This window comes from Stenella coeruleoalba (genome assembly GCF_951394435.1).
Source record: "Stenella coeruleoalba genome assembly, chromosome: 17".
Lineage (NCBI taxonomy): Eukaryota > Metazoa > Chordata > Mammalia > Artiodactyla > Delphinidae > Stenella > Stenella coeruleoalba.
Genome location: NC_137163.1, coordinates 1 through 218883, shown reverse-complemented (window position 1 = coordinate 218883; position 218883 = coordinate 1). Strand labels below are relative to the sequence as shown.

Here is a 218883-nt window from a genome sequence, read left to right as displayed (position 1 = left end):
CTGGGCTGCCGGTCAAAGAGCAGGAAGCAGCGATGTCTGCCATGGGTCCTGCAGCTCCACACCTGCATCGCCCTGGTGACAGTCACAGTGGCTGCATGAGTTTCCTGGGCGCCCAGCTGCCTCCAGAGGTGGCAGCAATGCCCCAGCTCCTGAGGGACCTGGAGAGGGGCACATTCAGAAAGTTGCTGAAGCTGGTGGTCAGCAGCCTGCAGGGGGAAGACTGCCGTGAGGGTGTGCGGCGCCTCGGGGCTGGTGCAGACCTGCCTGAGGAGCGTCTGGGTGCCCTGATCGCTGGCACACACACCCTGCTCCAGCAGGCCCTCCGGCTGCCCCCGGCCAGCCTGAAGCCCGATGCCTTCAAGAACCAGCTCCAGGAGCTCTGCATCCCCCAAGACCTGGTCGTGGACTTGGCCAGTGTGGTGTTTGGGAGCCAGCGGCCTCTCCTTGACTCTGCGGCCAGGCAGCAGGGGGCCTGGCTGCCCCATGTTGCCGACTTTCGGTGGAGGGTGGACGTGGCCATCTCCACCAGCGCCCTGGCCCGCTCCCTGCAGCCAAGCGTCCTGATGCAGCTGAAGCTCTCGGATGGGTCGGCCCTCCGCTTCGAGGTCCCCACGGCCAAGTTCCAGGAGCTGCGGTTCGGTGTGGCCACGGTCCTGAAGGAGATGGCCGACCTGGAGAAGAGGTGCGAGCGCAAACTGCAGGACTGAGCCTTGCTCGCCAGTCCCCTTCTGGTCACCGGGGATAGCTGGCTCAGACAGGTGTCTCCAGAGCAAAGGCCGCCCTTCCCAGGAGGCACTCCAGTGAGTGTTTGAGTGTAATCGTGCATTTCTCTAAGTGAAGAAGACAGCTGTGTCTTCCCTTTTCTTTGGAAGTAAAGCAGCTACACAAAATATGTTCTCCTGGGTAGGCATCAAACTGCAGGCCCCGTCCCCCCAGCTGTCAGTTGGTCTTGTTGCCAGGTAAGGGCACCCACTGCTCCGGTGTGGCCATGTGTGGTCTAGTCACAGTCTGGGGTCCAGGCCAAGGCCTTTGTGAGGACACAGAGGTTGCTCAGGCTGCCCCCACCTAACGACTGAGCTCTTGCTCCTGTGATTTGGGGAACCCTGTGCTTCAGGGTGCACATTTCATTCCCCTGTCTTAAATCCCTGACCTTATGGAGAGCATTCTAGTGGGGCGAGGGAGGCATTACGAAGTGCATAATACAAACAAGTGGTGTAGCTCGTGGGAGGATGGGAAGTGGCGCAGGAGGCAGAGCAGCCTTTGGAGATGGGGGGCAAGGCTGTGGGAGAACTGGGCTGTCATTTTAAATTGGGTCGTGGGGGGACCTCCCTGGTGGCCCAGTGGTCAAGAATGCTTCCAATGCAGGGGACACAGGTTCGATCACTGGTCGGGGAACTAAGATCCCACATGCCGTGGGACAACTAAGCCTGCGTGCCACAACTGCTGAGCCCACGCGCCGCAAGCTACAGAGCCCACGTGCTCTGGAGCCCGCGCGCTGTAACTAGAAAGAAGCCTGAACGCTGCAACAAAAACCAGACACAGCCAAAAAAAAAAAAAAAAATCAGGGCATGGGTTGCGCCTCCTTGAGGACATGGTACCTGAGCAAAGACTTAAAGGAGGCGAGGCGGAGGGAGCAGCCTGTGGTGCACAGGCCACGTGGCTGCAGCCAAGTGGGGGCAAGGTGAGTGGAGGGCACAGGGGGCAGCCCTGAGGGCCTCTCAAAGAGCTTTGGCTCAATTCTGAGTGAAATGAGTGTGATGTGACAGTTGTTTTCAAAGGATCACACTGGATGCTGTGTTGATAGCAGAGCCTAGGGCAGCAGGGTACGAATTGGGAGTCTGGTGGAGTTGGCGGTGGCAGGGGAGACAGGAGCAGGGGCCTCGCCTGGGTGCCTCTAGGGTGGGAGTGTGCAGAGCCCGTGGCCAGCCCTGCACCCTGCAGCATAACCACACCCCAGGTAGGGGCCTGGCGTGTCCCTGCCTCCATGGTCTGCCACGAAACCAGGTCACAGGTCTGGTAGTATTAATAGCCCCGAGCATCATGCAGGAACCTCCTCTGAAAACAGAAAATGAGCTTGGGTGCCCACCTGGCACCTGCCCTTCCCCAGCGCCCCCTTCCTGCCCCCTGCTCCATGCCACGACCCATCAAGAGCGGCAGTGTTTGCTCTGTGCTGTTTCCAGAACACTCCCATGATCTCGGTTAATTAAGGCCTTTCCCTGAGTGAGGGTCCTAGCAAGTTAGGTGTGGGCCAAGGGCACAGAGGAGGCCACCCTAAGGTGCTGCTGTGCGCTCGGAGCTAGAGTTTCAGAGGCCAGGCTGCAGGTGGGGCCCCGTCTTGGCTCAGCTGAGGAGTGCAGACTCCCCAGGTCTCCTTCAGCGTCAGCTGGCATCCTTGGGCTCTGCTCCCCTGAGGACAGGAGCTGGACCGGGCTGTGCTCGCTGTTGCCCAGGCCTGCTCAGAAGAACGTGCACAGGTGAGCTGAGCACCACATCTGCCTCCACCAGTGATGGAGGCTTTCCTGTCAGTCACTGTGCTGTGACGTCTTCCTCGACCACTGGGCATGTGTCAGGAACATGTGCTCATTATGATACATTTGGAAAAGCCGAAAAAGTAAAACGAACAAAAAAGTAAAAAGATTCAAAAAGCTCCTTTGCCCATAGACGGTCATGGAGAAACTGTCTTGACCAGACTGGACATGTACGCTCGGTGCTGTGTCTGTGTTAACACAGCTCTGTTCATGTAACTCTTCCTGATCTGAGGGTCTGTCTAATGGCAGCAGAACATGCATCTTTCTGGTGGGCGTGCCAAGGTTCTCTTGGGCAAAACAAGCAAAGCACCACAGACCGGGCAGCCTATAAGACAGCAGACATTGATTTCTCACAGTGCGGAGGACTGATGTCCGAGGTCAGGGGGCCAGCAGGGGCGGGTGAGGCCCTCTGCCTGGCTGCAGACTTCTGTGTCCTCACGTGGAGGAAGAGGCAAGGGAGCTCTCTGTGGGGTCTCTTATCAGGGGGACTCCACCTTCATGACCGAAGCACTCCCAAAGGCCCCACCTCATAACACCCTCACATTGGGCATTAGGATTTCAACATATACATTTTGGGGACACAAGCATTCAGACCAGAGCAACTGCTGTGTTTCATTTTTTTTCTTGATTAAAAAATCACTGATGTTGGGACCTCCCTGGTGGCTAAGTGGTTAAGACTCTGCGCTCCTAATGCAGGGGGCCCAGGTTCGATCCCTGGTCAGGGAACTAGATCTCACATGCTTGCTGCAACTAAGAGTTCGCATGCCACAAGTAAGGAGCCCTCAAGCTGCAACTAAGACCCGGCACAACCAAATAAATATTTTTAAAAATCACAGTGAGGACTTCCCTGGTGGCACAGTGGTTAAGAATCCACCTGCCCATGCAGGGGACACGGGTTCGTTTCCTGGTCCAGGAGGATCACACATACCGTGGAGCAACTAAGCCCATGTGCTGCAACTACTAAGCCCATGTGCCGCAACTACTGAGCCCTCATGCTTTAACTACTGAAGCCCACACACATAGAGCCCGTGCTCCGCAACAAGAGAAGCCACCACAATGAGAAGCCCATGCACCACAATGAAGAATAGCCCCTGCTCTCCGCAGCTAGAGAAAGCCCGCGTGCAGCAACGAAGACCCAACACGGCCAAAAAAAAAAAAAAAAAAATCAGTGATGTTATGCAACTAGATATGCAACTAGAGATTATCGTACTAAGTGAAGTCAGACAAATACCATATGATATCACGTTTGGAATCTAAAATGCATACGATACAAATGAACATATCTATGAAACAGACACATGGAGAAGAGACTTGTGGTTGCCAAGGGGGTGGGGGTGGGGGAGGGAAGGACTGGGAGTTTGGGATGAGCAGATGCAAACTAGTATATAATGAATGGACAAACAACAAGGTCCTACTGTAGAGCACAGGGAACTATATTCAATATCCTGAGATAAACTGTAATGAAAAAGAATATGAAAAAGAATATAACTGAATCACTTTGCTGTACACAAGAAATTAGCACAACATTGTAAGTCAACTATACTTCAATAAAAAAAATTTTAATCATTGATGTCAATAGGAAACGGTAGAAGGATTTTACATTAAAACTATTTAGAAGTAGAAACAGAGGAGGCAGAATGTGACCACTTTCCCCATTGAATCATTCCATGTGTAGACTTTTGTGTTGGCTTCTTAACACAGTGTTGTAAAAAAAGAATGTGATCATTTTAGGGGCTTCCCTTGGTGGCACAGTTGTTAAGAATCCTCCTGCCAATGCAGGGGACACAGGTTCGAGCCCTGGTCCGGGAAGATCCCACATGCTGCGGAGCAACTAAGCCCGTGCGCCACGACTACTGAGCCTGTAGTGCCACAGCTACTGAAGCCTGCTTGCCTAGAGCCTGTGCTCTGCAACAAGAGAAGCCACATCAATGAGAAGCCCACGTGCCACAACGAAGAGTAGCCCCTGCTCTCCACAACTAGAGAAAGCCCGCGCGCAGCAACAAAGACCCAACGCAGCGAAGAATAAAGTTTTTTTTTAAAAGAATGTGATCATGTTAAAGCCCTTGGTATTATGTCCCTAACGACCCAAAGCACCACCTCGAGCGCCCCCTACAGGCTAGACGCTGTCGACCAGGCCCCAGCCGAGCGCAGAGAAGGTACAGGTGGAACCACCAGGTGCAGGCCCTCTGCCGGGCGCGTGTTAACTCATTAACTCACAGGCACGAGGCCTCTCCGCCTCACGGGTGACTAAGCGCAGAGAGGTTTGCGTCTTGCCTAACGACACACAGCTGATGGGGGAGCTGGCAGTCCGTTCTCCGCCAGCCTTCCCTCCCCACCTGCCCTTAGTCCGCCGACTCTGGGCATGCGAACCTGGTGGCAGGGCAGGCTCTTGGTGCCGGCTCCCGTGCCCTGAGCTGCTGTGTCCAGAGTGAGGACACACGTTTAGGGTCGAGGGCCACGGGCTTGGGGGCGTCTGTTTTGCCGGTTACCGCAGCGAAATTGGGCCAGTGCAACCAGGAACGGAGACCTGGGGTCCGAGCCCGGCCGACGTGCCCCAGCAGGTGCTCTGAGCTCTGCTGCCACGGAGTGGCCCCGTAGCTGCGACACCGTGGCGCTAAGTCACGTGCCTGGCAGGGACGCACACACCCCCTTCCCGAGGGACCCTCCCATCATCCTCTCGGTTGTCCTGGCAGGCAGGGGTGCTTTTCCGACTGAGGCTGGGAGTCCCGCGAGTCAGCACCAGGATTTGCACACCCTTTTGCCCATCAGGCGGCAGAGACCCCCTTGTCCTTGTGCTCCTGGCGGGGGCTGTCTGGCTCTGTCTCCCCAGCCCTGTGGGTGTGTCCACCCTGCTGGTCTACGCCCTGGAGGGTCGGCAGACTGGGAGGGCCCTGGGCCCCTTGAAGTCACCGTGTCTACACGGCGCTATCTGCTCCCATCTCCACCCTCGGGGGGTCCCAGCCAGCAAGTGGGGGTGTAGAGCTCTGCTCGCTCACCTGCTTCCCTCCCCCTCTCCCAGAAGGCACCGTCTGTGCCTTTTAAGTCACTGGTCAGGAACGTCAGGACCAGAACATTATCTCCATCCTCAGGAGGCTGGAGGTGGTGGCCCTGACGGCGCTGCCCCTCCCACAGCGGCTGTGGGGCAGCCCTTTCCCCCGCTTCTCCAGCTGCTCAGCCAGGAGAGGGTCGCAGAGCCCTGCCTCGGCCGTCGGAGGAGCTCTTGACAGCTCTGATACTGCAAACTCTGGGTTGTTCATTTGTGAGCCTTCATGTTTCTGTCTCAAGGAGGGACACATGGGCAAACAGTGACACAGGGCATACAGGTGGTAAGTGGCTTTCATGAGACGGAGAAGATGGGCAGCAGGCTGTTCCCAGGACTGTTGGCTCCTGGGGCTGGACAGAGCCAGGGGATGAGAGCCACCAGCCTCCAGGCCGCTCACAGATTCTGGCCTCACCGTGGGTACGGGGAGGCAGACGTGATCCAGCTTGAGAAGGTCCCTCCAACTGCGGGTCACAGGCTTGCGGGCCAGCAGTGGTGGCCCTTCTCACCTGCGTCGAGAGTGGCTAACTTTTCTCTAAAGGGCCAGAGAGTATTTTAGCTTTTCAGGTCATAATGATTCTCAGTTCTGCCATCGTAGCTCAGAAACAGCCAGAGACATCTAAACCAATGGGCATAATCATGTTCCAATAAAAATGTCCTGTGGACACTGAGATTTTAAGTTCACATCACAAAATTTGTTTCAACCATTTAAAACCCATTCTCAGCTCCAGGGCCGTACAAAACCAATTGGGGGGTGGGCGGTGGCTCTAAGTGCTACACTTCCCTGTGCGCCTGCAGGGCTCCCTCAGGCTGCAGAGGGACCATCCACCTTCACCTGCGGTCAGTCTCTACCCCAGACCTGGACTTGAGGGCGGGGGCCAGCCCAACCCACCTTTGTCCCCAGGCAAGAACAAGACCTTGTACAGATGTTTGCACCTGGAAAATTACAACTGTGTTGACCTTATTTAGATCTCTGTGGAAACTCTTTTTGCTGGAGAATTTTCTCTCTTCTGTGGGCCTCTGAAGCCTCGCCTCAAAGCCTGGATGTGCCCCAAATGCATCATTCATTCATTCAACAAACATTTCCCAGGCTCTGAGTGCAAGCCACACACACAAGGGGACACAGGGATGTGAAAACCCACCTGGGCTCTGCACACACACCCCATGTTATTTGTGAAGCTTCCAGAATGCTCAAAATGTCATAAATCAAAGCTTAATCTGATAATTGAGACAAAAAGCAATTTCAGGTCAAAATTAGGGGTTTAATTTGTCTCCAAAAGAGAAACCCAAAGTATTTTAAAATCTACTCTGGAATAGTTCTGGAAATTCTGTTTTTGGGCCATGTTGGGCGTCTTGAGGGATCTAGTTCCCCAAGGATTGAACCTGGCCCCGCACACAGTGAAAGATGGGTCCTGACCAGTGGACCGCCCGGAAATTCTTAAAATGAGTTTAGTGTTGCGTTTACTGAAGCCCCAAATTGGGAGCTATAGCTTGAAAGTAGAGCAGAATAGTCCAGAACTCGCACTACCCGGCAGGCAGCCCTCTCCTCTCCCTCCCTGCAAAGCGTCTGATGTGCGCAGATGCTTTTCCTGTGCTCTGGGATCTCAAACCTGTGCAGTAGTTTGAACTCACAATGTCTCGCCAGGTGACACATGAATACTACACATCTTTTTCACATGGACTCAGCTAAGAAATGACTCCTCACCCTGTACTTCTGCAGTCGATATTCTAGACTGGAATGCAGAGCTTGAGATGTATTTCTATTGAATTCTTGGTTGTATTGGGACATTTAAGTGAACAAAGCACACTAAGAAGAGAGAGGAAAAATAATCCCTCAAAGGCTGGAGGCATGAAGTTTTTACCCAAGTAAACGAGGCAGGACTGCCACTCGGTCAGAGGCAACCGGCAAACAAATGGGCCAGCTGTGTTCCAAGAACCTTTATTTGGTCACACTGAAATCTGATTTCAATATAATTTTCAAATGTCACAAAATAGTCTTTCCCCCCCAACCACGTAAAAACGTTAACCCACCCTTAGCTCGTGGCCTGATAAAAGGTAAAAGCAGGCACATTAAAACCCTGACGCTGATCCGAGCAACCGGTTGGGAGCAGCACCAAAAGCTGAAGCGCTCAGGAGCCCACAGGGCCCTCGGAGGCGGAGCCAAGAGGCGGAGCCAGAAGGCGGAGCGTCAGATGGGCTACGCTCAAGCAGCTGCCTTACTCCTCGGCTGTCTGTGATTGAGTTCCTGGACAAGAGGGCATTTACAGGACTGACTCTGGCTCAGGTTCTGGGGGCCGTGTAGGTCCCAGTGCCTTCAGGCGGATCAGCAGGCCTCACAGATGTGGGCACAGGTCCGCATTTGGCCCACGGGCCACACAGTCAGCCAGCCCGACTTAGGACTGTGCTGATCCAGAAAGAATCCAGGTGCTGAAACAGATTTAAGGCTGGTCCCTCTGGCCCTTTTTGGCCAGCCTGCAAGTGCTGTTAGGGGAAAACAGAAGCATCCTACCCAGTGCAGAACCTGGAGTCCAGAGGCCTTCCACCCCTTTGTCCATCATTACCGGAAAGTGGCCAGGAGACAAATCCCTTGTGGGGACGGCACACCCAGCGACAAACAGCCTTCACAGAGCCAGAAGGCGAGAGCACGGGGCCTCGGGAGGCCCTTCCAGCACATGGTGGCACCAGGCGCCAGTGGAGGGCGCGTGTGGCACGAGCACCGGGACCCTGACTCTTGTCCCATCCTTGGGTGGCTCACAAAGCCTAAGATGCAGCCCACTCACATGTGCCCACCCTGCCCGGCTCTGATGGCGGTGACCACCTGGTTGAGCACACCAGCCGAGGCGGGAACATGATCTCTGCACAGTCTGTAGAAGTCCCTGCGCTCTCGCACTGACCCTTCAGACACAAGCTCTGGGTGGAGCAGGGGACGCCGGGGAGATGGGGTTACAGCTGCTGCAGGGGCACAATGACTGCATGGTGTCCTCCGCCCAGGGCGGGAACACCCCCGAAGGTGCAGGTTGGGGGATGATCCTCATCCCCAGAGACAACACTACAACCTGAGAACATGTCATACCTTTTGTCAGGTGAACTGGCAGATCAGGCTGAGCTGCCGTGGGGCTGAGTCCCTGTCCACGTGCTGAGAACGAAAACTCACGTGAACTCGGCCACCCTGAACTCCACTGTCCCCAGCCCCAGCAGGCCCTCCAGTACACACGGAGCAGCAGTTTCCCCTGATACAAACCCATGGGCTGATTCTGGGCCATGTCGCACAAGGCGATCTGGGCTTCACCCAACCAGTGTGATGGTGACCCAAGTCGTGTTGCAATAAATCCTGAAGTGACCTATGTCCCTCAGGTTCACCTGTCCGTACATGGGAGAAGTGGCTTCTCTGTGGCAGGCCGCCCTTGGCCTGTGATCATTGGCAATGGCACCAAAGATTGGCAGGTCTCGGGGGGTGGTCCTGGGTGGCAGCCTGTGCAAATGACACACCTGGTCCCGAGTCACCACTGCCGAGTCCAGGGCCCCAAGCAGGGCTGGACTTGATGCTACATGTCAGCCTCATCCTGTGGCTCACAGGCCTTGATGAGATGCTCTGTGAGCTGCTCTGCAGCCCCAGCCTGTCAGTCAGGTTCACCAGAGGGGTGGGCGGAGCGGTGATCTCCCCAGCACATTCTTTCCACCCGTGCCAAGAAACCAAGGGCCCTGACCACTCTACCCTGGCTGTTTCTCCAGGCTGGGCTGGCAGAGAAAACCCAGGGAGAAGGTGATGTGGGCGGAGCAGGCTCACTCACGCGCACCCGTTGCTCAGCACCCGTGGGGCCCTCTGCCCTGGGACCTGTGGGGCCCACAAGACCACGCCGACACACTGATCCTGGTGAGCAGGCATCTCCACCGTCCTCAGGCCTGTGAGAAGGCACGGGCTCGTGTGTCTGCTCGCAGACCTCCCAGTTTGGGCAGTCCCCGTGGCTGGAGTTTTGAGGACGTCTGGCCAGCAGCAGCCAACAACACACATCCCAGCCTCTGGTGGTGTTCTCGGGGCTGAGGTGAGTCTCCTGCAATGCTGAGGGCCGGGCTGGGAATCCCAGTGAGGGCTGCGCATCTGATCCTTGTAACCAAAGCAGCTGGGCTCTGGACGTAGGGTGGGCCAGTGACACTGTCCCCGGGCCCGGGCACTGCTGCTGGAGCCAGCTCCTCCCCAGAGGCCCTGCCGGGGGAGTCAGGTGAGGGGGACCGGCCACGCTGCCTGGGGCCCCGCGGACACGAGTGAGCATATCTTGCTGCTGAAGCCAGTCTGAGTACCTGGTGCTTAAGGAAGACGTCCTGGGTAACTTCTTTCAACCCACTCGTCTGGCGGGGCTCACGGGGCTTTTCTCATGCCTCTTCCTCGTCCGCAGGACCTGGGGTCTTCCCTCTGTGAACTCAAATGCTACACATGTGCACCTTGATGTGAGGGACACGGGCTTTACTGAAGGTCAAACGTGCCAGCAAATAAACATATACCTCATGTGAATCTGGATGTTCTCTCTCCTAAGAGAGCAATTCTGAATCTTTCACGACATTCTAAACCGTCAGTATAAATGATCCCATAATAAGTTAAGGCTGTAGGTTTATTCACATTTATACACATTCGTAAAGGTGAGTGGTCTATCCCATGTGAATTTTCTGATGCTGAGTAAGCCTTGAGCTCCTGTTAAAAGCTTTGCCACATTCATTACATTTATAAGGTTTCTCTCCAGTGTGAATTCTCTGGTGTATAATTAGATGCGAGCGCCATCTGAATATTTTTTCACATTCATTACATTTATGAAGTTTCTTTACAGTATTAACTTTCTTACGGCTCACGTGGGTAGAAGCTTCCAGAGTATTCCCATACTCGTGGTACCACTGGGCTCGAGTGTGGATCCTCTGGTGCTCGATGAGGTACGAGCTCCGGCTGAAGGCTTTCCCACACTCGCTGCATCCATAGGGCTTCACCCCAGCGTGAATGATCTGGTGCTGGAAAAGGGTGGAGTTCTGACTGAAGGCTTTCCCACATTCACTGCACTTATAGGGCCTCTCCCCCGTGTGCACCCGCTGGTGTATTGTGAGCTGTGTGCTCATACTGAAGGCTTTTCCACATTCGAGGCACTCGTAGGGCTTCTCCCCTTTATGGATCCTCTGATGGTAAATGAGGCTTGAGCTCTGGCTGAAGGCCTTCCCACAGTCACTGCACTCATAGGGCTTCTCTCCAGTGTGAATTCTCTGATGCTGGATTAGGTGTGAGCCCTGGACAAAGCCTTTCCCACATTCTTCACACTTAAATGGTTTTTCTCCAGTGTGAGTTCTCTGGTGGCGAATAAGCCGTGAGCTGCAACCAAAGGCTTTTGAACACTTGTTGCATTTATAAGGTTTCTCTCCAGTATGCGTCAGCTGATGCTGACTAAGGCGGGAGACCCACCGGAAAGCCTTCCCACACTCGTCACACTTAAACGGTTTCTCGGTAGCATGCAACCTCTGATGTGCAACCAGGCTGGGGCTATCCGGGGCTCTTGGGAGCTGAAGTTTCTCCCCAGCGTGCATCCGCTGGTGCTGAGCTAGGGTTGAGCTCTGGCTGAAGGCCTTCCCACACTCCTGGCATGGGTAGGGCCTCTCTCCCGTATGGGTCCTCTGGTGCCTGGCCAGCTGAGACTGCTGGCTGAAGGCCTTCCCGCACTCCCGGCAGCCATAGGGCCTCTCTCCCGTGTGGACCCTCTGATGGTGGATGAGGCTAGAGCTCTGACCAAAGGCTTTTCCACATTCCTCACACCTGTAGGGCTTCTCCCCAGTGTGAATCCTTTGATGCTGAATGAGTTTCGAGCTCAGACGAAAGGCCTTCCCACACTCGGTGCATTTAAACGGCTTCTCTCCAGTATGGATCCTCTGATGCTGAGTAAGCTGTGAGCACAACCTGAAGACCTTCCCACACTCCTCACACTCATACGGCTTCTCGCCATGCAAGGTACTCAGATGTCTCCCCTGTAAGCAATCAGGTAATTTTTTTTGGCACTCCTGGCAGCTGTTAGGTCTCTTCTGTGTATTAATTTCCTGATGCAGAGAGACATCTGAAGTAGATCGGAAACTCCTACCACAGATGTCACATCTTCGCAAGGACCCCTGACTTTGATCACGTCGACAACCCAGGCGGCCACCACTCCCCCGCTCGCCACACCCCTGGGCCTCTTCCTCAGCGAAGGTCTCCCTGGGAGCCACAGTCCCTATATTCAAGCAGTTTTTCTGGAAGAGGGAGGTTGGCTGACTCTCTGAACAGACCTCGGGATCAGAGGCATCTCCAAAGCCAGGACTCTGGGGAAAGTCCTGGGACGGGGTTTTGACCATGACCACATGGGATTCTGATTTTAGACGGTCAATGTCTTCACAGGCCTGCTCACTCTCGGTCCCGATTGTAGAATCTGAAATGAACAGGAAGTAAACTGCTGCTTATCCCCTGTGCTCAGAGGAAGGACAAAGACTGGAGGATGGGGCAGGGGTGCACACCACCCCTGGGACTGAGCCCCCTCCCAGACAGTCTGCGTTGAGCACATGGAAAGACGCTACAAGAAGTCAATGCCTTTGACAGTTCTCAAAATCTGGTTTCATTCATACTTCATTTTATGCACTCATTCAGTTACAGTGTACTTGGCAGAGTGCAAAGAGCTTCCCTCCTACATGGGGGAAAGGTCCTCCCACGTGGAACTAGCATGAGGAAAAATCTACAAAGAAGCAAAGTGAGCTCGATAGGGTGGGAGGTTTAGTGAGAGGCAGGGCTAGGCTGAGAGGTCAGAGGCTCCTGGTTGCAGAGAACGTAGAGTGAGGAGGAAAGAGAGACTGAAAACTGTGAATAGAGGGATGTTAGATACCAAGAAAAATGAGGTGCAAGAGCTGCTGAGGGGCACACAGGTGGTGAGCCCAAGAGAACTGGGCCTCCAGCTGTCCACTGGGTGGGGTTCTGAGAAGGACCCCAGGCCTGAACCCTGTGGCATCCAGCTGCCGCCAAGCCACGCCCTCTGACGCACACCTGGCCGCATCCCTTGCTAGTCTGCCCCTCAGCTTCCAGGCAGCCACACCCGCTGGCCATACTGACTCCTCCTTCCCATGGGTTTCTGGAGGGTCCACCTACGCTGCCTGCCCTCCATATGGAGGTTTGGAGTGATGTGGCCACCAGCCAAGGAATACCTGGGGCCCAGAAGCTAGACTAGGCAGGAAGGATCCTCCCCTACAGGTTTCATAGAGGACATGACCCTGCCCATACCTTGATTTTGGACATCTGGCCTCCAGAACTGAGAAACAGTAAATCTCTGCTGTTTTAAGCCTCCAGTTCGTGGTGCTTTGTTACAGCAACCCCAGGACACTAACACAGCCCTAGAGCCTTATCTGAGAGGTTGGGGTCACCCAGGGCCCCAAGAAGTTCCAGAGGGAGCATGGCGGAGGGAGGGGACAGCTGCTCAGAGCCACACTTAGTGCTCCCCTTAGAGCCACATGTGTGTACCTGAGCTCAGTAAGACTATTAGTAAAATTACAGGGGCTTCCCCGGTGGTGCAGTGGTTCTGCCAATGCAGGGGACATGGGTTCAAGCCCTGGTCTGGGAAGATCCCACATGCCACGGAGTGACTAAGCCTGTGTGCCACAACTACAGAGCCTGAGCTCTAGAGCCTGCGAGCCACAACTACTGAGCCCAAGTGCCACAACTACTGAGCCCACGTGCCTAGAGCCCGTGCTCCGCAACAAGAGAAGCCACTGCAATGAGAAGCCCATGCACCACGATGAAGAGTAGCCCCTGCTCGCCACAACTAGAGAAAGCCCGCGTGCAGCAACAAAGACCCAACGCAGCACCCCCCTCCGGCAAAAAAAAATTACAAACTGAGCAAATAGTGGTTCAAAAACAAACCGTTTTTGCCATAATGCGTGGGTGTTTTGTGCCCTCGCTTTTCTGTAGTTCAGTCTCTCCTGAGGCTGCCCCACCACCCGTCTACACTTCCGGACCCACCCCATGGCATTCCCAGGCAGCCCAGCAAGCCCACGTGGGTGGCACCTGGGGTCTGCCTCCAGCCTCCCGCCCGCAGCCCTCTCACCCTGTGCCCGGAAACCTCACCTGCCTGGGAGGTCCTGGCTGCCTCTCTCCCCTCCGCTCCTTGCAGGTCGAGGACCCATGGCTCCTGCCCCTGTTCCAGCCGGGAGATCAGCTCAGGCTTGAAGACCAGGAATCCTGCTGTGGAGGCGGCAGAGGAGGAGATGGCATTGGTGTGGCTGGGAGTGCAGCTCAGCCCTCCCTTGTTCCCAGGAGTGAAGGGCTGGGGGCTACTGGGGCACAGGGGCCCTCTCTGTCCAGGTCTGTCGCCTCCTGAGGCTGGACACAGAGGAACTCCTGGACTCCCAGCCTGTCCCTGTCTCCATCCACACAGGGCCAGGATCCTCAGGGAGCCCTGTCACACGAATCTGCCTAGTACAGGCCAGCTCTAGCCCAGGGGGAGAGAAGCCAGGCACTGCCAGCACTTCCCTCAGTCCCTCAGTTCCGAGAGCAAGGACACCCCAAGAGATTGACGTGGTTAAAAAACAAGACAAACAACAACAACAAATCAACAAACAAAATGGATTTTAAATCCGAAGGTGTGAGGACTTCCGTGGCAGTCCAGTGGTTAAGACTCTGTGCTGGGCTCCCCTGGTGGCGCAGTGGTTGAGAGTCCACCTGCCGATGCAGGGGACACCGGTTCATGCCCCGGTCCAGGAAGATCCCGCATGCTGTGGAGCAGCTGGGCCCGTGAGTCATGGCCGCTGAGCCTGCGCGTCCAGAGCCTGTGCTCCGCAACGGGAGAGGCCACAACAGTGAGAGGCCCGCATACCGCAAAAAAAAAAAAAAAAAAAGACTCCGTGCTTCCAACGCAGGGGGCACGGGTTTGATTTCTTGGTCTGGGAACTAAGATCCCACATGTCGCGTGGTGCCGCCAAAAAATAAAATAAAATAAATAAAAAAAAAAATCAGGTGTGAAGTCCAATGGTCACCCAGAAGCTCCAGCCTCGAGTCCTCATATAAAGCCCTGGGGGGCCTCGGCAGAGGGGTGGAGAGCTGCAGGCACCCACCTGGCACCTGCCTCTGGGGCCGCCAGCCCCCATGCTGTGGGCCAGCCGTGTGATGTGCTCCCAGCCCATCCAAGGGCTGGCCAAGCCCTCTGGCTGGAGCACACCTCAGGTTTCCAGCCGTGTGGATGGAGAAGGGCAGGCAGAGAGAGCCTAGGTCGAAGTCTCAGGTGATGGCAGGACCCTGAGTTGACCCACAGTCAACATGAAACAGGTGTTCTTACCAAGCACATGTGCAATGCTCACAGAGAAACATCCCTGGGCCAGTCAGGAAGGGGATCAGGCACAGGCCACAGAACAATACCACAGACTGCACCTGATCTAAATGCAACTGGACATGACAGCCACCACAACAAGTAGCTCAAAACTATTAGCTACCTGAAAACGAAATGATGAATTACTAAGTGGTATTTACTGTAAGTAAATTGTATTTACTATAAGTCAAAATTTGTAGGGCGCAGCTGAAGCAGTACTTACAAATAAAATTTCACATTTTAAAATATGTTGACCAGAAACAAGAATGATTGGGGGTTTCCCTGGTGGCACAGTGGTTAAGAATCCACCTGCCAGTGCAGGGGACACGGGTTCGAGCCCTGGTCCGGCTCCATGCCATGGAGCAACTAAGCCCGTGCGCCACAACTACTGAGCCTGCGCTCTAGAGCTTGCAAGCCACAACTACTGAGCCCTTGTGCCACAACTACTGAAGCCTGTACGCTTAGAGCCGTGCTCCGTGACAAGAGAAGCCACCACAGTGAGAAGCCCATGCACCGCAACGAAGAGTAGCCCCGTTCACCGCAGCCAGAGAAATCCTGCGCGCAACAAAGACCCAATGCAGCCAGAAATAAAATTAAAATTAAATAATAAATTTATTTTTAAAAAAAGAAACAAGAATGATAAACACAGAAAAGGTAAATATTAAATTCAAGGAGTTGTAAACAAAACAACACAGCAAACACAAATAAATAAAAAGGGAGAAAATAACAAAAGTGGGCAAGATTCAATGAAAGAGCACCCCTTCCCCCCAAAAAAACCCAAAAGCTGGTTCTTCAAAAAGATAAAAAGCATAGTCTTGTGGCAAAACCAATCACAGGGACTTCCCTAGTGGTCCAGTGGGTAAGACTCTGTGCTCCCAATGCAGGGGGCCTGGGTTCCATCCTTGGTGGGGGAACTAGATCCTACATGCATACCACACCTACGAAGTCTGCATGCTGCAACTAAGAGTCCACATGTCACAACGAAAAGATCTTGTGTGCTGCAACAAAGACCCAGTGCAGCCAACATAAATAAATATTTTTTTAAAAAAATAACAGTCAACACAGTGAAAAGATGCTGCCAAAAAATAAAACAAACAAGGGAAACAAACACAAACATAATAGAGATTAAAAATAAAGAGTATTATGAACAAATACACGCTAAAAAAATTGAAAATCTGAAGGAGTAGATCTATCTGTACAAAAACTAGAAATGACAAAATTGGCACAGGGGAAAATCCGTAAGCTTGATAGACCATGAGGCATTAATAAAACGTAAATTCCAGTCAAAGACCTTCCTTCCCCAAGGGCCCAAGGCCCAGGTGGTTTTACAGGTGAGTTCAACCAAAAACTCGAAGGTTCAATTAATTCCATCTATATAAATTCTTCCAGAAATTAAGAAAGACAGCAAAAGCTTCCCAGCTCATTTTATGAAACTTATATGCAAAAAATGTCAAACTATATAATGACAATTCACCAAAAAAAAAAAAACAAACAAACAAAAAACCATACAAGTCCATTTGGCTTAGGAACAGGGATGCAAAAATCCAAAATACAATACTGACTACCTGAGTCCAAGAGGTTATCAGAATGCATATGTAAATATCATGACTTAAGTAGAGTTTATTCCAGGAATATACGGAAATATGCCAATGTAACTTATTAGACTAACAGGCTAAGAAAAAAAAAAACATATGGACATCTCAATTAATGGAGGAAAAGAATTTGAAATATCCACCTGCCAATGCAGTGAACACGGGTTCTATCCCTGCTCCGGGAAGATCCTACATGCCGCGGGGCAACTAAGCCGGTGCACCACAACTACTGAGTGTGCACTCTAGAGCCTGTGAGCCACAACTACCGAAGCCCGCGCGCCTGGAGCCTGTGCTCCGCAACAATAGAAGCCACTACAATGAGAAGCCCGCACACTGCAACAAAGAGTACCCCCGCTCGCCGCAACTAGAGAAAGCCCGCGCACGGCAACGCAGCCAAAAACAAAAAACAAAACACCGAAACTCTTCAGCCAACTTCTGTCCTTAGTTACATGCATTCCCTTTAAAATCAGAACAAAACAAGCATGCCCACAGCACTCCTAACAGCACGGGCGCTCTGGCCATTGCTAAAGATCAGGACACATGGGGGCCAGGAGGGAAAACACCAAGCTTTCACTTGCAGGCCCCTCCTTAGAACATGATACCAGAACTAGCAGGGAGTCCAATGAAGTGGCCAAATACAAGGTCTATCCTCCAAAATCAAGAGCATTTCTCTATAGCAGCAATAATCAGCTAGAAATATAACATAACAATGATACATTCACAAAACAACCTAAACTGAAGAGCAAACACCAGACCACTGTGGAGGAAATGCCCACACTCTAATAACGTCTGCAGAGGTAAGTAGGTAAATGGAGACACAATGCACGGTCTTGGGTGCAATCTACAAATTCAAACCACTCCCCTATAAAAATTCCAGTGCAATTTTCAAGGAACTCAAACTTATTCTAAACTTACACGAAAGAACTACTCTGTTAGCCGTAAGTAAGTGAAATTTTAAAAAGAATAAAGAGCGAGAGCTGCCCCACCAGGTATTAACATGCCACAAGTCAAAGCAATCAAAAGTAATACTAATAACAGAACAACCTAACAAAAAGCAGAGAGCTGCCCCCTAACAGACCAGAGCTCGGAAACACACCATCACACTTATGAAAAAGGCAGCTCTACAAATCAACGGGAAAGGATGGATTGTTTAGTGCTGGGGAAACAGCTCAGTGTGTGGACAAAGATAAAAAGGATTCTCGGGGCTTCCCTGGTGGCGCAGTGGTTAGGAATCCACCTGCCAGTGCAGGGGACACGGGTTCAAGCCCTGGTCCAGGAAGATCCCACATGCCGTGGAGCAACTAAGCCCCTGCGCCACAGCTACTGAGCTTGCGCTCTGGAGCCCGTGACCCACAACTACTGAGCCCGCGTGCCACAACTACTGAAGCCCACACGCCTAGAGCCCATGCTCCGCAACAAGAGAAGCCACCACAATGAGAAGCCCGCACACAGCAACGAAGACTGAATACAACCAAAAATAAATAAAATAAAACAATAAATAAATAAATATATATAACAGAGGCCTGGCTAGGTGGGTGCTGACAGATGACGCAGGGGCTAAGGGTGTCCAGATGAAGCCTCACCTAGTCCGGCCACACTGCTGTGGTTCTCGAGCATCACCTCCTTGTAGAGGGCCCTCTGGCCAGGGTCCAGACACTGCCATTCCTCCCGTGAGAAGTGCACAGCCACATCACCAAACGTCACAGCCTCCTGAAAGGACACACACCAGTCCCCCAGGGACCCCTGGGTGTCTCAGGCACATGGACCACAAGGTTGGGTGAGACAGTCACCAGGCCCCTTTGGCTCTAAAATCAAGGGGAGGAGAGAATTCCCTGGAGGTCCTATGGTTAGGACTCCGCACTTCCACTGCAGGGGGCATAGGTTAGATCCCTGGTCAGGGAACTAAGATCCTGCAAGCCACGCAGTGTGGCCAAAACAGTAATAATAATAAAAGAAAAGAAAATCAAGGGGAGGGACAGTATGGAGAAGGGGGAGGGACCCAGACTACGGTGATATACAACCTTCCCCAGAGAGCCTCAGGCAGGGCCCGGTCTGGGCAGGTGTTTGCTCACTACCTTGGCAATGGGCATGCCGGAGACCGGCAAGGGTCACAGTGTGGAGCCAAGGGAGGGTCTAGGTCCAGGCCCAGTGGGCAGGGAGGGTGCCCAAAGGAGGAGGAAGGGGCCCTCCCAGAACGAGGGAGGGAACGGGGGAAGTCAGACTCCTACCATGCGCCTGCGTGGGTGGGGATCCGCGTGTCCCGGCCCAGAGACCTGCTGGAAGTAACGAAAAGGTCAGAGATCAGTATCCTGGAGGCCCCAACCCCTGACTTCCAGGCTAACCGAGGGGCGTGGTACTACGTTCCCCCATCCTTTACCTCCAACCCCAGGTGTTCTCTGGCAGGGACTTGGGGCGGGGCCAAAGTCGCCATGGCACCTGAGTACCTGCCCCCCGAAGCTCCATTCATCTTTCAGAGTGTGTAGTATGTATGAATCACTCCACAAACATGTAATGGGTGGTTGCCACGGATGCCAGGTGCTCAACCAAGCAATGGGGATACAGTAGTGAACAGTACACACAGACTTTGCGTTCACGGAGCAGTCTACTGGAGAAGAGAGTTAAGTGACCACAAAAACAAATGCAAAATTACAGCTGTGATAATAGCACCGAAGCACAAGAAACTCTGAAAGCACTTAAACGGGGAAATTCTGACTTAGTCTGATGGGTCACTTCCCCTAGGTGCTAACTTGGCTAAGGTAATGGAGGTGGGGAGGGCACCGCAGGCAGCAGGAACAACGTGTGCAAAAGGCATGAGGCAGGAAAAACCGGGGCTGAATGAGCCTGTGGGGCCGCAAGAGGAAGCATGATGCGACTGGAGGCTCGAATAGACAGGAACCGGAAGGACGGACTGCAGGGACAAGAGGAGTCGGCACAGGACCCCACCCCAATCCCAGTATATAAACTTGGCCCCTCTCCAGGCATCTCTCTGGGAGGTCAGAATGAGAAGCGGGCTTCCTAGGGGAGCTTCTGGCTCTCAAATCGGCTTGAGGGCCGAAGCCCCAGGCCGTGAGGGCAGCAAGGCTGAGGCAGCAGTGACCACTGTCAGGTGGGTCCCCACCTGGGCCTGGCCAGTGCTGTATCCTGGGTCCCCTGTAGAGAATCGCAGGCCCTTAGCGGCAACCAGAATTCAGAGAAAATACATATCTTACTCCCCCAAGGTACAGCCCTTTTTGCCACCCTCACTAAGTCTAGGCCTTCGACGGACAGTGAGGGAGGGAAAAAGAGGGCCCTAGAGGGAGATGATTATGCAGGTAGGATAAGCAAGGATGCCCCTGGAGCAGGCCTAGAACCGGCGGGAAGGTTACGAGGCTGCCGCGAGGCCGGATCTGCGGGACTCCCCCTCCCGCCTCCCACCTCTGCCGGGCAAGACGGCCAAGGCTCGACCACCACCCCGCCAGGCGCCCACGGGCTCTAGACAGCCGCCCGCGCCACCCGCGCTTCCCCGCGGAGAGGCCGGGGAGGGCGGGGCCTGCAGAGTCGGAGGCGGGAGGGCGCTGGGGCTGGTAGGCGGCCTCTCCGCCCGAGGGCGAAGAGCACGTGCGGCGCCCCGACACTAACCCGCGCGTGTTGCATCGACTCACCCTCCCCGGGGCCGCTCGAGGACCCACCCGCGGGACGACGCCGGAAATGGGCCTCGGCCGCCCGCGGCCGCTCTGCCCCGCAGCCTTCCGGCCGTTCTGGGCGTTTCGGAGGCTCGGCCAACTCGGTGGTTCCCAGCCGGCCCCCGCCCCCGCCTCGGAGCCGGCGAACGGGCGGGGCCAGATCGCTGGGGAAAGGATGGAGCCCGGAGAGGGCGGGGCGGAGTCCGGTAAAGGGCGGGGTCACAGTACGGGGAGGGCGGAGCCGGGGCCCAGGAAAGGCGTGGGTCTGGGCCCGCTGTCTTTTGGCCTGGGGTCGGGGAGCGGACCCGGGCGAAGCAGGCGGAGAGCCTGAAGTTCGCCTGGGGACGATCCCGCGCACCTCCGGTCACCAGTCCGAGGGCGCTGGTCCCCGCACCGGTTCTATGTGCTGGTTTTTCCATAGCAGAACGCACCCGCTGGGCACGTTCGAGGCCCCAGGACTACGGAGACACCCCCACCCAGGCCGTGTCCGGGGTGGAGGGGGTACGTGGTGCGGGGCAACGGCCTGCTGGGGGCGCAGAAGAGCCGTGTGCAAAGAGCAGGTGTTCTGCACCTGGTGGGGCAGATGGTCCAGGCGGAGGTCACCGCAGTGCGGCGGGGCACCGACAGCTCAGAGATGAGGCTGGGAGGGCCCCAGAAAGGGTGAGGTCCACCAGGAGAAGGAGAGGCCCAGGGGAGGGTCGTCAGCCGGGACTCCGGGCTGGGGTCCCTGGGTGCATCGCGGGGTTCGGGGCAGCAGGACAGCCCAGGACCTGCCGAGAGAACGGATGGGGTGGGACCGGATGGGGTGGGACCCCGAGGTCAGGTCAAGGCTTCTCCTCGCTGCGCCCCCACCCATCCCCAACTTCGTGTGGCCCCCGTGGCCACCTGTTCTGGGTGTTCTCCCAGATCCACGCTGTCCTGTGTGTAGGGGCGGGCACCCCAACTTCTTTGGAACTCAGCAGGAGCCTCCCCAGGTCCCTGCAGCCCTGGGGAGGACGCTGTCTGCGTCTTCGGAGGCCTCAGCTTTGTGCGGCCCCGGTCCCTGGAGCTCTTCACACTGGACAGCCCTGGAGAGGGAAGGGCGGGGGAAGGGTGCGCAGAGCTTTTCGCGGGGAGGGCCCTGACACCCGACTTGTCGACGATCCAAATCCCGGGGTCCCAGGCAAAGCCGCTGTGAAATTGGTGCAAACCAAAGTAAGGAAATGGTCAGAATCAGCTCCCGGACCGACTCCTAGGGGAGGTGGAAGAGAAAAGCAAGTACGCTCGGAGGAACTAGCTCCTCTCCCTGGGCCCCTGTGCGGCATGGTCCCGGCGCTCCCACCCCACACCTCCCAGCTCGAACTCAACTCTCCCGTCCGCACATCCTCCCTGCTCACGCTCAGAGAGCATCTGTGCAAAGTGTGAATAAACGAAGGAATGGAGAATGGGAAAGGGCTGGGAATATGCCTGCTTCCTAACATTAATCGCCAGCCAAGCGCTCAGGTACCCTGAGCTCACTGGTGGTCCTGATCTACTTACTGGGAGACTTCCTGCTGGAGGGTCTTCACACTGCTCCATCTAGAGGAGGGGCTGGCAAACCTGGGCCCTAGCCTGGCCCCCTCAAGGTAAGAATGACCCAGGGAGCAAGAGGGGGAGCCAGGGCTGATGCTTGGGTCTGTGGACCCTGAGGACAGAGCCATCTCAGCCACCACAAAAGCCTGGCCCAGAGTGTCCACCCAGCAGACATCTGGGCAGTGTGGAAGGTGCAGGTACCAGGGCACTGAGGGTGCTGCCCGGGAGTGGGGTGAAGGAGACTGCTTCTATCCACTGCAGGCCATTCCAGGGCCTCCGTGGCTGAGTCCCATCATCCTGAGCAAACAGACTATTAACAGTAAGGGGCCTGGGGAACTTCCCTGGTTGTCCAGTGGCTAAGACTCCGTGCTCCCGATGCAGGGGGCCGGGGTTCGATCCCTGGTCAGGGAACTAGATCCCGCATGCCGCAACTAAAAAAAGAGTTCACGAGCAGCTAAGACCCGGAGCAGCCTAAATAAATAAATAAAAATATTTAGGGACTTCCCTGGTGGCGCAGTGGTTAAAACGCCACCTGCCAATGCAGGGGACACGGGTTCGAGCCCTGGTCCGGGAAGATCCCACATGCCGCCGAGCAACTAAGCCCGTGCGCCACAACCGCTGAGCCTGCGCTCTAGAGCCCACGAGCCACAACTACTGAGCCGGTGTGCCACAGCTGCTGAAGCCCGCACGTCTAAAGCCTGTGCTCCGCAACAAGAGAAGCCACCGCAATGAGAAGCCCGCGCACTGCAACGAAGAGTAGCCTCCGCTCGCCGCAACTAGAGAAAGCCTGTGCGCAGCAACGAAGACCCAATGCAGCCAATAAATAAATAAATTAATTAATTTGAAAAGATTATTTAAAAAATAATAAATATTTTTTTAAAATGTCAGGGGCCTGCATGGTTCCCCAAATGGTCACAGTGCCCTTTCTCTGGGCCAACCCAGATTACTTTCCAGCTATTTCCGGCCTGCGATTGGGATTCCAAGCTGTAAGTGTTCCCAGGGGAAAAGCCCAGTTTAAAAATTATTTTTGGGAATTCCCTGGCAGTCCAGTGCTTAGGATTCCACGTTTTCACGGCCATGGGTGCAGGCTCAATCCCTGGTCAGGGAATTATGATCCCGCAAGCTGTGCGGCCAAAAGAAAAATTATTTTCAAAGAGCTGTGTTTCCAAGGCCAGTCTGGGCCATCTACTAGATTTTCTGTAGTCTAGTAGATGGCCCAGAGCAATAACACTTTCAATGAACCGGAACAGACGGAGCCCCCGAAGGCCATCACCATCCCTGAGCACTCAGGAACCTCATGGTGTGCTAAAATGTACCTCGGGTTTCTTTTCTTTTTTTTTTTTTCCTCGGGTTTCTTTTAATCGGGGATGGTAAGACATGCAGACTCGGAAGTGAAGGAAGACATTTATACTCACGGGTCTCTGGAATGGGAGGCAGGGCACACCACATGGGGCCACACAGGGAAGCACTAGGTTGGTGAGGAGGCAAAAGAGGGGAGGGAAGGTGTGGCCCGGAGCCTTCACTGGGGTTTCCGCAGGAAAGAATGGGCAGGGCAGAGCAGGCACGCTGAGTAAGCTGAGACTCATGTGTTTGAATAATTTCAGCAGGCTGCAGGTTATCAGGTTATGGTTGGTCTCTAGTTGTCCCATACCTGGCGCTGGGGTGATGTAGGGCAGGGAAACATTGGTGTGGGGTGTGAGTCTCATAAAGGAGACAGCTGGGAGTGTGGGCTCTGGATTGGTTGGTTTGTGCCAAAGCCTCGCTCTAAGGTCCTTTGCTGCCTCCAGGATCGCCTTTTGGATTTAGCCTCGCTTGACTCAAAAGCTGGCAGGAGGAACCGGGAGACCCCCAGCCCTGAACAGAAGCAGAAGCTCCCTGAGTCCCCCAGGGAAATGTTACCTGAGGAGGTCAGGGGCTTGGGGTCCTGAGAGCAAAATGAACGAGGTGCCGGAGGGGGCCTGAGGAGGTGGGCAGCAGGGGCTGCGGGTGACAGGCCTGTGCCCAGCACAGAGAGGCCTTGGCACCACCTGCTCCTGTCTGACTCCTGCCCTGTACTCAACTTTTTTCCCACTTGGACCGGAGTTCCTTGAAGGCAGGGTTTGTGGTGTTTCCATCTTGCCTCTCTCAGGGCCGCCCCCCCATACTCCATCCTAGGGACCCCACAGCCCACAAGTCCAAGCACTGTCCCCACCTCCATCCCACTCTTCCTCTGCCCTTCTGGTCTTCCAGGCCTATCCCGAGCTGACCCCAGAGTCCGTCACCCCGCCCCAGGGCGGCCCCGGTGCCCCTCAGCTCCTGGCCCTGCTGTGCGCCGTGCAGCCTCCGGATGAGCTATCTCTGCCGAGTCGGCTGTCTCTCCGGGCGCCTCGTGCTCCCCTGTGGCTTCAGCATGTGGCCACATGGACCCTTCCTCCCCTCTCCTGTCACCTTCTCCTGATGTCTCTCTGGCCTCCACCCCTGCAAAACCCACCTGCCCGCACTGGTGCAAACACACCACCCCAGAGCCCTGAGTGCAAGCCCCTCTGCTCCCTGAGACCCCTGCCCTCACTCTCTCCCTACCTCGCTGGCTCTCCCTCCTCAGGCGTCACCTGCACACCCACTGCCCTGGTCACTAAGCTCTCCCTGTCCGCGCCTACTGACAGGTCTCACTCAGGGGATCCACCGCCTCTTTGGCTAATTCCAGGGATCCTCTCTGGAAGGACCCCTCCCACTTCTCCAGAAGCCCCCTGCCCGAAAGATGTGCCCTACTGGAGGCTCCCTTTCTGGTAGGCTTGCCCGCCCACTCGACGGCCCCGCGGCGGGAGAGCAGCATCCCCGCCAGACCACCGGAGCCTCTGCGCACTGCGGGACCAACCACCTCAGTTCGCCTGCGCTGAGGCCCCGGCGCGAGGGAGGGGCCACTGGCGCCCGCGAGAGGACTACAAGTCCCGGCGTGCCTTGCGGTGGCGGCCGCCGCTCCTGGCCGGAAGGTTAAGGGCTCTCGGCCCCACCCCGGAAGGTAGGGCGGCTCTCAAGGGCCGCGTCTCCTCTTTCGGCAGTGCCCGGCAGCAGGTAGGACGTGTTGGTGCCTCCTGGTGCCATCCGGTGCCATCAGGCGCCATGCGGCGCCCTAGGGCCCGTGAGGGACCCCAGCCGGCTCTGCAGAAGGCGCCAGGTCGCACGGCCGGGGAGGGGGGCGCGAAGGGTGCCGAGACCTGGAGGGAGGAGCCGGGGGAGCGGGAGCCCTGAAGTCGGGGTGGTGGGGGTGCCTGGGCCGCCCGGCCGCTGACCATGAGCCACCCCCAGACCGCCGCGATGGGTCGCGTGATCCGTGGGCAGAGGAAGGGCGCCGGCTCCGTGTTCCGCGCGCATGTGAAGCACCGAAAGGGCGCCGCGCGTCTGCGCGCCGTGGACTTCGCCGAGCGACACGGCTACATCAAGGGCATCGTGAAGGTTCGGGGCGCGGGCTGGGGCGGGTGGGGGTGTGGGGCGCCCGGCGGGACCCACGCCACTCAAGCCGCCTCGACCCGCAGGACATCATCCACGACCCGGGCCGCGGCGCGCCCCTTGCCAAGGTGGTCTTCCGGGATCCGTACCGTTTTAAGAAGCGGACGGAGTTGTTCATCGCCGCCGAGGGCATCCACACTGGCCAGTTCGTGTACTGCGGCAAGAAGGGTGAGTGTCGCGCCTAGATGGAAGGTGGCGGTGGGGAGGAACCTGCGGTTCCTTGAGGTTTACGCCTTGGGTCGGGGGAGGAACACTGAGGCAGCAGACCTGCTTGGCCACGCATACTCGGTGGGTGCCTGGAGAACTGTAGGAGGAGGCTGGCTGTGGAGTGCTGCGCTGGCTTTGTTTTTGGCAAGCAGTGGTTAGGACACCACCTTACGCTGTTGACTGCCGGCTGCTGCTGCTTCCCCTTGCAGCCCAGCTCAACATTGGCAATGTGCTCCCGGTGGGCACCATGCCCGAGGGCACCATCGTGTGTTGTCTGGAGGAGAAACCTGGTGACCGGGGCAAGCTGGCCAGGGCCTCTGGGAACTATGCGACTGTCATCTCCCACAACCCTGAGACAAAGAAGACCAGAGTGAAGCTGCCCTCGGGCTCTAAGAAGGTCATCTCTTCCGCCAACAGGGCTGTGGTCGGTGAGTGGAAGGTGTCGGTTGAATGCTGTGGGTCTCCTGTGGACAGCCAGCAGCTAGATAGGGACCTGGAACCCAGCTGCCTGCTTCACTGAAGTGTGGGCTGTGTAAGCTTGAGCACAGCTCTAAAGCGGGCACAGCAGTTCCTACTTAACTGCTGGTTGGGTATTGAATGAGACCGAACCCGCTGAGACTCTTAAGGCAGACTCGTCTGCGCTTGGGGATAACCTGGACTTATGTGATCCCTGCCCGTTAACATCCTACCAAGATATGTGTGATTTCCTTAAAGGCACCCAGGAAAAAAGCACATGAACCCAAGTTTGTTTACTTTGGTTTTTGTCAACATCTTTGAATCCATGTGGCAAAGCCAGTCTTGCATGGGGGAGGCTCTTGAGGATGTGCTCACAGGATAAACAAAACAATGGCAGAGAAGTGGCAGGCTGGGTCAGCTGTCCTGTTTGGGGCGGGGAGGTGCTTGCAGGAGTGCAGTGTCAGACCCTGCAAAGGGGACAACTTCCTGGAGAACCGTGGATCAAGGCAGGCATTCCAGACGATGTGAATAAAGCCCTGGCTTAACGACCCTGCAGCGCCTGAAGAAACTTGTCGGCTGATAGGCTGCAAGGGGACTTGGTGCTTGGTGATGGTTTCGAGGCATTTCTGAGGTTCCTGGGAACGTGTGATGCTGTATGACACACGGGGGTGGGACACTGGCACGGACCGAGCAGGGGATGCTCTGCCTGATGGGAAGGTCCCCCAGTGCTGGGCAGGGTGTGATACATCTCCCTGAGGTCCCTGGTCTCCAACAGGTGTGGTGGCTGGAGGTGGCCGCATTGACAAGCCCATTCTGAAGGCCGGCCGTGCCTACCACAAGTATAAGGCAAAGAGGAATTGTTGGCCACGTGTGCGGGGTGTGGCCATGAATGTAAGTGGCCCAGAAATGGACAGTGGTGGGGGTATTCAGTGTACTGGGGCTGTGAGATGGGGTGGACAGGCTCCTTCCTGTAGTGTTCCCTCTTCTCTGTGGTGGGGGATCTGTACTGTGAGGCTCTCGGTGATGGTTTGTAAGCACAGGCTGGTTGATTATACCCTTCCCCAAGCCCTCCTAAGGCAGGTCGGGGCCACACCCAACACCACTTCCCTCTTCCCGCAGCCTGTGGAGCATCCCTTCGGAGGTGGCAACCACCAGCACATCGGCAAACCCTCTACCATCCGCAGAGATGCCCCTGCTGGCCGGAAAGTGGGTCTCATTGCTGCCCGCCGGACTGGGCGTCTCCGGGGAACCAAGACTGTGCAGGAGAAAGAGAATTAGGGCTGGGGGCTCAATAAAGTTTGTCTTTTTCACAGCTGAGCTGCGCTTTTCCATGGTTTCAGAGGGAAGGGTCCCTGTTGGGAGGAGTGCCCTGGTGTTCCACATAGGGAGGAAGGAGGAAGATGAAGTAGTTGCACTAGTGAACAGTGGAAGCTTTGGACAGAGAAGGTGGGGCTGCTGGGTTGCTTCACATCTTGACTCCTGGAATCCTCCACCACCTGCACGTGGAGCAGAGAAGCCCACTCACAAGGAGTGTAGCCCCCAGACCTCTGTTCACTAACTTGTCTTGAGCACTTGGAGAATCTGGATGAGGGTTTGGGTGCTGTTGGGTGAGAGAGTGGTGTCCCTGGAGCCACAGGCTGGAGAGCAGGGGTGCTGCCTTGCAATGGAAGGACCAGACTAGTTTCTCAACAGATGGGCTTCCTTTTTGGCAATAGCCCACTAGCACCTTGTCCCAGACTAAATGATAGACTGGTCAAAGCTGATAGAGCCAGGGCAGACTGGGCACCAGAATGGGAGTGGAGGCCCATCAGTGCCTCAGGACCAGGACACTTGCTTCCCAGAGGCCAGCCAGAGCCTCCTGCCTCTAGTGGTACCCCTTGTGAGCTGATGTGAAAGCAGGAGCTGCAAGCCAGTGTGCCTAACTGACCACTGGAGTGAGTGGTAGGCCGATTGGGACAGCAAGGGTGGATGGCAGGCTGAGGTGGGATGCACCTTTACAGAGTGGGCACAAGGGCACTGGCTGGAGTCTCTGGCAGCCACCTTCCTGAGTCTCACGCATGAGAACTGGTCCCCTTGGCTGTTCCGGGAGACTGGCAGGGTTCCTCCTGGGTAGTAGGGCCTCACTGGTTGCCAGGTGGCTACTTGTTTTCATGGTTCATACCTGTCTCTAGTGTGAACCTCAGTTCTAGTCTTGCCTTCCTGGGGCCCCACGTGTCCTATGCCACCCACGCCTAGACAGTGACCCAGTAGGGCTAGGACCTCGGTCATGAGAGGAGGGCAATGGTTCCTTCTGAAGGAAAGGGTACTGGACATGTTTGCCTGAACCATAACCTGCTTGCAGTATTGCTCCCTTCTGGGTAAAGTGGCCTGGGGCTTTGTCCAGGGGACTGGCCAACAGGGAGAGTTTGCTCCAGGAGCATTCGGGCACTCAGACCCTGAGTGGACACTGGACCCCATTTATACCCTAGAGCACGGGCTCTAGGCATGCGGGGTACAGGAGTTGGGGCTGGGGGCAGTGGGTTAAACTAAAACGGGCTGCTTTGACCAGTAAGTATCCTCTTCACATGGCCCTGAGAAAAGGCGTGGCTTTCTGCCTTTAGCTGCAAAGGAAAGGGCCTGCCTGAACTTTTGTTGGTTGCAGTGCCTTGAGTTTCACTGAAAAGGAGAATTACTGGCAATCTGCTGGTCACCAAAGCCGCCGCCTTGCCTTCGCTGCGAAGCCTGGGGGTCGTGGTTCCAGACTGCCACCTGGTGGCAGCGTTCCCGATCTACGATGCAGCTTCTACTTTCCTCGAGGCGGCCGACCACCGAGACGCGGCGTCCGTTTCCCAGAGCGACCCTAAGGCGTCTTCCGCCGGGATCCGGGAGGAGGGCACGTCACTTCCGGTCGGGTTTCGGTCGGCTGGGCAGGAGCAGCAGGCGGGGCCTGGTCGTGCAGGCTGCTGTTGGGCGGCGCTGAGGTGAGTGTGGGTCGGTGGGGGCGGGGGCGGCGGCGGCTGGGCCTCCCGGGAGCCGAGCGCGGACCCTCCCTTCGACACCGAGAGCTCCCGCCCCGGGTCCCACTGCAAGACCCCGAACCCTACTGTTCTCCCCCGGTCGGGGTCGTTGCTTGCCAGGCCCCTCTCCCGCCGCGGAGTCTCCGTCACCGGTCCCAAGCCAGCCCTGGGGTCTCTCCACCGGACTCCCCTCCCGGGTCGCCCCAAGGGGCTGCTTCCGCGGCGCGAGATGCCGCCGGTAACCAGGCGCCGCGCGCGCCGGCCTCGCACTGTTGTGCTCCCCTCTCCCCCTCCGCCCCCAACTCGTTCCGCCCCCGGTACCCTCCTCGCGGGTCTCCAGCTCGGGGGGTTCATGCCCGTGCACACTCCCGTCACCTCCAGCGTCAGCCCGCCTCCGCATTTCCCCCGCGGCCCTGCGGGTCCCGCCCCCCGCCCCACCGGACGTATCTCCGTTCCTTCCCACCCTTCTGCTTCTGGCCCACGGAAGCCTTTCTCCCAGCAGCCAAATTTTTGTTTCTCTTTCTAGAGGCTTTTATTCAAGGTCTGAAACCTTTTTATTTGCCCCATTGTTTTGTGCCTTTAAAATGTGGCATTAAAAAATCCTTTTCGTTAAAACTTAAGTACAGAGAATGGATTAGCAAACGTCAGGGACTGGGATTGCCACTTCTCTTTTTGCTAGTTTTTTCAAACCCACCCACTCCCCCGCCCTTTTTTTTTGTAATTTAAGAAAACTGTTAAAAACCCTGGCGGTCCAGTGGCTAAGACTCTGCACTTCCAATGCAGGGGGCCTGGGTTTGACCCCTGGTCGGGGAACCAGATCCCACATGCCGCAACTAAGAGTTCGCATGCCGCAACTAAGACCCGTAGCAGTCTAAATTAAAAAAAAAAATCTACTTAGCAAATTTCAAAGTATATAATACAGTATTGTTGATTATAGTTACCTGGCTGTTAATTAACTCTCCAGAACTTATTCATCTTGCATAACTGAATGTTTGTACTCTGACCAACATGTCCATTTTCATTAATCCCCAAACGCTGGCGACCACCATTCTACTCCTTGAGTCTATGATTTGGACTGTTTTAGATACCACGTATAAGTGAGATCATGCAGCGTTTGTCTTTCTGTGTCTGGCTTATTTCACCTAGTATAATGCTCTCCAGGTTCATCCATGTTGTTGCCAATGGCAGGAATTCCTTTTTTTATGACTGAATAATATTCCATTGTATATATATGCCACATTTTTTTCCCCTTGTTTTTTATTTATTTATTTTTGGCCACATTTACTTTATCCTTTCATCCATGGACAGACATTTAGGTTGTTTCCATGCCTTAGCTGTTGTGAATAATGCTGCAGTGAACACGGGAGTGCAGATCTCACTTTGAGCTCCAGATTCCATTTCCTTTGGATATATACTGAGAAGTAGGATTGTTGGATCATATGGTGGTTCTACTTACAATTTTTTGAGAAACCTTCATACTGTTTTTCATAGTTGATGCACCAATTTACATTTCCACCAACAGTGTGTAAGGGTTCCCTTTTCTCCAAATCCTCACCAATGCTTTTTTTTGCTTTTTTCTTTTAAAAGGTAAAGGATGTTCTTTTTTAAAAAATTAATTTATTTTTGGCTGCATTGGGTCTTCATTGCCGCACACGGGCTTTCTCTAGTTGCGGCAAGCGGTGGCTTCTCTTGTTGTGGAACACGGGCTCTATAGGCGCGCGGGCTTCAGTAGTGTGGCACTCGGGCTCAGTAGTTGTGGCTCACGGGCTCAGTAGTTGTGGCGCATGGGCTTAGTTCCTCCGTGGCATGTGAGATCTTCTCAGACCAGGGATCGAACCCATGTCCCTTGCATTGGCAGGTGGATTCTTAACCACTGTGCCACCAGGAAAGTTCCTCTTTTGCTTTTTGAGAGTAGCCATTCTAACAAGTGTGAAGTGGTATCTCCTTGTGTTTTTTTTTTAATTAATTAATTTTATTTATTTTTGGCTGCATTGGGTCTTTGTTGCGGTGTGCAGGCTTCTCATTGCAGTGGCTTTTCTTGTTGCATGCAGAGCACAGGCTCTAGGCACGTGGGCTTCAGTAGTTGTGGCTTGCGGGCTCTAGAGCACAGGCTCAGTAGTTGTGGCGCACGGGCTTAGTTGCTCCATGGCATGTGGGATCTTTCCGGACCAGGGCTCGAACCCGTGTCCCCTGCTTTGGCAGGCGTATTCTTAACCACTGCGCCACCAGGGAAGCCCCTCCTTGTGGGTTTTTTTAAAATTAATTTATTCATTTATTTAATTTTTGGCTGCATTGGGTCTTCGCTTGCACATGGATTTTCTCTAGTTGCTGAGAGTGGGGGCTACTCTTTGTTGCGGTGCGCGTGCTTCTCATTGTGGTGGCTTCTCTTGTTGCAGAGCATGGGCTCTAGGCATGCGGGCTTCAGTAGTTGTGGCATGCCGGCTCTAGAGCGCAGGCTCAGTAGTTGTGGCGCACGGGCTTAGTTGCTCCATGGCATGTGGGATCTTCCTGGACCAGGGCTCGAACCTGTGTCCCCTGCATTGACCGGCGGATTCTTAACCACTGTGCCACCAGGGAAGCCCTCTCCTTGTGGTTTTGATTTGCAGTTCCCTGATGATGAGTGATGTTGAGCACCTGAGCATATAGCTGTTGGTCATTTGTATGTCTTTTTTGGAGAAATGTCTATTCAGGTGCTTTGCCCACTTTTAAGTTGGGTTATATGGTTTTTTGCTATTGAGTTGTGTGAGTTCCATATATATTTTGGATCTTAACCTCTATCAGATATGTTGTTTGCATGTATTTTCTCCCATCTCTTAGATGCCAGAAAAATAACTCTGTTGATTGTTATTTTGCTGTCAGCATGTTTTCTTATACCTCTACACACTTAATAGTGTTTCTGTATTTTAAAATCTACTTATGTATCATACTGTTGATATTCTACACTTACCAGTTTTACTCAGTCTTATAACTTGTGTTCTGTCTCCTCTGTGACAGTGATGTGTTCATTCCTTTCAACCACTGTGACCTTGCCTGTTCCCTGATGATGAGTATTGAGGTTGCTCCCTTTTTTGCTTGTACACAGACATGCAGGAACATCCTTGTGTGTCTTTTGTGCATTGGCAAGAGTTTTTATAGGGCGCGTACCTAGAATTAGGTTTCCTGACCCAGGGGTTTGCAGAGTTTCAGCTCTACCGGGTGGTGCCTGATCGATTTCCAGAGTGACTACCAGACTACCTACGGGACTCTGAGAGTCCATGTTTCTCATGTTTTCAGCGGACCACCAGGGAATTCCCTTTTAAATTTTTGATGGTTTGTTTCTTTTTGTTTTGTATATTTAAATATATGCTGTATACTTTTATTACATATGTTTGAAAATATTTTTTTTCACCTTGCAGTTTGCTTTTAAGTTTTTAAAAATACTTCTTTACTTATTTGGCGGCGCCAGGTCTTAGTTGTGGCACTCGGGATCTTCGTTGCCACCTGCGGGATCTTTAGTTGCGGCATTCGAACTGTTAGTTGTGGCATGTGGGATCTAGTTCCCTAACCAGGGATTGAACCCAGACCCCCTGCATTGGGAGCGTGGAGTCTCAGCCACTGGACCACCAGGGAAGTCCCAGTTTGCTTCTAATTTTGTGGTGTCTTGTACAGAAGGTTTTTTTGATGGAGTAAAATTAAGCAACTTTTCCTTTATGGATGATGTGTTTTCTGTATTATTTCCTTATAATAGCTGTAAACATTTTAAAGAAACATTTAGGCCTTCAGCCTGTCTGAAATATATTTTTGTGTGCCGTGGAAGGCAGGATCTAATTTTACTTCCCTGTGGAAATTCAGTTGTGCCAGCTTCATTTATTGAACGGTGCATTGCTCTTAACATTGCAAGTGTGTCATTAATATATGCGTGGATCTGTTCCATTATCCTCTTTCCTGTGCTCTTACAATCAGCCCTCTGTATCTGTGGGTTCTGCATCTGTGGATTCAACCAACTGAGGATTGAAAGTGTTGGAGGAAAAAAAATTGCAGAAAGTTCCAAAAAGTAAAACTTGGATTTGCTACACCTAGCAACTTTGTATAAATTTTTATTTATTTATTTGTTTATTTGTTTATTTATGGCTGCGTTGGGTTTTCGTTGTTGCGCGCGGGCTTTCTCTAGTTGCGGTGAGTGGGAGCTACTCTTCATTGTGGTGCGCAGGCTTCTCGTTGCGGTGGCTTCTCTGTGTTGCGGAGCACAGGCTCTAGGCATGCGAGCTTCAGTAGTTGTGGCACGCGGGCTTTAGAGCGCAGGCTCAGTAGTTGTGGCACATAGGCTTAGTTGCTCCGTGGCGTGTGGGATCTTCCCTGACCAGGGCTCGAATCCATGTCCCCTACATCAGCAGGTGGATTCCTAACCACTGCGCCACCAGGGAAGACCCACCTGGCAAGTCTTTACATAGTATTTCCATTGTATCTACAACTATTTACATAGCATCTACATTGTGTTAAGTATTGTAAGTAATCTAGAGATGATTTAAAGTATACGGGGGATGTGTATGTGTGTGGGTTATATGCAAATACTATGCCATTTTATATAAGGGAGTTGAGTATTTTTAGATTTTGGTATCCTATTGGGGTCCTGGAATCAATTCTGCATGGACACCTAGGGACAGCTGTATCTCACTTTTATTACCACAGTCTTATAATAAGACTTGATATCTGGTAGGGCATGGCTCTGCCTTAGTTCTTCTTTGGCATCGCCTTGGTTAATCTTAGAGCATTACTCTTGTGATATTTAGAGTCATTTTGGTCAGATATCATGATATGTCCCGTTGCAGTTTTGCTTGTACAGAATTAATAGATTCATTTGGGGAGAACTGACATTTTTGTGATATTGAGCCCTCCTGTTTATGAACGTTGTCTTTTTCTCCATAGGTTTTGTTTTTTTATGTGTGTGTCCTTCAATGAAGTTTTATCATCTTGTCCATAAAGTTACATTTGTTTTGTTAGATTTCGTAGGTGCTGTATAGTTTTTGTAGCTGTTAGGAATGCTGTTTTTTTTGGTTGCTGATTGTTAGTATATGGGAGTAATATTAATTAGTCTATTGACCTTGTATATGGCAATCCTGTTGAACTTTTATCATCCCAACACTAGGTTGATACTCTCGGATTTTCTATGTAGGTTGTCTTTTTTCTTCTTCTTCTTTTTTATTTTGGTTGCGTGGTGGCATGTGCAATCTTAGTTCCCCAACCTGGGATCAAACCCGTGTCCCTTGCAGTGGGAGCACGGAGTCCTAACCACGGAACTGTAGCTTCTATTTCTTTTTCTGTGACTTAATGCATTGGCTAGGGTCTTTGGTACACTGTTACGTAGCAGCTGGGTGAGGGAGCAAGCATCTGCCTCTTGTCGCTGACTAATGCTAATGCTTCTGTTGTGTTCCCTTAGCGTTGTTATGAAACAGACTTGAGTGCTAGGAGTGCCAGGGTCTTGGCCTGCACTCTGAGAACCGCCACTCTTAATGTGTGGTATGTAGAGTTGTGTTCCCTTTTTTGTTCTTAATAGTATTTCCTTTCCCACCTTTTCCCCTTCCCCACATTGGACTTGCCAGACATTTGTGTATTTTATTAGCATTTTCAAAGAACCAAGTTTGAGATTATTTTCTGTTTCTTTAAACTGTGTTTATTTTTTTTCATCTTCTTTCCTTGAATTGCTTTCTTATTCTGTGCCTGGTTTCTTGTTGAACGCTTAGATTATTATTTCCATCTCTTTGTTAAAATAAGTGCATTAAGGTTTCCCTTAGGTAGTCTCTGTTTCCATTTCCACCTTAATTTCCATTTCTATGTTTTTCTTGAAGGGGGGGTTCTTTTTTAAATCAGATACTTCTAGTGGAACAACAATATGAAAGTTTGCCAAATGATATCAGCCTTTGGAGCTTTTTGTGTTTTATATATATATATATATATATATATACACACACACACACACATATATATGTATATATATATATACACACACACATTTTTTAAGATTTATTATTATTATTTTTTTGTGGTATGCGGGCCTCTCACTGCCGCGGACTCCCATGTTGTGGAGCACAGGCTCCGGATGCGCAGGCTCAGCGGCCGTGGCTCACGGGCCCAGCTGCTCCGCGGCATGTGGGATCTTCCCGGACCGGGGCAAGAACCCGTGTCCCCTGCATCGGCAGGCGGACTCTCAACCACTGCGCCACCAGGGAAGCCCATATTTTTTATTATTTATTTATTTTATTTTATTTATTTTTGGGTGCGTTTGGTCTTAGTTGTGGCACGCGGGATCTTTTGTTGCGGTGTGCGGGCTCTTTGTTGCAGCGTGTGGGCTTCTCTCTAGTTGTGGTGTGTGGGTTTTGTCTTCTAGTTGTGGCGTGCAGGCTCCAGGGCGTGTGGACTAAGAAGTTGTGGCACGCGGGCTTAATTGCCCCGTGGCATGTGGGATCTTAGTTCTCCGAGCAGTGATCAAACCCACATCCCCTGCATTGGAAGGCAGATTCTTTACCACTGGCCCACCAGGGAAGTCCCTGGAATATTTTGAAACTTTCTTTTTTGCCTGGTGTGTGTTGTTTCTTACAATTTCAGTGTACATTTTGAAAAAGTGTATTCTCTGTGCTTTAAGTAAGTATCCTCTATTTGATCCACTCATTTCTGAGGGAAGTGTGTTAAAATCTCTCATTCCAGGGGAGGGTTTGCACGTTTCTCTTTGGCACTGCACTTAGCTTTGGCTTTCTACGCTTCAAGGATTTGTTTGTAGATACACATGTTTGTAATTACAGCTTTTGGTGGATTTTTCGTTTTATTAATACCCGGTGTCTGCTTTTGTTCCTAATAATGATTTTTGCTTTCAGTCTTGTTTTGATTGGTATAAACATCGCTAAGGCACATGCAGCAAAGCATGTTCAGCTCGCAAACACCGTGCTAAGGAGAAGAAGGCAGCACGGAGTGCAGAAGGCATAGCCCCTCTGACAGAGTCTGCAGGGCGCTGATCTGTGCTGCCAGGAGCCCGGCAGAGGCTCTCCTGGGAGGCCGGCAAGTAGGCAGAGCCTGCAGCGGCGGCAGGGCTGCCAGGGCCTGGTTCTGTGGACCGGGCCCCTCGAGCTGTGTGTTCGGGTTGTCAACTCTGCTGTATAAACGTCATACTCCAATAAAGAGCTTTAAAGATACAGAAAAGGTAAATATAGCTATTATAGCTTTATTTTAATTAGTGTTTCTTTGGTCTGTCTTATATTTAGCCTTTCTGTGTTATTGTAGGTTATATACGTGCATTTTGTGTATCTAATTGGAGAGTCTTGTGCTTCCAGTAGGTGAGCTTAATCCTTTTACTTCTAACTGTTACACATCCATTGGTCTTGTTTTTACTAGTTTTGTATTTTTTGCCTCATCTTTGACTTTGCTTTATGCCTTCTATTGATTTTTTTTTCGTTTAACTCCTTTTTTTTTCCTCAGCCCTTAATGTGTTATCTTTCTTCTTTCATGTAAAGTGAATGACTGTCTCCATCCTCCTCTTGAATGAGACTACTTGGTGCCCGGGAGGAGGTGGGGGCAGATGACCTGAAATGTTGTACGTGTCTGCAGGGAGCAGAGTCTGCCCGGAAGGCCGAGCCCTGAGGCTGCGGCTGCAGGAGGGGCCCGGCTGGACCTCCACATGTGCCTCTCTCTTCCCTCAGCACCTGAGTGACTGGCTCCTGCCTCAATCCCCGGGAAGCCCAGGGTACTAGGCGATGGCAGCTTTGTATCTGTCTGCCCTGCCCCAGGTGAGCATCTGTTTTCCCCAGAAGGCGTGAGGTCTTCTCCCAGGGCTTCCCTGTCTGCTTGGCCTCAACAAACACTGTCAGGCGTCTCTGCTGTGGGGCGCTGAGAAGAAGAAGGGTGACCCTGGGAATCCCCCAACCTCCCTGAGTGAGCTGGCTCAGCAGCCAAGGGGTCAGGTCACCCCCTAGGGCCACGCTGAGGGATCAGGCCTGTGATCACCCCTGTGCTGCTTCTCTAGCCCGGGCCCAGCCTGAGCCACGCTTGGGCCTGCAGCAGCTCTTGTTGTTCCAGGCTGAAGTGACCTTCGAGGACGTGGCCGTGCTCCTCTCCAGGGAGGAGTGGGGCCGTTTGGGCCCTGTTCAGAAGGGCCTCTACAGGGATGTGATGCTGGAAACCTACAGGAACCTGGTCTCGCTGGGTGAGGCCCCTTCCTGGGATGCAACTCAGGGAATAGTCCTGGGGGCTCAGGGCTCAGCAGGGGCTGGGCTGGGGGCCTCATCCCCTGGGCCCAGAGATGGGTGTCACTGACCCTCGTCCCAGGCAGGCCTGGTCTGCACAGAGGAGGGCCCTGGGTGGGGCTGGGTTCGCCAGCACCAGATAAGACTGCCTCCCTGCTCCAGGCCCAATGTAGGTGCATCTCCTGGTGGAGAGAGTCCTCTGTGCTCAGATCTTCATCTTCATGACCACATCCACCTCTCCAGGGAGTTTCCAGACTTCCCATCACCCCCTGTACCTGTGTGTCCTCTCCCCCGCCAGCCCCAGGGTGAGCCCACACTGTGTCCTTGGCATCAATCCCAGGCCCCGTCTCCTTCCCAGGAGCTGGACCTGCAGGCCCCAAGCCAGAGGTGATTACACAGTTGGAGCGAGGGGATGAGCCGTGGGTCCCGGACGTGCAGGGGAGAGAGCGACCGACCATCGATGGCTCAGGTGCGTAGGGGGGCTGACTTCCTGACTCACTTGCTGAACAAGCATGTGTGGGGGTCCACGATATGTAGTGTCAGCCGACTCATGAATTTGGAGGAGGATGCATTATGGCCAGTGCAGTAGCCCTGGGAGTGGCCTCTGCTGAAACCCAGGTCACCTTTGCCAGCCTGGGTGCCACAGTGGGGTGACTTTTTCTTTTAGTTGAAGTATAGTTGATTTACAATATTCTGTTAGTTTCAGGTGTTCAGTGTAGCGATTCAGTATTTTTACAGATTATATTTCATTTAAAGTTGCTACAAAGTAATGGCTATGTTTACCTGTGCAGCACAGTATATCCTTGTTGCTTATTTATAGGGTGATTCTTGAGCTGAATCTTCTAGGAGGGTAAGAGGGGGCAGTGTTGGTGGAGGAGAAGAGGGGAAGGCACTCGGGTGTGCTGTGAAGGAAGGCCAGACCCCCAGGACTCCATGGAGCCCTGCTGTCCAGGGCTCATGCCCTCTGAGGGGCGTCAGACCGTCAGGCGGGGCCATAGCGATGGAGAACATCGCTTCGTTTGCTCTCTTCTAAGTTAACCTACTAGATGATTGCAGGCTATTATAGGAAAGGGAGGGAGTACACATCACCCCAGATTTCAGCACCCAAATACAAATGTGTTCCGGTGTGTACATGCTGTCCATTTTCCAGTGAAGTCTGGTCTGTACCTGCACACAGACATCGCTAGGAATGCAGTGATCTGTGTGCATTGAAGGGTCGCTGGATTTTTCACTGAATGCATTTCTATTTCTGTGCGCATGAGCTGCGGTCACTGCTCTCAGTGGAAGTGCTATGGGGAATGGTGTGCTGTGGGGAATGGTGTCCTCTGGGTTCATTGCCACAGAGAATGCTGATGAGTGACTTTTTGCAGGTGTCTTGCTGATGTCCTAGGAAGGAACTATTGGCTCAAAGAACTTGAATTTCACGTTTGTAAATTTATTTATTCAAATATAAATACTTACAGAAATGGGACAGACCCTATTTACAGCTCAGTCGATTTTTACGAAAATCCATCATCCAGATCAAAATAGAGAACATAATCTAGTTCCCTGGGAGCCCACAGGTCCTCCTCCATCATTTCTCACTGCTCCCCACCAGCCCTTCTATCTGACTCCTATGGGGCACCTGCATGTGGTGAGCCTGCCATGTTGTATGGAGTTTGTTCAGTCTGTTCGCTGTTCTGTCGTGAACACACCACAAGTATTTTCCATTGTACTTCTGCAGGGCATTTGGTTGTCCCCATTTTGGGGCTGTGTGTGTGTGCGTGTCTTGGCTCACAGAGAATGCATTTCTGGTGAGTGTAGTCCTGCAAGTGGAGTCACTGTGTGCCTCGTCAGGGAAGAAAGGGTGGAGACATGGGCCTCAGACTTGAGGGCATCCCGTGTTACATCTTGAGTTTAAGGCGCTGGTGGCTCCCGGCCTCTCAGGCCCCTGGGAAGAGCCCTGGGAATGGGCGTGGCCTGCTAGGGAGGGCTGAGGGACCCAGCCTCTGTGTGCTCTACCCTCTCTTCCTCAGTTGGCATGAGCTCTGCTCTCTGCCCTTCTGGGGAGGCAGCTGGTTTTCCCACCATGGATTTTGGGGTGGATTAGCTATTGTTAGGCAGCCTTACACTCGCTCAGCTTTAATTTCTTTGTCAGATATCCTTCATGAGTTTTGGGACCCCTCCTTGCTCTGGTTTCCATGATGCTATGAAGCTTCCATCTTCTGTCCTTTTGTGATGAGGATAGGTATCCTGCAGTCCCAACCAAGCATGCTCTGTGGGCAGAAGGCAGGCAGGAATGGTGTGGGTGTTAAGAGTTGGGCGGATGCTTGTGCTGCCGCGAGATTGCAGCCCTGGGCGAGGCTTTTAAGCCTCTGGGCTCCAGGCTCTCATGTCTGCAAGACTTTGGAGATGGTGTTTTTGTGACTTTGGAGATGATGGAGATGGTACTTCACAGGTGGTCAGCAGCATCTTTATACCTTCCTTCCAGAGTCAGAACAGGTGACCCTGAGGTGTTCCATTTGTTGTTTCAGCTCATGGGACCAGGACTGAGAATCAGGAGTTGACTTCAAGCGAGATGCTCTATGGGGAAGAACTGGACCGACTCAGGGGGAGTTTTCTCCAGGGACCTGAGCCAGGAGAAGCCTGTGAGCATGTCAGGGAGCCAGAGGGGAGCATGGACGGGCCTGTGGAGCAGAAAGGCCCCAGACCAGTCACACTGGCCAACAAGGAGAGTGGCCTGGAGTCTGGGGGAAACCTCAGGTTGGGGTCAAGCACTCTCCCTGATCAGAGACCTCACAAATGCGATATATGTGAGCAGAGTTTTGAACAGAGATCGTATCTTAATAACCATAAGCGTGTACACAGGTCCAAAAAAACAAATATGGTGCGTGATTTAGGGGAAGTTTTCACTGCAAATTTAGTTGTTAAAGAAGATCACAAAATTCCTATTGGAAAAAAATTGCATTATTGTGGTTGCTGTGGGAAAGCCTTCAGGTACAGTGCTAACCTTGCCAAGCACCAGCGGCTGCACAGCGAAGAGAAGCCTTACAAGTGCGACGAGTGTGGGAAAGCCTTCCACCAGAGCTGCGAACTCATCAATCATCGCAGGATGCACTCCGGGGAGATCCCCTACCGCTGCGATGAGTGCGGGAAGACGTTCAATCAGAGGCCAAATCTCATGAAGCATCAAAGGATCCACACTGGGGAGAAGCCCTACAAGTGTAGTGAGTGTGGGAAGCACTTCAGTGCCTACTCATCCCTCATTTATCACCAGAGGATCCACACTGGAGAGAAGCCCTACAAGTGCAACGACTGTGGGAAGGCCTTCAGTGACGGCTCAATCCTCATCCGACATCGTCGGACTCACACTGGAGAGAAGCCATATGAGTGCAAAGAATGTGGCAAAGGCTTTACCCAGAGTTCTAACCTTATTCAACATCAAAGAATTCACACTGGAGAAAAACCCTATAAATGTAATGAATGTGAGAAAGCCTTCATCCAAAAAACCAAGCTTGTTGAACATCAGAGAAGCCACACCGGAGAAAAGCCCTATGAATGTAATGACTGTGGCAAGGTTTTCAGCCAGAGCACCCACCTCATCCAGCATCAGAGGATCCACACGGGAGAGAAACCCTACAAGTGTGGTGAGTGTGGGAAGGCCTTCCACAACAGTTCCAGACTCATCCACCATCAGAGGTCACACCACGGAGAGAAGCCGTACAAATGCACTGATTGCAAGAAAGCCTTCAGCCAGGGCACATACCTCCTGCAGCACCGGAGGATTCACACCGGGGAGAAGCCGTACACGTGCGGCGAGTGTGGCAAGGCCTTCCGGCACAGCTCCAACATGTCCCAGCATCAGAGGATTCACCTCCGGGAAGACTTTTCCCCATGACTAGGGGAGGCCCCTGAGGTCTGCTGTGCACTTCCTGCATGTGACCCACCCAGCCCTTTACTTGCTGTCCACATAGTGTTGTCACAGGTGAAAGAGCATTTCTGTCTAATTAAAAAAAGTCTTAAAACAGAAGCAGTGCATGGTCACTTTAGAGAAATCGAGTGAGAAACGTAAGCAAACAGGAGAAACTCCTGTAGCTTCCCCTTAGACAAAGAGAACTCACCACCACTGCGCCCGGTGTAGGTTTCGTCCAGACACACCAAACAGCATCCTCTAGAGAAGTACTGTGGTGCTTTCTGTGCAGCTCGTTTCCTCAATCCTAGAAAACTCACACTGGAGAGATCTATGTGTTTACATTGTTTTACACATTGTAAATTTAAAAAAATTGGCATATTGTTCATACTTTTCTGTATCACTTAGTAGAATTAATAATTGCCTTTTTTCTTGTGGTAAAATAATATACAATGTTACATGTACCATTTAAGCCATTTGTGACTGTACAACTCAGTGGCATTAGATGCATTCACAATATTGTATAGCTATCAGCAAATCTGTTTCCAAACTGGTTTATCTGAAACAGAAACTCTGCACCCATTAAACAGTAACTCTTCACTCTCCCCCTTTCCATTTTTCTGTCTCAGAGAATTTGCCTATTCTAAGTACGTCATATAAGTGAGGTCATACAACATTTGCCCTTTATGTCCTGGCTTATTTCACTTAGCATAATGTCCTCAAGGTTCATCCGTGTTGTAGCAGGTGTCAGGACAACATTCTTTCTTTACAGCTGAATAATAACTGCACTGTTTGTAGATACCATGTTTTGTTTACCCATCATTTGTTGATAGATTACTTGGGTGTTTCTGCCTGTTGATTATTGTGCATAATGCTGCTATGAACATTGGTATACAGATCTGTACTTGTACTTTCCCTACTTTCAGTACTTTGGGGTATAATCCTAGGAGTAAAACTGCTGGATCATATGGTAATTCTATGTTTAAATTTCTGAAGAATGGCCACACTTTTCCACAATGGCAGTACTATGTTATATCCCCACTAGCAATTCACGAAGTTTCCAGATTCTCTACATCCTTGTCAATACTTGTTATTTTTCCATTATTTTGTTCATAGTCATCCTAATGGGTGTGAAGTGGTAACTCACTGTGGTTTCGTTTTGCATTTCCATGATGACTAATGATATTGAGCATCTTTTCATATGCTTTTTTTTTTTTTTTTTAAATGGCTTTACAATCTGGCTTCAACCTTTTTTTTTAAAATTTATTTATTTATGTTTGGCTGTGTTGGGTCTTCGTTTCTGTGCGAGGGCTTTCTCTAGTTGCGGCAAGCGGGGGCCACTCTTCATTGCGGTGCGTGGGACTCTCACTGCTGTGGCCTCTCTTGTTGCAGAGCACAGGCTCCGGACGTGCAGGCTCAGCGGCCATGGCTCACGGGCCCAGTTGCTCCGCGGCATGTGGGATCCTCCCAGACCAGGGCTTGAACCCATGTCCCCTGCATCAGCAGGTGGACTCTCAACCACTGCGCCACCAGGGAAGCCCTCATTTGCTTTTTGACCATTTATTTCTGTGCCTTCTTTGGAGAAATGTCTATTCAAATCCCTTGTCCATTTTTGAATTGGGCTGTTTGTTTTTGTTGTTGAGGTGTAGGAGTTCATGTATTTTGCATAGTAATCCTTTATCAGATATACTACTTGCAAATATTTTCTCATTCAGTGAGTTGTCTGTCTACTCTCTTGATAGTGTCCTTTGATGCGAGAAGGTTTTAATTTTTATGATGTTCAGTTTATCTATTTTTTCTCTTGTTGCCTGTGCTCAGGGTGTCATATCCAGGAACTCATTGCTAAATCCAAGATTATGAAGATTTGCCCCTACATTTTCTAAGGGATTTTATATTTTTAGGTATTATGTTTTAGTCTTTGATCTGTTTTGAGCTAATTTTTATATGTGGTATAAGATAAGGGTCCAACTTCAAATTTTTCTACGTGTGGTTATCCAGTTTTCCCTGTAACATTTTTGGAAGTCTTTTTTTTTTTCCCCCACTGAATGTGTTAGCTTAAGCTGCCATAACAAAATACCACAGACCAGGTGGCTTAAAAACCAGAAATTTATTTCTCACATTTCTGGAAACTAAGAAGTCCAAGATTGGGCTTCCCTGGTGGTGCAGTGATGAATAATCTGCCTGCCAATGCAGAGGACATGGGTTCGAGCCCTGGTCTGGGAAGATCCCACAGGCCACGGAGCAACTAATCCCCTGTGCCACAACTAGTCAGCCTGTGCTCTAGAGCCTGCATGCCACAACTACTGAAGCCTGTGTGCCTAGAGCCTATGCTCCTCAACAAGAGAAACCACTGCAATGAGAAGCCTGCGCACCTCAATGAAGAGTAGCCCCTGCTCGCCACAGCTAAAAGAAAACCCTCGTGCAGCAACAAAGACCCAACACAGCCAAAAATAAATAAATTAATTAAATAAATTAAAAAAAAACAAACCAAGTCCAAGATCAAGGTGTTGGCTGATTCAACTCCTGGTGAGGATTCCTTTCCAGGCTTACAGTACAGCCGCCTCATTGTGTCCTCACTTGGTGGAGAAAGATCTCAGGTGTCACTTCCCTCTTCTTATCAGGGCACCAGTCCTATGGCATTAGGGCTCCACCCTATGACCTCATTTAACCTTTATCACCACAGGCCTTACCTCCAAATACAGTCACATTGGGGGTTAGAGCTTCAGCTTATGAATTTTGAGGGGACACAAACATTCAGTTCATAACAAATGGTCTTTGGCATCCTTGTCAAAAATCGATTGTACATGCAAGGGTTTATTTCTAGGCTCTATTCTCTTCCATTGGTTATATGTCCTTATGCCAGTATCACACTGTTTTGATTAGTGTAGCTTTGTAGTAAGTTTTGAAATCAGGAAGTGTATGTCCTCTAACTTATTAATTAATTAATTTGGCTGCACTGGGTGTTAGTTGTGGCATGTGGGATCTTTAGTTGGGCATGAGAATGCTTAGTTGTGGCATGTGGGATTGTGTTCCCTGACCAGGGATTGAAGCAGGGTCCTGTGCATTGGGAACACAGAGTCTTAAGTCCCTGGACCACTAGGGAAGTCCCTACCTGTTCTTTTTTAAGGTGGTTTTGGCTGTCCCTTGAGATTCCATATGAATTTTAGGATGGGTGTTTCTCTTTCTGCAAAAAAATGTCATTGGGATTTTGATAGGGATGGTAGTGAATCTGTAGATCACGTTGGGTAGTATTCTGCCTCAGTTGACATGATTAAGTGGGGTTTTTTCCTCGTTTTATTAACGTGATGTATTACAATGGTTGATATTCATATGTTGACCCTTCTTGCATTTTGGGAATAAATCCTGCTTGGTCATCATGCATAATCCTTTTTAAATGGGGATTAAAAAAATTAATTAATTTGGCTGCGCCAGGTCTTAGTTGTGGCATGCAGGATCTTTGTGGCGGCATGCGCGATCTTCAGTTGTGGCGTGCGAACTCTTTTAGTTTTTATAAATTTTATTTATTTAGTTTTGGCTGCGTTGTGTCTTTGTTGCTGCGTGCGGGCATTCTGTTGTTGCTGCGAGCGGGGGCTACTCTTCCTTGCGGTGCGCAGACTTCTCATTGCGGTGGCTTCTCTTGTTGCGGAGCACGGGCTCTAGGCACGTGGACTTCAGTAGTTGTGGCACGTGGGCTCAGTCGTTGTGGCTCACGGGCTCTAGCGTGCAGGCTCAGTAGTTGTGGCGCACGGGCTTAGTTGCTCCATGGCATGTGGGATCTTCCCGGACCAGGGCTCGAACCTGTGTACCCTGCATTGGCAGGCAGATTCTCAACCACTGTGCCACCAGGGAATCCCGCGTGTGAACTCTTAATTACGGCCTGTGGGATCTAGTTCCCTGACCGAGGATGGAACCCAGGCCCCCTCCATCGGGAGTGTGGAGTCTTAGCCACTGGACCACCAGGGAAGTCCCCATGCATAGTCCTTTTAATATGTTGCGTTTGGTTTTCTAGTATTTTGTTGAGGATCTTTGCATGAATACTCATAAGGGTATTGGTCCATAGTTTTTTGTCTTTGTCTCTCATTGATATCATGGTAATGTTAGACTCATAGGATAAGTTAGGAAGTATTACTTCCTCTTCGGTTTTTGGGAAGAGTTTGAGAAGGGTTGGTGTTTATTCTTTTTAAAATGTTCTGAAACCCTCTCTGTTGGGCTTTTCCTTGATATCCTTATATCAAAAGAGAGTCTCTTGTAGACAGCATGTAGTTGAATCTTGGCTTTTTTAAAAAAATTTTATTTATTTTTGGCTGCGTTGGGTCTTCGTAGCTGCACGCAGGCTTTCTCTAATTGCGGTGAGTGGGGGCTACTCTTTGTTGTGGTGCGTGGGCTTCTCATTGTGGTGGCTCCTCTTGTTGCAGGTGGCTTCTCTTGTTGCAGAGCATGGGCTCTAGGCACATGGGCTTCAGTAGTTGTGGCACACGGGCTCAGCAGTTGTGATGTGCGGGCTCTGGAGCGCAAGCTCAGTAGTTGTGGTGCATGGGCTTACTTGCTCCGCGGCATGTGGGATCTTCCCGGACCAGGGCTCGAACCTGTGTCCCCTGCATTGGCAGGTGGATTCTTAACCACTGTGCCACCAGGGAAGTCCTTAGTTGATTTTTTTTTTTTTTGTAGTGTACCATTTTAATTCCCTTCTTTACTTTTCTGTATATTTTTTAGCTATTTTCTTAGTCTTTACTTTGGGGATTACATTAAAAGATGATAACAACTTAGTTGGAATAATACTGACTTAGTTTAGTAGTGTAAACACACTCTACATCTCTGTCCCCCCTTTATGTTGTTATTGTCACAGGTCACATCTTTGTATGACACACTACGATTATTGTCATGCATTTGCCTATTAAATCATGTAGGAAAAGGAGACGTTACAAGCTGTAACAAAAGTATAGTAATACTAGCTTTTTATATTTACCTATGCAGTTCCTTTTACTAGTGTTCTTTATTTTTTCTTGTGGTATTGAGTTACTATCTAATACCCTTTTATTTCACTGTACATGAGGAGCCATTCTTCGGTTGCTGCTTTCAGAATTGTCTCCGTCTTTGGGTTTTGACAACTTGACTCCAATTTGTTTCACTGTGGACCTCTGTTTATCCTGTTTGGCATTGGACGTGCATATTCACATCTCAGATTTCAGAAGTTCCTGTCCATTATTTCTTCAGATATCTTTTCTGCCCCTTTCTCTTCTTTCTAGGAGTCCTGTAATGTGTATGTTGGTACATTTGATAGTGTTTCATAGGTTTCTTGGATCTGTTCATTTTTCTTCATTTTTTTCTTTCTGCTCCTTATACTGGGTAATTCTAATTGTCATTTTTTTTTCTTCACATCTTTATTGGAGTATAAATGCTTTACAGTGTTCTGTTAGTTTCTGCGGTATAACAAAGTGAATCAGCTATATGCATACATATATCCCCATATCCCCTCCCTCTTGAGCCTCCCTCCCACCCTCCCTATCCCACCCCTCTAGGTCATCACAAGTTGATCTCCTTGTGTTATGCAGCAGCTTCCCACTAGCCGTTCATTTTACATTTGGTAGTGTATATATGTCAGTGCTACTCTCTCACTTCATCCCAGCTTCCTCTTTCCCACCGTGCCCTCAAGTCCATTCTCTACATCTGTGTCTTTATTCCTGCGCTGCTACTAGGCTCATCAGTACAGGTTTTTAAAATTCCATATATATGCATTAGCATACGGTATTTGTTTTCCTCTTTCTGACTTACTTCACTCTGTATGACAGATTCTAAGTCCATCCACCTCACTACAAATAACTAAATTTCGTTCCTTTTTATGGCTGAGTAATATTCCATTGTATATATGTGCCACATCTTCTTTATCCATTCATCTGTTTTTTTTTTAATTTTTATTTTATTTATTTATTTTTGGCTGCACTGGGTTTTCATTGTGGTGTGCGGGTTTCTCATTGCGGTGGCTTCTCGTTGCGGAGCATGGGCTCTAGAGTGCAGGCTCAGTAGTTGTGGCACATGGGGTCAGTAGTTGTGGCTCATCAGCTCTAGAGCGCAGGCTCAGTAGTTGTGGCGCGCGGGCTTAGTTGCTCCGCGGCATGTGGGATCTTCCCGGACTAGGGCTCAAACCCGTGTCCCCTGCATTGGCAGGTGGATTCTTAACCACTGCACCACCAGGGAAGCCTATGGCAGGTGGATTCTTAGCCACTGCCCCACCAGGGAAGTCCTCCCATAGGTTTTGGATTGTCGTGTTTTTGTTGTCATTTGTTTCTAGGTATTTTTAAATTTCTTCTTTGATTTCTTCAGTGATACCTTGGTTATTTAACAGTACACTGTTTAGCCTCCATGTATTTGTGTTTTTTTACAGTTTTTTTTCCTGTAATTGATTTCTAATCTCATAGTGTTGTGGTGGGTAAAGATGCTTGATATAATTTCAATTTTCAGAAATTTTCCAGGACTTGATTTGTGACCCAAGATGTGACCTCTTCTGGAGAACATTCTGTGTGCACTTGAGAAGTATATTCTACCACTTTCGGGTGGAATGTCCTAAAAATATCAATTAAGTCTGTCTGGTTGTTTGTGTCATTTAAAGCTTGTGTTTTCCTTATTTATTTTCTGTGTGGATGATCTGTCTATTGGTGTAAGTGGGGTGTTAGAGTCCCCCACTATTATTGTGTTACTGTCGATTTTTCCTTTCATGGCTGCTAGCATTTGCCTTATGTATTGAGGTGCTCCTATGTTGGGGGCATACATTTTTTAAATTTTTTGTTTATTTATTTTTGGCTGCATTGCATAAATACAATTGTTATGTTTTCATTTTGAATTGATCCCTTGATCATTATGTAGTGTCCTTCCTTATCTCTTGTAACAGTCTTTATTTTAAAGTCTATTTTATCTGATATGAGTATTGCTACTCCAGCTTTCTTGTGATTTCCATTTGCATAGATACCTTTTTCCATCCCCTCACTTTCAGTCTGTATGTTTCCCTAGGTCTGAAGTGGGTCTCTTGTAGACAGCATATATACAGATCTTGTTTTTGTATCTATTCAGCCAGTCTGTGTCTTTTGGTTGGAGCATTTACTCAGTTTACATTGAAGGTGGTTATTGATCTGTGTGTTCCTATTACCATTTTCTTAATTGATTTGGGTTTGTTTTTGTGGGTCTTTTTCTTCTCCTGTGTTTCCTGCTTAGAGAAGTTCCTTTAGCATTTGTTGTAAAGCTAGTTTGGTCGTGCTGAACTCTCATAGCTTTTGCTTGTCTGTAAAGCTTTTGATTTCTCTGTCGAATCTTAATGAAGTCCTTGCTGGGTAGAGTAATGTTGGTTGTAGGTTTTTCCCTCTCATCATTTTAAATAGGTCCTGCCATTCCCTTCCGGCTTGCAGAGTTTCTCTGAAAGATCAGCTGTTAACCTTATGGGGATTCCCTTGTATGTTATTTGTTGCTTTTCCCTTGCTGCTTTTAATATTTTTTCTTTGTATTTATTTATTTTATTATTTTTTCTGCAGCACACGGGCCTCTCACCGTTGCGGCCTCTCCCGTTGCGGAGCACAGGCTCCGGATGCGCAGGCTCAGCGGCCATGGCTCATGGGCCCAGCCTCTCCGTGGCATGTGGGATCCTCCCGGACCGGGGCATGAACCCATGTCCCCTGCATCGGCAGGCGAACTCCCAACCACTGCGCCACCAGGGAAGCCCCTGTATTTAATTTTTGATAGTTTGATTAATATGTGTCTCGGCGTGTGTCTCTTCGGGTTTATCCTGTATGGGACTCTCTGTACTTCCTGGACTTGATTGACTATTTCCTTTCCCATATTAGGGAAGTTTTAAACTATAATCTCTTCAAAGATTTTCTCAGACCCTTTCTTTTTCTTCTCTTCTTCTGGGACCCCTATAGTTAAAATGTTGTTGAGTTTAATGTTGTCCCTGGGGTCTCTGAGATGTCTTCAATTGTTTTCATTCTTTTTTTCTTTATTTTGCTCCCCGGCAGTTATTTCCACCATTTTATCTTTCAGCTCACTTATCCAGTCTTCTGCCTTAGTTATTCTCCTATTGATTCCTTCTGGAGTATTTTTTTAAATATATATATATATATTTTTTGTTTGTTTGTTTGTTTTGTTTTGTTTTGTTTGTGGTACGCGGGCCTCTCACTGTTGTGGCCTCTCCTGTTGTGGAGCACAGGCTCCGGACGCGCAGGCTCAGCAGCCATGGCTCACGGGCCCAGCCGCTCCGCGGCATGTGGGATCTTCCCGGACCGGGTCACGAACCCGTGTCCCCTGCATCGACAGGCGGACTATCAACCACTGCGCCACCAGGGAAGCCCTTTAATATATTTTTTGTAATATATTTTTTTAATTTTATTTTTGGCTGTGTTGGGTTTTTGTTGCTGCACACGGGCTTTCTCTAGTTGCGGTGAACGGGGGCTACTCTCGTTGCAGTGCGCGGTGCTTCTCACTGCAGTGGCTTTTCTCATGGAGCATGGGCTCTAGGCGCGCGGGGTTCAGTAGTTGCAGCATGCGGGCTCAGTAGTTGTGGCTCACGGGCTCTAGAGCACAGGCTCAGTAGTTGTGGCACACAGACTTAGTTGCTCCGCGGCATGTGGGATCTTCCCGGACCAGGGCTCAAACCCATGTCCCATGCATTGGCAGCCAGATTCTCAACCACTGCGCCACCAGGGAAGCCCCTTCTAGAGTATTTATAATTTCAGTAGTTGTGTTGTTCATCACTGTTTGTTTGCTCTTTAGTTCTTATAGATCCTTGTTAAACGTTTCTTGTATTTTCTCCATTCTGTTCCCGTTATTTTGGATCATCTTTACTATCATTACTCTGAATTATTTTGCAGGTAGGTTGCCTATTTCGTTTTCATTTATTTGGCCTTGTAGGTTTTTACCTTTCTCCTTCGTCTGTAACATATTTTTGTTTGTTTGTTTGTTTTTTGAGGGATGGGGCTGTGTTCCTGTCTTACTGGTTGTTTGGCCTGAGGCATCCAGCCCTGGAGTTTGCAGGCAGTTGGGTAGAGCCGGGTCTTGGTACCGAGATGAAGACCTCCGGGAGGCCTCACTCTGATTGATATTCCCTGGGGTCTGAGGTTCTCTGTTAGTCCAGCAGTTTGGACTCGGAGCTCCCACCACAGGAGCTTGGGCCCGACCTGGGCACCAAGATCCCGCAAGCTGCATGGCACGGCAAAGAAAAAAAGAAAAGAAAAGAAAAAAAGGAGCAGTACAATAACAAAGAATAAAAAATAAAATAAAATTAGAAAGATAGAATTAGGGAAAATAAAAATATAGTTGAGGGCTTCCCTGGTGGTGCAGTGGTTGAGAGTCCGCCTGCCAATGCAGGGGACACGGGTTTGCGCCCCGGTCTGGGAAGATCCCACATGCCACGGAGTGGCTGGGCCCGTGAGCCATGGCCGCTGAGCCTGTGCGTCCGCAGACTGTGCTCCACAACGGGAGAGGCCACAACAGTGAGAGGCCCGCGTACTGCAAAAAAAAAAAAAAAAAAAATATATATATATATATATATATATATATACACATATAGTTGAAACAACTGCAACAAGGTAGAACAACCACAACAGAAAAAAGAAAAAAAAAGCCAAAAACCAAAAAACCAGTTGTCTTATCTTCAAGTTCATTGATCTTCCCTCTGCTGCTCAGATCTGCTCTTGAACCCTCCAGTGAGTTTTTCATTTCAGTATTGTACATTTCAGTCCCACAGTTTCTGCTTGGTACATTCTGAGCATCATTTGATGCCAACTCTGTATTGTAAGTCGCCCACCCCTTGGGGTTGCTGCATCTTGCTTGTTGAGGGTTGGAGCCACCTGTGACTTTTCCTTACTTTTTCAAAGTGTAATCCCTGAAGTTTCTGTTTAACTTTCCATGTGGTCAGCCAGTGACCTAACAAAGATTTCCTTAAATATCTAGTTCCCAAAAGGGGAAGAAACAAGTATCTTTTTGATTTCCCCTGGAAGCCACTTTTACCCATTTGAAACCAGTGTTTAAAACAATGACAGCCAATGGGCTTCCCTGGTGGCACAGTGGTTGGGAGTCTGCCTGCCAACGCAGGGGACACGGGTTCGAGCCCTGGTCCAGGAGGATCCCACATGCCGTGGAGCAGCTGGGCCTGTGCGCCACAGCTGCTGAGCCTGTGCTCTGGAGCCCGTGAGCCACAACTGCTGAAGCCCATGCGCCTGGAGCCCGTGCTCCCCAACGAGAGAAGCCACTGCAATGAGAAACCCGTGCGCCGCAACAAAGAGTAGCCCCCACTCACCACAACTAGAGAAAGACAGTGTGCAGCAACGAAGACCCAGTGCAGCCAAAAATAAATAAATAAATTTATAAAAAACAAAACAAAACAAAAACAATGACAACCAAACCTGTGCCAGCCCCGCAGTGGTCAAAAGCAGCAATCAACCGGCAGAACACAGTTCTCGTGCTTGGAGGATGGTGGCCTTATTGCCTGTCCTTCCTCCAGCAAAGCTGTGTCAGAAACGCAGGCCAGCATCCACATGGCTGTGTGCCACGGGCCAGGTGATGGGTGTGCTAGGTGCCGGCCAGCTGTGGATTCACTGGAATTTGCTGAAATTCCCTACCCTCTTCGTCAAGCTCTCTCCTGGATGCTGCAAGCGTCTGACTAGACTTGAGTTCCAGAATAGTTACTTTAGAGTTCCTGCCAGCTCAGTGGTCCTTTAGGTGGAGGGACAGAGTCCTGGAGCTTCCTACTCTGCCACCTTCCAGGACATCACTCCCTGATAACTGCCTTTGTAACAGTAACAAAATGTCTACCTAATTAACATTTTAGTTTTATAAAACTTATCATTTGGACATATATTATTCCACAGTGCCTACTTCAGGCCTTTAACTTTTTCTTTTAAATTGTGTCTTCAGCACACATTCCTAGGAACAGGATAAACGTTTTAAAGGACACTGATGTAAGTATGCAAATGCTTTCCAGAGTGGTTGTGCCCAGTACATAATGTCACCAGCACTGAATCCCTGGAAAACTCTGCCTGCCTGCCTGTCGGGGTGCAAAGCTGAGCAGAGCACAGTCTGATTTCCGCTCCACCTTCCCGCATGGACGTTGTGCTTTTAACCTCTGCTTGCAGATTAAACGGGCACGACCGTGGCCAGTGCTTCACTAACTGACTGATTACTCAGGAAACAGCATTTCTGTGTTTGGGTTTAAATGGGACCCTCCGCCCTGTCACTGCTTGTGGCCCAGATGATCTTTTGTTGGGTTGTCTAAGAACCCCTGCTCTGGGGGGGGGTCCCTTCCACTGGCGTGGATGTCCCCTGAGCCAGTGGCACCCGAGGGACTGTGGCCTACTTGAAGGGAGCCCCAAAGACCTGGGTTGGGGGGTAGGCTGGAGAGGCAGGGAGGGGCAGAGGGGCAGTGCAGTCTGAAGAAACATTTAATGGTGAAGCGTACCTGGAAAAAGAAAGGTACGCTGTCGTTTTCATCGTGCGGAACCAGAGGACACAGTCTGACAGGTTTTCCTGGCTGTTTGGTTTTGGCTTAATAGGGCTGGTCACACGAGCTGGTGACACATTTTCACAGGGGCCAAGCGTCCAGCCGGTCTTGGGATGGGGAGGGAGCACGGGCAGAGGGACCCACTGGTTCTGGATGTTGGCACTGGGCCGTCTTGGGCGGCCGCCCCTGGGCGCCTGGTCAGCTCACTCCTGTGCTGTGTCCTGCTGTCTCCTCAGCTCACGAGATCAGGAACCAATTTGTCAGCCTGCGTTTGCGGGTGACATCATCCCAGACCACAGGCTGCTTGTTAGATATTAATTGTTAACAGCTCTGGGCAGCTAGCAGTGAGTCAGATGAGCAGTTGGGGTCAGACAATCAGACAGTGAGGACCCTGGCCTGTTAGGGGGGGCTCAAGCATCCCCGAGTAAAGAGGTCATGGCATCCACCCTGAAGGTCATGGGGAGGCCAGGTGAGGTCATGCTCACAGCGTGCATGTTTGGTGCTCACGTACTAGGTTCTGTGCCTGGCCCTGTGCACACCCTTGGGGCAAAGATCCAGACAGGACATCACATCTGAGCCACAGGGCTGCTGGGAGCTGGACCTGGGCCCTCCCAGCCCTGTCCTTGGGTTGAGCCAGTCCATGGGTGCCCCCCGGGTGAATGGCCTCTCTGCTCTCCTGGAGTGGCTGGAGTGGCTGGAGGGGGCCGTGAGGCCTCTCATGCTTGCCTGGGGAATCGCCTGCCCCAGCCTGTCCCAGTTTCCTACGTGGGTCTCGGGGTCCCCTGGGGTTGTAGAGTGTTCGGACGCCTCCTCGTGGGGGTGAGTGGCTCCCCTTAACCCCTGTGGTGGTTGCACCTGTCCAGAGTCCCGCAAACTCAGCACGTGGACCACACGGACTGAGGCCTGGGCTGGTCTTCCTGCAGTGACTTAATTCCACACTGACCCTGTGACAGAACCCCAGGCTCACAAAGGGAAGTGATTGGCCTGAGGTCACAGTAGTTGCAGGCAGGTCTGGGCTCCAACCCACTCTTTTTTTTTTGGCTGCGTTGGGTCTTCATTGCTGTGTGCGGTCTTTCTCTAGTTGTGGAGAGTGGGGCTACTCTTCATAATGGTGCGCGGGCTTCTCATTGTCGTGGCTTCTCTTGTGGAGCACGGGCTCTAGGCACGCGAGCTTCAGTAGTTGTGGCGCACGAGCTCAGTAGTTGTGGCGCACGGGCTTAGTTGCTCCGTGGCACGTGGGATCTTCCTGGACCAGGGATAGAACCAGTGTCCCCTGCATTGGCAGGCGGATTCTTAACCAGTGCACCACCAGGGAAGTCCCTCCAACCCACTCTTAATCACCTTTGCAGAAAAGACTACCCTCACCTCAGGAGAGGGCTGGCCTCTGTCCTGGGCTCCTGGATGGTTGGAATGTCCTGCCTGAGAAGAGTTATCTTTGTTTACCTGCAGCCTTGGGCCATGCGAGGTGGTCTACACCAACAATGACCTATGGTGGAGTCCTTGGGCTGCACGGCATCAGCTCGACCTCTGGAGGGGCTGGAGCCTGAGGTTGGTCACGTAGGCAGCCAGCTGTCACCGGCCCCAGTAAGAGCTCTGGATGCCAAGGCTCAGGTGAGCTTCCCTGTTGCCATACCCGTGCACTGTGTCCCACACCAGTGTCAGGAAAGTAATGCTGCCTGTGACTCTGCAGGGAGAGGACAACGGAAGCTCCACTTCTGGAACTTTCCCTGGATTCTGCCCCATGCAGCCTCTTGGCTGATTTGAATCTGTCTTTTCCCTGTAACACACTGTAACCATGTTATATCAGCTTTCAAGGTGAGTTCTTTGTGTCCATGTAGCAAGTTATTGAACTTGAGAGTGATCTTGGGGAGCCTGAAACCTGTGAGTGGTGTCAGAGGTGAGGGCAGTCTTGGGGACCCTGAAATGCACACCATCTCACTGGCGCTTCTCAGCTCAGGAACTTTTACACATGAAACTAAAAGTGTTCCCCAAACTTATCCAGATGGGCCAGAGACGAGACCCCAGTGCTGTCCCCACCACCGCTCCTCTGACTTTCCTCTGCCCCCGGGCAAGTCCGACTCCTGGGCCTCCACCTCCAGCCTCTCTGTGCACGAGTGGACTTCGGTGCACTAAGCTTCCAGACCTGTGGTCCAGGAGCGCCGCTGCCCCTCAGGGAGCCTCTGGGCTGCCTGGCACCTGCCAGCCACGTCCTGGTGCGCAGTCATCTTCCTCCAGAGGAGACGGTCACGCTATTGTGGCCCCATACCCGACACAGGTGGACTGTATTGTCACCGGCAATGCATTTTCCTATCCCTTTACAGCTCCGCATATCACAGCATAGCCTTCACTGATCGACTGGCAGGGGAGGCACGGTTTTGTTTGGAATGGGCACCCATGAGCCTTTCTCAGGCTCTCCTGGTTGGATTGCCCACTCGTGTGCAACGGCCTCTGATGTGTAGGAGACCCTTAAGCCAAAGTCACTGATCTTCCTCCACGCGTAAATATGGGTTCCAGGCATTGCTTTTTTATTGGAAAATGTCAGATTATACACAGTACACCAAATTCTAGGTGGTCTAAAATATTTTCCAAATAATAGAAAATTTGAAGAGGACTAAGCATCAGACTTTTGGTAGCTGTAAGGAGAAATAATATAAAGAGAAAGATTTAAATACATAAAATATAAAGACTTCGAACTAAAAAAGAAAAAATCCAAAGTAAGTGTGAATGCTGCTGACAAGTCAGAGGTGGGAGATAATGGCTGAGAATGGTGTCACCAGAGTGAGGGGGACCCCAAAGGTCATTCCAACCTCTGATGGGACTTCCAAAAAGGGCAGACTGCCCTTAGGTCCCAGCAGGTCACGTGCTACTCCTGCTTCTTGGAAAGGCAAGTGGCAAAAATGCATGTTCCAGGCTCCTTCCCAGGGAGAGGGGCGCTGCAGCTCGCCACCCAGGTCAGTGCAGCTGAGAGCAAGAAAGGGCAGAATGACAGAGGAAGTGCACTTCCTTTGGCAAGGTGGGAAAGCAAACTATACATTTTGCAATGATTTCACCGAAAACCCTAACTTACTTGGAAGATTTAGCAAACAGAATGATTTGCACTGTGTAACTCAAGTTGTCCTGTGATGTTTCCAAAAAAACATCCCTGTACATTGAAACTACCTGACCTCTTATTTTCATCTTGACTACAACATGACCATTTCTTTTTTTTTTCCAACAGAGCATTACCTTTTTCTTCCCTTTTTTAAAAAACAATATATATATTTAATTGAAATATAGTTGATTAACAATGTTGTGTTAATTTCTGCTGTGCAGCAATGTGATTCAGTTATACATATATATATATATGTATATATTCTTTTCTAAAATATTCTTTTCCATTATGGTTTATCATATGATATTGAATATAATTCTCTGTGCTATACAGTAGGTCCTTGTTTATCCATTAAACATTAACGTTATATATAAAAGCTTCCGTCTGCTAACCTCAACCTCCCACTCCATCCCTCCCCAACCCCCTCCCCCTTGGCAACCAATAGTCTGTTCTCTATGTCCAAGATTCTGTTTCAAAAATAGGTTCATTTGTGTCATATTTTAGATTCCACATATAAGTGATATCATATGGTATTTGTCTTTTTCTTTATGACTTACTTCACTTAGTATGATAATCTCTAGTTGCATCTATTGCTGCTGCTAATGGCATTATTTTGTTCTTTTTTATGGCAGAATAGTATTCTATTGTATATAAATAGACCCCATCTTTATCCATTCATCTGTCGATGAACATTTAGGTTGCTTCCATGTTTTGGCTATTGTGAATAGTGCTGCTATGAGCATAGGGGTGCATGTATCTTTTTAGATTAGTTTTGTCTGTATATATTCCCAGGAGTAGGATTGCTGGATATGATAGTTCTATGTTTAGTTTTCTGAGGAATCTCCATGCTGTTCTCCATAGTGGTTGTACCAGTTTACATTCCCACCAGCAGTGTAGGAGGGTTCCCTTTTCTCCACACCCTCTCCAGTATTTGTTATTTGTAGACTTTTTTTTTTTTTTTTGTAGACTTTTTAATAATGGCCATTCTGACTGGTGTGAGGTGGTACCTCATTGTAGTTTTGATTTGCATTTCTCTAATAATTGGCGATGTTGTGCATTTTATCACGTGGCTGTTGGCCATCTGTATTTCCTCTTTGAAAAAATGTCTGTTTAGGTTTTCTGCCCACTTTTTAACTGGGTTGTTTTTTGTTGTTGTTGAGTTGTATGAGCTGTTTGTACATTTTAGAAATTAAGCCCTTGTCATTTGTTTGTAAACATTTTCTCCCACTCTGTACATTGTCTTTTTGTTTTGCTTATGGTTTCCTTTGCTGTGCAAAAGTTTGTAAGTTTGATTAGGTCCCATTTGTTTATTTTTGTTTTTATTTCTATTTCCTTGGGAGACTGACTGCCTCAGGTACGATTTGTCAGGCAATGTTTTGCCTATGTACTCTTCCATGAGTTTTATGGTGTCATGTCTTATGTTTAAGACTTTAAGCCATTTTGAGTTTGTTTATGGTGAGAGTGTTCTAACTTCATTGATATACATGCATCCAACTTTCCCAACACCACTTGCTGAAGAGACTGTTTTTTTTTTCTTTAACCATTGTATATTCTTGCCTCCTTTGTCAAAGATTAATTGACCATGGGTGTGTGGGCCTATTTCTGGGCTATTCTGTTCCATTGACTCATATGTTAGTTTTTGTGCCAATACCACAGTTTTGATTACTGTAGCTTTGTACTGAGTTGGCCAAAAAGTTCAGGTTTTTCCGTAAGATGTTACAGAAAAACCCGAACGAACTTTTTGGCCAACCCAATAGTATTGTCTCAAATCTGGGACGGTTATGCTTCCTGCTTTATTCTTTTTTATAAATTTATTTATTAATTTATTTTTGGCTGCATTGGGTCTTCGTTGCTGGAACTTGTGTCCCCTGCATTGGCAGACGGATTCTTAACCACTGCGCCACCAGGGAAGTCCCCTGCTTTGTTCTTTTTCCTCAGGATTTCTTTGGCAATTCTGGGTATTTTATAGTTCCATATGAATTTTAGGATTATCACTTCTAGAAGTTTTTGTGTGGAGTCTTTAGGGTCTTCTACATATTTAGTTGGTGAAAAAGTGCCTTTGGCTTTTAAGTAAAAATAAAAGACACACTTTTAATTTTCACCAAGAATTTTATTGAACAACGTATTCACTCTTTTGTTCTACCTTCCGCCATTTTTCAGGCAACTTCATAATTCCATCTTCCCAAAACTTTTTTTAAAAAATATTTATTTATTTAATTTATTTACCTTTGGCTGTGTTGGGTCTTTGTTGCTGCATGTGGGCTTTCTCTAGTTGCGGCGAGCAGGGGCTACTCTTTGTTGTGGTGCGCAGGCTTCTCATTGTGGTGGCTTCTCTTGTTGCAGAGCACGGGCTCTAGGCGTGTGGGCTTCAGTGGTTGTGGAATGCAGGCTCAGTAGTGGCTCCCGGGCTCTAGAGCACAGGCTCACCAGTTGTGGTGCACGGGCCTAGTTGCTCCGCGGCATGCGGGATCTTCCCGGACCAGGGCTTGAACCGTGTCCCCTGCATTGGCAGGCGGATTCTTAACCACTGCGCCACCAGGGAAGCTCCCACAAAACTTTTTGAGCAAAGAACTGTTCCGGGTGCCTTTTACAGTCTTCCAGGGAGTTGAAATTTTTTCCATTAAGAGAATTTTGTAAAGACCTAAATAAATGGAAATCCAAAGGTGCAATGTCTGGTGAATATGGCGGATGAATCAGAACTTCCCAGCCAAGTTGTAGTAGTTTTTGCCTGGTCATCAAAGAAACTAGTGGTCTTGCATTATCCTGATGGAAGATTATGCGTTTTCTGTTTACTAATTCCAGATGTTTTTCAATGAGTGCTGCTTTCATTTGGTCTAATTGGGATCAGTACTTGTTGGAATTAATCATTTGGTTTTCCGGAAGGAGCTCATAATAGAGGACTCCCTTCCAATCCATATACACAACATCACCTTCTTTGGATGAAGACTGGCCTTTGGTGTGGCTGGTGATGGTGCATTTCTCTTGCCCCACGATCTCTTCCATTTCACATTATTGTACAGTATCCACTTTTCAATCACCCATCACAATTTGTTTTAAAAATGGAACATTTTCATTATGTTTAAGTAGAGAATTGCATGGGAAATACGGTCAAGAAGATTTTCTCTGCTTATGTGGAATGCAAACATCAAAGTGATGAACATAACCAAGCTGGTGCAAGTGATTTTCAACGCTTGATCTGGATATTTTGAGTATGTTGGCTATCTCCTGTGTGGTATAATATTGACTGTTCTCAATTAATGTTCTCTTTTTGATCACTATCAACTTCAACTGGTCTACCCGACCACGGAGCATCATCCAGCGAGAAATCTCCAGTACCAGACTTTGCAAACCACTTTTGACACGTTCGGTCCGTCACAGCACCTTCTCCATACACTGCACAAATCTTTTTTTGCATTTAGGTTGTGTTTTTACCTTTTTTGAAATAATAAAGCATAATATGCTGAAAATGTTGCTCTTTTTCTTCCATCTTCAATATTAAAATGGCTACACAGAAATTCAAGAGTTTTGATACGTCTTTTTTTAAATGCATGCTGATATGACAGCTGTCACATACAGGCTAACAAAATTGTTTTTAATGAAGTTAAAGACAATTAAGTGCTACTGAGCCATCTTAAAGAAAGAGCCGAATGAACATTTTGGCCCACCCAATAGTATTCAGATCATCTGCAAATGATGGCAACTTTACCTCTTCCCTTCCAATTTGGATGACTTTTATTTCTTTTTCTTGTCTGATTGCTGTGGCGAGGACTTCCAGTACTATGTTGAATAGAGGTGGTGAGAGTGGGCAGCATTGTCTTGGAACATGACTGTTTCTTACTCTGACTTCCACACGATTAGGAATTGTGTCCTGAGTAGTGGTGGGCTCAGCTGAGTAGCACTGGGAGTCGGATGCCAGTCATGGACTGAGTCAAAAAGTTTGGTAGCTTTCCTGTGATCTCAGTTCCTCTCTCATGTTACACCTGAGTGATGTAAGCTCCTCTCAGCAGTGCCTGCAGAGAGGGGAAAACAAGCTTTCACCTGCATCAGTGATTGCTGTGGACCTAAGGATCAACACTCTAGGACTTCCCTGGTGGCACAGTGGTTAAGAATCCACCTGCCAATGCAGGGGACAAGGGTTCGAGCCCTGGTCTGGGAAGATCCCACATGCTGTGGAGCAACAAAGCCCATGCGCCACAACTACTGAACCTGTGCTATAGAGCCCAAGAACTACAGCTGCTGAGCCCGTGTGCCACAACTAACGAAGGCCGTGCGCCTGGTGCCTGTGCTCTGCAATGAGAAGCCCGCGCACCAGAACTAGAGAAAAGCACACGTGCAGCAACGAAGACACAACACAGCCAAAAAAAAAAAAAAAGTGATCAACACTCTGGTCCTTGATTTTTCCTGAGAAGCTGATATGTTCTCAATAGAGAGAAAAAACTTTTAAAAATTATGAATAAACTAGATTACAGTATACGACAGTGAATACTAGACTCTCTTGGAACTAGGAGTAAAAAATGAAAGAAAACCCTCAGTCATAGCAAAAGAAATATCAGAAAGATTAAACAAAAAGCTATTTGAGAATTTTGTTTTAAAAGTATATGCCAGGGGCTTCCCTGGTGGCGCAGTGGTTGAGAGTCCGCCTGCCGATGCAGGGGACATGGGTTCGTGCCCCGGTCCGGGAGGATCCCACATGCCGCAGAGCGGCTGGGCCCGTGAGCCATGGCCACTGAGCCTGTGCATCCGGAGCCTGTGCTCCGCAGCAGGAGAGGCCGCAGCAGTGAGAGGCCCGCATACCGCAAAAAAAAAAAAAAAAAAGTATGTGCCGAAGAACTGTCTTTTTAGTAACACTATTTTTGGGAAACACCATAGTGTATAAAGAGGCACCCACGTGGTGTAGCAGCTGTAAGGTCTGGGCTCTGAGTGTGAAGAGGCCTCCTAAGCCTACATGGGCCCAGATGCCCAAGACATCCCATGATTTCTGTGCACAGGTTTTGAGGAAAAGATCCATTTTTGAGTTGAATCTTCACTAATAAGTAAGTTAGGACCTCCCTTCTGATCTTGAAAAGTTAAAGGAGTAGATAAAGGGTTTTCTAAATTTACATAATTTCTCACTAATTAATCTTTAGAGTCCCGCCCCCCCACCCCCCCGCCACCCGGTTTTCATACAAAACAAGTGGTTCCACACACACAGGATTTTCAGCCATAATACATTACGACACTTAGTGACAATCTTTTTTATGTCATTTTATCCACACAGTATTGTAGTGCTTAACAGAATACTGAAAATATCGTCCAACATTCTAATTTTAAGTGCAATACTCAGAACAGTTGTTGAGTTTAGGAAAAAGGCATATAATGTTCTAAGAAAAAACCCTCTATTTGGAGTGTGAGGAAGTTTTACTGTGACAGTAACTTCCTTTACTTCCTCACTTCTAATAAACTAACGTTAAATAATGAATTGTAACTGTCTTCACCAAAATTCTCTACAATTGTGTAATTACTCTGCAGTGTAACCTCAAGAAGTTGAGAGAAAAAAATGAGGCATCCTCTGAAGTTCTTCCAGAGACATGTCAGTACTTCCCTTCTCAGTGATACTTGGTGACGCTGACGGGCACCTCCCTTGGACTGGAGGCTTCCTGGGGCCGGGTGCCCAAGTTCCCAAGTGCAGGTTCGCGTGCGGCCAAGGTCACAGCTTCCTGTGTACCTTCTGGTGCTGGATCAGGTGGCCGTGCTGGTTAAAGGCGCGGCCGCACTCCCCACATTCATAGGGCCTCTCGCCTGTGTGGATGCGTTGGTGCTGCACGAGCACCGAGTACTGGCTGAAGGCCTTGCCGCAGCGGCTACACTCATAGGGCCTCTCGCCTGTGTGGGTCCTCAGGTGCACGATCAGCGTGGCCTTCAGGCTGAAGGCCTTGTCGCACTGTGCACAGCGGAATGGCCTCTCACCCGTGTGGACCCGCTGGTGCTGGACCAGGGACCTGCGGGCACTGAAGGCGTGGCCACACTCGCTGCACACGTAGGGCTTTTCGCCGGTGTGGACCCGCTGGTGCTGGGTCAGGTGGGAGTGCTGCACGAAGGCCTTGCCGCATGCGTAGCAGCCATAGGGCTTCTCCTCGGTGTGGATACGTTCGTGGTTCAGGAGGGTGGAGCGGTGCCGGAAGGCCTTGCCGCACTCGCTGCACTCATAGGGCTTCTCGCCTGTGTGCACGCTGTGGTGCTGGATGAGGACGGAGCGGTCGCTGAAGGCGCGGCCACACTCGCCGCAGGCGTAGGGCTTCTCCCCGGTGTGGACCCGCTGGTGCTGGAGCAGCGTCCTCTTCACGCTGAAGGCGCGGCCACACTCCGCGCACGCGTGCGGCTTCTCCCCGGTGTGCACCCGCCGGTGGCTGCGCAGCACAGTGCTGTGGTTGAAGGCCTTGCCGCACACGCCGCACACGTAGGGCCTCTCCCCGGTGTGGATGCGCTGGTGCTGGAGCAGGTGGGAGAGCTGTGTGAAGGCCTTGCGACACTCGAGACACTCATGTGGCTTCTCCCCCGTGTGGATCTTGTGATGCTGAGCCAGATCTGAGCTCACTCGAAAGGCCTTTCCACACTCGTGACACGCGTAGGGCTTCTCGCCCGTGTGGATCCTCCTGTGCTTGCTGAGGACCGAGCTCTGGCTGAAGGCCTTGCCGCACACGCCGCACACGTAGGGCCTCTCCCCGGTGTGGGTTCTCTGGTGCTGGAGGAGGTGGGAGCTCCGCCCAAAGCACTTCCCGCACTCCACGCACCGGTAGGGTCTCTCCCCGCCAGGAACGGCTGGTCGCTGAGCGACAGGCATGCCCTGACTCAAGGCCCGGCCTTCAGGGGGGCCGGCGTGGCTGGGACTCAGACAGAAGCTCTCCTCGGGCTCGCAGCTTCCCTGGTCACTCCACTCGGCTGGCGTTTTCCTCAGAGCCGTTGGTGCTTCCTGTGAAGTGAGCGGCCTCAGACTCAAGGCTCTGCTCTGGTCCCGCTCCGTGTTTTCACAGCCTGAAAAAACAGAACCAAAGTGAGTGTGTTAAACGCACTTGAAACTGCAGAGCAATTGCCGCCCTGAAGGCGCTTCACTGGAGCAGGGAGGCCCCTGAATGCCCGTGGCTGAGAAGCCACCAGCAGGTGGCACAAAAGGTGCCCAGGCCAACCGTGTGGCTGGAGAGAAGGCCGGCTCCAGTCCGAGGGCCCCTGTGAGGGGCACACGAGGTCAGAGCCCACTGCCACCCCAGCCCCGCCCTCCCTGGAGTGTCCAGAGGCCATTGGAGGTGGAATCGAGGCAGGACCACACCTAGGACCGTGGTGGGTGGGAAGGGGGCTGCTAGGGAGATGCGTGAGCACTGCGTGCGTGTCCAGAAGACTGCTTCCTGGGGGACAAGACAGGGCTTTCAGGTGTCAGTGAGGGTGGCAGAGAACGCCAGGGGATGTTTCTACAGTCAGGTCAGGGGCTCTGTAGGCTGAGTGGGCGGAGCAGGGGGTGCCAAGGACATTTTTTTAAATCTCGGAGACAGAGCCGCTGAACTGACATCACCAGGAGACAGGACTGTCCTGGAGGACGGCCTGCTCAGAGCAATGTCCATCAAGGACACTCAGCAGGTGGAGCTGGCCCGAGGCAGGGCTGTGACGGCACGAGATGGGGGACAGGACGGAGCCAGTTCTCCCACGATCCTCCCAGTGGCCATCTCAGCACCCACTGTGCTGCTGCCTCTAGCTTCCCAAAGGCCTCGCTGGGGACAGTGTTAAAAACGGCGGTCACTGAGGGACATGCCAGCGTGAGAAGCCCCGGGGGCCGAGGAAGATCCGAGGAGGGAACTCTCACTCCCTTGCCACACAGAACACTCCTGGGGCCTGTGACAGGTGCCAGGGCCGGCAGCCCTTGGGGAAAGCAGACTGACAAATGCTATCCCAGAAACACCAGGAGATCACGAGCTAGAATGGCACCAATGTGCGTGCCCGTGGTGCCTGCCTCTCCCTCCCCTCCTCTGGGACTTCTCAGCTCAGGGGACCTGCATTCTGCTTCACAGTGAAGACCCAGAAGCCCCTCCCTGCCTGAATCTGGTGGTTAAAGGTCTTTCTGGAGTTTCCGATTAGGAAGCATACTGAATGGCAACCAGGCATGTTGTCACCAAACTGCTTTTTCTGTAGTAAGAATATTTTCAAGTCCCATCAGCTTTTCTTTTCTTTTCTTTTTTGGTGGTAACAGCATTATTGAGATATAAGTTTTACTTTTTAATTCACTCAGAACTTGGTTTGAAAAGACAGGGCTCCCTCAAACCCCAACCAGGACCCTTGGAAAATAATGGGCTCGGAACCCAAGCAGTCCCTCCACCAAGCAAGGGAGCTTCTAAGGTAGTCTTTGACTGAAGTGTTTGGAAAGAGATTTGTGCCAACGGGGTCAACATGTGCTTGATTTGACCTGTGATGTCTTGTGACATCCAGGAAATGGTTACCTTGGAGGGACTTAGACATACTAAACGCTAATACTTCTTGCAAAAGGATGGAGGCAGGGGCTTCCCTGGTGGCACAGTGGTTGAGAATCCGCCTGCCAATGCCGGGGACACGGGTTCCAGCCCTGGTCCGGGAAGATCCCACATGCCGCGGAGCAACTAAGCCCGTGCGCCACAACTACTGAAGCCTGCGTGCCTAGAGCCTGTGCTCCACAACAAGAGAAGCCACTGCAACGAGAAGCCCGCGCACCACAACGAAGAGTAGCCCCGGCTCGCCGCAACTAGAGAAAGCCCGTGGGCAGCAACGAAGACCCAACGCAGTCAAAAGTAAACATAAATGGGCTTCCCTGGTGGCGCAGTGGTTGGGAGTCCGCCTGCCGATGCAGGGGACACGGGTTCGTGCCCCGGTCCGGGAAGATCCCACATGCCGCGGAGCGGCTGGGCCCGTGAGCCATGGCCGCTGAGCCTGTGCATCTGGAGCCTGTGCTCTGCAACGGGAGAGGCCACAACAGTGAGAGGCCCGCATACCACAAAAAAAAAAAATAATAATAAAATAAATTTATTTTAAAAAACCCCAAAAAACATTAAAAAAAAAAAAAAAAAAAGGATGGTGGCAGCCCGACTGCAGCAAACCCTCAGCAGAGGGTCATCTCGGAAGAGGCAGGACCAGGGCTGGGGAGACTTACCCAAAGCTCCTTAAAGAAGTCACACTGAGGGCGAGGGGCCCCCACAGTGGTGTAGAGGCTGGGGCCCCACCCCGAGCTTCAGCTGCCCCCGACACGGGGACATCCTGGCTTCCCCACCCACACTGCTCTCCAGGGCTCAGGTGGGTGTCTGCCTGCAGCCAGGCCGCTTCATCTGGAGGGGCCACCAGCACATCCGCATCCAAAGTCCAGAAGGGAGCCTGGCTCCTCCCCCTGCAGCCGGGGGCCTTCAGGACCCACGCCTCTCTTCTGATTCCCTTGTTTTCTGGCCGCACCATGTGCCACGTGGGATCTTAGTTCCCTGGCCAGGGATCAAACCTGCACCCCTCGCATTGGAAGCGTGGAGTCTTAACCACTGGACCGCCAGGGAAGCCCCTCTTCTGTTCTTCTCTTCCTCTTCCAACCCCAGTGTCCAAGCCCTTGTTCCTGTTGCCAAACAGTCACCGCCCTCTGCTTCCAAGCACTGCCTCTTCATCAGAGACAGTGGGGGCCCCTCCCCGGGACCCTCAGAAGAACACAACCTCAATCTGGCAAAGTCTCGTGACTGCACTGACCAATCCAGCTGTGATTCCCATGTTCTTCTACCATTAATGTCGTTATTGTATTATTTAAGACAACACGTATTATTATATCATTTTGTTAACGGCTTTCCCCCAGGGGCTAGAAACCTGGAAAGAGCATCTCTTCCACCCCGACAGCAAGAAAAAGCCAGACAATCTACAAAATCTTAACTTTTCTGAATTCATCACAGAACTAATGTCACAATAATAACCAACTGAGCTGAAATCCAGGGAAAGACAGGTGCTTGGAGACAGGTGTGTGGGGTGGCCCACGGCTGAAGGGAGGGTGAGAGGAAGATGGAAGGCAGGGCCACCACACAAGAGGCTCGGAGACTCCAGCTAAAACTTCAACAGATTGACAAAGAGCCCCTGGGAGCATGGACACGAGGGCGCAGCTCCATGGACCGCCCCTGGGGGTAGGAGCACAGGGAGCCTCCCTTGGGGGTTCAGGTCTGAAAGGGGGGGAGCCTTCTCTACAGAACAAAAGTTGTGAGTCACTGGGGGAGGGTAAGCAAACTTGACACTCTGGGGACAGATGAAAATCAGGGCTGGGGGAAGGGAAGACTACCCTGTGCTTGGGGGGTGGGGTGGGCAAGGGGCAGGAAACGACCCTGGGCCCAGACAGTTAGGACCTCCTTCAGCTGGGGGAGGGCTGAGCCCAAGGACCGACCAGGACAGCAGGGGTGGCTCCATCCCTGCTTCCCCAAGTCTAACAAGTGCTGAGCAACAAGCCACAGCAGGCTACTGCGGGCGGAGGAAGCCTCTGAGGTACAGAGACACACGGGAGACTGAGCGCCCCCGCCCTGCACGAGGAAGTGCCTGTGGAATCTGCATCTGGTGGCGCCCTGAAGGCAACTATGGGCACAAAAGAACCCAGCCCAGCTCCTGACTGAACTGACTCTGCCTTGCACACTAAGTTGAGCAGGAGAGGCTGTGCTTCCAGACAGACAGTTTGCCTCTTTCGCTGTCCCATGAGTGATGGCTGCCATTCAATAAAAAAGTAAGAGATACCAAAAAAGAGAAGGTTGTGTGAGTGCACGCACATGCGTGCGCACACACACACACACGCACACACACACACGCACACACAATCAAGACACTAAGCGGCAATACGCCAGGCTCACAGGTGACCCGTGTGTTGGAACTGCATGGGGACCTGCATGATCAGACACAAGACGCAGCGACAGAGGTAAAGGATGCCTTTGATGTGCTCCTCATTAGACTCAACCCAGCTGAGGAAACGACCAGGGAGCTTATAGATAGGTCAACAGAAATTATTCAAACTGAAACACAAAGAGAAAAATGAACAGTAAACAATAAAAACAACACTAAACAGAGCTGTGGGTCAATACTGAACAGCCCAACTTGCACATTGTTAGAATCCCAGGAGAAGACAGAGGACAAGGAAGTAAAACATCTGAAAAGATAATGGCTGGGATTTTTCCAACAATAACGGATGATATCAAAACACAGATCCAAGATCAAAGAAACATAAACATGTTTCCTATTCAAACTCCTAGAAACCAAAGAGAAGGAGAAAATCTTAGACGCAGCTGCAGGGAAAAAAAAACCACAGAGAACACAGAGGAACGAAAGTAAGAAATACAGCAGACTCGTCATCAGAAACCTTCACGTCAGAAGACAATGCACGGACATCCTTCGAGTGCTGAGAGGAAAACACTTGTGAATTTACAACTCTGTGCCCAGCAAAAAATACCTTTCAAAAAAAAAAGATAATTTTTTGAAAAGAAAGAAACCAATGGACAGAGTTTCCAACCATGAAATCCACATTAATGTTAAAGGAAGTTCTTCATGGGGAAAAAATATACCTGACAGAAACTTGGAATCGCACAAAGAAATGACGGTTTTTGGAAATGGTTAAAATGAAGGTAAATTTTTATAAAAGACTATGAAAAAGTTTGCTAAGTCACTCTAAAAGGCAACTGTCTAAAGCAAAAACAGTAGTTACGTATTGTGGTTTTACAACATATATAAAACTTAGGACAGTATCATAAAATTGGGGAAGAAGGAACAAGGAAGTTGTTAAGGACTGAAAATTTGTGTCCTCCCAAATTCGTATTCTGAAGCCCTAACCCCCAGTGTGATGGTATTTGGAGGTGGAGCCTTTGGGAAGTGCTTAGGGCTAGTTGAGGTCATCAGGGCAGGCCACAGTGATGAGAACAGTGTCCTTATGTCTCCTCAGGCACAGAGAGTCAAGTGAACACACAGCAAGAAAGTGGCCGCCTGCACAATTGCTAAGACTCCACGCTCCCAATGCAGGGGGCCTGGGTTCAATCCTTGATCAGGGAACTAGATCCCACATGCATGCCACAACTAAGGAGCCCATGTGCTGCAACTAAGGAGCTGGCAAGCTGCAACCAAGGAGCTGGCAAGCCACAACTAAGACCTGGTGCAAATAAATAAATAAATATTGAAAGAAAGGGAAGGGAGGGAAGAGAGGGAAGGGAGGGAGGGAGGGAGGGAGGGAGGAAGGAAGGAAGGAAGGAAGGAAGGAAGGAAGGAAGGAAGGAAGGAAGGAAGGAAGGAAGGAAGGAAGGAAGGAAGTACAGTCTGTCAGTCAGTCTGCCTTTGGCCCCTGCTTCTCTCTATGCGATGTGTCTTTTTCTCTGGCTGCCTTTAAAATGTTCTCTGTCACCAGTTGTCAACATTTAATCATGATGTGGTTTAGTGTAATTTTATTCATGTTTATTATGCATAGGGTCCCTTGAGCTTCTTAGATTTCTGAGTTTATAATTTTCATCAAATTTGGAAAAACTTCAACTGTTACTTCTTCAAATATTTTTCCTGCTTTGTTCCCATCAATGATATATATCAGGCTATTTCAGGTTCTCCCACAGCTCACCGATATTCTTCAATCTTTTTTAGCCTTTGTCCTGTTTCCTTTTCAAAAGTTTCCATGCCTTTGTTTTCAAGTTCACTAATCCTTTCTTCTGCAATGTTTAATCTGCCACTGATTTTACTCAGTGAATTTTTCATCTCATCGTTGTTTTCATCTTTAGAAATTAGATTTGGGTTTAAAAAAAATAATCTTCCATGCCTCTACCTAATACACTATTTCCTGTAGCTCCCTGAACATATGGAATTTATTCTGTTTTAATATCCTTGTCTCCCAATTCTATCATCCCTGTCATTTCTGGTCAGTTTCACTTGACTGGTTCTTCTTCTAATCATGGCTGTATTTTCTTGCTTCTTGTTATCTCTGGTTAGATGCTGGACATCATGGATTTCCCCTTGCTTGGTGCTGGATACTTCTGAATTTTTATAAACATTATTGAGCTTTGTTCTAATATGTGGCTAAGTTACTTGGAAACTGTACGGTTCTTGCCTTTCAACTCTGTTCAGTCTGACCAGGGCAGTGTTTAAGGTTATTTCCCCCCAATTAGTGAGGCAAGACCCTACTCAGTACTCTACCTGATGAGGCCTTGTGAGTTACAAGGTTTTCCACTCTTGCTGGTGGGAAGAGACAGTGTTCCCAGCCTTGTGTGAGCACTGGGAACTGTATTTATTAGCTTACAGTTCTGTAGGCCACGATTCTGTATGGCGGGGATGGGTTCTCTGCTCAGGGTATCACAAGGCTGAGCTAAAGTGTCAGCCAGTCTGAAATCCTGTGTGAAGGCTCAGCTCTTTTTTATTGTTGGCAGCATTTAGCTCCTTGGAGCTGCAGGGCCGAGGCGACCATTTCCCTGCTGGATGCTGCCTGGGGGTCACTCTCTGCTCCTACCTGCATCTTTAAGGCAGCAATGATGCATCAAATCCATCTGCTTTAAAAAATTTTTTTTAATTAATAAATTTATTTTTGGCCACACAGAGCAGCTTGTGGGATCTTAGTTCCCTGACCAGGGACTGAACCTGGGCCAAGGCAGTGAAAGTGCTGAGTCCTAACCACTGGACTGCCAGGGAATTCCCTCCTCCTGCTTTGAATTTGACTTGTCTCTGACCTCCAGACCCAGATTTAGAGCATTCTCTGTTCGTTAAAGGCAACAGGGCCATTTCACATAACCTAATCATAAAACACATAACCACAGTCCTGCGGATTATGCAGGGCATGTATAGCAGGGATCAGAGGGCAGGGATCCTGGGGCTATCTCAGTTGGCTTGGTGTCCTCACAAAATATCATAGACTGGGGGGCTCAAACCACAGGAGGCTGGGAAGCCCAAGATCAAGGTGCCAGCAAGGTAGATTTCATTCTGAGGCCTCTTCTGTTGGCTTGCAGGCGGCTGCCACCCTCCCATCTGGCCTCTCCGTTGGTTCTCTTCTATTAGAACCTGTTCAAGTTTTGTGCCCATTTTTCTTATTGGGTGTTTCTTCATATTTTATTCTCTTCAGAGCAATTTATTTATTAAGTGTGCACTGTACTCATAAATGGTAACGGTATTCGATAGGTTCTTCATTTAAATATCTGAATTCACTGTCATCTGTTTAATAAGATTTTTACATGTTCTTAAAAACTTATACTATGGTTTTTTTTAAGCAGAAAACAAGTTTTAGTTCTTTTTTTTTTCACTTATGAGCCTCATCATCACAGAGTAAAGCTGGTAGGTCAAAGAAATAATTACTCATTTGCATGGAAAAGTATCATTTCTAATGTTTGAAGCTTCCTGAATGGGTGGCTTCTGGCCTGATGCCAGAGTAACAAGACAAGAAAGACGACTTTAATGGTGAAGAATAATTGAACATTTCAGGAGGTAACTCCCTCCATCATCCATGGCACAAACACAGCGCACAACAGACCCAGGCTGCCGTGAATGCGGGGATGGGCTGCCTCTTGCCCCACACTCTCAGGATGGCAGCTTCATCGTTGTTTCAAGTGTACAGCAACAACAAGACAAATAAAGGGGAAAAAGCAAGTCCACCGAAACCAATTTTTTAATTTAACCCCCCCACCGGCACTCTGTAGAGACTGTGTGTGCTGTGTAATGAGAACACACACGCTGCATCACAGCAGCCTGGGAACCTCCTCGTGTTCTTGTGAACCACGAGCCAGACACGTCAGGGGTTTTGCACTGGATCGAAAAGAAGATGAGACACACACTCACCCCAGGGACAGGACGTGCTGTCTTGTTGCACACAAGCTGTCACGTGGTCATACGTGAAGTTGTCTGCAAAAGGAACAGAGAGTTGAAGGGACAACAAAACCAATGCCTCTCCCAAGAGTGGAAAATCCTCTCATTTGCTGTTACAAGACGAAAGTGCAATTCATTGGGTTAAGACAGCAGGGCCAGGCAGGCGCACACGCTTCTCCCTTTGAGGAGCCGCCGGGCGAGGCTGAGGCACATGGTGGCGGCCCGGGCTGCAGCAGGCAGCTCCTGCTCTGTGCACACCCCTCATCTCTCAGACCCCGTCCTCTGGGGCCTGCGGGTGGGGGGCAGAGTGAGCAGGTGCTTCTGTGCGAAAGCTTCTCTCTCCAACCCACCATGCTCTTGGAGAACGGCGGTCTCTTTGGCATCAGATCTGAAGGGCACTCGTCTTAAGACCTCCATCACGTGAAAGCACAGCTGGTCCACCAGGGACCCAGGTCTGGTTGGGGGCAGCTGTTTTCTTGCCCCCTGCAGCTGCAGTCAAAGATTTGCTCAACATGATGCTGTGCCTTTTCTACATTCCCTGGAAAATCGCATTCCTCCGGGTCCAGTGAAGTCACTGCTCCTCTGAGGATACCTGATTCTGCGGGTCAGTAAGAGGCGGGCTGTCTGTAACACCTGGTGCCCCTCCACACAGTACCTAGAGACCTGGAGTGGAGCAGCCATGGGATTGGTGCCGTGCTGTCCTCACAGCCAGAGGGGCCACGTCCTGCAGGGCAGGCTGGCTGAGGTTCCCTGAGACTCCTGTCCTTGTCCTTCACTGGATGTCGCCCACCCCCACCCCGCCCTAAAGCAACTGCTGGCCACTGCCCTCAGGACTGGACGCATCTGCCAGCACCCTCCCTTCTACACTTTCCTCCATAAAGTCTGGTACTTCGTCTGTTAGATTAACTACTGGACACATCACCTCTCTGATGCTGCTGTAAATGTTATCTTTAAGAAAATCACATTTTTAAAAAAGTTTTTTTCTCTTTTGCTGCTGTACCTATATGAGATGGTGGATGTTACCGAAACTCATGGTGGTTATCATTTCACGACATATTTAAGTCAGATCATTATGCGCTACACCTTCAACTTGTAACGTCATGTCAATTATATCTCAATAAAACTAGAAAAAAAAATCATACCTTTGGTGTTGATAAATAGAAATAAAACTGATTCTGTACCTAGCAAACTCTCTTGTGAATTCTAGTCAATCTTACAAGAGAAAATCATATGATTTTCAACGACTTCTTTCCAGTTCTGTAGCTTCAACCCTGTTGCTGTGTTCCGTCTGTCCTGCCTTATTCTGGGTGGGACGGCCGGACGGCGCCACGTGGCCGTGGATGGTAGGCTCCCCATCTCAAATAGCCCCGGCCCCACTACCTACCAGGTTAAGAAACTTCCTTTCTACACTGAGGGTGCTTCCTTCTTCCCTCAACCAACCAGGTATCCCTCAAACTCTGGATGTCCCATCAGAACGGGGACCGGCAGGGGCCCGGGCACCATGGGTGCTCTCCCTGCTCTGCCTGGGCCCAACCCACCACCAGGCTGCACTCGCCTCTGTGCTCACTCCCTGCCTGGCCCCACCTGCCCGCAGGGTCCCTCTGCCAAATCAGACCCCAGGAGGAAGCCACTCCGGCCACCTCCCATCAGCACTCGCAGGTGCTCAGCCCTTGGTGCAGGAAGGCGGCTCCCCACTCACCTGAGCGGCCAGTGCCCAGGCCCCGGCGCCCCTCATTTCCCTGTTTGTCCAGGACCCACGGCTCCTCTCCTCGCTCCAGCTGCGAGATCACCTCGGGCTTGGATCCTGGAATTCCTGCTCATGGGGAGGGAAGGCCTTTTGTCTACACAGCATCTGTGAGCACCCTAACCCCGCCCTGGGCAGAGCACACAGACAGACGAGGCCTGCAGAGGGGCCTTACCCACGGAGACCACGTTCCCGTAGGTTTCCATCATCACATGTCGGTAGAGGCCCCGCTGAGCAGGGCCCAGGCGGTCCCACTCCTCCTGGGAGAGGAGCACGGCCACGTCCTCGAAGGTCACCTTGGCCTGGAATGACAGGGGCTGCTGCAGGTCGACTGAGTGTCTCCATCCGAGATGAGGTGGGTGCAAGCAGCATGGGGGTGTGGGGATAGGCTCAGGGATGCGGGGCAGTGACAGGAAGGGGCCGCAGCATCCAGGATGCAGTGATGCTTAGGCTGCCACCAGGAGCCCCCGGCGTGGCGCTGCGCGGGCCTCGGGGTAACTCACCTGGGGCACCGCCGGTGGCGGCAGGAGCCTGGCCGCTGCCATCACCTGGTCCCTGGGGTATCTGAGGAAGATGGAAATCGGAGGAGCCTGTGGGACTGAGGAAGAGCAGGGAGCACATGACGGGCCCAGCTGGGCCCCCCGTGAACTCTGACTCCAGTCCCAGAGCTGCACAGATGGACCCCGAGCTCTCGGGCCCAGGAAGGTCCCACCTGAGACACCTGGGGACGCGGTGCACCCCTAGGGCAGTGGGCCGTCTGCCCAGCTCACCTGGCACGGCCTGCAGTGCGCGCACAGGCCCGGGTGAGCGCGTCCTCACAGGAGCCAAGCTGTCATCCAGGGAGGCACCGGGCCTGGCTGCCTCCAGAGAGGCTGGGCGTGCACAGTCCTGCCAGGGCCGCACTCCTGTGGGGACCCCATGCCAGGCCCTCCTGTGGCCCACCGATGCCCTGGCCACGCCTGGTCCTGCCCCGGTGGCGGCTCCAGCGGGGGTTGGGTTCTGGTGGGAGTCCAGAGTGACCCAGGGATTTGGTTTGAGCACCTGACAGGGAGGCCCGACGGTGGGCAGGTTCTGGGGAAATGCCAGGCCAAGTAAGCTATCTGTCACCCCCCAACTGCCACACAGAAGTGGGGACCAAGAGCTCCCCTGGCAGGGCGATGGGGCTGACATCACCTGGAGGCCGAGGCGGGTCCGCAACAGGGACACAGAAGCCCAGCAGGCAGATTGCTCGGGGAAAAACGACGCAAGAATGAGGTCAGCCCCCTCAGGCAGGCAGCTCACCAAGCAGGACGCCTCACCGCACACTGTGGGCCTCTGGGGGAGCATGTCAGGGAGCCCCCACCTCACTTTCTTTGTGAAACGTCCAGTGGATGAGTACGTTTACCACAACTTTCAGGAAAATACACACTGAACTCCTGACCGTGGCTGCCTCTGGGGAGCAGAAGCCTTGGCGGAGAGAGGCTGGCCCTCCCCGCCCACCCCTCCGTCCACCAGAAACGCCCACTCCCCCAAAACGTGTGTGCGTGCGTGTCTGCGCGTGTAAAGGCAACACGACTCTAATTAGAATTTCAACCGGAGGCTTCGATTAGAATGCAAGGAGTGAATAAAAGTACCCCAGAATTCACCCGAAAACGGGTACCGACCTTTGGTAACGGCACAGCTCTGGTCCTCTGGGAACCCAGCAGAGGTGGACAGTCATTTGCACTACGGGCTGACCATACCCGGCCACAGGCGCCCCATTCACAGCCTCCCCAGCGGGTGCTGGTGGCCGGCCACGAGGCCGTGGGCCAGGCCAGCTCCTGCCCGAGCCCGTGCCTGTGACCTGAGCTGCTTCCCGCCGCACAGGCCTGAACCTGGGCCGCGGCAGCACCGTCCTGTCCTGCCCCCCCCATGGGAACACAGTGACTGTTCTCGGCTCCAAGGCCACCCCCAGCCCGCCCCTACACCGTTCCTGGGGTGCGCAACCCTGCCCGGGCCGCCCCTTGGCTGGGGTGGCTCCTGCCTCTCGGCTGGTGCTTGGCCGTGTCACCCTGTCGCCGAGGCCCCTCCTCTCACCGAGGTCCTCTGCCTCGTCGCTCTCACACCCCCCTTCCTGCCCCAGCAGAGCAGCCAGTGGCTCAATGTTTGCTGAATAAGTGTATGAAATTACAGGAGCACTGAGACCACACTCCCCGCTTCAGAACAGCAACAAGTGCAAGGCGAACATCTGCTGCCGGCAGCAATGGGGAAGCGGAGTTTCTGATAGGCTCTTTCTCAGGCGGGAAAGTCACCTGGTATATTTAGACGCAGCAGATACATCCGTAGGCAGTGCACACCCTCCTGGGAGGGACGAGAGACCAGGAGGGGAGGGGGCAGAGCACAATCCTTAAAGAACACACAGATGTCAGATATGACAAAAACTGGTTAGAACCAACCACGCCCAAGACGGCGGAAGACTCGCCCCCCAGAGCCTCATTATATGCTCACTGTAGTACATCAGCTAAATGACACACCCACGGGCCCCACAGTTCCGAGACCCCTGCCCTTCCCCTGAAAAAGCTGGAACAACCCTCCTACTAGTTAGCCTATGAAACTAGCCGGCCCATAAAAAGTAACCACCCCGTATTCCAGGGCCGCTCTCTCCTTTTGAGACGGACCACATTCTGAGGAATGCGTACCTCTCTAAATAATTCCACTTCTCACCCATCACTTTGCCTCTTACTATGAATTCCTTCTGCGCTGAGACATAGAGCAGGGGTCCCCAACCCCCAGGCCGCAGACGGGTACCGGACCGGGTCGCACAGCATCACCTGCCTCTCCCCATCGCTGGCGTTACCGCCTGAACCCCCCCCCCCACCCTGTCCGTGGAAAAACTGTCTCCCACGAAACCGGCTCCTGGTGCCAAAAAGGTTAGGGACCGCCGACATACACAGCCTGAGCTTCATTAAGTCCTGAGCCTAGGTGTGTGGTTTCAATTAAAAGTAAGCTCGAGGCTCGTCCCCTGAGCTCGAATCCCACGTGAGTCGTGCGGCTTCAGAAGCAGAGGCTTCAGGATGGTGCCGCTGCCAAAGCCACAGGCCTTCCACACACCAGTCCGGCACCTGCTAAGGCCACGACTCAGACTGCACCCGGTGGACAGACGGGTCGGGTCGGCCAAAGCATGGCATGTGGAGTGTGTCCACGATGCTCCTGTTTCACAATGACCTCAGGGCCACGAGGGGGTGTGAGCCCTTGTCCACACCAGTAAGACAGAGAGATGACACACCTCCTCTCAGGTGAGAGCACTTGACTAAGCCTCACGTCGCCCGATGGGATTAACTCAAACCCAGCGGGCCTGAGGCACAGAGGGGCGGAGAGGGAGAAGGCGACAAGATTCCCACCTGCGGTGAGTCCCAGAGAAGCACAAAAGCAAAAGGCCTCTACCTAGGATGGCCTCTGCCTAGGATGACCTCTGCAAACTGCCAAAGGGAAAAAGTGTGAAGTATCCTGAAGTATGCTTGTTGCTCTGGTCTGAATGTCCGTGTCCCCCAAATGTATATGTCTGTGTTGAAATCCTAATGCCCAATGTGAGGGTGTTATGAGGTGGGGCCTTTGGGAGTGCTTCGGTCATGAAGGTGGAGTCCCCCTGATAAGAGACCCCACAGAGCTCCCTTGCCCCTTCCTCCACGGGAGGACACAGGAAGTCTGCAGCCAGGAAGAGGGCCTCACCAGCCCCTGCTGGCCCCCTGACCTCGGACATCCGGCCTCCTCACTGTGAGAAGTCAATGTCTGTTGTTTTCATAGGCTGCCCTGTGTGTGGTGCTTTGTTGTAGCAGGACAAATGGAATAAGACACTTACATCCTGATAAAAAATAAAGAAAACAAATTTAAAAAGTGCTACTAACTAGTTTTTCATTTTTTTTGCCCTTTGGTAGATAAGGTCTGGGTCTCCTGGAACAAGTCTGTGCCAGACGCAAAGACGTGCAGAAAGCACTGCAGGCTGCTAACAGACACCACAGGCAGGACACAGCCACCCGGGCACCGAACCTGGCTTTCACCAGGCCACCCCCGCCGCGATGCCCAGAGCTCCAGGCATCAGGAAGGGCGAACAGGTGGGCAGGACAAGTCCTGGTTAGATGGTCCCCAGAGCCGGAATCACCACCACCAAGGGTCAGAACTGGCTCTGAGGAGCTGCCTAAGGAGGCAACGCCGCCCCCAACACAGCGGCAAGTACAAAAAGCACCTGCCCCGGGGGTGCCCGCAACAGTGACCCACCCACCCACCCACCCACGGGTCACCGTCGTTCTTCAGATGCAGGAATTTCGTTTTTTGGAACTCCCGCCAAGGAATAACCCAAACAAACCAGAACAGGCCAACATTCCCTGCAGCAGTGGCCACACTGCAGTGAGACCTCCGAGTGAGGTCTGGCTCGGGCGGTGACTAAGGGACAGGAAGTAAAAACGGGACTGCAGAGACGCAAAGAGCTTAGGACTTAACGTTTGTTATTATTTTGTTTTGTAAGCTAAGCTTTAGTAACTTATCGCTCTTGCTGGAACTGCTGATGATCTTGATGTAAAAGAGCCTTCCTTCCAAAGACCCCGCCCACAGTGACAGGCATGACAGGCACACTCCCAGTCCCAGAGTCGCCCCCCTCATCCTCACCGTCCTCACCCCCAGGTTTTCCTGCTGGAAGGCCTGCCCCCTCCTTCTTTAACTCCACGGAGCCCCACCCTCCAGGGTGGAATCACCTTCCAAAGAGGCACTTCTGAGCCACCCGTTAAGCCCAAAGCGCAACCCTGCAACCTTCGGAAGTAAACGATCACAAACATGCATCCACGCGGATAGCTTTCCTACACACCAGCAACACGGAGTTGGGAAATACACAGCGAAAAAGGTTCTACTCACAGATGGCAACAAGAAACAAGGTTAAAATAAACCTTAGAAATGTGATGCTAATTCTGCCCACTGTATCCACAAAGCCGTGGTGCCGAGAGCCAAGCGGGCCTGGACTAGAAGGGGCAGAGCAGGGCCACGTCTATAAACAAACGGATCCCGGGGAAGATGGTCCAGTAACCGGCACTTGGACAAGGGGTCTAAACTTAGATCTTTGCACAAGGCTCAACTTATCTCCCAGAAAGCTAAGCAAAAGCAGAGATTAAAAAAATACGACAAAAAAACAAAAAACAAAACAAAAGACAGGAAAAAAATGAGATCATTTCATATCATATACTGAAAGCATTCGGCTAATGAATGAATAAGAGATAAATTTTTAAATTACATCATAAAAAGAACCTGAATAAAGTCTGGGGGGCAGAGATCCACAGATCTGCCGCATGAAAATCAAAACCTTTGCACATCAAAGCACCACGAATCCTAGAAATGGGCCCAAGACTTGGGAGAACTTAACACGTGACAAAGGTGATTTTCCAAATCAATGGAGAAATGAATTATTCAGTAGGCTGTGTCAGAAATAAGCTGGATTCCCAACTTGCCCCACACCAAAATGATTCCAGATGGAGCCAACATTTCACAAGTACCAGAGAAAAACAAGAATTTATTTAAAAACTAATCTTGGAATAGGGAAAGCCCTTTAAAACACAGCACAAAGCCAAAAGCCTCGAGGGTAAGTATCTGACCATTAAACACTCGAAATCTTCCATCTCAAAACGGAACAAAACACCATAACCGGAGTCAAATGACAATTTGAGAAGACACGTAGGTTAAAGAACCGAGCTGATGAGAAAGGAAACGCCAAGGGCAGCGCACACCGAGGGCTCGGCTGAAAAGGCGGCACGCCGTCTCCCGCTGAAGCGGCCCGGCAAGCTTCCAGCAGGCAGACACCCGCGGACTCTGGGAAAGGCTGGTCGCGCTCACGAAAAAGGGCTTTTACAAAGTAACCGGGAAACGAGCCTCGATGGAAAATGGAGGCGGGAGGGGAACTCGGGAGGAAGCACTTTTCCCAGAGAGACGCCAAGGCCGCCGGGACGCTGAGAGCGACCCCCGCGGACAGCGGTCCCGCGACCCCGGCCCTCCCCCGGGCGCCGCGAGAGGCTGGAGCTCGCGGGGTCGAGGACCACCCGCTGGGCAGGGCTCGCCTTTCGCGGGAGCGGGGAGGGAGGGCCCGGCGGAGGCGAGAGTGGGGCGGGGCTCGGAGTGCGCCTGGAGAGGGCAGCGGGCGCTTGTGGGAAGCGCCCGGCCGCGAGGAGGGTCCCGGCCCCCCGCCGCGCGAGCAGAGGTTCCCTGTGCTGCCCGCGCCCCGACTCACCGTCCCTGTCGCAGCCTCACGCGCGGAAGCGGCCGCCCGCACCTCACTCAGACAAAGGGGACACCCCGCCCCGTCTGCGCACCCGCCAATCCCGGAGCGCCCCGCCTCCCAGGGCTCCCCGCCCACGCCTCCCAGGCAACCACTCCTAGAGCGCGACACTTCCCAGTCCGCCGCGGGCCCCGCCTTCCCTGCCCGGCGCCTTTCTCCTGACTGACGCCTGAGACTCGCGCTCCGCAGCCATCGAGAGACGCGGGCTCCACCGCGCCTAGAGAGGCCACGCCGCGTCCGGGCCTCCCAAGGCCGCACTTCCGGCGTGGGCCCCTTACTGCTGGCCCTGGCAGGCCTGCTGGCCGCCTGCCGTCCCGGCCGGGCCCCGCCCTGCTGCAGCCGGTGTCACCCCGCCGAGGCGGGGACTGGCACGGGCTGGCGGTGGTCGTCGTGTGTGGCGGCGACCGCCTCCCCATCCCCCTGCGCTGGTTTTTGCGCACTTCGGGGGCGGCGCGCGGTCCGGGGCTGGAGCGTCCGAGGACGACGCTGTGGCCGACGGGGAGGACTAGCGCGGGCGGAAGGAAGAGGTGGTCATCGCTGCTTCCTACCGCACCCGCTGGCCCCCCCAAGGACGGGCTGGTGTCCTTCCAAGTGGCACGTTGGCTGAGGCTAGGGAAGAGCTCGGCAGGCTGGGAGGACTGGCCAGGCTGAGCCGGTGCCCCGACTGCGGGGCAGGAGAAGTGGTCTGGGGAGAGGCCTCAGGCTGGAAGTCGGGGAGGATGTGGCAGTAATTCTCTGGGTAGCAGGCGCCGGCATCAGGGGCAGGGTTCCCACTCCGCGGAGAGTGAGGTCAGCTTCCCACGGGGAACTCGTCTAGCACGCACACCCCTGTGGGGCAGAGTCCCCTCTGCCACGGGACTGAAGCTCAGGACCAAGGTCGTCCGATTTGGCTCTACTCTTGGACCGTCCCAGGTGGTTTTGGCCAGTTGCCAGTGTTAACGTAATTAAACAAGGAGGCCGTAAGGTTGCAGTGGCTCTGCTGCCTTGGTAGCTACTTAAGGAGCCCCCAGCAAGGCTTTCCAAATAAGGCGACTGCTTAAGTTATGGCCCGTCAACTTCCTTGCTTTGCTTCTGCCTCTTTATAAAACCCTCTTCCCTAGCTCCTGTTGGCAGAGGCTCCTAACCTCTTTTGGTTTGGCGCTACCCGATTCCGTTCTATGTTTGCTCAAATAAGCTCTTCAAAAATTTTAATATGCCTCAGTTTACCTTTTAACAACAGGGAGTGAGCTCTATCCCAGCAATCTTGGTCCCAGCTGATGCTTCGAGGACCTTCTCAGCACACCCTGCTTTCTTTGTCTCCTCCACAACTTATTTAAAAAATGTTCATAAAGGTTGAAAGAATAATACAATGAATACATTGCATACCTTTCCCTTAGATTCAACAGCTAATATTTTGCTACATTTTTTTTTTTTAGCAATTCAACAACTAGCGTTTGTGTGTGTGTCTAGCTCTGCCACTTGTGTCTCTATGTTTCACAAGCATGGTATTTACTGAGTGCCTGTTGCATGCTAGGCACTGTTCTAAGTGCTGGGGCTACATGAACGAATAAGACAAGCAACATTCCCAGTAAGTCCCTGTTCTTGTGGACCTTGCCTGTGAGTGGGGAAAGCAGGCAGTACACAATCAATATGTGAATTACAGAGGGTGTCCAGAGGTGGTGTGAGCTATGAAAGGTCCACGCAGGTGCCACTGCCACGCACAATGTCCCCGGCTCACTGGGTGGCACAAGATAGCAACAGGCCTACACCTGCTCCACCTTCCTTCTGCAGGACACCCACGTCATCAAAGAAAACAAAGGCTTTTCTGTCTGTCCTTAGAGGCTCCAGCTCATGACCACAGCTCATGACCACAGCTTGTGCTTGGTCTCCCCACTTTACATCCATCTTCCCTTTCCAACCCTGTCTTGCTCCAGCATCAGATGCAAATACAAGAGCCGATAGGAATTGCTTGATTACGTCCCACAATTGCGTGAGGTGTAATCCCTGTAACATACATATTTTTTATATAATTTTTTATTGTTTATATAATTTCTGTCTCCTAGTGGCTCTGCCTCTCTGAGTGAACCCTTATACAGTATATACTTAAAAACAACACATGCACATGTGTGCATGAACACATACTCTCCTATTTGTTAAAGTAAGTTGAGAATTAAGATCCCACATGCTGTGCAGTGTGGCCAAAAAAAAAAATGATGCATAATCGGGGAAATGCAAATTAAATCTCTTTTGAGCCCCTTTCCCACTCACCCCTCTGGCACGTCAGTGCTACAGGCATTCTACTCATTTTGTGAACTGGCATGTCCCAAGTACCTGGAAGAGGGCCTGGCAATGAGTGAATGGAGGGATGAATGACACTGATAAGTCAACACCCTCAGACACCACCACACCAGCCCAGCCATATCGATTTACGTCACAAAGGGACACTTCTTCTCCTCCAGCAAATCCTGGGAACTGACGCACAGGTCTGACTGCGCTTGGGAAACGACCCCTGTATGTCTCATCCAGGTCCTTTGCTGGATGTCAGGAGGGTGTGAGGAGACGGGGCCCTCCACAGTCCACACGTGTTGTCCAGGAGGAGGTGACTCGCTACTCAGAGGCTTCCAGTCTCCCAATTTCCTTTATCTGCAGCAGGCAAAGCAGAGAGCTCCTTCCTTCTGGAGCTCACATTCCGGTGGGGAAACACCATCAACATGCAAATTAGATGACTTCAGCTGGTGAGGCAGCTGGGAAGCAGGCGAGGGGGACAGGAGGCCCTCTGCAGGGACCCACTTTCCCCCTCACTCTTTCTTTTTTCCTTTTAGCTTCTTATTCTGGAACATTTCAGAGACACACAAAGGTAGGGAAAGTGTATAATGAAACCACATGTCCACTACACAATGGAACAAGTGGTTGACCCACAGCCAATCTCTTCTCACCTATTCTTTACCCAGTTACCTCCTTCCCATCATTTCCATATCTGTCTCTAAAAAATTAGGGCCCTTACAAAAGGTAATTACGAAGCCATTATCATACCCAAATAGCAACCATTATCCCCTGTTATCAAATATCCAGTGTCCAAATTCTCCCATTTGTCTCAGACGTTATTTTCATTTTTGATAACCGGTTTGTGTGAATCAGGGTCCAAACCAGGTACACAAATGCACAATGCACTTGGTCGACAGGCTGTAGAGTCTCTTAATCTATAGCCTCCTCCCACTGCTTTTTATCCTCTTTGAAATCTATTAAAATCAGGTCATGTGTTCTGTGGAGTTTCTCACACTTGGGATTTTGCCATTCGGATTCTCGTTGTGCCCTCTGTCCTTAGACGTTCTTGCAAACTTATAGAGACTAATTGGATTCAGGTTGGTGGGGGCAAGAATACTCACACGTGGGCGCTTGTATTTCCACTGACAGTCATTGTCTGGGTGCAGTTCGCTCGGAGTTTGCAAGACGGTGACATTCTCCTATTGGTATCCCTTCTGCATTTGTGGGAACAGTTCTGTAAAGACCAACTTCCCCATATCAAGTGTTTGGTTGCCTTGAAATATGGTCCATAGAGAAAAGGCAAGTTAAATGCTTAATTATTCCCTTTATTTACTAACTTTCAGAATAATGATTTGGTTTTCTAGCATTCTCCAGAGCTGACCAAGTAGGTATTTCTTTTTCTATATTATTTGAACGCAAAAATTTTAATATATTTAATGTATTTTAATTCATTACAGTTTTGAAAATTAATACTCATATCCTCCCATCTTTGGTCAGTGCGAACCTCTTCAAGTTCTCCCTGAGTCTTTTTGACACAAGACCCTTGCTCACTGATTTCTCCCTAGATTTCTGATATGACAAGATGCCCTAGGTTCAGCTCCCATACCCCTGGATCCTCAGGCTGGAATCTGTGTTTTTTTCAAGGAGCCCTAATCCACCTGAGTGGGAAATGGTGTTTGAAGGCCACGGGGGTCAGGTGGGTGGGGCTCTAGGGATGCTCATTGCCACCAGGCTGGACATTACTTCTAGGTCTTTTCAGAGGACAGAGCTAGAATACATAACTTTAAATGTAAAAAAAAAAAAAATCGTGAATTCAGTGATATTTCAAATTCAAATTTAGAGCTAGGTGGTTTTAACTTCTTTTATTTATTTATTTTATTATTATTTTTTAATACAGGCTGCACTCACTGCCATCTTGGCTCAGGTTACCCATGGGCCCTGATCGCAGGATAGGGTCTGCTATGAAGCCGCGGAGACCAGGATCAGAAAGCACCCGGCACCTGCCCCCTGAACCCCGCAACTCAGTCCCAGGCCAGGATGGAGGCAGATTGGAAGACCCCGCCCCAGCCTCTATTCACCCACCAGAGGCCTGGTTTTACGTTTGTATCTGTTTTTCCTATATTGAAAATCCTGGATCCTAATTATCTCAACACAATTACTTATCTACTTTATCATTTATATGTAATGGTTTCAGAATAACAATGTCAATATTATTAACAGTATGATTATTGAAAATAGTCTAGATTTTTTTTGCAGTTATTCTTGTTGTTAGGATATATCCCATTGGGGATATTACTCTGCTTCAAAGTAAATTGAAAAATTTTGTTTCTGTGGGGTTAAGACCCTAACTCTATACTAGTTCACTTGTTTCATTTTGGTTTTGCTTTGAAAAAGCAAATGTAACTTGAAAAAGTTACATTTTTCAAATTTTGATATAATTTTGTTTTATGATTGTGTAAAACTTATATGGTTCCAAAGTCAAGTTTATAAAACGAAGTACAGTCAGAAGTCTTGCTTCTTTCCCTGTTCCCATCAACCTCGTACTGCCCTCACCCTATTGGTAGCCATTTATCAATGCTATGGTTTCTCCCTCCATTTTGAAAAAGCTGAGTGAACTTCAATGAACAGTAGTTCTGTCCCAATTGCCTTGCATTTTGGCGTTTTCCCCTTCAGTGTCCTGACAATCTCTCCTCAGCAGTGTCTAGGGACGTCCCTTTCTCCTTTTAGCAGCTGCATTCGCCTCTCTTGTGAATGTACCGTCGTGTATTCAGCCAGGCTATGACTGGACGTCTGATACCATTAAAATTAACGCTGTAATGAGTAGATTTATACGGCTCTTTTCATAGTTTTGCCAGTTTACTTTTAGGGTCGATGCCTAGAAGTGGACATTTGTAATCTGTTTTTGCTGTACGTTGCCCAGCTCCCTCCCACAGGGTTGTAGGATCTTGCATTTCCACTGGTGATGTTTCCTCACAGCCTTGTAAACAAGGATGTTGTCAAATATTTGGTATTTTGCCAATTCTGCCAAGCAAGAAATGGCATCGTGGTGTGGTTTCCTTTTGCATCTCTCTTGGGGGTGAAGTTGGGCATCTTTTCATATGTTTAAGTGCCACTTTCACTTACTTGTTGGTCTCTTCCCTCTGATTTTAGAAGCACTATCATATTAACCGTTTGTGACATAAGTTGCAGATTTTTAAAAACTCTGTTTTTAACACAAAATTATCACCTGTTTAAGGTTAAAAATTGCAAAAAAAAAAAAAAAAAAAAGCCCTTACAGTCTTTTCTGATGCAACCTGACAAGTTATAATCAATCAATCAATCAATTTGATACCAGAGAGATGGTTGTAAAGGTTAGACTTCAAAACCACCTTTAACTTATATTCTGTTAACTGATTTCATTAACTTTCATCATTCAATTCATCCTCAACCTACTTAATGTGTACAACTTAGGATACTTAGAAATACCCTGTTCAGAGAAGAGAAATGGAAATTTCTTAGGGGGAAATACACTATAAGGCTGGTAGTACATTGAGTTTTAAAAATATTTGACTGCGGTGTCTTTTTTAAAGGTTTTATTGAGGTATAAATTGCACATATTTTAATTGTTCAGTTTGACATAAATATATGCCTGTGAAACCATCCCTGCAGTTGAGACAGTGAACGTATCTCCAGCAGCCTTAAATGCATTCCCTTCCCCATTGCTGGCAAGGGATCTACTGTCCTCTAGCCTAGTTTGCATTCTCTGTAGTCTTATATACGTGGGGTCCTAGAGGAGTTATTATTTTGGGGGTGAGTGGGCCTGGCTTTGCTTTTCTTTCTTTTTTTTTTTTTTTGGCAGCTCGCTGGCTCCTTAGTTGTGACACGTGCACTCCTTAGTTGCAGCCAGCGGGGTTCTTAGTTGCAGCTCACATGCTTCTTAGTTGCGGCTTGCCAGTTCCTTTGTTGCTGCATGTGAACTCTTAGTTGCAGTATGCGTGTGGGATCTAGTACCCTGACCAGGGATTGAACCCGGGCCCCCTGCATTGGGAGCGTGGAGTCTTAACCACTGCGCCACCAGGGAAGTCCTGGGCCTGGCTTCTTTCACTCAGCATATTTATTTTGAGATTTATTCAGATTGCTGCATGTATCAATAGTTTGTCCCTTTTGAGTGTGTGGGGTAGCATTCCATTGTAAGAATGTATCCACAACATTGTGATACATTGTAAGAATGTATCCACATTGTGTTACATTTATCCACTGTGATGTATACATTTACCTGCAATAGACATGGGTTTTTTCCCAGTTTTTGGCCATTGCAGCTAAAACTGTTACAAACATTTGTGTATGTGTCTTTGTGTGGACCTGTGTTTCCCTTTCTCTAGGGTAAATATCTAGAGGGGCATGGCTGGGTGGCATGAGAGATGCATGTTCAACTTTTTAAGGAACTGCCAACCTCTTTCCGAAGTGTTTTTAACCACTTTACGTCCCCCAGCAGATGTGATGTGGCCTCACATACTGCTCGCATTTGGTATAGTCAGTTGTTTCCCAAATCAGCCATTCTAGTGGGTGTAGAGTGGTGACTCACTGTGGTTTTAATTTGCATTGATCTAATGCTTAATGTTGTTGGATATCTATTCTTGTGCTTATTTGCCATCTGTATATATTCTTTTTTTAAATTAATTAATTTATTTTTGGCTGCCTTGGGTCTTTGTTGCTGCATGCGGGCTTTCTCTAGTTCCGGCGAGCGGGGGCTACTCTTTCTTGCGATGCGCAGGCTTCTCATTGTGGTGGCTTCTCTTGTGGAGCGCGGGCACTAGGTGTGCGGGCTTCAGTAGTTGTGGCACCCAGGCTCAGTCGTTGTGGCTCATGGGCTCTAGAGCGCAGGTTCAGTAGTTGTGGCGCACGGGCTTAGTTGCTCCACGGCATGTGGGATCTTCCCAGACCAGGGCTGGAACCCGTGTCCCCTGCATTGGCAGGCGGATTCTTAACCACTGTGCCACCAGGGAAGTCCCTGTATATATTCTTTGGTGAAGTGTCTGTTCAAGTCTTTTGCCTTTTTTGTTGTTGTTGTTGGGTTGTCTTCTAATTGAGTTGTAGGGTTTCTTTATAGGTTGGGATACAAGTCTTTTTTCGGATATATATTTTGCAAATATTTTCTCCCAGTTTATGCTTTGCCTTTTCATTTCATTTAGTTTTGAGGAGCAAATGTTTGAAATTTTGACAAGGTCCTATTCACTGATTTCCTTCCTTGAAAGTTTCTGTCTTTTATGTCCTATTTAATAAATTGTCACTAAAGTGAAGGTCAGTAAGGTTTTCTCCTATGTTTTCTTTTAGCAGTTTCTGCTTTAAATTTTCGTTGATGATACATTTTGAGTTAATTTTTATATATGGTGTGGGGTAAGGACTGAGATTCATTTTGTTGGTATATGGCTATTCAATAATTCCAGCACCCTTTGTTGAAAATGAAACCCTAATTTTAAATAACCTTTTATATCTTAATTTTATATGTGCTATGTATAACATAAGTTGTAAACACTTCCTCCAATTTTCCATATTTCTTTTTACTTTGATTATACAGGTTTCGGTCATGCAAAAATTTATTTCTATGTAGTCAAATTTATCATGTTTTCCCTTATTGTTTCTTGATTTCAAGTCGTAGTAAAATTTCCCTAACTTCCTGGTTCTAGAGGAATCCATTCATGTTTTCATCCAGTACTTGTTTCTTTACATTTAAACCTCTGTTCCATTTGGACCTTATTCTGCTCAGTGATGTGAAGAATAAGTCTAATTTTATCTTTTTTCTAAATGGCTATCTTGTTGTCCCATTACTACATATTATATTATGAGGTTGGTCTTTTCCCCTGGATTTGATTCCCCCCCCCTTTTTTTTTTTTTTTTTTTTTTTTGCGGTACGCGGGCCTCTCACTGTTGTGGCCTCTCCCGTTGTGGAGCACAGGCTCTGGGCGCGCAGGCTCAGCGGCCATGACTCACGGGCCCAGCCGCTCCGCGGCACGCGGGATCCTCCCGGACTGGGGCACGAACCCGTGTCCCCTGCATCGGCAGGCGGACTCTCAACCACTGCGCCACCAAGGTAGCCCCTCCCCTGGATTTGAGATGCCACCTTTCTCTCATATCAAATTTCCAGATGGGAATTGTCTCCCCAGTCAATGTGTGTTCTAACGTCTGAAAAGGCTCACAGCCTGGCTCATGGGCACAGAAGAAGACCCTGCACACAGAACAAGCCACATGGGGTACCTGGGAGCCAGGCTGCCCCCACGCCTTTGTGTTACTTCCAAGGAAGCCCAGGGGCCAGTGCTGATTGCCTGGCTCTTGTCTGCCAAGTCCCAGGTGAGTGGTCCAGCTGGGACTCTCCTGCTGCCACAGCTGCCCTGGCGTGGCCTGCACTGTCCGCAGCCATCAAGGCCCTGCTCTCCCCTCAGACTTGGAGTTGGCTCCAGATCCATGGAAGCTTCAGGACGGCTGTGGACCCCGCTTCTGCTCTCGGACATTGTGCTCCAGTCTCTCCGCTTCTCCTTGTGTGGAGGGCCCGTGGGTGTTGAGGGAGATTCTCTTTTCCCCCATACCCATCACCTGTGGGGCACGGGCTGTGGGATCCATGGAGGAGGTCTCCCAGGACTCTGCCAAGCACGTGGAGACTGTGGCACAGGTGGTACCAGGCCAGCTACCAGCTGTTAGGGCTGCTTTTTCTGTTGTCCTCTAAGGAGCTGGCATTGTTGGTTGGAAGTAGAAATGTCTGGAGCAGGAGAACATCCTCCTGATCTCTATCTCCAGTGGCACGAGGGGGAGGGAGAGGGCTTCAGGGGACCTGTGCAATCAGGGTAGCCAGGCTTCAGTAGAACAAGAAGCTGAGGGGAACTTCCAGAGAAGTCACAGTACAGAGGAATTCGCTGACGTCCGTAAGCCAGAGCAGAGTGGAAGATGTGGGGGCCGAGGGGTGGCTTCTATTGTTTTCTTTTTTTTTAAGGCGCGAAAAGATTTACTACTTACATAATGGAGGTCTCTGAGGAGAGTGGGGAAGGCCTCTCAAACAGGTCTGAGGTGGTCTGAGAGAGCAAGAAAGGTCACCGGCCTAGGTCTTTACTGAGGTCAGCAGATGTGGCTGGTGGGAGGGTCCCCAAGCATAGGTGAAGGCCTGCGTGCTTTCAGTCTCCTGCTGGCATCAGAGGACAGAGCACCTGGCTCTCTTTTCAGCTTGACCAGATGTGGGCACAGAATAAGGAGGATGAGGTCTCAAAGCTGTCAGCAAACATCAAACAACGGAGCCAAACTGCTAGTCACAACTCACCCTGTTGTTTGATGACAGAGACACACCGTGTTTCACTCAATTGAATCAGAGCTTGTTTAAATAAGACTGCAGCCTGAGGCTGGTAGGGGGCATGCCTTCTTTAAGAGAAGTGAGACGAGGGCCTCGGCCATTCTCAGTAAAACCTGGGACTCCAGAGGGGATGAGGGCATCCTGGTGAGGCCTTGTACTGTGGCCTGAGCATAGGTAGAGACATCTAGTGACCTTGATTGACATTTTGGGGTATCTGTGAGGCAAGAGATCCCTGGAGTTTTTACACCATAGGGCGCAACTCTTAGGCCATAGCACAAGAGTTTGTAAAAATGTGCAGATGGGGCCGTTTGTTAGCCAGGCCATTGGGTGCTAAGAAAACTGCCTGAAGTTTGGTCAGTCGTGCTGACCTTCTGGTCTGGTCCTGTATCAGCATCACCCTGGTTAAGAAATGAGGAGCGGCTCCCCTCTGGACTCCATCTCCCATGACGGTTGGCACTTCTGTTCCTATAGTTTTTGAATTCCCACTGCTGTTCACCCAGTTCATCCCAGGGGGCTCCCCAGGTAGGCAGGGTTCCAGCAGCCTGGCATCTGGAAAGGGACTGAGGACAGGTGAGGCCACCCCTCTTACAGGTGGAGTGTGCCAGAGGGCCCAGGTTTGGCTGCATCCTGTACCAAGGCAGCCTCAGCAGCCCTGCTGATGACCCAGAGCATAATGAGTACCTGGGTACAGAGGGTCACAGGCTCGGGAGGACCCAGTTAGTGGCCAGAACTGCAGCTCTAATGGCATGTTGTATGGGGCAAAGAGGGCAGTTTCTGGCATAAGAAGCCCTTGGACAACTTAGGGCCGTCATGAGTGGTCTGTCTGGAGACTCCAGGAGGCATAGGAGGAGGGGCTGAAGCCCCTTCCATGGAGCAGTCTTGGTGGGGACACTAATGGGCACGCCTGAGGTTGCACAAATTCCAGAACATTCTGTTGGAGGGAGCCCCATTCAAGATGGGCCCGTTTGCAAGTACTAGGATAAATGGGCTTAAGTAAAATTTGTAAATGAGGGACATGTTGCCTCCAGAACTCCCAGAAGACCTGAGAGATGTTGGTGAGAAGGTCAGTGGCTGTTTCTTGACAGTATCAGGGATGGATCCGCCCTTGGTTAACCAGTCATTTCCAGGAACTGAGCAGAGGTGGCAGGACCTTGCACTGTGTTCCTTTCTGGTGAGGCCCTTTGTGTTTCTACGTCCTGAGTGAATGACAAATGAATGGATGCCACATGGCTCTCCTTGGAGGAGAACGTCATCAATGTAATGTCACACCTGTGCTCCTGAAGAAAGGTGCACGCAGCTGATACCTCATCTGCCAAGGTACCCATGAGGATCCCAGAAAAGGTGTACTGTGTCCTTTCAGAGGTGAAGGCAAACTGTGGCTGAGGGGCTACTGAAATAGGCTCAGAACAGAACATATTAGCCAAATCGATCATAGCAAAATACTTAGCAGTTGCTGATTGGATGAAGTAATTTTAACTGGGTCCCATGTTTCAAGCCACTTTGTATTACTCGTTGGGTCAGAGCATCCGTGCTCAGTATGGAATACTCTAGGGCAGTGGGTGCTATGATTATGACCAATTTAGGCAAGGCAGTACTTCTGATGGTTAGGGTGAGACATACCTATTTGTCCTCTATTTTGTATTCATTGACTGTTATGATTGTAGGGGCCCCTGTATAAACTTGGTGGGCTCCCCAGGTATAACTGAAAATTGACGCCCAGTGTCAAGTCCATGAAGGTCTGCCAGCTGGTGCGTTTCAGCAGGTGTAAATTCAGCATGCATGTCGTAAAGACGCAAAAGCCTTTTCTCTTTTTGTTACGTAAGTTCTTTTAGTAAATTCTGAATGTCAAGTTGGGTCAAATTGTGGATTTCTTTGTCCACAATTTCTCTTTTGGGGGTGTGTGTGGTCTGGATATACTTCAAGGGGGTCCTCTCTATTGCACTCACATTGATAAATTTCTTCCTCCAGGGAGACTTCAGTCAGTGTCATCAGGTCAGGTGCTTCCCCATGGCAATGGCTGCTTGATATGGGTTAAGGACCCTAGGCTTAATTTGGATTTGAATTAATCCCTTGGCTGTGCCGGGAGTGTTTTCTCTAGAACGCTGAGCATGAGGGTTTTCACTGTGACGCAGATGCTGGCTGAAGCAGCAGCGGTGGCAGCATCTAGGGGTCCTGGCGAGCTCCTGCCCTGGAGTGTGGACCTCAGCCTCACCTATGCTTTTCCACGAGTCACCACCCAGTGGATGCGTATCTCGCACGGGGCATAGTCTCTCCCCTGAGCCTAGTCAGTTGCAGCTTTGTTCTCAAATAGAGGTAGGTCTGGGATCCGACACACAACCCAAGGCCACTTTAAGGAGGGTCCCCATTCCATACTCTTGTCCCTAAACACCAATTAAGTATGAGGAAAACTGCTGATTTCGGTCCGCTAACTCTACGAGGCTCCACTGGATTCAACAATGCAACACGTGCAGCGCGGCTGAGTGATGCCGGCCTGCAGCCAGCGGGCCGGTTAGTAACGGAGCAAGGGCAGAGACTCCTGGGTGACGTCACCGCATGGGCTTCCTGCTCACAATGCCAGTCCCAACTTTCATGGTCACCTGGCGAGGTGGCTGGGCACCCCCCACTGAAGATTTGGTTTGATGTGAAGACTGATGATGCCACACACACCCCAAGTGCAGGAAAAGGCTTATCACTTACCTAACTGAGGTCAGCAGGGCAGGGCTCCCAAGAAGGTCCAAAGTGGTCTGAGAGCACGGGCAAAAGAGACTGGCCTGGGTGCTTACTGTCGTTGTGGTGGGGCTGGGGGAGCCCCCTCCCCCACGTTCCAGCAGGCGCCTGGGTGGTCTGAACCTTCTGCTGGCCCTGAGGGAGGGGCGCCCGGGCTTTCCCATCAGTGTGGCACAGGGGTCGGGGGAGGAGGGGTGAGGCTTAAACACTGTCAACAGTCAGACCGCAGAAAAATGGGCCTGTATATACAATGGAATACGACTCAGCCATACACAAGAGTGAAAATTTGCCATTTGCAACAACACGGGTGGGCTTGGAGGGCGTCGTGCTAAGTGAAATAAGTCAGACACAGACAAAGACTGTATGATATCACTTATGTGTGGAATCTACAAATATACAACAAACCAGTGAACATAACGAAACAGAAGCAGACTCACAGACGTCAAGAACAAACTAGTGGTTACCCGTGGGGAGAGGGAAGGGGGGAGGAGTAGTATAGGGGTAGGGAAGTAAGAGGTGCAAACCATGAGGTATAAAATGAGCCCCAAGGATCTACGGTACAACACAAGGAATACAGCAAATATTTTATAATAACTATGGAGTATAACCTTTAATAATTGTGAATCAGTATGTTGTCCACCTGAAACTTACTGCTCACCTCCCCGCTTGGAGTCCAGGTAGCTCTCTGGACAGTGGCTGTGCTCCCCGTCTCTGCTTCTCGCTCGGACCAAGTCTCAGCCCTGCACTGCTGTCCCTAGAGAATGAGTTAAGTGGTGGAATTATGTATGATATCTTGCCCCCTTTTCTTTTCTTTTTTAAAAAAATAATTTTTTTATTGGAGTATAGCGCAAGAGTGTTCCCTTTTCTCCCCCCTTTTCAACATTTGCATTTTCTAGAATGATGTTGATTTTAAATTTAAAAAGTCAAATTGGGGAAGCTCTGTTTGAAATCATGGCTGTCACTCTCCCGGGGGCACAGATGTGTACCCCTTTGGAGCCACTCCCTGAGGCTGCGGCCAGGCTCTGGCCACCCGGGAACGAGGCATCCAGGCCCGAGGTCAGTGACTTTACCTATGGATCTCACAGACTCAGCCCTTACTCCCCAAGGAATACACTTCCAAGGACACCGTGAAAGTCAAAAGGGAAGACACAGGCGGTGGTTGACGGACATTTGCTTTTCAAGACCATTCCTCTTTCAAAACATGACGTCCTGAAATTAAAATTTCTCAGGCTGCAGACGGCACAAAATCAGGTGAATTCTCCCCAGCCGCCTGCAGGGCCGAGGGAGCAGAGGAGCCCCTTCCTGTGGACCTTTTGTCTCCCAGAGGTGGCCGCTGTTGCTCACCTGGGCCTCGGCCTCGGGATTCACTAGCGGTTTGGAGGCCGGGGAAGGGGAAAAGGAGCTGAAAAGGCAGTGACAGAGAGAGGGGCACACGCTTGCCCCGCCAACCTCTTCTCCACACAGCAGACAATCCTCCTGAGATGCACGTCAGGTCCAAGCCGTCTACATCTTGCCATTCCACCCAGAGTAGAAGCTGCAGGCCTGTGGGGCCCGCCTACGGTCCCACCTGTCTGCTCTTTCTTCGTCACTGTGCCCCTGGCCCACAGGCCCCCTGCTGCTGCCAACCCTAACCCTAACCCACCTGCCTGGGTCATTCTCGCACTTGCTGCAGGTCATAGCTCACACGACGTCTCACTGAGGCCTTCTCTGCCCCCATTTAAGACTGAGACCCTCAAAACACCCAGACCCCATTTCCTGCTCTACTTTTCATCACACCAATCATAACTGTTAGACAATTTTCTCTCCCCCGCTGGAATGCAAACTCCTCGACGGCAGGCATTTTTGTCTTTCATGTTTCCTGCTGTATCCCCACTGTGAATGGCACAGAGCAAGTGCCCAGCACGTACTTACTGAAAATGGGAGTCATCAAATCCAGGCTGGATGAGGAGCTGCCCTACAGTGAGAGAGTGCGAGGTCTCGTCAGGCAGAGACCGGGGCGGGGAGCTGGAGGGTGGCAGGGCAGGACTGCCGTCCAAGCTGCATCCCACTGGGGTGTTGCCTTGGGGGAGGGGCTGAGGCGGAGGGGAGGGTGTGACAGATGCCTCTGCAGGGCAGCAGTGCCAGCTGCTTTGCAGGGTCTCTGGGGTGAGGGTGGGCAGCCTATGCTGCCCAAGCCCACGGGACACACCTGTGCATCCAAGTCAAGCCTTCCACACTGTTCTCTCCAAACTCCCACCTCTCCCTCCGCATCTGCCACTGCTGGCCTTGCCTCTACTTCCTTGATAACATAGGAGCCAAGACCTTACCTTCCCACCATAAGTACAAACCTGATGATACCTGCCCATTGCTATCCTTTCTCCTGGAGCAATGCAGGAGGTGCCCCCCACCCCAACCTATCCATCCCGTAACACCCCCAGGTCAAGGCCTCCCTGGTGGTAGAGGTGTTGCTTCTGGGCCAAGTCCCCCCAGCTTGGGGATTATGGGACCAGGGCCCACCTCCTAGGAGCACCTAGGTGCCCCATAAATGTCTGATGATGGACCTGGGAAAAAACAGCCTGGGAGCCTGTGGGGTGACCAGGAGGGGCATGGAGAGAATGGACCTCTGTGGGTGAGGCCAGGACTGGAGCTTGGGAAAGAGCCTCACGTTTAATTGTGCTGCAGCCCTGAGTGGCCACGGGGGCCTGAGGCACAGCAGAGTGAGAACACACGACCTCAGACTGCAGGCAGGCACCAAGGAAAGGGGGCAGTGGGGGAATCCCATTATGCGATGGGAGGGAGAGGGGTGAGGAGTTGGTGGTGATGAGTATGCACCACCTCTGGGAGAGGGTGACAGCAACCAGACCTGAAACACTCTTGACCTGACTTTATGTAAACAGAATGCCAACTGCAGCCATTGACAGCGAACTCAGTTCTTATGACTAGTGACAAAACAAAAGAAGTGCTGTGGTCATATCTCACACTGAATGTCAGTCTACTTCCTTGGTTATGTTCCGTTACAGTAATAAACTCTCTTCCTAAGTATGCAGCCTCTATAATCTCTTCCCTTCTAACAAATACGGCAGTCTGATAACAAACTGGAAAAGCAAACCGAAAAGAAATGAGGTCACACACAGTAGGAGCAACGGCAGGGGAGCCGGGGGAGGAGCCTGTCTCACAGGAGGGTCTCTGGTTTGTGGACAATGGCCTCTGTGGGCAGTGGCTGTGGAGTGGAGGGAATGAGAGAGCCCAGCTCAAGTCTCGGGATGGGAGAGGCTGGGACATTGCCAGGGGAGTCGGGGTGGAGCCTCATGCGGTTTCTTTTCACTCCCTGGTGTGAACCAGCTGGTGCTTGACCAACTTTGACCGCTGGCTGAAGGCTTTCCCACAAGCTGTGCAGTCATAGGGCTTCACCCCAGTGTGAATCCTCTGGTGCTGGATGAGGACCGAGCGCTGGCTGAAGGACTTCCCACACTCACTGCACTGATAGGGCCTCTCGCCGGTGTGGATGATCTGATGCTGAATGAGGTGCGAGCTCTGGCTGAAGCCCTTCCCACACTCGATGCACGCGTAGGGCTTCTCTCCAGTGTGGACTTTCTGGTGGTGGATGAGGTTTGAGCTCCGGTTGAAGGCTTTGCCGCACTGGTTACACTCGTGGGGTTTCAACCCATTATGGATCCTCTGATGCTGAATGAGAGTTGAGCTCTGGCTGAAGGTCTTCCCACACTCAGTACATTCATAGGGCTTCTCTCCAGTGTGAACTCGCTGGTGCAGGATGAGGTTGGAGCTGCGACCGAAGGTCTTCCCGCACTCGCGACACTCATAGGGCTTGTCGCCCGTGTGCACACCCTGGTGCTGGATGAGCGCAGAGCTGTGGCTGAAGGCCTTCCCACAGATGCTGCACTCATATGGCTTCTCTCCCGTGTGGATGATCTGGTGCTTTCTGAGCACTGAGCTGTAGCTGAAGGCCTTCCCACACACACCGCACACGTGAGGCTTCTCTCCAGTGTGGATTCTCCGGTGCTGGATGAGGCTTGAGCTCTGGCTGAAGGCCTTCCCACAGTCACTGCACTTGTAGGGCTTCTCCCCCGTGTGGACCCTGTGATGCTTAATGAGGTTGGACACCCGGCTGAAGGGTTTGCCGCACTCGCTACATGCATAAGGCCTCTCCCCGGTGTGGACCCTCTGGTGCTTCCTCAGGTGTGAGCTCTGGCTGAAGGCCTTCCCACACACGTCACACTCGAAGGGCTTCTCCCCTGTGTGGACCCTCTGGTGTTTGATAAGGTTGGAGCTCCGCCTGAAGGCCTTCCCGCAGGCGTTGCACACGTATGGCTTCTCCCCGGAGTGGATTCTTTGATGCTGGATGAGGTTGGAAGTCCTCCTGAAGGCCTTCCCGCACTCACTGCATTCGTAGGGCTTCTCGCTCACATGGGACTTCTGGTGCTTTTTAAGGCTGGAGCTCTGGCTGAAGGCCTTTCCACACTCAGTACACATGTGTGGCTTCTCTCCGCGGTGGGTAAGCCGGTGCCTGAGGAGGTCTGAATGTGTGCTAAAGGGCCTTCCACACTCATTACATATGAAGGACTTCTGTCCAGTGTGCGCTGTCTGATGCTGAATAAGATCGGGGCCTCCTTGGAAGGTGTTCCCACACTCGTTGCATATGAACGGGCTTTCGGCTGCGTGAAGCCCCTCACAGCTGATTAGGTCCATGTTGCGTGGGAAGCTCTGGCCATGCGTGTCGTGTGGATGTGGCCTCTCTTCTGCAGGGGCTCCCTGACGTGCCACTGGGCTTGGGCTGAGACTGAAGCCTCTTTTGACCTTGTCACAGTCCACCTCTTTCTCTCCTGAGGAGCTCCTGAGAAGCACTTGCACTGGTGTGAAGTCCCCCTCCCAGCAGGGGGACTGTGCCTCTCTCTCATCCTCAGGGACCTCCCAGTCTCTTTCTAATGCACCGTCACAGAGCTCTCCAAGCTCAGGCGTCTGGGAAACATCACTGGCGTGGTTTTCTGATGTTTCTGCCTGTGATTCCAAATCCTCAGAAGCTTCTTCCTTCTGAAGAAACTCCTTGCCCTCAGTCCTGGGGTCCCAATCTGAAATGACAAACAAGAAGTCACATGGAAGGAAACAGGGAAACACAGACAAGTCTGGGAGCATGGGACCCATGGTGGGTGGTGGTCCCAGGTCTCTTGAGGGGACTGTGAGGGGCTGGCAGAGCTGAGGGGACCAGGCTGCACAGCAACTGAAAACCAACCCTAACCTGACCCCCAGACCCCACCTCTCAGGAAAGCACCTGCAGTCTCCCGACTAAGGCCACCCAAAATCCTGGCCTGAGTCGAGGCAGTCCCTTGGCTGTCCTTCCCCTGACCCACAGCAGGCCATCAGCAGGTCCTGTTGGCTTTACCTCAGAGCATGTCCCAAACCCAGGCACTCACCCTCCCACCTGTTCAAGGAAAACACAGCTCCCTGCACGTTGCATTGCTAGACATTCTACCTGCCTCCTGTTCCAGATGCACAAGCCTGGAGTTGGCTGCTTGGCCCAGCTCTCATTCTCTGGGCGCCCACCACTGGCTTCACAGGTGTGGGCCTGGGCCCAGGCCAGAAGGTGCAGGGCCCGTTCCCTTCAAGGAAGCAGAACTGGCTCCGACTGCATGGTGATGACTCTGGAATGTCAGACTCCATCCCACTTGACAGAGAAGGCTTCAGCGACCGTGCCCCATTTGCCAAAGCAACCTGTACCTCTCGGCACCTGCACTGTGACTGCACTTTGTTAGCTGGTACCAGGGCTCAGCTGCTGCATCCATCCTTCCGTGACAGAGACGTGCACAAGGCTGCTTGTCACATTGGGAGGCACCCCCTTTTTCACACCTGAAGGACAAGGAAACTCTGCTCTACTGGATCTCTCTCTCTCGTTATACCTGAGACATCCAGGCCAAACCACCCTTTGCTCCTGCCTGGATGGGGAGTAGCTAACCTGGCCTCCCACCTTCCCCTCCCGCCCACAGCAGTCTGGTGACAAGAGCACTTTGACAACCTCCCCCCTCTGCTCCCGCTTCTCCTGAGCAGGAGGGACCCGCTCCCCTTGGGGTCTGCCCTCCCCGATGGTCCTCATGCTCCCTCCTTCCCTTCCCTTCTGCTGGTCTTGGCTCAATCACCTCACGGGAGAGGACTTCTCTGACCACTGCCCCCAACAGGGCTCTGTGTCCCCAGGCTGTCCCCTCCCTACCCCCAGCCTCCTTGGGCCTGCTGCCCTCTGACCTACCCCTCAGCTCAAGACAACTGCCTCTCCCCACCTGGAACTTCAATCTACCACCACAATAGCAGTCTGTCTCCCCCACCCCAACTGGAGGCTTCTGTTATGCTTGGATCTCAGTGCAGACCCAGCTTGGCCATACGCTCAGCCTGTTTGCCTACCATGCCCATGTGCCTGGTGGTGACAATTCACATTCTGGTCACCTGACCCACGGCCCAGCTGGAAGCCCCTGCATAGAGTCTCTGCCAGGACCCCCTCCTTGGAGCTTGGCCATGCGGCCAGCACACAGATGCAGGCACCGTGCTTCGCCTTCCTGCTGACCCTCATGCAGGCCTGTCATCGCTCGCTGCACGCGGGCTACCATCTTCTCCCAGAGCCCCAGCCCCTGGGCACCTGTGGTAATGTCCACAGGCCGCTGGACTGACGGTGGTGGGGGGAGGCACAGTGAGGGCTGCAGGACAGACAGGGAGGTCACTGGAGGAAACAAGGGTCTGGATGGGATGACACAGGGCTCACTATGTCCCCTGCTGCACCCCATGACTGATCCGGGGGGCTCCACCCTCTCCTGGTTGCGTGTGGGGAAGGGACGGAGCTTTTCCATAAAGGGTCAGAGAGGGACCATCTTGGACTTTGTGGCTGCACGGTCTCTGTCATATGGTCTGCTTTGTTATAATCCTTAAAAAACCTTCAACCGTTCTTTGCTTGCAGGCCCCAAACAACTGGCTAGCTGGATCTGGCCTGTAGGCCATGGCTTGCTGAACCCTGACTGAGGTAAGGTCATTACTGTGCTCAGGAAGCGGTGGCAATAGGAACTGGTTTTTGAGCCAGAGCTACTGTCGACCTGGAAGAAGTTTACTGAGACAGGAAACAAGAGCGAGTGAGGTGAGGATGATGAGAGGGCATTTTTGATTTGCTAAACTGGATACAATTCTCCTCTGCAACATAAGAACTATTGGAAAAATAATGAAAGTTCCTCTTTTGAAAGGAAATATAAAGTCATAGAAATATGGCTTCCCTTAAGAAAAATCTTTTTAAAAAATTGGGTTTAATGGTGAAGGAAAAGATTTGAAAACAAATACACTTGTTTGCACTGTCTGTGTTGCCCCCACAAGTGTGACACCAAATGGAGAAAAGGGTGAAGACTCTGAGCCCTTCCAGCACACAGCAAACCTGTTAGACTTCCTGAGAGACAACACTAAAGACCTTTATGATTAGTTGCTTCCATGTTTGTGAAAAAGTTCCCGTCAAAGCCACACTTGTGAGCGCCACATGTGGCTGTGGCTGTTGAGGGGCAGAGCTGTGGCTCTCCAGTGCTCACCCTGCCGTCTGCCACACAGACCCCAGCGGCACCACAGACTCGGGTGGGGGCTCCGTTAGTCTCCCATCTCCCACAGGGGCTCTGTTTTCATTTTACTTAGTAGTTTGTTGAGGTGAAATTGACAGACAAAAATTAACTGTTTGAAATGAGCAATTCAGTGGCATTTAGTGCACTTACAATGTTGTGTGATCAACATCTTCATCTTGTCCCAAGACATTTCCATTACCCCAAAGCCCCTATGCACTAGTTTATCTCCATATCTCCTGGCCCCCAGCTCCTGGTAACCACAAACCTGCATTTTGTCTCCATGGATTTACCTACTCCTGACATCTTATATGAATGAAATCATATGATTATGTGACTTTTGAGGCACACTGCAGCAGGTGTAAATGAGGGAGCTTCACTCTCTTTTTTGACTGAATAATATTCCATGGTGTAGATAAAGTACATTTGGCTTATACATTCATCCAGTGATGGATGTCTGGGCTGTTTACACCTCTTGGCTATTGTGAATAGTGCTATGAACACGATGTACATGTACTTGTTTGGGTATCTGCCTTGAATTCTTGGCGCATATATCTAGCAGTGGAATTGCTGGGTCATATGGTAATGCTATGTTTAAACTTTCAAGGAACTGCCAAATTGCATTCCAGAGTGGCTGCACCATTTTACATTCCCACCAGCAATGTATGAGGGTTCCAGTATCTCGAAATCCTTGAAAGCACTTGTTATTTATTTACTTTATTATTACAGCCATCCTAGTGGGTGTGAAGTGGTAATCTTACTCGGGTTATTTATTTATTTTTTTTGTGGTATGCGGGCCTCTCACTGTTGCGGCCTCTCCCGTTGCGGAGCACAGACTCCGGACATGCAGACTCAGCGTCCATGGCTCACGGGCCTAGCCACTCCGCGGCATGTGGGATCTTCCCGGATCGGGGCACGAACCCGTGTTCCCTGCATCGGCAGGCGGACTCTCAACCACTGCGCCACCAGGGAAGCCCCTTACTCGGGTTTTGACTTCATTTCTCAAATCACTGATGAATTTGAGCATCTTTTTGTTTACTAGTTGGTCATTTGTATATTTTCTTTGGAGAAATGTTTATTCAAGTCCCTTGCTCACTTAAAGAGTGGCCTGTTTGTCTTTTGTTGTTGAGTTGTAAGAGTCCTTTATATATTCTGGGTACTAGACCTTTGCCAGATATACAATTTGCAAAGATCTTCTCACATTCTGTAGGATGTCATTTCACTTTTTTCATAATGTCCTTTCATGCCCCGAAGTCTTTAATTTTGATGAAGTCCAATTTACCTTTTTCTTTTGTTGTTCATGCTTTTGGTGTTGTATCTAAGAATCCACTGCCAAACTCAACGTTATGAAAATGTAATGTTTTCTTCTAACAGTTTTATGATTTCAGTTCCTGAATTTGGTAGTTGGATGATTCTGAGTTAATTTTTGCATATGGCATGAGGTAGGGAGCCAAGTTCACTCTTCTGCACATGGAAATCCACTGGTCCCAGCATCATTTATTTAACAGAGTTCTCTCTCTTCACTGAATGGTCCTGACACACTGGTTGAAAATCAATTGGCCTCAGATGTATGGGCTTACTTCTAGACTCTCAATTCTATTCCATTGTTCTGTATGCTTATCCTACGTCAGTACCAAACTGTTTTGATTACTGAAGCTTTGTAGCAAGTTTTGAAACTGGGAAAAATGAGTTCTCTGACTTTGTTCTTTTGCAAGCTTGTTTTGGTTATTTGGGGCCCCTTGAATTCCATATTAATTTGAGGACTGACTTTTCCATTTCTGTAAAAAGGCTGTTGGAATTTTGACAGGGATTGTATTGAATCTGTAGGTTGCTCTGGATAGCACTGACATCATAACACTATTAAGACCGAAACATGGACATGGCATGTCTTTTCAATTATTTAGGTATCCTTTCTTTTTTTTTTAAAAATATATAAATTTATTTATTTACAGCTGCATTGGGTTTTTGTTGCTGTGTGTGGGCTTTCTCTAGTCACGGTGCATGGGCTTTCTCTAGTTTTGGTGAGCGGGGACTACTCTTCGTTGCAGTGCATGGGCTTCTCATTGCAGTGACTTCTCTTGTTGCAGAGCATGGGATCTAGGTGCGCAGGCTTCAGTAGTTGTGGCATGTGGGCTCAGTAGTCGTGGCTCGTGGGCTCTAGAGCGCAGGCTCAGCAGTTGTGGCACATGGGTTTAGCTGCTCCGTGGCAATGTGGGATCTTCCTGGACCAGGGCTTGAGCCTGTGTTCCCTGCATTGGCAGGCAGATTCTTAACCACTGCATCACCAGGCAAGTCCCAGGTATCCTTTAATTTCTTTTGGCGATGATCTGCAGTTCTCCGCCAACACATCTTTCACCCACTTGTTTAAATTTATTTGTAGATTTTTTTCTTTTTGATGCTATTATAAATGAATTGTTTTAATTTCCATTTCAGATTGTACATTGTTGGTGTACAGAAGCGCAACTGATTTTGTGTGTTGACTTGTACCCTGCAACTTTGCTGAATTCATTTATTAGCTCTAGTAGCTTTTTAATGGATTCTTTGGTATTTTCTATATATAGGATCATGCCTTAGGCAAACAGAGGTAGTTTTATTTCTTCTTTCCCAATCTGAATGACTTTTATTTGTTTTTCTTGCCTGATTGCTCTGGTTACAACTTCCAGTACAATACTGAATAGCACAGGTGAAAGCAGGCATATTTTCCTGATCTTTGGGGAAAAGCTTTTAATCTTTCACAAATGTATATGATGTTAGCTATGGGTTTTTCATGAATGCCTTTATCATGTTGAGGATGTTACCTTGTACTGAGTTCCCTCAGTGTTTTTATCGTGAAAATGTATTTGGTTTTATCAAATACATTTTTTTGCATCAATTGAGATGATTATAGCTTTTCTCCTTCATTCCATTAATGCAGTAAATGACACTGATTAGTTCTTATGTTGAACCACTCTTGTATTCCTGGGTTACATCTCACTTGGTCACAGGATATAATATTTTAATGTGCTGCTGGATTCAGTTTGCTAGCATTTTGTTGAGGGTTTTGCATATATAGCCATAAAATGTCTTAATATATAATTTTCTTTTCCTGTGATGTCTTTGACTTTCCTTTCTCTTCTATAGTTTGGAGGAGTTTGAGAAAACTTAGTGTTAATCCTTCTTTAAATGTTTCTTAGAATTCACCAGTGAAGCCACTTGGTCCTGGATGTTTGTTAGCTTTTTTCTTTTTTTTTGTTTGCGGTACGTGGGCCTCTCACTGTTGTGGCCTCTTCCATTGCGAAGCACAGGCTCCAGACGTGTAGGCTCAGCAGCCATGGCTCACGGGCCCAGCCGCTCCGCGGCATGTGGGATCTTCCCGGACCGGAGCACGAACCCATGTCCCCTGCATTGGCAGGTGGATTCATAACCACTGTGCCACCAGGGAAGTCCCTCAGTTTAATTTTTGTAGTGTACCATTTTTTAATTCCTTTTGTGTATATTTTAAAGATATTTTGTTAGTGGTATCATGGGGATTATAATTAATATCTTAACATCCTAAAACAATCTGGTTTGGTTTCCCACCCCCCTCAGCTTTTTTGGTCCCCTGCCCCCAGCTTTATTGAAATATAATTGCCATATAACATCATGTAAATTTAAGGTGTACAATGGGATGATTTGATACATGTATATATGCAAAATGATGACCACCATAGGGTTAGTCAACACATCCATCACCTCACATAGTTACTATTTTGTGTGTATGTTTGTGTGGTGAGAACTTTTAAGATCTACTCTCTTAGCAATTGCCAAGTATACATTATTAACTATAGTCACCATGCTGTACATTAAATCCCCAGAATAGAGCCACTGAGTTTGAACTGTTACCAACTTAGCCACAACAGCATACAAAAACTCTGCTCCTATACAGATATGTTCCCACCTTAATGAGGTTGCTGTCACAAATGTATCTTTATATGCTGTATGTTCAATAGTATAGGTTTGTGATTATTTTTATGCATTTGTCTTTTAAATGATATAGGAAATAAAAAGTGGGTTTATAAACCAAAAATACAATAATACTAGCTTTTACCCTTACCTATGTGGTTAATTTTACCAGAGTTCTTTAGTTCTTCTTCTTCTTTTTTTTTTTTTTGTGGTACGCGGGCCTCTCACTGTTTTGGCCTCTCCCGTTGCGGAGTACAGGCTCCGGACGCGCAGGCTCAGTGGCCATGGCTCACGGACCTAGCCGCTCCGCGGCATGTGGGATCTTCCCGGACCAGGGCACGAACTCGTGTCCCCTGCATCGGCAGGCGGACTCTCAACCACTGCGCCACCAGGGAAGCCCTCTTTAGTTCTTTGTATGGCTCTGAGTTCCTAATATCCTTTTTTTTTTTTTTTTTTTGGCGGTACACGGGCCTCTCACTGTTGCAGCCTCTCCCGTTGTGGAGCATAGGCTCCGGATGCGCAGGCTCAGTGGCCATGGCTCACGGGCCCAGCCGCTCCGTGGCATGTGGGATCCTCCCAGACCGGAGCACGAACCCGTGTCCCCTGCATCGGTAGGCGGACTCTCAACCACTGCGCCACCAGGGAAGCCCTCCTTTTATCTTAATATGTAAGAACCCCTCTGACACTTCTTCTTTTTTTTTTTTTTACTATTTATTTATTTGGCTGTATCAGGTCTTAGTTGCAGCACATGGGATCTTTCGTTGTGGCATGTGGGCTTCTCTCCAGTTGGGGTGTGCAGGCTCCAGAGCAAGTGGACTCAGTAGTTGCAGTGCGTGGGCTCTCTAGTTGTGGCGCGTGGGCTCCAGAGCATGTGGGCTTAGTTGTCCCGTGGCATGTGGGATCTTAGTTCCCCAACCAGGGATTGAACACATATCCTGTGCATTGGAAGGTGGATTCTTTTTTTAAAATTTATTTATTTATTTATTTACTTATTTATTTTTGGCTGTGTTGGGTCTTCGTTTCTGTCCGTGGGCTTTCTCTAGTTGCGGTGAGCAGGGGCTACTCTTCATTGCGGTGCACAGGCCTCTCTTGTTGCGGAGCACAAGCCCCAGACGCGCAGGCTCAGTAGTTGTGGCTCACGGGCCTAGTTGCTCTGTGGCATGTGGGATCTTCCCAGACCAGGGCTCGAACCCGTGTCCCCTGCATTGGCAGGCAGATTCTCAACCACTGAGCCACCAGGGAAGCCCCGGAAGGTGGATTCTTAACCACTGGGCCACCAGCGAAGTCCCTCCCTCTGACACTTCCTACAGAGCAGGTCTATTGGTAATAAACACCCTCAGCTTTTGTTTATCTGAGAATATCTTAACTTTGCCTTCACTCTGAAAGGTAATTTTGCCAGATGTAGAATTCTTAGTTGGCAGTTTCATTCTCCCAGCAGTTTAAATATGTCATCCCACTACTTTCCAACCTCCAAGGGTTCTGATGAGAAACTGGCTGTTAATTTTATTGAGGATCCCTTACACAAGACGGGTTGCTTCTCTCTCGCTGTCTTCAAGATTCAGTCTTTCGACAATTTGATTATAATGAGTCTTGGTGTGGATCTCTTTGAATTTGTCCTAGTCAGAGTTCGCTGAGCTTTTTGGATGTGTAGGTTCATGTCTTTCATGACATTTAAGATGTTTTGGCCACTATTCAAATATTCTTTCTGCCCCTTTCTCTCTCTCCCTTCTTTCTTGGCCTCCCATATGTGTGTTGGTTCCTTTGATGGTATCCCACAAGTCTGTTAGACTCTGTTCACTTTTCTTCAACCTTTTTTCTTCCTGTTCCTCAGACTGGATAACTTCAATTGTCTATCTTCAAGTTCACCGATTCTATTGCCTGCTCAAATCTGCTGTTGAAACCCTCCAGCAAACTCTTCATTTCAGTTATTATAATTCTCACATCTAGGACTTCATTTTTTCAAATTTTTGGCTGCACCACGTGGCATGTGGGAGACCAGGGATTGGACCCATGCCCCCTGCAGTGGAAGCGTGGAGTCTTAACCACTGGACCACCAGGGAAGTCCCAGCTCTAGGACTTACACTTTGTTTCTTTTTATAATAAATAAAATATAAATTGTATATTTACAATTATCTCTACTGATTTTCTCATTTTGTTCATACATAGTTTTTAGCTCTTTGCCCATGGTTTGTTTCAGATCTTTGAGTACCTTTAAGACAGCTGATTTAGTCTGTCAAGTATCTGTGCTTTTTCAGGGACACTTCCGCCAATTAATTTTTTTCCCTTGAATGGGCCAGCCATATTTTCCTGCTTATTTGTATTCTTTATGATTTTTTGTTAAAAACTGGACATTTGAATATTTACTGTGATAACTCTGTAAATCAGTCTCTCCTGCCTCCAGGGTTTGCTACTCTTAATTGTTGGAGGCTCCAGTCATCCGTTCTTTTAGTCACTTTCCAAACTACTTTTGCAAAGACTGCATCCCTTGTCATGTGTGGTCACCAACGTCTCTGTTTCTTTAGCTTGTGTACAGCTACTGTTTGAATGGAGAGTTCCTTGAACACTAACAGTAAAATAAAAATAATACACCTCTCCCAGCCTTTGTGGGTTGGCTCTCCTGGGACACTAACACTATTACTCTGCTGTGGCTTCCTGCTTTCATTAATTTTGGAGATCAGCTACAGGTTATGCTACAATCTTCATAGACCTTTTCTTTCTTTCTTTTTTTTTGTTTTTCATAGGTCTTTTCTTAGCATATATCCTATCCTGGGCAGGTACGTGGCTTTCTAAATTCCCTGATATACAAGGGTGCTTTTGAATGCCCTCATTTCTCCAACTTTCCCTCCTAGGCTTTAGGAGGTCAACTGTACTGTTAACTGATGTCCCAAGTGGCTGTGGGATTTTAGTTCACCTTTCAGTGTTTTTGAGCCCACCACTTTTCTGCTGAGTAAGTTCTGAGTTAGGCAACACAGGGACAAACACTTTGCATTCTTTATCCAACCTCACACAGGTGAGAACAAAGAAAATAATTTCTGAATAAGTTCTGCTCTGCTCCTTCTGGAACCAGGGACCAGGTCCCACACTGGGAACACAGGCTGCTCACTTTCAATATGCTGCTGAACCAGGGAGTGTTTGTAAAGCTTTCCATGTTAAGTTGCCTTTTTCTTGACTCAGCATTTGTTTGGTTGTGTAAACCTGTTTTCTAGATTTCTGACAAAGTTGGTCCTGATGGCTTCTACCTTTTTTTTTTTTTTTTTTTAAATAATTTACATGGAGAAAGGGGTGTTTGGAGCTGCCTACTCCACCATTTTGCTCTATAGCAAAATGGTTTTTAAAACATGAGCTACCATCAATCTGTTTTTTTCCTGGAGCAAGAATCCTGGCCTAACTCACCATTCTCTGCCTGGTATACCCCTGGCCATCTGGCAGCAGGCTTTGTCCCTCAGGGCCACTTCTTTGGCTCTGTCATGTTTTTCATCCTCTATCCATCTCCTCCCTCCAACACACCTAGGACTGCCTTGTGCCATCTCTGCCCTTAGCCCAACCTTCCCTGGCCACACAGGGTCTGAACAGGGTACTCTGCCCAGATGTCCTGAGTATGACAAAAGGTTCCACGTAGTTAAGAGTGTCTTCTTGTATAACAGCCACCATCAGATCCCAGTAAGGAAAGCTAACAGTGAGTAACCATCCTGATCACTGCTGAGAGGTCCACAGAAGAGGTGAGTTAGTGAGTGGTGTGCAGGAAGGACTCTCTGGTATCTGACGGGGATGGGAGCAGCTGGGCAGTGTGAATGGAACAGGGCCAAGGCTTGGATTAGGGCAGAGACCTGAGGGCACGGACTACCACCAGCCTGGTGAGTAAGTTAGGCAGGGCTCAGCTGGTGACCATCATGTCACACCCCTCTATGTCAGGTGAGGAAAGCAGTGTCCCACTCAGGGCACCAGGGCAGCCAGGTGCCAGGCCAATTTCCTCTCTTGGCCCCTTGACCTCCACCCTTGGCCCCTCAAGTCCACAAGGCACTCTGCCCCTAATGGTGACACACAGACCTCCTGAGGTAAGTGCAGGGTGATGTAGACAAAGTCTCCTCAGAACAAGGGCATCAGTGGGGAACTCACACCCAGTACCTGGCTGCTGATGGTGAGGGGGGGTGGCTTCTGGCTCAGCGTCACCACAGCAGAGGGGACCATGAAGTGCAGATCCAGGGTGGGTCACAGCGGGAGCATCACTCACACAGGCCTGTGTTCTGGGGGTCCAAGGAGATGGTCCAGGGACTGAGGGTTCCATTTCTGCCTCTTCAGGGCGTACTCTGAGGCTGGGCATGGCTGGGACCTGGAGACCAGCAAGGACACAGGTGAGTGTGCAGAGGGGATAACTCCAGGGGTTCACCCACCCACCAGGTAGGGGTCACTTCCTTCACCCCTGCAGCCTGAGACCTCTGGAAGGCCTGGTGATTGGTGCCACATTCCCTGATCTTGGAACCAAGGGAAGGGTGAGCCAGCCACGAGGACACAGACTCACAAGCCAGGGCCACAGGTGGGAAATGGTGAGATGCTGACCACAGAGCAAGGTGAGCACACAGTGCCTTGTTGGCACCACCTGGAAGGGCCCAAGCTTTCCCTGATAAGAGGAAAGCAGCTCCCATGGAGCCTGTGCCTGCTGTGGTGGGCTTGTTCCTGACACAATGCCCTGAAGGTGGACCACTGGACCCACTCACGGGGGAACAGCAACTCCAAAGTTGGGCTGCCAGGGGTAGCCTGAGCCGCAGACATGCACAAAATCATCACAGTGCCACCCTATTGGTCAGCGCTGAGTTGTGTCCCCCTGGCAGCATCCAGAGTGGGTGTTCCCATCCCCAACCTCCTGGGCTGTCCTCCCACTGCACCAGTGGCTCCCTCCCAGACTCCTCATCTCCCTCTTCACGTTGGTGCTCCAGGGTTCACTTCTGTATCTACACCAACTTCCTTGGTTAATCTGTCCAGTCCTGAGGCATCAACATCATTTATCCCGTGAAGACTCTCAAACCTGGGCTCATCTCCAGGTTTAAGTGGTCTCTCTGAGCAAGGGACAGGACATTCCCACCCAGACACATGATGGGTTCCCCACATGGACCAAGTTACTGATTTCCTCCACCCCTCCCACTACCCTGTCTCTGAGCAAATGCACCATGCCCTGCCCAGCAGCCCATCTGGGAGTGGGGCAACATCCCTCCGCCCCTTATTCATATTGTACCATGAGCAGGTACCAGTGACCCGTCTGCCCTTCAGGGGTGGAGAAGATGAGGCAAAAGCCCACTGTAGACACTACCTGCCAACCCTTGGACTGAATTTCTCCTCTTGGGACACACGCTTTCAGTGTTTCCAAAACACCCACTATATGCCAGCGTCTATTCCAGGGACAATGTGACCATCACCCTCATGGGTTTCAGTGGGGAGACAGATAATAGCAAATGCATCAGTGAGATGGGCAAGTGCTCTGGGCACAGGTAGCAGAGAAGGGGTGGAGCCTGGGGCAGGCGGGCATTTAACCAGGCCCAGAGAAGAGAGGGTTTAGGCCATGCCTGGCTGGAAAAGTAGAAGAAAGCAAGGGTGAGATGGGGCAGAGGTGTGAACAGAGCTCAGAGACAGTTGCTGGGGGACAGACTATAAGAGGTCTTGACTGCCTGGTGAAAGTGAGACATCAGCCACATTTCTACATTGGGAGACAGAACTAATGAAACATCTTAGGAAGATTCACCTGGCGTGGGCACTCAGAGGGATGGTGCATAAGATTCAAAGCAGGGAAAGCACTGACTCAAGGCACTCATCCATGTAGCAGCAGACAGAGAAGATGATGCTTCCAAGGGGCGAACCTTCACTTTCTTCCAAGGGAAGAGTCAATCATTTGTAACATTTATTCAGTTCATTTTATTTTAAAATCTTCAAGTCATTATCACTGTTTCTGAATAGGGGCACAGTCATATGGCTCAAAATTCAAAAGGTTAAAGAGGACTTAAGGTGAAACATCTCCCAGCCAGCCACACTACTCCTTCCCAGTTTCCAATGTGTCCTTCCTGATTACTCTAAGCTTACACAAATACGTGTGTTTTTTCTTTGCCTTTTTATTATAAATTGTACCAAACTAAGCTCATTTTAAAATTTTTATTTATTTATTTATTTAGGGCTGAGTTGGATCTTTGTTGCTGCACGCGCCCTTTCTCTCGTTGCAGTGAGCGGGGGCAACTCTTTGTTGTGGTGTGTGGGATTCTCATTGCAGTGGCTTCTCTCGTTGCGGAGCATGGGCTCTAGGCGCCCAGGCTTCAGTAGTTGTGGCTCGCAGGCTCTAGAGCGCAGGCTCAGTAGTCGTGGCGCACGGGCTTAGTTGCTCCGCGGCATGTGGGATCTTCCCAGACCAGGGCTCGAAACTGTGTCCCCTGCATTGGCAGGCAGATCCTTAACCACTGCGCCACCAGGGAAGCCCCGAAAACTAAGCTCATTTTACATTTTGTTTTTCTCACTTCAGTATTTGTGGGATCTTGCCCAGGAGGACACAGACTGATCAGTGGTAGCAGACTGCTCCTCCTCACCCATGTCCACATCCTATCCCTAGAACCTACACTACACAGCGAAAGAGATTTTGCAGAGGAAATTAAGTTTACGGGCCTGGATTATCTTGGTGGACCCAACCTAATCACATGAGCCGTTGCTGACTCAGATGCACGGGTCATATGCAAGGAGTGGGGCCTCCAAGAGCTAAGAACAGTCAGCAAGGAAAAAGCAACCTCAGGAATTGGATTCCACCAGTGAGCTTGGAAGCTTGAGTCTCCTGGCTAAGGGCTCTACCTGGTACTAAGCAAAGATACAACTGTGAAGACCAGCAGCCACTTGTCCATAGCAGGCGTCCACGGGATGGGCATGACCCAGCCTCAGTCCCACTCCCTTGGGGGAGAATAAATTCCTCCCCATCCCCAGAGCCCTTTCTCCACCTGGAGGGCGAATCCACCACCGACTGGGCCTCCAGGCAGGACACCTGGTGCCAAGCGACAACCCCATTCATTTCTCACCCGGCTCCGTACAGTTCCGACGTTCGCACCAATTCCTGAGGCCCTTCCTCCGCCCCAACCCCGCGCGTCAGAACACTATTCGCGCACACTTGCCCGTCGCACTGTAGCAGCCGCGCCACGCGGTCCCGCAGCCCGGCTCCAGGTCAGGGGTTGGTCGGCTCCGCCGCGCACCCTCTGCAGGGCGCCCCTCGCACGCCCTCCCGGGAGGGGCCCTCGACGGCTGTGACCCGCCCACGCCCCTTTACGGACCCCTGCGCACCGAGCCTAGGCCTCCCGGGGCCGGCACCCACCGCGGCGGCATCGGAGTGACGAGGGAGCGCGGTCAGCAACGCCGAAACGCCACCACGGCAGTCGCCAACTCCAGGAGTGGCTCCGGGAACAGAGCAAGGCCGCGGGGCCCAGGCCACTCGGCCCTTAGGCGGACCCCGGAAGTCCCGCTCCGACTTCCGGCTCGCGGACCCGCCCAGCCCAGCGCAGTGTGGCCGCTCTAGACCCGGGAGGACGAGCGACTCGGTGGATCCATACTTGACCCGCGCGAGGTGCCAGGAGCCGCCGGGAGCCCCGCGATCAGAGTCGGTTCGTGCAACTAACCAGGGTGGCAACTACCTAAAAAAAGACAAGCGATTATAAATGCAGGGAGAACTAGGGACTTAGATACACAGGTACCTAGAATCGGAACAGGTTTTGCTTGATAAAAACATGATGATGCACGTGGAAGAAACTGAATCCCTCAATCAGTAAATGATTCGACAGATAGATGGGAAAATCTCAAATTCCTTAAGTGGGACTGTCCATGAAACATTTACAAAAATTGATTATACAGTTAGACATAAAGAATACAAATATTTTAAAGTATGCATTTTAAACTACCAAAATTAGAATAGAAATACATAATAAAAAGTTGACTCCCAAAACTCTTTAACTATTGGAGTTTACGAAACGCTATCTACATAACCTTTGAATCAAAAATGATACTAGCTGGAAAATTGCAGACTATTTATAAAGCAATGAAAAGCAAAACACTTAATTCTCACACCTACGGAACCCAGTGTAAAGTGTAAAATATATAATATCCACTGAATATTTTCAGAGAAAAATATATATGACTATATCGCCTTAAATACTTTTTCTTTATTAAAGAAGACAAAAGCATTTATCCTTAAGAAGTTAGAAAAAGGAGCATTTCTCCGAACCAGCAATAACCAATCAGATAATGTAACAAAAATGAAATGTCTTGGGACTTCCCTGGCGGTCCAGTGGTTAAGACTCCATGCTCTCAATGCAGGGGGCCCGGCTTCGACCCCTGGTCAGGGAACTAGATTCCGCATGCCGCAACTAAAAAAAGGTCCCGAGTGCCGCAACTAAGACCTGGTGCAGCTAAATTAACAAATATTAAAAAAAATGAAATATCTTCCACAATAGCAACAAAAACTATGAAATACTGGGGAATTAACAAAGAGCACTCAAGTTTGTACGGCAGGTTCCCCTATGCAGTGATCAGGGACCGGCGTTCCTTGGCTGAGGATTTTCCGCTTGCTGACTCGGAGGGGAAGAGCAGAACACATAATAGGGATAAGAAGCTGCTTCTCCCAGTCTTCCCACGTGGCCGCCTGCTGTAGCAGTATGCAGCCCTTGCCAAGAGTACAACCCAAGTCCCATCCCGTCCCTGATGCAGCTCAGGTGAGTCCCTCTGGACAAGGTGCAGCCTCTCCACCAGGTCGTATAACTAAAGGGCAAGTTGCCTGCCCCCTGACACCCAAGTTGCAGTGTGGAGAAAGAGGATGGGAAACACAGCAGTGTCCAAACTATGCTGGCTGGGTCCGAAGAAAAGTCTGATGTGGGGTTGTTGTGCACACTGTGTAGATATTTTATTTTTTAATATTTATTTATTTATTAGAAAAAATCTTTTGGCCACGCTGTGGCATGTGGGATCTTATTCCCCAACCAGGGATCGACCCTGCGCCCCCTGCATTGGAATCGTGGAGTCTTAACCACTGGACTGCCAGGGAAGTCCCTGTAGATATAAATATATATATATTTATATATATATATATAACATATATATAATATATATAAATACATATATAGAAATATATAAATATATATATTTCTATATATATATTTCTAAATAAATTTATTTATTTATTTTGTCTGCATTGGGTCTTCGTTGCTGCGCGTGGGCTTTCTCTAGTTGCGGCAAGCGGCGGGGGTTACTCTTCGTTGTGGTGCTTGGGCTTCTCATTGCGGTGGCTTCTCTTGTGGAACAAGGGCTCTAGGCACGCAGGCTTCAGTAGTTTGGGCACATGGGCTGAGTAGTTGGGGCTCGCGGGCTCTAGCGCACAGGCTCAGTAGTTGTGGTGCACGGGCTTAGTTGCTCTGCGGCATGTGGGATCTTCCCAGACAAGGGCTCGAACCCATGTCCCCTGCATTGGCAGGTGTATTCTTAACCACTGCACCACCAGGGAAGTCCCTGGTAGGTATTTTAAATGCAATGATTTCACACGTGTAAGTGACTTTAGCCCTCATCTCTGTGCAGGGTGTGCAGAGTCTCCTGTGGGCAACTCCACATGAGTGCTGGAGCCCCTCTCCCTGGCAGGGAGGAGCTCCAGGACAGCACCCGGTACCCAGACTCAACTCCAGGAGGAGCTCTATGGGCCCTGGGCCTCATCAGGTCTGACTTGGCCCTCCGGGGGCCTTCCTTGTCCATGACCCATCCTCTTGCCCACCTGCGGAGGGAGGTGATAGGCTGCCCTGGCTGGGACTGTCCAGATTTACAGGGGCCTCCTCATTGACAGTTGGAAGCCTGGGTCAGCTTCTTGTCTGCATACTTCCATTTAGTTCCACATGCAAAGGCCCCATCTAGTCACAGGTTAAAGCCCGAGGTACCTTGTCTTTTATTTATTTCCCTCTATATGCTTGCCCTCCTCCTCTCTCTCTCCAGCTCAAGGTACCTTGAGACCACCTGCAATGCCAGGCCTGCTTACGAGACTTGGTCAGCACAAATCACAGGCCATAGGCAGAGGGAAACTCCCCTTGTCCATCTCTGCTCTCCTCCACCTGTGCCTCCATCTGCCTTCCTGCAGCCTGAGTCTCTCTAGGGGGGCTCTTTTGAAAGTGGCAAGAAGTAACCAACACTTGCCAACATTCCAAACAATTCTGAAACAATTTCTCTAGGGTTATAGTTTTAGTCACACGTTGTCTACTCCTAATACATCATAAGCAAGGGTCATACCAAATACTTTTCCATGCATAGCAAGGGTCACCAGCTTTCTACCTGTAACACCTCTGCCCTCACTGCCTGATCATTAAGCCAACTGCACATGTAGTAGGTTCTGTTTCAGCACCTACCTACTGCCAGGTATCAAGTACTGGATTAGTTAGAATAAAGCTCAGCTGATGTAAAGAGGCTCAAAACTAACATTGGCTTCAGTGAGACAGAGGGCTGTTTCTGTCTTCTGTGATAGACCACATGGCTGTGGTGGCTGTCCTCTTGAAGATGGAGGGGCACAGGCCCCTTCTACCTGAGGGCTCCACCCTGCCCAGAGCTCAATCACCATTTCAGCCAGTGGGAACAGGACAAGGTGACACCTTGAAGATGCACGTATCCCTTCTGCCTGTGACCCACATGCTACATCTCACAGCATTGCCACTTGGAAACATCACCTTTGCTTGGATGGGCAAGTGTCAGGTAAAATTTCATGTCTGAAAAGGACAGGGAGAATGCAAAGACAGTCAGGAAGAACCAGCAGGCTCTGCATGTCCACCACAGGGGAAAATAACACAGTCAACACAAAACCAGGCAGCAACATCAGAAAACTAAGGAGGAAAAAACTGATAGATGTCCAAGACAAAAACCCACCATAATGTGTCCATTGAAAAGCACGTTTGAATAGAATATGGTTGATCATAGAGCCTTTGACCAGGCCTCTGCCCAAACCCCATCTCCAGTGGGCCTCAGGTTCTGGTCAGGGGTGGGGTGTAGGCTGGTGGTTAGAAAGTCACCACCTCAGGACCACTGGCTGTCCCTCTCAGTGTCAGCACATCTACCTTTGTTTTTCTGTGACAGTTCAGATTGGCTGAAAAGTAGTGTTTTTCATCAACTTTGCAATAAAATCATTTAATTCTAAACTAATTCATGAGATGGTGGTGTTTTTACTGTAATACATAATAGACCACTAAGAAATGTATTGAGAAGAAGTTATTTAATAAATTTAGAAGAAAAAAAAGGGGGAAAAAACTGAAAATAAGAATGGGCCATAAAAACTATCCAAAATTGCTTTTCACAAGACAAACTATATAGTGAAGCCTGAAAATTTCTGTTAAATGGTTGATTGCTAAAAAACAAAACCAAAACATAAAACTAGATAAAAGCAAAAAATGAAGAAGAAATCAAAACTAGTTGTTATGGACTGAATGTTTGTGTCCTCCCAACATACATTCATATGTTGAAGCCTAACTTCCCAAAGTGATGGTATCTGGAGGATGGACCCCTGGGAGGTAATTAGGTTTAGATGAGGTCATGTGGGCGTGGCCATTGACAGAACTAGTGTCCTTATAAGACACAGAACTAGAGTCCTTATAAAACACTGCAAAAAAAAAAAAAGAAAAAGAAAAAGAAAAGAGGAGAGCTGTAGAGAGAGGTCCCGTCTTCTTGGAGAATACATAAGTAATCATGTATAGAATGTCGGTAGAAATATGGACAGTAGAGGCCATTCTGGTGAGGCCTCAAATGGAAAAGAGGAACATGCTATCGGAAATTTGAAGAAAGGTGACCATGGTTATAAAGCGGCAAAGAACTTGGCTGAATTGTGTTTGTGGGAAGTAGAACTTGAGCAATAAAACTGGATTTTTAGCTGAGGAGATTTTTTTTTTTTTGAGGAGATTAAAAAAAATATTTATTTGGCTGCACTGGGTCTTAGTTGCGGCACACGGGATCTTTAGTAGTGATATGTGGGCTCTTAGATGTGGCATGTGGGATCTAGTTCCCTGACCAGGGATCAAACCTGGGCCCCCTGCTTTGGGAGTGTGGAGTCTTAACCACTAGACCACCAGGGAAGTCCCTAGCTGAGATGATTTATAAGCAAAGTGTTGAAGGAGTGACTCTTAGAGTAAAATGTGAGAGGAGTGAAGTGAATTGAAGAGCCATTGTTAAGCAAAAAGGAACTAGAATGTAAAGATTTGGAAAATTCTCAGCCTGTCCATATTGCAAAAAATGAGAAAGTACGTTTGGAAGAGGACACCACGGATGTGGCTAGTTTATTACTCAGTAAAGAGATTATGGGATTATATGAGCAGAAACACTTCTGAGATCCCGCAGGACTGAACCATAGAGCTATTTAGCTATGATGTGCACTTTTCTGCAAGACATGGGAAGAATGGTCATAAAGGCGATTCAGGTATCATCAGGGTCACCTTCTCGGTTTCAAAGGGGGAGCCCATCACCGTGGTTTCAACAGGCCAAATAGTGGCCAACTGATGCCTTGGGGGGTGTTCTCTGGAGCCTTCTCTCTTTTTTTTTTTGCGGTACGCGGGCCTCTCACTGTTGTGGCCTCTCCCGTTGCGGAGCACAGGCTCCGGACGCACAGGCCCAATGGCCATGGCTCACGGGCCCAGCCGCTCCGCGGCATGTGGGATCTTCCCGGACAGGGGCACGAACCCGTGTCCCCTGCATCGGCAGGCGGACTCTCAACCACTGCACCACCAGGGAAGCCCTCTGGAGCCTTCTTGATGCGACCCCGGGGGGGTCACTACTCACTCCCCATGGCTCCATCCTGCGGAGGCCCCTCACTGCTTTAACACCGCAGAGTTTGCTCCCTCACTGTGCCAGCAGCAGCCCCACCGCTCCTCTCCAGGGCACCCCATTCTACACCTGGGGCCTCAAGTGTTCCCAGTGGCCAACACCATGCTGTCTTCAAGCAGCCCCACATTTTGAGGACTAGACTCCCGCTCCCCAGCAGCCCTCCTGTACCCGCCCCAAAGCCTCACTGCAGGTGCATGCACTGTCTTTCTCAGACCTTGGGGCCCATGCTTCATGCCCTCGTGCGGACTCCCCTCAACTCACTGCCCTCCACGCCCTTCCTGCTGACCTTATCCAGCCTCACTGCTAGACTGGCCCTGGCTCTTTTGGTTCGGGATGTCACAGAAGACTGTCTGCACTTGCCACCCACACGTGTGCACGCCTGAGACAGCCTGGCTCCGGCCCCTCTCCCACCTTCCCCAGGGCTTTACGGGCCAAGCATCTGGAGGTGTGAGAATGAACGCGTGGGTTGAATGGAAGCTCCGTGGGGCTCCCAGCTTCCACGTTGATTCTCTGCTGCTTCCTGGGTCTCAGGGCTGCCGTAGCCTGGTTCTCTAGTTTTTCTCACAATAAATGCCATGCAGAAGACTGGCAGGTCTGCTGCCTCAGGGAGGATCTGCTAGAGGTGGGTTCTGGGCAGCCTGCACTCCCTCCCACTGCCCTGTTCTCCCTTAGCTCCCGGGACCTAGGGGAGCTGTCAGTCCTTGGAGCCTGGGTGCACTAGATCAAAGCCTGTGATCCCAAACCCAGAAATCTGATCCCCTAACTTCTTCCCAAGGGTGTGCAGTTGGAAGTAAGAGGTGGGGAACGAGTGACTTGAGATTTCTCCATGGTTGGCCAGTGTTTGAAACACGCAGTGACCACTGGTCTACATGAAATGCTTAGGGTATGGAAGCAAATAAAGACCAGTCCTCACCCTCAAGCAGGCCCGCAGTGTTGAGGGGGAAACAACTGTGCCCATCACAGGGCACGCAGCATGCACGGCTTGGGGACCCGGGCCCTGCAGCTACTTGCTGTATTCTTCTAAGATGAGAGCTTCCTGAGGTGTTCCTTCAGCCGTAGTAGATGGAAAGGATACCTTACTTCTTCTGTTCCATGCCCAGCTATTCTACTCCCTTCCCCCCTCTATTTTTCTTCATAGAAAAACAGAAGGTTGGAGCATTCACCACCGTCCATTTATCTGCTCACCATCTTTCTCCCATGCTAGAATGTATGCTCTATGAGGGCAGGGATTTTGTTTCATTCACGGCTCTGTCCCCAGCATCTAGAACCATACTCACAATAGGTACTAATTATATATGTTTGTGATTACATGAACCCATGAATCAACAATACTAGTTCTCTGTTAAGGTAAGAGAGTGCTCTCTGGGAAAAATGATGCCACAACGTTCCATGGGTTATCACACATAAATCTCTCTGTAATACGAGTTGCCCCACACCCCACCCCCTCTTCTTTTTTACAAATGAGAAAACAGGCCAGTGAGGTAGAGGTAGGATTATTACCCAGGCTGTCCCTCTCCAAAGGCGATATGCTCTTTCTACAGTTCTTGCTGCTCTGACAAGGGTGGCAGGGAAGAGAGCTGGCTTTGCTCTGCCCTTGCTGTGTTCTGAGCAGCACACTGGTTACTCTGTAAACTTGGTTCTACCTAACCCCCTAATACTCCTTCAGAGATTGGTATTTTTATCCCCATTTTGCCCACAAGCACAGTCTGAGAGTTTAGTTTGCTCAGAGTAATCCAGTATACAAGGGGGGAGCTGGACTCACCTCCTGTCCTGTCTAATCCAAATATTTCTATCATAACAGCCCTCGCTCCATGAGCCAGAGGACTCACGTGAGGATTCTGACATGGTCAGTGTGTGTACCCCTCCTATGTATTCTTGATCTGGGTAAATACCATGTGGTGATTTTTGGGTCCCTCCGATCCTACCATGAGATGGTCCTGAGCTAAAACTTCATTTGCCCGTTGACTCCCTAAGCTCCTACACTGGCTGCTGAACAAGATTTTGAATTAACATCAATTCAGAGCCAGAGTCCAGTAACCCCTGCCATAGCCCAATCAACCTCAGACCACTTATACTCTGACAAAGTCAGGGTTATAGATCCATTACAGTGAGGGCAACAAACACACGAACGACAAGTGTCTCACCAAAGAAAGGAAAACAGAGTTGTTACAGGACTTGGGAGGGGTGGAGTTTAGGTGAAATCTAAGTGGAGCAGTGTCTTGATAGGCAGGCAAGGCAGGGCTGAGTCATCGTGGGCCATCCTCAGGTCTGGACTGTGAAATGGACCTAAGCTCCTGTTTCCTTGGAAACCACAAAATTTAGATGTGGAACGTGATGTCCAAAACTCATTATCTGATTCCAGCTGTAAATCAAGGCTGCTCCTCTGCGTCAGTGACTTAGATCCAAGAGTGGGGTGTTTCATTCTTGATGTCGTTTCCAACACTTGCTGATGTTACAGAATAAAGTTTCTCCACAAGCAAGAAAGCAGAGGCAGAATGTTGCATTTTGTAGCTGCACATCTCTTTGGGAGAAATATTGTTTCCTATTAACTCTGAAGCTGGTTTTTTTATCTGTGTCTGTTATTCTAGCCTGATGAACAGTTTACCAGATTTTTTCTTTCTGAGTCCGAGCTAATTTTTACTTTCACATCCTTGAAAAGTGTGGGTATTTCCTGTCTTCTAATGTACAGTTACCCCATCAAATGGCCACATTCCCTTTGGGGGAGAGAATAAAACATAGTATAAATTTTGGCAAGAGTATCAGGGTCTTTCCCCAAGGGAAAGCTTGCCTCTTCTTCTTTCATGAGGTTCAGGTGTCTTTTCACCAGATTTAATGTTTTTTTCACTAGTATTGATATAACCTTTAGTAGGCTGCCTACTTATTTCAGTCACCATCACCATTATCCAGGGCCAAAACATGTGGTCAAACAATTCTATTACTACTCTTGCCCTGGGCCTGTTACAGTGACATGACTGCCCTGTCTTTGAAAGGGTTACATGCTACTGTCTGCTATTTGACCACCCCCACTGAGCATGGAAACCATTTTCATGACAGCCCCTCTTACCATCATTCCCAGCCTATAGAAAATAGCCACTGTAGTCTTTCATGGATGCTGGCACGCCCATCACCAACGCATTTCTCAAAGCCTGGGTGAAAGAAGTGTCTCTAGACTCTCCTGGAGGACACAGGCAGGGGTGGGTGGGCAGGTCCCACAGCATCCACTCCAGCATTCCCATCGCCCGAGCCTCTGACTGTCCTGCACTGTGAATTCAGGCAGATCTGACATACCAGCCTCATCAATGCAGGCCACACCGCATACAGACTTCCATCAGCCAGTCACTGCTGAGATAGCTCCCTGAATTAGCCATCTGCCATGTAACAAATTCAGTACATTCTCTCCTCTAGTCTAACAGCCCTAGAATCTATTCCCATTTACATTACCCAGGTTTCTGTTGATAGCAAACTGACAAAGTCTTGCCATCCTTTGCTATGAGGCATTCCCTCTCAGGTCACACTGCACTCATCCCCTGAGTACGCTGGGGTTCAGTTGCTAGAAGCAATCAAAATTGGCGTGTATTTAGGAAAACCCACATTCCACTGCAAGGTGACAGCTCAAGAATGTTGAGGCGGGTAGCTGAGGGTAATTCATTCTGATAAAGTTTTCCATTGTATGTATGAATAAAACCTTTTGTCTTTCCACCTACATTAGATTGTTAGCAGGTATTGCTATTACAAACACAGCTGCTATGAACATTTTGGGACACATCTCCTGGTTTTCACGCAAGTCTCTGCTGTGTGTATGTGTAGGAGTGGAATTGGGTTGTGAGCTATTTGCATCTTTATTAACAGTGCCGGAGTATTTTCCAGTGTGTTGTTCCAGCTTCATTCCTATCAACAGCGTGTGAGAGTAACTGTTGCTCTACATTTTTTGCAACACTTGTCGTCATCAAACTTTTAATTTTTGCTAATCTGGCGAGTGTAATGCGGCGCCTCACAGTGACATCATTTTGCAGGCCCGCGATTGCTAATGAGCTTTGCCCATCTCTTCATGCAGGTCGGCTGTGGGAACACCTTGAGCAGTGGAGAAGCTTTAGCAGGTTTTGTAGCAGAGGCTGGTGGCGGAGGCAGGAAATCCTGGAGGCTGGACACAGGGGTGCTAGACCACGTGGTGCAGCCCCCATGCTAGGGACAGGGCATCTGCCAGCACTTCTGCCCACTGCTGAAGGAATGTCTCCAGGAGTCAGGCCTGGAACACAACTGCTGAACCCTAGCTCTTCTGTAGAGCTCACAGACTCAGGAGCAGCTGAGATGCCCCCCCACCCCAAGCCCACATTTTAGGGACTTGGAACCTCAGTCCAGATGCCCTTGTGTCAGCATCTTTGTGCACCATCCCAGACCTACCCCTGTCCCCCCACCCCCTGCACTCACTCTAACCCTCTGTCCAGACCAGGCCACACCTGGCACGATGCTCCAACACCTGGAGATGTGGCCAAGCCCAAAGCCGATGCTGCTAGGACTATCTGAGTCCCCAGAGCAGGTTGCTAAGGTCGGGGCAGGACTTGCCCAGGCCAGTTCTGGTGCCTATTTCTCCCATAGAGCCTGGTGCTGGTTGGGGGCTCATAAGTTCTGCTAAGAGCAGTAGGTTCCTTTCCAGCCCCTTTCCCATTCACAAGGCCCTCCTGTCCTCCAGCTATCCCTTCCTAGGTCGCTACCTACATGGCCTTCTAATGCCCCCACGCCCTATTCAAGGATCTGCTCTTGTCCACTCAACAAATACAGTAGCCCCAGCAGCCATCCTGCCCCTCTGGACACAGCCAACTGGTCAGGTGTTGACATCCAACCCAGGTGGGCCAGAGTCCATTCCCCAAACTCTGCACCCATGGCCACATTCATTGGAGTCCCACAGGTTTATGGGTACGTGAATGGACACCAGACCAGAGACTGGACAGCATCCTCTCCTTAGAATATGAATTAAAATACTAAGTTCCCAGCCTTATTCTGGCAGGTCTCTTGGAAGAAGCAGATGTGAACCCAGTAACTGTGGTGGCAGCCAGTTTTTCAGCCCAGTGCACTATTAAACTGAGAAGGCAGGTCTGCAGGGAAACCAGGATACAATCCAGGGGTGGGAAATCCAGAAACCTTTCCAGTTCCTGACTGCAGCTGTTTCCTCACCTGGGGCCCCGTAAGACCCCCCTGGATCCTGACAGATGGTGCTCCCTTCTTTGCTCAGGTTATCTTAAGTAGGTGTCTGTTACTTACAACTAGGAGCCCTAGTGCCCACAACTAACCCCTCAAACTTCCATCCTGCAGTTTTCTTCTGGTCCCATCTTCAGATACACAGAAGATGCTGCACGTATGCAGTGTTAAAGTGAAAACATCCCAGTGCAGTCCCGCTGCCTGGAAACTCAGGTCCTCAGACTCAAGGCAGCAGCTTGAGTCACTTGCTACCCACTCTTGCATGAACATAAGCAATAATGGAATCCACCCGCTACCTTTCAACGCTTGTGAATAAACGCATGAAACTCAAGTAAAACCTAAATTAGTGGGGAAAGAAGAAATGTCAACTACACATGATAAACCAGTAGGATTGGCAGGGGAACACACAACACATTAACAGGCACTTATGGGCAGACCATCATTTACAGCAGAAAGAGCAGATCTTGGTCCCCTTATGATTCACATCTTCAGTTGTGGTTCAAGAGCTAGTGGTGGAGGTCAAGGACATGGGTCATCCTCAGGAGTCCACCACACCAAGGCATCAGTGGAAATACCATAAGACAGGCAGACACAAGAAAAGTGAAGGGCGCCTGTGACCCCTCAGCACCTGCCCCCACTGTCTGGGGCGTCCTTTCTCCTGACAGCAAAGGCCACCCGAAGTCTCTGGGAATTTTACCTAATAATCCCATGTTCTGGCAATAGGCAGACACCAGAACTAACAAAACAACTCTGGATTTACAAATATGACACTCCTGACACCCACACAGGGAGCAGGTCCTGGCTGGGCCCCATGACCCACACCCTCATAGTGACGGCTGTCTGCCAGGAAGGCTGAGTCCTTGGGCAGCTCCTGCCGCACAAGCTTGAAGGTAGGGGCCCTTCTCAACACCCCCACACCAACCCCACCTACTGCCAATGTCCGGCTCCCAAGTCCGGTTAGGCTACAAAAGTGTTTCATGGGGAGCAGATCATCCAAACTGCAACCAACTCTACTAGTTCAATGAGTAGTAAACAATGTCTTCCTCCAAGTATTAACTGCCCTGAGTTCCTTCCAGTCATAATCCCACACAGCCTGTGGCAAGAACTACCAATACACGGAGATCTAAGGCAGGAGACTCCACCCGCCTGCTGTGCAGCAGGTAGGTGAGAGAGAACACCTGTCACCTCACCAGAACAGCGGCTCCAGGGGGACCTGAAAATATCCTTATTCTTCCCCGTGTGAGGGTATTGAGCCCGACCAAATAGAGCAGCAGGAATAGGGGCATCTTCGGGATGAGCGCTAGACAGACGGTACGATGTCTGCTGACCAGAGCTCAACCTCCTGAATGTCAAAACTGTCCTGGCCACTGTCCATCTCCCTGTTTCTAGTACCTTTCAGGTGATGAAAGCCCGGGCCACAGGGGGGATTTTGGAAGGTTGTACATCTGCTGGCACTGTCACAAAACTCCTTTAGAAACAGCTTCTTCGCATCAACTGGGGAAACCGAAATGCCCTTCTCAACCGCAGGTAATCGGCTGGGTTTAAGACGCCAGGCGGCACCAGGTGGATGGGCGCCCTGTGCTCCTCACCATGTAGCACAGAGAGGCTTCGAACCGTCAGGAGACAGTCTGGCTCCAATCAATACTAATGCCATCGCCCAGCTAGGTAAGACTGGCTAACAGGGATATTTATGACTGAAATGGACAACATTAGCTATGTAAATAAAATTCAGTACATTTTGGGTAAAACATTTAACTGAAAACTAAGACATAATCCAAACTCACTGCAGAAATTACTCATAAAGACGTTTTAGCCACACAACCTAAAACAGAGAATTAGAATAAAAGCTGAGGTTCTCAATTAAGTAAACTGTCCACCATATGTAAAGATGAATGTATAAAGGAAAAAACCCCACATATTTCCTCCCGATTTGGCATTCTAATTGTATGGCTGCAAGGAAGACACTGCCACAGCCTCCGAGTCCTTGTGTCTCTTGCAAGGACGCCAAGGAGATCCTTGGAGCAAGAACAGGGAACTTCTTTTCCTTCCTTCCAGAAGTCCTTTCTCTACAGCAGAAGGTGTAACTGGATAAAAAGCTCCAAGGCCCCATCTCAGACTGAAGCCAGGAGAGCCATGGGAGGAGCTTCTGTCACAGCTCAGGAGATGAAGGTGTCCAGTCACCTCAGGAAAAGACAGACATGCCCTCTCTTTTTGGAACATGGCAATCGGGCAATGATTAGTAAAGTCACAAGCCAGAGGCTCCCAACTTTGGACCATCTTCCCATTTTCCTTCATTGATAACACATCTACAAGACCTAGCCACCAAACCACATTAAGTGAAACATACAACTTCAATGGGCCAGAATTAGTCAGATGGGTCAGCCTCAGGACTGCAAGCTCCCTGCCTGGGGTGCTGGGGGTGCAGCGGGTGTGGGCCTGGGGCAGGTGCCCAGTGGGGGATCCACGACTGTGGGCGGCAGAGCCATGTGGTACCAGAGCCGCCCCCAAGCAGCCTCTCTGTGCCTCAGTCTCATTGTGAAACAGGGCTAATAAAAGTACCTACTTCACCGAGGTGATGTGAGGATCAAATGAGCAAACCCAGGAGAAGCATCCATCACAGTGCCTCGCACACACTAAGGTGAAGGGTAAAGGTTTGTTGACTCAGTCAGAGTTTTTGTCTAGCACATGATGACCATTATTATCACAGTGCATTAATTCCAGTTTTAAAAAATGTCAAAGCTATTTGTGGTGAAGTGTGCTTAGGAGAAGTATCATTAAGAGGCAGATTTTTCAATCAGCTCCTCAAAATTCTAAAACAAGTAAAGACCAATACTACTGCTATATAGACAAGAGCCTGGAAAATAAGGCCTGAGCCATAGGTCAAGTCAACATAAGGAAAAAAGGTCAGTGAACTTCTAAGAGAAAGTTTCTTTAATAAAGCAGGAAAATAGGAATAAACTTGTTATTGAAAAGGATACTATAAAGGAATAGAATGTCCAGCTATTAAGCAATTCACTGCTCCTCTTTCACTCCATTCTTACCCTGCCTTATTCATAAAGCGCCGTCCCACTGCAGCCCGTGCCAGATCCTGTTAGCCCCTTCTCAAGGGTTCACACACGGTACCAGCTTCTCATCAGACTCTCAACAGCCACTTTCAATTGCCAGATTTGTTTCTAGAACTGTCTCTCACAGACTCCTTCTGCTGAATCTCTCATATTTATAACCCTTTTTCAGCCCACTTTGATGCTACTCTTTCCTCCACAAAAACAGAAGGAAGTGCCATAGAAACTTCTGGAGAATGGGGTTCTGAGGACACTGCAGCAAACCACACGTGATGAACCAGGGGCAGCCACTCTGAAGACTGTGCTCAGGAAATCAGCTCCCAGGATGTTTAGCAAGCATCAAGCATCTCCTCAAGCATCAGGTGGGAGGACCACGGGCACTGAGACACCACTGACTAATACAGCTCCCAGGAGGGACAAAAGCATGTTTACAGCATGCAGACAGGGGTCCAAGGCTGACAAACAGCCTGCACGATAACCCACCCACGAAAAGGTGCTTAATGCCGTGTCCCTGCCTCACCTGGAATCCTGTCCTCTGGCAGCAGGAGGACCTGCCCTCCTCACCAGAGTCTGCTCGGTGCGAGGCCGCCCAGTGAAAGGGAACAGCTCCAACCACTCACCTTCTCTCCCTCAGAAGTGGATCTAGAATATACCAACAGAATCTGTAAGCTGTGTCCCAGGTCCCACGCGAGCCTGTGTCTACTTTATGCCTATCCCACCCCTCCAATTCACGGGTTTTTTTGTTTTCAAATTACCCTGTAGGAAACCCCAGTTTACATGAGTCACCTGACTTCCTAGCACCATCTCAACAGTTTGAATCTACACACAAGCCTCACCTCATTCCTTAACAAACTCTACTTATACTCATATGCCTTCTCACCTCTGTGGATTACCGGATGCTGAAAAGGGACAACCCCTTTGAAGTTAAAGGTATCATATCCCTCAAAATAGAACAAAAACATTTTGAAAAGGCCCTACAAACAAACAAATAAGAAAACCCCAACCCAATCACACTCGAAAGTTCAAGGATCTCAGTTACTTTTCCTGAAGCTGAAATAGATGATGAAGAGGAAAGAAAAGAAAGACAGGGGCCAAATGAAACACCTAACTGTACACTAAGGTCTGGTGCTATAAAAACATGATCTAGGAAAGTATATTTAAGTTGCATTCACTTAAAACACTCAAGCAGAGAGCCATCCTCTGGGTCTGAGGGAAGGCATGTTACCTTGGAACATTTACCACATAATTCAGCAGCCTGCCTTCAGTGAGCAGCACATTGGGAGATAGTTTAATTCCTTAAGAGCTGAATTTCCAAAAGGAAAGTCATAAAGTGAGCTTTCTTATCAGTAGAACTCTCCTGCTGTAAAACTGTGAAGAATGTATCAGACAGAGTGAGTCACTCTCCACTATGAACCTTCCGGTGCTGCATGAACGCTGCCTGTGCGCCAAAGAGCTCCCCACACTCGTCACGCCGACAGGTTTGCTCTCCACCGTGGAGTCTGTGAACTTTCTCATGACTAATAAGAGATATTCTCTGGTTGTAAGTTTTCCCACATCTACTACACATGTAAGGTCGCTCTCCACTGTGGATTCTCTGATGTCGAATGAGGTGAGAGCTTTGTCGGAAGGATTTTTGACATTCAGTGCATTTATAGGGCTTCTCTCCAGTGTGAATTCTCTGGTGTTGGATAAGGGACAAGCGTGCACTGAATGATTTCTCACATTCACTGCACGTGTAGGGTTTCTCTCCAGTGTGAACCCTCTGATGCTGAATAAACTGTGAATGCTGGCTGAAGGCCTTGCCACACTCACTGCACTCATAAGGCTTCTCGCCGGTGTGAACCCTGAGATGCTGAATGAGGGAGGAGCGGACGTTGAAGGCCTTCCCACAGTCACTACATGTGTAAGGGCTCTCCCCAGTGTGAATTCTTCGATGGCGGATGAGGTGTGCGCTCTGGCTGAAAGCTTTCCCACAGTCGCCGCACTCATAGGGCTTCTCCCCATTGTGTGTCCTCTCATGCTTAATTAGGGTGGATATCTGTCCAAAGGTTTTCCCACACTCGCTACACTCATAGGGCTTCTCTCCAGTGTGACTCCTCTGGTGCTGGATTAGGTGTGAGCCCTGACTAAAGGCCTTCCCACAGCTGTGGCACTCGTAGGGCTTCTCTCCGTTGTGCACTCTCTGATGCTGGACAAGGGAGGAGAGAACACTGAAGGCTTTGTCACACTCGTTACATTCATAGGGCCTCTCGCCATTGTGTGTCCTTTGATGGTGAATGAGATTAAAACTCTGGCTGAAAGTTTTTCCACACTCATTACACTCATAGGGCTTCTCTCCAGTGTGAATTCGCTGATGCTGAGTAAGGTGTCCCTTTTGACTGAAGGTTTTCCCACACTCATTACACCCATAAGGTTTCTCTCCAGTGTGAATTCTCTGATGCTGGATGAGGGACAGGCGAGCACTGAAGGATTTCCCACACTCATTGCAGATATAAGGCTTCTCTCCAGTGTGAACCCTCTTATGTTGAATAACTTGTGAGTGCTGACTGAAGGATTTTCCACATTCATTACACCTATAGGGTTTCTCTCCAGTGTGGATTCTCTGATGAACAATAAGGGTTCGGTTCAGGCTAAAGAATTTTCCACATTCGTTACACTCATAGGGCTTTTCTCCTGTGTGAGTTTTCTGATGTTGAATGAGAGACAAGCGTGCGCTGAAGGCTTTGCCGCACTCAGCACAGTCATGGGGTTTCTCTCCAGAATGGGTTCTCTTATGCTGAGTGAGGTGTGACTGTCTCCGGAAGGCTTTCCCACACTCCACACACATGTATGGCTTCTCTGCACTATGCACTCTCTGATGATGGATCAGGTTAGAGCTATGACTAAAGGCTTTTCCACACTGACTGCACTCATGGGGCTTCACCCCAGTGTGAACTTGACAATGCTGAATGTAAGACGGACATGTGCTAAGAGCTTTCTCACATTCGTTAGCCTCACAGGGTCTTTCTCCAGTGTAAGTGTTACAGTGCTGCATGGCATAGGGACGGGCATGGGAAGCTCTGCCACCTTCCTCACACCCGCAGGGCTTCTCTCCACTGTGAATTCCCAGGTGCTTAATGAGAGCTCTGCTCTGACCAAAAGCTATTCCACACACAGCACACTTTTCAAAGGCTTTTTCTGGACTGTTAATCCTCTGGTTCTCACTGAAAACTGAACTCTGCCCAGGCACTTTCACAAACACATCTGCCTGACAGGCTTGTTCTCCTACACAGAAACTTTGGAGGTTAGTGAGGTCCTTACTCGTTTGGAAATTTTCTACACATGACACACACTGGTGGAGACTTTTCCCTGAAGACAGTCTGCAGTTTCTGACAGAACTTGCATCTGCAGCGCAGTTTACCTCAGCTGCACTGAATTTCAGACCTCTTTCCCCCAAGGGGGTTTTCACATGTGTCACTGTCACTGGCCTGAAATTACTCTTCTGGGGGAAATCCTTCTTAAGTCCCTCCACTGCATATTTCCCCCAGCAATTATTTAGCTTTCCCTCAGTTTTAGTCATCTCTTCAAAATCAGATTCCTTGGAAATATTCCTTACAAGCTCTTCTAATTTTGTTCTCTGGGATTCCATTTCTTCAGAAATTTCCTGCTTTGGAGTCAATTCTTTTTTTTCCTTCCTAGAGACATAACCTGAAAAAAAAAAAAAAGAGTTACTCATGTTTTACTATGGGAAATACTTAGAGCATAAATAGAAACATTTATATGAAACAATTATCTCCTAGGAGGATTTGGATTTTCAGAATGCAAAACCAAAAATGACCTTACTGGGAAGAGAAAAGAGAAGGCGAGGAGAGAGAAGCATGCTCTCAGAGCAATGAAAGCTGGTGTGGGAAGGAAGGAGGGAAGGAAGGAGGGAGGGAAGAAACCCAAGGTGAAATGCCTCCATTTCAGATGGGCTAACCAGGCACAGATGGAGCAGGAACCTCGAGGTGTGACCTGAGGGAGAGGCGCCCTCAGAAGGTGAGGAGGGAGGACTTCCCTGGTGGTCCAGTGGTTAGGACTTCACCTTCCAATGCAGGGGGTGAGGGTTCCATCCCTGGTCAGGGAGCTCAGATCCCACATGCCTCAAACCAAAACATAAAACAGAAGCAATATTGTAACAACTTCAATAAAGACTTAAAAAAAAAAAGGTCCACATCAAAAAAAAAAAAAAAAAAGGCGAGGAGGGAGATGGGGAAGTCAGTGGTGGAGGCTTGGACGGTCAGCACCTACACTGATGTCACTGCTGCACACTCTGTAAAAAAGGCATCTTCCGTGGCTTATACATAACAGGCATTCAAACATTTGTTGAAAAGTAAATGTATCACAAATGATATATAATGAATGAAGGGTATACTGAGTAACACATAATGGGAAAAATTATTTGATGTGGACAACTTGGTTTCACAGAAGTAAATCATGGAAAACAGAGAAAAATAGAAACAAAGAAGCAACCTACCCATTCAAATAGCAGGTATAGCACAAGGCAAAAAAGCCAAATGTGTACAACAGTCCACACCACATGTTCCCAATGGATAAAAGTACCTGAAAATTTGTAAAAACTGTGACACAACTGAATTCTGAGACTCAGTGAAAGGAAATGTACCAAAACCAAAACCACCCAGCCAAAAGCACTGAATCATGTGGCTACAAAGACCAGTGGAAGGACAACCTGGTGAGAACTGTGAGAGGGTAGCCTCTCACAGTTTTGAGAGACTGCGAAAGCACAATGGACTCTCTCGTTTGTAAACAGTGGTTATTATTAAAGCTGTCACTTTCAGACTGTTTAGCCAGAACTGAGAGACTGAGCTGAAAATATTAACTGGGTGGGATCTAACACTGGGCTAAGTTGTCTTTGCAGAACTACGCCCAGTACTTCAAAGGGACTGATTTTTACCATTCAAGTCTGAAAGGTAAAAAGCAAACAATACTTCATTCTAGAAACCTAGGAGCAGTCTGAAGGGGCAGGTTGCGGATGGTAAAGGTCCTGAATTCCTGTGGCTTCTGTCAGGAGTATCTAAGGAGTTAAGAGTCTTCAACATCCTGGAACCAGAGTCTAAAAAGATGATCCTTGTCAAGAGGTGCTATTTCACCAGGTAGGAAACAGAATGAAGAATGTGACAAAAAAAGAGACCACAGAACAGAGTGACCTATGAGTCAAGAAGCAACGTCTCCGGGACCTCCTTGGTGGTGCAGCGGTTAAGAATCTGCCTGCCGGGGCTTCCCTGGTAGCACAGTGGTTGAGAATCTGCCTGTTAATGCAGGTGACATGGGTTCAAGCCCTGGTCTGGGAGGATCCCACATGCCGCGGAACAACTAGGCCCGTGAGCCACAACTACTGAGCCTGTGCGTCTGGAGCCTGTGCTCTGCAACAAGAAAGGCTGCAATAGTGAGAGGCCCGCACACCACGATGAAGAGTGGCCCCTGCTTGCCACAACTAGAGAAAGCCCTCGCACAGAAACGAAGACCCAACACAGCAAAAATAAATAAATAAATAAACTCCTACCACCACTTATAAAGAAAAAAAAAAAGAATCTGCCTGCCAAGGCAGGGGACACGGGTTTGAGCCCTGGTCTGGGAAGATCCCACATGCCGCAGAGCAACAAAGCCCGTACGCCACAACTACTGAGCCTGCGCTCCAGATCTCGTGAGCCACAACTACTGAGCCCGTGTGCCACAACTGCTGAAGCCCGTACGCCTAAAGCCTGTGCTCCGCAACAAGAGAAGCCATCCCAGTGAGAAGCCCACACACCGCAACGAAGAGTAGACCCTGCTCGTCACAACTAGAGAAAGCCCACACGTAGCAACAAAGACCCATGCAGCCAAAAATAAATAAATAAAATAAATAAATTTTAAAAAAGAATATATATATATATAAAACGGTACAGCAGAAATTAACACAACTTTGTAAATCAACTATACTTCAATAAAATAAATGTATAAAAAATATATGAAATACTTAGGAATAAATCTGACAAAAGACGTAAAATGCCTGTACACAGAAAAGTATAAACTACTACTGAGAAATTAAGACAAATAAATGGAGACATACATCTTGTTCATGAGTTAGAAAACAATATATGTCAATTTCCCTCAAACTGATCTATGGATTCAATGCAATCTTAACAAAAATGCTAGCAGGACTTTTTTCAGATAGCAATAAGCTGATTTTTCAATTCATATGAAAATACAAAGGATCTAGAATAGCCAAAACAACTCTGAAAATGAAGAACAAAATTGGAGGACAAATGCTACCTGATTCCAGACTTTTAATGAAGCATCCACAACAGTGTGGTGTCGGAGTATAAAGATCGACAATAGAACAACGGAAGAGAACAGAGAGCTCCAAATAACCTCACATGTATATGGACAACTCTCTCTCTTTTTTTTTTTGGTTGTGCTACACAGCTTGCAGGATCTCAGTTCCCCAACCAGGGATTGAACCCAGGCCACAGCAGTGAAAGTGCCAAATCCTAACCGCTAGACCATCAGGCAGCTCCCATGGACAACTGATTTTTTTGACAAAGGTAAAAAGGCAGTGCAGGTGGAGAATGGATAGTCTTTTCAACAAATGGTACTGGAACAACTGGACATTCACTTGTAAAAAATTAAACTTGGATCCATACCTCACACCAAAAATTAACTCAACATGAATCAAAACTTAAATGCAACACCCAAAAATTTTAAATTATAAAAGTTTCTTTTCAAAGAAGAAAATCTTCTGGGTTAGGCAAAGATTTCTTAGATATGACACCAAAAGCACAATCCATGAAAGAACAAATTAACAAACTGGACTTCACCAAAATTTAAAACTTCTACTCTTCAAAAGACACTGTTAAGAGAATAAAAAGACAAGGCACAGAGTGAGAGAATAATCCATGCAAAGTATATATCTGATAAAGGACCTGTAAATAGAACATTCCTGTATTTAGAAAGGAACTCTTTTAAAATCAACAATAAGGAAAGAAAAACACAATTAAAAAATAGGCAAAGATCTGAGCAGACATTCACCAGTGAAGAAATCCAGAAGGAAAACTAGCACATGAAAAGATGCTCAACATCTTTAATCATTAGGGGAATTAAAAATAAGATACCACTACACATCCATCACAGTGGCTACAATTAAAAGACTGACCACACCAACTGTTGGCAAGGAAGTTGAGGAAATGGAACTCTCATCCTTGCTGGTGGGAATGTAAAATAGTACAACTGCTTTGGAAAGCACTTCGGCAGTTTCCTAAAAGTTTAAATAAACACCTGCCACGTAATGCAGCCATTTTATTCCTAGGTATTTCCAAGAGAAAAGGAAATGTATGGCCAAGCAAACAAAGGTTTGTACACAAGTGTTCATGGCAGCTTTATTTGTATTAACCACAAATTGGAAACAATCTAAATGTCCATTAACAGAGAATGGATAAACAAATTGTGGTATATCCATACAACAGAATACTTATCAGAAATAAAAAAGAACTGAATTATTGACATACAACATGAATGGATTACAAAATAATTATGTGAGTCAAGAAAAGCCAGGCAAAAAAAAAAAAAAATACATGCTCCATGATGTCAATTATATAAAACTCTAGAAAATGTAATCTACAGTGACAGTAAGAAGATCAGTAATTGCTTCAGGATAGAGGTGGGAAGCGGTGAGAGGGAGGGATTACAAAGAGACATGAGAAAACTTTTGGGGGTAATGAATATGTTTGCTATCTCTACCATAGTGGACAGTTTCACAGGTGCATACATATGCAAAAATGTTACCAAATTGTACATTTAAAAATGTACAGCAGGAACTTCCTTGGTGGCGCAGTGGTTAAGAATCTGCTTGCCAATGCAGGGGACAGAGGTTCGATCCCTCGTCCAGGAAGATCCCATGCTGTGGAGCAACTGAGCCCGCATGCCACAACTACTGAAGCCCGTGCACCTAGAGGCTGTGCTCCACAACAAGAGAAGCCACTGCAACGAGAAGCCTGTGCACTGCGACGAAGAGTAGTCCCCGTTCGCTGCAACTAGAGAAAGCCCGCTCGCAGCAATGAAGACCAGAAGCAGCCAAAAATAAATAAGATACATTTATTTTTAAAAAAGTTTAAAAAATATGCATAGCATATTATATGCTAAATATACCTTTAAAAAGCTGTTTTTAAAAAGAAAAAAAAAGGCGTGTGGTAGGGAGCCAGTCCACCTGAGATCCAACTCACCTCTGTCCCCAGCTGGCTGTGTGACCTTGGGCTAGCAACTGAACCTCTCTGTGCCTCATTTTCCTGAGCACCAACTCTGCAGGGATGCTGGAGGGTTGTGTAAGTTCACCGTGCCAGCACAGTGCTAGGAATGCACAACAGGCCAGGCAATGTTAGTTGCCATGCAGCAAAGAGCACAGGAACTCTGCTCTGCTTACTATGTACATGCCCAAATCCTTCGCCACACAAGAAGCAGCCCTAAGTCACGCGTTTCTCCGAAGCCCAGAATCAGCCTGGGAACTCTGAGTGAACAGCAGGGGTGAGAGTCTGGGCAGGATGGCAAGCCTCCAGGTGGACCCTCCAAGTGGTGTCTCCAGCAGCCAAGGCAGAGCTGGCCAGCAAGGCCTGAGGACTGGGTGACATGGAAACGACTGAGAGGCAGCCAGGGTAGGGAGGCAGCTGCTAGGGAGACACCCGAGCTCTTTTCAGGAACTGAAAGAGCATCTTCTAGGGTAAGATAAACATGACCCCATTCAGGGGCACAGAATAGGGGCCATTAATAGCAAAAAAGAGAAAAGAAGAGAAAGAAGGTGGAGAAGGAAAGCAAAGCTCTGGTGGTGACGCAATTTGGCCTGGTGAAGTGGTGGCACCTGCCAGCAGGGGCACGAGAATGTGGGGGTGTTCCTGCAGACTCACCTGCAGGCCTGCGTCTCCGAATCCAGCTCCCCTCAATTCTTGGTGAGTGTGGGGTCCATGGCTCTTCCCCCTGCTCCAGCTTGGAGATGACATCAGGTTTGGAACCTTGAAGTCCTGCTCCAGAGAAAGAAAGCAAGATTGACAACTCATCCAGGTCCAGGGCAGGATGGCCCCGTGGGCAGCGTCTGTGTGCTGTCATGACCTTGCCTGCCACCTGGTCTCCAAAGCATGGACACAGAAGTAGGCCTCTGTCCCAGCTGAAGAAAAGTCAAACCCAGCTCTTCTGGGGGTCACAGTTAAGGGACAGACTTGGGGCCTGAACACATCATGGCAGAAGACTCATGGTAGAGGAGGTGTTGATGTACAGCAGACTAAGTATAAGGCAGGTATAAAGCAGGGCTCTGAAGCTAAATGGATGCAAATCCCAGATCTGCCCTGACAGCCTGTGTGAACTTAATGAAGTGATATTTGTCAGCCTCAGGTTCACCTATAAACTATGTATCCTACCACCAACCTCGAAGATGCATGAAGATTAACTGAGGGGATATGAATATACTTGGCGTTCAATGAATAATGTTCTCCTCCCATACTTCCTACAAAGAACTTGGGGGAGTCCCTGGCACCACCTGTCCCCTCCTCGGCCCAGACCAGGCCTGCCTGGGCCCAGGGTCACAAATGCCCCATGTCTGGGCCCAGGGGGTGAGAAGTCTCTGAGCCTTGAGCCCAGCCCCAGTTCCCAGAGCCATTCATGGAGCAGGAAGCCCAGAGCTGAGCTCCTGGGAAGAGCCTCACCCAGCGAGACCAGGTTCCCATAGGTTTCCAGCATCACATCCCTGTAGAGCCTCTTCTGAGCAGGGCCCAGATGGCCCCACTCCTCTTGGGAAAGGAGCACGGCCACTTCCTCGAAGGAAACCAAGACCTGGAATGACAAGATCTTGTTGCAACCCCAGGATGGGCCTGGGGGTAGGGAGGCACTAGGCTCAGGATGGGCAAAACCCCTCTGAGCACATGCACCAGACTGGCTTCCCCACAAGAGCAGGCTCTTTGGGGCAGACACCATTCTGCCTCGTGTTTACCTGCCCATTCCTTGCCTTCCTCTGTGTCCAGTCCAGGGGTGAGATGATACAGTCCAGAGTGCATTTCAGGGACTTGAACCCAAGGGTTGAGGACATCAATGAAGACAGGGAGCCAACTACCCTGAGACCAGTGCCTCAGAGGGAACCGTGGAGACTCCAGCCAGGAAAGGGCTGAGGCCACACTGAGGCGTCTCCACGAAGACCACTCACCTGGGGCCCAGGAAAAAGCTGCCTGTGGGCCATCACTGGGTCTCCAAGCTTGTCCCGAGGAGGCAGGCAGAGCTGTAGCAAAAGGGAAGAGTGTGATGGAGCCTGACCCGCCTTCTGCTCCCCACAGCAACTTGAGACTTCCGCGCCTGTACCTCAAGAGGTCTGTGGCAGCAGAGACCCAGTTGCAGGCTACTTGAAATCCCCAGGAAGGAACAATGGTCTCAGCACCCAGTGGCCTGAGACTATATATTCCCTTGCCCCCCAGGAAGCCTCCCCAGCAGCCCGTAGTACGACAGCATAACAAGGCCACACGCGAAAGCCAGGTCCCCGGCGGTGCACCTGACAAGGGGAGACGACGGTCTGCATCTCAGGCCCACCCAGGAGAATCCTGGGCAGCGGGCAAACAGCTGAGGACAAGAAGAACAAGCTCCTACTCTACAGCGGTGCACAAGCCGTAGGGAAGTTGACAGACATGATGCTTGTGTCACGGGATAAGGAAGAGAAACAACACACAGCACGAGGGCAGCAACTGTTGGGAGGAGATATTTTAAGAAAGGCAGCCAGGGAAGGCACCTCTGATAAAGTAACATCAAAACAGATATGGATGGAGTGAGGGCCGGCACTAAGTAGGTATCAGATACATCCTGGGCAGGGGGAGGCGCAAGTGCAAAGGTTGCAAGGTGCAAGCATACTTGACGTGTTCAAGGAAGGGCAAGGAGACCAGAGGGGCTGAAGCAGAGTAGGGGAGGGCAAGACAGAGTGGGGTGGGGTAACTTTTGGGCTACAGGACTTAGGCTTTTATTCTGAATGAGATTAGGAGCATCTGGAAGGTCTGGGCAGAGTGATATGACTTGACATGTGGCTGCTCCGGCTGCTGCTTTGAAAATGGACTAGGGGGCAGGGAGGAGGGTGTAAGGGTAGAAGCAGGAAAACCAACCGGAAGGTCCCAGCAATAACACAGCTAGGGACGATAGTGTCTTGGACCAGATGGTGGTAGCAGGTGATAAGCAGTCAGATTGCAGATACCTTTCAAAGGTACAGTCAACAGGATTTGCTGACAAATTAGGTGTGGGATGAAACACCAAGATGTTTGGCCCAAACACCTGAGATGAGGAAATCTCCAATTACCCAGGAAGACCGTAGAAGTATATCTGAAGGATAAAAATTAAAAGTTGTCTTGTACATGTTATGTTCAAGATGTACAAGATGTACAAGTGGAGAATGAGGGCATTTCGATCCACAAGTCCAAATTTCAGGAGAGAGGCTGAAGCTGGCTGGGTATACACTGGTAACTGTCAGCATACATATGACATTTAGAACCACAGATCTGGTGATAATTTAGGGTGACAGGTGACACGGGGTGTCACTCCCATGAAAACCTTTCCAACTGGCCTCTGACACACAGTCAGCCTCTGCCCCCACAGCCTGCTCCACGCAAACAGACCCCTTAATTCAGGTAGAAATGTGCCCACTTTCCTTGGCCCCAGCTACTTTGGCCCTAGGCCCATCTTCTGGTCAACAAGATGTTAAGGAAAGTTTTCAAAAGGCTTCTAGAAAAGGCTTTTCCTCCCTGATGATAAAAAAGAAACAGGGAGAAACACTTCTATCTAGTGTGACCATGAGGGTAAAACCCAGGGAACCTCAGAGACACAACCCAGAACAAACCCTGCCTGCCCCACCTTCGTCACTTAAGCCTCTGTTGGGCTCTAACTGACAGCTGAACCCAAGCTTATTAATGCCCAGTTCATTTCTCTTGGGCCATCCCAGAATCTCCTCCTCAGGCCACCCAGGCCAGAGGCAGCCTCTCGGTCTTCAGCCAGGGCTTGCCTTTGACAGGTCCCTGGTGCTCACGCCCTTTGTGTGCTGTGCACAAGTGGTCCTTCCAAATGCACTCTGCCTCCCCTTTCAGCCTCATGTGGGAGGCACGTAACACTCCTGTTAGAAGCATAGGCCCTGGGCTCCACCAGACTGAGTTCCAATCTCAGATACACCACCTCCTAACGAAGGGTCTCGAGTAAGTGACGTGTTTCTCCACAGACCATAAAATGAGAACATCACCACTTACCTTAAGTGACTATTTTGAGTTAAGTGAGAAAAATGTATAAAGTGCTTCGCATAGTGTTCGCAAACCACAAACAAAACCCAGTAAATCTTAATCATCACCAAGGCAGTGTACTGGGCGCCCACCGAGCGAATGAATGGGCCCTGGGATTGTTCAGCGCCGGGATGTGCACCAACGTCCCCTCGCTGCACAGCCTTCGCGACTTCATCCTTTCACTGAACCTACCCCTAATGAGTGAAAGGTACTCTCTCTCATCTGAGAAAAAGCACAGGTTCGGTGCATCCCCAGACCGTGCCTAAACTTCGCCTCCTCCGTGAAGCCTGGCTCTTGCCCGCCGCCCCGCCTCCGCGCCGGGGCAGCCCGGACCCCACCCCCGCGCGGGTTTCCGCCCGGCCCGCCCCTCAGGCCACACGAGCAGGCGCTCCCCCGGCTCGGCCAGCCCCGCGCCGTCCCGCCTCTCGCAGCGGCGCAGGCACGTCCGCGCGAGGGGAGGCCAGGACTCCCTCGGCCCCGCCGAGAAAGGTAGACGTACCCCACACACCAGGCCGGCGAGGGTTAACCCGCCAGACCGGAAACGCCCGCTAGGAACTTCCGCCCCGCCGCCAGCTTACCGGCCAATCAGATCCTAGGGTTCTGTCGGGTCGCTCTAGGCGGCTCAGAGGACTCTATGCCACTGGCCCCACTTGTCTTGGGAGAGGCTTTAGAAGTTCGTCAGAGAGTTAGGAAGTGACGCAAGAAACTCGGATCTACCCAGAGAAGGGAAAAGGCTCAGAGAGGGAATAAGTGAAGGTAAAATAAAATCTTTTACTTGTCTTACTCCTAAGCAAAATAAAAGGTCATTGTTTTTCAGAGTAATATTGAATATTAGTGACAGTGTATTGGGTAACTGTCGCACGTGTAAGGTGAGTGGCAGCGGTGTCCTAGGGACGGAAGAGAGGAATCGGGACACTGGGTTACAAGTACCTGTGCTACCCGTGAGGCGGTGTAGTGTTATTTGAAGGTGGACTTACATTAGTCCTAATATATATTGCAAACTTCTAAGACAACCATTAAAATTTTTTTGAAGTATAATTGATATGCTAAATAGGAGGAAAAAAATCTAATCAGATAAAATGCTCAATTAAACCGGAGAAGGCAGGAGAAGAGGGAAAGATTTTTTAAAAGAAACAAGTGTAATGAATAAAAAACAGTAACAACCATATTAATATTCACTTTAAAAGTGAATGGTCTAGGCCTTCCCTGGTGGAGACCGCCTGCCAATGCAGGGGACACGGGTTCACGCCCTGGTCTGGGACGATCCCACATGCCGCGGAGCGACTGGGCTGGTGAGCCACGATTACTGAGCCTGTGCGTCTGGAGCCTGTGCTCCGCAAAAAGAGAGGCCGCGGTAGTGAGAGGCCCGCGCACCGCGAAGAAGAGTGGCCCCCGTTTGCCACAACTAAAGAAAGCCCTCGCACAGAAACGAAGACCCAACACAGCCATAAATAAATACATTTAAAAAGTGAATGGTCTAGATACACCAATTAAAAGACTGAGCTGTCAAAGCAGGTAAAAAAAATAAGACTTATAACATTTAATTATATATTGTCCATAAGAAGCCCATTTTAAACACGAAGACACAGATAGATTAAAAATAAAGGGAGGAGAAAGGCATACCATGCTAACACTAATGGAAAGAAAGTTGGCGTATCTATATCGATTTCAGACAAAGCTGACTTCAGAGCTAGTAAAATTATCAGGGACAAAAAGGGGTATTAAATATGATAAAGGGATCAAGTCTATAAGAAAACACAAGGATCCTTACCGTGTATGCACCTAACAACAGGATATCAAAATACATGAGACAAAAACTGATAGCACAGCACATTTTTCCAACAGCATTTGTTCACTTCATGTCTTGGTATCATATTTTTGTAATTCTCGCAATATTTCACACCTATCATTATTATATGTGTTATGGTGATCTGCAATCAGTGATATTTGATGTTTTGACTATGACTTGCTGAAGACTCATATGATGGTTGGCAATTTTTTTTTTTTTTTTTTTTCTGTACGCGGGCCTCTCACTGTTGTGGCCTCTCCCGTTGCAGAGCTCCAGACGTGCAGGCTCAGCGGCCGTGGCTCACGGGCCCAGCCGCTCCGTGGCATGTGGGATCCTCCCGGACCGGGGCATGAACCCGTGTCCCCTGCATCGGCAGGCGGACTCTCAACCACTGCGCCACCAGGGAAGCCCAATGGTTGGCATTTTTTAGCAATATTTTTTATTAACGTATGTACATTGTTTTTTAGACATAATGCTATTGCACACTTAACAGACTATATTGCAGTGTAAACATACTTTTATATTCACTGGAAAACCAAAAAAAATTCGTGTGACTTTTATTGCAACATCCACTTTATTGCAGTAGTCTGGAACCGAACGTGCCGTGTCTCTGAGGTGTGCCTGTATATTAACTGCCACACTTTTTGTATTTTTATGCTTTTTCTTGGGGATTTCACTGTTTAAAATGGCCCTCAAGCATAGTGCTGAAGTGCTGTCTAATGTCCCTAAGTGCAAGAGGGCTGTGATGTGATGCCTTTATAGAGGAAGCGTGCTAGATGAACTTCATTCAGCACAAGTCATAGTGCTGTTGGCTGAGTTCGGTGTTTATGAATCAACAGTATATGTTAAGTAAGGTGTCTTTAAGCAGAAACACACATAAAACAAGGTTATGTGTTGATTGGTTGATGAAAATGTCGTGACCAGAGGCTCCGAGGAAGCTAACTCTATTTCCCCTAGGAGCAACGGTTTGTTATTCCCTTCAGTGTTCTCAGCTACTTTAGAGAACTACCATGGATGATGAGAATTGGCTGTATGTAAATATTTATATTTGCACATACGAAATTTATAGTATATTTTCTAAACAGGCCAGGGGAGTAGGCCAAGGAAAGAGTGTGTCAGTGGAGACCTCTGTGTCTCAAGAGACAGAAAGCAGCCATGATGGTTGAGAGTGAAACGTTAGGCATGATTCCTGCAGTGGCTGTGGAGGTGCAGACAGCCAGGCACAGCTAGATGAAGACTTGCTGTTCATTTTATGAGCCTTTATTACATGCCAGGATGGGAGGCAATGTAGAGGAGATTTGGGGACTTAGAGACATGGAGGACTAGATCGTCTATGCTTTCCTCTCTAGATCTCTTCAAGGACCTACTGTCTGGGTCTGGGGGTTTGAACAGGTGCTAGTACTGTCAGGGAAGAAAAATGAGGTGGCTGGCGGGGCAGAGGGCTGTGGGGGCTGCAGGGGCCCGTAAGGAGAGGTGGGGGGTGAGGCTCGGAAGGCTGGCAGATCAGCAGGGCCAGAGCAGAGTGAGGTCTGGAAATAGTTGCCTCTGTATGACTTATGGGGCATGTGCTGGCTGGAAGTAAGGAGCTTGGACTTTATGCTGGAGGAAATAGAAGATTTCTAGGCAGGAGAGCAACACAGTTTCTGTTTTAGAAAGACCACTCTCACCACAGGGTGGTTCAAAGAAGACAGGAGAGAGTGAAAGTGCAGGCAGAGAGATGAGTGAGGACTCGATTGCAGTTCAGGCCAGAGATGGTGTGTGTTGGGGGGTGGGGGTGGGTAGGGGTGGAGATTACTTAGGAGATAAACTGATTGGATTCAGTGGCTGACTGGGAATAGAGGCTGTGCAAGGGGAAGCATCTGGTGTGAGGCCTGTGCTCAGGCACGCATGTCTGGGCTGAGAAGGCTTCTTCTGTAGGAAGCAGTTTTGGGCCAAGTCATAGAGGGGTTTCACAGCCAAAGGAGGCAGGGAGAGGCCCCTTAGGGTCTGGAGTCCACTCACCACCAAAACCTGAGTCTCCCAGGACTGAAATACATCCTAACTGTGGTTGTTTTAAAATATGTCTAAAAAGTCTTTGGTCTTCCTCCAAGAGGTGAAGCAGCCTCAAAGAGAGCCTGAGCTAGAACCAACCAGCTATGCTTTTGCTAGGTTCCTGACCCTCAGAAACTATGAGATAAAGAATGTTTGTTGCTTTCAATCTGATAAGTTTTGTGGTAATTTGTTACACCTCAGTAAATAGCTAATATATTAGCTATTTGGGTTAGCCAAAGAGTTCGTTTGCTTTTTTCTGTAAGATGGCTGTAGTAGTGCTTAGTTGTCTTTAACTTCATTCGAAACAATTTTGTTAGATTGTATTGCAACAGCAGTCATATCAGCATACACTTAAAAAAAGTATCAAAATTGGTGAATTTTTGTGTAGCCATTTTATTCTACTTAAAAAAATTTTTTTTTTAATAAATTTATTTAGGGGCTTCCCTGGTGGTGCAGTGGTTGAGAGTCCGCCTGCTGATGCAGGGGACACGGGTTCGCGTCCCGGTCCGGGAGGATCCCACATGCCGCGGAGCGGCTGGGCCTGTGAGCCATGGCCGCTGAGCCTGCGGGTCCGGAGCCTGTGCTCCGCAACGGGAGAGGCCACAACAGTGAGAGGCCTGCGTACCGCAAAAAAAAAAAAAAAAAAAAAATAAATAAATAAATAAATTTATTTATTTAGGTTTTTTTTTGGCTGTGTTGGGTCTTCATTGCTGTGCGTGGGCCTTCTCTAGTTGCGGCAAGCGGGAGCTACTCTTTGTTGTGGTGCATGGGCTTCTAATTGCGGTGGCTTCTCTTGTTGTGGAGCACGGGCTCTAGGTGAGCGGGCTTCAGTAGCTGTGGCACACAGGCTCAGTAGTTGTGGCTCGCGGGCTCTAGAGCGCAGGCTCAGTAGTTGTGGTGCACAGGATTAGTTGCTCCACGGCATGTGGGATCTTCCCGGACCAGGTCTCGAACCCGTGTCCCCTGCACTGGCCAGCGGATTCTTAACGACTGAGCCACCAGGGACGTCCCTGTGTAGCCATTTTAATATTGGAGAAGAAAGAAAACCCCCAACATTTTCAGCATATTATGCTTTGTTATTTCAAGAAAGGTAAAAACGCAACTGAAACACACACAAAAAATTGTGCAGTGTATGGAGAAGGTGCTGTGACGGATCGAACGTGTCCAAAGTGGTTTGCGAAGTTTTGTGCTGGAGATTTCTCGCTGGACGATGTTCCATGGTTGGGTAGACCAGTTGAAGTTGATAGCGATCAAACAGAGAACATTAATTGAGAGCAATCAACGTTATACCACACGGGAGAGAGCCGACATACTCAAAATATCCAAATCAAGCGTTGAAAATCATTGGCACCAGCTTGGTTCTGTTCATCGCTTTGATGTTTGGCTTCCACAAGAAGTTACACCGGAAAAGCCTTCTTGACCGTATTTCTGCATGTGATTCTCTACTTGAACATAATGAAAACGTTCCATTTTTTAAACAAATTGTGATGGGTGATGCAACGTGGATACTGTACAATAATGTGGAACGGAAGAGGTCGTGGGGCAAGTGAAATGAACCACCACCAACCACACTGAAGGCCAGGCTTCATCTAAAGAAAGTGATGTTGTGTATATGGTGGGATTAGAAGGGAGTCCTCTATTATGAGCTCCTTCTGGAAAATCGAACGAGTAATTCCAACAAGTACTGCTCCCAATTAGACCAAATGAAAGCACTCATCGAAAAGCGTCTGGAATTAGTCAACAGAAAACACATAATCTTCTATCAGGATACCACAAGACTGCATGTTTCTTTGATGACCAGGCAAAAACTGTTACAACTTGGCTGGGAAGTTCTGATTCATCTGCCATATTCACCAGTCATTGCACCTTTGGATTTCCATTCAGTCTTTACAAAATTCTCTTAATGGAAAAAATTTCCATTCCCCAGAAGACTGTAAAAGGCACCTGGAACAGTTCTTTGCTCAAAAAGATAAGAATTTTGGGGAAGACGGAATTATGAAGTTGCCTGAAAAATGGCAGGAGGTAGTGGAACAAAACGGTGAATACGTTGTTCAATAAAGTTCTTGGTGAAGATGAAAAATATGTCTTTTGTTTTTACTTAAAAACCTAAGGAACTTTTTCACCAACCCGGGACTAACTACTGGGATGACCAAACTCTACCTTCTGAGACCTCCCATCCCCTCGCCTCAGGAAACAACGCCGATTTCACTGACAGGAATCATCGGACAGCAGCACCTCAGACTCCTGTCCTCTCAAGCAGCACCACGGCACCCGGGTCCTCCTGACGCCTGTGATATGGGGCCAGGAGCGGCGCGTGGTCCGGGGGCGGCCCTGGGCAGGGAGCGCAGAAGGGCAGGTAGATGGTGCCCACGTCGGGACGCCAGCAGGTGCGCGGGGTCTTCCTGTTTCTGAATCCCCTCCAGGTCCTCCCCTCCCCTACCCCAGCCCCTCTGGGCCCTCACCACACAGCAGCATCTGGGTAAGGCCGCGTCACTCCTCGGATGGATGAACGTCCCCCAGTGCTTCCACTGCGCTTACAACAGAAGCCGCCTCCCGCTGCGGTCCAGGGCCCTGCAACTCCCCCACCTCGCCTTGCACCTCGGCCCCGCCCTCCTTTCCGCTGCCGGACCAGCCCCTCCAGGGCTGCTGCTCCTCGCAGGACTTTGCTGACCACTCGGCGCCCCGTTGGGGCAGCTGTTATTCACAGCGCCGCTCTGGGTGACAGCTTTTCATGTCTGTTTACCTGCTTTTCCCTCCCCACTAGCAGGTGAGCTTTAAGGGCACACCTTAGGCGTAGTCCTTTCATCCAGAGCAGTACCTGCAACATCGTCAGTGTTGGGGAGGGTCTCCTGCAGACCGCGCTCCGAACGGCCGGGGCCCCGCCCACCGCGCCCCGCCCACCGCGCTCCGAAAGGCCCGGGCCCGCCCAACGCGCTGCCAGCGCCCCGCGGAACTCTGCTACGCAGACGTGTTTCGCGGGGAGCGAATTCGGCGTCGGTCCTGAAGCCCTCCTCAGGGTCTGGCTGCGGCTGCAGCGCATGGCGGTGAGTGCTACGGTGAGGGCGCACCGGTGTCGGGGCCTTGGCCCTTGGTGGCTCCTCGTGACCTTTGTACTGTCCCGCTTTCTCCAGGCTCCAGGACATCCTGCTCGGGAGACATCGGCAGCCCCAGGTACTGCCCACGCACCCCGCAGCCCCCGGTTCCCCCCGCCGCTTCCCGGCGCCCCGAGTCCTTCCACTGTAAGGCCCTATCAAGTCTGTCTGCTTAGGGCACCCTACGTGCAGTGACGCTGCCTCCAGGGCCAAGAAACAAAAGAAGAAGAAGAAAACCCGGAATGGGGCCTCTGCGGCGAATGGAGGCGGGAAAGCCACAGAATCGCCGGCCTCAGAGGGAGCCCCCCTAAGTGCGGAGGCCCAGGCAAGGGCGGGCCTTAGTCGGGAAGGGTGGAGCCTCGGGGTGCATTCTGGGTGGGAATCCGCCGGTGGGCGTAGTCTCGGATTTGCGGACTTAAAGCGGGGAGAGGATGAGACGGGGAGTGTTGTGTTCCTGTGGGATGGGGCTGGAGGCCGCGGGGTCCAGGTACCCTCTCACAGCCACTATCCCCGATCCACCACAGGCGGAGCAGCTGGCCCGGGAACTGGCCTGGTGCGTGGAAAAGCTGGAGCTGGGGCTGAAGATGCAGAGACCCACCCCTAAGCAGAGTGAGGGGCCTGTCTGTAGAGTTGCGGGGGGCGGGGGCGGGTGAACCGTGACAGTCCTGTGGCCTGCAGGTGCTCCCAAGGGATGGGATCGTTACCTTTGCGGTAGGACAGTTGGAGGTGAGGATAGAGAAGGTTACTAGTCTGTTTTCATTTGCAGAAGAGCAAGCTCTTGGGGCAATCCGAACCCTGCGCAGCCAAAGAACCCCCCTGCCCCGGAAGAGGCAGCTGATGCACTCCTTGTTCGGGGACTACAGGGCTCAGATGGAAGCCGAGTGGTGCGTGGCCCTGCGGGCTCTCAGGACTGGTGAGGACCTGGGAACTGGTTGGTGCACACCTGCCTAGTTCAAGGGGGCGGGGACGAAGAGCCTGGGCAGTGGAAGGAGGAAGCCCAGAGCAGTAGGGCTGGCGGGGGTAGAAGATGGCTCAGGAAAGCGTCAGGGAGCAGGGAGAGAGAAAGCCTGGATCTCAGGAACACAGAACTTGGGCTTGGACCAGGGAGGCAGGGGCAGGAGAGTTAGTGAATCTCTCTGTGATTCTCAAGGGGGTGTGATGATAGTGTGATACCTTATAATTTTGAGAAGTAAGTCAGTTAATTTTTACAATGGGGATAGAGTTGTATGGGCACAGTTAGCATTAGCCATTATCATTCAATTCTGATACAGTCTCTCCCCTCCCTTACAGCTGCCCACTCAGTCCAGGTGCAGCCTGTAGGTGAGGCCGCCAGAAAGAAGAGCCGAAGGGTCTGCAGGCCTCGTCTAACAGGGAGAGCCAAGGACACCCGAGACACTCCTGATGAAGAGTTTAGGTTCAATTTCTTTTAGCCTCTTCCCCATTCTGGAACGGTTCTCCTTTGCAGTTGGTGCAGGGGTTTGTCTTGAGTGCAGAGCTTTCCAGGAATGCTCTGTCAGACAGATGTGGGGTTGCTCTGTCCCTGGCTGGTCAGTGAATCTGGTGCCATGGCTGTTGGGAAGATGCAAGACCTGCATGTTGGGTACTGACCTGACTGTCAGACAAGCCCAGGACCCCATTTATAGGTTTTCAGCTGAAATGTCTCTCCTGCCAGAAGAGGGCGGTCCATTCAGAAGTTTCTACAGTAAACTGAAGTGAGTGTTTAGCATGTTGTAGAAGGACTCTTTTAACAGGCTTAGGAGCAGACTAAGTAGATGTTGGTAATAAGGATTAGTAGGGAAGCAACATAGTTATGCACTGGTGCTCACTTATGGGAGGATGTTCTGTCAGGTGGTGTAGAGCTCCATGCCACTGTGTCTCATTGCCATAATAAAAGTATTCCTCACAAAAGTGGAAGAGTGAAAGCGTGTGTTAACTGGCTATATAGATGAGATGGTGTGTGGCACTGCTGGGTCCAGGCTCTCACCCCAGTGCTTGGTCTTTTGTCGTATTGCCTTCATTCCTGAGCAGGTAGCATCCTTGGGGAGCCATCGTAGCCCCCAGCAGCCCAGGCTTTGTTCTGAGGAGCAGATAGCTTCCTGCCCTAAGAATCCCAGCCAGACACCAGCATTGAGCCTCAGTGGACAAGCTCTGATGTCAGCTGCTCCAGGTGATAGTCCCAGGCCCTCTGCATTAAGTTGGGTTTTCAAGGGGGCTTAATCCTCTTCAGTGGTTGTGGTGCCATCTTTGGTGGTGTCTCCCAAACGTGCAGACTAGACTAGATAGATACCTGGAGCCCACCTGCCTACTCAACATCTCTTATTTTGCTGTTTCACAGGCATTTCAAACTTGACATGTCCAAAACATCCGATTAGTCCCTAAATCTCCATTTGTTTTCTGCTTTTCAGTGAATGGCACTACTGCCCAACTAGTTGATCAGGCCAAAAATCTGTGTCACCTCTGCAAAAGGGGTTCGTGGATCCAGTTCCAATGTGTGTGTGTGTTTGTGTTGAGGGTTCCCGACACCAACAGCAATTCTTGGATGTCAGCAGCGTGTCGAAGAATGCAACTCAATTCTGACACTGTCTACCCAGAGATGGAATCAGATTCCACAGGAAAAGCGCTCAGTCCCACAAGACCCCCCTCCACTTCACATGCCAGTCACGAGTCCTATAGTTGTTCCCTATACTTCTGACCAACTGGCTATAAATCAGGTTCCTGTGACCCCCTTCTTTTTTTTTTTTTTTACATCTTTATTGGAGTATAATTGCTTTACAATGGTGTGTTAGTTTCTGCTTTATAACAAAGTGAATCAGTTGTACCTATATATATGTTCCCATATCTCTTCCCTCTTGCGTCTCCCTCCCTCCCACCCTCCCTATCCCACCCCTCTAGGTGGTCACAAAGCACCGAGCTGATCTCCCTGTGCTATGTGGCTGCTTCCCACTAGCTATCTATTTTACGTTTGGTAGTTATATATGTCCATGCTACTCTCTCACTTTGTCACAGCTTACCCTTCCCCCTCCCCATATTCTCAAGTCCATTCTCTAGTAGGTCTGTGTCTTTATTCCTGTCTTACTCCTAGGTTCTTCATGAGTTTTTTTTTTTTCTTAAATTCCATATATATGTGTACGCATATGGTATTTGTCTTTCTCTTTCTGACTTAATTCACTCTGTATGACAGACTCTAGGTCCATCCACCTCATTACAAATAGCTCAATTTCGTTTCTTTTTATGGCTGAGTAATATTCCATTGTATATATGTGCCACATCTTCTTTATCCATTCATCCGATGATGGATACTTAGGTTGTTTCCATCTCCTGGCTATTGTAAATAGAGCTGCAATGAACATTTTGGTACATGACTCTTCTTGAATTATGGTTTTCTCAGGGTATATGCCCAGTAGTGGGATTGCTGGGTCATATGGTAGTTCAATTTGTATTTTTTTAAGGAACCTCCGTACTGTTCTCCATAGTGGCTGTACCAATTCACATTCCCACCAGCAGTGCAAGAGTGTTCCCTTTTTTCCACACCCTCTCCAGCATTTATTGTTTCTAGATTTTTTTGATGATGGCCATTCTGACTGGTGTGAGATGATATCTCATTGTAGTTTTGATTTGCATTTCTCTAATGATTAATGATGTTGAGCATTCTTTCATATGTTTGTTGGCAGTCTGTATATCTTCTTTGGAGAAATGTCTATTTAGGTCTTCTGCCCATTTTTGGATTGGGTTGTTTGTTCTTTTGTTATTGAGCTGCATGAGCTGCTTGTAAATTTTGGAGATTAATCCTTTGTCAGTTGCTTCATTTGCAAATACTTTCTCCCATTCTGAGGGTTGTCTTTTGGTCTTGTTTATGGTTTCCTTTGCTGTGCAAAAGCTTTGAAGTTTCATTAGGTCCCATTTGTTTATTTTTGTTTTTGTTTCCATTTCTCTAGGATGTGGGTCAAAAAGGATCTTGCTGTGATTTATGTCATAGAGTGTTCTGCCTTTGTTTTCCTCTAAGAGTTTGATAGTTTCTGGCCTTACATTTAGGTCTTTGATCCATTTTGAGCTTATTTTTGTGTATGGTGTTAGGGAGTGATCTAATCTCATAGTTTTACATGTACCTGTCCAGTTTTCCCAGCACCACTTATTGAAGAGGCTGTCCTTTCTCCACTGTACATTCCTGCCTCCTTTATCAAAGATAAGGTGACCATATGTGCCTGGGTTTATCTCTGGGCTTTCTATCCTGTTCTGTTGATCTATCTTTCTGTTTTTGTGCCAGTACCATACTGTCCTGATTACTATAGCTTTGTAGTATAGTCTGAAGTCAGGGAGCCTGATTCCTCCAGCTACATTTTTTGTTCTCAAGATTGTTTTGGCTGTTCGGGGTCTTTTGTGTTTCCATACAAATTGTGAAATTTTTTGTTCTAGTTCTGTGAAAAATGCCAGTGGTAGTTTGATAGGGATTGCATTGAATCTGTAGATTGCTTTGGGTAGTAGAGTCATTTTCACAATGTTGATTCTTCCAATCCAAGAACATGGTATATATCTCCATCTATTTGTATCATCTTTAATTTCTTTCATCAGTGTCTTATAATTTTCTGCACAGAGGTCTTTTGTCTCTTTAGGTAGGTTTATTCCTAGCTATTTTATTCTTTTTGTTGCAATGGTAAATGTGAGTGTTTTCTTGATTTCACTTTCAGATTTTTCATCCTTAGTGTATAGGAATGCCAGAGATTTCTGTGCATTAATTTTGTCTCCTGCTACTTTACCAAATTCATTGATTGGCTCTAGTACTTTTCTGGTGGCATCTTTAGGATTCTCTATGTATAGTATCATGTCATCTGCAAACAGTGACAGCTTTACTTCTTCTTTTCCGATTTGGATTCCTTTTATTTCCTTTTCTTCTCTGATTGCTGTGGCTAAAACTTCCAAAACTATGTTGAATAAGAGTGGTGAGAGTGGGCAACCTTGTCTTGTTCCTGATCTTAGTGGAAATGCTTTCAGTTTTTCACCATTGAGAATGCTGTTGGCTGTGGGTTTGTCATATATGGCCTTTATTATGTTGAGGAAATTTCCCTCTATGCCTACTTTTTGGAGGGTTTTTATCATAAATGGGTGTTGAATTTTGTTGAAAGCTTTCTCTGCATCTATTGAGATGACCATACGGTTTTTTTCCTTCAATTTGTTAATATGGTTTATCACATTGATTGATTTGCATATATTGAAGAATCCTTGCATTCCTGGAATAAACCCCACTTGATCATGGTGTATGATCCTTTTAATGTGCTGTTGGATTCTGTTTGCTAGTATTTTGTTGAGGATTTTTGCATCTATGTTCATCAGTGATATTGGCCTGTAGTTTTCTTTGTGACATCCTTGTCTGGTTTTGGTATCAGGGTGATGGTGGCCTCGTAGAATGAGTTTGGGAGTGTTCCTCCCTCTGCTATATTTTGGAAGAGTTTGAGAAGGATAGGTGCTAGCTCTTCTCTAAATGTTTGATAGAATTCACCTGTGAAGCCATCTGGTCCTGGGCTTTTGTTTGTTGGAAGATTTTGCATCACAGTTTCAATTTCAGTGCTTGTGATTGGTCTGTTCATATTTTCTATTTCTTCCTGATTCAGTCTTGGCAGGTTGTGCATTTCTAAGAATTTGTCCATTTCTTCCAGGTTGTCCATTTTATTGGCATAGAGTTGCTTGTAGTAATCTCTCATGATCTTTTGTATTTCTGCAGTGTCAGTTGTTACTTCTCCTTTTTCATTTCTAATTCTATTGATTTGAGTCTTCTCCCTTTTTTTCTTGATGAGTCTGGCTAATGGTTTATCAATTTTGTTTATCTTCTCAAAGAACCAGCTTTTATTTTTATTGATCTTTGCTATCGTTTCCTTCATTTCTTTTTCATTTATTTCTGATCTGATTTTTATGATTTCTTTCCTTCTGCTAACTTTGGGGTTTTTTTGTTCTTCTTTCTCTAATTGCTTTAGGTGCAAGGTTAAGTTGTTTATTTGAGATGTTTCCTGTTTCTTAAGGTAGGATTTTATTGCTATAAACTTCCCTCTTAGAACTGCTTTTGCTGCATCCCATAGGTTTTGGGTCGTCATGTATCCATTGTCATTTGTTTCTAGGTATTTTTTGATTTCCTCTTTGATTTCTTCAGTGAGCACTTCGTTATTAAGTAGCGTATTGTTTAGCCTCCATGTGTTAGTATTTTTTACAGATCTTTTCCTGTAATTGATATCTAGTCTTATAGTGTTGTGGTCGGAAAAGATACTTGATACGATTTCAATTTTCTTATATTTACCACGGCTTGATTTGTGACCCAAGATATGATCTATCCTGGAGAATGTTCCATGAGCACTTGAGAAAAACATGTATTCTGTTGTTTTTGGATGGAATGTCCTATAAATATCAATTAAGTCCATCTTGTTTAATGTATCATTTAAAGCTTGTGTTTCCTTATTTATTTTCATTTTGGATGATCTGTCCATTGGTGAACATGGGGTGTTAAAGTCCCCTACTATGAATGTGTTACGGTCGATTTCCCCTTTTATGGCTGTTAGTATTTGCCTTATGTATTGAGGTGCTCCTGTGTTGGGTGCATAAATATTTACAATTGTTATATCTCCTTCTTGGATCAATCCATTGATCATTATGTAGTGTCCTTCTTTGTCTCTTCTAATAGTCTTTATTTTAAAGTCTATTTTGTCTGATATGAGAATTGCTACTCCAGCTTTCTTTTGGTTTCCATTTGCATAGAATATCTTTTTCCATCCCCTCACTTTCAGTCTATATGTGTCCCTAGGTCTGAAGCGGGTCTCTTGTAGACAGCATATATATGGGTCTTGTTTTTGTATCCATTCAGCCAGTCTATGTCTTTTGGTGGGAGCATTTAATCCATTTACATTTAAGGTAATTATCGATATGTATGTTCCTATTCCCATTTTCTTAATTGTTTTGGGTTTGTTATTGTAGGTCTTTTCCTTCTCTTGTATTTCTTGCCGAGAGAAGTTCCTTTAGCATTTGTCGTAAAGCTGGTTTGGTGGTGCTGAACTCTCTCAGCTTTTGCTTGTCTGTAAAGGTTTTAATTTCTCCATCAAATCTGAATGAGATCCTTGCTGGGTAGAGTAATCTTGGTTGTAGGTTTTTCTCCTTCGTCACTTTAAATATGTCCTGCCACTCCCTTCTGGCTTGCAGAGTTTCTGCTGAAAGATCAGCTGTTAACCTTCTGGGGATTCCCTTGTGTGTTATTTGTTGTTTTTCCCTTGCTGCTTTTAATATGTTTTCTTTGTATTTAATTTTTGACAGTTTGATTAATATGTGTCTTGGCGTGTTTCTCCTTGGATTTACCCTGTATGGGACTCTCTGTGCTTCCTGGACTTGATTAACTATTTCCTTTCCCATATTAGGGGAGTTTTCAACTATAATCTCTTCAAATATTTTCTCAGTCCCTTTCTTTTTCTCTTCTTCTTCTGGAACCCCTATAATTCGAATGTTGGTGCGTTTAATGTTGGCCCAGAGGTCTCTGAGACTGTCCTCAGTTCTTTTCATTCTTTTTTCTTTATTCTGCTTTGTAGTAGTTATTTCCACTATTTTATCTTCCAGGTCACTTATCCGTTCTTCTGCCTCAGTTATTCTTCTATTGATCCCTTCTAGAGTATTTTTAATTTCATTTATTGTGTTGTTCATTGTTGCTTGTTTCATCTTTAGTTCTTCTAGGTCCTTGTTAAATGTTTCTTGCATTTTCTCTATTCTATTTTCAAGATTTTGGATCATCTTTACTATCATTATTCTGAATTCTTTTTCAGGTAGACTGCCTATTTCCTCTTCATTTGTTAGGTCTGGTGGGTTTTTATCTTGCTCCTTCATCTGCTGTGTGTTTTTCTGTCTTCTCATTTTGCTTATCTTACTGTGTTTGGGGTCTCCTTTTTGCAGCCTGCAGGTTTGTAGTTCCCGTTGTTTTTGGTGTCTGTCCCCAGTGGCTAAAGTTGGTTCAGTGGGTTGTGTAGGCTTCCTGGTGGAGGGGACTAGTGCCTGTGTTCTGGTGGATGAGGCTGGATCTTGTCTTTCTGGTGGGCAGGTCCACGTCTGCTGGTGTGTTTTGGGGTGTCTGTGGACTTACTATGATTTTAGGCAGCCTCTCTGCTAATGGGTGGGGTTGTGTTCCTGTCTTGCTAGTTGTTTGGCATAGGGTGTCCAGCACTGTAGCTTGCTGGTCCTTGAGTGAAGCTGGGTGTTGGTGTTGAGATGGAGATCTCTGGGAGATTTTCGCCGTTTGATATTACGTGGAGCTGGGAGGTCTCTTGTGGACCAGTGTCCTGAAGTTGGCTCTCCCACCTCAGAGGCACAGCACTGACTCCTGGCTGCAGCACCAAGAGCCTTTCATCCACACGGCTGTTAGTGCTGGAGGGTCTCCTGCAGAGGCGGGCGGTGGCTCTCTTTCACCATGGGGACAAGGACACTGGCAGCAGAAGTTGTGGGAAGTACTCCCGGGTGTGTCTGTGACCCCCTTCTTGGGTTCAGTTAACTTGCTATAATGAATACCAGAACTCAGGAAAACTTGTTCACTCACTAGGTTACCAGTTTATTACTAGTATATGAGTAAAAGCCAGATACATAGCACCAGGCATGGGGAAAGGTATGGAACTCTCCTTCGGTCTCCGTGTTCACCCCCCGGAAGCTCTCTAAACCCCGTCCTTTTGTATTTTATGGAGTCTTCCTTACATAGACATTATTGATTCAACTTTTAGCCCTCCTCCACTCCCCAGAGGTGGGGAGTTTTAACCCTCTAATCACATGCTTAGTTCTGCCAGCCAGCCTCCATCTTTGGTCAGAATTTGAAAGTCACCTTCCCTGAAGTGTTTTTCAGGAACTGAGGACAAGAGACCAAATAGCCTATCGCCATTGTTCCTCAGAAAATTCCAAAGGTTTTTTGGAGCAGTGAGCCAGGAACTGTGGATGAAGACCAAATACATGTGAGAAATATTTTGATCATTTGAATGAAACGCACACATATATACATATATATATATTTCTTATAAATCACGGTATTGTGTCCTCTATTGCCCTTTCTCCCCCACATGTGTTCAGTACTTCAGCTGGTACGAGCTCTGTCTTCAAAATAAATCTCAGATCTTCTGTGCTTTCTTTGTCTTCTCTGCTCAGTATTCTCATCCTGGCCAGATCTCTCACCCTGAATACTGCGTGATCCTCCAGGTGTGAGTCCCCTCTGACTGCCACTCTTGCCTCCTGTCTGTTCACCAGCTAGAGTTCGTCCTCCATGTGTGTTGGGCTCTGTCCTCTGACCCAGTGACCTGGTCGTGCCTAGGGCACCATATGAAGGCTGGTGGATGAGGCCCCACACAGGGCCTGCACACATTTAGGCCCCTGACGCCCTGTCTGATGTGGCTCCCTCCCCGCCACCCGCATTCCTGCCTTGCCGGCTTCCTGTCTGCTCCTGAGGTAACCAACTTAATCCTGCCTAAAGGTCTTCAGTTCTGCTGCTCCCTTTGCCTGATTGTTCTTCCTTCAGATCTTAGCAGGACTGGCCTCTGGAGAGTAAATGGCTTTGATGGAGAAGTAACTCCACCCTGTCACTGCTCAGTTTGAGCTGGGGAGGGGCACACAGAGGTGAGCAGCTCTGAGGTGCAGCGCAGCAGGTTCCATAGAGAGTCCACCTGCAGCAGGTCCTGGACTTTGGGAAACACGGGACAAGGAAACAGGACGCATTTGGAGACCAGAGATATGGGGGCGCTGCCTGGCCTCTGGTGTGCAGTCAGCTAGGCCGCCCTCTCCAGTCTTGTACCATCTTTCTACTTGGGCTGCGCCTTCTTTGGCCTGTACCCACTGGTGGTCTTGGTGGGGTTCCCTCTGTGACTTTCTTGTTGCGCAGCTACAGCTGAGTCACATCCCTTCCCCTGTCCTCCGTTCAGCCATCTGCGCATGGGGTGGGTGGCGGTAGCGGTGGGCAACGTGAACTGGAGGCCCTCAGCCACCTGCCGTGCTCTTTAGCGTGTTCTGGTCTGTGCAGCAGGTCCCGGTGTGGGGTGGGGTGGGGGTCTCAGGCCGACGCCAGCTCCACGGCTTCGCGGCTCACCTGCAGATCCTCCAGGTGGCCTTTGCCCTGTGTGAGCTACACCCACACGCGTGACACAAACCCCTGGACGATGTCCTCCTGGTCTGACCCCTGCAGGGGTGCTGGTGTCCAGCCACACTGTGAGCCCCCCGACCCCCACCCCAGTTGCCCAGTGACCCCACTCAGGGACCCTATTTCTTTTCCTAGTCCCTGCTTTCCTGGGGCCCCTCTCATCCTCTTCTCCTTCCTGCTCTGGGAAGACAGTCTTCCCCAGCCCGCTCTTCCCCCAGTGTCCCGCTCTGCCTGCCCCGCCCCCAGGCCCGACTCTTCTCACTGCTCCGCACACTCAGTACCCTTGCACTCGTGGGCTCCCTGCACCCCGCTCTCTACCTAGTGTCCCACTCCTGCTCCTTCTGGAGACATCTGCCTCCTACCTTTAAGAAACCCGTCGTCGCCTGCCCCCCCCCCCCCGCCAGGTTCCTTGTTTCCACCCAGGTCCCCATCCAGTCAGCTCTCTCGCCTCCTTCTAGATCAGCTATATCTTGGACTTCTTTAATCCTGCCTGGAGAAGGAGGCGCTGGGATGGAAACCCTGCCTGTCCCTGCACTGGCCCCGGGCAGTGCTGACCACAATTGTGCTGCCTGGTCTCTTCCTCCTGCCGCTTGGAGCCACCCAGGCAGGGCCCACTTGTGAATCCAGTTGAGGTTCAGCCTGTGGGTCACTGTGTCTGTGGTCCTGGCAGGACCCTCACCTGGGATGGCGGCGAGGACTCTGGACAGGCTCTAGGTGTCCTGAGCTGGTGGCAGCAGTATGCTAGCTCCACTGCTCCCACATCCCTGTGTGCACTGGACCAGGGCTCCAGGGGTGCCTGGGCAGCCTTGAGCATTGTAGGAGGGACCTGTCCTCATAGCTCACTGAGTACCCCCTTTTATTGTGGAGTTAGGGAAGGGGCCAAGAGGTCAGAATGGATGCGGTTTTGTAAAATGTAATGTACACGTTGCTTTTTAGTAAAACAGACCATTTGTTTTTCCTACAAAATTTTATCAGCGCCTACTCTGTTCCCTATGGCCTGCTCTGAGGACTGTGTTCCTTCCAGCAGAGGGAAGCCCTCCCCCTTACTTGGAGTCCTGCTGTCTCCTGAAAAATGGAGGTGTGTCCCCCACCCTCTGGATGCCTGGACAGGTTTGGCTCAGGGATGCGCATTCTGCCCCTGAGATTTCAGAGCCCCAGCTATGTCCACCTGCAACTACACATACCTTGGTGTCCTGGGGTCCCAGCCTAGTTTGTCTGCTTGCTGTGCCCCCATGGAACTCAGCAAAAGCTGATCCCCACCTAAAGTCTTGCCCTTCCAGTCCTGGCCCCCAGCTGCCCACTCCCCTCTGGTCATGTGGACCCCACACCTGGGGAGCTTCAGAAACAGTGACACCCAGACACTCTCCTGTTGTCTTCCTTCGAAAGGGATGCTAGCTTCTCACTCACCATTCACAATAATGAAGGCTGGAAGAGTAGATCTAAAGCTGTAAACTAACCTAGAAGCGCTGGGAAGAGAGCGAGAAAACATGTTCAAGACTGGAGTGTGGGGCAGATTTGCAGAATTTTATAATTCATTCCACACGCTGGGAAGAATATATCTAAAATGCCATTCAAGCCTTTGAAACTGATAACTGAGGGGCTGACATTCCTGAAGGAGTTGCTGAACACACAGCTTACTTTCTTCAATAAGAGGGTGAGTAGTAAATCTAGCTTTAGTTAGGATAAGAGGCAGGACATTAGCTAGGGACAGTGTCAGGTTAAGGGCTAGGGATAGTGTCAGGAAATGAGCTAGGCATAGTGTCAAGACCTTAGTTATTGAGACATCAAGGCCTTATTTACTACCAGTGTCAGGGCCTCAAATAGTACGAGCATCAGGGCTAGAGGTAGGGACAGAATCAGAGCCTGAGTTAGCGAGAGTGACAGGCTTTGAGTCAGGGATTTCGTCAGGGCCTGAGTTAGGGACAACGTCCCTAACAATAGAGAGACAGGTCTCACCGTTGCTTCTCCACCTGCATATTTCAGAGGTGGAAAGTATGAACTGCAGCCCAGCAAGCCAGGGACCCTGGCAATCCTGAAACTGCAAAGTCACCTGTGTTGATTCCAGCCAGCTTTTAGTAAGTAAATCCGTGACTCTTGTAAGAAGAGATTTCTGAAGATGTGTACCTTCTACAGAATTCACATTTAGTGAGGGGCGTGTGAAAAGGTATACACAATTTTAATCTTTTCATTTTACTAATAGCGTATCTTAATGACTGAAAAATAGAAATTCCTGTAAATAAAAAGAAAACCAGAAAGTACTCAGACTTTACACACCTAGTGTTCACGATCTAATGGGCCTGCTTCGCTGTCCCCTCTCTCGTCTATCTGAGCCTCCACGATGGACAGGACTCACCTGGTGCAAGTGACGTGGGGTCAAGCTGGACTGTTGGTTTTCTGCTCCGCCTCTGCTTCCTCTCTGCATCCTGGACTCTAAAGAAGATGAAAGAAATGTCTGCTCTGGTTGCTGACTCTTTCATCTCCACCTTAACCTCAGTCTGTGGTTGTGGAGGGCCTCGGAAGTCGGGAAGGTCCCCGCCGCCAACATGGGGAGGGTGGGGCTGGACCCAGGTTCCAGCCCAGCTCTGACACGCAGTGCGCTCAGTGGGACGTGTTGGCATGCATGCAAGGCTGTAGCGCTCCCAGCCCCCATGTGCTGCCCTCCTGAGGGCTGGCGGTGCCCTTCAGGACGGGCTGCGTCCGTCGTCCCATTTGAGTGGGCAGTAGCAGATAATAAAACCTCAGAATATCCTTGACCACTGACCAGCCAGGCAGGCATCTGTGGTCCTCCAGCTCAGGCCCGCCTGGGCCCTGTCAAGCCCCTGTGGCCAATCACTGAGCTGACCTTGCTGCTGGGCAATTGAACAGCTACCTGGGCAGCGTAGACGGTCCCTTGGGATGTTTCAGTTCCCTACATCCACGTGATTGAGAAAAGGGCCTCCTCCCTCATAGCCTCCCAGCGTTCCAAGAGGAAATAACCCTCCAGACATTGAGTGTGGCCCTGGCCACCCTCAGCATACAGCAGACCGTGGCCCTGCTATCCTCTGGCCTTCGGGTTGTTGCAAACCTTTGACATTCATACTCATTAAAAATCAAAGGTATGGGAGCAAGTGGCTTCCCAGCTGGTGTTTTCCCACTGAGGCTACGTGGTCTCCAGGAGCCGTGTGCATCCTGGACCCAGTCCTTGTGGCCTCCGGAAAGCCAGCCAACTGTGGATTCCACGGTATAGAATAATCCTTGAGACACTGCTCCATTGAGTAACAGTTTCCTTACCACCTACCATTTGGTTTCTGTTCTCTGTAAAGGAGCGAGCAGAGACAGGAAAATGAGCAGATGTGTTCTGTGGAGATGGGTGATTAATATAGACAGAGGGCAGGTGTGACTCCTGGGCTCCCACCTCCCAGGGACACAAATGAAGTCTGTGTGCCTTTTGAGGCACACAGGCAATCAGGGCCAGCCTCGGATGTGAGGCCCAAAGCAAGAGTGTTGAGTTTACCACCAACAGCAAGGTTGCTATTTTAGCAAGTGGAAGAGCTTCCTGCCATCAAGGGAGGACAGCAAGACCCCTGGATAGGTGACCACAGCCCCTGACCTTAACTGAACCTCTTCCTTTCTGTTAAAATGGACATTGAGTGGGTGTCACCTGGAGCTTCTGGGAGCCCTGGGTGCAGCAAGAGAGACTGTTCCTGTGAATGGGGCCACCCAAAGGCATTTACAGGACAAAGGATTGGAGAGAGACCAGACCACACTGCAAGAGAGTGAGCCACCAGAACTGCCAGGTCCACATCCACTCTTAAACCTGTCTCTTGCAGTTATTCATTTATTTATATCATTAAAAAATAATGATTTATTTTACTTTAGTAAGTGTGTCCAGTCCATTGGAATCACAAAAGTCATAGCTGATAACATCAGAACCAGTAATCCCTGAGACTCCCTTGGGTGCCCTACTGGATGGGGCATGGCTGGGCGAGATGAAGACACCGAGAGCGGTCCGAACTTAGGGGAGCTGCCAGGTTGCTCTGTCTCCATTCCTTCCCTGTCCCAGGCGAGTGAAATCTCGGAACAATGAAAGGAGAAGCAAAATGGGGAAGAGGTCTTTTGGTGGCTGACTGTTCTGTTTGTATTTTCCTTTGTTACGTTCCGTTTTGTTAATGTGTGTTTTTACTAGGAAGTTACCCATTTCGTCTAGATTTCTAGTGTGACGCAATAGGTTTCTCATTCTAGTTTTCAACCGAATCGTCACAATTAATGATGAAATATCGATACCTTATTATTAACTGACATCCGTATTTCACTTGGGTTTCCTTCATTCTAACTTTTTCTCTTCCAGGATGCCATCCAGGGGTATCATGTGACATTTAGTCATCATGTCTGTTCAGGCTTCTCTGGGCTTTCACAGTTTCTGAGACTCTCCTTGTTTCTGTGACCTTGACATTGGTGAGGTGTACTGGTCAGCTATTTTGTTGACTGTCCCACATTGGGATTTACTTGGTGTCTTTCTCAGGATTAGGCTTGAGTTATGGGTGTTGAGTAAGCAGATCACAGAGGTAAAGTGCTTTCTCATCACTTTATATGGAGGGAACAGGCTCTCAGGGCAACGTATCACTGTTAATATTAACGTTGGTCACCTGGCGACGTAGTTTGCCAGATGCCCCGCAGTGAAGCTGAGCTTCTCCATTTGCATACTGTGTGTCTGAGCTTCTGCCATTTGCATACTGTGTGTCTGAGCTTCTGCCATTTGCATACTGTGTGTCTGAGCTTCTCCATTTGCATACTGTGTGTCTTTAGGAGGAAGCTGCTTTGGGAACCAGTACTTACGGAGACAGGAGTTAGCTCCACCTCCACACTCCGTGGACGGCTGAGTGTCCACATCAATTATTTGGACTTCCACATAGGAGATTTCTATTCAACCCTATTCATTAAAACAAACAAACAAACAAAACCTGTGCAGTTACTTATTTTTACCAGCATGGACACCTGGGGATAGTATTTTTTGTTTTGCTTTGTTATTTTAACTTTTGTTATAATCCAGCAGTCCAGATTTTGTTGCTAAATTCATTCCTGCTTTGGCTATTGAGAGCTCTTTCCATTGGTTCCTGTCTTTCTTTGACATCTTTCCATCCTGTGGATTTTTTCTCTTGGTATTTCCTTATTTTCTGATATAAGATTCAAGATTGTCCTGGCTCATATGGTTACTGTGTCAGTCCTAGTGTCAGCCATTATTTCAAAGAGCTCTGGTTCCTTTTACTAGAGAATGTTATTAAAAAGTTACATATAGGAGCTAAAAGTGCTCAGCTGATAATGCAAGGAAATATATGCATGTATCCCCACCTCTGTGTATTGTTGGATCTCAGGGAGGACTGCTCCACAGTGGCATATCGATTATTTTGAATTACAGTTCCTTAATAAATGGCTGATGCAAGAGGGACACTCTGACTCTCTGTCTTCTTGAAAGCAGGAAATAAGCCTCGCATGTGAAAGGTACAGAAGCCCTTGGTACTTCTGCAATTTACTGCCCCCAAGCCAAAACTCTGTTTAGATTCTCCACTAATTGAGTGTCCCAAAGCTAAGTTTCTTAGGCCTGTACGTTCCCCATAACTTTATTCTGTGAGGAACTTAAGCCTCACTTTCTGTTATAGTTGGGGAGGGATCTGTAAAGCACTTTGGTTTTTAAAGCAAAGGTTTGTTACTGGAACAAAGTGTCCCCCCAAAATGGGCTGAAGCTCAAGATGTCTCTGTCCCCTTCATGTGATACTTCAGGGCTGGTGGGTGCTGGAGCCCAGGCTCCGTCCTCCTTGTTTCTCTTCCCTGCTTTCAGGTGGAGGGCTCCAACCAGCAGGGGATGGGGTGACCACATGGCACCATGCCCTCCATCCTAGGACACAGGCTGGCCAAGGCCCTCACCACCTCCACCGCTTCCCCTTCGAGCTGCAATGGGTGGGAAAGCTGGGAGGTGCAGGGTGGCTGTGAACGGGAAAAAGGGCCATGGGTTCTGGTGGGCAGCTGGGCGGCTCTGCGGTGGCAGGGCCACCCGGAAGCTAGCGCACAGTCTGTGGGTCCTGTGAAACATGATTACGCATCGGCATGCAGTCTTTGATGCTTTGTGGTTGTGGAAATCCTATAGGAGGTGGCTCAGAGCAGATTAAGGTAATGCTCTCAGTGGAGGTGGTGAAGCGAAAGGTCTGCACTTCAGACTGAAGGTGCTAATGTGGGTGTATATACAGCACAAAACCATCTCGTGTGAATGTAGATCAGGCTCGTTTAAGGTCAGTGCAGTCGTGTTATGCCTAAAATCTCATATCTTGTGCCTCTCCTCGGGGACACCTTCCTCAGTTCCTGAGGCTCCTGTAACTCACATACAGGGGAATGGAGAGTGGGCTGTCTAGTGTGAGACCTGCTTTACCCTGTGTGTGAGTCTGCTCGGGGCTGCCATAACGAATACCACAGACAGGGCAGCTTGAGCAACAGAGCTACCTCCCAGTCCTGGATGCTGTCTGAGATCAAGGTGTCTGCAGGCTGGCTTCTCCTTGAGGCTTCTCTGCTTGGCATGTAGACAGCCATCTTCTCCTCACATGATCTTCTGTGTCCTAATCTCTTCTTGTAGGACATCAATCCTATTGGATTAGGATCCACCCTACCGACCTCATTTTACCTTGATCACCTCTTTAAAAATCCCATCTCCAAATACAGCCACATCCTGGGGTCCTGGGGGTTAGGGATTCAGCATGTGAATTTGGGGGGACGTGACTGAGCCTATACCATCCTCCTTAGGAACCAGGTGTGCTTCAGTCCTTCCTTCCCTCAAGTCACACGAGTTGATGTAATGGCTCAAGGAGAGGCCACTCGTGCAGAGTGTGTGTCCCAGCTGGGGACCCCTTCTCTGCTCTCTCTGATCAGGCCGTGGCAGTGCCGGCCCCGTCCTGAGGTGAGCAGTTCTGGGGTTTCCTGCCGTGTCGCCCGGCCTGCTGAGGTGCTCATTGTCAGGGAACTCAGGAGCCAGCAGCCTAGTGGGGATGCCGGGGACTCTCAGGGCCTTGGCAGATGTCCTCCCGGCAGATACCCTAGCGAAAGTGGGGAAACATTTGGGGGATTACAGGCGGGAGAGAGTCAGTCTCGTTTATGCTTCAGAAAGACCAGGTTGGGGTGGGATGTGAGACGCACCGTGCGGGCAGGGAGCTTTGTCAGGCCTGATGTGTCAGGCCTGATGGAGGAACCAGGCACAAGATCGGGCTTGGGCCAGGGCTGTGGGCGTAGAGGGGAATTAGTGTGAATTTGGAGGAGGGGGTCACAGGGTATGAGGTCAGCTGGTGCACAATTCTCTGGTTGGTTGATGGTGAGCTAACAGGGTGGTGAACAGTATCAATCCTTAGGTGCCAGTAGGTCTGGGGGCTCTTGATCATCAAGTGCAGTAGGTAATGTCTTCCATCTGGTAGAAATCTGTAAAACAACTCAGGAAGCGTGCATTAGACACTGTTATCCAGGTACTTCAGAGAGGAGCTACAGCAGAGGATATGGGGGAGGGGTCTGTCCTGGGAAGGTGGGGCTGCTCCTGGGTGTGGGGGGCTGTGGGATCCCACTCCTCTGAGGGGCCTGTTAGCCCCCAGTGGAGACGGGGATGCAGTGGCTGGACAGAGGCGTCTGGCCTGGGAGAGGGGCCCGGGCTGGAAATGTCACTGGAATCATCACAGGGAGGAAGAGGAAAGACCAGGTGGGGGAAGGCGGGTTACAGGAGACTCCACGGATGTGTCTGTGGGCCTGATAGAAGCAACTCAGAGCCAGAAGGAGTGGCTGTCAGGAGCTCAGCTTCGTTCTCCCGTTCCTTTGTAAAACTGCTGTGTCAGTTTGAGACACCACCAGGAGACGTCTGGGCCCATTGCTGCCGTGGTTTCATCAAAGGGGCCCAGGTGGAAAACGGAACCACTGCAGGCCCCACCCATGTCCCCACTGGGGGTGAATCCCATCAGGGCTCCGGGGCTCACAGGCTTCAGGGAACCTCTGCCCTCAGGACGGGTCTTCCTCCCTCCTCTCACCTGCTGGTCAGAGGGCTAGGCAGCCCCATCCTGGCTTCATCCCCAGGGCCTGGACTCTGGGACAGCTTAGGGGTAAGCAAGACCCTTATGCTCCTTTATCTGCCTGGGGGCGAGAATGTCTAAAAAACTGCAACTGGCTGGTTCCAGAGGGCTGAGTGTTTGCAGCAGGTATGAGTGGAAAGATGGGGTGTGAGGTTTCTATGTCTGCAGAGCCTTCCCAGTGTAAAGATCTGTGCATTTCCTGCGGCCAGTGAACTCCCCACACCATCCTCCCAGGAAGCTCAGCCAGGTGTTATGAGGGCAGAGGCTCTCCCCTCGCTTATCTGTAACTTCCCGCCCCCACAGCAAGGAGCCTGGCTCCCACCATCTGCCATTTATGTGTGCATTGCTCCTTTCCAGATTACATGTGCAGAGGTTTCAGAACTGTTAGCTGCTACACCCTGGCAAGAACTTCGTAGAATAAAGCCCACTGTTTGTGTACAGCCCATTCTGCGTTTAGTCTAGAGACTGCGTTCATTTCCAAAGTTAACTTTGGTCAGCACCTTTTATCCCGTCTCCTACAGTGAGTTTTTTCCATGCATTTCTAATACAGTTAGATTCTGTCACGTTGAGTATTCCATCCTGTAATACTGCTACACCATAAATAACTAAATTTGAATAGAGTTTGATTGACCCCTTGGGCTATACACACCTATGGGCTTAGACAAATGCATAGTGACAGGTATCCATCCTAAAGTATCACATGGTATACTTCAACCCCCCCACCCCATGATCTGCTTATCATCTATGTGGCTTTCCCTTTCCCAGAATGTCGTAAATGGGGTCATACTGTGTGCAGCCTCCACAGACCGGATTCTTTCACTTAACAATATATACTGAGGATTTATCCGTGTCTTTCAATGGGTTGATGGTTCATTCCTTTCTACTGCTGAGTAGTATTCCGTTGCATGTGTATGGGAGGAAAAACAATTTTCATTCTGTCCTTCTAGGTTCTTGGTTGAGCCCCACCCCCGCCCCGTAATAAAAGACAATTAACAGGAGAAAACCAGAAGTTTAACAGCATGTATACCTCCTGTATACAGGGGAGCTACCCAGAAAAACTGAGTCACTCCCTGAAATGGCCAAAGCCATCACCTTAAATACCAAATACCATCTTCAGATAAAAACAAAAGACCTTGGGGAAGGGGGGAAGCCAATAATGGCAGGTTATCATGCAAAGCACAGTAAACAAGGGTACTGTATGCAGATTTAAGTCGGGACTTCTCCCTTGATAAGGGTGACTTGAGATTTAATCGTCCTTCTATTTCTGGTGCACAGAGGGACACGCTCTTACAAATGGAGATTTCCTTATTATAAATGTCCTTCATAAAAGGTCAGTCTCTACTCAGTTTTTTCTTTCTTTCTTTTTTTGAATGAGACTGAAATAATCCTTATGCCAGAGAGGCATATTTTGGCGCCGTATATTCTGCTCCCCTTGACATGGATGTGCTCCACTTTGCTTACGCAGTCATCTAGTGAAGGATATCCTGATTTCTTCAGGCTTTTACCCATTATAAATAGTGCTGCTGTGCATAATTGCATCCTTGTCTACTTTTGGACATAGATTTTCAAAGCAGTTGCTTACATCCTGGACGCATAATTGTTGGACCCCAAGGGGAGACTTGATTAGTCGTGGAAAGAAGCTGCGAAACTGCCTTGCAACGTGGCTGTGCACGCCCCCCAGCTATGAGGGGGCGTTCCTGTTTCTCCTCACCCGCCAGCAGTCGGTATTGCCATAGTTTTGGAGTTTAGCCATCCTAGTAGGCGTGCTGTGGTAGCTCACGATTTTAATTTGGAAAGCCCTAATAGTATATGATATTTTTGTATAATTTTTGTATGATTTTTTTTTTTTTTTCGGTACGCGGGCCTCTCACTGTTGTGGCCTCTCCCGTTGCGGAGCACAGGCTCCGGACGTGCAGGCTCAGCGGCCATGGCTCACGGGCCCAGCCGCTCCGCGGCACGCGGGATCCTCCCGGACCGGGGCACGAACCCGCAGCCCCCGCATCGGCAGGCGGACTGTCAACCACTGCGCCACCAGGGAAGCCCAATCTTTGTATGATTTTTATTATCTGTATATATTTTTTGGCCAGATGTGTGTTCAAATCCTTACCCATTTTTAAAATGGGGCTGTTTTAGAGGTCTTTGTCTATTTTAAGTCCAAATCCTTTACTGGATATGTGGTTTACAAGTATTTTTCTCCCAATTTGTGGCTTGTTTTTTTGATCTTGGAGAGGCAGCAGTGAGTAGTGGCATGAAGCGAGATCTTCATTCCCTGCCCAGGAATTGAACCTGGGTAGCCTGGATGAAAACCAGGAATCCTAGCCCCACCCCCCCCCACAAGCTCTTGCCCCCCATGAAAAATGCATTTCTCATAGAGGTAAAAACTAAAAACAGATACAAAGTTTATTATTAGAGACATAGCACAACAACAAGGGAGAGCACACAGAGAAGCAGTTTGTTTAGTTAAGACAGAAGCAAGGCAGAGATGCACACCGGAGAGAAAGGGTGTGGGCGCCCCCCAATGAGGAGGAATGCAGTAAAGGGGCGGTTTTGTCATGTATACGGGGCAGTTCTTCCGGGTCTCTGTTCACCTCTGGCCAGTTATCTGGTTTCTTTTTCCACACTTGCCCTGCCCTAAGACCCTCCCCAACATGCGTGCGGAACTTTTTTCTAAGATGGATTACAGCCCAGAGGTCTATGGGACGACCTTAGCATCACCTATTATGGGGTGGTGCCCCTTCCTTTTTGACCCCCAAGGAGCCTTTCTGCACATGTGCAATGTTTCCTTTGCCCCAAGGATGGGAAATGTGTGACCTCTTGATCTTTTAACAGGGTTTAGTCCCACTCTGTTCCTCCCATAAAAATGTCCAATGTCTGGTTATTTACCCTATTTCTGTTGCTGGTTTTTATATCGAGGTGCAGATCTCGAAGTATAGACAGGAGTGCGGTCATAACTATGTAGTCCTGGAGCCCGTTTGTCTCTTGCTTCAGGAGAAGTAAACCGGGGGCTGGGAATGAATGTCCAGCCTGGAGCCCATTTTTTCTCACCCCGGGAAGTGGGAACAGGAGGCCAGTTGTAAATGTGGAGGCTGGAGCATTTATCTCCTGCCTCGTTTGGACTTTCTGAATAAGGTCTTTCAGAGTAGAAATATTTAATTTTATGAAGTCCACCATGTTTTTATCTTCTGTGATTGGCCTTTGTATGTTAAAACTCAAAACTCATGATCTATAGCCGAAACCCAAGGTCATGTAGATTTTCTTCTATGTTTCTCTGTAATTTTGATAGCCTTGCATTTGAAATGTCTGTGAATACATTTGTGTGAATTTGGCATAAGTTTTAAGGTTCTTGTCTAGGGACTTCCCTGGTGGTCCCGTGGCTAAGACTCCGCGCTCCCAGTGCAGGGGGCCTGGGTTTCATTCCCGGTCATGGAACTAGATCCCACATGCCTCAACTAAGAGTTCGCATGCTGCAACTTAAAAAAAAAAAAAAAGGTCCCATGTGACACAGCTAAGACGCAGTGAAGCTAAATAAATAAATATTAAAAAAAAAAAAGTAAAGCCTGTGTCTATAGTCATTTCATTTCTTACGGTTAAGGAGTTAATTGCTCCTTAACTATTTTGGAGAATTCATGGGTCATTTGGCTCTATTTCAATTTGAACTTCCGCAGCATAACGGATGGAGCAGAACTGCCCTCCGGGGGCGGGGCCTCTGCTGAACTGGCCGGGCGCTTGGTCTGCCCTTTCCCATTGGCTGGCGGGGAACGCGAGCCCGCCTCCCTGACTCGATTGGCAAATGCGTGTTCTGCCTGCGGACCTGGCTCTGCGCGCAGCTGATGGGAGCCCGGTCTCCTCAAGCCCTACTGGGGCTTTGGTTTCGGGAACACGCAGGGCCAAGTCCATGCTGACGGCCTGGGCTTCAGGACAACCCGGGGCCGAGTCCTCGCCTACAGAAGCCGGGTCTCCTCAGGACCCACTGGGGCTTTGGGACACTGTGGGGTCCGGTTCACGCTGACAGGAGCCAGGTCTCCTCTGGACCTGCTGGGAGGTGATGCTGCTAAAGGAAAAGGTGAGGAAAAGTGGGGCAGAAGGTTCTTGTGTCTGGTTCACTGCTGAGGGTGTCTGTCCTCAGAGGACCCAAGAGAGGAAGGGCTTGATGCGGAACACTGGGTTTTAGCCAGTTTTTGTGTGGTGTAGACAGTGCAGTGTTCTTTGGTGTGTGCTGTCCAGTTTTGCCAGCACCATTTAGTGAGGGGACTGTTGTTTCCCCAGTGTATGTTCTTGGCTGTTGTCTTGTGAATTAACTGACCGCATAACCGTAGGTTTATTTCTTGGGTCTCTGTTCTGTTCCTCTGGTCTGCGTGCCTGTTTTTGTGTGAATTCCACACTTTTTGATGACTGTAGCTTCGTAATGTAGTGTGAAGTCAGGGAGGGAGATGCCTCCAACCAGTTCTCCTTTCTCAGACTCCCTTTGGCTATTCAGGGGCCTTTGTGTTTCCACACAAATGTTAGGAACGTTTGCTATATTTCTGTGAAGAATGCCATTGGAGTTCTGACCAGGCTTGCTTTGCATTTGAATATTGGTTTTGGTAGAATGGACATTTTAACAATGTTCTTTGCATCCATGAGCACGGGATATCTTTCCATTCATTTGTGTCTGTTCAGTTTCTTTCATCAGTGTTTTACAGTTTTCAGTGTGCTTTCACATCCTTGGTTCAATTTATTCCTAAGTATTGTTTGGATGCAATTGTAAATGGGATTGTTTTCTCAATTTCTCTTTCTGATGGCTGGCACATTATTAGTGTATAGAAAGACAAGTGACTTTTAGGGCTTCCTTGGTGGCTCGGTGGTTAAGAATGTGCCTGCCAATACAGGGAACACGGGTTCGAGCCCTGGTCCGGGAAGATCCCACATGCCATGGAGCAACTAAGCCCGTGCAGCACAACTACTGAGCCTGTGCTCTAAAGCCCGCGAGCCACAACTACTGAGGTCGTGTGCCACAACTACTGAAGCCCGCGCACCTAGAGCCCATGCTCTGCAACAAGAGAAGCCACCGCAATGAGAAGCCCGTGCACCGCAATGAAGAGAGGGCCCCGCCCGCTGCAGCTAGAGAAAGGCCGTGCACAGCAACGAAGACCCAATGCAGCCAAAGATAAATAAATAAATAAATATTTTTAAAAATTTATAAAAAAAAGAAAGAAAAGTGATTTTTATGTACTGATTTTTTACCCTGCAGCTTTACTGAATTCACTTTTTGGTTCTAACAGGTTTTTGGGTTAGGGTTAGGGTACGGGTTAGGGTATGGGTTACGGTACGGGTTAGGGTTAGGGTTAGGGTTAGGGTATGCTTTAGGGTTAGGGTATTAATTAAACCTCTCCCACTCTCTAGATACCACTTAGCAACTAAAGGAATATTATTTGGGTTCCAGCCATGGAGAAGACTTCAGATACTAGGATAACACAAAGAACACACATATTATAAATAAATCACATTAGGATTTTGTTTTTAACCTGTCCATTAAAACACTAGTGCTTAGGAAATCTAATGGAGGCAGAAGCAGTAAAGGGCAGTTTTATGGGAATAACATCACAGTTTTCTGTAGAATACACAGATTTTGACTGGGTAGAAAGTCAAGGAGGAATGCTTTTGTTCTGAAGATATAAACCCTCTTCTAAATTGAGCTGTTATTGGAAGTTAGGAATTGTTTGTTGCTGTTGTATTGCTTTGTGTGTTCATGATTATTCTGCTTGCATCTCCCTTGTTAAAACTTTGATTTGGGGAAGAGTGCCATTACTGGAAATGAGTTTACAGAATTATTCTCAAAAACGGAAGGAAATGGTTCTCACCTAAATATTAAGAAATAATCTCTATACTTCTATACTGGTGTACTAACAGAATTATGATTCAGGGATAATAATTCTATGAAATGTAATTAAACACACAATATATATTTCTTTCTTTTACATTTCCATTGTTATTTTTTAAAAGTACAATTATAATTCAATGCTTTGTAACAAGTGAAATTTTAAAGGATTAAAGGGAAAGATAATATTTTACCACTTGCCCTCCTTTCCCACTCCCTGAAACGACCAGCACAATGTGTAGCTTTCTCATTTTATGCAGGTGTTCCTTACATGTGGAACATCATGTTTCTCACTGTAGAAAAACAGACTTAGCTCTCACACTTTTTATAGGCTACATAACAGTCCATAGAACAGAAGTACCAAGTATTTCAGACTTAGCTTTTGAGGGACACTCAGGTTACTTTCTGTTTTATTTTGTTTTTTTGCTAATTTGTTTTAACCCCAGAAAAATATTTTTTAAAATACAAAAGAAAAAATTAAGTCACGGATAAGGATTGGGGTTTAGGGTACGGGTTAGGGTTAGGATACAGGTTAGTATTAGGGTACAGGTTAGGGCTAGGTTTAGGGTTAGGGTACGGGTTAGGGTATGGCTACGGGTTAGGGTTATGGTATGGGTTAGGGTACGGGTTAGGGTTAGGGTACAGGTTAGGGTTAGGGTTAGTGTATGGGTTAGTGTTAGGGTACAGGTTAGGGTTAGGGTTAGGGTACTGTTTAGGGTACAGGTTAGGTATGGCTACGGGTTAGGGTTAGGATACCAGTTAGGGTATGGGTTAGTGTTAGGGTATGGGTTAGGATTAGGGTACGCGTTAGGGTACGGGTTAGGGTTAGGGTACGGATATGATTTAGGGTACAGGTTAGGGTACGGCGACGGTTAGGGTTAGGGTACGGGTTAGGATTAGGGTACTGTTTAGGGTATGGGTTTGGGTTAGAGTTAGGGTTAGGGTTAGGGTTAGGGTTAGCGTACAGTTTAGGGTATGGCTACGGTTTAGGGTTAGGGTATGGGTTAGTGTTAGGGTATGGGTTAGGGCACGGGTTAGGGTTAGGGTATGGGTTAGGATTAGGGTACGGGTTAGGTTACGGGTTAGGGTATGGGTTAGTGTATGGGTTAGGGTACAGGTTAGGGTACGGTGATGGGTTAGGGTTAGGGTATGGGTTAGGGTACGGGTTAGTGTTAGGGTACGGGTTAGGGTTAGGGTACAGGTTAGGGTTAGGGTTAGGGTTTGGGTTAGGGTACAGGTTAGGGTTAGGGATAGGCTTCTTGTTAGGGTTAGGTTATAGTTTAGGGTGTGGAGCAAGGGTGTCCTGAATGGAGTGGCTTGGGGTCAGGAGGCTAGGGTTAGGGTTAGGGTATGGGTTAGGATTAGGGTACTGTTTAGGGTATGGGTTTGGGTTAGAGTTAGGGTTAGGGTACGGGTTAGGGTTAGGGTACGGGTTAGGGTTAGGGTACAGGTTAGGGTTAGGGTATGGGTTAGGGTTAGTGTATGGGTTAGTGTTAGGGTACAGGTTAGGGTTAGGGTTAGGGTACGGGTTAGGGTACAGTTTAGGGTATGGCTACGGTTTAGGGTTAGGGTATGGGTTAGAGTTAGGGTATGGGTTAGGATTAGGGTATGGGTTAGGGCACGGGTTAGGGTTAGGGTACAGGTTAGGATTAGGGTTAGGGTTAGGGTTAGGGTATGGGTTAGTGTATGGGTTAGGGTACGGTGACGGGTTAGGGTTAGGGTATGGGTTAGGGTACGGGTTAGTGTTAGGGTACGGGTTAGGGTACAGGTTAGGGTTAGGGTTAGGGTTTGGGTTAGGGTTAGCGTTAGGGTTAGGGTTAGGGTACAGGTTAGGGTTAGGGATAGGCTTCTTGTTAGGGTTAGGTTATAGTTTAGGGTGTGGAGCAAGGGTGTCCTGAATGGAGTGGCTTGGGGTCAGGAGGCGGAGACTGTGTTTCGTGGGAGATGCTTACACACCTGTGACATTTCGTCCTCGGGGTCAGCACGGCAGCACGGATCCACCATCTGCCGATTTGTCTGTTCCTTCATCGCGCACTCATTCCCTTGCTCATTCATTCATTCACCCTCTCGATCCGTGACTTGAGGAGTTACTAAGGGTGCACTCTCTGCAGCAAAACACAGGACGCAGAGGGCCCGAGAGACCTGGCCGTCGGTAAGACTCAGGCCTGCTCAGCGCCTCACTCACGGTGAGCCCGGGAGTGAACTGTGCCCCAGGGCGGGGGCTCCAGGGGGACGAGAAGACCCTGGAACGGGGGTGCCGCCGCTTCCCGCCTCCTCTCCCTCAGGCTCCCTGGCCTGCCCGCGTCCCTGTGGCGCAGCTCTGTGTTTGGTCACTCTTTGTGTGGCAGAGGTCTGGAGGAGATGGTCAGCGTCCTCATGGGAGGATCCTGCTACCCACAGAGCACCTGGGACTCTGAATCCACGTTCAGCAAGGGGAATACTCTGGAGCTTTCCAGGCCCCAAAATCCTGGGTGCTTGGCTGCGCTCCCGTACCCACTTCTTATGCAGTCTGCCTGGAGCCCCCATCCCATCACAGTGAAGATCCAGAAGGCGTTATGTGAGGCCCTTTCCGGTCTGGGCAGCACCAGGGCCCTGGGGCTCTTCCAGGCCCAGAGCATCTCTGAGTGTGTTCCAGTGTAGTGAAAAATTGACAGTTTTCACACAGTGTAGAACAAGCCTGGCTGTTATTTATGGTTCGTGTTGTGTGTGATTTTTCATGGTCTTGGAGAGTCCCAGCATTTTTCTGATGCATCAGCACATTTGCCCACAGCACATGCTTGAGTCCACAGGCTCAGGGGTATTCCTGGGTTCTCTGGTCAGGAAGGCCCAGTCAGACCGGAGGGGAGACTGACCACACCCAAGGCCTGGTCCTTGTCAGGCAGAGGGCGGGAGGGAGTCCAGTGAGGCAGGATTGAGGCTCATTCCAGGAGGGCCATCCTGACTGTGGTCTGAAGAGATGCTGCTGCTTCTGGGCATATATTTTTCTAGAGGAGAAAAACACAGATGTTGTATAGAGCATGACTTGGACTAACAGGCAAAGGCAAGTCAGTGCAGGCCTGCGAGAGGGGGGTCATGTCTCCCAGATCTCTATGGACTGTAGACCCAGCACCTCCCCAGTCAGCCCCAGGTGGAGCAGAATTAAGACACACAAGAAGTGGACTCGGGCCAGACGGCAGCTCTGTGATTGTGCACAGAGACGGCTGACTGTCTCCCAAATCCAGGGTTCTAGAACTGGGGCCTCTGGAAGGCATAGGCATTCAGGAATATGGTGAAGTGCTTATGGAAGAGTAGATAGCAAAATGTAAGCCTCAGCCCAGAGCAAGATACCAGCAGGATAACACAAGACCCCCAGTCCGGAAGTAGCACAGGCATGACCTGCAACTGACACTCAGACGTGCTTCTCCCACGAGCGGCTGGGGCGGCGGAAGGCTCGGCTGAGGCAGCTGAGCAGGCTGGGTCTGTACCCCACGACTGGCAGGGCAGAGCGTGCTTGAGCCTTCAACTAGCCTCTGTGACAGCTGCAGGGCCGTGACCATCTTTATTTCCCAGGGACCATCTGCCGTCTCCTCATTCTTGGGGAGGCTGAAACAAAAACAAACTTTATGAAATTTCCTGAGCTTTTGTGTGTATGTGTGTGTATTACGTGAGTGTGCACAAGCATGTGCATGTGTGTGCTGTCTGTGCACAGGTCTGTGTCCACCCGAGTGCATGTGAGTGTGTTTACGTGCAGGCAGGCACACGTGTGTGTATGCACGTGTTTTTGCACGTGCAGCAGCACGTGTGATTGCGTGCATGTGTGCATGTGACTGCGGTGCATCTTTGCGTGTGTGTGTGTACGTGTGTGTGAATGCAGGTGTGCTTGGGCGTGTACGTGCACATGTGTGTGTACGCATGCATGCTGTGGGGGGATGAGGAAGGCGTGGAGTTGTTGCTTTCTGGCGCCGCCTTCCCCCACCCTCCGTTTTGCTGTTGCCTCAGTGCTTCGTGGTGAAGTGTGGAGACTCAGCAGGAGGGTCACTACCCGCTACCGTGAGCGATCTGTCTGCTCACCCTCATGGTCACCCATCTGTCCAGTAAATGTCTCTGAGCCTGTGCCATGTGCTGGGACCTGGGGCCCACGGGGGAGCAGGCGTGTGCTCTCAGCTCTGCTCGGCCCAGCCGGGCGTGGGGCAGAGGAGCTGCAGGCCAGGCGTGTCTGCGGAGGGAGAGCTTACCTCTGGCTGGTGGGTCAGCGGAGGTGGCAGCTGAGCTGAACTGAAGGAGCGGGGTGGACGGAGCTTGCTCTAGAGGAGGGTGGGGGAGGGGGCACGGGAAGGGGCTGGGTGCCTGGCTCGCGGGGAGGGCGCATCGCAGAGGGGCTGCAGGGGTGGCCAAACAGCTAGCTTTGACTTCGTTTTATAGACAGAGAGAACAGCTTTAGAGCCAGCTTTACAGGATCAGGCCCCCACTTTTCCTCTGGTGGCGGCTGAGGGGTTTGATGGCAGAAGAGAGAAGATGGGCCGAGGAACAGGGGTGACGGTAGGGGCTGTGCCTCCGCCAGGCTTCCAGCCTCTTTGTGCTGGTCCCTTGGGTCCACAAGGTTAGCAAGCACCTTGTGTGAGGCCGGAATGAGGCTTCGTCTTCAATCCCTCTTTCCCAGAAGTAAACGCAACACAGTTTGAAGTTGGTGAGACTGAGGGGGCCATCTTGCCAGAAAGGCAAGTGTCAGTGTGGGCTGGGGTGCCCACCCGGGGACAAGGGGGACCCTTAGCCAGACCCGCAGACCCCAGGGAAGGACACGGTGTGCTCAGAGAGGCAGGGATAGTCAGGAGAGCCAGGTGTGCAGAGAAGGCTCGGCCAAAGGGGCCCTGGGGGCTCAGGCACTCAGGGAGTGAGGGGAGGGGCGGCCAGACAGCCGTGAACGAGGCCCAGGGGTCGACGGACCAACGGTTGTGCTGTGTGCAGGGTGGACACACAGGGCCCGAGGCTGTTCTGTAGGGAACGTCTCCCGGCTGCAGTGGGCTCTGGAAACTGTCTGCGGGCCGCCGCGCCTCCTGGGGCTCTCTGGTCCAGGCCCCAGCCGGGAGCCGCCTGTCCAGCCTGCCCCGGCTCCACCTCCGGACTGCGCAAGGCTGGGCGGGCGGGACGGGCTCCTCGTGCCTCTTGCCATGACCTGTGACGTTTCCTTTCCAGTTGCCGGATTCATTATAAGGATATGTACAGTTTGTTGCGTTGTCTTGCGCCGCCCGTTGGCTTAGGGAGGAACTGCCCTCGTAGGTTGGCCAGCCAGGTGTGCTACTCCAACTGACATACCCTTCCCTGCCCGAAATGCAGACACAGCACACACTCCCTGCCTGGTTTGGGAATGATGACACCTCACCTCTCGCCCCTCCTGCCCTGTCCTGCCTGCACTCCAACCTCCTGGACACTTCGGTTCCCCATCTGACTCCCGACCCCTCCAGCTGGCTGGGGACAGGCAGCCTCACGAGACGGTGCGCACAGAGCTTTCTGGCCGGGCCGTGAGGATGGGGACCGGGTCCCACCTGTGCCAAGGAAGCAGGCGTCTCACCCGGATTTGCCTCCGGGCTCTTGAAGGTGGACTGAAGGTCAGACAGTCCAGAGGCCGAGGGCCCCCGAGGAGGGGGTGTGGGCGCAGGTAGACCAGGAGCAGCTGCCCCTCTGGTCAGGAGAGTCCAACAGCCCAGGGCTTTCTGGTTGCTGGGGGGAGGAGAGGGCGGAGGCCGTGGGGCCCAAAGACAGGTCCTGCTTCACCTCTGGATGGGGCCACTCAGCTGAGGCCAGGAGCCCTGGGAGGAGGGCCAGACCCTGGGGTGGATCCACCTGCCAGGAGAAGGCTGTCCGCCTTCTCTCTTCGGTGGCCTGAACCCGCCTGTGTCTCTGGGAGCCCAAGCAGGTCCCGTAGGCAGCCATCCCAGGGGTGGAGGTGAGGCTTCAGGACTGGTGGCCCGTCTGCCTCGGAGGAGACACAGTCAACAACCCCTGGACACCTCCCTGAGTCTGAAGCCTTATCCCTTATGTTGGTCCCAGCCCTTCCTGGCGTGCTGTCAGGAGGGTACAAGAGTGGCACCAAGCCACATCTCACCCCAGCTGCCCCCCCGCCCCCTCTGCAGTCTCCCATTTCCCACCCAGCCGTGACCCAGCAGCAGCCCTGCCCCGGGCCGGCCTCGGGTGTCTCTGGGCCTGGAGCTGGCCTTGGCCCCGTGGACTTCGTCTCTAGAGCCTCGGGGCTCCCTGCAGAACAGCGTGGCTCTCGCTCTCGTTTTCTGGCCTGCTTCAGACTTTTCTCCACTTCTTAAGCCTCTCGGCTAGCTTGGAAGCCAATTGAGTGTGAATTGGCTCATCAGGCAAGCTGACGTCTCTGCTGTGGGTCTCCAGCCGGCCCTGCTGGTCACTTAACTCTGCCAGCTGCCCTGGCATGGTGAAACAGCTCTTTTCCAGTTTGGCATTACCCGTGGCTTCTGAAAGTGTAAAATCAGAGTTGACAACCCAAAGCCGCCCCGATGCAGCCTGTCATTCCCTCCATGTTCATTAGCTCAGATGCCCCCCCGCCCGTTCCCTGCGTGGGACCAGAGTGCGGAGGTGAGGCTGGGGCAAGGAGGGGATCGAGCCCAGCAGAGAAATCCCTCATTTGACCTGTTTTTTCGTTTAATCCGACGCTGGTTAACTGGCTCTGTTTTCTTGTCTGCTTCCTCCCCCTTCCCTCCTGCTGCGCCCCTCCCGTGGACCCCACTCTGCCTCTGTCCTGTGGGCCGGGCCTCCAGTGGGCGCATCAGTTACAATGATATGTTTGAGATGCTGAAACACATGTCCCCGCCCCTGGGGCTGGGGAAGAAATGCCCTGCTCGAGTTGCATACAAGGTAGACCCCTCGCCCACACCCCGCAGGCTGTCTGTGCTGCGGCCGGGCTCCCGTGTCTCTTCTGGGGCTTGTCCATCTGTTTGTCTGCTGCTGTGCTGTCTCACTGTTTCTTTCTCTTCTTTGCCCCGAACATCTCTGCTTCCTTCCCAAACAGAGGGAAGCAGACACCACGAGGTGTCCCTGCACTGGCCCCTTGTCCCCCAGGGCTGCCCCTCTGAGAGCCCCCGGGGAGGCTCGGGAACATGGAGCTGGAGCCCACCAGCTGCCTCTTCTCCTTCCCTTCTCTTCCCTAGAAAGGAGGGGACAGACCAGCTTTTTTGACAGAGCCTGTTTTTGTTCCGAGCTCAGGACCACACTCTGCTCCTCTGTCCCCTAAGCCCCTGATGTGGGTGGAGTTGTCTAGCCCTGAGGGTCCGACCCTGGGGGAGCAGCGGCCTGCAAGGTCTCTGCAGGGTGCACCTGAGGAGCCTGCCCCCAGCCCCGCATGTGCAGAACTTCCCGGGTTGGGGAGGGAGCGTTGTCTCTAGGGCTTCGTGGGTTCACGGAGCCTTAAGAAGGAAGGGTGCTGGAGAGAGGCATCCTGCCTTCATTCCTGGGGCTCCAGAGGGCCCTGTGGGGTGAGAACAGCCTCTGGGGCCTGGGCGGTCCCATGTCCCTCCCACCCTGCTGCTGAGGGCCCAGCCGCTGAGCTGCAAGGAGGGGGGTAAACTGAGGACACCGCCAGGCCTCCCTCCCGGGTGGGCGAGCAGACCACATGGCCCCATCCCCAAGCCTGCTCCCACCTGCCCCTGCATCCTCCGTCACCCCCTTGGTGAGTAAGCACCTCCCATCCCTCCAGCTCTCCGCCCTCTCAAGAGCCCTCAGTGCTCCGGAGACTCAGCCAGCATGTGTCTGGGGCCTGACTGCTGTCTCCCTCTCTGAGCAGGCTTCCCACCAGAGCTTTCATCTTTCTGATTCTGTCCACGCTGTCTGTCTCTGTGCCCGATTCTGGGCTTGCGTCTCTCCCCTGGCTCAGCACAGCCTCTGGGAGCTAAGTGGCTCCTCCAGGCCATATGCAGACGCCTCTAGTGTCTTCCTTGGTCCTCCCCTGCCCGGCATGTGAGTCGAGCCTGCCTGGAGGCCGTGCATGAAAGGCTGTAGCTTTGTCCCCAAGAAGGAGAGCTGTGTCCACACTGACACCTGGGGCCAGGGTGGGCAGCCAGGGCCGTGACGGGGTAGCCTTTGGAGTTCCTCCCCGGGTGTGCTGGCCAACTCCAGGTTCTGGCAGTGAAGAGACCAGGTGAGGCCTCGTGGTGGGTGGAAGTGGATGGGCTTGGTGAGCTGGGGAGGGTCAGGAGATGCACAGAGTGCCATGTCCAAGAGGGTCTAGGCCCAGGCAGAGACTCCTGTCTGTTTGCCCTGGTCTCGCCCCTCTGCTGCTCCCTGAGATTCCTGGCTCTCTGCCCATTAACTCTGAGCGGGCACGACCACTGCTGTACCTCCACTGGAGAGTGGCCACACTCAAGGGGCCTCCTTCCTCTGGGCTCCTTCTAGCCCAGAACAGGGTCGGGGTGGAGGTTTCTGGCGGGTGGGAGCCAGGTTCTGTGGCCCATGGACCTCCAGGCCCACAGGACAATCCTCTCTCCTCCACAGACATACCCAAGAGGGTGGCATAAAGGAGTCGGTCTCCTGGGGCACTCAGAGGACCCAGGAGGTGCCCTGCGAGGTGACGACGCCCCTGGAGCGTGGCCACTCCGCGGAGATCCCGGTAGTGCAGACAGGAAAACCGGTGAGGGCTCCCAGGGCTGGGGGGTCGAGTTGGGGGTGGGGTGAGAGTGGGAGGGTGAGGGCGAGAGCAGGATGGGGGGAGGCTGGCATGGGGGAGAAGGTGAGAGTGTGATGGGGGCGGGTGTGACTGTGGGGCTTCTGTCCCCCCAGGCTGTGGATGTCCAGATGCAGAGCATGGCCCTGAGAGGCCCTGACGGGGAGCCCCAACCTGGGCTGGAGAGCCAGGGCCGAGCGGCCTCCATGCCCCGCCTGGCAGCAGACTCAGGTGGGTGGCCTGGGAGGGTTGGGGTCATGGGAGGGGGTTGGGGGTGAGGAGACTTGGCGTGGAGGAGCTTGTGTCCCACATGCGGGCTTTGCTGGGGTGGAGCCTCCCCGAATGCACTGTAGCCTGGACACCACCGGCCCTGTTTGGAACCCTCAGAACACGATGCTGGCCTCGAGAGGTGTGGCCAGGCCAGCAAGAGTCCCCACTGCCCCGTGTCACTGACCCAGCCCTTCCCTGTCTCTGGGACACGCCTCTCCCACTCCAGCTCTTCACTCCCCCAGAAATCACACACAGGGCCTCCTCAAGCCACCCTTTTCCCTCATGTCCTCTCGGAGGCCCTGGGGGTGACCCTGCTCCCTCTCTGGACACTGGACGTTCTTTCTCTGGGACTCGCTTGACCACCTGGCAGGAAGCCCCTGGCCAGGGGGCTGCAGCACTGTTTCCCGGGCTCAGCCCCTGGGTTGAGCATTCCTCTTCCAACCCCTCACTCCCCCATCTCTGCCCACTGCGCCTGGTGCCCTCCTGGCCTGGCCACGTCCCTTCGGTGCCAAGCTGGCGCCTCTTCTCCCTCCTTGCTGCTTGAGCCCGAGCAGTGGCTCTGGGTGAGCCCATTTCCGTGGGTTGTGCTTTCAGCCCTGGGGGAGCAGCCTCACGGTGCTGGATGGACGGAAGGGCTGGCACAGTGGTCTCACCGAGGCCGCTGAGGAAGCTCTGCCCCCCCCCCCCCCGCCCCGCCCCGGGATCCTTCCAGCCAGGCCAATAGGCTCCCTCTTCCTTGCACCTCCCTGTCCTGTAGGGACGCTGAGGCCAAGAGGGCTCCTGGGCCCCGCCCGGCCTGGGAGAGACAGACAGGCACACAAACAGCATTTTGTGCAGAGCGCTTCTGAAGAAGCGGTGGGTCTCGGGTGGGCAAGACCAGTCCAGGGAGAGGGCGGGGCTTGGTGGTCCCTGACCCCCAGCCCCGCAGTGGGCCTCCCCAGGGACCCTGCCAGACCGCAGGCCTGGCCCTCCGTGGCGCCATGCTCCCCCCTCCCCCCCCAGCCCCCTGGGGCACAGCCTCCCTTGTCTGGGGAGACGCCCCAACTTCAGGGATAGAGTCCCAGGCCCATTCCTCCCGATGGGACGTGTCCTGTGGTCTGCCCAGCCCCGGGTCATGGCGGCTTCCCCGCCGCCCTGGGCCTCCCTGGACCCCACTCTCAGGCCGTGCGCTCACCCCTGTCCCCGCCCGCAGCCGGCCCCAGACACCAGCCCCATGAAGCGCTCCATCTCCACTCTGGCGCCTCAGCGTCCCCCCGTGGCTCGTTTGTGCAACGCCGCCCTGGACCGCGCTCCGGCCAGCCAGGCCGCCCCCCACCATCACCACCGCTGCCATCGCCGCAGGGACAGGAAGCCGAGGTCCCTGGAGAAGGGGCCCAGCCTGTCCGCAGACATAGATGGCGGTGCGTGCGAGGGGTCTCTCGAGGGGCGGTGGCTCGAGTTGGGGGTTCAAGAGCACATGGGAACCCTCTTCCTTTCTGCACCTCACAACCCCACAGCCAGCCCTGAGCCTGAGACCAGGCAGGAGCCCCCCACCCAGCTCTGCTCTGGGACCCTCTGCTGGCCCTGGGGGGCCAGGCCGGGGTGGGGTCTGTCTCGCCGCCGGCTTGGCTGTGCTGACTTCTCCTCTCCCCCCGCCAGCACCCAACAGCGCCGCGGGGCCAGGGCCGCCCCCCGGGGGACGGGCCAGCAGGCTGCCGGCGGGAGCGCAGGCAGGAGCGGGCCGGTCCCAGGAGCGAAGGCAGCCTTCCGCCTCCTCCGAGAAGCATCACTTCTACTCCTGCGACCGCTTTGGGGGCCGTGAGCCGCCACAGCCCCAGCCCTCCCTCAGCAGTCACCCTGCGTCGCCAACCGCTGGGCAGGAGCCAGGACCCCCGAGACAGGTACGTGGGCCTCAGGACCCCGCCTCGCCCGCGCTCCCTGGGGTCCGGGAGGGAGCCCCTTCCCGTCCTGGTTCCTAGGCCCAAGCCTGCGCTCCTTGCTTCCCGGGCCCGTCCATCCTGCCGGGCGGAGCCCTGGCCCTCCCGCTGTCCAGTCCCTTCTTTGCTTTCCTTCTGACTGAGCTGGGCTGGGCTGTGGTCTCCTGGTCCCTGGCCCTGTGCCTATCCCTTGCTGTCACCACCATCCCCAGACTGCCATCCGACTCTCTTGGGGCCGCCCCGGGTCCATCCCAGCTGCCCGACCCCGCCCCCCCGCCATGGCTCTCCGCTGCGCTGTGCTCTGTTCGCCCTGTCCTTTGACTGGGGGTTGCTGCGTTCCCGTTTCCTGCAGGGCAGTGCTTCAGCGAACGGGAGCCCCCTGCTGCCAACATCTGGTGCTAGCACCCCTGGCCGCGGCGGGCGGAGGCAGCTGCCCCAGACCCCGCTGACCCCCCGTCCCAGCGTCGCCTATAAGACGGCCAACTCCTCGCCCGTCCACTTTGCTGGGGCTCAGACCAGCCTCCCTGCCTTCTCCCCCGGCCGGCTTAGCCGTGGCCTTTCAGAACACAACGCCCTGCTCCAGAGAGACCCCTCAGCCAGCCCCTGGCCGCCAGCTCTCGGATCGGCTCCGACCCGTACCTGGCGCGGCGTCTGGACAGCGAGGCTGCTGCCCGCACCCAACCTGAGGACACGCTCACCTTCGAGGAGGCCGTGGCCACCAACTCGGGCCGCTCGTCCCGGACTTCCTACGTGTCCTCCCTGACCTCCCAGTCGCACCCCCTCCGCCGGGTGCCCAACGGCTACCACTGCACTCTGGGGCTCAGCTCTGGCGGGGGCGGCCGGGGGCGGCGCAGCTACCACCACCCCGACCAAGACCACTGGTGCTAGCCGCACCGCGACCGGCGGGCGCGTCCCAGGTGATGAGTTTTATCATCCGCGCTGGGCTCCGGGGGCGCTCGGGCGCTGAGGCGGGGGCCGCAGCCCCGGGAGGACCGCCTCGCCCCTGCGTCTCCTCCCTCGCGCTGGGTGGAGCGGTTTGTAGAGGGATGTGGCTCCCCCTCTGCCCCTCCCGCGCTGCCTCCCTGGGTCTCACAGCTCAGAGCCTACACAGGACGCGGCTGTGTGTGCTGAGCGGCACTGGGTGGAGGACCCAGCATCCGAGGTGTGTGCTGGGAACGTTTTGCAGGAGGTCTGAATCTTGTGCGGATCATCCTTCATGCAAACGTGTGGTGCAGAGGGGCGGGCGAGACCTCAGGACAGAGTCGGTGGTAAACCGAGCAGGTCTCGTCAGCCCCCGCACACCAACAGTCCGGTGGCGCCCTTCGTACCTAAAACGGCAAATAGGCACTAGAAACACACGCCGATGCTCTGTCCTCTCCCAGACACAGTCAGCCCTGACAGGGACCAAATCTGGACAACGTTCTTGCTGTTGGTTTTGATTTTTAGTCACGACACCCTTCACTCGTTTGTTGACTCTATATACTTGATCAGAAAATAAAAATAAAAAACCAGAATAATGGGGAAGGGAATGTTAACATGACTGTAAAACATGAAACCTATAGGAGGACCTCAGCCTCTCAGGATGTGTGTTCTTGGCTTGCTGGAGGACATGCTCTGTGTCCAGTCCAGGCGGCCGACCAGACCACCCCGGCTCCCGCGGCTCTCGACCAAGTGCCTGACCTCCTAGCCCCTCGCGCGGGCTCCCGGGGGCGGGACGGGAGGCCTGTGTGGACTGCGAGTGGGCTTTGTGGAAACTGTTGCAAACAGCAACTGAGTAGAAAGCGGATGTAATGGAGAACGTGCAGAAAACATCCAGTAGGTCCGTCGTAGTTGGAATGAAGCGGCCGTTTGCCCTCTTTCCTCGAACCAGTAGAGGCTGCAGGGCATGTGTAGCATGGCCCGCGCGGGCCGGTCAGTCTTTCTACACCCGATTCTCAGGGACGGGGTGCCTGACAGGCAGGGCGCAATCTCTCTAGTTGTGTAAATTTCTTTTCACAGAAGACTCATCGGGGAGAGGCTGGTGGGAAGCGGGGGAGATTGGATGGGGTGGGGGCAGGAGGAGTGCCCGCGTCTGAGCAGATGAGGGCAGCTGGGAACCAAACGGAAATGAGGCCGGAGCTCGGAGGAAGGAGCAGCTGCTGCAGCTGCCGAGCTGGGCGTCTGAGCCCACACTCTTTCTGGCGCAAGAGGTGGGAAAGCAGGCAGCCAAACGAAGCCCCGCTTCAGGGCCACATTCAAAAAAGGCCACTGTTAGGACGTGGTGCATCAAGCACTGGAGAGCCTCTGTTTTGTGAACAAAAGGAGCGTTTAGATGAGTAGATTCGGGTGTGTCCTCCGCAGTTTGAAATGTGAGATGATCTCTTTGCTGGACCATTTGAGTGTTCCCATTGGCTTTTACCCCATGATTCTCCTAAAGAGACTTGGAGCGTGATGTGTGTGTGTGCGTGTCTGTGTGTCCCCGTGAGTGGATGCCGTTAACCCATAGGGCTATGCAACGAAAGACACACGTTTAATATTAGAAATAAAACACACAAGACCGCCACCTGTTCTAGGGTTTGAGCATGATTGTGACCAAACCATTTTATAGAATTTCCTTACTTGAAGGCGCAACACTCTGAAACTTTAAAATAACAGAGTATTTTACTCAAGTAGGATATAATTAGAATCGGAATCTCGGGCTGTGCATGTCATCCCTGGCTCCTGCTGCAGAGCAGAAGCTTGTGTATTTTGGTAGATGTTTTGTCTCTGGTCCCCCCGCCCACATTATTTTGAGTGTATTCATTCTGTGCAGAACCACAGCTGCTTCCCCAGGCCATGTTGGGCAGAGAATCCACTTTTCCGGACCCACCCAGCCATGCTGGCTTGTCTGGATTCTTCTAGACACTGGAATTGGTGAAAATTACAGAGAGCGGGGGATATACTGTCTTGTTTTCCCGACTCTGCGTTTTGTTTCTGTACTGTCTCTTCTCAGCTGTCACGTTTCCCCCCAGATCTCATAGTGAGTTGCCAAATTTGAAGAGCATCAACCAGTTGTCTGCACCTGGAACCAGTCAAGCAGTGGCTGTAGTTTGAATAAGTTCTGTGTGCATGTAGAATATATACATATATACATATATTCAAGGACGTGCATGACATGTATATCTTCGTACTTTTTGATAAAATGTATTCATTTGTTAATTTTTAATTATATTTGATATAAATCAAGGGTTTGTTGCAAAACTTTATATTTAAGAACAGTGTTTAAAAAAAACAAAAACAAAAAGAGAAGTCCCAACCATGCAACACAACTGCGACTTGCTTTAAAAAAAAAAATCTGTGATTGACTAGTTTGCTGCCTGAGTAATATTTATCAGCCAAACTTTGGATTCTGCTATTGTTTCTACAATGACATTTTGTATGAAGCAAAGTCCTTGGATTAAAATAAAACTTAGCAAAAAATCAAAAACAAAACCCCACCATGCTGCTGGGTGATATATGCAAGGGGTGCGGAGCCAGGCGGATGAGCCATCTCCGTGGGTACGGGGCTCGGGGGCGGAGGGCACAGGGCTCAGAAGAAGGTGAGAACCTCTTCAACTTGCTCTGGGGCTGATAGGATGCAAGGGTGGATTAGACCCAGCGTCATGGTGAGGATCAGGGTAGGCTTGTGGCTGGAGGAGCCAGGATAAGGACTCATGGGGGATGTGGTTGTTTTAGGGTTAGGAATACAGTTTGCGAGTTGAGCGGGCATTAGCTGAGGTTTGGGGTGGCTGTGTTGGGTGGGTTAATGGTTAGAGGTTAGAGTTAGGTTTGGGGTTGAGGTTGGGATGTAAGTTAGAGTTGGGGTTAGGAATTAGAGGTTAGGGTTAGATTACAGGCAAAGGGTTTGTCTATATAACCACTAACAGTGTAGGGTTATGTGGGTATAAGAACTAAGGTTTTGTTCAGTTTACTGTACATTAGAGTTCATTTAGAAAAGGCATAATTGAACAGGCTTAGGTTTCAGACAAAAATGAAAATTATGGTTCTGATTACACAGGGAAAAGGGATTGGAGTAGGGTTCAAATTTTCAGTCTGTTCTGATATGGGCCTATATTTGGATTAGGGTTAAGGGTGGTGTAGGATCATGGTCAGGCTCAGAGGTTAGGGTTAGGAGTAGAGTAAGGTTCAGAGTTAGAGGGTCAGGAGTAAGGATAGAAATTCAGGCTCAGGGCTCAGGGTTAGAATGTAGGGTCAGGGTCAGGGTTAGAGGCTCAGGGGCAGAATTAGAGGGTACATTAAGAGGATGAGGGGCTTCCCTGGTGGCGCAGTGGATAGGACTCCGTGCTTCCAGTGCAGGGGGCCTGGGTCCAATCCCTGGTCAGGGCCCTAGATCCCACATTCATGCCACAACTAAGAGTTTGCATGCCACAACTAAGGAGTTGGCAAGCTGTAACTAAGGAGCCCACGAGCCACGACTAGGGAGCCTGCCTGCTGCAACTAAGACCAGGTGCAACAAGAAAACAACAAAAAAAGAGGATGAGGTTTGGAGGGATTAGAGTTAAAGGATGCAGGCTAGAGGGTCAGGGTTAGAGGGTTAGGTTAGATTGTCTGAGTCAGGGTCAGGGTAAGGGTTAGGAGTTTACAGGGCAAGGTCGAGTATATAGGGGCTAGGGGTTAGGAGTATTAGGGTTTAGGTTTAGAGATTAGGAGGTTAGGGTTAGGGAGTTAACAGTAGAGATTTGGGCGTTAGGGTTAGTGGGTTAGTGTTAAGCATAACTGGCCCACGACCCCCCTAACCCCACACCTCTGAGTCCTCTAGGATGGACAGGACTTGCCCTGGGTCACTCATGAGTGTGGGGTTCACCTGGACCACTGGTTATCTACCCTCCGTCCTGGAACCTGATAGCAGAAGAATGAAATGTCTGCTCCGGTCTCTGACTGTTTCAAATCCAACTCAACCTCAGTCAATGGTTGTTAGGGCCTCAGAAGTCCACAGGGTTTCCTCCTCCCACCTGAACTGGAAAGAGTAGTGCTGGCCCCACTTGGCCTGGGCAGCCCCGGTCCAGCACAGGCCTGGCTGAGGTCACTCCATGGTCATGTTATGAATTTATACAGAACTTGGTGCAGCGACCTGCCAGCCCCCAGGTGCTGCCTCCTGGGGGCTGGTGGGGCCCTCCTGGGACTGCAGGCATCCTTTGTCCCATCTGAGTGGGCATCAACAGACATCAAGTCTCAGGACAGCCCTTGACCTCTGACCACACAGGCAGGCATCTGTGGTCCTCCAGCTCAGGCCAGTCTGGTCCCTGTCAAGCGTCTGTGGCCAATTACTGAGCTGACCATGCTGCTGGGCAATTGAATCTGCCGCTTTCCCCAAGCCAGCATCTGTTCTCATGCCAAAGTCCAGAACTTCAGCTTTCCTCTGGGCACTTCTTACCTCTTTCCAGTCCAAACAGTTCCAGAGGGCTGATGCTACGTTCCACCCACCTTGAAGATGGGCGTATGATCCACATCTAGCCAATCCCATGGTACACCTTATGGGTGCTCTGATGGGTTCAAGGGCGATGCTATGACCCAAAACCAGGCCAATGACGTTTATTTTATTTTATTTTTTGGCCATGCTGTGCAAGCGGGATTTTAGTTCCCCTGCCAAGGATCGAACCTGTGCCCCCTACATTGGGAGCGCAGTCTTAACCACTGGACCACCAGGGAAGTCCCATCCCCTCATTTTCAAAACTGCTATGGATTTAAAGCACACAAGAGGATTGTGATATGAGTGGCCTTTTCAGTATGACTTCTTTGACTTAGAATGTTTTCAATGTTTATCCATGTTGTAACATGATTATCAGTGCTTCATTCATTTTTTTTATTGTGGTTAAAAATACATAACGTGGGGATGGGGGGCAAGTGGAGGGAACGGCCCACATGCACATCGTTCACGGACCCTCTGGACTGGAGGGACTCGTGAGAGCCGGAGCCCAGAAATCCGGGGATGCATAAGACACAGCGTCCCCTCCAATTCCCGTAAGCACCCCTTGCTCCATCCTGCGCCCAAATACCTCAGCTAGGCGCTCTCCCCACTCTTTACACTCCAAACTCAGCCAGGACAGACCTCTGCAGCCGCCGCTCCCCACCCTGAAGGTGAAGCTCAGAGGTCCTGTCCCCCTTTCCTCGGAGGGACTCTTTTTGGTGACCACAAAAGGATTCGATCGGTCAGGACAAAGCTGGTAGAGGACAGCGGGATGGCTGCGCCGGGCGTGCCGCGCTTCCTCCTGACCTTCGACTTTGACGAGACTATCGTGGACGAAAACAGCGACGAGTCTGTCGTGCGCGGGCCGCGGCGGGCCAGCGGCTGCCTGAGAGCCTGCGTGCCACCTAGCGCGAGAGCTTCTACAACGAGTACATGCAGCGCGTCTTCCAGTACCTGGGCGAGTAGGGCGTGCGGCCGCGGGACCTGCGCGCCATCTACGAGGCCATCCCCCTGTCGCCCGGCATGGGCGAGCTGCTGCAGTTTGTGGCCAAGCAGGGCGCCTGCTTTGAGGTTATTCTCATCTCAGACGCCAACACCTTTGGCGTGGAGAGTGCGCTGCGCGCCGCCGGCCACCACGGCCTGTTCCGGCGCATCTTCAGCAACCCGTCGGGGCGCGACCCTTGGGGGCTGCTGGCGCTGCGGCCCTTCCACGCGCACAGCTGCGCTCGCTACCCCGCCAACATGTGCAAGCACAAGGTGCTCAGCGACTACCTGCGCGAGCGGGCCCACGACGGCGTGCACTTCGAGCGCCTTTTCTACGTGAGCGGCGGCGCCAACGACTTCTGCCCCATGGGGCTGCTGGCAGGCGGCGACGTGGCCTTCCCGCGCCACCGCTACGCATGCACCGCCTTACGCAGGAGGCGCAGAAGGCCGAGTCCAGCTCCTACCGCGCCAGGGTGGTGCCCTGGGAAACCTCCACCGAAGTGCGCCTACACCTGCAACAGGTGCTGAGGACGTGGCCTGCAGGGGGCACCCGGGCGGGGAGAGGGTGGGGCGGTGGGGGTCGGGAAAGAGAAAGCTAGTTTTATTACTCCCTCTCCCTTTCGTTTTGGTATATCCCTCCGGGATTTCCTGGAATCCCAGGGTGGTCCATTTGGGGACTGGAGGAGGGAGCTGGGAGCTGTCCCCATCTGTGCAGTTAACCCAGCTCGGCTGCCTCCCCCAGTTCCACTGCAAGCGAATTCCGGAGTCTGGCCGCACCAGGGTGGCGCGCATATCTGAGCAGGCAGCAGTGTTTCCAAAAACCTTGTCCTCCCAGCTGGGAGGACGGGGTTCCCTGTCAGGGTAGAGAAGGAACATGTCCCGCCGCGTCACGGTTAACTGTTGCCTTGGGCTGCATGGCCTCCGTCCTCCAGTCTTCTGTCCAGGGGACCCAGGCCCCGAAATGTTCCCCCCACCCCGACCTCCCCTGCACCGGACTCCCTGCGGAGAGAGGTGGCGCTCCCTGCCGACGGTCCCAGGCCTAGATCTCGCTTTACCTACTGTGACCCTACACTACACTCCTTGCCTCCCTCCCCGCCCCCACCCTGTCAGCATCCCCACAGGAAAAAAAGCTAGAGGGAATAGTCCCCTCCTGTTGGTGGAAAGAGGTAGCACACTGTCCCGGGGCTCGGGTCTGGCCAGCCAGGGACCTCACAGAGCCCGAAGGTGTCTCCTCGCACCCCAGCCTCGTCTATGCAGCAAGAAACCAGGGACTTAACCAAAGTCACCCCACTGACGGGGCCCTCTGAGTCCCCCTCCTCCCGTATGGAACAGAAAGCCATGATGCTTTAAAGCAGAGCCAGTGGAAACCCAAGGTCCACCTCCCTCTTTTGGTGTTTCAGAGCTGTAAAGGAGGTGAAGGGGCAGAGGTGAGCGAGATCTCTCACGCTGCAGTCTGAGGGATGAGGGCGAGGTGATCTCTGTTCTCAGAGAGCCCCACTTAAGTGAGGGAGCTGGTCCCCACTCTTGGAGGAGTGCCCAGCTTGGGGAACCAAGCCTGAATACACAACAAAGCAGGCAGCAGGCAGAAGAGCAGGGTGCAGCCCACCTCCGCAGAGGGGCACAGGGGTCTAGTGTGGAGGCTCCGTGAGCACCGAGGACATGGGAGAGCGGAGGGGCACAGGGGTCTAGTGTGGAGGCGCCGTGAGCACCGAGGACATGGGAGAGCGGAGGGGCACAGGGGTCTAGTGTGGAGGCTCCGTGAGCACCGAGGAGATGGGAGAGCGGAGGGGCACAGGGGTCTAGTGTGGAGGCTCCGTGAGCACCGAGAACATGGGAGATTCTGCTGCTTAGGGCAGACAGAGGAGGCTCAATTGGCAGGAGCCGTGCAAGTGGGCTGCCTTTCAGTCCCTCGGCCACTAGCCCTGCAGGGCAACCATCAGGAAGTCGTCAGGATTGTATTCAAAGTCGGCACTTGCAGCTGGAGATCCTGTCTTCATGGCATAAGGGTCCCCTGTGGATAAGGGCACCAAACTCCCTGGCTTCCAGTTCTTTCCTGTCTCCAGCAGGCCTCTGGGTGCCTCCTCTGTCTTTACCAGGACCCCTTCCCACTGCACTGGGGGGAAGGAACAGACACAGCTCACAGCCCAGGAGGCGTGCAGGACTGGTCCAGTCTTGACTGGAGCAGGCTTTGGAGTGGGACTCAAGAGGCTCACTGAAGGCGGTGCCCGGGTCAGCATCCCAGAGATCCCAGGCGTCAGCAGCTGGCCTGCACATAGCTCCCGGGGAGGAATCCAGACCCCTCTGAGCCGATGCCCTCACACCAGCCATCGGAGTAGCGGCGGGTGATGCAGATAATGGTGCCCTCAGAGAAGGAGAGTTCGTCGTCCTTCTGGCGCGTGCATGGGTTCAGTGTCACCACTGCAGGGCGGGAGGAGAGGGGTGCCGTGAGATGTGCGTCCTGCCCCGCCACAGGGATGCTTGTGCCCACGCACTGGACTCTAGGGGGCGATGTGGGGAGTGGGGCAGGAGATGCCTTCTCCAGAGCCCCAGGACTCCTCCCCAGCTGAGCTAATATTCAGTATCAGGCCAGCTGCTTCCCTCCTCTGGGGGTGCGGTGGGGTGGAATGAAAGGCTCCGCGGGTGTGGCACAGGCCAGCCCTCCACTCCAAGAAGCGTCAGTGTCTGAGAGCAGGGCCCCAGGGTCTGCCCATGTTTTGTAACCTGCTTTCAGCCCCCGCTCACCCTGGTCCTCCCACAATGTCTCTAGCAGGTGCTGGAGGTGCTCAGTAGGTGCTCTAGTAGGTGCTCAGTAAATACAGTAACATTGAACAGTGTAGACTTGGCCGAGTGAGGCTTGGGCAAGTCACTTAGTTTACCCTCTCAGGCTCAGCTTCATCTGCTAAATGGGAGTGTGAAGATCCTAGGAGGTTAAGTGAAAGCGAGAAGATGGATGAGAAGCTTTGACTCTGGGGTCTGGTATAAAGCAGGGGCTAAATTATGTTACCCACCCACCCCCACGTAACATAACATTTGCCATTTAAATCATTTTGAGCATACAGTCCATGGCATTACCTACATTCACGTTGTTGTACAAATATTCTCGGCCTCCTCCTCCAGAACTCATTCATTTTCCCTGTGGGAAATTCTGTATCAGTTTCTCTAAATTTTTGCCAACATCTGTTATTTTTAGCTTTCTTGATTGTAGGCCTTCTAGTGTGTGGAGGGGTGTATGGCGCTGTGGTGTTAACTTGCATTTCATCACGGCTCATGATGATTAACGTCTCTTCATGTGCTTGTTGACCATTTGTATGTCTTATTTGGAGAAGGGTCTTTTCAAGTCCTTTTTCCATTTAAAACATTGGGTTGTTTGCCGAGTCCCGCCAAGCGCTCCTCCTGGCGGTTTTGGTGTCGGTGAGTCCGGCCTGGAGCGGTCTTCCGCGCCGCAGGGGCCCACGCGCCGGGGCCTCCGTAGCGGCCTCTCAGGAGAGGAGACGCTCGGCCCGCGGCGCCCGTGTCCAGAGCGCCGAGATCGTGCCGTGCCGCGCGGACGCGGCGCTGCCGGGGCGGGTTTTGTTCGGCATTGGCTGCGGCGGTCTGCGCGCCTCTCCCGGAAGCGGGCGTCCCGGCCAGAGCGCACCTGGCGCGGGGCGTCCTCGGGGCTCCTCGCCGTCGGCGCCGCGCGAGCCGGCGGGGGTCTAAGGAGCCAGCGCGCGGCGGCTGGGAACGACACGTCCCGTGGGTCCCTGGCACCCCAGCGGCATCCGAGCGCGGAGCGGAGGGCCGCGGACCGCAGGTAAGGGGACAGGGGCTCGGTGGGGTGGGTGGAGGAAGGAACGACGAATTACACCAGAGCTGTTTGCTACAGTCGCGGAGCTACCTAACCTGGCGGCAGCAGGAAGGGCTCGCCTTTGGAGTAAAGGCTTTGAGGACGAGCCCGAGCCTACTCACTCCCGTTTTACAGAACATCTGCAGGTGTAAAGCTCACTCGTGCGCGGTTTTCCTAAGCAGCCAAGTGCCCCTCCCCCGCGATGTCTCTGCAAGCAGAACCTGAGAGGGGCCGGTGCCTTGAGAGACTCGCCCTTGGCCCATGGGAAGCCCAAGGGATTTATCCTGCATGGTGATTTCACGTGCTGGGACCCCCCGCCCCCCCCCCCCCGCCAACCCCCACTCTGGCCAGCTGGCCCAGCCTTGGTTACTGCACTTCTCCAGCCCCAGCCGGCCCTTGGCCACCTGCCGGGATGGGAAAGGGAAGCGTGTCAGAATTTCACCTTAGAAACTTGCCAGGGGGCGTGGATTTAAACACATAGTGGTCACTCTGGCAGAAGAGAAGGGAGGAGGGCGCCTTGTTACCCTTTCATTGTGGAATCGGTGGCGCTCCCGCTGAGAGGGACCTCTCCAGTGTTTGGTGTATTGGAACTGAATAATTAGAACTTGTACAATTTTCAAATTATGTGGTACTTGAATTTAAAAGCAAAACCCCTAGAAACTCTAAGTGTTTTATAAATTGAGATCTAAAAATTGAAGGTCTGTTTTGCTTCCACTATGACATTATATTAAGAAATGTGCATTTATTGAGAAGAGAGTCAGAAAAGGGAAGCAAACAGAAAACTCAGACGTCCCACTGCAGAGGCCATGGGAGTTCAGTTGTAAACGCTGCTGGCTTTCAGTAGCTGCAGCCATTCTCTTCCTGTAGCTGATGGGACACAAAGCTCTACTGGGCTGTTCTTTGCACGGGGTAGTCTTGTTTTGCAGAAATTCAGCTCAGAGCCATCTCTTGATGTATAAGAATTTCCCAGATTAGGTCCCAGGCAGATCCTGGAGGGCCAGGGGATTCCTTGCTTCATTATACCCGTCTGTTGGAGTAGAAACAGCAATGACGTAGTTTTCTTTAAATATGGTTTTTGGTCTATCATCCAGAGCTTAGAGTAGCTATTTCCTTTCTCCCTCAATCTGGTTGTGTTCCTGGAATGAATTATAGTCATATGACCTTGTTTTTACAGGCGAGGGTGAGGGTCAGGGTCAGGGTCAGGGTCAGGGTCAGGGTCAGGGGTCGGGGGTCGGGGGTCGGGGCTGGGGTTAGGGGGTAAGGGTTAGGGTTAGAGTTTAGCGTTAGGGTTAGGGTTAGGGGTTAGGGGTTAGGGTTAGGGTTAGGGTTTAGGGTACGGGTTAGGGTACCGGATAGGGTATGGGTTGGGGTACGGGTTAGGATTAGGGTTAGGGTACGGGTTAGGGTATGCTTTAGGGTTAAGGTATTTATTAAACCTCTCCCACTCTCCAGATGTCACTTAGCACGTAAAGGAATATTATTTGGGGTCCAGCCATGGAGAAGACTTTAGACACTAGGATAAGACAAAGAACACACGCATTATAAATAAATCACATTAGGATTTTGTTTTTAACCTGTACATTAAAACACTAGTGCCTAGGAAATTTAATGGAGGCAGAAGCAGTAAAGGGTAGTTTTATGGGAATAACATCACAGTTTTCTGTGGAATACACAGATTTTGACTGGTTAGAAAGTCAAGGAGGAATGCTTTTGTTCTGAAGATATAAACCCTCTTCTAAATTGAACTGTTATTGGAAGTTAGAAATTGTTTGTTCCTGTTGTATTGCTTTGTGTGTTCATGATTATTCTGCTTGCATCTTCCTTGTTAAACCTTTGATTTGGGGAAGATGCCATTCCTGGAAATGAGTTTACAGAATTATTCTCAAAAACGGAAGGAAATGGTTCTCACCTAAATATTAAGAAATAATCTCTATACTGGTGTACTAACAGAATTATGATTCAGGGATAATAATTCTATGAAATGTAATTAAAAACAATATATATTTTTTCTTTTAAATTTCCATTGTTACTTTTTAAAAGTACAATTATAATTCAATGCTTTGTAACAAGTGAAATTTAAAAAGATTAAAGGGAAAGATAATATTTTACCACTTGCCCTCCTTTCCCACTCCCTGAAACGACCAGCACAATGTGTAGCTTTCTCATTTTATGCAGGTGTTCCTTACATGTGGAACATCATGTTTCTCACTGTAGAAAAACAGATTTAGCTCTCACACATTTTATAGGCTACATAACAGTCCGTAGAACAGAAGTACCAAGTATTTCAGACTTAACTTTTTGAGGGACACTCAGGTTACTTTCTGATTTATTTTGTTGTTCTGCTAAGTTGTTTTAACAACAGAAAAATATATTTTAAAATATAAAAACCAAAATTAAGTTAGGGGTGAGGATAAGGGTTTAGGGTATGGGTTAGGGTACAGGTTAGGGTTAGGTTTAGGGTATGGGTTAGGGTTAGGGTACGGGTTAGGGTACAGGTTAGGATACGGCTACGGGTTAGGGTTAGGGTATGGGTTAGGGTTAGGGTACGGGTTAGGGTATGGTTTAGGGTTAGGGTATAGTTTAGGGTATGGTTATGGTTTAAGGTTAGGGAACGTGTTAGTGTTAGGCACGGGTTAGGATTAAGGTACGGGTTAATGTTAGGGTTAGGGTTAGGGTTAGGGTAGAGTTTAGGGTACTGGTTCGGATACGGCTACAGTTTAGGCTTAGGATACGGATTAGGGTATACGTTAGTGCGAGGGTACGGGTTAGGATTAGGGTACAGGTTATGTTTAAGTTTATGGTACGGGTTAGGGTTAGGGTATGGGTTAGGGTACAGGTTAGGGTATGGCTACGTGTTAGGGGTAGGGTATGGGTAAGGGTAGGGGTTAAGGTTAGGGTACAGGTTAGGGTACAGTTTAGGGTATGACTACGGTTTAGGATTAGGGTATGGGTTAGGGTATGGTTTAGGATTAGGGTACGGGTTAGGGTTATGGTACGGGTTAGGGTATTGGTTAGGATTAGGGTACAGGTTACGGTTAGGGTATAGTTTAGGGTATGGGTACGGGTTAGGGTTAGGGTACGTTTTAGGGTACAGGTTAGTGTTAGTGTACAGGTTAGGATTAGGATACAGGTTAGCGTGAGGATTAGAATTAGGGATAGGGAACGGGTACGGTTTAGGGTACAGGTTAGGGTATGGCAAAGGGTTAGGGTTAGGGTACGAGTTAGGGTACGGGTTAGTGTTAGGGTCCGGTGGAGGATTAACGTACGGATTAGGGTATGGGTTAGGGTTAGGTTTCGGGTACAGTTCAGGGTATGGCTACAGGTTAGAGTTAGGGTACGGGTTAGGGTACGGGTTAGTATTAGGGCACGGGTTAGGGTTAGGGTACGGGTTAGGGTCAGGGTACGCTTTTGGGGTTAGGGTTAGGGTTAGGGTTAGGGGATGGGGACGGTTTAGGGTACAGGTTAGGGTACGACAATGGTTTAGGGTGACTGTACATGTGAGGGCATGGGTTAGTGTTAGCGTACGGGTTAGGATTAGGGGACGGGTTAGGGTAAGGCTTCGGGTAAGGTTTAGGGTTATGGTTATGGTTAGGGTTAGGGTTAGGGGACGGTTTAGGGGACAGGTTAGGGTACGACAACGGTTTAGGGTGAGCGTACGTGTGAGGGAAAGGGTTAGTGTTAGCGTACGGGTTAGGATTAGGGGACGGGTGAGGGTAAGGCTTCGGGGAAGGGTGAGGGTTAGGGTTCGGGCTAGGGTTAGGGTTAGGGGACGGGGACGGTTTAGGGTCCAGGTGAGGGTACGACAACGCTTTAGGGTGAGCGTACGTGAGAGGGCATGGGTTAGTGTTAGCGTACGGGTTAGGATTAGGGGACGGCTGAGGGTCAGGCTTCGGGGAAGGGTCAGGGTTAGGGTTCGGGCTAGGGTTAGGGTTAGGGGACGGGGAAGGTTTAGGGTCCAGTTGAGGGTACGACAACGCTTTAGGGTGAGCGTACGTGTGAGGGCACGGGTTAGTGTTAGGGTACGGGTAAGGCTTCGGGGAAGGGTGAGGGTTAGGGTTCGGGCTAGGGTTAGGGTTACGGGACGGGGACGGTTTAGGGTCCAGGTGAGCGTACGACAACGCTTTAGGGTGAGCGTACGTGTGAGGGCACGGGTTAGTGTTAGTGTACGGGTTAGGATTAGGGGACGGGTGAGGGTCAGGCTTCGGGGAAGGGTGAGGGTTAGGGTTCGGGCTAGGGTTAGGGTTAGGGGACAGGGACGGTTTAGAGTCCAGGTGAGTGTATGAGAACGCTTTAGGGTGAGCGTACGTGTGAGGGCACGGGTTAGTGTTAGCGTATGGGTTACGTTTAGGGGACGGGTGAGGGTAAGGCTTCGGGGAAGGGTTAGGTTTAGGGTTCGGGCTAGGGTTAGGGTAAGGGGACAGGGACGGTTGAGGGTCCAGGTGAGGGTACGACGATGCTTTATGGGGAGCGTACGTGTGAGGGCACGGGTTAGGCTTAGCGTACGGGTTAGGATTAGGGGACGGGTGAGGGTAAGGCTTCGGGGAAGGGTTAGGGTTAGGGTTCGGGCTAGGGTTAGGGTTAGGGGATGGGGATGGTTTAGGGTCCAGGTGAGGGTACGACGACGCTTTAGGGGGAACGTATGTGTGAGGGCACGGGTTAGGCTTAGTGTACGGGTTAGGATTAGGGGACGGGTGAGGGTAAGGCTTCGGGGAAGGGGTAGGGTTAGGGTTCGCGCTAGGGTTAGGGTTAGGGGATGGGGACGGTTTAGGGTCCAGGTGAGGGTACGACGACGCTTTAGGGGGAGCGTACGTGTGAGGGCCCGGGATAGGCTTAACGTACGGGTTAGGATTAGGGGACGGTTGAGGGTAAGGCTTCGGGGAAGGGTTAGGGTTAGGGTTCGGGCTAGGGTTAGGGTTAGGGGACGGGGATGGTTTAGGGTCCAGGTGAGGGTACGACGACGCTTTACGGGGAGCGTACGTGTGAGGGCCCGGGTTATGGTTAGTGTACAGGTTAGGATTAGGGGACGGGTGAGGGTAAGGCTTCGGGGAAGGGTTAGGGTTAGGGTTCGGGCTAGGGTGAATGTTAGGGGACGGGGACGGTTTAGGGTCCACGTGAGGGTACGACAACGCTTTAGGGGGAGCGTATGTGTGAGGGCGCGGGTTAGCATTAGCGTACGGGTTAGGATTAGGGGACGGGTGAGGGTCAGGCTTCGGGGAAGGCTTAGGGTTAGGGTTCGGGCTAGGGTTAGGGTTAGGGGACGGGGACGGTTTAGGGTCCAGGTGAGGGTACGACAACGCTTTAGGGGGAGCGTACGTGTGAGGGCGCGGGTTAGCGTTAACATACGGGTTAGGATTAAGGGACGGGTGAAGGTTAGGTTTCGGGGAAGGGTTAGGGTTAGGGTTCGGGCTAGGCTTAGGGTTAGGGGACGGGGACGGTTTAGGGTCCAGGTGAGTGTACGACAACGATTTAGGGGGAGCGTACGTGTGCGGGCGCGGGTTAGCGTTAGCGTACAGGTTAGGATTAGGGAACGGGTGAGTGTCAGGCTTCGGGGAAGGGTTAGGGTTAGGGTTCGGGCTAGGGTTAGGATTAGGGGACGGGGACGGTTTAGGGTCCAGGTGAGGGTACGACAACGCTTTAGGGGGAGCGTACGTGTGAGGGTGCGGGTTAGGGTTAGCGTATGGGTTAGGATTAGGAACGGGTGAGGGTCACGCTTCGGGGAAGGGTTAGGGTTCGGGCTAGGGTTAGGGTTAGGGGACGGGGACGGTTTAGGTTTCAGGTGAGGGTACGACAACGCTTTAGGGGGAGCGTACGTGTATGGGCGCGGGTTAGCGTTAGCGTACGTGTTAGGATTAGGGGACGGGTGAGGGTCAGGCTTCGGGGAAGGGTTAGGGTTAGGGTTCTGGCTAGGGTTAGGGTTAGGGGACGGGGACGGTTTAGGGTCCAGGTGAGGGTACGACAAAGCTTTATGGGGAGCGTACGTGTATGGGCGCGGGTTAGCGTTAGCGTACGTGTTAGGATTACGGAACAGGTGAGGGTCAGGCTTCGGGGAAGGCTTAGGGTTAGGGTTCGGGCTAGGGTTAGGGTTAGGGGACGAGGACGGTTTAGGGTCCAGGTGAGGGTACGACAACACTTTAGGGGGAGCGTACGTGTGAGGGCGCGGGTTAGCGTTAGCGTACGGGTTAGGATTAGGGGACGGGTGAGGGTCAGGCTTCGGGGAAGGGTTAGGGTGAGGGTTCGGGCTAGGGTTAGGGTTAGGGGACGGGGACGGTTTAGGGTCCAGACGAGGGTACGACAATGCTTTAGGGGGAGCGTGCGTGTGAGGGCTCGGGTTAGCGTTAGCGTACGGGTTAGGATTAGGGGACGGGTGAGGGTCAGGCTTCGGGGAAGTGTTAGGGTGAGGGTTCGGGCTAGGGTAAGGGTTAGGGGATGGGGACCGTTTAGGGTCCAGGTGAGGGTACGACAACGCTTTAGGGGGAGCGTACGTGTGAGGGTGCGGATTAGCGTTAGCGTACGGGTTAGGATTAGGGGACGGGTGAGGGTCAGGCTTCGGGGAAGGGTTAGGGTTAGGGTTCGGGCTAGGGTTAGGGTTAGGGGACGGGGACGGTTTAGGGTCAAGGTGAGGGTACGACAACGCTTTAGTGGGAGCGTACGTGAGAGGGCGCGGGTTAGCGTTAGCGTACGGGTTAGGATTAGGGAACGGGTGAGGGTCAGGCTTCGGAGAAGGGTTAGGGTTAGGGTTCGGGCTAGGGCTAGGGTTAGGGTTAGGGGACGGTTTAGGGTCCAGGTGAGGGTACGACAACGCTTTAGGGGGAGCGTACGTGTGAGGGCGCGGGTTAGCGTTAGTGTACGGGTTAGGATTAGGGGACGGGTGAGGGTCAGGCTTCGGGGAAGGGTTAGGGTTAGGGTTCAGGCTAGGGTTAGGGTTAGGGGACGGGGACGGTTTAGGGTCCAGGTGAGGGTACGACAACGCTTTAGGGGGAGCGTACGTGTGAGGGCGCGGGTTAGCGTTAGCGTACGGGTTAGGATTAGGGGACGGGTGAGGGTCAGGCTTCGGGGAAGGGTTAGGGTTAGGGTTCGGGCTAGGGTTAGGGTTAGGGGACGGGGACCGTTTAGGGTCCAGGTGAGGGTACGACAACGCTTTAGGGGGAGCGTACGTGTGAGGACGCGGGTTAGCGTTAGCGTACGGGTTAGGATTACGGGACGGGTGAGGGTCAGGCTTCCGGGAAGGGTTAGGGTTAAGGTTCGGGCTAGGGTTAGGGTTAGGGGACGGGGACGCTTTAGGGTCCAGGTGAGGGTACGACAATGCTTTAGGGGGAGCGTACATGTGCGGGCGAGGGTTAACGTTAGCGTACGGGTTAGGATTAGGGGACGGGTGAGGGTCAGGCTTCGGGGAAGGCTTAGGGTTAGGGTTCGGGCTAGGGTTAGGGTTAGGGGACGGGGACGGTTTAGGGTCCAGGTGAGGGTACGACAACGCTTTAGGGGGAGCGTTCGTGTGAGGGCGCAGGTTAGCGTTAGGGAACGGGTTAGGATTAGGGGACGGGTGAGGGTCAGAATTCGGGTAAGGGTTAGGGTTAGGGTTCGGGCTAGGGTTAGGGTTAGGGGACGGGGACGGTTTAGGGTCCAGATGAGGGTACGACAACGCTTTAGGGGGAGCGTACGTGTGAGGGCGCGGGTTAGCGTTAGCGTACGGGTTAGGATTAGGGGACGGGTGAGGGTCAGGCTTCGGGGAAGGGTTAGGGTTAGGGTTCGGGCTAGGGTTAGGGTTAGGGGACGGGGACGGTTTAGGGTCCAGGTGCGGGTACGACAACGCTTTAGGGGGAGCGTACGTGTGAGGGCGCGGGTTAGCGTTAGCGTACGGGTTAGGATTAGGGGACGGGTGAGGGTCAGGCTTCGGGGAAGGGTTAGGGTTAGGGTCCGGGCTAGGGTTAGGGTTAGGGGATGGGGACTGTTTAGAGTCCAGGTGAGTGTACGACAACGCTTTAGGGGGAGCGTACATGTGAGGGCACAGGTTATCGATAGCGTACGGGTTAGGATTAGGGGACGGGTGAGGGTCAGGCTTCGGGGAAGGGTTAGGGTTAGGGTTCGGGCTAGGGATAGGGTTAGGGGACGGGGACGGTTTAGGGTCCAGGTGAGGGTACGACAACGCTTTAGGGGGAGCGTACGTGTGAGGGCACGGGTTAGCGTTAGCGTACGGGTTAGGATTAGGGGACGGGTGAGTGTCACGTTTTGGGGAAGGGTTAGGGTTAGGGTTCGGGCTAGGGTTAGGGTTAGGGGACGGGGACGGTTTAGGGTCCAGGTGAGGGTACGACAACGCTTTAGGGGGAGCGTACGTGTGAGGGCGCGGGTTAGCGTTAGTGTACGGGTTAGGATTAGGGGACGGGTGAGGGTCAGGCTTCGGGGAAGGGTTAGGGTTAGTTCGGGCTAAGGTTAGGGTTATGGGACGGGGACGGTTTAGGGTCCAGGTGAGTGTACGACAATGCTTTAGGGGGAGCGTACGTGTGAGGGCGCGGGTTAGCGTTAGCATACGGTTTAGGATTAGGGGACGGGTGAGTGTTAGGCTTCGGGGAAGTGTTAGGGTTAGGGTTCGGGCTAGGGTTAGGGTTAGGGGATGGGGACCGTTTAGGGTCCAGGTGAGGGTACGACAATGCTTTAGTGGGAGCGTACGTGTGAGGGCGCGGGTTAGCGTTAGCGTACGGGTTAGGATAAGGGGACGGGTGAGGGTCAGGCTTCGAGGAAGGGTTAGGGTTAGGGTTCGGGCTAGGGTTAGGGTTAGGGGACGGGGACGGTTTGGGGTCCAGGTGAGGGTACGACAACGCTTTAGGGGGAGCGTACGTGTGAGATCGTGGGTTAACGTTAGCGTACGGGTTAGGATTAGGGGACGGGTGAGGGTCAGGTTTCGGGGAAGGGTTAGGGTTCGGGCTAGGGTTAGGGTTAGGGGACGGGGACGGTTTAGGGTCCAGGTGAGGGTACGACAACGCTTTAGGGGGAGCATACGTGTGAGGGCGTGGGTTATGTTAGCGTATGGGTTAGGATTAGGGGACGGGTGAGGGTCAGGCTTCAGGGAAGTGTTAGGGTTAGGGTTCTGGCTAGGGTTAGGGTTAGGGGACGGGGACCGTTTAGGGTCCAGGTGAGGGTACGAGAACGCTTTAGGGGGAGCGTACATGTGAGGGCGCGGGTTAGCGATAGCGTACGGGTTAGGATTAGGGGACGGGTGAGGGTCAGGCTTCGGGGAAGGGTTAGGGTTAGGGTTCGGGCTAGGGGTAGGGTTAGGGGACGGGGACATTTTAGGCTCCAGGTTAGGGTACGACAACGCTTTAGGGGGAGTGTGCGTGTGAGGGCGCGGGTTAGCGTTAGCGTACGGGTTAGGATTAGGGGATGGGTGAGGGTCAGGCTTCGGGGAAGGTTTAGGGTTAGGGTTCGGGCTAGGGTTAGGGTTAAGGGATGGGGACGGTTTAGGGTCCAGGTGAGGGTACGACAACGCTTTAGGGGGAGCGTACGTGTGAGGGCGCGTGTTAGCATTAGCGTACGGGTTAGGATTAGGGGACGGGTGAGGGTCAGGCTTCGGGGAAGTGTTAGGGTTAGGGTTCGGGCTAGGGTTAGGGTTAGGGGACGGGGACGGTTTAGGGTCCAGGTGAGGGTACGACAACGCTTTAGGGGGAGCATACGTGTGAGGACGCGGGTTATGTTAGCGTACGGGTTAGGATTAGGGGACGGGTGAGGGTCAGGTTTCGGGGAAGGGTTAGGGTTAGGGTTCAGCCTAGGGTTAGGGTTAGGGGACGGGGACGGTTTAGGGTCCAGGTGAGGGTACGACAACGCTTTAGGGGGAGCATACGTGTGAGGGCGCGGGTTATGTTAGCGTACGGGTTAGGATTATGGGACGGGTGAGGGTCAGGCTTCGGGGAAGGGTTAGGGTTAGGGTTCGGGCTAGGGGTAGGGTTAGGGGACGGGGACGTTTTAGGCTCCAGGTGAGGGTACGACAACGCTTTAGGGGGAGCGTACGTGTGAGGTCGTGGGTTAGCGTTAGCGTACGGGTTAGGATTAGGGGACGGGTGAGGGTCAGGCTTCGGGGAAGTGTTAGGGGTAGGGTTCGGGCTAGGGTTAGGGTTAGGGGACGGGGACGGTTTAGGGTCCAAGTGAGGGTACGACAATGCCTTAGGTGGAGCGTACGTGTGAGGGCGCGGGTTACTGTTAGAGTACGGGTTAGGATTAGGGGACGGGTGAGGGTCAGGCTTCGGGGAGGGTTAGGGTTAGGGTTCGGGCTAGGGTTAGGTTTAGGGGACGGGGACGGTTTGGGGTTCAGGTGAGGGTACGACAACGCTTTAGGGGGAGCGTACGTGTGAGGTCGTGGGTTATCTTTGGGTACGGGTTAGGATTAGGGGACGGGTGAGGGTCAGGCTTCGGGGAAGGGTTAGGGTTAGGGTTCGGGCTAGGTTTAGGGTTAGGGGACGGGGACGGTTTAGGGTCCAGGTGAGGGTACGACAACGCTTTAGGGGGAGCGAACGTGTGAGGGCGCGGGTTAGTGTTAGCGTACGGGTTAGGATTAGGGGACGGGTGAGGGTCAGGCCTCAGGGAAGGGTTAGGGTTAGGGTTCTGGCTAGGGTTAGGGTTAGGGGACGGGGACCGTTTAGGGTCCAGGTGAGGGTACGACAACGCTTTAGGGGGAGCGTACGTGTGAGGGCGCGGGTTAGCGTTACCGTACGGGTTAGGATTAGGGCACGGGTGAGGGTCAGGTTTCGGAGAAGGGTTACGGTTAGTGATCGGGCTAGGGTTAGTGTTAGGGGACGGGGACGGTTTAGGGTCCAGGTGACGGTACGGCAACGCTTTAGGGGGAGCGTGCGTGTGAGGGCACGGGTTAGCGTTAGCGTACGGGTTAGGATTAGGGTACGGGTGAGGGTCAGGCTTCGGGGAAGGGTTAGGGTTAGGGTTCGGGCTAGGGTTAGGGTTAGGGGACGGGGACGGTTTAGGGTCCAGGTGAGGGTACGGCAACGCTTTAGGGGGAGCGTGCGTGTGAGGGCGCGGGTTAGTGTTAGCGTACGGGTTAGGATTAGGGGACGGGTGAGGGTCAGGGTTCGGGGAAGGGTTAGGGTTAGGGTTCCGGCTAGGGTTAGGGTTAGGGGACGGGGACGGTTTAGGGTCCAGGTGAGGGTACGGCAACGCTTTAGGGGGAGCGTGCGTGTGAGGGCGCGGGTTAGTGTTAGCGTACGGGTTAGGATTAGGGCACGGGTGAGGGTCAGGCTTCGGGGAAGCGTTAGGGTTAGGGTTCGGGCTAGGGTTAGGGTTAGGGGACGGGGATGGTTTAGGGTCCAGGTGACGGTACGGCAACGCTTTAGGGGGAGCGTGCGTGTGAGGGCGCGGGTTAGTGTTAGCGTACGGCTTAGGATTAGGGCACGGGTGAGGGTCAGGCTTCGGGGAAGGGTTAGGGTTAGGGTTCGGACTAGGGTTAGGTTTAGGGGACGGGGATGGTTGAGGGTCCAGGTGAGGGTACGGCAACGCTTTAGGGGGAGCGTGCGTGTGAGGGCGCGGGTTAGTGTTAGCGTACGGGTTAGGATTAGGGGACGGGTGTGGGTCAGGCTTCGGGGAAGGGTTAGGGTTAGGGTTCGGGCTAGGGTTAGGGTTAGGGGACGGGGACGTTTTAGGGTCCAGGTGAGGGTACGGCAACGCTTTAGGGGGAGCGTGCGTGTGAGGGCGCGGGTTAGTGTTAGCGTACGTGTTAGGATTAGGGGACGGGTGAGTGTCAGGCTTCGGGGAAGGGTTAGAGTTAGAGTTCGGGCTACGGTTAGGGTTAGGGGACGGGGACGGTTTAGGTTCCAGGTGAGGGTACGGCAATGCTTTAGGGGGAGCGTGCGTGTGAGGGCGCGGGTTAGTGTTAGCGTACGAGTTAGGATTAGGGGACGGGTGAGGGTCAGGCTTCAGGGAAGGGTTAGGGTTAGGGTTCGGGCTAGGGTTAGGGTTAGGGGACGGGGACGGTTTAGGGTCCAGGGGAGGGTACGCCAACGCTTTAGGGGGAGCGTGCGTGTGAGGGCGCGGGTTAGCGTTAGCATACGGGTTAGGATTAGGGGACGGGTGAGGGTCAGGCTTCGGGGAAGGGTTAGGGTTAGGGTTCGGGCTAGGGTTAGGGTTAGGGGACGGGGACGGTTTAGGGTCCAGGTGAGGGTACGGCAACGCTTTAGGGGGAGCGTGCGTGTGAGGGCGCGGGTTAGTGTTAGCGTACATGATAGCATTAGGGCACGGGTGAGGGTCAGGCTTCGGGGAAGTGTTAGGGTTAGGGTTCGGGCTAGGGTTAGGGTTATGGGACGGGGACGGTTTAAAGTCGAGGTGAGGGTACGGCAACGCTTTAGGGGGAGCGTGCGTGTGAGGGCGCGGGTTAGTGTTAGCGTACGGGTTAGGATTAGGGGACGGGTGTGGGTCAGGCTTCGGGGAAGGGTTAGGGTTAGGGTTCGGGCTAGGGTTAGGGTTAGGGGACGGGGACGTTTTAGGGTCCAGGTGAGGGTACGGCAACGCTTTAGGGGGAGCGTGCGTGTGAGGGCGCGGGTTAGTGTTAGCGTACGTGTTAGGATTAGGGGACGGGTGAGTGTCAGGCTTCGGGGAAGGGTTAGAGTTAGAGTTCGGGCTACGGTTAGGGTTAGGGGACGGGGACGGTTTAGGTTCCAGGTGAGGGTACGGCAATGCTTTAGGGGGAGCGTGCGTGTGAGGGCGCGGGTTAGTGTTAGCGTACGAGTTAGGATTAGGGGACGGGTGAGGGTCAGGCTTCAGGGAAGGGTTAGGGTTAGGGTTCGGGCTAGGGTTAGGGTTAGGGGACGGGGACGGTTTAGGGTCCAGGGGAGGGTACGCCAACGCTTTAGGGGGAGCGTGCGTGTGAGGGCGCGGGTTAGCGTTAGCATACGGGTTAGGATTAGGGGACGGGTGAGGGTCAGGCTTCGGGGAAGGGTTAGGGTTAGGGTTCGGGCTAGGGTTAGGGTTAGGGGACGGGGACGGTTTAGGGTCCAGGTGAGGGTACGGCAACGCTTTAGGGGGAGCGTGCGTGTGAGGGCGCGGGTTAGTGTTAGCGTACATGATAGCATTAGGGCACGGGTGAGGGTCAGGCTTCGGGGAAGTGTTAGGGTTAGGGTTCGGGCTAGGGTTAGGGTTATGGTACGGGGACGGTTTAAAGTCGAGGTGAGGGTACGGCAACGCTTTAGGGGGAGCGTGCGTGTGAGGGCGCGGGTTAGTGTTAGCGTACGGGTTAGGATTAGGGCACGGGTGAGGGTCAGGCTTCGGAGAAGGGTTAGGGTTAGGGTTCGGGCTAGGGTTAGGTTTAGGGGACGGGGACGGTTTAGGGTCCAGGTGAGGGTACGGCAACGCTTTAGGGGGAGCGTGCGTGTGAGGGCGCGGATTAGGATTAGGGGACGGGTGAGGGTCAGGCTTCGGGGAAGGGTTAGGGTTAGGGTTCGGGCTAGGGTTAGGGTTAGGGGACGGGGACGGTTTAGGGTCCAGGTGAGGGTACGGCAACACTTTAGGGGGAGCGTACGTGTGAGGGCGCGGGTTAGTGTTAGTGTACGGGTTAGGATTAGGGGACGGGTGAGGGTCAGGCTTCGGGGAAGGGTTAGGGTTAGGGTTCGGGCTAGGGTTAGGGTTAGGGGACGGGGACGGTTTAGGGTCCAGGTGAGGGTACGGCAACGCTTTAGGGGGAGCGTGCGTGTGAGGGCGTGGGTTAGTGTTAGCGTACAGGTTAGCATTACGGCACGCGTGAGGGTCAGGCTTCGGGGAAGTGTTAGGGTTAGGGTTCGGGCTAGGGTTAGGGTTAGGGGACGGGGACGGTTTAGGGTCGAGGTGAGGGTACGGCAACGCTTTAGGGGGAGCGTGCGTGTGAGGGCGCGGGTTAGTGTTAGCGTACGGGTTAGGATTAGGGCACGGGTGAGGGTCAGGCTTCGGGGAAGGGTTAGGGTTAGGGTTCGGACTAGGGTTAGGGTTAGGGGACGGGGACGGTTTAGGGTCCAGGTGAGGGTACGGCAACGCTTTAGGGGGAGCGTGCGTGTGAGGGCGCGGGTTAGTGTTAGCGTACGGGTTAGGATTAGGGCTCGGATGAGGGTCAGGCTTCGGGGAAGGGTTAGGGTTAGGGTTAGGGCTAGGGTTAGGGTTAGGGCACGGGGACGGTTTAGGGTCCAGGTGAGGGTACGGCAACGCTTTAGGGGGAGCGTGCGTGTGAGGGCGCGGGTTAGTGTTAGCGTACGGGTTAGGAGTAGGGCACGGGTGAGGGTCAGGCTTCGGGGAAGGGTTAGGGTTAGGGTTCGGGCTAGGGTTAGGGTTAGGGGACGGAGACGGTTTAGGGTCCAGGTGAGGGTACGGCAACGCTTTAGGGGCAGCGTGCGTGTGAGGGCGTGGGTTAGTGTTAGCGTACGGGTTAGGATTATGGGACGGGTGAGGGTCAGGCTTCGGGAAAGGGTTAGGGTTAGGGTTCGGGCTAGGGTTAGGGTTAGGGGACGGGGACGGTTTAGGGTCCAGGTGAGGGTACGGCAAGGCTTTAGGGGGAGCGTGCGTGTGAGGGCGCGGGTTAGTGTTAGCGTACGGGTTAGGATTAGGGGACGGGTGAGGGTCAGGCTTCGGGGAAGGGTTAGGGTTAGGGTTCGGGCTAGGGTTAGGGTTAGGGTACGGGGACGGTTTAGTGTTCAGGTGAGGGTATGGCAACGCTTTAGGGGGAGCGTGCGTGTGAGGGCGCGGGTTATTGTTAGCGTACGGGTTAGGATTAGGGGACGGGTGAGTGTCAGGCTTCGGGGAAGGGTTAGAGTTAGAGTTCGGGCTACGGTTAGGGTTAGGGGACGGGGACGGTTTAGGGTCCAGGTGATGGTACGGCAACGCTTTAGGGGGAGCGTGCGTGTGAGGACACGGTTTAGTGTTAGCGTACGGGTTAGGGTTAGGGGACGGGTGAGGGTCAGGTTTCGGGGAAGGGTTAGGGTTAGTTCGGGCTAGGGTTAGGGTTAGGGGACGGGGACGGTTTAGGGTCCAGGTGAGGGTACGGCAACGCTTTAGGGGGAGCGTGCGTGTGAGGGCGCGGGTTAGTGTTAGCATACGGGTTAGGATTAGGGCACGGGTGAGGGTCAGGCTTCGGGGAGGGGTTAGGGTTACGGTTCGGTTAGGGTTAGGGTTAGGGGACGGGGACGGTTTAGGGTCCAGGTGAGGGTACGGCAACGCTTTAGGGGGAGCGTGCGTGTGAGGGCGTGGGTTAGTGTTAGCGTACGGGTTAGAATTAGGGGACGGGTGAGGGTCAGGCTTCGGGGAAGGGTTAGGGTTAGGGTTCGGGCTAGGGTTAGGGTTAGGGGACGGGGACGGTTTAGGGCCCAGGTGAGGGCACGACAACGCTTTAGGGGGAGCGTACGTGTGAGGGCGCGGGTTAGCGTTAGCGTACGGGTTAGGGTTAGGGGACGGGTGAGGGTCAGTCTTCGGGGAAGGGTTAGGGTTAGGGTTCGGGCTAGGGTTAGGGTTAGGGGACGGGGACGGTTTAGGGCCCAGGTGAGGGTACGACAACGCTTTAGGGGGCGCGTACGTGTGAGGGCGCGGGTTAGCGTTAGCGTACGGGTTAGGGTTAGGGGACGGGTGAGGGTCAGGCTTCGGGGAAGGGTTAGGGTTAGGGTTCGGGCTAGGGTTAGGGTTAGGGGACGGGGACGGTTTAGGGCCCAGGTGAGGGTACGACAACGCTTTAGGGGGCGCGTACGTGTGAGAGCGCGGGTTAGCGTTAGCGTACGGGTTAGGGTTAGGGGACGGGTGAGGGTCAGGCTTCGGGGAAGGGTTAGGGTTAGGGTTCGGGCTAGGGTTAGGGTTAGGGGACGGGGACGGTTTAGGGCCCAGGTGAGGGTACGACAACGCTTTAGGGGGCGCGTACGTGTGAGGGCGAGGGTTAGCGTTAGGGTACGGGTTAGGGTTAGGGGACTGGTGAGGGTCAGGCTTCGGGGAAGGGTTAGGGTTAGGGTTCGGGCTAGGGTTAGGGTTAGGGGACGGGGACGGTTTAGGGCCCAGGTGAGGGTACGACAACGCTTTAGGGGGCGCGTACGTGTGAGGGCGCGGGTCAGCGTTAGCGTACGGGTTAGGGTTATGGGACGGGTGAGGGTCAGGCTTCGGGGAAGGGTTAGGGTTAGGGTTCGGGCTAGGGTTAGGGTTAGGGGACGGGGACGGTTTAGGGCCCAGGTGAGGGTACGACAACGCTTTAGGGGGCGCGTACGTGTGAGGGCGCGGGTTAGCGTTAGCGTACGGGTTAGGGTTAGGGGACGGGTGAGGGTCAGGCTTCGGGGAAGGGTTAGGGTTAGGGTTCGGGCTAGGGTTAGGGTTAGGGGACGGGGACGGTTTAGGGCCCAGGTGAGGGTACGACAACGCTTTAGGGGGCGCGTACGTGTGAGGGAGCGGGTTAGCGTTAGCGTACGGGTTAGGGTTAGGGGACGGGTGAGGGTCAGGCTTCGGGGAAGGGTTAGGGTTAGGGTTCGGGCTAGGGTTAGGGTTAGGGGACGGGGACGGTTTAGGGTCCAGGTGAGGGTACGGCAACGCTTTAGGGGGAGCGTGCGTGTGAGGGCGTGGGTTAGTGTTAGCGTACGGGTTAGAATTAGGGGACGGGTGAGGGTCAGGCTTCGGGGAAGGGTTAGGGTTAGGGTTCGGGCTAGGGTTAGGGTTAGGGGACGGGGACGGTTTAGGGCCCAGGTGAGGGCACGACAACGCTTTAGGGGGAGCGTACGTGTGAGGGCGCGGGTTAGCGTTAGCGTACGGGTTAGGGTTAGGGGACGGGTGAGGGTCAGTCTTCGGGGAAGGGTTAGGGTTAGGGTTCGGGCTAGGGTTAGGGTTAGGGGACGGGGACGGTTTAGGGCCCAGGTGAGGGTACGACAACGCTTTAGGGGGCGCGTACGTGTGAGGGCGCGGGTTAGCGTTAGCGTACGGGTTAGGGTTAGGGGACGGGTGAGGGTCAGGCTTCGGGGAAGGGTTAGGGTTAGGGTTCGGGCTAGGGTTAGGGTTAGGGGACGGGGATGGTTTAGGGCCCAGGTGAGGGTACGACAACGCTTTAGGGGGCGCGTACGTGTGAGAGCGCGGGTTAGCGTTAGCGTACGGGTTAGGGTTAGGGGACGGGTGAGGGTCAGGCTTCGGGGAAGGGTTAGGGTTAGGGTTCGGGCTAGGGTTAGGGTTAGGGGACGGGGACGGTTTAGGGCCCAGGTGAGGGTACGACAACGCTTTAGGGGGCGCGTACGTGTGAGGGCGAGGGTTAGCGTTAGGGTACGGGTTAGGGTTAGGGGACTGGTGAGGGTCAGGCTTCGGGGAAGGGTTAGGGTTAGGGTTCGGGCTAGGGTTAGGGTTAGGGGACGGGGACGGTTTAGGGCCCAGGTGAGGGTACGACAACGCTTTAGGGGGCGCGTACGTGTGAGGGCGCGGGTCAGCGTTAGCGTACGGGTTAGGGTTATGGGACGGGTGAGGGTCAGGCTTCGGGGAAGGGTTAGGGTTAGGGTTCGGGCTAGGGTTAGGGTTAGGGGACGGGGACGGTTTAGGGCCCAGGTGAGGGTACGACAACGCTTTAGGGGGCGCGTACGTGTGAGGGCGCGGGTTAGCGTTAGCGTACGGGTTAGGGTTAGGGGACGGGTGAGGGTCAGGCTTCGGGGAAGGGTTAGGGTTAGGGTTCGGGCTAGGGTTAGGGTTAGGGGACGGGGACGGTTTAGGGCCCAGGTGAGGGTACGACAACGCTTTAGGGGGAGCGTACGTGTGAGGGCGCGGGTTAGCGTTAGCGTGCGGGTTAGGGTTAGCGGACGGGTGAGGGTCAGGCTTCGGGGAAGGGTTAGGGTTAGGGTTCGGGCTAGGGTTAGGGTTAGGGGACGGGGAGGGTTTAGGGCCCAGGTGAGGGTACGACAACGCTTTAGGGGGAGCGTACATGTGAGGGCGCGGGTTAGCGTTAGCGTACGGGTTAGGGTTAGGGGACGGGTGAGGGTCAGGCTTCGGGGAAGTGTTAGAGTTAGGGTTCGGGCTAGGGTTAGGGTTAGGGGACGGGGACGGTTTAGGGCCCAGGTGAGGGTACGACAACGCTTTAGGGGGCGCGTACGTGTGAGGGCGCGGGTTAGCGTTAGCGTACGGGTTAGGGTTAGGGGACGGGTGAGGGTCAGGCTTCGGGGAAGGGTTAGGGTTCGGGCTAGGGTTAGGGTTACGGGACGGGGACGGTTTAGGGCCCAGGTGAGGGTACAACAACGCTTCAGGGGTAGCATATGTGTGAGGGCACGGGTTAGCGTTAGCGTACGGATTAGGGTTAGGGGACGGGTGAGGGTCAGTCTTCGGGGAAGGGTTAGGGTTAGGGTTCGGCCTAGGGTTAGGGTTAGGGGACGGGGACGGTTTAGGGCCCAGGTGAGGGTACGACAACGCTTTAGGGGGTGCGTACCTGTGAGGGCGCGGGTTAGCGTTAGCGTACGGGTTAGGGTTAGGGGACGGGTGAGGGTCAGGCTTCGGGGAAGGGTTAGGGTTAGGGTTCGGGCTAGGGTTAGGGTTAGGGGACGGGGACGGTTTAGGGCCCAGGTGAGGGTACGACAACGCTTTAGGGGGCGCGTACGTGTGAGGGCGCGGGTCAGCGTTAGCGTACGGGTTAGGGTTATGGGACGGGTGAGGGTCAGGCTTCGGGGAAGGGTTAGGGTTAGGGTTCGGGCTAGGGTTAGGGTTAGGGGACGGGGACGGTTTAGGGCCCAGGTGAGGGTACGACAACGCTTTAGGGGGCGCGTACGTGTGAGGGCGCGGGTTAGCGTTAGCGTACGGGTTAGGGTTAGGGGACGGGTGAGGGTCAGGCTTCGGGGAAGGGTTAGGGTTAGGGTTCGGGCTAGGGTTAGGGTTAGGGGACGGGGACGGTTTAGGGCCCAGGTGAGGGTACGACAACGCTTTAGGGGGCGCGTACGTGTGAGGGAGCGGGTTAGCGTTAGCGTACGGGTTAGGGTTAGGGGACGGGTGAGGGTCAGGCTTCGGGGAAGGGTTAGGGTTAGGGTTCGGACTAGGGTTAGGGTTAGGGGACGGGGACGGTTTAGGGTCCAGGTGAGGGTACGGCAACGCTTTAGGGGGAGCGTGCGTGTGAGGGCGTGGGTTAGTGTTAGCGTACGGGTTAGAATTAGGGGACGGGTGAGGGTCAGGCTTCGGGGAAGGGTTAGGGTTAGGGTTCGGGCTAGGGTTAGGGTTAGGGGACGGGGACGGTTTAGGGCCCAGGTGAGGGCACGACAACGCTTTAGGGGGAGCGTACGTGTGAGGGCGCGGGTTAGCGTTAGCGTACGGGTTAGGGTTAGGGGACGGGTGAGGGTCAGTCTTCGGGGAAGGGTTAGGGTTAGGGTTCGGGCTAGGGTTAGGGTTAGGGGACGGGGACGGTTTAGGGCCCAGGTGAGGGTACGACAACGCTTTAGGGGGCGCGTACGTGTGAGGGCGCGGGTTAGCGTTAGCGTACGGGTTAGGGTTAGGGGACGGGTGAGGGTCAGGCTTCGGGGAAGGGTTAGGGTTAGGGTTCGGGCTAGGGTTAGGGTTAGGGGACGGGGACGGTTTAGGGCCCAGGTGAGGGTACGACAACGCTTTAGGGGGCGCGTACGTGTGAGAGCGCGGGTTAGCGTTAGCGTACGGGTTAGGGTTAGGGGACGGGTGAGGGTCAGGCTTCGGGGAAGGGTTAGGGTTAGGGTTCGGGCTAGGGTTAGGGTTAGGGGACGGGGACGGTTTAGGGCCCAGGTGAGGGTACGACAACGCTTTAGGGGGCGCGTACGTGTGAGGGCGAGGGTTAGCGTTAGGGTACGGGTTAGGGTTAGGGGACTGGTGAGGGTCAGGCTTCGGGGAAGGGTTAGGGTTAGGGTTCGGGCTAGGGTTAGGGTTAGGGGACGGGGACGGTTTAGGGCCCAGGTGAGGGTACGACAACGCTTTAGGGGGCGCGTACGTGTGAGGGCGCGGGTCAGCGTTAGCGTACGGGTTAGGGTTATGGGACGGGTGAGGGTCAGGCTTCGGGGAAGGGTTAGGGTTAGGGTTCGGGCTAGGGTTAGGGTTAGGGGACGGGGACGGTTTAGGGCCCAGGTGAGGGTACGACAACGCTTTAGGGGGCGCGTACGTGTGAGGGCGCGGGTTAGCGTTAGCGTACGGGTTAGGGTTAGGGGACGGGTGAGGGTCAGGCTTCGGGGAAGGGTTAGGGTTAGGGTTCGGGCTAGGGTTAGGGTTAGGGGACGGGGACGGTTTAGGGCCCAGGTGAGGGTACGACAACGCTTTAGGGGGAGCGTACGTGTGAGGGCGCGGGTTAGCGTTAGCGTGCGGGTTAGGGTTAGCGGACGGGTGAGGGTCAGGCTTCGGGGAAGGGTTAGGGTTAGGGTTCGGGCTAGGGTTAGGGTTAGGGGACGGGGAGGGTTTAGGGCCCAGGTGAGGGTACGACAACGCTTTAGGGGGAGCGTACATGTGAGGGCGCGGGTTAGCGTTAGCGTACGGGTTAGGGTTAGGGGACGGGTGAGGGTCAGGCTTCGGGGAAGTGTTAGAGTTAGGGTTCGGGCTAGGGTTAGGGTTAGGGGACGGGGACGGTTTAGGGCCCAGGTGAGGGTACGACAACGCTTTAGGGGGCGCGTACGTGTGAGGGCGCGGGTTAGCGTTAGCGTACGGGTTAGGGTTAGGGGACGGGTGAGGGTCAGGCTTCGGGGAAGGGTTAGGGTTCGGGCTAGGGTTAGGGTTACGGGACGGGGACGGTTTAGGGCCCAGGTGAGGGTACAACAACGCTTCAGGGGTAGCATATGTGTGAGGGCACGGGTTAGCGTTAGCGTACGGATTAGGGTTAGGGGACGGGTGAGGGTCAGTCTTCGGGGAAGGGTTAGGGTTAGGGTTCGGGCTAGGGTTAGGGTTAGGGGACGGGGACGGTTTAGGGCCCAGGTGAGGGTACGACAACGCTTTAGGGGGTGCGTACCTGTGAGGGCGCGGGTTAGCGTTAGCGTACGGGTTAGGGTTAGGGGACGGGTGAGGGTCAGGCTTCGGGGAAGGGTTAGGGTTAGGGTTCGGGCTAGGGTTAGGGTTAGGGGACGGGGACGGTTTAGGGCCCAGGTGAGGGTACGACAACGCTTTAGGGGGCGCGTACGTGTGAGGGCGCGGGTTAGCGTTAGCGTACGGGTTAGGGTTAGGGGACGGGTGAGGGTCAGGCTTCGGGGAAGGGTTAGGGTTAGGGTTCGGGCTAGGGTTAGGTTTACGGGACGGGGACGGTTTAGGGCCCAGGTGAGGGTACGACAACGCTTTAGGGGGCGCGTACGTGTGAGGACGCGGGTTAGCGTTAGCGTACGGGTTAGGGTTAGGGGACGGGTGAGGGTCAGGCTTTGGGGAAGGGTTAGGGTTAGGGTTCGGGCTACGGTTAGGGTTAGGGGACGGGGACGATTTAGGGCCCAGGTGAGGGTACGACAACGCTTTAGGGGGCGCGTACGTGTGAGCGCGCGGGTTAGCGTTAGCGTACGGGTTAGGGTTAGGGGACGGGTGAGGGTCAGGCTTCGGGGAAGGGTAAGTGTTAGGGTTCGGGCTAGGGTTAGGGTTAGGGGACGGGGACGGTTTAGGGCCCAGGTGAGGGTACGACAACGCTTTAGGGGGCGCGTACGTGTGAGGGCGCGGGTTAGCGTTAGGGTACGGGTTAGGGTTAGGGGACGGGTGAGGGTCAGGCTTCGGGGAAGGGTTAGGGTTAGGGTTCGGGCTAGGGTTAGGGTTAGGGGACGGGGAGGGTTTAGGGCCCAGGTGAGGGTACGACAACGCTTTAGGGGGAGCGTACATGTGAGGGCGCGGGTTAGCGTTAGCGTACGGGTTAGGGTTAGGGGACGGGTGAGGGTCAGGCTTCGGGGAAGTGTTAGGGTTAGGGTTCGGGCTAGGGTTAGGGTTAGGGGACGGGGACGGTTTAGGGTCGAGGTGAGGGTACGGCAACGCTTTAGGGGGAGCGTGCGTGTGAGGGCGCGGGTTAGTGTTAGCATACGGGTTAGGGTTAGCGGACGGGTGAGGGTCAGGCTTCGGGGAAGGGTTAGGGTTAGGGTTCGGGCTAGGGTTAGGGTTAGGGGACGGGGACGGTTTAGGGCCCAGGTGAGGGTACGACAACGCTTTAGGGGGCGCGTACGTGTGAGGGCACGGGTTAGCGTTAGCGTACGGGTTAGGGTTAGGGGACGGGTGAGGGTCAGGCTTCGGGGAAGGGTTAGGCTTAGGGTTCGGGCTAGGGTTAGGGTTAGGGGACGGGGACGGTTTAGGGTCCAGGTGAGGGTACGACAACGCTTTAGGGGGCGCGTACGTGTGAGGGCGCGGGTTAGCGTTAGCGTACGGGTTAGGGTTAGGGGACGGGTGAGGGTCAGGCTTCGGGGAAGGGTTAGGGTTAGGGTTCGGGCTAGGGTTAGGGTTAGGGGACGGGGACGGTTTAGGGCCCAGGTGAGGGTACGACAACGCTTTAGGGGGAGCGTACGTGTGAGGGCGCGGGTTAGCATTAGCGTGCGGGTTAGGGTTAGCGGACGGGTGAGGGTCAGGCTTCGGGGAAGGGTTAGGGTTAGGGTTCGGGCTAGGGTTAGGGTTAGGGGACGGGGAGGGTTTAGGGCCCAGGTGAGGGTACGACAACGCTTTAGGGGGAGCGTACGTGTGAGGGCGCGGGTTAGCGTTAGCGTACGGGTTAGGGTTAGGGGACGGGTGAGGGTCAGGCTTCGGGGAAGTGTTAGGGTTAGGGTTCGGGCTAGGGTTAGGGTTAGGGGACGGGGACGGTTTAGGGCCCAGGTGAGGGTACGACAACGCTTTAGGGGGCGCGTACGTGTGAGGGCGCGGGTTAGCGTTAGCGTACGGGTTAGGGTTAGGGGACGGGTGAGGGTCAGGCTTCGGGGAAGGGTTAGGGTTCGGGCTAGGGTTAGGGTTACGGGAGGGGGACGGTTTAGGGCCCAGGTGAGGGTACAACAACGCTTCAGGGGTAGCATATGTGTGAGGGCACGGGTTAGCGTTAGCGTACGGATTAGGGTTAGGGGACGGGTGATGGTCAGTCTTCGGGGAAGGGTTAGGGTTAGGGTTCGGCCTAGGGTTAGGGTTAGGGGACGGGGACGGTTTAGGGCCCAGGTGAGGGTACGACAACGCTTTAGGGGGTGCGTACGTGTGAGGGCGCGGGTTAGCGTTAGCGTACGGGTTAGGGTTAGGGGACGGGTGAGGGTCAGGCTTCGGGGAAGGGTTAGGGTTAGGGTTCGGGCTAGGGTTAGGGTTAGGGGACGGGGACGGTTTAGGGCCCAGGTGAGGGTACGACAACGCTTTAGGGGGCGCGTACGTGTGAGGGCGCGGGTTAGCGTTAGCGTACGGGTTAGGGTTAGGGGACGGGTGAGGGTCAGGCTTCGGGGAAGTGTTAGGGTTAGGGTTCGGGCTAGGGTTAGGTTTACGGGACGGGGACGGTTTAGGGCCCAGGTGAGGGTACGACAACGCTTTAGGGGGCGCGTACGTGTGAGGACGCGGGTTAGCGTTAGCGTACGGGTTAGGGTTAGGGGACGGGTGAGGGTCAGGCTTTGGGGAAGGGTTAGGGTTAGGGTTCGGGCTACGGTTAGGGTTAGGGGACGGGGACGATTTAGGGCCCAGGTGAGGGTACGACAACGCTTTAGGGGGCGCGTACGTGTGAGCGCGCGGGTTAGCGTTAGCGTACGGGTTAGGGTTAGGGGACGGGTGAGGGTCAGGCTTCGGGGAAGGGTTAGTGTTAGGGTTCGGGCTAGGGTTAGGGTTAGGGGACGGGGACGGTTTAGGGCCCAGGTGAGGGTACGACAACGCTTTAGGGGGCGCGTACGTGTGAGGGCGCGGGTTAGCGTTAGGGTACGGGTTAGGGTTAGGGGACGGGTGAGGGTCAGGCTTCGGGGAAGGGTTAGGGTTAGGGTTCGGGCTAGGGTTAGGGTTAGGGGACGGGGACGGTTTAGGGCCCAGGTGAGGGTACGACAACGCTTTAGGGGGCGCGTACGTGTGAGGGCGCGGGTTAGCGTTAGCGTACGGGTTAGGGTTAGGGGACGGGTGAGGGTCAGGCTTCGGGGAAGGGTTAGGGTTAGGGTTCGGGCTAGGGTTAGGGTTAGGGGACGGGGACGGTTTAGGGCCCAGGTGAGGGTACGACAACGCTTTAGGGGGCGCGTACGTGTGAGGGCGCGGGTTAGCGTTAGCGTACGGGTTAGGGTTAGGGGACGGGTGAGGGTCAGGCTTCGGGGAAGGGTTAGGGTTAGGGTTCGGGCTAGGGTTAGGGTTAGGGGACGGGGACGGTTTAGGGCCCAGGTGAGGGTACGACAACGCTTTAGGGGGCGCGTACGTGTGAGGGAGCGGGTTAGCGTTAGCGTACGGGTTAGGGTTAGGGGACGGGTGAGGGTCAGGCTTCGGGGAAGGGTTAGGGTTAGGGTTCGGGCTAGGGTTAGGGTTAGGGGACGGGGACGGTTTAGGGCCCAGGTGAGGGTACGACAACGCTTTAGGGGGCGCGTACGTGTGAGGGCGCGGGTTAGCGTTAGCGTACGGGTTAGGGTTAGGGGACGGGTGAGGGTCAGGCTTCGGGGAAGGGTTAGGGTTAGGGTTCGGGCTAGGGTTAGGGTTAGGGGACGGGGACGGTTTAGGGCCCAGGTGAGGGTACGACAACGCTTTAGGGGGCGCGTACGTGTGAGGGCGCGGGTTAGCGTTAGCGTACGGGTTAGGGTTAGGGGACGGGTGAGGGTCAGGCTTCGGGGAAGGGTTAGGGTTAGGGTTCGGGCTAGGGTTAGGGTTAGGGGACGGGGACGGTTTAGGGCCCAGGTGAGGGTACGACAACGCTTTAGGGGGCGCGTACGTGTGAGGGCGCGGGTTAGCGTTAGCGTACGGGTTAGGGTTAGGGGACGGGTGAGGGTCAGGCTTCGGGGAAGGGTTAGGTTTAGGGTTCGGGCTAGGGTTAGGGTTAGGGTACGGGGACGGTTTAGGGCCCAGGTGAGGGTACGACAACGCTTTAGGGGGCGCGTACGTGTGAGGGCGCGGGTTAGCGTTAGCGTACGGGTTAGGGTTAGGGGACGGGTGAGGGTCAGGCTTCGGGGAAGGGTTAGGGTTAGGGTTCGGGCTAGGGTTAGGGTTAGGGGACGGGGACGGTTTAGGGCCCAGGTGAGGGTACGACAACGCTTTAGGGGGCGCGTACGTGTGAGGGCGCGGGTTAGCGTTAGCGTACGGGTTAGGGTTAGGGGACGGGTGAGGGTCAGGCTTCGGGGAAGGGTTAGGGTTAGGGTTCGGGCTAGGGTTAGGGTTAGGGGACGGGGACGGTTTAGGGCCCAGGTGAGGGTACGACAACGCTTTAGGGGGCGCGTACGTGTGAGGGCGCGGGTTAGCGTAAGCGTACGGGTTAGGGTTAGGGGACGGGTGAGGGTCAGGCTTCGGGGAAGGGTTAGGGTTAGGGTTCGGGCTAGGGTTAGGGTTAGGGGACGGGGACGGTTTAGGTCCCAGGTGAGGGTACGACAACGCTTTAGGGGGCGCGTACGTGTGAGGGCGCGGGTTAGCGTTAGCGTACGGGTTAGGGTTAGGGGACGGGTGAGGGTCAGGCTTCGGGGAAGGGTTAGGGTTAGGGTTCGGGCTAGGGTTAGGGTTAGGGGACGGGGACGGTTTAGGGCCCAGGTGAGGGTACGACAACGCTTTAGGGGGCGCGTACGTGTGAGGGCGCGGGTTAGCGTTAGCGTACGGGTTAGGGTTAGGGGACGGGTGAGGGTCAGGCTTCGGGGAAGGGTTAGGGTTAGGGTTCGGGCTAGGGTTAGGGTTAGGGGACGGGGACAGTTTAGGGCCCAGGTGAGGGTACGACAACGCTTTAGGGGGCGCGTACGTGTGAGGGCGCGGGTTAGTGTTAGCGTACGGGTTAGGGTTAGGGGACGGGTGAGGGTCAGGCTTCGGGGAAGGGTTAGGGTTAGGGTTCGGGCTAGGGTTAGGGTTAGGGGACGGGGACGGTTTAGGGCCCAGGTGAGGGTACGACAACGCTTTAGGGGGCGCGTACGTGTGAGGGCGCGGGTTAGCGTTAGCGTACGGGTTAGGGTTAGGGGACGGGTGAGAGTCAGGCTTCGGGGAAGGGTTAGGCTTAGGGTTCGGGCTAGGGTTAGGGTTAGGGGACGGGGACGGTTTAGGGCCCAGGTGAGGGTACGACAACGCTTTAGGGGGCGCGTACGTGTGAGGGCGTGGGTTAGCGTTAGCGTACGGGTTAGGGTTAGGGGACGGGTGAGGGTCAGGCTTCGGGGAAGGGTTAGGGTTAGGGTTCGGGCTAGGGTTAGGGTTAGGGGACGGGGACGGTTTAGGGCCCAGGTGAGGGTACGACAACGCTTTAGGGGGAGCGTACGTGTGAGGGCGTGGGTTAGCGTTAGCGTACGGGCTAGGGTTAGGGGACGGGTGAGGGTCAGGCTTCGGGGAAGGGTTAGGGTTAGGGTTCGGGCTAGGGTTAGGGTTAGGGGACGGGGACGGTTTAGGGCCCAGGTGAGGGTACGACAACGCTTTAGGGGGAGCGTACGTGTGAGGGCGCGGGTTAGCGTTAGCGTACGGGTTAGGGTTAGGGGACGGGTGAGGGTCAGGCTTCGGGGAAGGGTTAGGGTTAGGGTTCGGGCTAGGGTTAGGGTTAGGGGACGGGGACGGTTTAGGGCCCAGGTGAGGGTACGACAACGCTTTAGGGGGCGCGTACGTGTGAGGGCGCGGGTTAGCGTTAGCGTACGGGTTAGGGTTAGGGGACGGGTGAGGGTCAGGCTTCGGGGAAGGGTTAGGGTTAGGGTTCGGGCTAGGGTTAGGGTTAGGGTACGGGGACGGTTTAGGGCCCAGGTGAGGGTACGACAACGCTTTAGGGGGCGCGTACGTGTGAGGGCGCGGGTTAGCGTTAGCCTACGGGTTAGGGTTAGGGGACGGGTGAGGGTCAGGCTTCGGGGAAGGGTTAGGGTTAGGGTTCGGGCTAGGGTTAGGGTTAGGGTTAGGGGACGGTTTAGGGCCCAGGTGAGGGTACGACAACGCTTTAGGGGGCGCGTACGTGTGAGGGCGCGGGTTAGCGTTAGCGTACGGGTTAGGGTTAGGGGACGGGTGAGGGTCAGGCTTCGGGGAAGGGTTAGGGTTAGGGTTCGGGCTAGGGTTAGGGTTAGGGGACGGGGACGGTTTAGGGCCCAGGTGAGGGTACGACAACGCTTTAGGGGGCGCGTACGTGTGAGGGCGCGGGTTAGCGTTAGGGTACGGGTTAGGGTTAGGGGACGGGTGAGGGTCAGGCTTCGGGGAAGGGTTAGGGTTAGGGTTCGGGCTAGGGTTAGGGTTAGGGGACGGGGACGGTTTAGGGCCCAGGTGAGGGTACGACAACGCTTTAGGGGGCGCGTACGTGTGAGGGCGCGGGTTAGCGTTAGCGTACGGGTTAGGGTTAGGGGACGGGTGAGGGTCAGGCTTCGGGGAAGGGTTAGGGTTAGGGTTCGGGCTAGGGTTAGGGTTAGGGGACGGGGACGGTTTAGGGCCCAGGTGAGGGTACGACAACGCTTTAGGGGGCGCGTACGTGTGAGGGCGCGGGTTAGCGTTAGCGTACGGGTTAGGGTTAGGGGACGGGTGAGGGTCAGGCTTCGGGGAAGGGTTAGGGTTAGGGTTCGGGCTAGGGTTAGGGTTAGGGGACGGGGACGGTTTAGGGCCCAGGTGAGGGTACGACAACGCTTTAGGGGGCGCGTACGTGTGAGGGAGCGGGTTAGCGTTAGCGTACGGGTTAGGGTTAGGGGACGGGTGAGGGTCAGGCTTCGGGGAAGGGTTAGGGTTAGGGTTCGGGCTAGGGTTAGGGTTAGGGGACGGGGACGGTTTAGGGCCCAGGTGAGGGTACGACAACGCTTTAGGGGGCGCGTACGTGTGAGGGCGCGGGTTAGCGTTAGCGTACGGGTTAGGGTTAGGGGACGGGTGAGGGTCAGGCTTCGGGGAAGGGTTAGGGTTAGGGTTCGGGCTAGGGTTAGGGTTAGGGGACGGGGACGGTTTAGGGCCCAGGTGAGGGTACGACAACGCTTTAGGGGGCGCGTACGTGTGAGGGCGCGGGTTAGCGTTAGCGTACGGGTTAGGGTTAGGGGACGGGTGAGGGTCAGGCTTCGGGGAAGGGTTAGGGTTAGGGTTCGGGCTAGGGTTAGGGTTAGGGGACGGGGACGGTTTAGGGCCCAGGTGAGGGTACGACAACGCTTTAGGGGGCGCGTACGTGTGAGGGCGCGGGTTAGCGTTAGCGTACGGGTTAGGGTTAGGGGACGGGTGAGGGTCAGGCTTCGGGGAAGGGTTAGGTTTAGGGTTCGGGCTAGGGTTAGGGTTAGGGTACGGGGACGGTTTAGGGCCCAGGTGAGGGTACGACAACGCTTTAGGGGGCGCGTACGTGTGAGGGCGCGGGTTAGCGTTAGCGTACGGGTTAGGGTTAGGGGACGGGTGAGGGTCAGGCTTCGGGGAAGGGTTAGGGTTAGGGTTCGGGCTAGGGTTAGGGTTAGGGGACGGGGACGGTTTAGGGCCCAGGTGAGGGTACGACAACGCTTTAGGGGGCGCGTACGTGTGAGGGCGCGGGTTAGCGTTAGCGTACGGGTTAGGGTTAGGGGACGGGTGAGGGTCAGGCTTCGGGGAAGGGTTAGGGTTAGGGTTCGGGCTAGGGTTAGGGTTAGGGGACGGGGACGGTTTAGGGCCCAGGTGAGGGTACGACAACGCTTTAGGGGGCGCGTACGTGTGAGGGCGCGGGTTAGCGTAAGCGTACGGGTTAGGGTTAGGGGACGGGTGAGGGTCAGGCTTCGGGGAAGGGTTAGGGTTAGGGTTCGGGCTAGGGTTAGGGTTAGGGGACGGGGACGGTTTAGGTCCCAGGTGAGGGTACGACAACGCTTTAGGGGGCGCGTACGTGTGAGGGCGCGGGTTAGCGTTAGCGTACGGGTTAGGGTTAGGGGACGGGTGAGGGTCAGGCTTCGGGGAAGGGTTAGGGTTAGGGTTCGGGCTAGGGTTAGGGTTAGGGGACGGGGACGGTTTAGGGGCCCAGGTGAGGGTACGACAACGCTTTAGGGGGCGCGTACGTGTGAGGGCGCGGGTTAGCGTTAGCGTACGGGTTAGGGTTAGGGGACGGGTGAGGGTCAGGCTTCGGGGAAGGGTTAGGGTTAGGGTTCGGGCTAGGGTTAGGGTTAGGGGGACGGGGACAGTTTAGGGCCCAGGTGAGGGTACGACAACGCTTTAGGGGGCGCGTACGTGTGAGGGCGCGGGTTAGTGTTAGCGTACGGGTTAGGGTTAGGGGACGGGTGAGGGTCAGGCTTCGGGGAAGGGTTAGGGTTAGGGTTCGGGCTAGGGTTAGGGTTAGGGGACGGGGACGGTTTAGGGCCCAGGTGAGGGTACGACAACGCTTTAGGGGGCGCGTACGTGTGAGGGCGCGGGTTAGCGTTAGCGTACGGGTTAGGGTTAGGGGACGGGTGAGAATCAGGCTTCGGGGAAGGGTTAGGCTTAGGGTTCGGGCTAGGGTTAGGGTTAGGGGACGGGGACGGTTTAGGGCCCAGGTGAGGGTACGACAACGCTTTAGGGGGCGCGTACGTGTGAGGGCGTGGGTTAGCGTTAGCGTACGGGTTAGGGTTAGGGGACGGGTGAGGGTCAGGCTTCGGGGAAGGGTTAGGGTTAGGGTTCGGGCTAGGGTTAGGGTTAGGGGACGGGGACGGTTTAGGGCCCAGGTGAGGGTACGACAACGCTTTAGGGGGAGCGTACGTGTGAGGGCGTGGGTTAGCGTTAGCGTACGGGCTAGGGTTAGGGGACGGGTGAGGGGTCAGGCTTCGGGGAAGGGTTAGGGTTAGGGTTCGGGCTAGGGTTAGGGTTAGGGGACGGGGACGGTTTAGGGCCCAGGTGAGGGTACGACAACGCTTTAGGGGGAGCGTACGTGTGAGGGCGCGGGTTAGCGTTAGCGTACGGGTTAGGGTTAGGGGACGGGTGAGGGTCAGGCTTCGGGGAAGGGTTAGGGTTAGGGTTCGGGCTAGGGTTAGGGTTAGGGGACGGGGACGGTTTAGGGCCCAGGTGAGGGTACGACAACGCTTTAGGGGGCGCGTACGTGTGAGGGCGCGGGTTAGCGTTAGCGTACGGGTTAGGGTTAGGGGACGGGTGAGGGTCAGGCTTCGGGGAAGGGTTAGGGTTAGGGTTCGGGCTAGGGTTAGGGTTAGGGTACGGGGACGGTTTAGGGCCCAGGTGAGGGTACGACAACGCTTTAGGGGGCGCGTACGTGTGAGGGCGCGGGTTAGCGTTAGCCTACGGGTTAGGGTTAGGGGACGGGTGAGGGTCAGGCTTCGGGGAAGGGTTAGGGTTAGGGTTCGGGCTAGGGTTAGGGTTAGGGTTAGGGGACGGTTTAGGGCCCAGGTGAGGGTACGACAACGCTTTAGGGGGCGCGTACGTGTGAGGGCGCGGGTTAGCGTTAGCGTACGGGTTAGGGTTAGGGGACGGGTGAGGGTCAGGCTTCGGGGAAGGGTTAGGGTTAGGGTTCGGGCTAGGGTTAGGGTTAGGGGACGGGGACGGTTTAGGGCCCAGGTGAGGGTACGACAACGCTTTAGGGGGAGCGTACGTGTGAGGGCGCGGGTTAGCGTTAGCGTACGGGTTAGGGTTAGGGGACGGGTGAGGGTCAGGCTTCGGGGAAGGGTTAGGGTTAGGGTTCGGGCTAGGGTTAGGGTTAGGGGACGGGGACGGTTTAGGGCCCAGGTGAGGGTACGACAACGCTTTAGGGGGCGCGTACGTGTGAGGGCGCGGGTTAGCGTTAGCGTACGGGTTAGGGTTAGGGGACGGGTGAGGGTCAGGCTTCGGGGAAGGGTTAGGGTTAGGGTTCGGGCTAGGGTTAGGGTTAGGGGACGGGGACGGTTTAGGGCCCAGGTGAGGGTACGACAACGCTTTAGGGGGCGCGTACGTGTGAGGGCGCGGGTTAGCGTTAGCGTACGGGTTAGGGTTAGGGGACGGGTGAGGGTCAGGCTTCGGGGAAGGGTTAGGGTTAGGGGTTCGGGCTAGGGTTAGGGTTAGGGGACGGGGACGGTTTAGGGCCCAGGTGAGGGTACGACAACGCTTTAGGGGGCGCGTACGTGTGAGGGCGCGGGTTAGCGTTAGCGTACGGGTTAGGGTTAGGGGACGGGTGAGGGTCAGGCTTCGGGGAAGGGTTAGGGTTAGGGTTCGGGCTAGGGTTAGGGTTAGGGGACGGGGACGGTTTAGGGCCCAGGTGAGGGTACGACAACGCTTTAGGGGGCGCGTACGTGTGAGGGCGCGGGTTAGCGTTAGCGTACGGGTTTAGGGTTAGGGGACGGGTGAGGGTCAGGCTTCGGGGAAGGGTTAGGGTTAGGGTTCGGGCTAGGGTTAGGGTTAGGGGACGGGGACGGTTTAGGGCCCAGGTGAGGGTACGACAACGCTTTAGGGGGCGCGTACGTGTGAGGGCGCGGGTTAGC

At 51.8% G+C, this 218883-nt stretch overlaps 8 protein-coding genes and 1 pseudogene across 29 annotated transcripts in view; 5 read left to right on the top strand and 4 right to left on the bottom strand.

The window, feature by feature from the left end:
* Positions 1-3833, top strand: part of COMMD5 (COMM domain containing 5) — a 5035-nt gene extending 1202 nt beyond the window's left edge. For both annotated transcript variants that reach the window (XM_079901829.1, XM_079901828.1), the window contains exon 2: positions 1-3833. This exon is cut by the window's left edge. In XM_079901829.1, the coding sequence (XP_079757955.1) occupies positions 33-707 (675 nt within the window). In that variant the 5' untranslated portion in view covers positions 1-32 and the 3' untranslated portion in view covers positions 708-3833.
* Positions 3834-7545: 3712 nt separating this feature from the next.
* Positions 7546-20197, bottom strand: ZNF7 (zinc finger protein 7). Of its 12 annotated transcripts, none has more exons than XM_079901846.1 (6): positions 20146-20197; positions 18882-19109; positions 18733-18780; positions 18088-18309; positions 13676-13792; positions 7546-11996 (listed from the first exon to the last, which is right to left on the bottom strand). In XM_079901846.1, exons 4-6 carry the CDS (start codon positions 18119-18121, stop codon positions 10213-10215), a joined length of 1935 nt encoding a protein of 644 aa, XP_079757972.1. In that variant the 5' UTR covers positions 18122-18309; positions 18733-18780; positions 18882-19109; positions 20146-20197; the 3' UTR covers positions 7546-10212. The 12 variants fall into 12 exon arrangements, with proteins under 12 accessions (XP_079757972.1, XP_079757971.1, XP_079757979.1 ...); XM_079901845.1 differs by having other exon boundaries at positions 18088-18214; XM_079901853.1 differs by having other exon boundaries at positions 18088-18214; positions 18949-19109; positions 20146-20191.
* Positions 20198-24704: 4507 nt separating this feature from the next.
* Positions 24705-27183, top strand: RPL8 (ribosomal protein L8). Its single transcript, XM_079902076.1, has 6 exons — positions 24705-24768; positions 25003-25149; positions 25230-25371; positions 25620-25838; positions 26642-26757; positions 26986-27183. Exons 2-6 carry the CDS (start codon positions 25012-25014, stop codon positions 27142-27144), a joined length of 774 nt encoding a protein of 257 aa, XP_079758202.1. The 5' UTR covers positions 24705-24768; positions 25003-25011; the 3' UTR covers positions 27145-27183.
* Positions 27184-28756: 1573 nt separating this feature from the next.
* On the top strand, positions 28757-43701 carry ZNF34 (zinc finger protein 34). Of its 5 annotated transcripts, XM_079901156.1 has the most exons (7): positions 28757-28826; positions 35711-36033; positions 36114-36166; positions 36438-36616; positions 36906-37032; positions 37431-37541; positions 39586-43701. In XM_079901156.1, exons 4-7 carry the CDS (start codon positions 36584-36586, stop codon positions 40947-40949), a joined length of 1635 nt encoding a protein of 544 aa, XP_079757282.1. In that variant the 5' UTR covers positions 28757-28826; positions 35711-36033; positions 36114-36166; positions 36438-36583; the 3' UTR covers positions 40950-43701. The 5 variants fall into 5 exon arrangements, with proteins under 5 accessions (XP_079757282.1, XP_079757279.1, XP_079757281.1 ...); XM_079901153.1 differs by lacking the exon at positions 36114-36166 and having other exon boundaries at positions 36530-36616; XM_079901155.1 differs by lacking the exon at positions 36114-36166.
* A 16938-nt stretch (positions 43702-60639) lies between these two features.
* Positions 60640-78314, bottom strand: ZNF250 (zinc finger protein 250). Its single transcript, XM_079901563.1, has 6 exons — positions 78307-78314; positions 72587-72647; positions 72259-72385; positions 72039-72152; positions 70313-70375; positions 60640-62542 (listed from the first exon to the last, which is right to left on the bottom strand). The coding sequence occupies exons 2-6, from the start codon at positions 72626-72628 to the stop codon at positions 61218-61220; spliced, it is 1671 nt and encodes a 556-aa protein (XP_079757689.1). The 5' UTR covers positions 72629-72647; positions 78307-78314; the 3' UTR covers positions 60640-61217.
* A 12723-nt stretch (positions 78315-91037) lies between these two features.
* On the bottom strand, positions 91038-109558 carry ZNF16 (zinc finger protein 16). Its single transcript, XM_079901152.1, has 3 exons — positions 109429-109558; positions 106255-106459; positions 91038-95706 (listed from the first exon to the last, which is right to left on the bottom strand). Exons 1-3 carry the CDS (start codon positions 109468-109470, stop codon positions 93941-93943), a joined length of 2013 nt encoding a protein of 670 aa, XP_079757278.1. The 5' UTR covers positions 109471-109558; the 3' UTR covers positions 91038-93940.
* Positions 109559-123005: 13447 nt separating this feature from the next.
* LOC307175955 (uncharacterized protein) lies at positions 123006-136075 on the bottom strand. Of its 4 annotated transcripts, XM_079901680.1 has the most exons (7): positions 136020-136075; positions 134452-134576; positions 133765-133954; positions 133426-133497; positions 132932-133058; positions 132140-132253; positions 123006-126914 (listed from the first exon to the last, which is right to left on the bottom strand). In XM_079901680.1, exons 3-7 carry the CDS (start codon positions 133789-133791, stop codon positions 124624-124626), a joined length of 2631 nt encoding a protein of 876 aa, XP_079757806.1. In that variant the 5' UTR covers positions 133792-133954; positions 134452-134576; positions 136020-136075; the 3' UTR covers positions 123006-124623. The 4 variants fall into 4 exon arrangements, with proteins under 4 accessions (XP_079757806.1, XP_079757807.1, XP_079757808.1 ...); XM_079901681.1 differs by lacking the exons at positions 134452-134576; positions 136020-136075 and having other exon boundaries at positions 133765-134250; XM_079901682.1 differs by lacking the exons at positions 133426-133497; positions 133765-133954; positions 134452-134576; positions 136020-136075 and adding an exon at positions 133216-133373.
* Positions 136076-136218: 143 nt separating this feature from the next.
* LOC307176205 (UPF0488 protein C8orf33 homolog) lies at positions 136219-145243 on the top strand. Of its 2 annotated transcripts, XM_079902074.1 has the most exons (8): positions 136219-136276; positions 140427-141727; positions 142105-142384; positions 142472-142511; positions 142609-142757; positions 142957-143041; positions 143199-143345; positions 143723-145243. In XM_079902074.1, the coding sequence occupies exons 3-8, from the start codon at positions 142379-142381 to the stop codon at positions 143860-143862; spliced, it is 567 nt and encodes a 188-aa protein (XP_079758200.1). In that variant the 5' UTR covers positions 136219-136276; positions 140427-141727; positions 142105-142378; the 3' UTR covers positions 143863-145243. The 2 variants fall into 2 exon arrangements, with proteins under 2 accessions (XP_079758200.1, XP_079758201.1); XM_079902075.1 differs by having other exon boundaries at positions 136239-136276; positions 141531-142384.
* Positions 145244-183526: 38283 nt separating this feature from the next.
* On the top strand, positions 183527-185195 carry LOC307176039 (phosphoethanolamine/phosphocholine phosphatase-like; annotated as a pseudogene). The gene is made up of 2 exons: positions 183527-184259; positions 185139-185195. The product of its transcript is annotated as a phosphoethanolamine/phosphocholine phosphatase-like (transcript).
* Positions 185196-218883: the final 33688 nt, after the last annotated feature.

Coding starts and splice junctions, on each gene's coding strand:
- RPL8 (XM_079902076.1), top strand. CDS start 25,012: ATGGGTCGCGTGATCCGTGGGCAGAGGAAGGGCGCCGGCTCCGTGTTC. Junction 25,150..25,229: donor ACATCAAGGGCATCGTGAAG/GTTCGGGGCGCG, acceptor CTCGACCCGCAG/GACATCATCCACGACCCGGG. Junction 26,758..26,985: donor TGCGGGGTGTGGCCATGAAT/GTAAGTGGCCCA, acceptor CTCTTCCCGCAG/CCTGTGGAGCATCCCTTCGG.
- ZNF250 (XM_079901563.1), bottom strand. CDS start 72,628: ATGGCAGCGGCCAGGCTCCTGCCGCCACCGGCGGTGCCCCAG. Junction 72,386..72,586: donor CGCCACCGGCGGTGCCCCAG/GTGAGTTACCCC, acceptor CTGTCATTCCAG/GCCAAGGTGACCTTCGAGGA. Junction 62,543..70,312: donor CAGCACGTCCTGTCCCTGGG/GTGAGTGTGTGT, acceptor CTGTTTTTTCAG/GCTGTGAAAACACGGAGCGG.
- LOC307175955 (XM_079901680.1), bottom strand. CDS start 133,791: ATGCAGACCGTCGTCTCCCCTTGTCAG. Junction 133,059..133,425: donor AGCTTTTTCCTGGGCCCCAG/GTGAGTGGTCTT, acceptor TTGTCATTCCAG/GTCTTGGTTTCCTTCGAGGA. Junction 126,915..132,139: donor TCGGAGACGCAGGCCTGCAG/GTGAGTCTGCAG, acceptor TTTTTTTTTCAG/GTTATGTCTCTAGGAAGGAA.
- ZNF34 (XM_079901153.1), top strand. CDS start 36,584: ATGGCAGCTTTGTATCTGTCTGCCCTGCCCCAG. Junction 36,617..36,905: donor ATCTGTCTGCCCTGCCCCAG/GTGAGCATCTGT, acceptor TTGTTGTTCCAG/GCTGAAGTGACCTTCGAGGA. Junction 37,542..39,585: donor ACCGACCATCGATGGCTCAG/GTGCGTAGGGGG, acceptor TTGTTGTTTCAG/CTCATGGGACCAGGACTGAG.
- LOC307176205 (XM_079902074.1), top strand. Junction 142,512..142,608: donor GGAGACATCGGCAGCCCCAG/GTACTGCCCACG, acceptor CTGTCTGCTTAG/GGCACCCTACGTGCAGTGAC. Junction 142,758..142,956: donor CCCTAAGTGCGGAGGCCCAG/GCAAGGGCGGGC, acceptor GATCCACCACAG/GCGGAGCAGCTGGCCCGGGA.
- ZNF7 (XM_079901845.1), bottom strand. CDS start 18,971: ATGAATGGAGCTTCGGGGGGCAGGTACTCAGGTGCCATGGCGACTTTG. Junction 18,215..18,732: donor CCCACCCACGCAGGCGCATG/GTAGGAGTCTGA, acceptor GTGTCCTTTCAG/GAGGCTGTGACGTTTGGTGA. Junction 13,793..18,087: donor CAGCAGTGTGGCCGGACTAG/GTGAGGCTTCAT, acceptor CCGCCTCCACAG/CAGGATTCCTGGTCTTCAAG.
- ZNF16 (XM_079901152.1), bottom strand. CDS start 109,470: ATGCCGCCGCGGTGGGTGCCGGCCCCGGGAGGCCTAGGCTCG. Junction 106,460..109,428: donor CCCCGGGAGGCCTAGGCTCG/GTGCGCAGGGGT, acceptor GCTGGTCTCCAG/GTCCCAGCCATGCCCAGCCT. Junction 95,707..106,254: donor CCCTCACCATCAGCAGCCAG/GTACTGGGTGTG, acceptor TTGTCATTTCAG/ATTGGGACCCCAGGACTGAG.